Raw genomic sequence first — 255299 nt, forward strand, 5'->3', positions numbered from 1 at the left:
TCACTTTTGCCTTTGAAGGTAAGCAAATTCATATTTATCTTCTAGGGTCAAGATTATTACAAAACAAAAATCCTAATATTAAAATGTCGAGGTACAATAGATTTTTACAGTTATAATAATTTTTTGCTTACAAAATTTTAAGGTTTCAGATATTCTGTAGTCAATGAAATGATTCATTCAGTATCTAAAAATGAACTTAAAGAAAGGTTAAAGTTGACACAAATCATATCGCTTGAAATGTGCGCACTTAAATGACACATTGCACAATAGTAAAGGTGTTCTCGGATATGATTCTTATTTTTCATATTGATTTAACATACTTACACCTTTACTGTGTCATATGCCAATCTAGGTGCACGTTTGATTTGTTAACTTTAAACCTTTCTTATTTCAAAAATATTTTCAACATTTTAATATTAGAAATGTCGTTTCAAAATAATCGAATTTGCATTAATCAATCAAATTAAGTATTTTTTAATAAAATCTTTTATCAATTTCAACAATAAACAATGGTGGGTATAAAATATTACAGTAAATCTGAAATATTTTATACCTACCATTGTTTATTGTTGAAATTGATAAAAGATTTTATTAAAAAATATTTAATTTGATTGATTGATTAATTAGTAAACTTGATTAATTAATACAATTAAACGTTAAATAATTTATTAAAATTACTTAAAATATGTATATTGCACTTAAACAAGAAATAAACGAGTTACATAATTATATCATATCAATAAATTTATATATACTTTTAAATTAAGAAATGTAAGTATTAAACAAAAATTATGTTTTTCATTTTATTAACTTTTTATCTAAACTTATCTGTATTAATTATAATGTCGTTACAAGGCCTTACTCTGCATCGTAACTATAATTGGAAAAGACAATATTCAAACTTTAAACAAAATAGATATTTGTGCAACTAGTACGGTGAGTCGACTAATTGCCTGTAAGTGTGTAATATGGACGCACAAGCTGAAGGCGAGAGATTTTCGCACAAGAGATCTCGAAACTTTAAAATTGAGTGTACCGATTTTAATCAAACTAGTCGCAATCGAAAGCTCGCATTATATAATACAATTGCTATTAGATTTTTTATTAGTTTTTAAAAAATTTGAGCATCTGAAATATTTTTCTGAAATTACTGCAATATTAATGTTATTGCTAAAATAATATCGTAAAAAAATTTTAAAAATGAATTGAAATATTTAATGTTGCAGCGTTACAGCAATATTTTTGCAAACTTTTGAATTCAATTATAGTTTTTGAAGCGAGAAGTTCGATATAGTTTAAAATTAAATTCATGATAAAAACGCATACAAAATTGAATTTAAATCGGGAAAATGCAATCATTCGCTAGATAGGTCGCTACATTATATATACGTGTGTGTGTGTGTGTGTGTGTGTGTGTGTGTGTGTGTGTGTGTGTGTGTGTGTGTGTGTGTGTGTGTGTGTGCATATGTATATCGATGATAGTACAAAGTGAGGTGTATCATGTTTTGATATCGGAAATATAGAACCGTATAAAAATACTATATTTAATAATGAAAATATTAGATGTAATAGACATGTAAGAAATTGGCTGTGAACGTAGGTTAAGTTTCACATTTCCGTTTCCCCCACACGAAGCGCCCCGAGATTTTACTTCAATGCGCCACCGTCTTGCCAGGTCTCCTATTGGACACCAGCCAGACGACACGGGCTTAGGCCTCCTATTGGTAAATGTAGGCGCTCTTGGCGCACTCATACGGGCATCTGGGGAGCGAAGAAAACTGCTTCCCGCCATATAGTTAGTTAGTAACAAGACTCAAAACTGTAAAGAAGTCTCCAGTGAATAAACGACTCCTCGAACGGAACAACGTGTGCCCATTATTGCCTTCCGGCTTTCTTTCCCTCCTAACTTTCCCCCTTATTACAAATTCACATAAAGTCCCTTACAGATCTCAGAAGTGGGATACTCCTTACACACGGTTGTTCTGTTCGAGACGTTTCTACCGCGTAATAGTGCGCAGTTTTTCGTCTTCTCTTTTCGCGTCCGGGTTCTCCGGCGAAAAAATCATTCCTTCTTTCGCGACCGGGCTCTCCGGCGAGAGGTTACCCCTTTCGTGTCCTTTATACGCGAAAGCATAAATATTATTTTCGGTTGTTACACGGTTTGCGTGATAACGGTCACTCGCCATTGTGAAAACAAGTTAGTGCGCGTTTGTGCACGTTACTGGGACCAGCTATATATTGCGAACCGGCGGGAAATCCGTTCATGTCGTATACCTTACTAGTGTTATATTGAGAGTAGTACGAATCTCTCTGTTGAACGCAGAACTGTGCGGACATTCACGTGTTTGTACGACCACGCACGTTTTGAAATCAACACAATTTGAAGGAGATGGATGCAGAAATTCTGAACGATCTCACCTTACATCAACTTAAGGAAAAACTCAAGGAATATGGATTGCCTGACGCATTTAATAAGCCCGCTTGCATTGATGCTCTTCGAGCTTATTATAAGCGGCAAGAAGCCGCTGAAACCCTCTCGTCATTGGAGGGGGAAACACGAAGAAACCCCCCCAGCAACGTGGACTCTGCAATAAAGCAGACAGCAGAAGAAAGGGATTATTTTTCTTCCCGTCAGAAATCACGGTACGAGAGAGACCTCGAGAGGCAAGTACAAGCCCTTTCACACAAACTTGACCTACTTACCGCTCAAATCACAACGCAATTAAATACGCCTGTTCAAAATCAAAATATAGTTTACACGCAGGCACCGAGTCTAACGAGGAACCAACTGCAAACACAGAGTGTATCACATCCTTGGTTACCGGACGTTAGATCAAATGTGGTGAACCCCTCTAACTCACCACAGAAGACTGGTAATGAGGAGGTTGAACCAGCATATCCACCAGTGAGTCAATACGGGGCTACATCCCACCGTCCAGTCCGAATTATCCATATGGTTTGCAACTACCCATGTTGGCTGCAATACCACCAGCGCAAGCAGTTACCTTACTGTCGTCACAGATACCATCATTCTCAGGCGCTGAAGATGAAGATGTGGAAACATGGATACGTAAGATTGAGCGTATTGCAACGGTGCATCAGGTTGATGACAGCATCAAATTACTGTCAGCAACTCGCAACCTACATAAACTGGCACGAGATTGGTTTGATCTCGACGAAGGCCCAAGCGCTGAATCTTGGAACGCCTTCAAGAACGCTATCCTTCGAAGATTCAAGCGACACATATCTTTCACTGCCGTCATGCAGAAAATAGAAGGCAGGAAATGGAACTTCCCAAAAGAAAGCTTCGCTGATTATACTATGCAGAAATTGAAGCTAATACAACCACTACATTTAAACGAGAAGGACATCATTAATCTCCTCGTGGGAGGTATAACTAACTTTTCAATCCGAGGAGTAGCGGCATCAATCAACGCATCCACGGTAGATGAATTCCTGGACCGCATGCAGCAATTGGTTAAAGCCTATGGTACCACACCGACTAAAAGGTCATCCCCAACGTTGCAAAGAAAAGAAAAACCAAGGGAATGCGCAGAAGCAGTGTCGAGTACACCATCTAAGATGTCGCACCCGAAGACGACAGACATGACATGCGCATACTGTAAAGCCAAAGGACATCTGAAAGCCGACTGCTGGAAGCTAAAGAAGAAAGAGGCTTCAACCAGTCTCAATGCTCCAACAGCCGTTGCTGCCACGGAGAAGGAAACAACCCCCAAGAAAGCCGCTGAGGACATCACTAACGTCGTTGCGTGCGTTACTAGCGGAACGCCACACACCTTAAAGTTAAGCGACTCGATTATTAAAGTTATTTCGGTAGATAATAAAGTATGTCAATGGGATGCTCTTGTGGACACCGGGAGTCCCGTTTCGTTCATTAAAGAATCAGTTTTCTGTACTATTTTTGAATATTTCAATCTTTCTGATCATAAGGATACAACAAGTTTTTACACACTTAACGATAATGCAATCGACGTGATCGGTTATAAGGAAGTCGTTATTAAAGTATCAATATTGCCAGATATCCCTACTAAAGTTCGTTTTCACATAATTAAAAGTTCCAAATGGTCCACTCCAATAGTCCTTGGTCGTGATTACTTGACTAAAAACAATTTGAGATTAGATTATTATCCTTCTAAAAGTAGTAAAGAGAATAAATTGTCATTACTTCGTGAAGTTGCATCCGCCGATATATACATGGATGTCATACAAAATGGATCACTTCTCTCCTTAGAAGATGTCAAAACTGACTTTGGTCCTGAAACAGATAAACAAGTATTAGAGTTAATAGAAGAAGTTAACAATACTTACCTTGAAGGAAAAAATGAAGTTAAAGAGTTGCCACCGGTCACTGTAACTTTGAAGGACACGTCCACTTATGCGTATTCGCCGCGAAAATTCGCATTACAAGAGCAAATTAAAATCCGAGAGGCTACGGATGATTTATTGACACGGGGTATAATTAAAGAGAGCGTGTCACCCTACTGTGCACGTATAGTACCTGTAAGAAAACGCTCAGGTAAAATAAGACTTTGCGTAGATTTACGTCCGCTGAATTCGAGAGTGGAAAAGCAGAAGTACCCGTTTCCACAAATTGAAAGCTGCTTAACAAGATTGGCTAATATGAATATATTTACATTATTAGATTTAAAGGAAAGCTTTCATTCCATAGATATTCATCCGGAACACACTAAGTACTTTTCCTTCGCCACTCCCGACGGACAATATGAATTTAAGAAATTGCCGTTTGGTTACTCGGAGTCACCCGCTGAGTTTCAAAAAAGACTTCTTTTGGTGCTACAACCTTTGATTAGAGAGAACAAAATTTTGGTCTATATCGATGACATTTTAATACCGTCTGAGACAATAGAACAGAATTTGAAAATTCTTCACAAATGTTTGAGATTACTCAAAATCTATTCTTTCGAGGTTAATTTCTCAAAGTGTCTATTTCTTAAAAAAGAAATTGAATACCTTGGGTATGTTATTTCTAACCAGGGTATCACACTAAGTGATAGACATGTCGTTGCAATTAAAGGTTTTCCGGAACCAAAAAATGTAAACGAGACTCAACGTTTCTTAGGTCTAGTTAATTACTTCAGGAAATTTATTCCTAATTTTGCAACTGTTTCCAAACCTTTGTATTCTTTGCTTAAAAAAGATTCTATTTTTGATTTTAACGATCATCGACGAGAATCTTATAGAAAACTAAAAGAAGCTCTTATCTCCTACCCAATATTACAACTCTATGACCCGAATAGACAAACGGAATTGCATACAGACGCTAGTGCGATAGCGATTGCCGCGATACTAATGCAGCGCCAAGACAACGGTCAGTTGACACCAGTCGCGTATTATAGTCAAGCCAATAATTATGCGGAGGCAAGATATCACTCGTACGAATTAGAAATGCTTGCGATAGTCAAGGCCGTCGAAAGGTTTCATATTTATCTGTATGGAATTCCCTTCACTATAGTTACTGACTGCCACGCAGTCGTATTAGCGGTCGAAAAAGCACATTTAAACCCTAGAACGTCACGTTGGATCGTACGACTACAGACTTACAACTTTAAAATTGTACATAGACCTGGCAAGAAAATGGAACATGTCGACGCTTTAAGTAGAATTGTTGCAACAGTAGAATCAATACCCCTAGAAAGGGAGCTTTACTATCGTCAAATCGCCGATCCGTTAATTCAAGATCTAGCTAACTCAATGGAACACACAGAAAATGATAAATATGAGCTCATTGAGGGTCTTGTCTATCGAAAGTTTCCAGATAAATCACGATTTTACGTACCTGATTCTATGATTTCGAATATCATACGAACGTACCATGATAATAACTCACATTGCGGTTTAGAAAAAACTGTACAGGGAATTTGTGATACGTATTGGTTCCCTTACATGCGTAAGAAAGTACAACTCTATATTGAGAATTGTATCACATGCCTAGTATCTAATTCAACCACAAACACCAAAGAAGGTGAAATACAATCAGAAAAAACGCCTTGCATGCCTATGCAAATTATGCATGCTGATCACTTTGGTCCTCTGACGATGACCCCACAAGGGTATAAACATGTTTTAGTCCTGGTAGACTCTTTCACCAGATTCACTTGGTTACAACCAACTCGTACGACGAGTACCAAAGAAACTACTGCGAAACTAACTTCTATTTTTGATATTTTCGGAAATCCTAAATCTCTGATTACTGACAGAGGCACGGCTTTCACCTCCTTTGAGTTCACTGAATACACACAGCAAAGAAATATTAAGCACAGATTAGTAGCAGTAGCCGCTCCTTGGGCTAACGGAGCCGTAGAGCGCATAAATAGATTTCTTAAATCGTCGTTACGAAAAGTAGTGGAAGATCAATTAAATTGGGCCGATAAACTTGGTGAAATCCAAACAACTATTAACAATTCATATCATTCATCAATTAAATGCTCACCTTCCAAACTCTTACTTGGAATAGATAAAATGAACCAAATTGATACTCCACTAATTCAATTCTTAAATAACCAGGCAAAAACCGATCTCAATTATATAGAGATAGATCAACAACGGTCGATAAACCGGGAAATAGCTAAACAGGCCTCAGACAATCTAAAAACTTATAATAAAACTTATTATGATAAGCGTCATAAAAAACCGTCTAGTTATAAACATGGCGATTATGTCTTAATACGTGATACTATTTCTAAGCCTGGAGAAGACAAAAAGTTGAAACCATTATACAAAGGCCCTTACATGATAACGAAAGTATTGGACAAAAATAGGTATGTCGTTCAAGATATTCCTGGGTTCACAATCACACAGAAGCCCTACAATTCTATACTGTCGCCAGACAGAATAAAGCTGTGGGTTAAACCTTTACTCATTAAGTAAGATCTTCATATTTTTGTCTCCTCTTTGAACACACACAATCCCTAGTATTATATGACATTATAACCAAAGATATTTTTAACGAATATGTATTCATTCCTACATTTATTTTACAGTTATATCTACATTTTATTAAGACTTTAGTATTAAGATCTAGTTATAAGATAGTTTTAAGAGGTTCCTTAATGGTCTCAGGTTATTTTATTATACATGTAAACAACGTTCCGAGTCGAACGATATGCCAGGCTGGCCGAGCTGTAAGAAATTGGCTGTGAACGTAGGTTAAGTTTCACATTTCCGTTTCCCCCACACGAAGCGCCCCGAGATTTTACTTCAATGCGCCACCGTCTTGCCAGGTCTCCTATTGGACACCAGCCAGACGACACGGGCTTAGGCCTCCTATTGGTAAATGTAGGCGCTCTTGGCGCACTCATACGGGCATCTGGGGAGCGAAGAAAACTGCTTCCCGCCATATAGTTAGTTAGTAACAAGACTCAAAACTGTAAAGAAGTCTCCAGTGAATAAACGACTCCTCGAACGGAACAACGTGTGCCCATTATTGCCTTCCGGCTTTCTTTCCCTCCTAACTTTCCCCCTTATTACAAATTCACATAAAGTCCCTTACAGACATAAGTTTTTGTATTCGTACATATTTATGTAATAGTAATTTTATTTTCAAATATGTAGATAAAATCTGCAAATTTTTCTGTAATTTATTTAAATATAACATAAACAACATAATAACATATAAATATCTACATTACGCATTTTTTTTTAACACGTTTGTTTATGTGATATATTTCTTACAGTGGAATCGTGTCCACTTTATTCGAGTCTATCATCAGCCCGAGTTAATTTTCGCTCTCTAAGGTAGGAGAGTGCCCCACTTCGAGGTTGGCAACACTCGTCAACATTCTTTTCTTGTAGTTAACATTCTGAAGATGGCTCAAAGGAAAAACCGAAACACAATATAGATATCGGTTTGAAAATTTGAAGAATTTGTTTTTAGTTTGATGCATCATCTACCGCGCTTGACTCGTATTCGCCGCCTTTATCATTATTATATTATACTTGACATTCAATACGTACATAACATATATGTAATATATACATATATATATATATATATATATATATATATATATATATTACAAACATTTAATATTATAAATAATATTATAAATATGTTCATTTATTTAAATTTTATAATTTTATACAAGTTACACTCCAATTCTGAAAATTTTCTAAGGTATTATTATCATTAATTGATAAGTCACTGAGAATCTTACCGATGATAAATAAAATATTGGCAGAAAGAGATTACCAACAGAGATTTAAAGTCCTTAAATAGTGTCAATAGTGTACGTATATCGTCGCTTCTGTCGTAACGTTACGGTTGAAATTGAGCATAACAATAACAGCGACGTTATTATTAATATGAATTCTGCGAGCAAGGTTAATATAAAAGCCAGCAATTTTTGGTCAATTTTATCATATCTTTTTTAATTGTTCGTGAGTTTTATGTAATATTAATAAATAGAAGAAAAATTGAAGCAAACATCGAATATAAGTACTGTGTTTTTAGGTTAAATTGACTAGTGAGATAAATTTTAGTTGAAGATAACTAATGTTAATGAATATGTATAACTGCTAGAATTTAAATTGGGTTTTTGTTTAGGTGGGTGAGATCTTCGCCGCAGCCGGAGTGGCCTTCAACAAGCTAGGTGAGCTGACAATGCAACTGCATCCTACATCAGATTCACTAGCAGGGTAAGCAAACATACACATATCATCTCTATAAGTTATATTGTTCAGAAATAAAAGTGTAGATTATTGGCCTAGAATATTTTTAAATTGTCAAACATAGTGTTAAATTAATGGATGCATCTTAGGAGCTGAATTACTTAACTGAGTGGCTAAGTAGTAATTGAAAAAAATGATTTGTTAGATTCAAAGGTAAGAACCAGTCATCTTTAATTGTCACTTAGCCATTCAGTGAGCAATTGCGCTGCTGGATGCACCCAATGTCTGAAAAAGATAAGCAATTCTGACAAAGCTACACAAAAAATTAAGTTTTGTTACGATTATCATGAATAGAGTTGCTGTTAATACATAAAACTTTTTTATGCACAGAAGACTTTTGCCACCTTTCTTAATATTTTTATTTATTATTCTTTTATGAAAAAATATGGCATTTTTAATGTAATTTTTAAAAGTATCTTTAAATAGTATAATTTTTCCTGATGTTTGACAATCCAGTTGAAGAAAGATTTTGGTACTGAAGGATTTTAGTACCATTGAGAAATAAATCATTATCTAATCCAACAAAAGGTTTTAGATTGTGACATGATATACAATACTTAGCTTTAAGAAAAGTCCGTATCTAACAGAAGCGAGTAGATACAATTAGTATTAGGAATGGAGAATTGATTTTTTAAAAATATAATTTGACACTCTTCTTGTTAATATACCTTTGTGCAGTGCACAAATGGCTTATGGCAGCTCTGATCATGGTTGTATAGGGTTGTATATGATTCTCTGGTAATATATTGCATTATATTTAATGCTGACAAGAAATATAAGCTAAAACATCAAATTTACAAAGAATTAAATAATATATCTCGTGACGTTTCATGACACTCAATTCTTAATGTATAAATTTGCTTAGAATATTTTTAAGTTATTGTAATATAGTTGATACAAACAATTTTTCTTTTGTTCCTGCAAGTTTGCAATATATAGCAGCTGGAGCATCATCTCTTATGCAATTATAGCAACCCCCATACTTTTCATAATTTCCTATATTACCCCTCGATGTGTAGTAAATGGGCTGACGAGGATATTGAGATGCTCCGTCAGTCGGTCAGAGTCTTCAGCGAAGAATTGAGCAGAATTAGCGAGCACATCAAGAGTCGGACGGTGTAAGTTTTCACAGACTGCCATCGAGGCAGTCAGTCCGAATCTCACACCGAACGTGTCATTTTCTTTTCCAGTTCTCAAATACGCACCACCCTGAAGAAGAAGGCATTTGAGGAGGCAGGCATGACGGTTAGGCAGCAACAGATTCTACCTCAGCAGGCGCAGCAATCATCATTGGTTCAGCAACAACAGGTCACGAAGCAGCAATCGACATCGGGAAACCAAAGTCTGATTGGCAAATCAGCAGAAGTCACGTTGAACATGTTGAATGCACCTGAAACAGAGGTGGACGTTGAGGGACTTCCCGAGGAGTGTCAAGTAAAGCTTGAATTTGAAGAAGGTGCTACTGAAGAAGTCACCGGTTAAACTGTTTCATTCGTTCATAAGTGACATAAATGACAAGCTGGTGATACCATCTTCATTTTTTCATCAATTGTTCATCGAACATTTGAATTTTATCTAGTTTTAAGTATCAGTCTCACATAAATTCATAAGTTACCTTTTTGTAATAAACGTATGAAAATACCTAGTTTGATGTTGTTCAACATTCTCCTTTTCCCTTTATTTTCAAATATAAATTTTATTACTAATTCTTTCTTAATTCTTTATATAATTTGTCAATTTTTCTATATAAATTTCAAGATTTTACAAAATTTCTGTATAATTACATAACGTTTTAAATAATTTCTCACATTTTTAATATGAATAAGAACACTTTTTAAAAGTTGTAGGAAAATTTTCTAGGATTTTTTTATACAAGATAACAATCATTAAAGATTTACAAGCATAATTTTTTTGAAAGAAACTTATATGATTTTTTTTAATGCACCATTAAGGTACTAGTTCATCTGATTCATTTATCAAAAGATCAATAGTTTAAGGGGTGTTTTATATTTTATGTCATAATATTCTAGAATAAGGTATAAAATGAAAAATCTTGTATAAATTATTCATTTTTTTAATATTTTAATATTTTTATATTTAGAATAATTTAAAAAATCATATTTTGTAAAAAAAATTTTTTTTCATAAAAAACAAGGATAAGTTGTATTCACATCTCTTATAAAAAATGTGTTAATTAATATTCCGTTAAAAAGGTAATTTTCTTAAAAAAAAAACCATAATTTTATAGAAATATAATAAAAATGTAATGAGATGTTAAAGAAAGATTATTAATATGATTAATAAAAAAAATAAGAAAATTTTTTATTAAATCATTTAATTATATTGAATTTTTAATTAAATTGCGACGAAAAATCATAAATACTTAATTATTTCTGTACAATTGATAAATTAACAATATTTTATTGAAATTATAATGAAATTTTGCTAAAATCACTGATCAAAGTGTTCTAAAGTAAATATAAAATTCATTAAAATTTTATGAAAATGTCTACTCGAATCGAGACGTGTTAAGACGGTAAGATTAGTTGCATTACAAAGAAATGATTTTTTTTTTCAAAATAAAAAAATGTCTAGCTTCTTTTGCAAAGAGAGAGAGAGAAGAAAAATAAAGTAATTCAGCTACAAACAAATAACAAAGCTTATTGTTAGTCAGTTTGCTTTGATTCAGTTGGTGCTGTACGTTTGTAGGGATTTTGCCGCGTGAGAGAATCTATAATGGCCTGTTCTTTTTAGCTGCACTGATGCACTGGTGCAATAAGTTAAAGTGAGACCAATATATTTTTTCTCATTCTAACTTGTTGCACCAGTGCAGCAGTGCAGCAAAAAAGAACAGACCATTAGATTCCAGGCCTCCAACCAACCAACTGCTCCAAGCTCGCGTCATGTCATGTGCCGATTGTGTGTGTGTTTCTTCGAATGACGCATATAGCGATCTGTGATAGCGACACGCCGACTGACAGATTAGCTGAGTAACAATGACGGCACTCGGCCGCAGCCGCGCGACGCTGCAGTCGGAGTAGTCGGTCGGCGCCGTTCCACCGATCGCCGATCCCTTTTGTTCGCCTGACCGCGTGCGTGATGACGTAAAGGTGGAGAGAAAGCACACGCCACGCGTTACACGGCACCAATTGATCTGGATTTTTATTACCCCTGTGAAAGGACTGGAGAAGTATAATTTGGAGTTGCTGTTTGGAACAACAAAGCACACGACATCGGTTTTGAACAATAAAATCGACGAGAATATTGCGATAAAAACAATAACGACGACGACGTCATGGAGGGAGGCGTGGTGGAAAACTCGGGCGGCGATAATCTAGACAGATCCGAGGACGAGGTGGCCCTCCAAGGATGTTGCAGCCCGAAAAAGGGGCCTTTCAGATTTCTGGGCCTGGCGCTTATGTGTCTGCTTGGATTCGGTACGCCAGAGCTAAATGTAACATTCGCGAGCGCGAGACACCAGATGCGTTTGTTGTTTGTTATTTATCTGTCAACCTGCGTCATGCCGGAAACGGTGTCACTGTCAAAAGAATGAGTCGCTGTCGCGTCGCGACCAAATGCGAAATGCATATTCGATGCGTCTTTGTGTCTCTCGCGAGACGCACGAGGCTTCGTCATTTCCATGATTTCTATTCATATCATAAAAATGTATTTTGTTCCAAACGAAGTCACCTGCGATTCTCCAATTCTGTTTATTTTAGTTAAATCTGTGTCATCTCAATTATGTTTACATGGATTGTTTACATATTGATTACATTATTTTTATACATGAATCTTTTTCATGTGGACAATGCAGCAAGTGTAACACAATGCAGGAAAGAGTAATTAAGTTAATATACTTGTTTGATTAATATATTTGACTTTAGTATTTATAAAATAAAATTACACAACATTAAAAATAAAAAAAACAATATATAACTTTAAAAAAATTATTATACTTGGAAAAATTTGAATCATCTTTGATGATTCATAATAGGGTTTTATACATTTATGTATATAAATATAAAGTATAAATAATCTATATTACATATATACAATATGAACTATGCAAACTATGTTTTACACATCGTCTATGTAAACAATAATTTATAGATCATAGAAAATTGGAGATTTTATCAGAATTTTAATAAAAATTTTATAGTATTTTATTAATATTAAAGTCGGATATATTAACAATTTTATAACTTAATTATGTTTTTGTATGTTATTTTCTAATTTATAATACTTTATATTGCTTGTATAAATGAAAGGTTTGTATAAACATATATAATTTATGTAACGTAAACAGTATGTAAATAATCTATGTAGATATAATTTTGAAATGTATGACATAATCCTGAGTCATAAATTATTGTGTATATCTAAAATTAGTTTATATTGTAATATTGAGTTCTTTATATTTTACTTCTTAATCACATAAACATTCAATCCTGATTTTAATACTACTTATTTAACATTTTTTAATACTAAGTGCAATAATATAAATATCCATATTTGTAATATTAAAGGCAGTTGTTTGTCTACATTTGTGAGAAATGTTTTGGTGTAACTGAACAGTCAAAAATTTAATATAGGGAGAAACAAATATAAATAAGAAATTAGTTGAGCTGTAAATTGTTTAAGCGCATTATATCTTGTGTCTCTTCGTATAATTAATCATAGGAGAAAAGTTTGACATTGCTTAGATAAGACGTATCATGAACGTTCTCTTTGTGCGGTTTATCACGCCGCTTTTCTTTTTTAATATTGGCCATCTGTTTTATAAGCAATGTTAGAACCTATGACACAATCAAACTGTGCATACATGATAGGGTATCTTCGTTTATCAAATTATGAAGCTTTTAGCAAATAACATTCTGATTTCTCTGACTCAGAGAAAGAGCACTGAGACTGTTTTAAAAAATTTGTTTTATTTCAGTACTGTGGCTCTATCAGGAATTTCAAATTTGTAATGCCCTTGTGTATGTGTCCTTTGTTTCAGGCTCGTACTTTTGCTTTGATAATCCTGGAGCATTGCAGGATAATTTTAAAACTGACTTGCATATGTCAACTAGTACGTTTGTCTTGCTTTATTCCATATATTCCTGGCCAAATGTCATTCTATGCTTCATTGGTGGATTCCTGTTGGACAGCGTTTTTGGAATTCGGTTAGGTACAGTGATATACATGGGCCTTACATTAATTGGTCAGATCATTTTTGCGAGCGGCGCTATGATTGATGCTTTTTGGCTAATGATGCTTGGTCGATTTGTCTTTGGGTATGTTTTCAATATTGTTCCATTGTAAAACATAGAATTTTATCACTATCACATAGGCCTTTTTATAAGTTCTTCAAATTAATGATTGTTTTTTATTCTGCAGAATCGGCGCAGAGTCATTGGCAGTTGCCCAAAACAGTTATGCAGTCCTTTGGTTCAAAGGTAAAGAACTAAACATGGTGTTCGGACTGCAGTTGAGTTTCGCTCGAGTAGGATCGACTGTAAACTTCTTAGTAATGGAACCAGTATATAATTACGTATCTCAATATTACAAAGGCCCAACATGTATCGGCGTAGTTCTTTTTCTCGCGGCTGTCACCTGTGTGCTTTCGATGACATGCGCCTGTGCATTGGCTTTCATGGATAAACGGGCCGAGAGATTGCTCCGACGAGGAGAAGGACAAGAACCACAGGTCATTAGCCTAAAGGACGTCAAGGATTTTAAGCCAATCTTTTGGTTGATCGCAATCATTTGCATTGCTTATTATGTCGCGATATTCCCTTTTATCGCTTTGGGGAAGTGAGTATCATAACATAATTATCTATTACATAGTACAATCTTTAAATTGTATTAACTAAAGTTTATAATATAAAAATATCGCATTACAAATATTTAGGAACTATTCTCTTATCTAATTTTTCATGTATAACTTTATTTTACCCATTATAAGTTTAGAAGCATTTTTTTCATATCTCACAAAAAGTTAAGCAAAAAATCTTCAAGAAATTTTAAAAATTATGCAAACATAAAGTAAATGCATTATAGTAAATATTTTTTCTATGAATTCTTTAATTTTAAAATTAAAACATATTTTATAAGAACCAAGTTTTTATATAAAAAGTTTGATGTTGCGAGAAATCATTGCATTAGTTTTTTTTAAAACCATTTCAAAGTAAGCTTAGAAAGCTTATTTTAAAATAACTTTTTGTCTGATAATGTTTCATCAAATTATAGTTTTAAAAAATAGTATTTAAAAAATAGCATTTTTTAATTTTAATTTAGAAACAAAATGTTATGAAGGACATTTAAAACTTTTCTTAAAAATGCTTTTTTGTAAATTTTTAAATGTTTTTTCACTAATATTTAACTTTTTTTAAGATGTGAGAAAATCACAAGTGCTTTCAAATTTATAAACAAAAATAACATTAATGTTTCGTTAATTTTGTTTCAGAGTATTTTTCGAACGGAAGTACGAATATGATCCATCTGCTGCAAATACAGTGAATTCTCTCGTTTATTCAATATCAGCGATAGCTTCACCTCTCTTAGGTTACCTCGTAGACAGAACGGGTAAAAATGTGTTGTGGGTGTTTATTAGCATTTGCGTGACTATTGTTGCTCATGGATTACTCGCTTTTACTTATTTAAATCCTTACGTGTGTATGGTTATCATGGGATTGGCATATTCTATGCTCGCTAGTAGTTTATGGCCTTTGATTGCTCTCGTCACACCAGAGCATCAGCTTGGAACAGCTTATGGAATGTAAGTATTTATTCACTGATTATCTCTCTCTCTCTCTCTCTCTTTTTCTTAAAACAAAATAATACTAAATAATGCTAGAAATAAAATTAATATAATCCTTTCAGAGCACAGTCTGTACAAAACTTAGGTCTTGCTGTAGTCGCGATTGTGGCTGGCATTATCGTCGACAAAGGAGGATATTTGATGCTCGAGATGTTCTTCCTCGGTTGGCTTTGGAGTGAGTATTTTTGCGAACTTGGAAAATTTAAGTGAATGATACAATTTCCAGTAATGTAGAGACGAAGTTTTACAAATAACATATTTTACGCTGCAACAGTTTCGCTGATAACTGCTGGTGCAATCTGGGTGTCCGACACCGCAACGAGCGGTGGTTATCTTAATATGACACCAAAACAAAGAGAACGATACGAGGCAATTCAATGCACGCCTGAAAGTTTGGAACGAGAAAAATTGCTGTCATCGGAATGCACGTCGGATTTCTCAGCTGACAGTCTTATGCAACCGCAATCTGACATCAGTATACGAAATCGCTACCTGTCTCGCATTGGTGCAATGGTAAATCGATTCTATTAAAATGTATATATATTTCGTTATTTTTTTCTCTAACATTATACGACTAGTCCGATGAGTAAAAAGAGAACATAAATAAGGAAAAGAAATTCAGGATGAAAATTGTAATTCTAATAATGCGCGTTTTTTAATTTTAGGTACCGCCACATGCGATTACACCAATTCATCGACCATTACGATGATAATTTAGCTGCAATTCATGATATAAATAGGTGTGTAAAGATACTTTTAAATCTCGTCGAAATGTCGGTCATTGTGTCTTCCTATTACACACAGCTTGATCTGTGATAATTTCGTAACGCAGTTCTATTTGAGATCTTTTGTTTTAACAATTGTATATTTGTTTTAACAATTGTAATATTGTGGTTTTTTAATAGTCTCAATTGATACTGACATTACAATATTATATTATGTATATTAAACTTTTAATAATTTATGACGTTTATATCTTTTATCAATGATGGAGCGCGAATCATTGATCTCTACCTCTAATTTAAGAGATAAGCGTTGCGAAGTTAATTGTTCATAAGATACTTGACATGTAATATATAAATATATATTGATGTAATCTAATAAACGTTCGATCTCTTATTATTTTTTTGTACATTATTTCAATGAAACAAAGTTACGTTAAAAAATGTGTCTTTTTGTCTCATTTTACTTTGTTTTAATATACACATATTGTTTTCAAGTTTCTCTCTTTTTCTCTCTCCTCTTATGACCAGTTTCAACAACGTTGGGACATTACTGTTGCATGACGTATACATATGATGTGATAAAAGCTGGTGTGCACGCCGATGATGGCGTTAAAATTAGTATTATTAGTCATAAGGACTGATAATTCGCAAATTGTGGTTCTTTTAACTCTTATATCCTCTGTTTTTTATGATGAAAAATATTCGGAATATCAGACATATTTGGTCATTTACCAGTGATTTACCAGCGTTGATAAACGAATAATGAAATAATGTAAAAAATAAATATAAGATAACTGATTGAAAAGTCCATTCTTTGAAATTTTCCAGTTAATCGCAGGCATATTGAATACATTAATATGATTAATGACAAAGAAAGTGAAAGCTATGAATTCGTAATTGAATGACAGATTGATAGGTACATTTTTTGTTCAATTTTAAATAAAGTTTACATGATCTTAGGTCACACATAAAATTTTGTAAAAAATAATAATCACAAAAGTTTATAAACTCTGAAAATTTTTTCCAAAAATAAAAGATTTGAACTGTTATGAAATATATTTTCTGTTTAATTTGTTTTTCCAAATAGAATATATATATATATACGTATACATATAATGGAGATACACTTTTTATATTTTATAATATTTATAATATATTATAATGTAAAAAATATAAAATTTTAATATAAAATAAATTAGAAATATAATAAAATTATATGTATATATATATGTGTGTATGTTACGTATATATATACATACATAAATTATCACCAAGGTTGGGTAACTCAATTAAAAGTTAAATAAAAGTTAATTTTGAGAAATTTTATTTGTATTAAATTAAAAAGCTAAATTTATTTAAGTTAGATTACAGCATAATTACGATATTGATCATCAGATATATTTATTTTCATTTGTAAATTGAGTTATAATATTAATTTTATAAAATAAAAAAAAATTGTTTTCTTGCAGAAATGTGTTTTCATTTTATAATTTTTTTTTATTCAAAAAGAAATTTTTAACTTAGGAAAAAAGTTAATAAGTGGCTACATTCAGCAAACTCAACAGTTAAGCAACATTATTAGATTTTCCATTGAATAATGCCGTTGATTTGATTTTTTATTGCTACTTAACTGCTGAGGCGGCGTTCTGATATTCACTGCCAGGATATCGATCATATAATTTTTCTCCTAGGGCGGAAACGTGAAAAGTTTCAAGTTACTGTCCCTTTCTATTCAATACTAATACAAAGAGATAGTTATATGAAACTTTTCATTTTTCACGTTTCCGCCCCAAGGAAAAAGTTACACGATTGCAGTCCTGTACTGAAAATCTATAGTGTACGTCACATATACTGTAGATTTTTAGTACTGACGGTAAATATCGAAACGCAGCCTGAGTCTGCTGAATTTTACTATATTTTATTTGTGCTGCTGAATGCGCAATTACTACTCAATCCTGAATATCGGTTTTTCACGACACAAAAAAGTGGCTTTTTTTGTCTGTCCGGAAGTGTATAACGTCAAGTGTTCGGCTGCGTTCCATTTCGATATTTACTGCCAGTACTAAAAATTTATAGGTTACGTCTATACTGTAGATTTTCAATACTGACAGTAAATATCAGAACGCAGTCTTCGTCGCACTTATTACATTTCTATAACCGTCATAAGAAATTCTTCTTTTCCCTTTCGATTTCCGTCCCAGACGGGACCACAAAATACCAGGCTTTCAAATGATTCGATAGAATTCGATCGTGGGGGTTGATCTGGTCCTTTATTAGTATCATAAGAAATTAAACTATACAATTGGTTAATTCGATCGATAACAGCTGAATTGAGCAATATGATTGGTTCGAAATCTTATGGTTATGATTGCAGAAATGTAATTCCCTATTGCACAGTGGCTCCAAACGCGAGCGCGCCGCGCCGAGAGAGCAGTGCGATCTCTGTGCGATGCGAGCAGTGTGACTGGTGGCAGTGTGTACGGAACAGCTGCAGCGTGTAACACGTGTTGGATCGCGTGCTTCTGCGTGAACGGTTGTGAGTTGCAAGTGCAAGTGGCATAGACCGGTATCCGCGGTATACGTGTACGCGAATAGTTTCTGGCGTTCGGATAGTGGTCCACGGCGAGATGAGGGTCCACGACGACGAGGATTCCAAGTACAGCGCGATGGGGAAGTCATCCAAGTTGGCTATGAAGCGACCCAGCATCGTCACGTTTCACGAAAGTTCCGGCAAAGTGCGGAAGACGAACGAGGATAACAACGGGGCTGCAAGTGCGACGAAGAGCGGTAACAAGGCGAATGCTGGTTTATATCAGCGGAGAAAATCGCTGCCCGTCTATATGCTTCGTAAACGGTAAGTTTCTCGAAATAAGTAATAAGATATATTTTCTTTGCGCGTCATGCGCGACTAAAAGAGGAAGAGAGCATGATGGTCCGCACGACGCTCGTCGTCATGCACGCGCCACGCGGTCCATATACAAGATATTTCAAAATGGTGGCTCATTGCTGATTGCAAATTAGCCAACGAGTTAATTTCAATGTGACGTTTACTTGGTAAAATAGAGAATAAAAGTATAAATTTTTAGTTAAATGTTAATTAAATTAAATTAAATTTTATTTAAAAAATATAAATTTATCTATTATAAAGGCTAAAGGTATTTAGAAAAGATGTTAAAAATTGATTTAAGAATGTATTCTTAAATTGGAATTTTCTAGTATATTGTAATATGATAATATTGTTTAATAATCAAACTGCTTGAAGAGAACAGAAAAATTAATGCATCTCTTCTTGATAGAAACAAATGGTTGAAAACAACCTATTATTTTAATTAAGAAAAATTAGAGACGTATTTATATATTGAAATTTCAATAATTTGGCGGTATTTTTAATAGAGGAATTTGTTAGGTAATTGATAGTCCACCAATAGGAGGGACCTAAATTATTTTTATGTATTGTTTAAATTATTTTAGTAGAATAAATATTGAAATATTAAAGATAATAATAATTCAAATCAAAATGTACAATATTTAGGATTTTAATGGTTGTTGAAACAAAAGATATGAAAATTACTGAAATATTGTTAAATTTATTTCAGTATAAATCATACTTATATTAAGAAAAAATATCATGATTTCTAAAGATTATATTATTATCAAAAATCTTGAAAAAGAAAAATAATGCAAAACGTGATATGTTTAACATTTATTAACAAAAGTTAAAATATGTTAAAATATAAATTTTAATGATAATTATTATATTGGAGAGAATATTAAAATTGTGTATCAGTAATTTAACTTAAATCATATTTAATTTATTGTAAATAATTTATATTAAATCTTCTCTGAATTTCTGAAATTTTGAAAATTAACCTTTACTTTAACTTGAGTTAATTTAATTCTCCAACGAGGATTCATGTCCTTCCCATTTCTACGTTGCTAGTTTCGAAAAACTAATAGTTATGGTGTAATCCTACCCACTCCTAAAAAAAGGTCTTGTAGGAAACTTCAGGTAGAAATTTCTGAACCTTAGCTCGTTTAGGGCATTTTTTCACGGCATGACTGATTTCAATGAAAAAAAAAGTTATAAATATCAATGAAACATTAAAAAAATAAAATAAAATTTTTTTACAAAGGGATAAAATTTTTTTCTAATTTTCAAAAATTTTTGAAGTTATGTTCTTGATTCACACCAACCATATTTCACATAAATATTTTCTAGAATATCCTCTATAATATATATTTTTATTAAATTTTTTCAAGTGGTGCAACATAGTGAAAAAAAAAATTGCTTACGTTATTTCAAAGTGAGTCGTTTTTGCTTTCATGAATCGGGGTTGCTTTATTACCGTGAGTCCCCTCGCTTTTCACGAATCGGGGTGCTTTATTACCGTTAGTCCCTTCGTTTCTTACGAATCGGGGTGCTTTGTTACCATGAGTCCCCTCGTTTCTCATGATTCGGAGCGCTTTATTTCAAAGAGTTCGCTCGCCTCTCACAAATAGAAAATATTATTATTCTTCATCGCTGTTATCATTAACCACGGCAACGTATTGATTTTTTTAAAATATATTGCTGAGTATCTGTGCTGGCTGGATTCTGGATAAGTACCTAGCATGAGAAAGATAATAAGTGATGGCAACAACGTGTGCGCAACAACCGGTTGTTATTGGCACATTCGCACGTGTAAGGGCCTAAACACAATGCTAGGCAACAGGCAATAGGAATAGAAATAATGAAAGAGAGAAAGAGAGAAAGGATCTTCTCTCTTTTTCTCTTTCTTTATTTCTTGTTCCTATTGCCTGTTGCCTAGCATTGTGTTTAGGCCTTAAGATATTATACCAGAAATACCAATATTATTAGGCGTGCATCTGATGAAACATCTATAAGATGTTCGTGAAATGTTTGTGGATGCAACTTTGAATTTCAATACATTAGGTTTCTCTTTTACATACTCAAGAGTTAATTTTCCATCCTTAACCATTATTTCTCTAAATAAGACAGCCTGAGAAAGCTGCTATGACCCTGTAAAAAAATTGTTAGATCTTTTTCCGTCATTTCTGGAAAATCCAGAATATCATCTGCTGTTACCACTTGAAAAGGACTTCTTTGATACGTGCTATCGGCTCACGAGCATCTCATCACAAGCCGGTAACAGATTAATATAATCGAATCGTGTGAGTGTAAAGAACTTCTCTCAACTCTTGTAAACTCTCTCAAAGCATAACGAATTCTTTACACGTGTGTAGATGTTAAGTTTCTATCTGTGATAAATATACGACAGCTCAGATGTACTCTGAGTAACACCTGATGATTGCTGCATCTTAATTCAACATCCGTTTTCACGACGTCCTTACTCACCCTGTTTCCACCCTCAAGGCTAATTAAGGGGATGCTGGAGTTGTCTTTTTTACCAACAAAAAGATAGTAATTTTTGTTTAACAATATCTTTTTATTTCTTTTATAGATTTGGAAATCCTTCTCCAGAATAAAAGAATATGCATTGCTACCAGTCTGTGGAGTGGAGTTTCCTCCAAAAACGAGAAAAAATTGTTAATTTGCTGTCACGTCATAACAATGTTTGCTTAATATAAAAGATCTACAGTTTGTACCTACGAAATTCGTATTCACAGACTAGTAGACGACGAGAACAAACAGTATCGAGTTTTGAAAATTAGATTTTAGTGCCTAATTGAGACGAAATTGTGAAACAAAAATTTAGGTTATATACGCGTAAAAAGTCGATAAGTGGAGCAATAAAAAAAAAATTTTTTGTTTTCTATATAAAGTCCAATTCACAGGTGGATATTAATATGTGTACTTTAATTCTGGAAAAGAATTTCCAAATCTATAAAAGAAATATATACGAAATCTCATTAATGATGTGCACGAATGACTCTACATTATCGACCTCGATCAAGTTTGAGAGGCAGTCCAGCATCGCCTTAACGAACTCATCGCCGAGTCGCGAACAAGTGCAGTATGTAATACTGCAATAAGACACCATCAAAAAACAAGTAAAAATCACAAGATTTTACAAAAAACGAAACAATACTTCGAGACTTTCAAATTATTTTCACAGCAGAGTAAAATAACGTATAAATAAAAAGTAAAAATAAAAATGAATGAAGGATGGAAAGTATAGTTATGTCTAAAAGCATCCGCCGACCAAAGTAGTGCACCATGGCGCAGCGCCACCAGAACGATTTTTATCATTTTTTTACTATGTTGCACTACTTGAAAAAATTTAATAAAAATATATGTTATAGAGGATATTCTAGAGAATATTTATGTTAAATATGGTTAGTGTGAATTAAGAACATAATTTCAAAAAAATTTTTGAAAAAAAAAAAAATTTTTATCCTTGTTTTGTCAAAAATTTTTTTAATTTTTTGGGAGAATTGTTTTATTGATATTTATAACATTTTTTTAAATTGAAATTGGTCGTGTTTTCGAGAAAATTGACTTTTTATATTTTTCTTTCCTTCTCTATATCTCCCAAAATAATCAAGTTATTATTTAGGGAAATTTTATGTCACATTGATGTGAACTTGTGGCATAAATTTGAACCCGATATCTGCGGGAGCAGATTTTACATGCTTATTCCGCTAGACCCTTTCTGCGTTCAGGGGTACTACTTATTTACTACATCTGTCACAACACTTTATTTCTGTACACACTCTGTATTGCTCTGTGCACACTCTTACGCTTCAACAGTGCTGAAACCCTCAAAAAATAAATTTATGGATTCTAGAGATTTGAAGCATTGCCAACATTATCCTCTCTAGTTTTATGGATTTTGGTCTCTTACCGGCGGACAGTATGACTTGTTTTTGCAACTGAATGCGTAATGTTCCGATTTTCTACAATTGAAACAAAGTCCCTTTCTGTTCTCTTTTGAGGGACACAGCTACATAGTATGGCCGATCGCCAGACACTTAAAACACTGCATGAGGCGCCTTTCCATGAGCTTCACTCTTGCAGTTGTTCATTCGAGTCTTATTCTACCTGTTGTTTACCTTGATTGCGCTTTCAAGCGGACAATTAACCCAGGTGCTACATAAGCCATTTCTCATATGTCTTATTGGTCCGACCTTATATATCTTGTCGTTCAGCAATTCTATGGACTTCTTCTAATACTTCCGATTCATTTACCGAATCATTGAAGTTGAATATTCTCAGCATTGCCTTCTTGACGGGCCGGGAGACTTTAATTCCATCATCCTTTAATATATCTTTAAGTTGGCTAGCCAAACTATCGGCTTTCTCATCCATATCTGCGCCGGGTAGTTCGATTGCCATATCTCTCGAGGCAATCCTGATCTTTGTATTACAAATACCCATTTTGTTTAAATCAATTTGGTTTCTTGCTTTTTTAAAATATTTGCAATTATCTTCAAAGTTCAGAGTCACTACTGCTGATTTAGGTACTGTTCTTATCTGTCTATTTATTGGTGTTCTTGGCAGGTCATTCTGACGCCTAATTTCACTTGATGATTGGTATCTTTGTCCTCTTGTCATATCATCCATTTTTCCTATCTCTGGTCTTCTGTATAATCTTCCGTTTTCATTACTTTCTTTTCTCGCAAGTACGGGCGGATCCCCCTTTTTTCTAAGAATCTTGCTGTTTTCCATACTATCTCTTCTCACCAGAGGCGGGAAATCTTTATTTCTTATTTTTTCCTTAATTTAGGGACTGATTTATTAATGTTTTCTCTGTTACGTCTTGGACGGCGGACCTTCCTTTATTCTACTTACCTCGGCAGTAGGTAAAGGAGCGCTCTTTTTTGGGCTACCTGCTGGGCCGGCAATACCCTGGGATGTTAGGGTTGATTCAATTATTAGCTGGGTTGTAAGATATTTGGATAAAATAACTGAATTAACTCTTCTATTTTTAATGGGGAGTTCTTACTCAAAGGTTTTGTGTAGGCTTACTCTCTAGTAGTAAGGATGACAATGGCTTTGTATAACAAGAACGGTAATAAGGATGATAAAATCAAAATAGTGGTAAAGTGGTAGCAATTATAAATAATTCTGGCAAACGATATGATAACCTTAATAAAGATTGTAAAATAGTAATAAAAATAAGCTGATAATTGAGTAATAATAATAATAATTGTAACAAATTAGCAATTACGAGGGCTTAGTAAAATTATAAATAATAATGACACGATAATTAATTGGTAATTGAATGATAATAGTCGTAACTGGAAGTTGGTAACTTTAATAATAAAGATTGTAAATTAATGTTAGTAATAAGATAATAATTGTATAATAATTGTAATCACAACAAAATTAGTAATTACAAGAATTTAGTAAAACCGTAAATAATAATGACATTAAGATAATTAATTGATATTTGTATAATAATAATTGTAACTAGAAGTTGGTAACTTCAGGAATAAAGGTTGTAAATTAATGATAATAAGATGATAATATAATGATAATAATAATACTAATTGTAAATTAGTAGCAAAATTAGCAATTACAAAGGTTTAGTAAAATCGTAAATAATAATGACAATAAGATAATTGATTGGTAATTGAATAGTAATAGTTGTAACCGAAAATTGGTAACTCTAATGATAAAGATTATAAAACAGTAATAGTAATAAGGTAATAATTTATTATTGGATCATAAGGATTTGAAAAGGTAATGGAGAAGGAGGAATAATTGTTTGTCGTGAGATTTAGGATGAGTCATCGGGAGAGTGGTTCTTGTGATAATCTTTATAAATTCAAGGTTCCGAAATAATAAGTTCCAATGGACTCTCTTTGATGGAGGAATCCCTCCTTTTGTTATTATAAAAGTGAGATCCAATAATATTTGATAGTTCGAATTAAGTCCAAAATTATAGTATCTAGGGATTTATCATATTGGCCTTCTGAACGTGATTATTCGAGTTTGATCGTACTTTTTAGGTTTGTTCTTTTATAGGTAGAAGACATTAACGTGCGTTACTTATAAGGAAGGTTAGTATTGTTAGTAAAATAGTTTATGTAGAGGAGAAGTGACGTCCTTGTGAGAATCCTTTAGTTCTGAAACAGAGGAACATAACTGAGATTTTAAAGAAAAGGGAAAAAGAAAAAAGAAAAATTTTAAGACGACGTCACACCTCCCCCCCTTTTTTAGAATAAATTCCCATGCGATCAAGGGAGTTTATTCTATCATATTCAGTCGTTTGGACAGGTTTGCGTATGGGTTTTGGTGTATGTCAACAACGTGGATATCTGGGTCGACGTTGATGGCGCTAGGTTTAGTTTAGGTCAGAGGTTGATGTTCAATCGTGCGTTCTTCTATCTGCGATGGAGCGATTGCTGGTTTGTTTGGTTCTTTGGTAGGCGAATTCTTTTCTTAGGAGGCTTATGGGCAATATGAAGAAGTAGGTGAGTTAGAGAACTCCATATGGCTCCCAGCAGGTGCATACTGCATCCATAGACGGTATGAAGGGCGTATCCGTGGATGGCCATATTAACAGTAATTTTGATGATACGAATAATTAAGAATATCCCCAAAACTCCAGCAGTGGCAGAACCAAAGGTACGAAACCGTTCCAAATTTTGGAAGTTGTTTCAAATATTTTGTTAAGGAAAGCTTCATCCAGAAGGTTATACATTGGAGCTGGAGTCAAAGGAACGTCCGGTAAGTCCTCTGATTACTGAATTTAACAAAGCGGGTGTTACGTCCAGCCTTAAGAGATTTAATTTGTTTTGAATACGCAGGTAAGGCAAGAAAGAACGCAACAAAACTTACACAATTCCCGTAGGCACGCAAATTAAGAGAGGGTAGGTGACTCGGGTCGAATGCACTTTTTACAACGCAGAATATGGGTCAGTGTGCCCTTTTAAGCCCGCTATAACCCTGTTTCTGGGTCATGCGCTCGTGGTCCAAGTTTTGAGTCAGTGAATTGAATCACTTTAACTCGGGACTGGACCTGGTGCAATCTTTGATCAGGGAAGTGGAGATCCGGGGGTGGTTTTTGAAATTAAATAGTCAATGTAATTTCTTAAAAACTATATGCAAAGATTTTATTCTAACATAAGTACACTAATAAGCGCTAAAGTCATGGTTCTTTAAAAAGATATTAATACTGCTGGTATAATAATGGATAGGTTTGTATGGACATAATAATAATTTTAGTACTGGCTAACATAATGGCAAAATAAGAATTTTAATACTGACAATTGTAAAAATCTTCAAATCGGATTTCGTAATAACAGAATAATAATTTGAGACATACTTAATAATAATAATTCATAAATTGGCTAGTATAATTGCAAGAAATAATTTTGAAAATTGACTATCATAATGACGAAGTATAATTACGAAATAATCTAAAAATCGGAATGATGATTTGAATAATTGGTTAACATAATTACAAATAATTTAAATATTAGCTATCATAATTACGGAATGATAATAATTACAAAATAATCTAAAAATCGGAATGATGATTTGAATAATTGGTTAACATAATTACAAATAATTTAAATATTAGCTATTATAATTACGGAATGATAATAATTACAAAATAATCTGAAAATCTGAATGATGATTTGAATAATTGGTTAACATAATTACAAATAATTTAAATATTAGCTATCATAATTACGGAATGATAATAATTACAAAATAATCTAAAGATCGGAATGGTGATTTGAATAATTGGTTAACATAATTACAAATAATTTAAATATTAGCTATCATAATTACGGAATGATAATAATTACAAAATAATCTAAAGATCGGAATAATGATTTGAATAATTGGTTAAAATAATTACAAATAATTTAAATTTTGAGTAAAATTCCATTAATTTTGGATAAGAGGTTTATATCTATTATAATTATTATTCTTGTTTACTAAATCGGGGGGCGGGGAGATGTGAGTTTTAGGATAGTTTCTCTATGGTGGCGTATGAAGGGGGGAAGAAGTTGTAGAAAAAGTCAGCTGGGATAGCGAAAGGATCGAAATAATAGGGGGTGAATACAAGGATAGGATCGTTAGGAGCGAGTGCGGGTAAAATCTCTAAAAGGACTTACGGATTAATCGCTTTTGGATTAATCGTAAGGTCGCGGAAATAGTGGAGAAGGGGATCTATTTTTGAGGGGGAATTGTTCTAGGATTTCGAGTAAGGAGGTTTGAGTGCCATCGTAATAATAATATCTTGGACGGGGAGGTAGAAGGGGAAATTCGGCTAAAAATTCAAGGGATGGTGTGGGTGAAGGTGGCGGAGGAACTTCTTCTGGTTCGGGAGAACTAATAGGAGAATAGTGAGGTGAGGGAGGAGGAGGAGGTGAAGAAAGCTGTTTTCTGTCGGAATCCGAGACCGTGGCAAAATTATGGATGTTGTGGGCGCTATCTTCGGATGTTTGAACGATGACCGCCTCTGAATTCGCGCACCGGAAAGGCCGGTCGGACTCTCGAGCGACAGCCTCTGAATCCGCGCACCGGAACGCCTGGTCGGACTCTCGAGCGACAGCTTCTGAATTCGCGCACCGGAACGCCCGGTCGGACTCTCGAGCGACAGCCTCTGAATCCGCGCACCGGAACGCTTGATCGGACTCTCGAAGGGCAGGGTCGAAGACCGCGTTTCCCGTCGAAGGTGAAGAGCCCTTTGAACGCGAAGTGAATTTGGTAGCGTCCGGATAAGCGCAAGCCCGCCTGATCGCCCGTCTCTGTTTTCTTTTTAGGTTCGACCGATTAAGATGGAAGAAACTATTGTCCATTACAATTTTAAGTTTTAGTTTACATAACGGAAATCGGGACCCGGTGAAAATTTATGTCTAGTGACTTACTACTTGTCGGAGTAGATAGGGGTTGTTAAACTCAAAGCCGCAGCTGGAGGATGAGTCCAGGAGGATGAAGCCTGCCCAAGGATGAATTGAGGTGGATAGAACTTGACTCGTCAGTCCTCCGGTCGTAGAAGTGCTGGAGTTTTTCTCACTTTACTTAAGTTCAGTGTTCACTTGCACCAACACTCGGACTCGGCGAGATGCGGACTTACGCGGACTCGGTCTCTCGGTGTAAAGCAAAAACCGGAAAAAGCTGCTTGCGGTCTTCGGGATCGCGATTTTATACTTAATTTTCCGAAGGGAAGGGTTGAGGTGTAGGCGGTGTCATTCTTGGATTGGTGGGCTCTTTCAAAACCACCAAATTTGGAGCTTGTCTATTGGAAACTCGCGAAATTATTATTTTGTAGAGATGATCAGCTATTGGTTCATCTCTTCTCGTCTTCGCCCGATTTAGTTTGGGTTTTGAGTATAGGAGTTTTTATAATTTTTGCTTCTCTTTAGGTCACTCAAACAAACAAGCAAAAAAAGGGTCTTTATGTTTTCCTGTAGATTTTAGTGAGAAACGTACTTTTATTGATTGAGCGCGGACAGCGTTTTTGCTTTGAATAATAAATTTTTATAGTTTCCGGAGGTTCCTTGTCTGAAGACTTTAATTTTATTGAGTTTTAATATTTCCCTTTTCCTTTACTTAGCGTCGGGTACCGATCCAGGGCATTGTTAGAGTATGGTTCGGTAATAAAGTTATTATTTATTTTTCTATTCTAGACTCGACATTGCCCCAGACTTCCCAAAAGAATTAAATCATATTTAACGGTCGCTCTCGAAATAGTTTACAGGTGGGGAACTATACATTTGTTTGATGACTGTTTCCTTCGGTTTATGTATTTATTATTCCTCAAGAATAAAATTTTAAATTGTCGCTATATCTCACGAACTTGTGCGTGACGATAGAGCGGCCCTTTGCAAATATTTTTTCGTCTCGGCGACTGTTAGAATACGATTCTTCTTACTTAATTGTTTTTGTTACAAGGACAACGAGAAGAAAAACGTTAAGCCCACTGGACATAACACGGGTTTTTCTGCTGGAAACATAATATGTTCTCGAATTCTTTCGAGCTCCTTATCGGAATAGATTCCGCTCTTAGCAAGAGGTCCGGGCGTTAGGTACCTCCATGACAGTGTGGTTAGCGGTTGCAACTGTTGTGGTGCCAGCTGCCGTACTTGCGCTTTGGGCGTAAACTGGACCTATGTGTCTTCTATGCGAGTATATAATATGCAGGTAATTCATGATTACTGTTTACTTGATTTCCAAATTTAGTTATAATTTACGATTTAGGTGTTAGGAAATAAGAGTCGTTTCATAATATCACTGGTAGTTCAGTGTAACATTGTTCAGTTTCTCTTACGATCACGTCTACTGGTACACATTTGACGACATGTATAGCTTCCCCGGAAATGACAGCCATATAGCCAGGGACTTTTATAAGACGATAGGCAAATTTGTCGGGTTGGAGCGTAGCGAAAGATAAAGTGTTGGTTATTACTTGCCTTTCCAATTCACATTTTTGTTGCATTACGTTGTGATAGGGTGTAGTCATTTGGTGCCGAACATGTTTCTCTACGTATATAAACTTTGAATTCATATATGCGCAAATATCCAACTTTTCCGCAGGAATCTGGCCCTTAACAGGGAGAGTATCCCCTTTTCTTGTTTCTAGTATGAATAGTTTGGGGTGCTCAGTGCAAAAGAGAGTGTATCCACAGAGAGGTTGTTCCTTGGTTTTGATTAAAGCGAAAGTACCCAAACAGCACAAGGATGTCCTTTGGATCTCCTAAGGAAATTTTGCTGGGATATATCAGATATCCTAAGGATATCTGTTTATAATCCTTGTACTTTTTTAGGATGTCCTAAGGAATAGCAAATGAGCACCTCAGTAATGCCTACAAATATCCTCAGGAATTTTATTTAAACGTCCTAAAGATATTTGCAGGATTTTTATAGGATACTGTGGGTAAGTTTCGTATCTAGTGTACGTTACTCCCCACTCGAGATGTTCCACCGCGTGGAGCTTTTTGGTCGTCCTGAAAAGGGCGGTTTATCATGCGTCCTTATAAGGACGGTTGTCCCTCGTTGATCGATGCGACGAACTCTGCGTATAGGTCCTGTGGCTTCAGCTGAACCCTAGCGCTGTGGCTTTGCGTCTTCTTCTTGGGGGCCCGTGGAGTCCTGGGCTTTCCTGAAGGTGTGCTAGGCCAGGAGTCGTCGGAACCACCCGAAGTCTTAGCTTGAACGCTAACGTCAACCTTCGGTCGGGTTGGCGTAGTCTGCGTCCCCGTTGTGTGCTGCAGGTAACGGGAAGTCCGGTTGATCCGCTGAATCGATGGAAGGTCCCAGGGAATTAATCTCCAGGGCAACTTCGTTTCCCCCGGGTCGAGTCTCGGTGTCCTCAGGTCCTGGATCCAGGATGCTGGTCGCTCCTCCGGCCGGGCCGGCCGGTGGTTCGTCCGTCTTCGCGGCAGGATGCTGCCGTTGAGCTCACTCCTCACAGGAGGCCCTGGGGAGAGTACACTCCCCGCAGGAGGCCCTGGTAAGAGCGCACTCCACGAAGGAGGCCCCGACAAGAGCACACTCCACGAAGGAGGCCCGGGTAAGAGCACACTCCGATACGGAGGCCCTAGGTCGTCTCGGACGCGCACACTCCGAGATGGAGGCCCGTCACTTACACAAAAGAGAGTACAGAGAATATCCTTACGTTTATTCTCTCTATGAATCTAGGATTAGATTAGATTAGCCAGCGCTGCGGGTGGTCTTTATATAGCCGGGCCGCTGCATCTCACTCCGGAGTGCCGCGGCCGCTCTATCGGCTGCGCCGCGCACTGCTCCGCTGGCGACTCGCGGCGTGGGCGGTGAGCGCGCGTCGGTTGACGCGCCGGTGTACGCCGTGAGCGCATTAGCTCAGGCGCGCTGCTAGAGTGGCGTGACCGCCACAGATACCTTAAAACGTCTACAATACATCTTAAATTAGTCCAGGATACATCATTGCAATGCTTTATATACTATTTCTAGAATTAATTTAGGTTATATGCATATTCTTTCAGGATTATTAGTTCAGGATATATTAAAAATAAATTTGCATATATTACAAATTTTAATATTCTATTTATTTAATATATTAATATAATAACTGCATATTTATTACATTTAATATTGTTATACATTCACGCATTGCAAATTTATTGCACATAAAAAAACCATATATATTTAAAAAAAACATATATATATAAAATTAAATTTAAAAAACTTGAAAACATAAGAAAATATATATGAGAAAAAAACAAACATATTAAGTAAATAACATCATGTGCAAATGAAATTAATAAACTTCTAAAATTAACGGACAGCCTGTATATTACTTAAAAAGGATTTGGACCAATTAAATCATCCAAAGTTTCATCTTCACCTGCTTCATCTTGATTGTCTTCTTCAGCAGAAGATTCTGTTCTCTTATACATTTTCTGCTCCATGCTACAAGAATTTTTAGTATATTAGTAAAATTAGTACAATTTTACAAAAATTGTATTTTTATTATATTACATACTTTTCTTTTTGTAGGCGTCTATTTGCATACTGTTCTACGCATACTGTAGATTGATTTTTTTCTTCCATCAAAGATTTCTTTGTTTTATTCAAGCTTAAAATAATATTAAAATTATATTAATTTTTTTAAAAACTTTATAATTCACTATATATTATTTTAATTATAACATTTGTAAAGACATAAAAAAGCAACATACGTTTTAATATTACGTTCGCTTGCATGTCTTAGCCAAGATTTAATGGGCTCTGAAATATTTTCTTCAGTAGCTTCCGGAAAGTAAATTCTTACTGCACCTAAAATAAAATATACATTAATATATAATAAATATTTACGAAAAAATAAAATTATTTATTAAATTAAAAAAAAATATTAGGTTAAAAATAGAAGCTTAAATATATAACAATTAGAAAAATTAATTATGTATTATAATTAAATAAGACTAAAAGAATAACTTATACTTAAAAAAATAATTGAATTTGTTGTAGATTTCTTGTATTTAAGAATACTACATGAATAATATTTATTTTACTTATAGTTATTAGTAGTGCGCGATTTCAGGGGGAACACAGGAGAACGCCGTTCAAAAAAAAAAAATACGTAAAAAATAAGCAGTTAAAGAAGATAATAATATTTAAACAAGTTATAAAAAAATTTTTCAGGAGGTATTTCATATCCCCCGGTAGACTACCGTTCCCCCATTTATATTTTTAGAAATCGTCCACTGTTTATTAGATAAATAATTATTAATTAATATTTTTAATTTATATTTACCAAATATAATTTTTCGAAGATATAAATCAAAAAGAGGATATTTTTTTTTTCCACCAACGTAACTAAACATACTTCCGACTGAATCGCTCATAATTCGTCGTAATATGTTAAATGTTATTGATTTAATGTCTTTCCCACCAATTCGTGACAGTTGTATCATCTAAAAAAATTAATAAAATTAAACATTTTTAATTTTTACATTGTTATAACAATGTATTTTTTTAAATATATTTTTATGAATATACATACTAATGCTTTCCGATTAATCTTATTATCAATTAGTAGTTGTTCCAATTCTTGTAATTTTTCTAATGTTTTTAGAGGAAAAAGTTCCATGTAGTCTGGTTCAACATCTTTTTTTTTTTATTTTATCATCTAACCCAAATGTCTGAATTTGATTTGAAATATTATCTACTTTAATGTTTATGTTTTTTTGTTGTTCGTGTATTGCTGTTATTTTAAAATCTATATCTAATAGCTTTTGAATAATATATCGTTCAAATTGTGTCGTTGCTGTAAATAAAAACATATTGTAAAATAATCAAATATATATAGATATGTAAATTACAATTGAATTTAATTTAGTACTTACAAGTATTAACAGAATCAGTTTTAAAAGCTTCAGTGTTGTGTGTATTATGATTTAAATCGTGTTCTACAACAATAAAAAGTAAAAAACTGATAAATATTTAATTTAAAACTATTAAATAATATTAAAAATAAAGTTATTACATGTACTTATATCGTTTATCTGTATTACTATTATTTAGTTATATATAATAGTAATTATACATTATACTTAACTAAATAATAATAATACAAGTAATCAATGCATGCATATATGTAATAATTTTTGCATGTTTTATATTTTATACTTATTTTGTTCCAAATATATTTTGTCTATAATTTTAAAGTAAATATAATGCTAGTACATCATGTTATATAATATTATATATAAAAATTACATATTATGAATTATTCTTCAAATGTAAAATATAATATATGTCTTTCTGTCTTGAAAGTGGTTTCAAAATTGAAAATAAGTATAATTTTTAAAAATAAAGAGTTAAAGTTTCTTTTAATTACAGACTAATGTAGTAATCTTTTAAATATCTTAAAACAAAAGGAAATTGGACTTATATCACTTAAAAAAAACAGTTTATATATTTGCATAATAATTACCTGTATTGTTAATTGAATCGTGTGTTTCTACACTTGTTTTCTTCAAATAAGTATTTGTTTCTACATTTCTTTTCTTTAAATGTATATTTGTTGGTTGATCATTATTTTTATTTTCTATCTGTTTTAATACACCCTTGCCTGTAAAATAAGAATATAAATTAAAAATATAATGTAAATTCAATAAATATAAAAATAATATAAATTAAAATAAATTAAAAATAAAAATAATATAAATTAGAAATTAAATTGTAATATATATATAATATATTACAGTATATATTGTACATTTTCTATATTAATTTACATTATAAAAAAATCTTTCTACTAACTTTTAAATATTTTATTTCCTGGGTTTTCGTTTAATTGTATAGTATTTTTCTTTTGTACTTTTGAATAAGATGGTACTTTTGGATAAGATGGTACAGGTACAACATTTTCTTTTTCACTTAAACTTTCATCTTCGCTACTAAAAACTGCTTTTGCTCTATGTTTTTTACTTTTTTTAGAAATTTCAGCATCACTTTCAGAATTTATATCAGATATAAATTCCGCTTTTTTTAGTTTAGTTATTCCTTTTTCGTATGTATCTAAAAAAAACAATAGAAATTATTTAATGAAAGAATTCAAAGTTTAAAATAAAAAAATTTTTAATTGGAAATAGAATTTTGTGTAAAAATATAAATAACTTTTTAAACATTTTTTATCTATAGTTTATAGCATTCTATTATTTATTCTATTATTTTATATTAACGATTATTAAATAAATAATAAAATAAAAACGCAAAGGACTACATTAATGTTATTTTTTATTAATTTCTGTATACTTTTATTACTTACTCGCAGTTGCTAAAATTCTCTTAATTTCATACAGCGGCCAAGAGTCCATTTTGGATATACAGTTTTGTACAGCTTGAGAAAATCGTTTGTCTGATGTAAAAGTAGGCCAATATACCCGTTTCTTGTTTTCAGTTATCCACGAAGAAGATATCATTTGCAGCCCATCATCAAATTCTACTATTGCATATTGCTCCATTGTAACTAAAGTAACAAAATTACATAAAAGATGCTTTCTGAGAGTCCAACACTATTCTTACTGTATATGGTGAATCTGGAAAAAAATTTAGAAAAAAACAAGCAGAAAAGAGAAAATGTGGTAATAAAAAAATAAAAGATTTGATCTTTTGACATATGCAAATGACATAAGTGCTAGCAAGAAACCTATTAGATTTAAAAAAAAAACTAAGATTAAAATATAATTAATTCATAGATTACCAATACAAATTAAAAAAAACTAAAACTTCAAATAATATATAATATAATATAATTATTTTACAATCCTAAAAGTAATTATTTATATAGATAATTTTTTATATATATTTAAATTATGATTTTGTAGTCACAAATACATATCCAAATTCTTTAATTCTTTTTAAGGCCGAAAAGCAAAAATAAAATAAAAAATAAAATAAAATAAAATAAAGATTACGTTAATACAAAAAATATTTTAAATTTAATTTATGAATGCAACAATGGAAATACCACATATTTATTTTCTGATAACGGTAATTTAACACATTTAATATAAATATTTTCTATTGGCTACATTTGTAATTCACTTAAACCGTGCACACTAAATATTTTTAATAATGATGCTGGACATGGAGTGTTATAAAATTTTTGCTTATGTAAAAATTTTTGACCTATTATCACATTTGTATTGAGATCTTTATTGCGTGCTATGTTCTTTATTAGTATAATAGTTCCATCAATCAATGCACAACAATTCAATCAGCTATTGCATCAGTACGTAAAATTATATTTGCTTTTTTAATTATTTTGTACTGTGGGTTACAGCAAGCATGTATTAATGGCCCAGATGAATGCATGGATTTCAAATCTATTATAAAATTTTTAGTTTCTTCTGTTGTAAGATTCTCTTCTATTTTGTTTTTTTCATATTCAACATATCTCCGAACAATTTGTTGCAATGGTTTGTCATACTTCCGTAAGAGTTTTTTTAATGTTTGCAAAAAATTTTCATATTTAAATGCACTAAAATTATCTAATGGACCAAATTTTTTTACATCGTGTACAAGATGAATTAGACCGTGTACATTATAAGAGACATTACAAGTGCCATAAATTAGTGCAAATGATGTAACAAAATGTTGCAATATTTGTTGACAATAATCCAATAAATCATGTAATTCTGTCGAACATAATATTCTAATAGTTACATGTAAAGTTATAAAATGATCATATATGTCACTACGAAGAACATTTTTAAAAGCTACAGGTACAAAAGGAGCTCTCGATATTCTGTAGCTTTCCAAAGTTTTACGAAGGTCAGTGATCGAGGTTTTCGTGCAAATTCACATGGCACATGTATTTTTAACATGGTTTCTAAATTTAGTGATATGTTTTTACATTTTCTACTCTCTAAACGAAATTGTTTATTGCCAAATAACCATAAATATAATAATCGTCGTGTAACTCCTAAACAAACTAAGTGCATATAATCTAAGGGAATATTGTTTACAAGATCAAAATTTGGAATATTTTCAATACTTGATGTTCTAATATGAAAATTGTCATCTGCCTTTGTTCTAAATTCTAAATCTGTTCTCAGTGGAGCATCTACTTGAGGGAAGCAAACTTTATTATTACGAAAAGTGCCTTCAGTTTTACATTTGGTGCAGCTAGAATAACCAGTATGTCCTTTAACTTGTAATATGAATGACTTTGCTGGAGTATCACATATTATAGAATTTATATTGCAATGAATATGTTTATTATTAATAATAATAGTTGTGATTCTTCTATAAATTCTCTTAAAAGATCATCTGAATTAGAAGGTTTCTGTGTGCCATAATATGCTCCAATAATAAAAACTTTCTTTGATTGTGCTATAGAACCCAAAATTGGCCATAGTTGTTGATGCGATGACTTTGATAAAGGCAATCCATCTATATTTATATTTATTTTTATATTAGTAACATTTTCTGAGACAGATGCAAACTTTTTTATTGACTTTAATAAACTAAAGTGGTAATATTCCCCATTAGCACAATTTCTAATATTAATATTTCTCGGAGTATGCAAAAGTGTCCTAGGATCAGACGGTATATTACAATGGCATTTCTTACACGTATACTGTTTTATACCTTTTAAGAGTACGTAAAGATACTTGTGAAATATTTTCTTCAACTGCCCAACTAGCCAGAAATGTTTTAAAGTCTATTTTTTTATTATCTCTATTATTATCTTCAATTTCATCATCGTTACTCAAAAACTCTTGTTCCTCAAATAAAGATAAAATTTCATTATTTTCTTTTTCACTACTTGAACTAGGATTTGTTTTATCAGAATCACTTATTTCATTTAATAAATCTGCATCTATATTATCTTGATAAAAAGTTGATGTATGTGAATCATTTTCAATCATTTTAAATGTTGGTACATTAGATGGCACATTAGATACATTACATGTTGATGGTTCATTTAAAGCTTCATTAATCATATCAGTTTCTAATTTACGAATTTTACGTTGTGTCGGAGAATTAATCATATCAAAGGTTTTTTTGTAATTACCACGCGGCATCTTAACCTCAAAAGTTACTAATTTTGTGTAAAAAGTCTGTATAAATGATATAATTTTACCTTTTGATTCTTCCTGGTGTTATCTTGAAAATAAATTTTGCTATGAATACTGCTGTTATTGCTGGAATACTGTTATTTTTCATTAAAATCACACACAAAGAAAAAGCCGGCAAAGTTGAACGGATACACATGGATACACAGGCATCTTAATGGTTCTGGCAGACCAGCGTGATTTCGCGACACGCGACGTGCGATATCCAATGAGCATATTTGTTCAAAAAACTGTACGCTTATTGGATATCGTGCATCACATGGCGCGAATTGCGCTGGTTTGCCAGAGTCCTATATAAATAGAGAGGCACAATCGGTGTAACGATTTCTGATTGGTTTCGCCATTTTTCCTTCGGATAGTCGCGCGATCATTCTGTTTTGAATGTTAATAGTAACCTTTGCGATTTCTATTTGCAAAATTATAGGATATTTTGGAGGGATATTTTTTCAGTGTTTCATTGTGGTTTAGAAATATTGTTACAAGAATAGCGTTTCTTGTACGGAATGACAGATTTAGGACTCTATATAGTCCGTTAAATGCCAAAGTCATAATCGCGCGTGTAATCGTAATGTAAAAATTCGAACAATAGCGTTGCTTGATTTAACAATCCATATACATGTGCTCTAGACTCTAAAGTCCCTATTCTAACAACACACATGTTAGAAAGACGTTCAGAGGACATCCACAGGATGCATGTTAAAACATCCTCTAAGCATCTTTTGATATATATCGAATTTACATCCAGCGGACGTCCATTGGATATTTATAGGCTATTTATATTTTATTACAATATTTAATATTGTAATTCTTATTACAATGTTTTTAAATTGTTTAATATGACCGAAAATAGTCATGTATGCAAAAAAATTATTTTTAATAATACAAACAAAACAGCCTGAAAATATCCTAGGATATCCTGGACGAACTGAGGATGATCCTGAGGATATTTTGTGCTGTTTGGGTAATATCTTGAGTTATCAGACTATAAACGATAAGAGAAGTGGGATCCGTGGCATCTTCTTGTAATTTTGTAGCAGGTCCTTCATAGAGGAGATCGTATTGATGAAAATCGCAAGCTGTTATTGGTATTGGTTTCCAGTAAGAATATCCGTCTTCTGAATCAAGACAAAATCCTTCTTCTAATAGACAGACTTCCAGATTTTAGAATTATTTTTCCAGCATTCAAGTGTACTGGGATGTAAGAAGATTTTAAGGTGATTTTGATGATGCCTTAGACGAGGGCCAAGTACTGTAAGGATTCGAGTATTGGGCAGCTCCATGGCAGAGTCCGTTAGAGTTGATGGTTCCAGCGAGTGTAATACTTCGTATAGTTGTTTGGTTGGCTCGTATCTCTTGAAAATAAATTCCTGGACCTAAGGAGAAAGTTCCATCTTGGAAAAGGCGCAAACATTGGGTATATCCGGTTTCATGGATGTATTCAGGTATTCTGTTTTGTACTGCCGAAGTATGTGAGGACATTCCACAACGAGACACCGTACGCTGTATTTCTATCTTGCATTGGATGACTTCGGCGTGTTGGTATTCAGAGAGTTGTAACAATTGGATGTACACATCAGTTTTATTGGGTTTTTGTAAATTGAGGTTGTGAGCCATGTTATGTTGCCATGACTGATGGCTCACGTTGGATGTATTACGAAAAAATCAAATCCCATTTTTTAACGGACGGCGTCCGAGCAAGTGATTGTTATATCTTATGTTTTGAAAGTAAAGAAACATGCTAGTTAAACGGCCCGCTAGCCAATGTCCAATTTGCGCTATTGAATTTCAAAATATACTATTGGAGGAAAATGACGAAAATTTAGAATCGATCGAATCCTTTTAGTCCTCCAACATGGGGCAAGGAATTGTATACGGGTACAGAGGAAGGATTGACGTTATGACCTGGTTCTATAGACAGAAAGAATGTTCTATAGACATATGTACACGAATGTAGAATAAATCACATATAAACATATAGATGTTTTTTTTTACTACATAATTATTATTGACTGTTTCTAGACCACTTTTTGCAATCCTATTCATATACCTTTCTACTTCCCTTATTGGATTCAACTGCGGAGGACGCCACTTGAATATTACAACTATATCATTGCTCGATGTCGGAGACTGCAACCACGACTTACGAAAACCTAAAACTGATGTGTACATCCAATTGTTACAACTCTCTGAATACCAACACGCCGAAGTCATCCAATGCAAGATAGAAATACAGCGTACGGTGTCTTGTTGTGGAATGTTGTATATGCGTAGGGGATAGCTACTAACGATAGCGATACAATACTTGAATAAATGCACTACAGTAGTAAAACTTTATGAAAAGGAGGTAATCTGCGCATGTTTACATATAGTATGGTTCTAGAGTGGGATCTGAATTTACTTGGGTGTATGGATTGACGAAATTGACCGTAGTAATAATAGATTCGTCGACATCATATGACAAGTAAGTAATTCGTTTGGGAAGAATTCCGCGATCTCTGAGTTCAGAGACACAATACATATATCCTATTATACATTCGATACAATTTCTCACAGATCGCTCGCTTATATAAAAGATGTTACAAGAAGAGCATACGTCTTGCTCAAAACGACCGTATATGAGAAAATGGAATGGTATTTCTTCAAAGCCTGCTGGTTGGTTCCTATTCCAGCAATTGGCGCAAATTTTAACGGGACCGCAGGAGTAATATTTTTCTTATGCACAGATGCCTCTATATAAATATGGATAAGCTCGATCCAGAGAATTAGGGCTAGATAGCCCAGGTTTAGGAATACACATTTTATTTATATAATACTATGTTATAATACTAATGATCATTAGCAGTTAGGGATTGTATAATATTAGTAAAATATTCTTTCTGTCTATAGAACCAGGTTATGGCTAATAACGCCGATTCTTTCTCTGTACCTGTATACAATTTCTTGCCCGGTGTGGGAGGACTGAAAGGATTCAATCGACTCTAAATCTTCGTCGTTTTCTTTCAATTCTGTTAGTATATTTTGAAATTCAGTAGTGCAAATTGGACACTGGCTAACAGGCCGTTTAACCAGCATGTTTCTAGTAGTAAAACTTTATGAAAAGGAGGCAATCTACGCATGGTTACATATAGTATGGTTCTAGGGTGGGATCTGAATTTACTTGGGTGTATGGATTGACGAAATTGACCGTAGTAATAATGGATTCGTCGACATCATATGACAAGTAAGTAATTCGTTCGGAAAGAATTCCGCGATTTCTGAGTTCAGAGACACAATACATATATTCTATTATACATTCGATACAATTTCTCACAGATTGCTCGCTTATATAAAAGATGTTACAAGAAGGGCATACGTCTTGCTCAAAACGACCGTATATGAGAAAATGGAATGGTATTTCTTTAAAGCCTGCTGGTTGGTTCCTATTCCAGCAATTGGCGCAAATTTTAACGGGACCGCAGGAGTAATATTTTTCTTATGCACAGATGCTTCTATATAAATATGGATAAGCTCGATCCAAAGAATTAGGGCTAGATAGCCCCAGGTTTAGGAATACACATTTTATTTATATAATACTATGTTATAATACTAATAATCATTAGCAGTTAGGGATTGTATAATATTAGTAAGATATTCTTTTGGTCTATAGAATCAGGTTATGGCTAATAACGCCGATTCTTCCTCTGTACCTGTATACAATTTCTTGCCCGGTGTGGGAGGACTGAAAGGATTCAATCAACTCTAAATATTCGTCGTTTTCCTTCAATTCTGTTAGTATATTTTGAAATTCAGTAGTGCAAATTGGACACTGGCTAACAGGCCGTTTAACTAGCATGTTTCTTTTGCATTCGAAACATAAGGTGTAACAATTAATTGCTCGGACGCCGTCCGTTAAAAAATGAGATTTGATTTTTTTGTAATACATCCAGCGTGAGCCATCAGTCATGGCATCATAACATGGTTCACAAACATAGGTCACATCTGTAAGCTCGCAGTTTAAATCGATGTAGCCATGGATTTTGTTGCACCAAGTGAATCTCAGGTGGTCTGAGACTCGAGTAGGTGCTGGTGCTAAGAGAAGAGGATGCGGGAAAAGTCGGTGATAAGTCGGCATCTGTAAACATACAAATTTGCATTAGATTTCATCCCGGGTCAATGTGTGCGGGTTTTAATTTGTCTACATGAACAATGCGGTGCTTGTTATCGACGGAAAGTTCAACATTGTTATTTGGAAGTATTTTGATACGGTCCACGATATTGTGCAGCAAATTTCCCTTCGAATCGTTCCTTTAATAAATATACGTATGACCCTACAGGAAAATTTTGAGGTTTTTCGTCGTAATACCTTTTGTTCTTTTCTTTTGCTTGGATGAGATTTGCCCTCGCATGTTCTTGTAATTCATATAGTTTATTAAACAAATTGGTTAAATATTCTTGATAGGTCATTTCTAGGTTTCAATGGGAACTTGTGCTGAGGGAAGGCGGGCTAGTCGCCCAAAAACGAACTCATAAGGGGAGTATTTTGTCCCCTCATGTATACTTGTGTTATACAAAAATATGGCTAATTCGATAGTCGTCCCAATTGTTTTTATTGGTTATTTGCGTTCTCAGGTATTCCATTAGAACGTGATGTGAACGTTCTAGGGAACCATTTGATTGAGGATGATAAGCGGTAGTTTTGAAATGTTGGATGTTAAATTTACGGTAAGATTTCTCATTAAACTTGATAGAAAACAAGTGCCTTGATCCGTGAGAATCGCTTTGGATGTGTCGTATATGCAAATAAATTTTTTAGTAAAGGCGTCTGCTATAGACATAGAGGTTGCTTCTCTTAGGGGTACTGCTACTGAATACTTGGTTAACAAGTCTTGAATAGTTAGTATATACTTGTTTTCAGTATATGTAATAGGAAAGGAGCCCATAATGTCAAGTGCTTTTTTATCGAAAGCTGCCCCAGGGGTATCCGTGATAATCATAGGTTGCTTGGTTTTGATTCTTGTTAACTTCTTTAATTGACAGGGGCGACATTTTTGAATAAAATCCCGTATATTCTTTTTCATATTTTTCCAAAAATAGTTGGTGTATCGTCGAAAACTTCTCAAACGGCGAGAACCTTTCGTGGTTAGGGATAAGATGGAAATTAAAACACAATTATATTTGAGCGATAGGAAAAATCCTTTATTTGCTTATTAGGGGAAAAGCCTCGTAGGCATAAAAACCCCTTTCTTTGATTATCTACCTTGAGTCGGAATGTTCCAGAAGTCTTACATTTTGTCTCACACATACACACACACTTGTTCGCATTTACTTTTAGCTTTCGCTTTCTTTATTTCGAGGCCTCGTATGATTTTAGCGCGCGTGACGCAGCCCGTAAGCATACGCCTTCTTTATTGCTCCACAACGAGCTACAATTATGCTCGAATAATCGAGCTGCAGGATAATGAATATCCGCAATACGTGCATCGTGCTCTTATTCGCAGGATTTAGTATCCGCCGTGAGACACGATGGCGCCCTTAACGCAGGATTTAACATCCGCAAATGAGACGCGTAAAGCGTCTTTCTTATTATATTAATTGTGCACTTTGGTCACTCGCGAGAATCCGTACTTCTATTGCCGTCCGCACAGAACGAAGATGACTCACTTACTGTTCGTCATTGTCGTGCCTGAATTAACACGCCCTTTTTTCCCCCAAACGCGCTCTGGCCCTTGCCCCCTCCATTCTACGCGATTCAAGTTCGACGCCCCTAGCCACCGTCCGATCACGGTCGAGAACACCCCCTCCGAATTACATTCTCGTTCCGTGGAACAGTTGGCTCTTATCCTACTATAAATTTTGGTTATTCCTTTGTGACCGCCAATGGCAGAAGCATGACCTTGTATAAGGGCTTTGCGTTCTTGTGGTTTGGGGAGCTGGATTAAATTTTTACACGGTGATATGAATAGGTTTGTCTTGTAAGTGTTCTCGGATATGATTAATGACGTATTGCCATAGCAGGTTGTCAAAAGAATTGGTCTTACTGATACTAAAAGATGTAAGTTGTAACTCAGTAACTACATCTACGAGAGATTGTAAGCATGCATCTAAGGTTTGTGGTTCTATTGGAGTTCGATTGTTGAATTTTATTGGAAGGGATATTAGAGCGTACTTGTCCTTTATTTCTGTTACATTAGCTCTTTCGTAGGTCAGGTGTTGATACTCTGGTAACAAATCTTGTTTATTATATACGATAGCACCGTGATCAAAGGGGGTTCCATTAACATGGATAAAGATTACATGATTATCTATGCGGTCCAATAAATTATCTCGAGTTTCTGTTATTTTAAATCGGTCTGCGTTTTGCTGCTCGGAGTCATCGGTCTCTAGTATTTCTTCGTAGGAATGTGCATCATTATTATCGGAGTCATTCACAATAATTATATCAGAGTCCTCCTTTGCCACGTCATTGTTTTCACCGCCTTCATTATCTTCGAAAATAAGGGGTCTATCAGGTTGTTGATCATTTACCTCGATATTCTCACTTGTGGATGGTAGATATAAATAAGTTGCGCATCGTGGAAATATGGGAGTAAAATTACAATAATTAATCTTGTCACTTATTTTGACTTATCATCTCAATTACATCCGAGTAGCTCAATCACAAAGAGTGAGAGTAAGCAACGAGCACACAGTTATAAGCCCGCACTCAGATTCAAGAATTTAACATATTTGTGGTTAGATTATTTATCATCAAACTTGGTTTTCAGCCAAAGTAATCCATTAAATTAATTGTTTTAATGTTATTGCATCTAGTAGTGCATCAACATTAAATTTCTTTACATCTAAACGAATTAGCAGTTTAATTAAAGCGTCCTATACAAAACTTAGTACAGAGTATTTTGTTGTGCATAGCATTGTGCACAACACTTTATACCGTCTCATATATATCAATTTGCATGGATTAATCACGATTTTTACATTATCAATAATTGTATTGTGATTGTTTAGGTAACAGATTTATCAATCTGCATCAGATACCAAGTTATCATAACCTCTTTTTCCACTGTTGTTAGTAGACACTGCACTCACCAAGAGTGACCGCCATACACCATCTTATGCAGTTAGAGACACGGGTGGAGGCGCAGGTGGGCACAAGTGGAGGCGCACGTATCGTCCTTGAATACTCCTAGATCCATCAGTCCCGCGAATCAGAGCAATATAACTTATCGGGGGATTTTCCAGCACTTCCAGACCCACAGGAGACATTTAATAACCACCAAATCACTCAAGACAGCACTCAATTAATAATTTCATTAAACTAGATATTGTTTTTATCAGTAATAGTCGGCACATAATGTAAACTATTAGTACTATTCTAATCCCAGTTAATGTTATTACACTCAGCTCCCATTATCACTTTGTGCTAAGCTTTCACATGGTAGTTTTTAGAGTCATTTTAATAATATTTTACTAAATATTTATAGTCATATATATATGCATATAGAACAATTCACTGAATTGTTTAAGTCAAATTCAAGGTGCTTTCAAAAACGAAGAGGCTGCAGTGTTGCTTATATTCTCTTTGAAAGGATATAAGATCACACGCGACGTCCGCCATTACGTGCACAATTCCTTTCTCGTGCACGCGGCCACAACTTTATTCTTTAATTATTCGATTAATTTGAAGAGATCAGAGCTCCCTTCACTTTCTTAATCACTTTTCCGCACGCGGAATTCAACCAACATAAAAATAAGCACATTTTATGCACTTTATCACATAGTTTCGACTATCTCAAGCAACACGCGGAGTTTTGAGATAGTCTCAAGCCTAAGGGTTTATCCATACTCATTGTAAATAACGCAAATTGTTATTATTGAGCAAGTACTACAACTGGTTTAGCTGCAGCTTGCTGTCTTATACCTCTCTGAGGAGGGAGTTGGTTTAGTTGTGGTAGAATAGCGTTTGGGTCGCGTTGGTTCTCAGGGCGACCAAAGTGAACAAGTCTTTGTGGATCCATTTCTTTTGAATGTTTGCGACATTTACCTCAGCGGTTTAAGCGTTTCGGACAAACGATATTTTAATAATAGCTGTGTAACGGTTCGCCTTTTCCAAACGCCTCGGACAGGCTCGCCGGGTGCCAGGATTTGGGAAAAGGGGGGAAGCTAACTTGCGCACGCCGATATGAATTTAACAACTCTTTATTAGAGCCTTCTTTTCACATTTGAACCGTAATCTATGGGTATCCTTAGCCTACGTATAATCTAGATATGATCTTATTCTAGGCGCATGACTTCACCTACGGGAGTATTTACAATATATACAGCCTTAACCTAGTGGTGTCGGTTGCACAAATGCGCAGCATCCTGCCATGTTCCAAAAAGCGATTCTTACCTCCTCTTCATCCAGCTTCTTTTCCTTCTTTTACCCCTCACATTCTTTCTCCCTTCTCTTTCCTCTCCTCCATTAAATTTCTTTTTTTAATTACGAATTATTACATGTAAGTGAGACAAATTTTAACAATTTTTTTTTTCGGCCAGATTGAACTTATTTTTCGTTAATCCTGGCCGAATATATTTTGGCTGCATGACAGCTAGATAATTTGAGTAATGGCGAATCAAATAAGGTATATATAAAATTAGAGCTTTAATGCTTTAATTAAGTTCTTTTATTAAATTCCAAATTTATTGGGACATAAAGTAATTTAAATAAAAGTGAAGGCATTATTTATTTTATGCAAATAAAGGGGGAGAGGGGGACAGAACATTGGTAATTCATACATATCTTAAGCGGGCAGTACGTTGCTCTCTGATCCAGCATTGGTCTAAGCAGATATCTGGTCGACTCAATGTTTCAAATATTTGAATTTATTGTCCGGTTCTTTGCTGAACAGACAGATTTGTAATAACTGGACTATCGTATTATTGATAAAGCCATGTATGGGTGACGCCTGGGGTGCGTACATCCGGAATCGGTATTCGGCGAACACGTCACGCGCGGCGACAACGTCTGGGGATACGTCTACCGTGAGTCGCTTCAGCACACGAATTCGCGAAACTTGTTCGATTAATGCGCGATCACTTGACTCGACAACGTTCTAGCTTCGGCAACGCTCTAACTTCGACTGCTTCCTCGTCTACAGGACGAGGCCTCTTTTATATCCAACCATCCTTAAATTTCCAAAATTTCTATTGATTGGATTCGGATCAAACAATCCGCCGACCATGTCGCGACGTCTGGTACCGCGCTTCCGAGATTCCGCCAAAGCGAAGCGTCGCGCCGTCAAGACCGCGACGCCGACATCAATGTTGCCGCGAGACGGTTCGACTTGATCAATCGTGCCGCCGAGTGACCGAAGTCGCCGCGGTGTCGCTGACGGCCCCATTGAACCCCCCGTAATAATTACCGCGGTTTTCTTCAAAGTATCGGCTTTTCTTTGAAGCGATCTGACCGGTCTATCCGTGTGCTGAAATGCGCGCGAACGTGTTCGCATTTTGTTCTTATATCTATTCTTTCTTTAGGCAGCGAATTATGACCACAATCGCGAAGTATTTTTAATAAGGCATTACAAGATTTATGAGGTATATGTTCTTCAATAATCCATGATCGTAATTTACTACTTAAATTTTGCGAATTACTATCTTTATCATTATAACTAATGTAATTTTCATTTTTTGAAAAACTTGAATTTGCAGAAATAGAATTCTGTTCAACTTCTAGCTGTTCAACTTCAATTTCTCGACAACAATTCTCTTCTATATTCGATGGAGAATTAAGAACAACGTTTTCCGAAGATACACAAGTTGATTTTTTGATTTCTCTTTCATTATTTAATATCTGTTCTGGACGTGTAATTGATGTAGATTGATGTGCGCTATCACACTTAATATGCTTGTAAAAATTTATTCTTGAATTAATCAGTTGATTTTTTCTTTGTTTCGACAAGAAACAAATATCTCTCTCGACATCTTTTATAAATATGTAACATTGAATAATCATGTTTCAAAATTAAATATTGAAAATTTACAATAGAAATAAATGAATTTTGATAATCTAACTCGGTAGGATAAATTATATGTTAAACATATGAGGTTATTTATTAATACATGTGTTCCGTGTTGATCGTAATTGAATGAATATAAATTAAATATAAGCAATGCTCTTGTCGTCAATCTCTATACATTTTTCTCGTAATACGTTTCTCATATTGCACACTGTCGTAAATGTCTTGAATAATAAAGAGAATAAAATATTAATAAAATAAATTAAAAAAAGAATAGTTTTGCAGTAACGCTTGCTTGAAAATATCTTAAAATTAAGTACATAGTAACTATCGCCGTCTGGCTTGAAAATATTATGCATAAAAAATACAAAATAATAAAATACAACAAAAAAAAGTTCTCACGCATATCGCATATTGTCTCGCTATCTATTATCGGTGCCATATTTATTTAAGCACGTCCCGCAAATAATCCATTAAAAAATAAATTAAAACATCGTAGTAAATATAGCACATCGCAACACGGATATCCCGCAGTCGGGCATTCTATCGGTCTACTAACTCTACTTTTCGCGCTCGCGGTCACGGTATCAGTTGATGCGCTTGCATATATCGTTTCGGTATAACCGGTCCTGCGTTTAATCGCACTCCTTGTCCAGGCGTTGACTCTGCCTTTGGTGCATTCGTCGGTAATCCCTGTCGTCGAATTTCTTGGTCCTGATAGTAACTAGCCTTTACACCGAGTGGTGTCATCGGTGAATAACGAAGCGCCGCGCCGCTGACGATGTCGGCGAATTCGGCGTCATTGTTTTCTCAAATTTGATAGCTTTAAGTAACAAACAAAATAATTGCAATTTGTATTGTAAGATTTAATGTCTTATTTGTAAATTATGACAAGAAATTTTTTTGATATGAACTTTATTTACATAAATAAATTTATAACTTATGGAAAAAAATTTAAGTTAAGAATTAGTAGTTACAATTTATTTAAAAAATTAGTAGTTAAATTTTAAAATTAACTTTCGAAATTAAATAAGGAGCAAGAAACATTTGAAAAAAAAAAAGACTATTATTGTTGTAATTCATTATTTATTTATAATCGTATCATTATCTAGATCAGAATATACATTGGCAAAAAAGGCAAATGTCGGTCGCGGAATCGTACTTTTCGTCATCATCAGTCGTGGAAATACTTCTTGCGTCGGTCCCGAGATTGCACTTTTCGTCAGTCACAAGATCGCATCTCTGATGATCAGTTTAGGGAACGCTCCTGGCTATCTCTGTATAATCTTCTGTAAAGGATTTAAAGAAATGGCTCGTATAGTTTAAAGGCAATAAAAGGAATAGAAGTCAATAACGAACAAATTAAGGTGTAAAATTTTTAGTGGAATTTATTAGTATAATGCAAATTAATAATAATCTGTATGTTTTGACTTACTTAGTCTTCCTTAGCAGTAATTTTACATAAATGTAAAATAAATTAAAACATTACGAATGAATAAATTAAAAATTTTAAAACATGAAAAAAACGAAAGAGTTGAATCATAAAAAATTACATCACAGTTTAACATGTTAACGGATAAAAAATTTCGGTGATTATAGTCAAATATTATAAAAATTGGACGGTAAAAATGATTGTAAAGTACATAACTGATTCTTGTTTCCATACGAGAATAGTTTGAATCCATAGTTAAAATTGTAGTAACTTTGTTTAATTAATAAAATAGAAGTTAAAGTGATGTCAAATTTGTTATCTGAGAAAGTTTAGTTAGATCAATCAGATTAATTAAATTTGTTTTTTAAAGAATTTTTGGCTTTAATAACATCTGAAGAAATTCTGATACACTCTTTTAGAAATACGATTTTTTGAATGATTATACAATTCAATATGTTTTTTACTTTTTTTTGCCATACATATCTAAGGTACAAGCGGCAAAATGTATTGTTACACAAAAATTGTATAATTATTTAACACGCGGATTAAAAAAATGTAATGGTGTTTGTTTAAAAAGATATCATTATTTGATTATCTAAAAATGAGTAGATTTGGTTTAAGATAATAAGAAAAAATAAAATGGGAAAAATTATTTCTTTTTCTTTTTTTATTATCAAAGGCAAAAATTATTTGAGGAATGTGTACTTAAAAATTGTTTAAAAAAAGAAATTTATAACGTATTATAACACCTACTTTTCACAGAGATATCGGGTTACATTTGTATGGGTTTAAATTTTGCGACGGTACTGACGGTTAGATTGTGGTGAGAAGATCGGCTATTTGAGAGAAATGCTAGAGGAGGTTAGGTTAGGATATATCGCGCCATTGAGATAATAGCACGTTTTTATATTGTGTCCTTTGTTCGTGCTGATCATCTGTTCGAACTTTGTAACAGTTCTTAGGCAGGCAACAGTTCTGAGGGTATACGGCAATTTGCGATGACCGATGCGCTGCTAAACGCGTTCGAAAGAATAATCTTGCTGGATCGCGATGCACTGGAACACAACCGGCGGAAGGAAATGGTGGACCGATGAGAGGCGAACGATCAACGGAAATGTAACAGATGAAAACGGAAGAAAGAACATCCGTGATCGGCAGTGTTTCAATTGCGGCGCGCGATAACATTTTAGTGCGAACTGTCCCATGAAGGAGATGGATACCAAGTGCTTCGAGTGTGGTAACTATGAACATATTTCGTCCGAAAAAGGATGTTAAGTCGAAAGAAACTGTGGTCCGTTTGTTTCGTGTGTACCTCGCAAAAACTATACAAAAGAGATAATCTGTTGTGTGTACCTTGCAAAAACTATACAAAAGAGAGTAAGTGATCAAACTTTTGTAGTACTGATGAACACGAGTAGCGACATTTCAATTATGCGTCCGAGTGAATACATATTGATTGAATCGCCTAGATTATAAGCATCTAAAATAGAATTTTACGGAGTCGGAAATTATAGTACGACAACGTTAGGACAGTTTAAAACAAAAATTTTAATGAACGAATATGCTTTTTCTATATTTATGTATATTGTTTTGGACGCGATTATATTATTTTTATTGATCGGTATTGATTGATACACTGATTTTCTAGACTCCGTAGAATTTAAGGTAAAGATATGCGAGTCGGTGACTAATGACAAGGGACGATTCTTGCGATTGATGCTGTGCAGCGTGCGAGTGAAATAGATATCTCACATATACGAATTATAAGCGAGCGGTGATAGAATTATTTGCAAATTATGAATTGAATAAGTTACGAGAATTTAATATTAAAATGATGATAATTTTAAAAGATGACGAACCGATATATTAAAAAGTGAGACGTTTATCCCAAACAGAAAAAATATCGTGAATGCGCAAGTCAAAGAATGGGAAAGATAGGATATCGACCCTACACTTTCGATTTCGCCAGTCCCGTTATACTGGTAAAAAAAAGGATAGCTTTGGTAGACCGTGCGTAGATTATAGATTATTAAGTAAAAAAATAGTTAAAGATAGATATCTTCTCTTTTTGATCGAGGATTAGTTAGATTGATAGCAAAATGTTTAGTACATAAGATTTGAAGAACGGGTTTTTCCACGTTTGAATGGATGAAGCGAGTATAAAATATACATTTTTTGTACCTGATGGCCAGTTCGAGTTTTTATGAGTGCCATTCGGCTTGTAACTCGCCTTCCGTTTTTTAAATATTTATTAATGCGATTTTCCGACTTACCGAAAAAAAGATTGTGTTAACATATTTAGATCATTTAATTGTATTCTCGAATAACGAAAATGATAAATTAAACAATGTAAAAATTGTTTTGGATGTTGCGAGTCGAGCCGAATTTGCGATAAATTGGAGAAAATATAACTTCTTGCAAAGAAGGTTCGAATTTTTAAGTCTGTCGAGAACGGTACAATTCGTCTGACTGAAGACTAGGGCAGTCTTGTATTTCCGTGAGTCGTGAAGTGTACGTCAGGTACAAGCTTCTCTCGGATCAAGCGGATATTTTTGCTATGATTCGCAAATTTATTGCAGGTCTTAGCGTTGTGAATCGTCCTTTGTCGAATTTATTAAGAGCGGATGAACAGTTTTAGTTTGAGCGCTTAAAAATTACGTTAAGTGAGCGACCGATGTTAAATTTATTCCGAGCTAATGCAGAAACCGAACTACATACCCGTAGAAGTATGGTTACGAAGCGATACTGTTACAAAGAAATAGCGAAGATTAATTGTTTCATCCTGTATATTATGTAAGCTTTAAGATTACACCGGTGGAAGAGAAGTGCTATGAATTAAAGGACCTTGCGATAGTGAGGGCGCTTAGGTGATTTCGTGTATATCTGTTAGACATACCGTTCAAAATTGTAACTGTCAGTGTAATTATCAGTGATTTGCTTTGACAATGGCGAAGAGGGACTTGTGCGTACAGGCGGCCCCATTTCTAACTGCTGTTGGAAGAATTCCAATATGTCGTGGCGCATCGGCCTGATAGAAGCATGGCGCATGTTGACGTCCTGAATTGAAATCTGTTATTATCTTGGTGGTGAGCAAATGCAGGGATAGATTGGCAACGCATTTAAGGAGCTCGCTCGGGAAGATGTTGCTCGTCAAGATTTTTGAGGCGACTGAGCGAGGAAAGAAGGATAACCATATAATTCGTGGAGAAATTTTACGAAGAAATAGGACAATCATCCGACGATATGTGGATGATTATTCCTAAAGCCATGCAAATGCAAATAACAAGGAAGCTTCATAAATAAGGAGTCAATAAGGCAGACATTAGTGAGAGCTAACTACTGGACTCCGAATTTACGTCCTAAGGTCGAAAATATTGTGGCGAGTTGTGTTGTACGTATTCTAGCAGAAAAAAGCAAGGAAAACATGAATGCTTTTTAAATTTTATTGAGAAAGGAACTGCCACTATACATTTTATATCGACCATCTGGATTTTTTATCACCTGCTAAGAAGAGCTACAATCACATTCTTGTGATCATTGACGCATTTTCTAAATTTACATGGTTATATGAGATCAACAAGCAGCTGAAGTGATTAACCGTTTAAAGAAATCGTCATCTATTTTTGGTAATTCCAGACGGATGTTAGATATAGGCTCGGCTTTTACATCACAAAAATTCAAAGAATACTGTTGGATGGAGAATCGTACATCGATACCATTACTCACTAATTGAAGCATAACGAATGGTATAAGTACTTCGACATTCCGCAACTATGTCTAAATACAAAGCCACTGAAGTATTAAAGCAATGCCTTTTCGTATATTTTTTGGTGCACATATCCACGATGATCCTAACATTATGGAGTTATTAGAGAATGAACTTATTGTATGTCTCATTTAACGACGATTGAGAGGAATTCCGATGACAAGCTTTTTTAAACATCATCGGCAGCAGACTGTAGGAAGCCATGGATCAGCATTGAAGACAACGATGATATTTCTGAATGACAACGGTGGAAATGATTGACATTCGGGTCGAATACTCGAGACGGCCGAGTGTGGGTCAGTGCGACAGCACTGATGGTTAGATCGTGGTGGAGAGATCGGTTGTTTGAGAGGAATGCGAGAGAAGCGTTAAAATACATCACGTCGTCAAGATAATAGCACGTTTTTGTTTTGTGCCCTTCGTTCGCGCTAGTATCTGTTTAAACTTTGTAACGGTTCCGTCGAGACCTAATTGTACAACATTATTGTAAAATCAAATCGAGTAATATTATAAAATATCACATTTGTAGCATGACTTTTGTAATGCGACAAAAATAGGCTGTTTGAAACGTTGCGATAAAATACAAAGACAGTGATTTACATTTGCACCGTAACTTTTGTTTCCGAGATTTTTGTAGTACGACAAAGCTTTTGAAGGTTTTGTTTTACAATTTTCATGGGAGAAATCTGTCAGTCTGTCAATCTATTAATTTTGCAATCAGAAAATACATTGCTTATTTCACTCCAAATATTCTTACGTTAACATTTGTCTTTATAAAATTTTAAAGTTCCATAATATAGGTCGCGCCTTAACTAGTCTAATAAAATTTTTATTATTGAAAGACACGAAGGTACGAAAAGCTAGTAAGGCAACAAAAGTCGCATTGCAAATGTAGCGCAATGTTTTTGTAAACTAACGTGTTACCCGCGAGACACAACAAAATCTTCCCGGGGACTCGACAAAAACTTGGCTTCTTGTAGCTTTTTTTACGTTGTCGTAAGACATTTTTTTGAAACTGCGCGTTTAAACGCCATTGGTTAATTCCATAATTTTACACTGCGGCAAAAGTCGCACTGAAGTGTAGCCCAATGTCTTTGTATTGTAAAGTCGGGATTATACATGTGTGCACTGAAAAATTTAGTCGTATTAATAAATCTAGATTCAACTAGTACGTTTGTTAAAAAACGAATGAATCAGAATTTTTATAAGAATTGTCGGAATAGTATGTGATTAATTTTTTTTGTGAAATACTAGAATTTTTTTATTGATAAATGTTGAATTTAACTTCTACATAGAAAGAAATATGTTTCTTGGGATATAATAAATATTGTTGAAGTTAAATAAATTTAATTATTGGAATAGTCTAACCAAACTAATGTTTGAACTAACAAATACGATTGTTTGACTTTTAAATAAAGTTATTGTTTTTTTAAATAACGTTTTTGGAAAAATTTAATTTTTTTATATAAATAATATTTATTTAAACAAAATGTTTTTTTTTATTTAAATATTTTTTTGATTTAAATTATGTTATTCTTTCAAAAAGTTTTTTTAAATCAAATATTTTTTGAAACAAATTTTAAATTTAATTATATTATTCTTTCAAACGATGTTATTGTTTTTTTTAATTAACATTATTTTATTTGAAACTTGTTTCGTATAAACTAAGATATATACAAAGAGTGTTAATTTTGAACGAGCAAGTAGTAAAGGATTGTAATAATTTTATTTTTAAAATAAAATAAAGTATAATTAATCTTTTAATATAATATTAATCTGTATATGCAATAAAATTGGACAATATAAATAACGTTATTTTGATAAAATAATTTATAAAATTAATCAACGTAATTAAGATTTTTCTTATGATGCTAATTTGCAGAAATCGACATTTTATAAACTTTTCTTATCGATAATCATTGCGGAACGACATCTAATAACAAATTGTCAGTTGTTATATTGGCTTTTCCAACATTCACTAATATTGGGATGTTCACAATATTTGCAGATTTTATTTGAGCGACGTTTCTGCGAGATTCAAAGTCCGTGACGTCGATTTCCCCAGTCGAAGGCATACGTCACCTAATATACAGAGGTCGCTTGGGACATACTCAAGTGAGAGACAGGAATGTGAAAATCACACTTTACGTTTCCACAATAGTGGCAATTTTGAACATTTTGCCCGCTTGTGTTAACAAACTTTAACGAATTTATTACAGTGTATCTTGAGTAATTGGAAACAATTTGACCGTCGTTCGTGAGAGCTGCATTTTCGCGACCGACGATTATGAGAAATGCGGTCCCGCGACCGACAATCACGAGAAGTGTATTCTCGTGACTGGTGTTCACGAGAGGTATGATGATCATGAGGTTGCAATCCCGTTAGAGAGCCTCTAGGAGAAAGAGGCGACAACTAGTCATGTGACCAGCCTCTCTGCGATTGACTGGCACGATTACGTACAGAATTTGGTCATGTAAATGCAGAACAGATAGTTGGTTATGTTTTGAACGTTTTGGAGTACATTTACAAAGTATATTTTGTTTTATGTAATAAATGTGAAGAATATCTGTTAATTTGACGACGTAGAATTTTTTTAGATAATTAACTCTTCTATTATAGATAACGTTATCGTATAAGTATAGTAGCAAGATGGAACTGCACGTTGTCTGTAATAGAAGAATTAATTATTTAAAAGAATTTTACGTCGTCAAATTAACAGATATTTTTTATATTTATTACACAAAATAAGATGTAAATGTACTCCGAAACGTTCAAAATATAACCGACCATGGTGGAAGAATACAAGGTGTGTTCTTGTGCATATGGGTCTAACAACCAATAAGAAATGTGCTTCAGATACCGCCATCTTGTCGCGGCAATTTGAATTTGGCATACGTATTATTATTGGTTTAACTTATTTTTGTGTTTAAATTGTGATTGTTTCGTTATTTTTATTATAAGATAATTTTTAAAAAATTAAGATATTTTAATTTAATATAAATAATGCGTTTTAAAATTACTTTCTAATTCAATTTTACATAACTTTTGACAAAGTTAGTTTTTTTTAATACAATTTTTAATGTAAAAAAATTAATTCTATAAACTATTAACTATATTTAGTTCAAAAATTTTAAATTTATACTTAATCTTGATATTTAATAATAAAAAGTAGATTGAAATATACATGTAAAATATGAAAAATAATCATAAACTAATAAAAGTAATTTTTTAAAAATAAAATTATCTAATTTTATTTCCGACTTTTTGTAGTAACATTTGATACATTTTTAATTTTAATTTAATTAAGTAGAAATACATTGTAATAGCACAACATTATAATAGTTACAACAAACAAAATATAAACGAATTAAATTTTAAATATTTAGATTCAGAAATAAAATACACATAAAAATAAAAAGTTAAAAGTATTTTATTTTATAAAAAAATAAAAATTGTACAATGTTCAGAGGAATAAATATTCTAATTAACATAATATAAACTATACAAGTTATACAAAATCTTTGTATAAATTTTATACATATTTCTATGTATTTTATGGTATTATTTCAAACAAATTACATTTCCAAGTCATTATTTTTTTATATTTGTTATTTTTCTCATCTTTTTTTGTTTTTTTTTTTCATATGCGTTATTTTTCAATTTTTTATTCAACTCTCGAACACGGATATATGTTCTGGTACGAACTAAACATAATAATACAGTTTTTGGTATTATTAAATCATTTTTATCTTGTAAATTTATAATTTTTAAAGCTACATTTTTAAATATCCATGGTCCTTTGTAAATAACTGAACCATGATAATCTTGAAAAATGTTCTCCATAATTTTTGCTGTTTCAAATAATTCAGTACAAGGACTGATTAATCTTCCTCTAGATATATGATTAATCCAATCGTTATATGAATTAATCAACAATTCTGTTGGGGTTCCTAAAAACGGAAACTGATTCCTAAACCTATAGGCAACATAACCAGCAATGTATTTATTTAAGGCCTTCTTTTTCTATTACATCGACTACATTTAAATCATTAACTTAGATCCAAAAGTTTCAACTCATCTTTAGTAGGGCAATGTAATATACTTATATTTGTATCTATGTAGAAAGAAATGAAAAAGAAAAACAGTGAAAAAAATATAATATATAATAAAGAAGACAGTGGCACACGATGTTTTTTTTCCTGTGTGGTTATTTTGTGACACTTTGTTAGCACGGGTAAACGCAATTTAGCAAAAAAACAACATTGTACCATTGACTTTACATCATTTTTACATTTAATTTTTCTGCTTGTAAAGAGTGATTATTTAATAATAGTTTATTTTATTACCTTTCAAAAATAAAAAATTTTATTTGGTGCGATTCCGCGAGATATAATCCCGTGTCACGTCCCGGAAGACGGATCTTTTTACTTCCGGCGTACCTAAATTGCTGGAATTAGGGGCGCTCTTTGTTTCTTTGTCTACGTTTCTTAACTTCTCTTCTTTTACTTTTCTAAAGCTTTCTAAGTTAATTAAAAATATGAATATTAGGTGTATAAATATTAGGTGTATAAATGAATAATTTTATTTTTTCAGTTACATTCAAGGTTTATTAAAAAAAAAAAGTAAATTGAATTGTTCAATCAAAGTATTTGCCGTTGCTTTCTATAACTTTAAGCTACCTTTCAGGCAGCTGATAAATTCCATCTCGGAAAAATGTTACGTCTTTGGATACCTCGTTCAAATAAAAATTTGAGGATTGAAGGGATATGTTAAGGTTTGGAGTTCGATGTAGTTGACTGGGGGTGGGTTGTCTAGGGGTTGGGGATGGTCGTCTGTAGGGGATATGAAAAAATTTATGGGTACTGATGGATTCTCGATGTCAAGAATTTCATCTAAATTTGGGAAAAAACTCTTGAAAATTGTAAATATTCCTTTCTATTGTTTGGTTGGCGATGAGCACCACGGTGAATAAATATAAAATTACCATTGTCTTGTGTAGGCCTTTGTTGGGACACGTACAAGACAATTTCATTAATTTTTACTTATAGAAGAGAACGTTTACGCGGATGATTACGGATTTACACTGGATATAATCTATTACTAATTGCGTTCGCGAGACCGCGCCGCGCCTCGCTCCGAAACGTTGCGGGCCGGATGTTGCCCACGGATAACAATTACCTAGACAGGAATTTTCCTGCTGGAGGCGCATTCCTTAATATGTTCGCCACTTTTTTATTGAGCTGCTGTTCTTCGATGTATTCGTCTATTTTCTGTATGGTGAAAATTTGAGGATTTACCATGAGAAACAGCAAAGGGCTTTTGCCATTTTTCACTGATAGCTTGCAAATCTATATAAATAAGAATTGGCCAAAATTGACTGCTTGAACTTTTAGATATTGGCAAACCATCAATATTTATGCAAATAAGTAATACTATTTTAGTGCAATCCAGGAATAGTTTTTCTATAATAAAACTACTGTTAAGTATTTTGCGTAGTCCATTTTCTATTCCCAGGTGACAGTAAAAACCAGGATAGATACTTATAATTTCATAAGGACATGAAGTAGGTGTTTGCAGAAGCGTTCGCGAATCCTTTGGAAATTGTGGAAATGGTATTCTTAGTATAATTAATAATTCATTTATAGCACACTTAATAAGTGTCTATATTTCAAGAACCATTGTTGAACCGCATTTATAAAATCATCTACTACTGCAGGAAATGTGCCACATCGTTCTTCAAACAACGACGATTTATCTTTATACACATCTTCATCAATATTATCAATATATTGTATTGGTTCAAATAAATTATTGGTCAAAGAATTATCCTGAGAAACATGATGTGCATTATCAACGTTATTATCTGTTACAATATCGGCGGAAACATTATCTGAATTTTTATTTTGTATTAATTTTTTAATATGATTATTTGTTTGCATTATTTCCCGATTAATTTGTAAAATTTATATTAAGTCTTTTTTTACTATTCGCCGCAAATGTCTTTTACTTGTAAAATACTTCTTGATTTTAGTCATTATTCTACTACACAATTATACACGCACAATTATACAAAAGTTTATTGTTTACACACTCTTAATACACACTTTATCCATATATTATAATATTACGCCCGCGCCGAGAGACGAGTCGTCTGTTATTAGACAGGTTAAGTCGCGAAGCGTTTCTTGACAACGGCTCGTTAAATTGTGTATCGTGTATCGTGTATCACACGTGTTTATACATGTTACACACGTGTTATTTCCGTGTTCATATAAGCCCGACATGTTATCAGCGACATTGAAATGATGATTTCGACGTCGAATGAATTTTATTATTTGTCGCTGGAAAGTTGTGCCCTTACATAAACACGACTATAAAAATATCAATTAATTGATACGTTTGGTGAATTCTGCAGGTCACTGGCATTAGTTGCATTATTCATTTTTTTTCACTAGCTGATAATATGATACTCGACTAGCACCGCACGTACACAACAAGAATCGCTTGAACTGGCTTGAACTGCGTGTATTAGGTTAGATCTACAATAGGTATAGTAAGCCTTAGGCCGGATCTACAATAAGTGTAGTAAGCCTTAAGCCATAAGGAATTAACCAATTATATTCGATTTTTCTTCTTAAGGTTGGTTTATAATAGCCGTAACCGTTAACTTAGGCCGGTGCCGTAGAGGCCGTTACCGTAATCTGTAAAAGGGGCGTTTATAATAGTTCAGTCGGGGGCGTTTATAATAGTTACGGTCGCAGTCACACCGTAAAACGCATAACCCTGTAAAAGTTATATTTTTTTATATAAATAAATTTAAATTAAAATAATGGATTTGTCGAACATAAAAACAATGGATTTATCTGAAATTATTGTGTGTGGAATGTTTTTATCAATTCTGGGGCTGGCATACACTGCATATGAAGACGCACCGTTGGTTAAAAAAATAAGGAGAAAACGCCGTTGGAGTGTACGCCCAATTAATCAAAAAAGGAAGGACACAGGACATTTTCATAATTTATTTAAAGACATGGCGACAGTAGATAATGAACAATTTATTAAATATACAAGAATGTCGCAGACCAATTTCTACAAATTGTTAGGACTTATACGACACAAATTAATAAAGTGGAGCAGACGTGAGCCTATAAGTCCGGAACATAGGCTAGTTATTACATTATTGTAAGTGATAAAATCTTCTAATTTTTATAATATCTTGTACAGAATTATATATATATTAGTTTCGATGTAAAGAATAATGTATAATTTATATTATTGCAGCTATTTGTCTCAAGGCTGCAGTATGCAAGTAGTTGCATGGTCCTTTTTGATTGGAAAAACTACTGTATCTGTAATAGTCAAGGAAACTTGTGAAGTAATATGGAATGTTCTTAGTTCCATATATTGCAAACAACCAACAGTCGAAGAATGGAAAAAGAAAGCGGACGAATTTTACAGACAATGGAATCTCCCTAACTGTTGCGGTGCAATCGATGGGAAACATATAACAATTCAGGCACCCAAAAAATCAGGAACTGCTTTTTTTAATTATAAAAAAACATTCAGCATCGTCCTCATGGCTGTTTGTGATGCTGACTACATATTCACACTTGTAGACATTGGAGCATATGGCTCGCAAAGTGATGGTGGAGTATTCTTGGAGTCAGTCTTCGGCCGAGGATTGGAATCCGGTAAGATAAAGTTACCAGCAAACACACCATTACCGAACACAGATATAGATTTTCCATACTATTTTGTTGGAGATGAGGCTTTTCCTCTAAAACCATATATTCTAAGACCTTATCCAGGAAAGAATTTAAATCAAGAAAAACAAATCTTCAATTACCGATTATCAAGAGCAAGGAGAACAATAGAAAATTCATTTGGCATTTTAGCATCGAGGTGGAGAATCTTGCGAAATAATATCATTGGCGAAGTTGATAATATAGAAAGGATTACCGCTGCCACAATATGTTTACATAATTTTCTGCGCATTTCTGAAAAAGATGCCGAACAGCTAGTGTATTGCCCTTCAAATTTTTCTGACACTGCTCAAGGAAATGGTCATATTACAGAAGGCTTATTTCGAAAAGAACAAATTGATAATAGTTTTCAAAGAATAGGACGCATGGGTGCGAATAATCCATCAAGATCAATGATTGCTCTACGTGACAGAATGGCACATTATCTTTCGCATGAAGGAGCAGTTCCTTGGCAGTGGGCACATATTTCAAGAGGATCCAGACCGGAGTGACATCGATAAAGACGAGAGCACGAAACTAATGAATAAAAATTATACTTAGATTAGCAAATAAAAATTGTACAAAACAAGTTTAGGATAAAACGATTTATTTTTATATTACATTATATATGTATTACTCTAAATAATTGGCAATTACTTGCATGATTTCTATTTTGCAATGTATCAATTGTCTGTTGTCTAAATTTTTCAAGTCAGCATATATTGAGTTACAAAAGTTTTTCAAGGAATTATCTTCCGCAGTCAAAGTGTTTCTTTCAGTTACAAATTTTTGAAAAATATCTACGGCTTCATCCATTTTGGCTTGGAAAGATGCTTTATTTGAGGAACCTTTGTCACTCGGAGTAGTAGATCTGGAGCGCGAGCGTTTTGCTGCAGGTGATTGAGTAGTTTCTCTTGAAGTGCGGTTTATGGTTTCTTGTGAAGTCTCGTCCATCGATACGTCGTCAAAATCCTTATGTGTACCTGAAAATTGAATTAGTACTATTTTTAATGTATTATTACTATGTTTATAATTGAAACAAATTATTTTAATATTTAAAGAGAGTAAATTAGTATAATTTGAAGAATCAATCATCAGTATAAAATCACTCTACGAAACTATACATTGCAACGTAAAACATTTATAATTGCTACAACCGAAAGTGTTTATTATAATAGTATCTATAAAACCAAAGACGTAAAGAAAATTACAAAATTTTAAAATAAAATTGCAAACCAGTTTGTTCGTCCAGATATTCCACATATTCATTTGGTGTTTCATCAAGGTACTGAACATCTTCATAATCTAATTCTTCAGCAGCATTATGCTTTTGAGCCAAATTTTGAGAATCTTTGGCATAGGAATCATTTGATAGCATAGAACATGAAGAATCTTCAGTGTCTTTGCATGGTGACTCGACGTTACTAAATGTCTTCCGTCGTTTTACACATTCGTGTAAAAATGCCAAATTTTTCATTAATGGCCATTCTTTCTGATCCGATGCTCCTGATCCTGATCGTATTAATTTGCATCGTTCTTTTGAAAATCGATTCCGCAAGGCAATCCAGCGATCTCTACATTCAGAACCTAAATAACAATTATAATTATTTAATACTCATTCCATCAAGTATGTACATCTGTATTTATGTAACTTTATATGAGACATATATATTCAACGTACTTCAACTAATTGAAAAGGACAAAAAAATATGTTGAAAAGGCTCAATTAATTTAAATTTAAAAAGATAAGTAGCTAGAGAGCCTACGACAGTTATTAATTCGTATAATGTATATTATTAAAAAAAAAACAATAACAAATGTGGACTCTCTAACTTATCTTTTTAAATTTTAATTGAAAATGTTATAAATGTGATTGAAAACCAGTCATTTATCACAATTCAAACTTTCTATATCTTCTCTAACAAAATAACCTAACTTTTTATTTGTGTATACAAAACGAACAGAAATTTAGGAAAAACTTTCATGTTAGTATTTCTATAATAATTAATATTTATCAAATACATTGTAATATACTCACTTGATGCATTCAATTTGTTACCAATAAATTGCCAAGAGTTTTCTACGACATTTTTGTTCTTATAATCTTTTTCTTTCTTGTCGTATAAATGCCGAAATTGTTCGACCCACAAAATTAAATCCGCGTCATTTATTTGTACATTCATCACTATTACTTTTTTTTTTTAATAGACCACTATATCACGTATGTTGTATGTCAAAAGGTTATGTGCTTTCGACTCCCTTGATGGATTTCAATTCTTTTCCGTTGCTTTCACTGGCCGTAGGCCGGTAAAGATAAAGTTGAGTCAACTTTTCGGTTACGGCCAAAAATAACAGATTACGGCCAACTATTATAAACGGTAGTACGGGTTTCCTATCTTTCAACTTTTACGGCACCGGCCTAAGTTAACGGTTACGGCTATTATAAACCAACCTTTACTTTCAATTACAATTGATCAGTTTCTTATGGCATAAGGCTTACAGTTATTGTAAATCCGGCCTTAGCAAAAAGGACACCACGCGAAAAAGTTATATTAACTTCCAATTGTTTAGGCCGAGCGCACGACGTCACGCATGTGTGCGTCTAGTTCGCACATATATATTGTTGTTAAAACGTTTTGTTCCGTTACAAATAAAACGTTTTACACGCAACACTCGTACGACGTTGTGCAATGAACATTTCACTAACATCACATATATAATGTTATTAAAACGTTTTTTAATGTCCCAAAATAAACGTTTTACATGAGAAAATTCATGTACCATTATATAATTAATGTTTAAGAAACGTTTCGTATATAACGTTAAGCTTACATTTTAAAATGTTACTAATGACACGTTACAAATTAAATGTTCTTTAAACGTTGCAAAACGGTTAATATGTAACGTTACAAACTGGATGTTGTTTGAAAGTCGTGTAACGTTTCAATTGAAACCTTTCAAATATTCGTTTTAATTACAGAAATGGAATGTTCTTGTGACGTTCCGTAGACGTTAGAAATAAAACGTTTTACCAAAACGTCTATGCAACATAAACATTCATTATAAAACGTTTTTAATGCGATGTATTTTTTTTTAACGTAACGTTTTCTAAAGGTTTCATGTTTAGTGGGTATAATCTATTACTAATCGCGTTCGCGAGACCGCGCCGCGTCCCGCTTCGAAACGTTGCGGGCCGGATGTTGCCCACGGATAACAATTACCTGGACAGGAATTTTCCTGCTGGAGGCGCATTCCTTAATATGTTCGCCACTTCTTTATTGAGCTGCTGTTCTTCGACGTATTCGTCTATTTTCTGTAAGGTGAAAATTTGAGGATTGAAGGGATATGTTAAGGTTTGGAGTTCGATGTGGTTGACTGGGGTGGGTTGTCTAGGGGTTGAGGATAATCGTCTGTAGGGGATATAAAAAAATTTATGGATACTGATGGATTCTCGATTACGGGAATTTTGTCTAAATTTGGGAAAAAACTCTTTAAAATTGTAAATATCTATTCCTTTCTATTGTCTGGTTGGCGACGAGCACCGCGGTGAATAAATATAAAATTACCATTGTCTTGTGTAGGCCTTTGTTGGGACACGTACAAGACAATTTCATTAATTTTCACTTATAGAAGAGAACGTTTACGCGGATGATTACGGATTTACACTGGATATAATCTATTACTAATCGCGTTCGCGAGATCGCACCGCGCCTTGCTCCGAAATGTTGCGAACCGGATGTTGCCCACGGATAACAATTACCTGGACAGGAATTTTCCTGCTGGAGGCGCATTCCTTAACATATTTGCCACTTCTTTATTGAGCTGCTGTTCTTCGATGTATTCGTCTATTTTCTGTATGGTGAAAATTTGAGGATTGAAGGGATATGTTAAGGTTTGAAGTTCGATGTTGTTGACTAGGGGTGGGTTGTCTAGGGATTGGGGATGGTCGTCTGTAGGGGATATAAAACAATTTATGGATACTGATGGATTCTCGATGTCGGGAATTTCGTCTAAATTTGGGAAATAAACTCTTCAAAATTGTAAATATCCATTGGTGTGAGTTCGGGTGTATTAGTAAGTTTTAACCGTTTAGTGGGAAGAGGTGGGTTATGAGATTCCTCAATCTCTTCGTTTGGCGGAGGAGGTACTTCCGAATCGAGGAACTCTTGGATTTCTCGATCAAAATCTTTAACGTTTTTTTCTGTAAGGGATCTTAATACGCAAATTGCTGCGCGCCTACTGGAGGGGGGAGGAATTTCATTAGCTTTTTTTATTGAGGAAAGCAAAATATTTTAGTATTTTCAGAACTTAACTAGTTAAGTTCTTACTTGGCGATGCTTCGCGTTAATGGCTTGAACGATCTAAATGATGTTTTAGCCATTTGATTTGCATTGATGAAGAAAAGAGGGGAATAATCATGAGTTTTGGCTAAAAAATTAAATTTGAATTAAATGGTGTTTGCAACTATCTTCATTTCTTTTATTTATTTAGGTAAAGGAGGTAAAGAGGGATAAAGACGGAAAGAAGTAAGAGAAAGGAAGTTCTAAATTTTTTAAATAATATTAATTTTTTTGTAGTTGTTAAGATCAATAGTGAGGCGCTCTTAATAATAATTTCTTAAAGTTAATATGGAACAACGACATTCGTGCTTAGCAGAGTCTCGCAGTTGGTAAATGAACGTTTACTTATTTACTATCGCACCAGAGGTAGAATGTGAAATCTTAAAAATAATAATTCTTAAAATTAGAAAGGAAGTGGCGATATTTGTGCGTGGCGGAGCCTCGCAGTCGACAGATGAGCGTTTGCTCACCCACTATCGCACCAGAAGTAGAATGTAAAATTTTAAAAATAATAATTTTTAAAATTAAGATTTTAAATGCTACAATATCGATAGTGAATTTAAGAGAAAAAAAATGAGAAGATGAGAGAGACACATCTACTGGCTTGATGAAAGAGGGTTCAATGGAAAAATATAGTCGAGTTGCAAACACACACAACGATAACGATAACTTTGAAGGATTATTTTATGGTTTGTCCTGACTCTGCGCGTCGAGTTGTATACGGTTTAAGGATGTTATGTATGCTTCTCGGGATGATAAGTAATTATTAATTACAGTTTCAAGATTTATTTATTGCTTTGGTAATTATACTTTTATGTACCATATAAAATAAATTTACAATGTTACTATAAGGTTACACAAAGGGGCGAAGAGGGGTGTAGTACAAAATTCAGTGTTATCAGACTTATAAGATAGCAGTGGAAAACAGGGATTGTTCAAAATTGGAGTTATTCTTTCGGGAGGTTCGTTCTGAGTCGGAGGTGTCCGGCTGATCGGTTATGGTACTACACACAGTTATTAATTTTAATGAGATTATAACTAAATAGACAGATTTTTATATTTATCGTTCCGCATTGCTTATGGTAGCGTCGTAGTAACACTTCCCAAGAAACGATCGCGATTCTCCCTGATTGTTCGATAATCGAAATTGTTATAAAAACGTGGTATATCCATGTGTATCCATCTAATATTAAAGTATAGCGACAGCGAGTTGGGAATCTCGATCGCTATTTGATGATTTATTCGTCTCGTGTACATTATTATTCCTGCGTCCCGTCTCGTCACTGGGCATCCTAAACCCCATTTGTCAAAACAGGCGTCGGACGGGTTGCCTATCTTCCAGGGGCCCTTGTCGGCTTGTGGTCGGCTATATATACGATCGATCCGTTAGCGATCGGGTCGTACCTTTAGTTACTACAATATAATTTATTTATGATTATAATGAGATTATATATATTTCTCGAATTGCACGATAGTTGCATAAACCATTTAATATGGTCACTTTTTATAGTTTTAATGTTTTAAACTGTCACAAACTGAGACGCGGCAGGTATCTCGCTTTCCCCGTCGCTGTCATCCTCGTTGTTGTTCGCCGGATCGTCGTCTCGGGTCGGTGAGTCATCGGGCGTCGCCTCTGGCGTCAGCGTCGGGCGTTTCGTCGGCGTTTCTGCGTCGGGCTTCGGGCTCGGCATCGGCGTTGGCCTTGGTAGATTTGCCTCTTTCTGCGCGCTCGGCCCGGTCCTCGCTGTTTCCTCCATCCTGGGAATTTTTACCGACAGGTTTCACGGACCGGTGCAGCGTCGACGGAGTCAGGCGGCTGCAAGGTTAGGTTGTGACCGAACATGCTCACAGAATTAATAAATTCTTAGAGAATCTTAATATTTCCGAAGATTCCTTACTTTACACGGTCGCCAGGTCGGTGTACAGCCCCGCCGCCAGGGTGTGGTCACGGCCCTCTCGTCTTGTCGGCCGGATGATGTAATACGCCTACACGGCTTTGGAATGCGGAAGTCCTCGTTGTTTACGTCCGCTCAGACTTGGCTGGGACCCCCGCGTTGATAGAATCCTCTGGGACGTCTCGCTATGCGGTGCGCGTCGGATGACGCAATCTCCCGCCACTAACGGATGCTCGCCCAGGATGGGAATTTTGGGTCGCACGAATAATTTAAGGCTTCAGGGTTTTCACACAACTCGATTTATTAATACATTCGCGCACACACTCACAATGTGTGAACGTGACAAATAATATATAATATGTAATTCAATAAAACTTTATTCACGGCATTGCCGTTTATTGCAAATGTGAACTTATAATTATTTATGCATGCACGCACGCCGCTCACTCTCTCTTTCTCACGCATGCTCGCACGGCTCAGCGTATCACGGATCGAGTGTTTTAATCGGGCTTTAACGCGTTTATTTGCATGCACAATAAACAAACAAATATAATATATGCGCTGTTGCGCTCGAAATGCGCCGCTTACTATCACGACGCTTGTCGTATACGAAAATATGAACATTGGTTAACACGGGTATATAAATCTTTATAATATATATATATATGACGCGGTTTTCGCTGTCGCAGTAACAAACTTCTTATAAATATAATAATCTTTACAAAACTTATGCGGACTTGCCGCTAACGCATATCTAATAGTAAATATTAAGAGAATCTGATTAAAAACATATAATATGAACGGGTACGGTCTTGCCGTTATGAACAAACCTAAGATTAATGTTTATTATCACAAGAAAGTGAATTTAATGTTAAACAAACTGTATATATGCGGTCTTGCCGCTATAACAAAGTAAATATAATGAATACTGAAAATACTATCACAATATATAATGTGACTTTACTGCTAACGTTAAATATAGTATGCGGTCCTTGCCGCTGCAAACACAATCAATGAATATACTATTATTAATAAATCTAATGCGAATTTAACGCAATAATAATGCTACGCGGTCTCGCCGCTGCGAGTATGCTTAATACTATCTAAAATATATTTATATAACTTAATCTACGCATAGTAACACGCACACACTGTATATATATACTTAATAATTAATCTTACGTATCTAAACTTAAAATTACACTGCACGGTTTCTAGTCTTTGCGCGCACAGAGTTTAATTTCTCGTGAGTCACAGTGTGACGTAACGCGATGCAGGGGGCACGTCGGGATTCCCCTCGTCCCCTCCATCGAACTGAGCTGCCGGCTGAGTCGGCGGAACCGTGAGTCATCCTTCCTCGGCTCGTCCGTCGGTGCCTGGCTTGCTGGTTGAGTTAATATGTTCGAGTCGGGCGTCGGACTCGGCGTCGGCGTTGTCCTCGGCGTCGGTGTCGGTGTCGGCGTTTGCTTCGGCGCCTCGTCCATCCTCGCCACGTTGATTCGGAGGTCTCGGATCGGTGCAGCGTCGGCTCCTGCTGGCGGTCTACTGCAAGGTTAGGTCTACCAATAATCGAGATATAAATTTTTTAAATTCTACGAATGAGTGTGTGTGTATGTGTGCACATATATTAAAAATTTTTTTACTTTAATTGGATTTTATGATTCTAGTACAATTTTCATTTCTTATGTTCATAGGACGATTAAAATGTAATTTTTGCATCTTAGAATAATAATTTATGATCTTACTTTCATAATAATAAGATATCTGAACATTATAATTAATCGTCGCTTTCCGTCTTTCGATTTCTCGATAGGCGGGATAGTTTATTGGAAGGGTAGTATATGATTTACAATGAATGATTACGCTATCTTTAGGGCGAACTCAAGGAGGAAAACCGAGTCTGCAAAGAGCAGGCCCGGCAAAACCCCTTTCGAATATTTATTGAAGAATCACTTGAACAAGAAAAAAGACAAAAGAATCAAAGTAGACAAATGTGAGGCGTAAGCGTTGTGTTCAAATTCGAATAACGAGTGAAAATCGCTACGTGGACGATGCAAATGGAGATCGGGCTCCCGCGCACCGGCTGCAGACACGGTCGCGCGCGCGAAGTACTCGAGGGCGACTCGAATCTCGCTCGACCTGCGTTATCGAGATCACGAATTTACGCGAGCACTTATAGTGCGAATCGAGGAGACTCGATTTTGAATTTCGCAGGCGCACTTGCAGCGTAATGGCACTTCACTGGTCGATCTCTCGGAAGGAACTGTACGTTCGGATCGGTCGGCACGTGCCGGCTTCTCCTCGTGTTTCCCTTCCCCGCTTCGCGTTACCGCAACGCTTGGTAAGAATCGGGAAATTACGCAGAGCCGGTCTTGTCCACGAATCACGCCTTCAGGCGTGTTGCGCAATGAAATTTGGACAAGTTTTCAAATGCTGCCAATCGTAGCTTTATCTGTGTTCCAACGGAACACAAGATTTATGATTAAAATCACATGGATGATTACTTTTTATGGATTCAGTACAATTTTCAGTCTTTATGTCTTTAACTGGTTAGTAAAAAAGCAATTTATTTTCCTTAATGCACGAAGTTGCCGGCTAAGTGTAAAGCATACGAAAAAAACCCAACTTTCAATTTATAGCCGGGGTATTTTCTTTGCACTAGAGTTCTTACAATTCTTGTGGAAACTGTAACAAAGCGCTTCTACCAATAAATCTAACTAACGCTTAGTGATATCTAGGGGATGTCTTATATTATTATATTGTAAAGCGCGTTCGCGGAAAGAAAGGAAACACTGTTAACTTTCAAAAACCAAACAGTTTTATTTGGAGATAAAATACAAGCATGTCCGCTTGGCATTCACGACGCGACGGGCGTACTAGATTAAATAACGGCCGAATTTTTGGACTCTCGCGAAAAACGACTTTGAAAAAATTTATACAAATTAATGAATAATGCAGTATTTGGTAAAATTATAGAGAATGTACGCAATCATGTTGATGTAAAACTATTGACGAAATAGGAGGGGCGGTACGACCCGGAGGCAATAATTGTTAAACCGAATTTTCACAGCTGTAGCATTTTTGTTTAAAATTTAATTGCCGTAGAATCGCGTAATCTGAAGGTGAAATTCAACAAGCTAATCTACGTAGGAATGTGTATCTTTGACATCAAAAATCTGCTTATACGAATTTCAAGAGTACAGCTGCCTCTGTATCGAGATAAATGTAGAGTCATGTACACCGACACCGCAGTCTTATATAGTACGTCGAGTTCGAGGATGTTTACGAAAACATGAGGCGTCACATTTATAGATTTGACACGAGTGATTATTCGGCCGACAATGCATATGATATGTTTCTCGAGAATAAAAAAGTGCCGGCCCTAATGAAAGACGAGAACAATGACGCGATAATGACCGAATTCGTCGGACTTAGTGCAAAAATATATGCGTTGAGAGTAGATAGAAAGGACATCAAAAAGGCGAAGGATGTCAAAAACATTGTCGTGGCACGAGCCACAATGTTCAACGATTACACACGCTGTCTCAACGAAGGGATCGAGATAACGCGTCGCCAATCGTATATACGATCGAATTTACACGAAGTATACACGGTGTCCAAAACGAAAATCGCCTTGAGTCTGTACGACGACAAACGATATCTTCCGGATTCGACTGAGACGTGAGCACATTGGCGGATACCTTTGTACGTATGTACATAGTATGTATTTATCTATTTTTTATTGTTTTTCTTTGTGGTTTACAATCTCATCAATTAAAATACATATATTTTGTACGTCACTTCGCGACTTGGCCATTGGGCAGTCTTACAAACGGTTACCCTTTCTCCTCTCCGCGCCCACCTAAGCCTTTTCCCTTTTCATATTCTTTCATCCTCATCTTTTCCTCTTTTTTTTATCTTAGTTTCTTACACCAACCTTCTTCTTTTGCCCCCTGTGGCGCCATCTCCGTCTCTTCCTTCCACCAATTTTTTCCACGTCATTCTATGTTCTCGCCTTCTCACCTATTGCTTTTACTTCACTTTTCATCTTCAATCTTTGACTTTCCTCCTACTTTCCTTTAATCTCCGATCACCTTTATCCCGCCTACCCCTATAATCTTCTCGTTGCTCTATATCTCCTCTCTTTCACTTTTTTTTCATACTTATTTCTCACTTCCAAAATTGGAGTCGATTATCCATTTTGCTATTCCACCGCGGCGCTATCATATTTGCTGCAAATAAAATAAAAATAATTTGCATTTTCTGTTAACTGCATCGATACCGTCTACTAGCATCAATTTCCATTCATCTATAACTGTTTGAATTGCTGTTTCACACGAATAATTTTTTCTGAAGCCCGACTGATGTTCCGTTATGATATTATTACTTTCTAGGTAGACCTCAATTTGCTTTTTAACTATTATCTCTAGTACTTTTTCATATATTGGTAATATATTAATAGGCCTATAATCACTTGCCCTCTTAGGTTTCTCTACTTTTGGTATTGGAATTATCGTGGATGTTTTCCACTCTTTTAAAAAACAACCCTCGTCATAGTTTGGGTGGCTCCAATCATGCGTAGTTGCATAAGCAAAGGCTCAGGTATTGAAAATGCGGCCTGGTCAAGCATGAGGAGAACGTCACGCTCGGTTGCAGTGATGGGTTGTCGGAGTTTGACTTTTAGGCTTACCATGCGAAACCACATCATTGCGGTAGCATAGTAGTCTAAATATTCAGGCAGAAGAGTTTTCTGCACATTTGCATCATCTGCGAGATATTCAGCGTACATAATACGTGAAATCTCAATTAGTATGGGAGCAGAGGGAGTGATTCTTGTATCTTAGTTCACTTCTCTACTGCTCATGCCTGTTGCAAAGACAGATCCTTTTGATGGATCATCGTTGGTAGGTGTCACATCTTTTGTCTCAGCTGCTGTTTGCAGATGGGCAGGAGGGTTTATTCCTTTAGGGAATTTCCTACCCTTAGGTTGTCTTTGCGGGTTCGGCTGTGGTGGTTGTTGTCGGTTTGGTGGTTGTTGTTGGTGTGGTTGTGGCTGTTGTTGAGCCAGAGCGACAGCTGGCTTTATAGCTGCGCCCCTCTGACCGAAACCATTTCTTTGATTAAGGCCAGGTAATATAGCGTTAGGGTCACGCTGATTCTCTGGACGGCCTAAGTACACACGTCTTGGCTCCATGGTGTTTGCGATACTAACCTCAGCGGTATAGAGTATCTCGGACAAACAAAATTCCCTGTAGAGAGAGAGAGAGAGAGAGAGAGAGAGAGAGAGAGAGAGAGAGAGAGAGAGAGAGAGAGAGAGAGAGAGAGAGAAACAATTATATATACACACATTCACACACACATGCTTACGCAGATGTAGAGAATAAACTTACCAGGCGAAGAAGCCACCAGCCGGAGTAATCCATTCTGCACATAATTCCAATAGTAAAAAAAAAATACAAAAAAGGAGGAACTAACTAAAGAGGGGGAGGAACACAAATACTATACTTATACTTAAAATAATCACTATATTAACTAAAGGAGGGAGGAAGTTCAATCACTCCTCCGACTCCTTATCTCCCCCTTCTCCCCGAAGTAGTCTTCACGCGCAGGAGAACGTTCGAGAGCACCAACATCACGCTCCCACTCCCCTTCGGACTCCGAAACGTCCACGTCCTCCAACAGCCGGTCTATCATACCGGGAGACGGGGGAAAAGCATATGGAACATTATCCGAATCGGAGACCTCGTTCTCATCGGAATCCTCACTGGAGAACACTTCGCTTTATTCCTCCTCGGAGCCCTCGTACTCCGCCGCGTCCTCCACTTGGTCCTCAAAAATCCCCACAATTTTGCCCTCGTCCGGGGACGCGTCATCCAAAGCGATAACCCCCGGATTAGGCGACGGGGGTGGCGATGGCGGCACTAAAAACTGCTTTTTTTTCTCTCGCGGACCGTCGAAAATGAAAAAATATCTCGCACGACAGCTCGGACAAGACTGATCTTAGAGCAGTCCAAGACAGTCGACCCAAAGGCCACATTAGCTGAGATAAACATTACATCTTTCTCACGCACAATTAAAGAAGAGCACGACGTCGACGAGATAAAATAATGCTGATTAATAAGATGCAAGGTAGTAATGATAAACCATCTTGCAGGGGACTTCTATGTATTTACCTGGCAACAGTAGCTCAAGGAAGCGACACGCCGTATCAAATGGAAAAATTCACCCATCATCCGGGGATCTACTATGAGAAAATATCATGGACGCCGACGACAAAAAGATAATTGACGAACAACTCGCAATGTTACATGACGCACAACAGTCAACACAGCACGCAGTACACAACCAACTAAAAATAATGCAGGCAACTATAGCACACATCGACGAGACAGAAAAGACAGTACAACATAATGAATATCTCCTCGCGAACGCGACCAAAAACCTAAAGCTAGAACTACTAGAAAGCGAACGCGTAAACAACATACAATCGAATTTTATAATTATCAGCACCGTACTGTCAGAGTTAACTCGCGATGCGGAAGACGTCTTAGATTACGTCACCCTATTAAAAAGGGGTATGATGCACCTCAGACTAACGCTTATAGACCATATTATACAACTGCTTAAAGACGCGAACTCTCAACTCCCGGAAGGACTCTATTTTCCATTTAGAGCGAACCAGGAGGAATGGTTGTGACCGAACATGCTCACAGAATTAATAAATTCCTAGAGAATCTTAAAATTTCCGAAGATCTCTTACTTTTCACGGTCGCCAGGTCGGTGAATTGCCCCGCCGCCAGGGTGTGGTCACGGCCCTTTGTCTCGATCGGCCGGACGATGAAATGCGCCTACACGGCTTCTGGATGCGGAAGTCCTCGTAGAAATACGTCCGCTCACACTTGGCTGGGACCCCCGCGTTGTAGAATCCTCTGGGGTGCTTCGCTGCGTGGCCGGCGTCGGATGACGCAATCTCCCGCCACTAACGGTCACTCGCCCAGGATGGGAAATTTGGGTCGCACGAATAAACAAAGGCTTCTCGGTTCTCACACAACTCGATTTATTTAATTATTCGCGCACACATTCACGCTACGGCCTTAGGACGCCCACGCGTGTGTCGCTATTCACTTGTCTACGTGTCGCCTCTCGCACAACGCACGCAGATATCGCGAATTTATTACGCGCTCGCGTTAATTAATACGCGCGGAAAGAATCTGCAGGCAAGGCTCGCGGGTGGTGTCGCAAAACTTTGATGTCGCGCCCGTTGCTGCCTATGCACTAATTTCGTAAGATACGATAACGAGATCGCGCGGGAACACGTATATGCACGCACGTCCGTCTCCCGAGACGTCTCGTTGCAGACTTTCGTCGTTGGGACGCCGAGCCGTTCGTTCTCATGCATCCCTACCACTCGGTGCACCCCGATTGGCTTGTTGTTGTCAGGCTGTAGTCTGTCGCCAATCGGTGAGCATCGAATGGTATCTCACTCATACTCACTTCTTTTCTCGCTCTGATGCTATGGCACCGCATGCGCAATGCGTCAGAATTCCATAGCGCCGAGCGAGTAACATCGCAATGCTATTGGTCGCACTGGTCCGTGCATACGGACTGCCTTAGAGGCTTAATGTCCCAAAATGAATAATTATTGTTTAAATTAACTGTATTGCCTAATTTGGCATTAAACAAGATAAAATAATCAAGAAACGTGCGCTCGCGCTAAGCGATATGCGCTCTGAATAAAATTACGGACCAGTGTTACCTACGGTGTGAACGCGCTTAAAGCGTCACTCAAAAATTAATGAATAACATCAATTAACGCAGGCTAATGCGTTGATTACATAAAATGTTCCGGTTCGTCTGTCGTAGCGTCGTAAACCTGCCAGAGAACGGTCGCGATTCTCTCTTGTCGTTCCGATATAGTTATCGTTATTAAAACATGATATATGACGTTCCACCAATGAATATTAAAATAAAGGGTTATCGTCTGGGGAATCTCGCGCAAGTACGACCATGGGCAACCTAACCTCGAACTGTCAGATTCCGGCTGCCTGGTTCTCATGAGTCTTATGCCGCTCGCGGTCCTCGGCTATCTCTGTCTCTGTTTAAGAAGAGCACAGAAACTTACTTACGACGTTTTACGGAACGTGACAAATAAAATATTGAATATAAATGCAAAATAACATGCAATGGATATAATTTATTCCGGCTGTGCCGTCTAACACGTTAATATATATCATATAAAATTTTAATGCACGCACACATGCCACACACTCCTTTCCATACACGCACGCTCGCACGGCTCGGCGCATACGATCGGAATGCGATAATCGGGCTATACTGCGTTTGTTTAACATGCACATAAAAGAAATAAAATGGATCTCGCATCCTATCGCGAGTGTGACACTCTAATGTCATTACAACGGAATATAAAATATCATGTGCGCTCTGTCGCGCTCGCAACATGCCGCTCGCTATCGCGACATATAGTTTAACAAATATATGTGTACGCTTTCGCGTGTAATAAACGTTTTAACAAATACATGAATTATAATAATTACAATGAATAAAATAAAAACATAAATGAATTTAACATCATGTAAGGAATATGAAGTATAGAATGTAATAATATATAGATGAATTTAACGTTATCTAAACGTATGCGGTTCTTGCCGCTGCACAAACAATAAAGGATATTTATGAATATAATTGAATATTAAATGTAATGAAAACTATAGACAAACTATAACACGCGGTCTCGCCGCTGCGAGTATTTACACTACTCTAACTTAATAATTGATATACTTAACTTAACGCACGCTTTACACTATTTATCTATATACACTTAATAACTAATATCACACGGATAACTGTTTCACGCGCACTGAGTTTCGCGTTATGAGAGTCACAGCGTGACGTAGTGTTCTGCCGGAGGAACGGTAGTCTCCCCCTCGTCCCCTCCGTTGAGTCGGGCTGCCGGCTGACTCGGCGGGATCGGTGACTCATCGTCGTACGTTGCATCCGCCGTTGCCTGGCTCGCCTGCTGCGTTAGTTCGCCCGAATCGGGCGTCGGATTCGGCGTCGGCGTCGCTCTCGGCGTCGACGTCGGTGATGTTCTCGGCGTTGGTCTCGGCGTCGGCGTCGGTGGAGTCCTCGGCGTCGGCGTTGACTTTGTCATCGGCATCGTTTTCAGCGTCTCGTCCATCCTTGCAACGCTAACTCGGATGTCTCGGATCGTAGCAGCGTCGGCTTCTGCTGGCGGCTGCATGGTCAACTATTGAACAATTTGCAATTGTAAGCGCATACTGCGACAGCGTAAATATATACACGATTTTGCGTTTTCCATTAATATCGGCGTCGAAATACGAAATATTAAATGTGATAGCATTACCTGTGCCAGAACATAATAACACATTCTCAGTAATAGATATCAGGTATCCTACCATAGCGATAGACGGGGATCAGCACACGTACATAACCTTGCATCGATTTACAAAATTGTATGAAGATAAATAAAGATTACCTATGCGAGCGAAATTATCCTGCGAATAGGATTAATCCGCACTCCGTGTGTGAAGTTAAAACGTTTCTAGAAACCGATAGGTATCACGAAAATTGTAACATTAAAAACATAGCGTCTAACCATAGTTTTTGGATAGCCTTAAGCGACTCGCACTCATGGCTATATTCCGTACAGGAAAAACAAACTGTAACATTATACTGTAAAGACCACGGACAGATAAAGGAAGTGATTGAAAAAACGGGTAAAATAACATTGAAGAATAACTGCAAATTAATGACGGAAGACACAATAATAAAGTCTCCTAAGTTATCACACGATACAGAAATAGAAACATATTTACCACAATACAATATTTCTATACTAGAGAACGAAACAAAGCTAAGCATAAATGCAGTGCAACCGATAAAATTAAAAAACATTGTCCTACATTCCTCAAAGTTAGAGGACTTAAACAAAAAAATTATTGAAATGGACAAAAAATTGAATGAACAACCGAATACAAATTTTCAGTCACCGCACTTTATCTATCCAACGGCTACCAGCGGAACAGTGATTGTAATAATACTAGCAATAATAATAACTGTTGTTGTAATAAAAAAGAAAAAACGAAACAGCCATGAGAAGCGAGTCACACTAGACGTAGATGCGGAATATACAATTCCCAGATCTATTTTAAAGCGTAGCAGTAGCACGCGTTTTTAATTAAATATACAAAAACTTTGTACTTCCTTTTTTGTTTTTTCAACGGGGGAGGGATGTTGTGAGCGAAACAACCAATAAAATAATATTATAAATAAAGAATATAGAGTATTAAAATTATCACATAGCTTGCCGAGGAAGGCTCGCTATCACAAGGTGTCAGATGACATATGCCTCGTGTGCTGCCGGCCGGTCATTGCACTGGGCAACGCACCAGCCACCTCAAGGAATTAGCGAAGCCAGCTTAGCAACAATCATGCCACCGGAAATGCATACCTGCATTTTGGCAATTGTTGCTAAGCTCGCAAATATTTCCCGGATGCGCGCGGGAATGACTACATATAGTCATGCGGAGGGCCCGATGCCCCCACTAATAATCAAACCCGCGACACTATTTAAGCTGCTGCCGAACAGCGGCCCGTGGGATCAGTGATTAGTAATCAAGCCGATATATACGGTCCGCACGAGTAAATTACGAGTTCGGGACTTAGCCGCAAGCAAACCTCAAGCGAGCGAAGAGACGACGCGTTAACTCCGAATCACGCGCCGTATCTAATCAAGTGTAATCCGACGCGGCACCTTCGCCGACCGCCGCTATTGTACATTACAAGTAGAATAAATCTTTTTATTAAATTCACGTCAAATCAATGAGTGAGTGATTTGAGGACCCTGCCAACAAAAGCCGCTTCTTTCCGCGAGTTCTTACTCCTTGGGCAGCAACGAATCTCTAAAGATCTTTTGTCGCACTGCAAGGTACGGCAAAAATCATTTGTTGTACCGCAAGGCGCAACAGTTTTAACACCAGAGCGTTAAGACTAGCTTTAAAATGATACGAGTTATGTCTAATGAGAAATGTATCCTGAAAAACAAATATATATATACATATATATATAAGATGTGATGTAAATTAACATTATATCACAGTAAAATATTGAAATTATTCATAGCCTGCCACTAAATACAACCAGAAATTGCAGCAAATTGATATTGACTGCATTTGTTTATTAAGTTGCTTATTAAATTTATTTATGGGTGCGTTCCGAATTAAGCATGAAACGCGTAGACTGCAATACTGATGCGCGACGCTTTGAAATCGTTCCGTTTTTGTAATGCACGCATAAAACGCATGAGCGCTTGAAAATTTTGGAACGATTTTCTGAGCGACTTATGCGCTATGCTACAGTGGGTTGTCAGTTGAGAAAAATGGACGCCGAACGAAACAACAAACGTTTAATAGCATCAAACATCATTTTAACGATACTTTTAAACAAAAATGACGAAAGTGATAATTCGACATCGAGCGAGAGTGAAAATGATGATAACGATGATATTTACGTAAGGAATATGCAAACATTATATTGTATATTAATGGCGAATAAAGTACGAGGGGAAATGATCGCAACAGAAAAACTTACTAATTACGTTGAACGCGTAATTCCCAATTACTCAAACAATGCATTTAAAGAGCATTTTAGGTAAGCATTTCAATATAAACGTTATTAAGTTATTAAATAAAAATATTTGGTTTTAATAAATTCATTTCATTTATATAAACGAAGTGCTTTAATGGTCATAGTTACATTTTAATAAATATAAAATCATAGTTAATATTTATTATGTGATTATATATATTTTTTAAAGTTTATTTAACTGCACATTTAATAGATTTTTCAGTCATAACATAATTTTAGGTTGAACAAGAATTAATAATATCACTTTATTACATTGAAAATTAATTACTAATTCTTTATTTTTTTAGAGGGAAAGGGTTCTTACATTTAGATGCGAGTTAGTATTATTTATTATTAAATTGACTTTCAATTTAATGACGTGGGAGCGTTCCAGATGCGCACAGTAACAAACGGACACTACCAATCAAATTGCTGGGTTGGTTAGGGTTAGGATGAATTTATGGAATTTGATTGGTAGTGTCCGTTTGTTACTGTGCGCATCTGGGATTCACTCGTTTATATTGTGTTTTCATATTATTAAAATCATATTTATATTATGTTGAATACGTTCTTTATTTTATTTTACGTATATTATAACTTAATGTAAACGTTCTAGGATGTTTCCGGCAACATTTCAAATGATTTTAACATCGATTGGACCAGCGTTAAACGCGACAGGTACTGAAATTGGCAGAAAACCTATATCAGCAGAAAAACAACTGCTTATTGCTTTGTGGTTTATGGCTACTCCTGATTCGTATAGGTACATAGAAAATTCATGCTTTCATGCTTTGAATTTATATACACTGTGTTTTTGTTTTCTACATATATATGTAATAATTAATATGATTACATAACGATAAGAAACGATGAGAGAATTTTATGCGGCAAATATTATAATACACTTATGAAAGAAAATTATTATTTTAAGAATCAATTGTGAATTTATGGTAATTTTTTATTAATGTTTTCATCAAGGATTTAACAGTACGACACAATTCGATAAGAAACAAAGTTAGAATTGTAAATAAGATATTTAAGAAAAAGAAAGATTCTTTCGTGAATGTACGAAAAACTTTTATTAATTTACTTATTCACAATTACGATAGAAATTAGATTATTTGTAGATTCCATAAGTTTCTATCGCTTTCGCTCTTTCGACTTTCTTAATCACAGCAGTTTATTACAGTTTTAATTTGTCATATCTTTGCTAACTCCTAATTTGTCAAGTAATCGCGAATGTGCGTAGTGGCCATCGCCGCGAGTGTAGGCGGTGAGAGGCGAGGGCGGCGAAGCACAGGCAGCGGCGGCGCTTCTCCTTCTTCCCCCCGCCGCCGGCAGCCAATGTTTGACACAGTGGGCCGTGCTACAGCTCGAGCGTCTCGGCTCTTCGCACGGCGCGCTCTCATTTGTAGAATTTGAAAAATTAATATCTCGATTATTGGTGGACCTAACCCAAGACAATATTGAATTTTTATCTTCATCTCAATCCCGCCTATCTTCCTATTACGGGATGGCTTCTGATTACATTACACCTTGTATAATATTCTTAAACTTATGTATAAACATACTTTTATACAAAATTATAAAGTAAATTATAGATATTTGTTACATAAAAATAGAAGTGTATCTTACCAGCATTTTTGTCGTCATTTTCATTCGTATTTTTATTTAATTCGTTTATTTCAACTTTTGACTCAATATTATTAATTTTACCTTGTTCTTTTGCAACAAGATCTTGTAAAAATACTGAATTTATAAAAAATAACATATACCCAGATAGCAAAATATATGCATTCTGAGATCATATTGTATTCATATCTTTTACAAACCTGATGACAAATATAGACACAGATGTGGGCTCATATGCTGCTCAGATCGCAGACATGTTATGATATCTTTAAAATTTTGCAAAAAACTACATAATGAGTACATACATGATGTTCAAACTAATATTGCATATTATATGTTATATGACGTTTGTAATATGACAGCAATATATGTTTGCATTTATTGCGATCTATGAGTTCATTTTATGATAATTATGTACCTGTTGTTAGATTAGGCTAATTTTTAGGTTAGGATATACAATTTAATAAATTTTATTATAAAAGAAATTCATTTATTATATAGTTTTGCATACATTAATAATATAAAATTAGTTCTAATTTTTATAACATTGCATGTAATCTTATTAAAAAATTCTTCTATAAAATTAGTTATAATTTTTATAACATTGCACATGTAATCTTATTAAAAAATTTTTCTATAAAATTACAAAATTATTAAATATGCCATTTAAATATGCAATATATGAATATGTTATTTGAATAGTACATTTTTAATTTTTTTTCTTCATTTGTTTAAATAAACAGAATATTCCTGTGTGATTCTAAACAAGTGGTTAACTCCAACTTCACAAAAAATGGAATTATACCACTACAACGGCTTGAAATATATTATATAGGATGTGTAAAACAGAAAATGTTGCGGTAAAGTGTGATTACATCTAACGGTCAGTTTACAAGCGTATATCTATCTAAAGAATAGTGCTATACACATAGAGTAAAGTTCTTGTAATATATATAACAGCTTTGGCAAATTCACAGCAGATGCCGTTATCGTCATATAAATCGTTTACTTCCTAGGGCAAGCTGTAAAATAAAAATAAATCTGCATTAAAAATAAGCAAATTTAAGAAAAATTAAGAAACTTAAAATATAATCACGCATGTATATAAGTTATGTAATTAAAGTCTTGATTTTATATGTGATATATATATAAGTATGGATATAAGAATGTATACATTATACATAGCAAATTTTAAAGAAAATAACTACTTACGTATAAAGTTTTGTGTAACTCAGTATTTTTTTTTTACATTTGCAGTATTACATCAATAAACATATATATAACTCGCTGTATGAAATCGACTTTTCAATTCGATTCTTTGTAATATATAAGTTACTCCACTCAACAAATGTTACCTTCTGCATCTCTATTTTATGAATGGGACAGAATACAAATAATTTACTTCCTAGGGCAAGCTGTAAAATAAAAATAAATCTGCATTAAAAATAAGCAAATTTAAGAAAAATTAAGAGATTCTAAATATAATCACACATTATACTTGTATATAAATTATATAATTAAAAGTATCGTTTGTTTTGTTTGTTCTGGGTCTACTCGGAGTAAACCCAAGCAGATTAATGCACTCTAATAGGTTGGCGTCACTGGAATCAACCTATTAGAGTGCATTAGTCTGTTTGGGTTTGCTCCGAGTAGACCCAGAACAGACAAAATAAACAAGGCTAAAGTTTTGATTTTATATTTAATATATATATATATATTTTATATATATATATATATATATATATATATATAATAAGTATGGATATAGGAATGTATACATATTTATAAGCAGATTTTAAAGAAAATACCTGTACTTTCATATAAAGTTTTGTGTAACCGAACGACTGTATAATTGATGTTGCATGGCAGCAAATCTGATGTATAACAAGAATGGAGCACGAGGACGATCGAATTATCGACCACGATTGCACAAAATGTCGGCGGCGAAGCCGCGTGCCCGTGTTATAAGATGGATGGAGCACACGCCAGCATGAGGACGATCGAACTATCGACGATTGCATGCAATAACGGTGCCGAAGCGGCGTGCCCGATCGCGTTATACGATGAACAGAGCACGAGCCGGCACGAGGACGATCGAACTGTCGGCAGTGAAGCCGCGTGCCCGCGTTATAAGATGGATGGAGCACACGCAGGCACAAGGACGATCGAACTATCGACGATTGCACGCAATAACGGTGGCGAAGCGGCGTGCCCGATCGCGTTATACGATGAACGGAGCGCGAGCCGGCACGAGGACGATCGAACTGTCGGCGGCGAAGCCGCGTGCCCGCGTTATAAGATGGACGGAACACACGCTGGCATGAGAACGATCGAACATATCGACGATTACACAAAGAAACTAAGCAATTACACGCAATGACGGCGGTGGACTGTGGTGAACTAGAGATACTATAACAGAGATTCGCCAATGTACCGTCTTGGGGTAAAACCGGATATCGGATATGACGTTTTCGATGGCGGTTTACTCTGTTTTCTTTTGACAGGTGACAGGTGACAGGTTAGATCGGCTAGGCTTTCTCTGTCAGTTATATCTATCTTTCTCTCTCATACTTCCGGTTATACCCCAAGCGACGGGAGCCAATCAGAAATCGTTAACGCATTGGCGAATCTCTGTTATAGTATCTCTATGGTGAACGATTCGAGTGATGAAGCAGCATGCCTCGGCACACTAGCGCGGCAAGCGTCACGTTCAACGCGCGATATCCAATGAGCGTCAGCTTTGTCATAAATGTCGCTCGCCGACCAATTATCGATGTAGTAGCCGCTGCGCGCGCAGATAACAGCTATACAAGATATCTGAAGTCGGAGTTAAATATTTTATTTAATTTTATTAATATTTTATTTAATATTATTAATTACACATTAAAATTTTATTACATTTATTACATTTTTTTCCTGTATTTAACAATGTTTCATTTTCTTTTTCTATTTTTTTAACATGAAAACTTTTCATATTATGCAAAATAAAAGATCAGGCGCTTGAGCTCAGTAATATATAATAATGACGAAATACTGAATATACAAAACTTATAATACATGATAGTTAATTATTGCAGTCAGTATGTGATCATCATGAGTTTACAAGTGTCATCAGTATGTGTTCTCACACTTGTCCTCATATGAATGTTAATTTGTACTCATGATATGTATCATCATAATATGATTACAAGATGTATATCACATTTCCATCAACATCAGAAGATCATATTATGATGAAATCTGATCATCACGCATTGCTATCTGGGTAATTATAAAGTAAAATGTACACAACCTACATATAACCTATACATTAAACAAATTAATATAATATATTGATATAACCTTGACTTGCTTTCTCTATATCTTCTTTATTTAGAAATAGAGTCACTTTATTAGTCACTTTATTAGTTTCTTCGATAAAAATTAGAAATTCATATAATTGTTCCATTATGATGAAGTTCGTTGTCCGTTATCTGTTTATTATGCACGAAACTACATGAAATGCATAAGGCACGTGTTCCGAATTGCGCATGAAACGCGTAGATTACATCAAGCTACGCATCAGCTACCTCAAGTCGGACTTGAGGCAGTCAATGCGCTGGAAAGAGTCGAAGAACTCAGGGTGCGTTCCGAATTAGGTTTCGCTAACTATTTTTCTAATTACGAAGTTGGTAACTCTGTAACTAACTAACATAAGTTCCGTTATGAATCAGCTGCTCTACATCGTATTGTCATTGTAAAGCTATTATACAATAATGGATATTGTACCTATATTGAATGAAATATTTTCCAGTTTAAGTTCGGATGATGAAGAAAGTGATAAAGAATTAATAGATTTTAATAATATAAATCAAAATGAAAATCGCAGACGAAAAAAAGCAAGAGTCACTAATTTTATTGAAACTGTTGTGTGTATATATACAACAATGAAGAATTTCGAGAAAATTTTAGATATGTAAATAACAGAATTATTTGTATAACACAATTCGAATCAATGACGGTCATAGTGGATCTCTTATAGTTAGTGCTTAAATAATATTTCCAGTGTGATTTTTATGTACATTTTATCTCAGTTAGGAGATAATTTATTTGTACAAACAAAATTAAAAATACAAATAATAAAATTAATATTTTTAGATTGAGACGTTCTACGTTCAATTATCTCTTATTATTATTAAGAGAAGATTTAGAGGGAAGAAGTAATTTTGAAAGAATAACCATCTCTGCTGAAAAACAGTTGTACATAGGTTTATATGTGTTAGGAACACCAGATTCGTATAGGTGACTAATTTGATTATAATTTTTTTGTAAAAGTTTGATCGATTAATTTTTTTATATTAATTTTTATATTTATTTTTTTGTAATATTTATCTTATCTAGATCTGTAGTCACAAAATTTGATGTAAGCAAAGCAACAGCATGGCGAGCAGTAAAAAGAGTTGTCAAAGGCCTTTGTAAACATAGAAATTATTTTATTCGATGGCCAAATCAAAGAGAAATGAATGATTGCAGACAAAGATTGCAAATGCAATATGGTTTTCCTGGAGTTATTGGAGCTTTGGATGGAACTCATGTTTGTATATCAGCTCCAGCCAAAGAAGCTCAATGTTATATAAATAGAAAAAGAAGACATTCTCTTCAATTGCAGGTATATACGTCTATTTAAAAAACTTGATTAATAAAGTATTTTTGACTTAACATATTATTTTGTTGATAGGTGATTTGCAATGATAAGCTAAAATTTTTGCACTGTTATGCTGGTCTCCCTGGGTCTGTACACGATATGAGAGTGTTTAAATATTTAGGATTCCAGGAAAAATGCAGTGACGAATATTTTTCAAACAATACGCATATCATTGCAGATTCAGCTTACATATTGCAAAAACATGTCATGATACCATATAAAGATACTGGTCATTTAACTGATAAAGAAATACGTTACAATAAATTATTGTCTAGTACTAGAATGATAGTAGAGAGATCAATCGGTCTATTAAAAGGACGATGGAGATGTCTTTTAGACAAATTACCAATGCCAAGGACGGATTTGATTCCTTATTATATAATAAGTTGTGTTTTGCACAATATTTGTTTACTGCAAGATGATGAATTTAAATATCCAGTTATTATCGATGACAACAGAAATGCAGAACCGAGACCAATGATAGTAAATCAATTGTTACATAATGAAGGATTAATGAAAAGAGAAAGAATAAAAAATAGTTTCAATATTTAGTTTGTAACTTATCCAATAAAATTTTATATAATGTTTTTTTTATCAATATAATATTGAATAATAACTATAGATAATTATCAAAGGTTTTTAAATAAAAGAAATTTATCACGCTTTTATAGATATATTGTTTATTAAAATCACTTCCTTATTAGATATAGTTTATATTTTCTACATACTTTGAACTAACATTCCTTAAGTATGTAATAATACATTTTTGAAAAATTAACAAAAATATTTGCAACATAAATTTAGTTAATTAGCTTCACTCATTTTAACTTTACTATTAATTCTATAACTCAAAAGTAATTTATCGATATTAACTCTATAATTCAAAAGTAAATTATCATTTCTTACATCTGCAAAACTTATTTTCTAGTAAAATCTTGAAATTAATCAGTCTTCTTATAATTAACTCTACCAACTACTTTAACATGAAGTTAAAATTTTTTAATGATATACATACATATAAAATATTTTTGTAGTAACAGAAAACATTAGTGGTTAAAATTATAATACATTTTTACAGCACAATATAACGTAGAAATTAAATTATTTTAAGAATAAATTTTTTATTAATTACATGTTTTAATTATTATTAAATCATTATTAAAAGTACTTTAATTAAAGTAACTAAGTACATCACAACAAGTATACTACAAGATTAAATATAATAAGAACTTACTTTTTTAGCTTCCATATAAGTCTCTTTGGAAACCAAAAAAGTAAACATTTTTTTTTCATTTTCACAATAGATTTCTAATTTGTATTTTTGATTTTTTATATTTGACATTTTTCTAAAAATATATATAATAAAAAATACTAATCTCTTGATGAACAACACTTGCAATGGTATCAGCTGATTCATAATGGAACCTACGTTAGTTAGTTACAGAGTTACCAACTTCGTAACTAGAAAAATAGTTAGCGAAATCTAATTCGGAACGCACCCTCAGTACGATTAGTACAATCTAGAGAATTCTGAGCGTTACCAAAGCGCTACTAATGCGCGCATTGACTAAATCGGAACGATTTTCTATGCAGTCTATGCATTCTATGCGCATCTCGGAACGCACCCTATGTTTTATTGGCAGAAATATAATATCTTGTATTAAATTTGCAATCAACTTTGCATCAATTTGCAAGAAAATCTTTTTTCTTGAATATGTGTGTTAGTGTTGTGTGGTGTATTAGTCATATGTTTTGCTTAATTACTATCAGGTTATTAATAGTGTATTTTACTTTTTGCTCTATTTATTTCCGCCGAACAATTGTTTCATTTTTTTTATTTGTTTTTGAACTACATCTGTTTATCTTTTTTCTTAAGTTTTTTTTATTTGGGATGTTGTAACGGTATGTTACCTTGTTGCTTCTGCTATTTATGCTATTAGGAAATTCTAGGGCTGCGTTCCGTTTCAACGCATAATGCGCATAATGCATTGTTCATTCTTGTTTAACGTTTGACCAACAACAAGGATGAATGATGCATCACGCGTATCATGCGTGAAACGGAACGCACTCTAGGTTTTTATTGTTTTGTCTGAAGTAGTAATATATTATTGGGATGTTATATTGGTTTTGCACATATCCTCCTATTATTACGCGGTACTCCTGTGCGCTTTGCAACGAGATGTTTTTGCTAGATAGATCCTCACAAGACCGGTATTTTACAACCTTTTGCTCATGGGACTCATCTAACACAGTTTTGCAGGAAACACTTGCACGTCTACCATTATTGCCTCATCACTCTTGACAATGGTCGGGCCGCTTCAGTCCGGTAGTGGTCGAATACGTTAGTTCCGCATCGACATGCTGATTTTGGTTTTCTCATGGATTGTTCAAGAAGAAATATACTTGATAGCCAGTTTACATCTGATAATGCTTTTTGATTGATATAAAACAGGTCCTTGTTTATAATTAATAGACATACTGGAAATGGTTTTCCAATCAGACATTTGATGCTATCTAATTCGGATGTTGTAGAATCTACAGATAGTATACTGCAGCGCTCGGAGATAGTTGCCCTTTTTAGCCAGATTTCAGAGGCGACGCTTACCGTTCCCCCACTACCGTTTATTGACAGCTGAGCCGCTGAACGCACGTGACCGCCTTAGGCGCGTCCCTATAAAGAAATATACTGGGGGGTTGTATCTGAAATATTTTTCTTGTTAAATAATTTTTATTTTTATTAAATAATTAAATATTGAAAACTTTATTATTAATATTATGTATATAAAGCTATTATATACATATATAATATATGTTATAATATATTTTTGATTAAATATAATTAAATATAATTACAATTTTGACAATAGCTTTCCACATCATCCGTGAGGTACTATTGTTTGATGCGTTTTTTTTAAAGTGGTTTTCCCAGTAGGCCTATTCCACTAATAATAAAATATTATGACTTAAGCCAGTTTGTTTATCATTTAATATAAATTAATATATCAAAATCTAATGCGATCTTCTAGGTCGTTTGCACAATTCTACTAAAGATTGTATATCTACAGATATTTTAGAAGAACTAACTAGCATCAGGGAAGATAATGATTCATCGCTTAAAGAAGAACGTTTATCTGTTTTTGTAAATTTCATTTTTGAAAAAGAACACTCACATAAATATGTGGATCCAAACATTGAAAAAATTCGAAGACCGAAATTTTTTCAAAGTAGATAAGATGATATATCTAAAATTTTGAAAAATTCGACCCCTTTTTCTAACCGTGCTTTTAGAGCAAGATCGCATTGTAAATCACAAAGCTTTGCCTGAAGTTCTAAACTTTGTTCCTCGATTTGCACAGTGAGAGGGTTTTCAAAAAATATTAAATTTTTCCTTATCATTTTGAAATCAGTGAAACGGGTATTGAATTTACTAAAAAATCAATAATATAAGTTTGTTTTCTAAAATTACAATTTTTGTCAGATTCTTCAAAAAGAATTTGGCAAGAAGGAAAAAAGTGAAAAATATTCTCTAAATGATTCTTAAATAATTGAAGCTTTTTGTGAAAGAAATCGATATGGCTAATTAATTGTGAAATAACTTGATTTGTCTTTTGTAACTTTAAATTTAACATGTTTAAATGATTTGTAAGGTCAGTTATTAAAGCAAGCTCGCAAAGAGAATCTAAATCTTCGAAAAAATGTTAACATTTATCAAGTTTTGCAGGAAATTCTTGTTGTAAGAAAAGGAAGATCTCCTTTCTTATTGCAAAAAATTTTTCCAGACATTTTCCTGCGCTAAGCCACCGAACTTTGCAATACAGAGGTATATTTGTATAAGTTGCGTTATGCTCTTCAAGAAAATGTTGAAATTTTCGGTGACTAAGAAATTTGTGACCTCCTTTAATTGTGTTAACAATTTTTGTTACCATTTGCATTGCAGTACATAGTTTTACAACTTTTTCACATAATGCTTCTTGATGAATTATGCAATGAATTACAGGGACTTTTAAATCTCGTTTTTTTAATTGACCAATGAATCTGTTTTTTTGACCTTGTCATTGCGCGCCATCAGTTACGATAACTGAACATTTTGAGAACTCGATATTAAATTTTTTTAGAGTTTCGTTAACAGCTTCAAAGATATCAATACCTGTTGTTGTACTATGAAGTAGAACAAAATCTAAGAGCTTCTCGATACATGAAAAATCGTTTTGCACGATTCGAGCAAAAATGCTCAATTGACTCACATGCCGATTATCGGTGCTTTCATCAAGACATAACGAAAAGAAAGAACAAGATTCTAATAAAGATTTTAATCTGTTTTCTAAGGAAAAAGCAATATCATTTACTCGCGATTTAACTACTTTGTTACTTAGTGGAATACTAGCAGCTTCTTCAAGAGTCAACGAATTTCCGAATGACTCTACTGCTGCGATGATGCATTCCTTTACAAATTTTCCTTCAGTAAATGGTTTAGCATTTTTTACGATAAGATTTGAAATGGCATACGATGCTGTAATAGCTTTTACTGATGCATTATCGATATTTGAACTTTCATCAATATTACAACCTTTTTGATAAATTAATTTTAAACCCTCAATTAAATTATATTTTTCCTGATCCACATATTTTGAGTACTTTTCGGAATGTTTAACTTTATAATGCCTATGAAGAATGTACTTTTTAACAAGAGTTGGCTGATAACCACATAGAGAAGACAGATTATTTTATTAGAAATAGAAGTGAAAAAATTTCTTCCCATACCTTATCAAAATATTGCACGTATCTTTGTTTGCTATCTATATTTTTATCCAAAAGAAAGAAGCTTTAAAATAAAAAAATTAATTTATTATTACGCGCCGCATATTGGCAGTACCTAGAGAATCGTCCGGCAACCGGTCTTACCGGAGGAGGACAAACAAGGTTTTACCTGGTTTTACAGTTTGAAATTATTGCGTGTTTTTGCTTTTATCGTCATCGAATTCTCATCTCTGTTGGTTGATTACAAATAATATTGTTGCGAGCATGAGTCTCGCACGCGTTGTGAGCACAAGCTTTAGTCTGCGCTCAGGAAAAGTCAATATTATCGTCTCGGTCAGCTGTGTTCAGCATTATCAGCGTTGCCAGGAAAATTGTAAATAAAATAAAATGACGGTGGTGGTTGTTCTTGAGACGTCTTGTCGTGCTCGGGATAATTGAGCCTGTAATCGTGTATTTCTAATATAATAAAGTTTCTTGCTCGCTACATACGTGTGCTTATTTCGCCGCGCTTGTGAGTGAGTGTGAGAGTGCATTCCGAAGACGCCTCAGCGTAACAATATAAATTTATTAGATATTATGGAAGGAGGAGGATGCCATAGAATTTATATACATGTCGAATTTGTCCTGGTTTATCTCCGGCAGATCTTCTACGGAGAGATTGTTCAGTGACTCCGCCTCGTCGAGGACTTGCGAGAGATTGACGTTAGACGATCCGTGGGGAGGAGGGGGGAGGCGGGTTTTAATACTTTAGTGTTATCATTAGAAACAGGGAGAGGATTATTTTTGTTTCTGGGAACGGTGCTCGAAGCCTCAAAATCGAAACACCTGAGGGTCACCCGGTCTAAAAAGCGTTGGATCTGTCTACTGTTGTCCGAAAGATTGAGGGCGCACGGAGCGCTCCTGTCTATGTCGTGGATCAACTTAAGGATCTTCTCCCTGACTTCTAGGTATTTGCCAGGTCTATGTTAATATCCTCATTCCCTTTTTCCATAGCGAATAGTGTTGAAAGTTTACTGCCATACAAACTTCTTTCAACTACCTCAGATAGGTAGTTTTTCCTGTCCAGGCAGTTCCCGGTTTTTACTACAGGGTGATCTTCTCACATTCGCTCTTCTGAACAACGTACATTGTTTCCCTACAAAGGTTACTTAACTCAGATGAGATGGTAGAATCTGAATGGAAAACTTTTTTTAAGGGCTTTATCTTTTTAGCACGTAAGCGTCTTTCGTTTATATGAATGGTTAATTTTGGACTATTACCCGCTTTACCTTCCATACACTTTCTGGTGGTTGTAAATACTCGAGAAATTTTTTGCGTACCCTAATGCATGTGTTGCAATCTACGAAAGCGCGCGTTAGCGGAATTATAATACAGCACATTTAGAGCACTGCTCTAATTGCTCTTGGGTCCCGATGTGCAAATAATGACGGTAAACGCGATCAAAGAGACTTGGGTTAGAGTGATCTAAATAACACTTGTCGCAAAGGATTACGTTATTTATGCGGTTTAGATAGAACAATGACACGGCACACAGCACCGTTTCATTTTAGTCGTTGTAGGGCCATTAGTAATTATTCTGATACGAGGTACGGAGAGATGCGGTGGACACATCTTAATTCATTTTGTTTAAAATTGAGATTTTGTTTTTTAACTGGAAGTTTTGTTTTAAAATCCCAGAATTTTTCGATGATTTGGTTTGTTTGTTTTGACAAAGAACGATCGAAACTGCGTTCCATATTCTCGACGTAATCTGGTCCAATCCGGGCGCAGTGCTAGTCTTAATAGAGATTCATTTTATCTCGACTGTAGTAATTGAATCCCAGAGCGAGATTCTATCCATTACGTTAACTAGGTTTGCGACGGCGCCCTCGCTGAGGCCTTCGAGATGAATTCTTCCGGCATTTGACTGGAGGCTCTAGCCAGCTCTCGTCATTCTGTCCTCAATCCGAAATTGTTCACGTAAGACCGTTATGTTTCTATCCGCGCCATTAGTCGTCTTCATAACGGGACGCAGTAGTTGTAGAATTTGAGTATGTGTGAGAGACAGGTTTTGCAGTTCTTTTTACACAGGAATTGCGCGTGAGCAAATTCCCTTTTTTTTCTTTGCTCCATATTATCTCTGAGAAAATCGGGCCGTCTAGCCGACGCGCATCGTGGAGGACGCACTTGAGCTGCCAGCGAGAAGATCTTGCCCAGCCCTCTTTCAGTGGCTTGGACGTCGACCACTCCCGACAGGAGAACATCTCTTGTCGTGCCTATGACAGTATCACCCTTATAGTTACGGAACGCCGAACTTTACTCTATAAGTTGATATATTCAGTCCCGCAACTTCTGAGAACTCTGTTCAGAGGGAGGTTGATGTACGCTACATCTATAATTACAATATCAGTTGTCTCTATATTCTTTAATTGAAATTTAGCAGCGCTAAGTTTTCCGGTAGCACGTTTTCCGGCACGCCTATGGGTCTTGTGTGCCCTGAGCCGGTATTATGCACGACACCGCCTGGGGGTTCGTGGACCCTGAGTCGTACAGTCACGAACGCTGCTTGGGGGTGCGTATGCCCTGAGTGGGTTGCGAGAACGCCTGGGGGTGTGTACACCATGACTCGCTGATACACCGACGACGTCTGGGAGTCTTGATGACTCTGAGTCGATGTTGCGATCACGTTACGTCGTACTCTCTCGAATCGCTCTCGGCATGCGTGTAATTTGGCTATTTAACTTGGATTTTACGACTTGATCTGACCGCTGTTTGCTTTCAACTCTCCCGAATTGGATGTGCGCCTTTTTATGTGTTTCTGTCCGTTTTCTCGAATTTTCTCGTAATTTCTTGTAGCGTTGCTTATGAACAATGTCACAGAGTTTGAGACGGACAAAGGGTCGCCCATCAAAGACGCTCATTCTATGCCAGACATTGCGTCATCCTTATACAGGTTTGTGCATGCACACGCAAGCCGCGTACGACTCTTGTACATTCGATCGTATTGTGACGTGTTCATAATTTATTATTATGTTTTGTTATGTTTATTTATCTGTCGTGCACGACTATACATGCAACAATTATGTAGTTGTAAATTAGATTTTCTAGGATGTTTTTAAGTGCAATATTAGATATTTTGTCTAGGCCGTTTGATTTTTTATTATTTAGTTGTTTGAATTTTTTATTTATGTAGAGGTCGATAAAGTAATTTTTGTATTCTTTGGGGAGGATTTGCGTTATTAGCTGTGTTTGTCTCACTGAAGCCGCTTAACATTACTCGATATGTTCTTCTGTCAGTTGAATGTGAACCATTTGTTCTGTATCTAACAGTGTCTCTGTATCTGTTTCTTGTGTGGTATTTGACACAATTGTAGCTCTGCTTGCATGCAACATGGAATCAACCTTACCTGATTGCGAGGGAGTAGGTAAGACAATATTTGGCTTTTTTCTGCACATCGCATCCGCGATTCTATTAATTGCAGTTACAGCTTTTTGGGTTTCTTTGGCTGTATTTTTGAGCGATCTCCTCATTTGTGTGTTTACTGCAGATGTAACATTATTATAATCACAATCAACATTACAATTATTATTATTTATTTATTACCTTATAAAATAATAAAGTCTATAAATGTAATACCTGATGTCATATTGCAGTTTTCATCTTTGTCGATATTAGGTGTACAAATGAATAATCCAATTTTTTCAACTACATTCAAGGTTTATTTAAAAAAAAAAGTAAATTGAATTGTTCAATCAAAGTATTCGCTGTTGCTTTTTATAACTTTAAGCCATCTTTCAGGCAGCTGATGAATTCCATCTCGAAAAAATGTTACGTCTTTGGACACGATAAAGTCGTTAAGCCTTTTCGGATCTTATCCACTGATTGGAAGTGCATATCAGACAAGGCGTGTTGCATCGACCGGAACAAGTGGTAATCAGATGGAGCAACGTATGGTGAATACGTCGGGTGCTGCAAGACGTCCCAGCCAAGACTCATTACAGTGTCTTTTGTATTGGAAGCAATGTGTGGTCTGGCGTTGAAATATTTGATGTTTTTGCATCATCGCCAATAATGTTGTCTTCTTGAGAATCCTCGCAGATAGAATCTCGACTGACATTTGTTTGAGTTTTACAATCGAAATAGTAATAATTATAATTAATTGTTACGTCTAATCTTATGGGATTTAATTTTTATTTAACTGGTTGTAAAAATATTCCAAAGGAGTGCAGGTAAGGCAGAAAAGGACGTAACGAATCTTAGCTTTTGTAGGCACGCAAGTGGAGAAAGGGTAGGTGCCTCGGGTCGAACGCACTTTTTGTCACTGAAAAATGTAGATCAGTGTACTGATAAGTTCGTTATAATTCTGTTTTTAAGTCATGCGCTTGTAGGTTCAAATTTTGAGTTAACAAATCGAATTGCTTTAACTTAGGACAATGTGCAACCTTTGATACGTCGTCTCGTATTTTCGCGACTTGATTTTCCATGCCTCCACACTTGTTTCTGCGGACGCACTTCTCAGCGCGTCTGTCAGCGTCGATAGGCCCCTACGGGCCATCGCCGCAATCTTGTTATCCTTCCCTCAGTGTTCTCAGATGCACTTCTCAGAGCATCTATTTGCGCCGATAGGTCCCTACGGGCCATCGCCGCAACTAATCACCCTCTCACCCTTGAAATAAAGAAATAAAAGCATTATTGATAAATGCACAACGAAGTATTTTGGAAAAACGCGAATAAATGAACTTAAGAGACTAGAACTTATTTCGCCGCGCGCCTTACGTCGTCTTGTATTTTCGCGACTTGATTTTCCATGCCTCCACACTTCTCGTTTCCGCGAAGAGTGTCTCTGGGCATCTATCCGCGTCAAGAGCCTGTCTCTGGGCGATCGTCGCAATCAATCACCCTCTCCCCCTTGAAATAAAGAAATAAAGCGTTATTAATAAATGCACAACAAAGTATTTAAAAAAATCGCGAATAAATAATTTGTTACAAATTTAAATAAATAGTAAAGTTTTCTTAAAATTAACAAAAGTATTTATTCTAACATTTTTCAAATAAAAATATGTATAATTTAGGCGCTGAAATTGTGATTAAAAAATTAGTATTAACATTGGAATAATAGTAGTAGAATACATTTATTTTTAGAACATTTTACAGGGTATCTTTTTACAATTAACGCTACAAATAAATAATACAAAAAACATTTTTCTTATTTCATTTATATGTTGAACTGTACGGTATAACATTCTTACCATTGCATACTATATTTCAGATTTTTCTGTCGTAAATAGGTGGACTGTTTCGTATTTGTTTTTGCTGTATAATATTTTACTCAATATAGATATAATTATGACATAATATGTTTATTGTTTCAGAACCTATCTTAAACAAAAAAAGACTGAATTTTTTATTTTACGTGGTGTGAAGGGTAAAATAAATAATTGTGAATGTATTAGAAAAGGTGTGTTTATGGCTTAAATTTGCTAATGCTTATCTTATGTTATATTCGCTATTACATTACATGTTCTCCCACACGCACACGCACGCACGCACGCACACACACGGGGGTGCAAGGGGGGGCCTTCGCCCCCCTTCCCGCAACACCCCGTCCAAGTCGCAATCGAAGAATGTGCAATCATACAGTGTGCAATCGAATGGTGCGCAATTGAACGGTGCGCAATTAAACGGTATGCAATTGAAAGCTTTTGGCCTTTTCCGCACTCACCCCGTCCAAGTCGCTAACTTATGTACACATTGCAAATGCAGCCATAATGTATGAATAGTTAATATGTGTTCGATTGAACGGTGTACAATTGAACGGTGCGCAATTGAACGGTGCGCAATCGAACGGTGTGCAACTGAACGGTGTGCAACTGAACGGTGTGCAATTGAACACTGCGCAATCGAACGGTGCGCAATTGAACGGTGTCCAATCGAACTGTGTCCAATCGAACGGTGTCTAATTGAATGGTGCGCAATTGAACGGTGCGCAATGTTTCGTATCTAATAGCACGGTGGGCAATTGCAACGTGTCCAATTGTACTATGCGCCATTGAACCTCTGCCGTGCTTTTGCTACTGCAATCCATGATTCTTTAACAATTAACGGACTTCTACATTTAACTGGTATCTTATGATTCTAAAGACACGGTCTTTCCTGAACTGTTTTTATCAAAATTTCATCCCAAACAGACCAAATTTTGTTCTTTCTGTTTCGGTTAATCTTTTGATTCATGTCATTATTATTTTTTTTATTAAACACTTTATTGCTACATTGAAAGGGAGGTTGTTGATAATTTTATCAGTAAGTTCACATTGTGAGGAAGACTGGCAATTTTCTGTACCTAGTGTACCTACAATCATATTGTGCACAAATTATGAAATACATATTATTTAATACAATAAAACACATAACAATGTTATGCACATACTAACCTTTGAATATATGATTGTCATCCACATAAAGTGTTACAATTGAATCTATGTCATGGAAACAGGAGTGATCATTGAAATTGAAATTTTTCTTTGGTAAAAAGAAATTTTAATATAAACATTGATAGTACTGTAATAAAGATTTAATGATTATTACTTATATGATTAGTATAATGCATTTGATGTCTACATTTTTATAAATATATGTACACTTACATTAGCTTGTACAACGTTTTTGGTCTGAGATCCCTTTCTGGGATCTCAGACCAAAAACGTTGTACTAGCTAATGTAAGTGTACATATATTTATGGTCTGAAATCCATTATTAAGTTAATAATTTTTTCAAAAACACCACGAACTCAACAATAAACGTTCATAACAAAGAATTATAGGTTAAATACGCCATTTAATCTGACCGTTCATATTTGAACCTTCGAAAAACTGTACGAGAGTCCGGAAAGCTTTCATTGGCTGATCCTTATACGCATTCCGGATTCCAGACGTCTATTCCGCTGCATGTGATCGTAGCCTAAATGTTTGGCCGGCCTGTTCCCATGATGCGTCATAGATGGACGATGACGCATTCGAAATGAAAATAATAAATGTAATACAACTTTTATTAAAATAAATCAGTTTTTATAAAATATAATATTTGTATAATAACAATAATAATCATTAATATAATGTTATATAAAATTTTGTATTGAATATTATAAAGTTAAAAACAATATTTTCAAATTTTTGAACTTCATTGACGTATTCTTAGTCATTTTTCCGCACCATGTGAACAGGCCGGTCAAAAATTTGCGGAATGCGGAATGCGTAATACAGCCTCGGTCATACACGCCATGCAATATGTTGAAGTTTTTTGATAAAACTTTGTTTTTTGTCAGAAAATAGTGAAGATTGCGAATATGGAAAATTAAATAGTGATGGTTTAAGAGTCTATTAAAGTTTTAATGATAGTATACGTGAGAACTCCAATGCTCCAGTATTGAAAGGAAAAAATACGATTTGCTTTAGTGAAATTATTGTTATTGTATACAAAATTATCAAAAGAGAAATCCAAAAGAAGGATGTGGTTAGGCCTGTTTATTCAATTGAGCAGCGTTTTTTTCAAAGAGATAGTGACAATTTAGTTAATATGTTACGAATGGCAGATCCTTTACTATATTTTAATTATTTAAGAATGAATACTAGCATCTTTGAAGATCTACATTAATAGTAGGACCTGAAATTGAAAAACAATTACATATTAGAGAACCAATTATTTCATATACAAGACTGCAAATATGCTTAAGGTATTTAGCAAGTGGAGATAGCAATTGGATATGCTTTTCGAGTTGCACCAAATACTGTCTGAGAAATAGTTCACGAAACTTGCAAAGAAATATGGCTCAAATTAAAAGATTTAGTTATACTTGTACCTGACAAAGATGGATGAATGAAAATTGCTGAAGAGTTTGAAGCAATCTGGAATTTTCCCCATTGCATTGGTGCTATAGATGGGAAACATATTCAGATAGAGGTAAATGTTTATATAGCGGAGCTTTACTTGTATGTTTTATTTCAGTGAGTATCAATAATATAATTTAAAATTGTAATTATAGGCTCCACCTCACAGTGATTCCACATATTTCAATTACAAAAAAACACATAGTATAAAATCTTACTGCTGTTTCTGATGCACGTTACAAATTTATTTTGGATGTGGGAGCGGAAGGTCGATGTAATGATGCAGGAGCATTTGCTAACAGTAAATTAAAAGCAAGACTTGAAAGAAATACTTTAGATATACCTCCACCTTCTAAAGTTTGCCAATATGAATTGCCATTTGTTTTGGTAGATGATGAGGCATATCCATTATCACCTTATTTGATGCGTCCTTATCTAAGATGTTCACAACTAGACCTAATAAAAAAAGTTTACAATTACCATCAAAGCAGAGCAAAAAGAGTTGTTAAAAGTGCTTTTGGTATCCTTGTGGCACGCTGGAGAATTTTCCGAAGACCAATTAACACATGTAAAAAAAGCTGAAATAATGGTGTTAGCCACTCTATGTTTGCATAATTTTATTATTAGTAAAGAACTTCTAAAGCATTCTAGAGATAAAAGATATTTAAATTGTACTGATGGTAACAAGCAATAACGCTTGCTATTCGCAATATGATGAACCAAGTGAACAATGTGTCTTCCAGTAATTTATCACGCGTCTATAGAGAGAGATTTGCCAATTATTTTATGAAAGAAGGTGCTGTAAATTGGCAATGAGAAAAAGCTAAACAATGAATTCTAAATTTTAAAAATAATGATTTGTAAAATTAAATTAGAATAATGTAATAATATACATATGTTAGTGAATACTTTTTTACTTTTTTTAATACAATTTTGTACATTTATGACTCAAAACTGTTTACATATATTTTAATTTTAAAACGTCATAATTTTATGTATTTTATTTTCTAATTAATTAAAATAAACAAGAACAAATGTAACAAATTATAGTTTTTATTGAAAATAATCAGTTAAATATTTTCAACTAGCATCATGAATATTACATTATTTAATAAGTTCTACATTTCTGTTTCTTCCGCTTTATAAGCTAAATCTAAAATTTCTTTTTGAAGAGCTCTTCTTTCTTTGTACGGCAATCTTTTTAAAATGTCACCCAAATAAATTAAAAATCCATTGATGCCATCAGCAGGCTTATTACTTTCCGATAGAATGTTAACCAACTGCTTCTGAAACTCAACGTCTTCAGGTTTCTTCCTTGGACCTAAAACATAACAAAAATATTAAGCATAAAACTTGATAAAAATACAGTAAATACATTAAAATAAGATGCTAATAATATAATACAAATTTTTCAAAAATGTTTTACGCAAGTTTACGTTTAGTATGCTCGATGAAGCTGTTGTTTTCAGAAATATTACTATTGTTTCCAGATGTACTTAAAGAGTCATTGTCTTTCATCGGTTCTTCAATTGTAATAACATCTTGAGCATTAGAAATCGAAAGAGCTTCATTAGAGTCACATGAATGTGACATTTTTTCTGAAATATTACTTGTGCTTAAAAAAAATAATTTTATAAAACATTTTGTCTATTATTAAAAAAAATTATTATTGATAGTTTTTATACACCTACGGTCTGGGCTTCACTTTATTAATTAAAAACAACATGCTTTTATAATGTCGAAAACTATCATCATTTGTTGTAGGCGCTGCTGAACCACTAGTAAGTATGTATTTTTCTTTTTCTTTGCTTTATTGAAAGAGTCTCGTAGATTTCTCCAACGCCTCTTTACATCTTCTAAGGCGAATTTATAATCTCCCTAGTAAAGAATCTCATATGAGATCTCATAAACAATGGGTAAGCTGATGCTGTAGGTCATGGCTTTCTTCGAAAAATATTTTTCAGTTAAAAATACAAACTTGTGTAGTCCCTTGTCAGCTTGATTGATTTTATCAAAGGTAATATCACTCTTCAATAAGGTATACAGACTTTGCACAAATAAAGTCTAGTATTTAATCAGTTTTTTATTCAGGGTGAATCGGAATAAAGGCAGACTATAATAAAGAATGAAATTCTCCCATTCTTTAGCTTTCCAGTTACTCATGTCATCAAAACGTCTAGTTGATCGACTTAATTGGTGTGGAACTCTTATATCTAACAGAATTTGATTCAGTTCTTTTATTTTTGAATTTTGTATACATTTTAAAAAATATTGTAATTTGCTTCCCAACACCAGAAAGACAGCACTGTATATCTGGGACGAATTTACTATGTCAAAGCAAGGTAAATTTATTAGAGGTGAAACCTCTTTCACTCCGTAAACATCACCAGTATATTTATTGTTTGCACATTCTATCATAATATCAATCATATTCTTCATTGTTCTTGCTTCTGCATAAGATCGAGAAATATTATATCTCATACTTTCTTCATACCATTTACATGAAAGCACCAATTACAACCAAATTTTCCGTTAAATAATTTTACTCCTTGCATAGGAACACGTGCAGAATCGACACAACTAAAGCATACATTTTGATTAAACGTTTTTTATTGTTAATGACATATTTTATACTTTCTGTCGACAATCGAGTTACAGTTTTAGTGAATGGTTGTAAAAACGCTGTCATTTCGGGCTTATTTTTGCCAAATCATATGCCACAGGTAGTCACTCTTTTCAATCTTATTTCTGTTGAAATCTCATTTAGCTGCAAAGGTCAAACAGAGTATTGAATTCAAAGCGAAGTGCACCATCAGTATTAATAACAGCAGTGACAAAACTATATTTTTCAGTAGTGTGTAAACTTTTTCTAAATGATTTGTAATATGTACCGTCATAAATGTCACGTATACTTCCATTATACTTTCTCTCTTTCATAATATAATCATAAAATTTATCATTTTCTTCTAATAAAAGTTTTATGCTTTTAGATTGATTAATAATCAGAAAACCATTTAAGCATGATGGGCCATTAAAATTAGTTTCTTCTAGGCACACCTCGCAAGTTACCTGAGATTTTAAATTGTTTATTTGTCCAAGATATTTGCAACAGTTTTGACAAATGCTATAAAATTCTAAATTAGTTTTAGGATTTATAATATTGTCACATATTAATGGAGAATCAGGCAATATTGTTCTTGAAAAAATTGTGTTTATTAATCGCAGCGTTTCTAAAATTTCACTTAATGATAATTGGTATCGTTAACGCTCCCACATGAAGGTTAACCTTCATTTACTATGTAAATTATTACCTGTAAGAAATGTTTTGTAAGTCCTTGCTATGCTTTATATTATCAAAATTATACTTTTTTTTGCTTCTAAATAAATCATTTAACTATGCAAGAATTAAAATTGTATAAACAAATTAGTCTTCCAACAGTAATGTTCAAAATAACACATGTACTATATTTTTAGTTTTTTTCTTGGAAAAGTAATCCAGTTTGTTTCGATTCTTTCCACACCTTTTATAAACAGACGTATTATAGACTCTTTGCATGTAAAAAAGAACAATGCAAGAAATATTAACGTAACAATTACATGGATGGTATAATCGTTGTTAATGCACGTGGAAGTACTACGATTATTAGACTGAAATTACATGGTGCAGAATCGAGCCAACGCCTGTCTTGCTTGTTTTGATATTTTTTCCTTTTTGTTGGTGGATCATCGTAACTCTCTTCCATTTGGTTATCTCCATCTACATCAAATTCATTATAATGTACTTCCGATTCTTGTGGCAATTCCTCCTTCTCAGGCATTGTCTCTAAAGGATTTTCAGCAAAGTTTAATTCACCTACAATTTTAAAATTGTATAACATATTTATGATATTATTTGTGTGTGTATATATAATAAAGTGATACAAAATTTCGATCAAATTCTATTTAGCAAAACAGAAAACTAACCTTTAAATAAACGATTTTTTTGTCGACATAGAGTATTTCTTTTTTAAAACCCATGCGCGAAAAACATGCATGTTTTGTATAATTGAAGTTTTGTCTTGGCAGTAAAAATTTGCCATAAAAACAATGATAATACTACAAAAAAATAATTGTTTAATCCACTGTTACGTCCATCCTTATGGAATTTTAACTCCTTTATTCGGTAGGAAGGATATTTCAGGAAGAACAGGTAAGGCAGGGAAGGACTTACAGGTAACGAGACTTACCGTAGGCACGCAAGAGAGAGAGAGAGAGTAGGTGCCTCGGGTCGAACGCACTTTTTGTGACTAAAATATGGGTCAATGTGTCGATAAATTCGTTATAACCCATTTCCAGTTGTGCGTCCGTCGGTTTAAGATTCGAGTCAACGAATTGAATCGCTTTAAATCGGGATCGGACCAGGTGCTATCCTTGTTCGGAATGAGAGAAGGTAGTTAAAATTAAATGAACAATGGCATTATTTAAAAATTAACCAAATATTTATTCTAATAACAAATAAAAATGGAAAAATACAAATAAGCGCTGAAGTCGTAATTTGACAATTTTTGTATATTTTTAACATGAGTTTTGTTTGATTAACAATGTTTAAATATAAAAATTTATATATGCAGATTTCAAAATATAATTAACATTCGATTATTTAAAATTATTAAAGCGATTCGGGGGAAGAGAGAAAAGATAATTTTTGTCATATTTAAAATATTTCTTTTCTTTTATTTAGGTGAGCTTTTCTAGAATGACAGTGGATGGAGGAAAGAAGTTATAAAAGAAATCTGGGGCAAAGGGGTTGTAATAGTAAGGAGTGAAAACGGGGATTGGATCTGTGGGCCTGAGGGCGGATACTACGTCGAGTAAGACTTCCGGATCTATTGCTTCCGGGTTAATAGTAAAATCGCGATAGCATTGGAATACAGGGGGGCTGTTTTCATCGGAAACTGTTCTAATATTTCAATTAATGATGTTTGAGCCATCATAATGGTAATAACGCGGCCGGGATAGAATTGGATCGAATTCATTTATGATTTCTATTGAAGGTACAGGAGAAGGTGGGGATGGTATATCTTCCGGTTCTGAGGAACTGATTGAGGAATAAATAAGAGAGGCAGGAGGAGTGAGGACGTCTTGAGGATCATACGAGGGTTGCTTGAAGTTGTGAGGTGGTGACGGGATATCTTGAGGATCACACGAGGGTTCCTCAAAATTGTGAAATGGGATATCGCATGATTCAAAAAATTGAGCGCAAAGCCATAAAACAAAGTGATTGTGAAGTATGGTTATCAATGCGAAAAGAAATGTTGACAGTATCATATTTTGGAGTGATATGTCGTATGAGACCAACGTTTTGTGTAACGACTATAAAAATCTTGTTTTCTTTATTTATCAATACTACAGCCATGAAATATGGTCGCGATGGAAGAAATAGCGAAACAAGATTTATTAATAAAATTAAAAAAAAAAATAAAATTATGCGGATTATTTATTGAGTCTGAAATCCATGTTTGGGTGCTTCTCTTGATGAACTTTTCGATGAAGATGGTCTAGTGGAGATTAAATGTCCTCTTTTAACTAAAAATTTAACAGCAAAGGAAGCAATTCGTAAATTGTCCAATTAAAAGGTGTTTTTAATAAAAAAAATGTAAATATAATAAACCAAAATCATTGATTTTAATATCAAATTTAAAGTCAACTGAACATAACAAAGCGCGAATTTTGCATTTTTGCTCTATGGACGCCGAAAGCATAATAACACTGCGTGTTAACAGACAATTTCTGGCAAAAGAATGTTGCCTTTTTTACACGTTTTTGTTACGACTGTATGCTTCTTGAACTTTGGACAATCGGTATAATAGACATATGCCCATCAAAGAATCGAAATATATATTAGAAGCAAAAAAGAAGTTGTTTAAAAGTCTAAATAATAATAATATTAAGTAGCAACATACAACAATAGTATCAATTAATGATAAAAAAAAAAACACGTTACGTACAATAAAAAAAATAAAAAACTTAACAGAAAGCAGTACTTCTGTTTTTAGTGCTGTGACAGAAAAAGGTGACTGTATTCACTGTATAATCAGTGAAAAATCTAATTATAATCCGACAGATAATGAAATGACGAGTTATATAAAAGAGTTATAGATAGTCATGAGATATCTCTTTCATTGGTGAAAGACAATGTTTTGCCGAAAAATAGCTTATCAAATGATGATTCATTAGATTTATTTTTACCTGTTGTGACAGAAACATCTTGTTTCGAAACACAAAGCGTGCATTACATAGGATTTCCACAATTAATTACAGCCATTTGTAGGAAAAGTCTACAAATAATAAAAGGCAATTGTACTAATCACTGGCGTTGTAGCTACTTTGACGGAATCAAACTATACGTACATGACAGGGATGGCACTCAATTGGACACGGTTTAAATGGATACGGTGCATTTGCACACGGTGCTTTTGGACACGATAAGAAACGGACACAGACAAACGCGCGCGCGCGCGCGCACACACACGCACACGCGCGCGCGCGCGCGGGGGAGGAGGTGCAAAGGGGTTTTTCGGCTTCCCTCCTGCACCCACTTCGTCGGTAGAGTGCCCTCGGCAGTTATTTCTTATGTTCAAGTGAACGGTGTGCAAAATGTGTCCATTTGAACTGTGTGCAAATGCACCGCTCCTATATGACAGCATGCCGGGCTGTATATACGATAAAATGGTGCCAAAAGAAAAAGAATACATAAGCGCTCGTTTACTAAGTACTACCAACTGGTATAAGCTTTAAAAAAATTTAACCGGATGGTACATGTTATGGAATATATGTGCTGCTGCTTTTGCAACAGATATAGTTTTAGGTAAAAATCCTTGCAAAGAAACGTATTTTAATAATGTTAAATCTGTGAGACGACATTTTGTCAGTATAATAGAAAATCGTAAACTTTTGTCTTTTTGATCTAAACTTTGTTATTAAAAAAAAGAAATTGATAAGATTTGTCCTTGCACAATCCATATCTTTATAATAATTTTTTAAATACTTTTATATTATATCTATATTGTATCTATACTTAAAAATATAGCAACTTCATAAATTTTCGTTTTAATTCGTTGTTGCGTGACTCTGTAGCCATTTGGAGCTCCGTTGTGACAAGCTTTCCGATGAGAACATCTGGATCGTTGTCGTTTACGGGTTTCTACCGGGAACATACTTCAGCTTCCATTGCACTTAGTGTATTGTTCATCTGATGAAACGCTGTTTCTATCGGCTCATTCTTCCGTTTTTTTAAAGTTTTCTGCTGGTTCCTTGAAAAGCAAGAACGTGGTGGACTAGCCCTATCTGATCCTTCTATGTCCGAAGGAGGTGTTTGACGTAACAATGAAAAAGATGTCGATGACTGCAAAGAAATTGTAAAATTTATAAGTTTCACATTTTTTTAAGATTAACTAATTCAATTACTCACGATTTAAAATTACTCACCCGTGAAGTTTCTTCATTTGCTGTAAGTGGAGTATGGTATAGCAACGGCGAGGATGACTGTGACTAGAATGTTATAACATTAATTAAATGTATGAAATATTATTTCGTATATTTTTACTATTAATGCGAAATTACACTCACATTATTTTGTTTTGAATAAAAAATAGGTTGATTTTTATAACTTGACATTATTTGTTTCGGCGTCGACAGTGCCTGCTGGCCGGATGTTGAAGCTGGTGTCTGTAACGTAAATAAAATAAGTTTCAAAATATATTCAACTGATAACATTGGCTGCGTTCAGAAAAGCTGCTTTGTAACTATTATAAATATTGTAAACGTGATTGGTGTATGCTTTTAGATTCAGCTGGGATTAAGAGCATACACCAATCAGATTCACAAATTTTACAATAGTTGCAAAGCTGCTTTTTCTCTTTAATATAGCCATTAGTAGGAAAAAAGAAATTGCCGTACATTGGAGTTATCATTGGCAGACATTGCATAATTGCTCTGAATAATCATCGAACCTTGAGTATTTATTGATGTCTTACTGACACTCCTTGGCCCGGATGGCTTTGTTATATTTACATTAGAAAAGCTTTTAAAATAATAAATTATTATTGAATATGCTAAATTGTTTAAATTTATTAACAGGTCTATGATCGTTTAAAGAAATAAATAAAACAAACCTTTTTTGGATTATATGTTTTTCTAAGAAGGAGAGACTCTCGAATAACATCCAACTTCGTCTTGTAGGCTTTCCAGCTCCACTTTTTGTCTCTTGCTCCCGCAGTTGCCTTTCTTTGCTGAACCGTTAGCGGATACGTATCCATCGATTCTTGCATTCTGTAACTATATCATACACATCAAATATAAATAATTCTAATCATACATGATATGTTTAAAATAGATAGTAGAACGCGGTCCTACGTCACTTATAATGAGACGAAATGAAGACTGAAAGCAGAAGGGTTATCTCTGAGACTTCCCCTCAAGTCAGTTAAGGGATAAATTAAAGTTTACTTACGTGTAATATTTAAAGTAGTGGCGATTTCTGTTCACGCATTCTCCTTCATTGCCGTATCTTTGTATTTTTCTGATGTTTTATCATAAAGACATGGACGAGCACGAACCATATCAATCAATAATTCATCGCCATATTTCATATATGAATTCAATGAGTTTTCATCGACTGCATCCAGTCCATCACTTACATACTCTTCTTCTTCTATGTTCTCGAAACGACTCAAACAATCCTGATGCTCAAACATATTGCTGCAAATGATCTGCAAATAGAACTCTAGTTATATGTACACACTTTATTCAACATACTTAATCTTAAACATCCTCTTAAACGGGAAATATACTTACGAGGCAATAGGAAACAAATATAGGATAAAGGCTGAGATCGAAATCGGGTCACTTCCACTTCTAAATTTCTAATCTCTAATTTCTAAACTCAGTACGCTATAGCGGTTTTGTAGCAACGCGTTATCTCGACAATGTACATACACGTGCTAAAGTTTGTAACTATAACCTAAAAAATCCAAACGCTGTGATTGGTTAGCAACAAACAATAGGCACAGAATTTCCAACGTGACGGAAATTCTATGTCTATTGCCTGTGTTATGGTTTATTTTGCATTGATTATAGACTTACTAGAATAGACTGCTTATGAGGTGAAAAAACGGTAGTAGGGGTATCCGTCACTGAGAAAAGGATAACTGTCGTTAACTTGAGTTGCTATTTCTTTCTAATGCAGAATAGTGGGGAAGCATAGTGACCAATAATGGTGTCAGAGCGTGAGCGTGTTGTCACATAGTATGCGTAGCGTGCATACTCTGACACCGTCGCTATGCTTTCCCACTATTCTGCATTAGAAAGAAATAGCAACCCAAGTTAAAGACAGTTATCCTTTTTTTAGTGACGGATACCCCCACTACCTTCATGAGCAGTCTATTCTAATAAGTCTACTATTCTAATAAATCTATGGCATTGATACATGGGTTTTCTATTCCTTATTCCTATTCCCTGTTCCTATTGCCTGTTGCCTAGCATTGTGTGATGGCCTTAATGGAGTAGATGGATAGTGGGAAAAAGAGATGGTGAGGGATAAGGGATTTAGAAAGGCCAAGAAGGCGAGAAGAGGAGGGAGGGAATAGTTGTGAGGCCGCACAATGGTTAGGGCGATAGGATGAGAAGTATATTATTTTTGTAAGAGACGGTGTATAATGTTGGAATCTGCAAATTCCAAGGGGACACAGTAAATAAAGTTATTATTAATGTATTTTTGGAAAAACAAAAAACCTGTAATTTAATCTTGTAATTTTTAAACTTATTATGTTAAACTTAATATGTTGTAATTCGTTATAATGTTCTGCATAATGCATAAATTGTATTAAATTTAATTAATATTTAATTGCGTGTGTTCTTCACGTTCTTTTTTTTACGACCTCTCTATTTATCTTTTTCTCAAAAACCAACAGTGCATAAAGAAATTTATAATGTTTTCTTTTTACCTCTTTGAATTTATTTAAGAGAATATCTATAAAAACATTGCTTTGCATTATTAAATATATACCAATTTATATGACAATTATATTATGTAAGAGAGGTAAAAAACTAAATTTTATATTTAAATATAAATATATCTATTATACATATGCCCGTATATTTAAATGAAAAGTATTTTTACTGTATAGCATGTACTCATGGAAAATTATACATTTTTGTTTTGTGCTAAAATTTAATTTCTTTATTTCACTTTTTTATGTTTATTGAATCTCCTATCTTATCTTAAAAAAGAGATGTTAAATCAAATTGAATCTATTGTTTCTTGACATTATAGCCGATGAGGATTAAGTACAATTTTGATATGTTCTAGTATCAATATGTCTGTAAAAGTGAGCACTATAACAATACATATATGAAATATATGTGAAATATATGAAGTATATGTGAAATATATTGTAAAATACGATTACTCTCGGCTTGTATTAATTTATTTTTCTTGCAATACATTTTTCGCGTTTTTCCGTAATAGCTGACAATGACAAACACGTTTGAAAAATGTCTATGTCTAATTATAGAAGTTTCGTACACAGTAAGATCAGTATTAGCATTAGTCATAAATAAATTCAAGATTTATGCATGAAAGAAAAGATGATAATAAAGATAATAATAAAAGATGACACATTCTAATTATTAATTAATTTATGTATAAAAATTATTTCACAGCCTTATGCAAAAGTTTATTATTACATTTAGAATAAAAATACGTTATAGTGTTATAACCTTAGATATATGAGAACCATACGTAGGTTTAATAAAAAAAAATTTTTTTTTTTAAAATAAACATCTTAGTTAAATAGAAGTATTTATACTGTAAAAATTGTGTATAAAAATTTTTTGATATATTATTTAGTTTACAAGATATATTGAGAAAAAGGCAAAAATATATCTATCCTTGAAGGGTAGTTACGTCGTTTTACACCGTTTTTGAGCCCCAACTGAAAATTTTGTAAATTCATGTATTTATCTCTTCTACATTTATACCAAATTTCATTAAAATTGGAATTTTAACGCAATAAATAATCAGCATAGAGGTGATATGAAGGGTAAAATTTAAAAGAAATTTTTAATAAATAACAGTTAAACAGAAGTAAAACTTTTGTATAAAATATTTTTTGATATTTCGTTTGATTTACGAGATATATTGAGAGAAGATAAAAATGTTTTTATTTTTGAAGGATGGTTTTACTGTTCAAATTGTTTTTCAGTTTCAACTAAAAGTGTCTAAATTCATGTATTTATCCTCTTTACGTTTATGCCAAGTTTAATTAAAATTGGAATTTTCAGGTTTGTGAGGTTCCTCTGTCAGTAATACTTATATATGCGTCTTGCCTTTTGGTTGTTATTAAGATTGAGAAACTAAAAAATTTGCAAATTTATAACGTGTATTTTTTGATATTTTTTATTTCTAACCCAGTTCTTACAGTCATAATTTTTTTTAATATTTAGATGCATAATAAACTTGAAGTTTCAAAACCGATTTTTTACTTTTTACACGTAAAAATTTTTAGGTTTTAATTTTTTTATCTTTAGTCCATGATTCCAGGACTATATAATTTAATGATTAAACGAACTTACCTATAAGTGAAGTTCTATCATAATTGTATAAAGCGCCTCTTCCGAAAGATAACAACGTAGTACTCCTCAATTATATGCCGAGGGCGCCACACTTTCAAAGCTAAACAGAAAGTTTTCTTCCATACGTCTCCACTCGCACGGGTCCATGACGTCATTCTTCAAAGTAATGCCGTAGCTATCTATGATACGGGGTTTGATCCTATCGAACGTGGGTATTGGGTGGGACCTATCTTTTGGAAGAGGCGCTTTATACAATTATGATAGAACTTCACTTACAGGTAAGTTTGTTTAATCATTAAATTGTATTTCGCGCCTCTTCCTCAAGATAACAATGTAGATGTTTAAAGTAAGCTACGGCTCCCTTAGCATGGTGCAACCATTATTTATTACTTACACAAAATAAATGATTCTTGCGACAAGACAAAAATGAACGCAGTCTAAATAATGTAACTGTGTCGCTTGGTTGTATAAGCTTAACTCCTAATTTATCTCTCTAATATTACTTGACCAAACGCCTTTAAATTTTGCGCAACAGGTCTATCATAAAATCTAGTAAAGGTAGAAGACTTATTTGACCACCCAGCTAACTTCCTTATAACGTCGAAGCCTACTCCTTTTCGTTTAGCGGCAGACGTAGACGCATGTCTGGTGCTATGCGCCGAAAACACATCTGTATCTATTCCACTTTCACACAGAACAAACTTAATCCTAAATACTAAGCGTCTGGGTAGTGACCTCTTTGAATGGCCTCTTGAATGAAATAAACAAAAATGTCGTATCACCTCTGAGATCTTTTGTCCTTTCGAGGTAACATTTTAAAGCGGTTACCGGGCATACATCCTGACATTCCTTATAAACCGGTAAGGTTAAAACCGGTTGATTTCTCCCTAATCTAGATGTCTTAATTTTATCCGGAATCTTTATTTCTACTGTATCTTCCTTGAACACTATATTTCTAATGTTAATTAACGACAGGGTCTGCAATCTTTGACCCGTCACTAAAGCGTTATTAACTTTTTACTCAAGGATTCTAAGGATAACTTCTCGTTATATGAATCTTGGAAATAATCTAGGACAACCTTTGGGTCCCACGTAGAGTCATATTTAGGCTTAGGAGCTCTTACGTTCGATAAGCCCTTAAAAAACCTTCTAACAATTTCGTTTTGACCTAAATCTTGATCTAAAATAAGCGAGATGGCCGATCTTAAGCTATTAAGGGATCCATACGACATTCCTTTATCATATGCTTCTGTTAGGAACTTAATAACCTCCGTTGCTCCAGCTTCGTAAATAGACAACTCTTCCTTATTACAGAACGTCCACCATTTTCTCAACGCGCTGTTATATTGTTTTAGCGATGCTTCGCTTAATGAGGAAATAGAAATAGACAAAGCCTCCTCCGGAATGCCTTTCAGGAGGAAGGCTTTCCGGATAATACTCCGGCCACCAGGGTAACAGACTTCTGCAGCGGATGAAGTTTCCTATCGGAAGAAAGTAAAACGTTACTTCCGGCCTTGAAAACTAAGGTCTCCGATTCCAACATTGAAAGGAATAAGGGATACCATGGCTGCGCTGGCCAATGTGGCACTACGAGCACCCCTCTTGCTTCCTCCGCCTTTATTTTCTGTATTACTCTGGTAATTAATATAAAGGGAGGAAAAGCATAAAAGAAGAACTTATTCCAGTTTATAGTAAACGCATCTACAGCTATTGATCCCGGATCTTTTATCCACGACACGTAATCTTTGTACTTCGCGTTAAGTCTTGACGCAAACAAATCTATATTAGGAATTCCAAATTTTGCAATAATCTTCCGAAAAGCTACATCCGCCAATTCAAATTCCGTCTCGTTGTCTAACCTTCTTGACTCAAAATCTGCTTCGTCATTATCTTTAGAGGTTATATAAGACGCAAAGATAATCAATTCACGTTCTTCACACCACTTCCATATACTTTTAGCGAGGTTACTGAGCTCCTTAAATCTCACACCTCCCATGCGATTAATGTAAGCAATTGCTGTGGTGTTATCAATCTTCAATAGTATGTTGCATTCTCTAAGATCTTTAGCGAAACATTTTAGCCCGAAAAACGCTGCCATTAACTCTAAATAATTTATGTGATGTAGCTTTTCGGAAACGCTCCAGTGCCCATGTGTCTTACTATCGCCGCATGAAACTCCCCATCCTGTGCGGGAGGCGTCCGAAAAAATAGTCAACTTATATTCTCTAGCTGCAATACTCGATATTCTACTTTGTACATTCAGACTCCACCACGAAAAATCTTCCTGTAACTCTACATTTAACTGCATTATCGCTTCATAGTTGCCGTCTGTCTTTAAAAGAGCTATATATTTTTCTCTCTCTAGGCTCTTAACATGCGCCCATCCATATTGAATTGCCGGGCAACATGACACTAAGGACCCTATCAGCTGAGCAAATTCTCTAATTTTACATCTTTGTAATTTCATAAATCTGTTAACCTGATTTTGTATTCTATGTCTCTTTTCTAAAGGTAGTCCTAGTGTCATATTTTGCGAATTTAGCACAAAGCCAAGAAAACTACAAATCTGAGAAGGGGTTCTACAACTTTTATCTTCATTTAAAATAAATCCTAGACTTTGTAATACTTTTACAGAGTAATTTATATTTTCTAAACAACTTGAATACGTGCTACCTAGCAATAAAAGATCATCTAAATAAATAACTGATAAATATCCTAGATTTCTCAGGTGCCCTATCACCGGCTTCATGATCTTTGTAAATACGTATGGTGCTGAGTTAAGCCCAAAGGGTAAGCAATTAAACTCGTAAAGGCAACCTTCAAATACAAATCTTAAATATTTTTTATATTTTCTATCGATAGGAATCATATAATACGCGTCTTTTAAATCTAATTTCCCCATGAAACAATTCTGAGACACTAATTTACATGCTACTTTGTAATCCTCTAACTTAAAATGCTCAATCTGAATAAACTCGTTTAATTTTTTAAGATTTAAAATTAGCCTACTTGACCCGTCCGGCTTGGGAATCAAAAATATACTCGATATAAATTGACTATCGCGTGGGGAACATTTGCTAATAGCTCCTTTGAGCACCAACTTTTTTATGTGATCTTTAATTAATGATCTCTCTTTGTCTGACCACGCTGGTTCTTTTGGAATTGAACGTTGAGTTACAACTCTCGAGAAGGGGATTTTGTATCCTTTTATCCAATTCAATATTCTGGAATCGGATGTTAACTTTCTCCACTCCTCCGAAAAAAACTGTAGTCTCCCCGCTGGACTACTTACCACGTTGGAATTTATGTTTTCTTTTGCTCCGTTGGAGTTTGTGTTCGAAAGTTCTTGCGCGTTCTTTTCCGAGTCCAGTTCTTTCCTTGGTTCCGATTGTAACCTCCTTTCTGGTACCCGCCTGACGTTCTGGACTTGAACGATTGGCGTCGAGACGGGGTCTTGGAGTTTTTTGATTTCTCCGTGCCTTTAGACTTTGTCTTAAGTTCTTTTCCTGATCGTTCAATCGACTTTGCCGCTTTAAGACGATCTCCTAATTTTTGTCCAAACAACCATTCATCCGCCTCACCTGATTCGAGTGTTTCCTTTTGCGAGCTGCTCAAAGCTGCAAGAATTAAACTCCTACGCGTCTGCGTTTCGTCTCTTTGCAAATCTGCTAGGAGGCGCGCCGCTTCACTGAGTTTCTTAACAAGCTCAATCTGCGTGGTTGACAATTTGGGGTTCCCTTCTGTTTTATTTTTGTCGATAATGTCTCTGATCGAACTTCCCAACAAGGCCAAACAAGCGGTGATCTTTTTCTGTTTCTCTACGATCCGATCATCTTGCTTCTTCGATGTCTCGTTGATTGAGACCTTGACCTCATCGTTGAGCTTTGGCGGATCGGTTAATACGCAATTCTTGGGAGGTACGTGTGCCTCTAACAGCTTCTCTCTCTCTTCTTTCGGTAACCCTTTCTTTAAAATTCCTTCAATGCGCACAGCGATACTGTTGGGAATGGCTGGCGCCAATACCCTTTCTTCCGCTACTCTGCTACCAATTGCCTCGAGGATATCTTCATCAAGGTCCTCAATCACCCTCTTATCCTCTTGGCTGGGATTATCAGATTTTTGCAGCTCTACCGCGGAAGAGTTCGTATTAGGCTTCTCCACCTGCTGTGTCTCCGTTGCCGATTTCATCGGCGTTGCAGCCCTGCCATTGGAAGTTTCCTGCGGAGGATTTATGGCTAACTCGTCAAGCAAGACTTCATTTACTTCCTGCTCAACCTCATTTATTCCCAAATAAGATTGTTGATCCATCTCTAACAAGGCTGCTCGGGGACTAGGTGAGATATTTGGCGGACTTTGTGACAGATCTCTTATGTCTGTGCCGAACGAACTCGACCGACTTCGATCCCGACTCCTGTCCTCCGACTCACGGCTTCCTAACAATCATAATTATTTAATTTAATCAAAATTTGTTCATTTAATTTATTTGACTTAAGTGAATACGCTTACGTTAAAGTTTTACATCGAAAATCATAATCTCCGTAAAACGGACTATTAGTTTGGAATGCACACTTTGAGACTTGTTATGTCTCTTGTCTCGAGTAAAAACTCATCACCAGGTTAGCGCCTGTGACTCGTCAGTAGGTTAGCGCCCATGACGTGACTCGTGTGCTAATTTCCGTGCATAAAGCACGGATTAAACTCATTCAGCATAAACTGCTGTATTTTTCGTTAGAGGTTAGAACCTACATCACGGGTGAGAGATTTTTACATCAATCGAGAAGCGCCTCGATTTTTGTCACTAGGTTAGAGCCTATGACACGTGTGACATCTACGCCGTGATTCTCGATAGTTGCCATGCACGTGTGCGCACGCTGCGAGAGCGGCGAGGCGCACGCTCGTCGTCGTTGACTTCGAGAACGTTCGGTGAGCGCGTCCTCGAAGGACGAGACGGTCGAGCGAGTGGCCGAGTGAGTGAAGACTTCGCTGCTGCTCGACGGTGTCGTTATTATGCGAACATAACCTCAATTATACTGCATCGATACTTACTTGCGCGCTCTCTGCGCCTCTGCTTCTTGTAACTCTTAACCTCCTTCATTAATTTTCTTAATTTCTTTTCCAACCTATTCTCTTTAGATTCCTCTTCGGAATCGGATCTATTATGTTTTCTCTTTCCCATATTTCTTGACCAGATATTCTAACGATGTGACTGCATCGGCACAAAAACGAAGAATGACGTCATGGACCCGTGCGAGTGGAGACGTATGGAAGAAAACTTTCTGTTTAGCTTTGAAAGTGTGGCGCCCTCGGCATATAATTGAGGAGTACTACGTTGTTATCTTGAGGAAGAGGCGCGAAATACAATTACCCTTTTATGGCGATATCTTCCTCTTCTTTTTCTTTGCGAGATGATGTAGAGGACGAGCGCGCCTTTTTTGCGATGTTCATGAGCGAACGTCCGGCCTGCTGTACGCGCATCTTGTTAACTTCTACACAATAATTGTAACAATTTGGTCCAATGACAATATCTAGGAGTTTCATAATTTTTTATAATGCTGCATAAACTATCATTAAACACACAAACTGCAATATCAGTAGCTATGTCAAGTGTTGTCTTGTCGCTTGGAAAACTCTTGAGTGCTATTCCAAACTGTAGCATTGAAGCTCTCATTTCTTTTTTAAACCTTACTAATGCCATTTACAATTACTTGGGGAAACTTATTATTAGAAAGTAAGTTACTTGTTACCTATAAAATTTAAAGATCTAAGTGTGCGCGGCAGCCGTGCTGAGATACGCTCAGAACGGCGCTGTGACTGTACGTTCATAAAAACATCATAAAAATGTTTTAAGTTATAAAACCAATTGCAACTTGTTTTTAAGACATTAAGGCATTATTTAAGCAAAAAAAAATTTTTTTTTTGATTTTTTGAAAATTTACAGTGGTATAACCCCTTAATATATTATACATATATATTTATTATTGTACATTTTTTTCTTTATTAAAGACGAGTGATCGTTTATGGATTTTCAGATTGTTAGAAGAGATACGCCGCCACAGTACTCTGATCATAATAGGTGAGACCGGCAGTGGTAAAACCACGCAGATCCCACAACTGTTGCTCCATGCCGGAATCACTGAATCGTCCGGCTGCATTGGCATTACGCAACCACGTAGAATTGCGGCGGTTAGTATAGCGCGCCGGGTCGCCCAAGAACAAGGGGTGAAACCGGGAAAATTAGTGGGCTACTGTGTTCGTTTCGAGGATTGCACCTCTTCACAGACGAGGATCAAATATTTGACGGACGGCATGATGGTGCGAGAGGCGATGACCGATGAGATCCTGTCGGATTACTCGGTACATTACATATAATTATATTATTACCACAATTAAGCGATGCAGTTATTGAGAAGCAAAATTATATTTGAAGTTTGTTGTGAACAACTAAAATTTTAACGATGAACTTAGTTGCAAATTATAACGAAAAGTATTATTACGATATAATCAAGGTTTTAATAGCAAACGTTATTTTATAAAAGTAATGCGTTACCGTTGCTGTTATTTTTGTAAAAAGTAATTTATTATTATTTGTTATTAAGTTTAAAAGTAACATTAATTTTTTAAAATCAATTATTACTTTAAAAGTAACGTTTTGTTGTTCCTTGTTACTTTTTACATAATTTTTTGTTATTTGTTTACATTATCTACGAAATTTACGTAGTAAATAAAATAAACAGATCATAGCAGCAACATTGCGACACTGTTATAACATTGTAACAACATTACAGCAATATTACAAAATTGTCGCAATGTTGCTGCAATGTTCTGTGTTTGCTGGCATATAATGGTTTTAGAAAATCGTAATATGGTTTGCATGTATTATTATAAAATAATAAAAGTAATGTTCATCATTATAAAAATGTAACGACATTACATTACAAATAGAAAAAGTAACGATTGTTAAAAAAAAGTAATGGTAATGGCGTTATTTCCCAATTCTGGATATAATTTACTAGTTTTGTATAAACTATAGTCTGGGATCTATTTCAAGTTAAATTAAATTCGCAGATGTTTTAATATTTTAACAAAAAATAATAATTTTTTGTTAAGATATCATTACATGTATCTATTATTTAAAGAAGTACAAACATAGAGTAATCTTTCTAAAAATTCGAGAATAATAATTGAAATATCCTTTTTTTCTGCTTATTTAATTGCCTGCTCGATTGTTTGAGTTTATAATATTGCAATAGGTGGTGATACTCGACGAAGCTCATGAGCGATCCGTGCAGACCGACGTTTTGTTTGGTGTGGCGAGACGAGCACAAAATCTGCGCAAGTTGAAGAATCTGCCGCCTTTGAAACTTTTAATTATGTCAGCCACGATGGATCCCACTAAATTCAGAGAGTATTTCCAGGCCCCGGCGTTATATCTAGAAGGCCGTCAGCATCCCGTGAGGATTTTTCACGCGGTCACCTCGCAGCAAGATTATGTATTCGCCGCGCTAGTTACGGCATTTCAAATTCACCGTGAGGCACCCGCAAAGTAAGAACAACACAAAATTCTAACATGGTTGTAAACTGTGTGCTTTTTAGAGACAACGTATATAGTATTATAAATTATCATATATATGACATGATTTAATCATGTTATATATATAAGTACATATAATAACAGTATAATGTTACGTCCAGGGTTACGGTAATGTTGGGTAGGATCGGGTGATTCCCTGGGTATCTTAAGAAAACAAGGAAGGGCGTAACAAACTGAAGAGCAGAGAAAGATAATCTATTCACAACTCTGGGTTATAAAGAGTTTATTGCGTTAATGAACATGAAATGAAAGTTAAAGTTACAAGATTAAAAAAGATTACACGTGTACACAGCGAGACGAGCGAGTCACGACAATTGTAACCAAAAGCGCGGTAGATTTCAGGACTGCCAACTCGAGCATTTACTATTTCCTATAGACCACAACGCCACAGGAAGCAGTAGTGTACAATACAGGGATTTAAGATTTAATATGTCTAAGTGCTTTCCATAACACTCCCACTCGCTAAGTACATCATTCAAATCTGAAATTAAAAAAGATTAGAACATATTCAAAAGTTTCCGATTAAAAACAAATTTTTCATGTGACAAAGGTTTTGTAAGGATATCAGCTGCTTGATCAGCTGTTGATACATGTTTAATGACAAGTTTGCCAAGTTTAACTTGTTCACGGGTGAAATGGAATTTTATGTCTATATGTTTTGTCCGGCGATGATAGTCAGGGTTAGTGATCAGTTTTTCCGCTGCCATGTTGTCACAGTATAATATAGTCGGTTGCTCCTGTTTGATTCCAATATCAGCCATTAGTTGTCGAGCCCAGATTACTTCTCGAGCAGCATTGTAAATTGCCACATATTCAGCATGTGTAGTTGAGTCAGCCACTATACTCTGTTTTTGACTGAGCCATATGACAGGACCTTTGTTGAGCATGATGATTGCACCGCTTATACTCTTGCGTGTATCAGAACATGATGCATAATCTGCGTCGGAGTAAGCCACAAGTTGATTCTTCTCGCCAGTAGACTTGTAGTTGATGCCAATATCAATGGTGCCTTTCAAATATTTCAATATGCGCTTAGCTGCATTCCAATGCACATCTGACGGGTTGTCCAGAAATTGACTCAGTTTACTGACTATATATGAGATGTCAGGTCTGGTGCCAATAGAGAGATACATTAATGAGCCAATCAGTTCACGGTAAGGGAACTTGTTTGAATTTTCTTCTGAACTCCGAACTAGTTTTGTGTGTATATCTGCTGGTACTGAGATCACATTGCAATCCAAGTGTTGGAATTTTTCTAGAACTGCACGCGTGTAGGCTGACTGTAACAGTTGTATTTTTCTTGAATCACGATTCCTCTTGATTTCTATGCCCAAGTAACAATTAGCATCAGAACTTTTAATTTCGAATCTCTTAGCCATTGCAGTAAGTAATTTGTTGATTCTCTCCTTTGATTGACCAATGACCAGGCCGTCATCAACGTAGAGAGCCACCATAAGAGCACTATCTTCTGTTGAATAAACACATGGATCAGCTGTTGTTGAAAACAATCCAAAGTTCTTCATGAAATTGTAAATTTTCATGTGCCATTGTTTAGGTGCCTGTTTGAGACCGTAAAGACTTTTATTTAGTCGACACACACGTCCACTGCCGTCGTTGAAGCCTTTGGGTTGTTCCATGAAAATCTCTTCATTTAGGTCTCCGTTGAGGTATGCCGTCTTTACATCCAGTTGTACAATTATTTTCTGCAGCAATTGAAATTAATATACGCACAGAATCAAATCTGGCCACTGGAGCAAAAGTCTCTTTGTAGTCAATACCAGGTTTTTGCGAACATTTTTTTATGACTAGTCGGGCTTTATAGCGTTCCACAGATCCGTCAGGGTGTGTTTTTATTCGAAATACCCATCTATTCGCTATTGGTTTTTGATCTGGTGGACACTTGACTAACGTCCACGTGTTGTTAACTGCGAGTGATTTAAGTTCTTCTGCCATTGCATTCTACCACTGTTTAGCATCAGGTGTAGATCTTGCTTCGTCGACAGTGTTTGGTAATTCCGTTTCAGCAATATAAGCACATCCGATTGCAATTAGATTTGTATGTGACCGAGTACGATTTGCGATGTTATCATTTGATTTTATTTGTACATGTTGTTTGGTACGTGTCACAATCGAATCGTCATTTGTATTTTTCATATTTTCTTTGGTCAATGATTTTTCATCCTCCATCTTCATCAGCTTAGTATTGCCTTTTGCTTCTTCAAGATCTTCATTGTCTTCTTTTTCTTCACTCGGTGTCTTAATGCTTGAGACTAACTTTACTGTTGGTTCGATTATTCGAACGTCACGAGACACAACCACTCTTCTAGTGCCTCTTTTCCATAAACGATAGGCGTGACTTCCAGGTTCGTAGCCAACAAGTACCATTTCTTGACATTTCTTGGCCATTTTTGTTCTCTTGGATTCATCAAGTAACATGAATGCATGACTTCCATACACACGTAGATGTTCAACACTTGGTTTATGGCCTGTCCATACTTCATATGGTGTTCTTCCATCAAGACGTTCAAGTGGTATGCGATTGCGTATATGACCAGCAGCTCTTGTTGCTTCACCCCAGAGTTCAAGAGGAAGATCTTCCGCTGCAAGCATTGACCGAGTCATTTCAACTATTGTTCTATTTTGACGTTCGGCACGTCCATTTTGTTGAGGTGCATATGGGGTTGAGAATTCATGCGTGATTGAATGTTTTCGCAGTAACTTCTTCATTTGCTCACTATTAAATTCTTTTGCGTTGTCTGAACGTACGCGAACAATTTTGTGACCAATTGCATTGGCTTCTGTAATTAAATCTTGCAGTTTCTCGTAAACTTCATCTTTCGTTTTTATTGGTGATGCAAACACACAACCGCTGCAGTCATCTGTAAAAATTACCAGATATCTTGCATTACCATAGGATGACACACTCATTGGACCGCATATGTCAAAATGCACAAGTTCACCAGGGCGTGTTGCACGCGACATGCACGGCTTGAAAGGTTGCCGCGACATCTTCCCAAAAATGCAGCCCTCACATTCGATTTGCACACGAGTATCATCTTGAGTATCAGTCGATATCAATTTCATGCCTGTAACCGCTGATCCTTTTGCCAGTTGTTTTATGGTTTTGTAGTTAGCGTGACCAAGACGAGCATGCCAGGTGTGTATTGAGGCTTCGTCTGACGCATAATTTACAGTTGCTGTTTCAGTTTCAAAATTCATTTTGTAAAGTTGATTAATAATTTTAATGCCGGTTGCAATTATTTGACCATTTCTAATTAGTTGCAAATTATTTTTGTCCATTTTTATACTTACACCTATATTTGCTGCTGCACCAAGACTGAATAAATTTTTTGCAATTTCTGGAACAAATAACACATTTGTTAACGTATGCGTTAATTCTTTGTTGCCAACAGTAGCCTTGACCACAACTGTTCCGCGTCCTCTTGCATATATTACTTCTTCATTGCCGACAACGATGGCCATAGAGTTGTCCGTGATTGGCTCAAGCGTCTTGAACCAATCCTTGCGCGCAGTCATGTGGTGACTGGTGCCACTGTCAGCGAGCCATGCATCACTTGTATTGGCAGCCATGCAATGACCAGCCGCATATAGAAAGGAGTTGCTTGTACTGCTCGTTGATGTTGCTTGTTGAGCTTGAGCGGTTTGTTCAGATTTTAACTTACGACAATCTCGTTTAAGATGACCAATTTTCTTGCAGTGATGACACCTCCGAGTTTCCTTCTTCTGCTTACTGCCGCCAGCATCACCTTTTGAACGGTTAGCAACAAGCGCGTCTCCTGAGTCTATGTCGTTTGCTTTTTTGCCAAAACTTGCTTCCACCAGTTGCAATTGATTTCGTAATCTTTCGAAAGTTATTGTCATGCCACTTGCTGCCTGAATTAAATAGGCTTGTCGGAAGTTGTCAAATTTTGCTGGCAGATCGGTAATCAGTTTTGAGAGTATAGCTGTGTCTGAAATCTCTTCTCCAGCCGTTTTGAGGCGCTGTATAAGTACGGTTAGTTGAGAACAATAACTCGCCACTGTTTGACCATCTTCAAATTTCAATTGATGTAATTTTTGTGACAACAAATACTTGTTTTCACCGGCCGTCAACTCGTAGAGAGATACTATCTTCTCAAGTACTTCCTTAGCCGTCTTGCTATCACGTATCGCTGTGTGATCGTCATCAGATAAATCCGTGGTTAATACACGTCGTGCGCGTGCATCGAGTTTACGCCATTCCTTCTTCTTCTTCTCGTCGTCTGTTGGGCACATTTCCGTACCGTCGACCACTTCGAGAGCCCCAATTGTCTGAAGTGCCAACTCTACTTCGTAGCGCCATCGTAAATAGGTCGCTTTCGACAACAGAGGAAGTTTGAATTCTTTGTTTGAAGTCATCTTGAACAGAACTCAGCACAAAGAGAATTACGTGACGAATAACCTAAAACTCTCACTCTCTGTAGCAAGTCTCACAACTCTGGGCCCATAACCTGAAGAGCAGAGAAAGATAATCTATTCACAACTCTGGGTTATAAAGAGTTTATTGCGTTAATGAACATGAAATGAAAGTTAAAGTTACAAGATTAAAAAAGATTACACGTGTACACAGCGAGACGAGCGAGTCACGACAATTGTAGCCAAAAGCGCGGTAGATTTCAGGACTGCCAACTCGAGCATTTACTATTTCCTATAGACCACAACGCCACAGGAAGCAGTAGTGTACAATACAGGGATTTAAGATTTAATATGTCTAAGTGCTTTCCATAACACAAACCTTACTTCCGAAGGCAGCCGCTCGAGGAAAGGTCAAGTGCCTCAGGGGCGAACGCACTTCTTATGGCTAGAAATGTGGGTCAGTGTGCCGGTAGGCTCACTGTAACCCGATCTCCGAGCCGTGCATCCGTTGGTCCTAATTTTGAGTCAGCAAATTTAATTGCTTTAACTCGGGATTGGACCCGATGCAGTCTTAATCAGGAATGAGGAGGGTGAATTCATTAAAGCAACTATCAATTCATTTATTATTATCAAAATTATTTATTCAGAATTAAATATAGGCATAGCGGTAAGGTTGTGAGTGATACGTGATTGTTCGACATTATTTATTGTATAGCGATAAACTAGTTGGTTGAAAAGCAATTTTTACATTTTTGGACATTATTTATTATATTCTGCCATGGCGGTATTGCAGTTGATAAGTATATGATTGTACAAATTTATTTAATGTAGAGGTCGGCTAATCGTGTGATATATGGTCTTACAGGTCAGGTAAAATTTTGGTATTGTAGTGATATGTTTATATTTATTTCTATTGTGTTCTAATATTATGCCATGTTACTAACGCTTGATCTATATCTACTTAAATATATGTTAGGGATCTTATTTAATTCTACGATGTTTACAATATTTTAAATGTACAGTTGACTTTGTGTTGTTATATAATTTCCTTTAGTGTGAGGGTGGAAGGAGGGGGAAAGAAATTATAAAAAAAATCTATTGGGACGGCAAAAGGATCTCGATAATATGGGGTAAAGACAGGAATGCGGTCTGTGGGAGGGAGAGAGGATACTATAACGGATAAGCACGCGGGGTCGATCGCCTCGGGGATAAGGGCAAACTCACGATGGAGCAGGAGTAGGGGGTCAGTCTTAAGAGGAAACTGCTCTAACAATTCTATTAGGGATTGTTGGGTCCCATTATAATAATAAAATCATGGGGGAGGGGGTGAAGGGGGAGGATGTTCGGCTATAAATTCTACATCTGAGGGAGAACCTGGGGGTGATATGTATTGTATGTCAGAATTTGAAGAAGGTGAAGGAGAAGGTGGTATTTCTATAATTTCAGGTGAGCTAATGGGTGAATAAGATGGTGAGGGAGGTGGAGGAGGTGAGGGAGGTGAAGGAGACTACCCTAGAGCGGGTGAATAAGGAGTTTGGTTTTCTTGTATTGTTCCGTGTTGGTGTGCGTGTATCTGAGGTTCACTCGTGGGAGCCTCAGATTCGTGTAACTGTGGTTGTGTATGAGGTTCACACGCGGGAGCCTCGGGTTCGTATGTGCGTGTATGAGGTTCGCACGCGGGAGCTTCAGGTTTGTGTAACGGTGTGCGTGTATGAAATTCGCACGCGGGAGCCTCAGGTTTATGTAACGGTGTGCGTGAATGAAGTTCGCACACGGGAGCCTCAGGTTTATGTAACGGCGAGTTAAGTCGCGGGGAGCCTATGTTTAACAAAAGCTGAGCTCGCCTGGCCCTTCTCCGACGGTTCCGTCTCTCGTTAGACCGGTTTATTTTGCGGATGGGTGATTTGAACACTATAATTGTAATTGGGGTTAGAATAATGGGGAACTCGGAATGAAAGATTGAATTGCTGAGACTTACTACTTGCTGTTTCCTTTAGGATCTGGTCAAGTGTTCCGGATTTGGTAGAGCAAGGAGAAATCCGGTGGTTAGGCTCTACGTTGGATCCAGCAGTTAAAAGTCGGTGTTAGGTGTCGGCTGGATGGTTAATACTAAGTGAAGTTACACTTCTGCACCTGACACTAGGTTCTAAGTTCAGCACTCACTTGTTGCGAAATGCGTAGTCTCGAATAGAACAACGTTAGTCGAGCACGACGGCCACTGTGACGGTGACAAAAAAAAACCGATTAACAGCGAACGAAATAATGGCTGAGACAGTGACTGTGACTGAACCGTAACTGACACAGAGAGAGCGACTGGCACAGTAACCGAGACAGGAACTCCCTGATTTTTCGGAGTGCAGGTTTATATAGCACTCTCCCCAAAAGGTAAAATTTTGGGTGTGGGTGTTTCGGGGATGTTAATTGGCGGGAATGCATGGGAACTAAATTTTAAGGTTTTCATTGGATAGGTGGTTGTTTGGTCTTGGGGTGGTGTTCATTAGGCTTTTTGGCTATTGATTCGTTGGTTCCCTCCGCCTAACTTTTTCAAATCTGGTAGGTGGGAGGAGGTTTTCAGATGTTTTTATCTTAAATAGGGAGAGGAAATTTTATGTTTCCCGGCCCGCGCATTTCCCAGGGGTGGCAGGCACATCTGGCTTCCAAAGGAAAATTTTATAGTTCTTTTGACATTTGAGGTGGTCTGGCTCTCTTTCGATAACATTTCGCCCGTAAATAAAAAGTGTTTTTACCCTTAAAACCAAATGTGCCCTTGCCCCTTTTCGAGTCATCTAACTTTCCATTTGGCAGTTATCTGTGGTCGTAAAAGAATTCTGTAAGTGCCCTTAGTCCGTTAAGGGCAAATATTTGAGTTTTAACTTCGCCGGGGCCTAACTCTCACTGAATTTTATGGGCTTTTAATGTCTTGGGTCCCTCTGATTATGGGAACCAGACGCCCTCGCGGTCCAGAGATATTTATTTAATTTTCTTTTCCGCGACACTTGACCGCAGATAAGTCTCAGAATTTTGTTTGGCTTACTTATCTCTGAAAAGGTCAGCGGGCAATAAAAGTGAAGTCCCCTGGACGTAACAATAATATGTTAAAGAATTTGGTGTTTTTTAAATGGATTACAATTTTTGTAGAAAAATTGCAATAAAATTTTAATGCAATTTTATTGAGCTAAATATTTTATTAAATTTGATAAAATTTTAATAAAATGCAATAAAATTTTAATTATTTTTCGGTGAAGATTATTTTTTGTGTCTAATAAAAATTACAAATAACATTTTAATTAAAAAATCAATAAAAATATAATAAATTTTTAACAAAAAATTATTATTTTAAGAAAAATAAGAAAAAAATTAATAAAATAATTTTATTGAAATTATGTAATAAATTTTTGATAAAATTGTATTTAAAAAATCGTGGATGCTTTATATTAATAAATTAGCGGTATTTTATTGTAATTACAGTAATTTTTTTATGAAATTGCAATGAAAAATTAATACTTTGTGACAAATTAATGACATTTTATTGAAACTAATGAATTTTTTATGAAATTTTGGTGAAATTATTGGTCAAAATTTTAACAGAACAACGAAAGTTCAACAAAAATAAAAATTTTATTAAAATTTTATTAAAATTTTTCCACTGAGGAATAGTTACATACTTTTTTTTCACAAACCTTAAGTTAATCTTTTAGAACTATACAGAGACGCATATGAGGATTTGAAGCAAATTTGGAATCCGTGAATTATACTTTTGCGTCGATAATCGCTTTCACACGGAACTAAACATGATTTCAATTATATTTTAGTAATTGTTTATCATTTAATTTTTTAGTGAAGATATTCTGATCTTTTTGACTGGTCAAGAAGAAATAGAAGCGGCTGCAGTGGCCGCCCGACTAATAGCTAAACAACTGGATGGGCAAGAATATCCGCCCTTGAAAGTCTTTCCCTTATACGCGGCATTGCCCACTCACCAACAGTTAGAAGCTTTCAAACCTTCGGCACCAGGAATGCGGAAATTAATACTATCGACAAACGTCGCCGAGACATCCGTCACGATTGGCGGTACGTATACATTTTTATTATTCTCTATCTTTTTTGTTACTCTTAAGGGGGTCGTTCTCTATAAACAACCAAAAAATAGGCAATTTTTTAGGATTTTTAAAAATAAAAGTATTACACCAATGTTTTGACACCATATAGTATTATTATTCGACATTTATAATGTATAAAAATTTTTTTTGTTCCGAAATAATCAATATATATATACTAATACATATTATAGAAACCTTTTTTTATTCGTTCAAAATGGTGTGCCACTTAGTGTGGTCTCAAAGTGGTCTGAAACAAATAAACAATTTTTTAAATCTACATGACCATAGTTTTTGCCGAAATTCGTGCCGTTATTAATATATGTGCGCTGGAATGGCTGTACGTTTCATGAATCGTTTTAATGCCACGAGAAATGCTTCTGTGGATAGATCACTGACGATATGGACGGCTTTTGTGGACATACAAATAAAGACGCATCCGTATACTTTAACTCGACCCTGGTTTCATTGCTTTTTCTCTTTAAAAAACATGTGGCCAAAAAAATCAATTTCTGTATGATGGAACGCGATTGATTTGTTTAATTTGGATTTTGGTAAATCGACCATTTTGTATTCGACAGGTGATGCGTGGAATTGAATGCAGCGCAGGCATTGTCTTACTATTTTTTGTATCTGAATTTTCCCGTCTAACAGCCAAAAACGATGACGCATCGTATAAAGCGTTGTTTCAATATCGGCATGATAGTTTTTCTTGTATACTTTTACGATTAAGTCAGTTACGTGATGATGTGATGGTAGTAATATTGGATGCTTTTGTGAAATGAGAATGTCTGCATTTCGCAGCCTGCCGCCGACGCGAAGCAAATCCGACTTATCTATCATAGAGCTTAGCGATGCTAATCTTGTGCCCTTTATATTTTGTGAATTTAAAATGCGATTGATTTTGTTTGCAAATTGTTTTTTCTGAATTAATCTTAATATCCGATGTTCCGCTTTGACTAATTCCTGTACTGAAAGCGCGCACTTATTTCGATTGGAAAGTAACATTCGCGAATAATACGCGACGACGCGGACTAATCGCGTGTACGAGAAAAATCTGCCGAATATGTCTTTCGTCTTGGATTGTGAAATTAAACAAATGGCCTTCTTTAAACCGAGTAGCTCTTTAACGGGGATCTCGATTGATTTTGGTTAAGTTTTTTTGGACTGTCTGAGCCATGCCGGACCGTTAAACCGCGAATTGTTTCTTAAAAATTCTTGCGGGAATTGACTGCGCGATAACGCGTCGGTCGGGTTGTGCTCTGATCTGACATGCCGCCACTCGAAATCGCCTGTGATCTTTTGAATCTCTCTTACTCGATTTGCTTCGAAAACCTTGAGTACTGGCGGATTTTTTAAACCAGTGTAGTACGATCATTGAGTCGTACTAGAATATGACCTTGTTCGGTTTGAAATTTCTTTTATATGATATTGTCGTTTCCTTGAGGAGGGCCACACGTGTCTTGGCACATCACAACCGCACGAGGGTATTGCTCCACTCGTCGCAGGATCATACATACAGGCAAGCGCCGTATTCGATTTTACTGGCGTCGCAGAAACCATGTATTTGTATGTTTTGTGACGTGACGCGCCCGGCCGCGCTCGTCACAAGGGCGTAAGCCCGACCGAGGGGGTCGGTCTGGGGCTCTTCCTCGACGAACCGAGGGGGATACGACTTTGTTTTATTATCTTTTTCTTTTCTAGTTTCCGTGTTATCGCTTTTCCATTGGTACTATTAGTTATTTAGAGTTAGGGCGCCGAGTGTGGGCTCATGTCAGATTGTATTAAACACGGAGGAAGAGCAGCCGTCGTGGGAATATTGTGTCGCGAGCTGTCGACAGCGGACGAGGTGCCTCGCAAGGAGTTGCCCCGCCGAGCCGTGCGTCGGGCCCCGCTGCGCGTTGTCGCCCCTGAGCTACGAGGATACCGACCTCGCAAGGATACCGCATGACTACAAGATGATTCTCTGCAGGAATCACGCCGAGGGTACGCCAGCGGGCTGCAGACCGGGGGAGCGGCCGTATTTACGCCAACCGCCCGTCAACCAAGATCGGTTTGGTCACGGTCTGGCCAGCCGGACCAGCCGAAACAGCGGGGCAAGAAAGATCTCGCCGGCGGAAGTCATCACGCGCGGATCACGGAGATCGCGAGGGGTGAGGCGGCGCAGCGATAGGCGATCCTGCGACACGTGCGGATCCACCTATCGAAAATCGAAGAGCGCACGCGCCTGCGCGGCGGCTCGAGCCGGCCGGCGCGGGACCGGGGCTCCTCAATGTTCGGCAAGCCGTGCTATCTTGCACATCGACGAGGACGAGCCCCTAAGTTACCGTATTGTGGACAAATAGCTACCGATTTCGAAGGACCAAGATACCGTTTTGTAAGGTCATCACTCGGCAGCCACCGATATACGTAAGGTTCGGATAAAGCGGTCGACTATCGTGCGGTCCGGATAAAGGATACCGTTTATTGCTGTGTTACCGGTCATCCGACATCCGTTACCGTTATTGCTGTTGTTTTGTGTTGAGTAACTTGAAATAGAAAGTAGAGTCTCGTGGCCGCACGAGAGCTTAGACCGACCGGCCCCGAATAATAGTTAACTAAGTACGTCTCTCTCGGACAAAGCCGGCACCGACAGTCATATTTAGTATAGTCGAGTCAATTGTTACCGCGAATATTGTTTCCGCATATTATCTTTGTTGTTATTCGGGCGGAGAGCCTCATCGGCCTCCCGCCTCATGTAATAGAAGTAGGAATAGGAGGGTGGTTCTGACTACGGGGCTTCGAGGGGGGGTGAGGGGCGGGGGGGGTATTTGCGGGGAGGGGTATGACGTCACGGGGGGTATGACGTCACGCGGGGAGGGGGGATGACATCACACAAACGGGTGCCGCCGCTTATCAGTATAAACATTTATGTAAACAACATGCTAGTTGTAACCTGATGTAAACAAATACCAGTTGATCGCCGCTTATCAGTATAAACATTTATGTAAACTACAAGTCAGTTGTAACTTGATATAAACAAATACCAGTCGGTAGCCGTTTATCAGTATAAACTTTTATGTAATCTCAGTTGTAACCAGATATAAACAATTACTTGCCGGTCACTGCTTATCAGTATAAACATTTCTAAGTAAAACTATATGCGAGTTGCAACGTGATATAAACAATTAGGCCCTGCGGCTAGAAGTAGTAATTAGGTATAAACAATTTTTATCTATAGGTATGGGTCTTTCTGTCGCTTATTTGTATAAACATTTCTAAGTAAAATAATATGCGAGTTGCAACCTAATATAAACAAATTTCTAAGAATATTTATTGTACGGAGCGCCGAATCGTCGGCAGCTGATAAATTTATTCGACAGCTCTTGGAATAGCTATAAACAAAAATCGCTGACCATATCCGGTAGCGGCTTGTTATAAACAAATTTTTTATCGCACGGAGCGCCAAATTGTCGGCAGCTAATAATTCGACACGTTTCTTCCTGTCGCGATGTTATCTCCCTGCTTAGCGCTCTTGTTAGAGGTAGCGGCTCGTTATAAACAAATTAGCAAATGTTTACTGCACGGAGCGCCGAACCGTCGGCAGCTTAAATTTCTAGATAATAAATCGGTAGTGAACACCGGCAGCTAAAATATCTAAACATTTGATCGACATTTATCGCCCGGCAGCTCTAAGCGGGAAGCTATGCATAACTATAAACAAATGCATGAGACAAAGGGCTAAGAATGAAATATAATTGGTCCGGAAGAGCACGGTGCCACAGTAAGCGTGAAGTCTCCAACCCGAGCGAATCAAAGTGAATTAATTTCTAAGTATCATGAATTATAACTTGAAGAATGGCTAATCAGTTAAATGAAGTGGACATTATAAATATCGCGGACGATATAGAAATTGTGAATTCGCGGACGATGAACAAATTGTGGATATCGTAGACGATACAGAAATTGTGGATATCGCGGACGATATAGAAGATATTGATATTGCAGGCAGTGATTACGAAAACTCCAACGATGAAGACATGATAGTTGATGATTTCGAAAATTCCTACGAGGATAATGAAAACAGTTTAGTATCTGATGTTAGTGATTCTACGAGCTATTCCATTAACTTTGTCGATCGCGTGGAAAAATTTGTTTCACATGAAGATTTTCTCAAATTAAACGAACGTTCCGAACATTGCGCGATATTTTTCTTTTATTCTACGGGTGGTGCTCTAGCTCTTTGTGCCGAGTGTATGATTGACATGTGGGACGTTAGAGAAGGGATGAGTGCTGTTAGGGAGCATCAAACGAATCGGCTGGAAAATTTGGATCATCGGGCTTGCTCGAATTGCCGTCAATCCATGTACGTGATAATTTCACGCAACATGTGCCCAGTGTGCGGCTTGTAAAGACTTTAAATACATAACCGTACAACATGAATGAGGAGGACATTGAAGATATCAAATATGTTCTTAACAATAAACGAATATCACCAGTGCAATTTATACGCGATCGAGAACTTGGTATACGTGGAACGCTTCAACGCGTTGCGATACATAGAGTGTGTATAAAGAATGAATCTATTTATCCCCCTTGCCTTATCACGTGAGACAGGAAATATATACCATGATATTGAATCAGTGTCCGAATGATGAAATCGCTAAAAAGATGCTATGTGCATACTATATACATTAAAATTCCTGTTGGTATTGGAAGGTGTATCAAATTGTTGATAAATAATATGGTTAAAGTGTTCTTAAAAAATCCTAAAATAATAAATATGCTGCACATGTACAAGGATTTTTTTCTCGATATAGTTAGTATTAAAACCGGTGCGGTTATTAATACTAACTATATCGAGCCGCGACAGTTTCTCGAAGACGCCGGAGGTATAATGCTCGAGAGTGTGCGAGACGCTCTACAAAGACACAACTGTGTAAAAGTGAACACCGCGTTCAACGGTGTATTTGTGACTGGTGAAAAAAGCGCTAATAAGAGTATCACTACAAAAAATTGTGAACTCTTTCAAACGTCAAATTTAGACGAATGGTATGAGCGGCGTGTCATCGAGCCCACGTTAGCGTCGCTTGAAGAGTTCTAAGAACGCGAGTAGCGGGTGGGCGCTTTCACGAATTTTCAATTTAACTATAAATGTGAACAAGTTTAATCCTTTAGACGCGGGATGTTACGTGACATTGCCGCGAAAAATAATGTTGAAAAAAGCAGTTGTGAACGTTAAATCGAAGGACAATGCATGCTTTGCATGGTCAGTGGTCGCCGCTCTGCATTCCGTAGAAAGAAACACAGGGCTGGAGTCGTCGTACCCTCATTATACGACGGTCTTAAAGTTCGACGACATTAAGTTTCCCGTTATATTAAAAGACATTGGGAAATTTGAGGACTCAACGACGTGTCGGTCAACAACGTGTACGGGATCGAAGAGGATAAAATTTTTCCACTGCGACTCACGGATAACAAAAGGGAGAAGCATGTCGATCTTTTGTACAAGATCCAGGGGATAACAACGTGGGTCACTTTACATGGATCAAAAATCTGTCCGCCTGGTGGGATCGCAATTGAGCAAACATGTATGCAAGAAATACATTTGCGATCGATAAGTAATAATTCTTCATGAATGTGTTTATAAATTGTTTCAAATAGCAGTAAACATATATGTTTTCTTTGTTATTTACAGATGTCTACATTATTTCAGTTCCGATGAAAAGTTACAATTGCACAATGTAGACTGCCAAAAGTTAAATGACTGTGCTGTCGAACAACCAGATGAAAAGGATAAGTGGCTGAGCTTCCGCAACTTACACAACAAGGAACGAGTGCCCTTCGTCGTATACGCCGATCTCGAGTGTGTGCTGCGGAAGATGCAACCTAACACGGAGTCGACGACATACGCTTACCAACAACATGCGGTATTTAGCATAGCGTGCGTATTATGTGCGATGCTCATACGATAATGCGTTATCCATGTATCGGTTTCGTCGCGATAAAGATTGTGTCACGTGGTTCGCTAAGCAACTCGAAGATTTAGCACATAACGTTAAGATTTGTTTATGCGCCAATGTCCCCATGGGGACGTTATTGAAAGAACAATTAGAGGCATACCGTAACGCGACACATTGTCATATTTGCGAAAAACCGTTCGCGCCGGATGATAAGCGGGTGCGCGATCATTGCCATCTGACCGGTCGTTACCGCGCATTCGCTTTGTAATTTATATTATCAAAATGTGTTGTACATACCGGTAGTCTTCCATAATTTATCCGGATACGATTCTCATTTTATTATCAAGGAAATAGCCACAGCGTTTCAAAGGGAAAATTGACTTATTATTCATCACGAAAGAAAAATATATTTCTTTTACAAAACATGTCATAAGTACCGCCGATAAATTAAACCCACACAATCACATAAAGTTACGATTTATAGATTCATATAAATTTTTAAATATTAGTCTCGAAAAATTAGCATCATTTCTGGGTAAAGAAAATTTAAAAATTGTACGTTCTGAATTTTCACACTTATCCGACGCAGAATTTGATTTATTGACACGAAAAGGCGTATTTTTATACGAGTACGTTGACCGCGTTGAAAAATTGGAATACACATGTTTACCACCACTCGAATCCTTTTATAGTTCTCTGACCTCCGACACAGTATCCGAGCAGTGCGCGCGCGCGCGCGTGTGTGTGTGTGTGTGTGTGTGTGTAAACGCAGTGTATGGAGAAAAGGAATATATCGACGGTCGGGCGAGTGAGACCAAAGAGGATAGCATGCAAGATGAATAAAATGATTGAGGGATGAATAAATAAAAATATATGTGATATATCTATTTTATATATTTTATAATATTAATAAAATTATACAATGATATATATCGAAAATAAAAGAAGTAAAAAAATGTAAGAAAATATAAAATATAAAATATAAAGCTAATCTATAAAAATATAATTCTTAATGTCTATCGTAAATCATATCAATCCATTTTACTAAACTTTTCGCGAATATGTCGTATTCCCAGTCGCGTTCCATCTTTATTTCTTTAACTCTCTCTTCTCCAAAGAGATATCGCAAATTGAACAGATCGAACTGTTACGTCCAGCCTTGTTAAATTTGACTTTGTTCATGCATTGGAAAAATTTGAGAAACGGACGCAGGTAAGGCATGGAAGAACGTAACTGATTTTAAATAACGTTCCGTAGGCACGAAATAAACGAGGAAAGGTGCCTCGGTCGGACGCACTATTATGACGTGAAAATGCGGGTCAACGTGCCAAAAATGCTCGCTATAACCCGTCTTCAGGTTGTGCCCCCGTAGGTCCAAATTTTGAGTCAGCGAATTTAATCACTTTAACTCAGGACTGGACCAGGTGCTTACTTTGATCGGGAATTGAATTGAGGTCGTTTATGAGTTTAAATAAATGAAGCTATTTTAAACTTAACAATCATATTTATTCTAACATATTACTAATCAAGAAGTACAGTGTAAATTTTAGTAGATGAAAAAAAAACAATATTTGGTTTTATTATTTCCAGCGCAAAGAATTACAATAAAAATCAGATTTTAGTATAAAATTTATGAAACTTAAATGTATATACATAGTTATTATACTTAGTTTACAAGATTGGCTTAATATATAATTTACTCTATTATTTCTGTTATAATAATGGTGGAAGGGGGAAAGAAATTGTAAAAGAAATCGGTAGGTATGGCGAAAGGATCATAGTAAAGGGGAGTGAAGACTGGGATGGGATCTGAGGGAGCAAGTGCGGGAAGGATATCTAATAGAATTTCCGGATCTAGGGCGTCCGGGTTGATTGCGAAATCGCGGTAATTTTGTAATAAGGGGTCTATTTTCAACGGAAACTGTTCTAAGAGTTCAATTAATTATGTTTGCGTTCCGTCGCAGTGATAAAAGCGGGGCCGGGGTGGGACTAGTTCAAATTCTTCTATAAGCTCTATGGAGGGTGTTGGAGAAGGTGGGGGTGGAATTTCTTCAGGTTCGGGGGAGCTAATAGGGGAATAAATAGGAAAAACAGGAGGTGGGGTGGTTAGAGGAGATGAGGGTCGAGGAACACTGAGTTCTTCGAGAGGGGTGGTAGGAGAGGAGAGTCGAGGAACACAAGGTTCTTCAAGAGGGGTGATAGGAGAGGTGAGTCGAGGAACACAAGGTTCTTCGAGAGGGGTGATAGGAGAGGAGAGTCGAGGAACACAAGGTTCTTCGAGAGGGGTGATAGGAGAGGAGAGTCGAGGAACACAAGGTTCTTCGAGAGGGGTGATAGGAGAGGAGAGTCGAGGAACACAAGGTTCTTCGAGAGAGGTGGTAGGAGAGGAGAGTTACGACTCGAGGAGCTGTTGATAGACGCGGTTCAATTCCTCTCGTGCCCGCCGATTCTGTCTCTGACGCCAACGTCTGGCTGCCCAGTGTTTCCGTTTTGGGCGGATAGGTCTGTTATTCACTACGAAGTGAATAAAATGATAAGCAACAACGAAAGGGAAGTGACTCGATTATGAATTAAATAGATGACTTACTACTTGCTGGGGTATTTCCTCTGGCGTAATCCGGAATGCCGGTCTCAGGGTACTCAGGCGGTTGTCGGTTGCCCGGAACAAGTCGGTCCGTCAGGGCTGGTGGAACTGGTGAGTGATAGGCCTCACTGGAGTACACAAGTGCACTCACTTCACTTGCGGAACGTTTTTGTTTGGCACTTAGTTTTGTCCCGACTCACACTCAAGCAATCGCGAAAAATCTTGGTTCAAAGTTTTACGTGAATTATTGGTGAACTCGCGACGAAAATTCTCGGACTGGCACTCAATCAAAAGTAAAAAGCGGAAAAAGCTGCTCGCGGTCTTTGGGATCGCGATTTTATACTCAATTTTCCGAAGGGAAGGGTTGAGGTGTAGGCGGTGGCATTCTTGGATTGGTGGGCCCTTTCAAAACCACCAAATCTGGAGCTTGTCTATTGGGAACTCGCGAAATTATTATTTTGTAGAGATGATCAGCTATTGGCTCATCTCTTCTCGTCTCCGCCCGATTTGGTTTTGGTTTTGAGTGTAGGAGAGGGATGTTTATAATTTTTGCTCTTCTTATCTTTAGGTCACTTAAACAAACTAGCAAGCAAAAAAAAAGGGTCTTTATATCTTCCTGTAGGATTTTAGTGAAAACATACTTTTATTGATTGAGCGCGGACAGCGTTTTTGCTGTGAATAATAAATTTTTATAGCTTCCGGAGGTTCCTTGTTTGAAGATTTTAATTTTTATTGAGTTTCAATATTTCCCTTTTCCTTTGCTTAGCGTCGGGTACCGATCCAGGGCATTGTCAGAGTAACGTTCGGTAATAAAGTTACTATTTATTCTTTTTTTATTCTAGACTCGACATTGCCCCAGACTTTCCGAAAGAATTAAATTATATCTAACGGTCGTTCTCAAAATAGTTTACAGATGCGGGACTATGCATTTGTTTGATGTATTTATTATTCCTCAAAAATAAAATTTTAAATTGTCGCTATATCTCACGAACTTGTGCGTGACGATAGAGCGATCCTCTGCAAACATTTCTTGCTCTCGGCGACCGTTAGAATACGATTTCTCTTACTTAATTATTATCTTTACAAGGACAACGAGAAGAAAAACGTTAAGTCCACCGGACGTAACAGAACAAATCGTCCTCCTCTTCGTTCTCACCTTTTCCATTTTCGCACCATAACTAGTTATTATAAAGTTGATTTATGCCTCGCTTGCTCTGTATTTTAAATTTATGATATGCCACGTAACCGCGAACGTGGACGATCGTGCGTGGTTATGATTCCGCAACGGTAACACTGAAACAAATAATGATTCAAAAAATTACATATATAATAACATATAATTACATATAATTACATATATAATAACACTGAAAAATACATGTATAAATATAAAATTATCAATTATAAAAAAACACAATGTATTTGTAGAAAAAGGGGTACTTACGATGTTTGCTGGTAAGGGCACGTAGGCATTTTTATTTGAATAAAGCCCAACGCTGGCATGTTGGGTAGCCTTATTCTTGTCTCCGGTTTAGATAAACACTGTAAAAAATATATTAATATAAATTAGTACAAAATTATATATATAATATAAAAATCAAAATGATATAAAAATACTTACAATCCGTGCCGTTTTATTTGACGTCCACATTTTTAATTTTTTAACCAGTGTCTACGAGTGAATGCTTCACAGTTGAAACTCAAACTGACGGTGCATGCCTTCGAAGGCATTGTTTATGATTTTGGTACTTATCCCCACGCTGTGGAGATGCCACTTGAGCTTATCATCGATGCTCAAGTAAACTATTACTCTTTGACGTTTCACTCGTGGCTTGAAAACTATTTTTCATAATAGTACTCGCACTGTTTTTTAGAGCAAGTAATAAAAAATTACTAGGCAACAAAAACCTCGCGAAACTATTTATAGGCATGCAAAATCGCGCATCGCTCAGTAGCAAACATGTATCTCATACTGTCACATTTCTCTGATATTATAAATTTGAGTGCTGAGCAGTTACAATTCGTACCAAAGATCGTTCTGTTACGCGAGTGCGGCAACTATATCGAACACGTGTGGGACAAGCTTCCGGACCATATAAAGGTTGATTTCGAAGTTCAGCAATATCGTCGCTGCAACGAACATTATAATCAGCCGTGGCAGCAAACGCACATTGACGGATCTGCGCCATTGATCAAGAATTGTAGCGAATGCCAGCTGTTGCAACCCACCAAACACCAAGTTACATGTAACGTACCTGTTAGTTGTAATTTCCCACTCAACAATGTAATTGTAATATAACACGTGTGTTATATTGCAATTATATTATTGAGTGGGAAATTACAACTAACAAGCACGTTACATGTAATTATGTGTTTGCTGGGAAAGGTAAAAAAAGGGCTGCGGTCATCTTTTGAATCGCGTGATAAACGCGCTTCCCTTCGAGCTACATATCCCCGGTTATCAATTCCCGGACCGGGAATCCACTTGGAAAAACGATTAGCTAAAGGCGATAGAGGTAACTGAATTGTTGTGAGCGTTTGCTCTGAACGGGAGTTGTTCTGTAGACTCGGTGGTGTCGTACACTAAACACACACACACCGGTGGTTTCGCGTATAAGTCTTTTGATTATAGGTCTATGTTAATAAGTCAAATGCAAATGTTTATAATATGTGCGATATAGTTTATTATATATTAAGAAACACAAATTGTCATAAGCGCTGATAATACGCTGCGAGGATAATATTAACGACGCTTGAGGGCCGTGATGCTCTAGACCGCGGTTCTACTGACGGACTTGTACGCGTATGTAGTTCGGCGTATAATTATTCGTATTTGCGTAAAATCTCGAGAACTTGGTCTCTGGTTTAATATTGAGGACTCGGCTTCTGGCATCTGCCCGTGTTAACGTATTCACTGCGACTTGATCTGAAAAGACTAACTAGATCTTTCTTGGCGACAGCAATCCCTTCCGCTGATGTAGTTTTTCCGCATCTGATTCGTTAATGACTTGCAAATTGACGTCCCTTGAGTTGAAGGAGGGACACCGTATGGACCAATCGGCGATTTGTGTTTGCACACGTTTTTTCTTGAACCCTTGCATGTCGCCAGGAAGACCTTTGGCGCCGAAGTAATGGGACAAGTAAATTTACGACTTGCATTGTCCCAAGACGCCTGTCAAATTATTTTAGTTTTTGCTTGTTTATGATCAACGGATCGGGGGGTACCATCCGGATCCGGTGCGTGACATACGCTTAGGATCCGTAGACCTGCGTCACGACTTGATTATGTTGGTGTATGTATAATTGTGCGTGTACAACTTTGCTTAGAATCGGAGTTCTTCCCGAAAATAGTTTTGGGATTCGTCCTGCCTTAGGGGTTAGGATCCGAAGGGTGAAGGTTTGGCTCATTGTTTAAATGAAGAACACTTTTTACTTGTTTAATTTGTCTTCTTTATTCCTCTGTTCAGTGCTTACAATTAGCTATGTTGCGCGCCGTGGTATTAAATGACACTTGCGATAAGGCGTATAGTAAACTAACGTTATGGTTAATCCGTCGATTAGATTTAGTTGTTCTGCGAACGATAGCCATGAAGAATGTAACGCATTGGGCACAGATTTGTCCCAATGAGATTTTTGCTTTCCGCAGTTAAATCCGCTGGATGTAACATTATTTATGACTTCAAAACACGGACCCGGGTTCGTTGCTTTCTGTAGAAATCAATCACGTGAGAAGTAGTCAAGGTCCGTAGTTCAGAGCGTCCAAGGAAACTATTTGCAGGAATATCCGAAGGCGAGTTCTTCTCATAGGTCGAAAAGCTGAATTGACAGAAATGTCCGAAGGTGTACTCCGTACACGATTAAAAACGTAAGTTCACACGAGCAGCAAGGCTCTGACCGCACAGAAGAACGAAGACCCGGAAGAATAGCGCAACTTCGTGGAGAACTTTGAACGATTGTGTACACGTGTCTTTTTGATCTCTGTTACGTGTGAGATGCACATAATGTAAGAGAAGAGATATTAACATAATGGAAGAGAATCCTTATATTAAAGTCGGAATAAGTAAGCATCGTCTAATCATAGGAAGTATTCCCAAAGCGGAAATATCTATTGGTGGATTTCTTAGAAAAGGAAAGAACTTGGGAATTAATATCTATGTCGTAAAGAATAGTTTGGGTAAGATGCAGGAATGTTTACAGGATGAGGAAACAGATAAATATTAAGTAAATAAGTCGTAGATAAAAAAATATTATCAGTAAGTGAGTAAGGATCTGGGGTGATGGGATGCATTGGGATGGTTTTATTACATAGTTTGTATAGGATGATTAGTCGAAAATATTTTAAGAGAGAATTTTATCGTGTCTCGGTACGTAACACCTTCCTCCTTAAATTAAAGATCTTTCTTGATTTGACAAACTCAAATTCTTATAATCTAGCGAGATTACGATTAAGGTGATAAGGAAACTGTATCGTCGAAATCTTCCTTACGGACAAGTCTCGGTATTACTTTTTTTGGATGAGGTAAATGATGACATATATAATATTCGAGCCAAGGGAAAGTTCCTTTATTGCTTGAGGGGAAAAGCCGGATCGGCATAAAAACTCCTTAGATATTGTACAATGTAAGTTGCAAATGAGTGAACACGCCGAATCGTGATAATTATTAGACTCGCATATGATCTCAATGATCACGTGAGTGATTATTAGACTCGCATATGATCTTATGATCACGTGAGTAATTATTCACAGGGCCCCGGACTATACTATAGGGCTCGAGATATACTTGCGAACGCAAGCTGCAACCGCGGGCGGATCCCTTTCACGGTTGACTATTTTTAATATTACAATCGTGAACGATGAACTCGTTATATCATACGCACTGATTCTCTGTCACACTCGGCTGTCTCGCACTATATATATATATATATATATATATACATATATATCGATGATTTCGGAACAAAAATTTTTTTATACATTATAAATGTCGAATGATAATACTGTATAGTTTCAAAACATTTGGTGCAATATTTTTATTTTTCAAAAAATTCTTAAAAATTGCCTATTTTTTGGCCGGTATAGGAAACGACTTCCTTAAACAAAAAAATAAATTATAAATATTTTTGTTGACATTAAAGTTTTTTTACGTAAATAATTATAAAGGAAAGATGTAAAGAAAGTTTATTTTTATAAGTTTTTTATGTAAGTTTTCTAATGTGATAGTTGAAGCAACATATTGCGTGCATGAGATTATTTGTTATTTTCAACATCGCACTTGAGCATTAATTACATATAGTATTCGTTATTTTCAACTTTACAATTATTTATAATTTGACCAAAGAATTTAACAAGGAAATTAAACATAGGAATTCGCCACGTAATCGATAGCGGTGTTGTCAAAGTGAGGACACATCATCCAACGACAGGTTTGGATATATTGAGGGTTGAGAAAATCTCACAGGCTCAAGCTTGGCAAAGAGCGGGTAGAGCCGCTCGCGAAGCACCAGGCAGATGTTATAGAGCTTACACACAAGAGGAATTTGAGAAGATGAAGAACATGCCGATACCAGAAATTCAAAGGTGTTCTCTCGCGGGAGTCGCTTTGCAACTGCTCGCTATCGGCGTCGACATTACCACTTTCGATTTTATGAATAAACCGCCCAAAGAGAGTATAGACGTGGCCGTGAACTGTTTGGAAAAGCTAGGTGCAGTTAAAGGTAATAGATACTGATATTTTTTCTTTATAAATTTTTTTTTTTAAATAAATCAGTAATTATACTTGGATAGAATAATTAATTTGTATACTAGCTTAGTAAATTTTGCATTAATTTTTATTAGAGTTAGGTAAGTTAATATTTTTTGAAACTAAAAAAGAGTTAAAATTACTGACTTATAATTTAGTTATGTTACAAGTTGCGTGAATGAAAAACTAACTCAGTTAAAAGTCTTATCTCAAAATTAAATTAATATAAATTAAATTAACAGTTAATTTTAAAGAGTATTATTTATTGAAATAAAATGTTGTATTTTTAAAAAATTAGATTGCTCTAAATAATAAAATCAAAAATTATGATATATGTACATATATGGATGAAATAAATTTAATATTTGATTTGTAAATTAAGTTTATGTGAAATAACAAAGAAATATTTTTTATATAAAAATGTATTTTTTTTCACATAAAAAAATAAGAATTTTTAGCTTAGGAAAAAATTAAGAAGTTAAAGTTCAAATGTTTAAAAAATAATTAGTTGGAATTAAAAATAAACTTATTTAAAATTAATTAAGTTGAGTTAAAAGTTATTAACTTTTTAACTTTAATATTTAATAAACAGTTAAATATTAGACTGGTATATGAATAATATAAAAAATAAGAGTAAATGCTATTTTCTGAATTGGTATGTGACACTTCATGAGAGAATTCCAGATTTAAACTCTGGCTGAGAGAATATTATATTTTTCGCGGTAAATTTTTTAAAATTGTTGTTTATAAAAAGATGCTTATAGCATTGTTATTAAATCCGATGATCAAATTAATTTGAGGTATTTTTTTCTTGTTTTAGTTTACGATTTTGAATCTCAAAGTCGCAAATTATGCACGCAGTATTTAGGTCTGAAAAATATATTTAATAATTAATATAGAATTATTATTGGCACTAAGATTTGCCTCGATTAAGAAATGGAATTTTTTCTTTTATTTATTTTATTATTTAACTTTATAATTAGTTATTACTTTACCTTGATTTTTGTTTATTGCTATTTTTAAAATAAAAGTTTCTTCATTCCATATTAAAACAAAGTTATTTTTATATTAAGATTGAGAAGTGATCAAAAAAGATAGTTTAGTGGTTGTTTGTACTTTTACAGTTTAGATAGTTTAGTGGTTATTTGTACTTTTATTTTCATTATATCGAGTAAGATGTGAGTAACGAGAGTCGCTTTGCTAGAGATAATAAATTCTTATATAATCCCTTTTAAAAGGATCTCCACCGCAGCTGACTACGCTCGGTCGAACGATGTCACTGTTCCCGTTAGACCCTCGATTTACCAAAGTGATCCTCGCATCGGTGGAACACAGGTGTCTGGAGGAAGCACTGACGGTTATCGCTTTATTATCGGGAGAATCGATTTTCATGGACCCACCCACGAAGAGAGAACAGGCTTACACTGCACGTTCACGGTACGGCTCTTATTTGTAATTTGTTTATAAATACACTTAGGAAAAATAGGCAAGGACTAGAAAAAGTTTTTAATTTACAAATTTTCTGCAAATAGCTTGAAGGATTATCATTGATCTTTTCGTACTTCTGGGACATATGTCTTATTTATAAAAATTGTCAACAGTCATAAATAAATAGTATTGATTTCTATTTTTACTTGTTTTAAAAATAAAAATTCAAATCATCGCATACCGTAGAATATTATATTTTTAATAAAACATTGCTATGTAAACTTGGCGCAAAATTTAATATTTAGGTAGTAAAGTATAACCATATTCATAAATATTCATTGAATTAATGCTAATTATATACTTGAAGTCTTTTAATTGTGAAGAAAATGCAAAAAGATTAAAATTTTATTATGACAAATATTGTAATAATTTGTAAGTATTATATTAATTTTGTACAATTTCTCTTTCAGACTTTTAGAATACTTTTATCGTTCTAAATATATTTTAAGTTGAATAGTTATATACATATTATACCTAAGAAAAGATTCCTTGATCTTTTCTTTAATTTAACAAGGGAGATTAGACAACCTAAAAATTCAAAAAATTTTGAGAAATTGTGTAGAGTAGATTTTTTTTCTAATACGAAACTATTTTTTATTTTTGCAAAGTTACACCTTGAAGGGAACATCTCTTCGAAAAAAATCAATTTTTTCCTTTTTAGGCAAATATCTTTGAAACTATAAAAGATAGAAAAAAATTTTTTTTAAACTAAATTGTTTCAATGGTTTCAATAAACATTCTTCAAACTATTTATAGAAATTTTTTAAAATTAAACACTGATTTTTTTAGTTTTTGTTTATTTTTTGTAGGTAAAAAGATGAAATTCAGATAAAATCTATAAATTATTGTCATGAAGCTTCGTAATAGAATGCACTTTTTATCATCATTCGCGATTGGCTACACAAGTTATTAATATTATTCTATGTTACTCGAGTAACTCTCATTGAGAGGTTTCAGATTTGCTTCGCCTGAGGGGGATCACGTAACGTTACTGAATGTGTTCCGAGCATATCAAAGCGCTACGCAGAAGAAGGTGTGGTGCCACGAGAACTTTTTGCACCATCGAAATCTGGAGTACGGGTCGGAAGTGAGGCAACAGCTTGCAGCGTTAGCGGAACGTGCGAATTTAGAGAAGGCGAGTTGCGGAACGAATACGAAGCAACTCAGAAAAGCTTTTCTCGAGGGATTATACGAGAATCTCGCTGAGCTGCAAAGGGATCAGACGTATGTCACGGTAAGTAAATGTTCTCTCTCACAATATTATTTCTGCATTATTACGTTCTTCTTACTGTTAATTTTCTGCTGTTATATTGAATATTATTCTCTTTTCTCTTAAGTAAGTTTATTATGAAATAATATATAAAAATATGATTATACAAATTGTTTAATTTTTGATTTATATAAATTATGGAATTTTTTTTATTTAAGCTGTTATTATTTTTAATGAAATATAATATTGTAAAATAATTTTATAGACCAGTTTTTTTTATTACATTAATATTTTGAAATTTTTATTAATCTCTAATCCCTCTTTATGCATTTTAACGAATTTTAATCAGCAGATTAACGATTGATTATTCTCTTCTCTTTCATTCATTTTAGTATTAACTTTTTTTTTGAACAATAAAGATTTAAAAGTTAGAGAGAGAGAGAGATACGTGTGGAACATAATAAATAATTATTCTCATTTCTGTATTTTCTTTTATTGTTTATGTCTTTACCTCACTTGAATTTCGTACATCGACAAACAAGCAAAAAGATTCTCGAATAATCGTATTACGCGTTTGGGATAGGTGTATTCGAAGCAGCCGGTAACTATACACCCTTCTTCGACGTTGCATGGTACGAAGCCGCCGTTGCTGCTGTTCACGGAGGTTGTAGCTACTGGAAGATGTTACCTTCGTGGTCTATCTGCAATCGATCCGGCGTGGTTGACGCAGAAGAACATCGGCCCTGGGAAACGCGACTGACGCAATTTTTTATCCTACGACGTTATACTTATACAGAGCTTAATTTTGTTGACGTGAGATAGAACAATTAAATCTACTGAATAATAGGTATAATGCAGTAATTTTTTAAAAATTGATATACAGTATACAAAACAGTATAATTATGAGAAGGATAACTGTATTGTTCTCCGCGTACATTTATTCAGTGGTGTCAATTACGCCACTAAGCCCTCTCAAGCGGGCGAAATTTTGTTGTAGATATGTGATTAAGAGGGAATCATTTTTTCTACTACTTGTACGCTTTAAGCACTGTTATTAAATTTAGTTAACACAAATTTTAATCATTGTATGTGTACTGTATCTTGAACCATGAGACTTTTTGAACTATCGCCTTTGCGCATATTTTTACTTGAATGTGTTTTACTAACTTTTTCCCACTTTTCCAATTAATACAGAACATTTTGTTAAGCAATGTCTCTTAGAATTTACAGAGGCATTTGAATGAAAACGTGATTTCATCTTATCCGTGATTTTATCTTATCTTCTTATTCTTATTTCTTTATTTTTCTTTTATATTACATACGCACATACACTATATATATATTTTTTTCTGTCTGTGTGTGTGTGTGTGTGTGTGTGTGTGTGTGTGTGTGTGTGTGTGTGTGTGTGTGTGTGTGTGTGTGTGTGTGTGTGTGTGTGTGTGTGTGTGTGTGTGTGTGTTCAGAGTTGGGAAGTAACGAGTTACTTGTACAGTAACAAAGTTATAGTTACTTTTTTTGGTAACTAATAATTTAACTTTGTTACTTTTTTCCATTTGTAATTGTAACTTAACTTAGTTACATTGTTTTGTAGTTAATAACTATTTTGGTAGTTACTTTAATAGTTTCTTTTAAACATGCGCTAAAATTTTTAATCAACAGCCGGAAAAAGTCGGATATACACAAGAGGAATTGTATCGATTTTTAAAATTGAATACAATTGCAGTATTAATATGGTAAATAATTACATTACAATTAAGGAACTTTTCATTATTTTTTATTTACTAAGCATAATATAATATTTAAAGAAAACTTTGTTTTTAAATAACACAATCAATTTATATGCACTAAATTTGTTTCAAATTAGGTTTATCTACGCCAAATTCGAAACAGCTGAGTTTTGACCACATTCTCATATATGTTAAATTGTTGTATCAAGAATATTGTAATAAATAACATTTCTTCTATTTTTTTAAGACTACAGAAAAAATTAGAAATGTTTCAAATTAGGTTCAAGCACCTATTATTTCGGAACAAAACTTACAATAGTAACTGAAAAAAAAATTTCTTGCAAAACGCTTTGTATATGCATATATACTTATACACACATATAATCAGGGATAGGAAAGTTACTTTGTAAAAGTAATTAGTTACAGTTACAGTTTTTTCATTGAAACAACAACCAGTTACAATTACAAGTTATCAATTTTGAAAAATATATTTGTTACAGTTACAGTTACTAAAAAAAGAACGAGTTGTTGCTTTTCAGTTACTTTTTTCTTAAATAAAAGTACATTATTTAAATAATTGTACATTATTTTAAATAAAAGAAATAAGAATCTTACATTTTATTAATGTTGTATATTATGCTTAATTATATGCTTTAACGAATTATTTTATGTACACTAAATGAGAACTTTATAAAAGTAAAAGACTAAATTATATGTTACTGTTATCAGAATTTAATGAAATATAATGTATTACATCAGCTGTCATACATTGATTCATATATTACCTTCGTTATAAAATTTTAATAAAAATTTTTATTGAAAATTTTTATTAATTTTATAGAATTTGATATTCAAATATATTCACACACACACACACACACACACACACACACACACACACACACACGCGCGCGCGCGCGCGCGCGCAGCAATTAATATAATAAATTGAATGAATGCACATTGACGGTTTGGCAAGTTTGGTCAATTTTCGGTAAACAGTCTACGGAGTTGCCGCGAAGAAATCTGGCATAGCATTCGCTTCTGAAGATTTCGAAGGACTTAACCAGGCTCGTACGTTTAATGCTCATTGATGGTAAGTACTGTGAAGCGATTTAACCACAAAATGAAGTTTCGCGTGCCCTGGCAAAATAGCAGGTAAATTTAGCTGTGTATGTTATGTGAGTGTGTTACGCTCATAGCATACTTATCCGGCACTTACCGCACTCTGTTCCGTGTTCTGCGTATCGGATAATTATGACTCGAGCGGGAAAGGGTATTGAATTTGCAGCTACGGCACGAGCTAATCGCCTTGAGCGAGTTGAGAGCGAAGAAAGCGTAGCTCGACGACTCGACGCAGCTGATTCTGTGAACTTTCCGTCTGATTAAAATTTTAATGTTCATGCATTTTATAGCTCTCAACTCATCTTGTTATTTTATTTTAAAAAATTGTACATCCGTGCAATTTTAGCAAATTTAAAAGTTTTAATTGTCATAAATATTAAATAGAAATTATTGTGTGTATTAAAATGTAAACATAAAATGTTAGAATCCTAATTTTTGTAAATGTTATTTATTAAATTTTGTGTAGATACGTGGATTTTGTTATTATATTTTATTATTTTATAATTACTACAAAAGTAAAGCAATTAAATGTACCGCTTATAACTTTAAATACACATTATTTGTGAATGAAACATTAAACGTGCATGTATATGGAAAACAAGAAATTTTCAAAATTATCGGTTTAATAATGACATAAGTAAAACGGTTACTCGTGCAGTTAAATACATTAAATATGGTGTAGCGTTTTTTATTAAGAATCTGAGGCTGTGTACATTGTACACAATTTGAATGAAAATGTTACTTTTTAGCAAATTTTCTTACATAGCAAATTTTTTATAAAAGGTTTAATGCCAAAATAAAAAACGAGTTGGATTCTACTTTGAGAGAATCTTCACCATCGTTTTCAACAGTAAAGCAATGGGTAATTGGTCAGTTTAAGCGTGGTCATTTGTCAATTTATGACGATAAACGTTCAGGTCGCCGAAAAACCGCTACAATTGAGGAAATCATCGCAAAAATCCACAATACCGTGTTAGATAATCGATGAGTGAAAGTGCGTGAGTTTATTAACATTGCAAACATCTCAATAGATCGTGTTAATAACATTTTGCACGAACATTTGCATATGAAAGAGCTTTCAACGCGATAGTGCTGCGGTTGCTAATAACATAGGCACATAAAAAATAAAAAGTCTGAACAGAATACTCTACTAGGCTATTTATTTTTTCTATATATTTTGGCTTGCTGAACACGAATTCAGTGTCAGAATTACTTTGTTACGTCCAGCCTTGTAGAATTTAATTTTTATTTAAATGGTTGGAAGGATATTTCAAGGAATACAAATCAAACGGGGAAGCATATAACGAATTTTACAATTCTTGTAGGCATGCGACTTATCCCGATAGGAAGATTTTGCAAACATTGCACAATAATGGCATTAAAGATTGTGCTAAGATGATTCGCCATAATGATACACTGTTTTGTCAGAATATAATTCTTAAATAATATTTGTTAAAGATTAAACAAATATTGAAACATAAATATTTTGCAATTATTTCAGTATTTAAAATTATCACATTATAATCTTCAATATTTTCACAATATAATGCAGCAGTAATAATGTGCAATATTTACAGCATTTAATGCTTATCTTCAATATTTAATTCAAAAATTAATATCAAAAAGTATTACAATGAATTTAACAAATATTGCTTATTTACTAGACATTTAATAAAGATTAAAAAAGAGGCACTTTGTTTGACAGATTAGTTGCGTCCGTTGGAGAGTTAAATATCTCATTGATAGTAATAGCGATCAGAAACTTTTAAATCATACCATTATAATGCATAAATATTATACATTCCATGTTTCAATATTTGTGCCAATCATAATTTAGGAATAATTGGGGAATAATTTGAGTCTTTTGTGCACAAATATATTTCTAAATGTTTTAAACATGTTACGACTGAAATATTTTTCATAATTATTGCACAATTTATTTCTAAATTTAATTTCGCAAATGTGCTGTTAAGATAATTCGCTATATCGCTATTGTTATGCCAACATATTTCAAAATTTAATTGTGCAAACATTTATTAATGTTTTATAATAGGTTAATGTTGTTACATTTATTTTTTTAACTATGCCTTTATAATAATGGATCTTTTACAATTCTTTTGTCATACAATTTTATAAATCTTTTCCTATCGGGGTAAGAGAGGATTGATGTCTCGGATCGAACGCAATTTTTGTGACTGGGAAATGTGGGTCAACATGCCGAAAGGCCCGTAGATCCAAATTTCGAGTTTTCTTTTATTTTCGGTTTATCTTAATTCCTCCAGTGTGGCGGTAGAGGGGCGGAAAAAATTATTAAAAACATTAACCGGGATGGAAAATGGATCGGGGTAAAAAAGACTGTGATCGTGTCCGTAGGAAGGAGAGAGACTATTGAAAGGAGAACTTCTAAATCGATGGGATCAAAATTTAGTGAATAATCGTGAAAATGTAATATTGAGTCTGTTTTCATTGGGAACTGTCTTATCAGCGACTCTAAAGAGTCGTGAATATATGGGTAATAATAATAGAACTGTGGATGTGGGAGAGGAACGGAAAGTTCGGCTATGAGCTCAACACTAGAAGTAGAGCTTAATTGCTGGAGAGAATGGGGATACAGAGTTTCCGGACTCTGGAGGATTGACAGGAGAATATGAAGAAGGACGAGGAGAAGGTAAATGGCAAGGGGAGTGTGTTGAGAGGGATCGAGGATCTGGCTCTGGAGAACTAACAGAGGAGTAACGGGGTGACGGGAGGGGACTTAGGAAGTCGTTTGGATTGGAAGAAGTGAGATTCGAGGAACGCTAAGTTCTTCAACGGTTGAAATACTAGAAGAGATTCGAGGAACACTAAAGTAAGGGGTTTGAAGGTGAATGGAGTGTCGTGAGGTATTCCTGGTAGGCGAGCTCTAACTCCTTTCGAGTCTGCCGATTCCGATACTGCCAATGTCGTCGTCGGGCCCAGTGTTTACGCTTAGGGGAGGGTTGGTTCCTTACTCACTACGATGCGAATAAATTTGATGGTAAATTAAGAATCAAGAGACCGGGGGGGGGGGAGTAATTTAACAAAAAGACTAACTTACTACTTGCTGGTTTTTGTTATCAATAACCATTAGGATACGACTTCTCTTACTTAACTATTTTCTTGGAAGGTCAGCGATAGGGAAAAACGTTAAATCCGTCGGACGTAACATGACTTACTTTTTTTTTAATAAAAAAGTGGTCTTAAAAACCTTGAAAATTGTAATAATTCCATTGCACGCGGAAAATGGTGGGTGATGGGGCAATTTTGATACCGGATTTGTGTTCAGCGGCTTAAAATACATAAAGATAGTCTAGTGGAGTATTCTGTTCAAACAACTTTTTATTTTTTTTGTGCCTGTGTAATCGATCAAAAACGCGTTTAAATGAACGTTTCTAAGAAAAAGTTTTGTGTGTGTGTGTGTGTGTTCGTGCCTGCGTGCGCAGATACAGAACTGAATTTTATTTTTTTGACTTTATATTCGTAATTAGCGGCCCCAAAAACCCCTAGGTACCCATTTTTAGTCAAAGTATCATTTTCTGATATCTTGGTCGTGCATTCTGCGGATAAAATTTTAGTCTCAATATGGCGCCGTATTGTCACTACTGTCACTTTGAATTGTATTTTTATACTTTATATTTGTAATCAGCAGCCCTGAAAACCTCCAAATGCCCATTTTGAAGCCTATACCCCGATAGAAAGATTTTGCAAACATTGCATAATAATGGCATCAAAGATTATGCTAAGATGATTTACCATAACGCAATAGTTTTGTTAGAATATAATTCTTAAATAATATTTGTTAAAGTTTAGACAAATATAATTTGAAATATAAATATTTTGCCATAATTTCAGGATTTAAAATCATTACATTATAATCTTTAATATTTTCACAATGTGATGTAGCAATAATGAAGCAACAATATTGTGCAATATTTGCAGCATTCAATCTTCAATATTTAATTCAAAATTAATTTCAAAACGTATTACAATAAATTTAACAATAATAGACATGTAACAAACATTTAAAAGGAGACACTTTATCTAATAAGTTAATTGCGTCCGTCGGAAAGTTAATAGTGACGCAAATTCCCGTAAGAGTAGCTTTAAATATTTCATCGATAGTAATAGCGGCCCGAAACTCTTAAATTATTTCTACATTATAATGCACAAATATTAAAACATAAAATATTACACATTCCATGTTTCAATAATTGTGCATCACGATTTTGAAATAATTGTGAAATAATTTGAGTTCTTTGTGTACAATTACATTTCTAAATTTTTAACTCGTAGTTTATATTTATCCATTCTGAGAATTCTGCTCTGCAATAGATAATTTTTCTACATTCTAAAAAATCTTTGAGCGTATGGCCACTCTATATCCATCATATTCTATCAAATCGAGCAAAATGCCACACATCATTTTAGAGTCGCGCTAGCATTAAAAAAATGTGTTTTATTTAATAAAATAAAAATATCCTACTTTATTCCGTAAAATAAAAGTAGCAAGAAAAGTATAGTATAGGCATGTGGGTTTAGATATAGTTGGAAGAGCAGTCACCTGGCAAATAGAAAGTTGATTTCCGATCTAATCTGCTCGTCTCAATTTTTTTCGTCAAAAACACTGTATGCGGCGCATTTTAGTGGAAGCCTCCCCGAAAGTATGTAGATTCTTGTATTTGGAAAAATAAATATAATTTTCAGGGTTGGATAATAATACAGGATAGGGTAATTATAAAATTAAAAGTTAAATAATAAAGTTAAAAGGTTATTAACTTTAATTTAATTAATTTTAAACTTAACCTAGTTATTTTTAAAACAAATAAAGTGACTCAAAAAATTGTCTGTTTCATCACTTTTGAATTCGGACCTAAATTTGGTATTAAATGATAATTTATCACGAAACATTAAATCTCTGAGATTTTCAAATTGAATTCACTTTTTATTGCCGAGATATGAAGAGTCAAAGTTGTCATTATGTACCAACTGTGGGTAGGCTACTTTAATCTTTCCATGCAAATTAGGATAAATCATTTGGATAAATGATAGTCATACGGAGAAGATGGCTATAATTTTTCCAATAATTGCTAAATAATGTGTTCTTGTAATTATTTTTGAAGATAATCGATATTTATTATAGTTTATGTGCGCATGTTATTCGAAATAACAATATTGTAGATATATCACGTTTTTACTTTCGACTGTTTGCACAGTTTTTCATGTGTTTTTCATGTGTTTTTCATGTGTTTTTCATGAATAAATTACAGTTGAGCTGTTACAATTACGTTAGACACATAATGAGGATATGTAAATTGTAATGTGTAATTATATTTTTTATTTCCTTTTCTATTGTATGTATAATATATATGTTATGGTCAAACCTCGTTGTGCGGCCGTTCCTAGGATTGACTGGTCAATGCGCGGTCAATAACCAAGCGTTTTGGTCAAAGCCCGAAATAGTTTTGTATTTCGGTCTTTGACTGATATGTTTTTAGTCTATCCTAGGAGTGACTAACATGGCTGGTCAAAGCTAGAAACTGAAAAAATTACTTCGGACTTTGACCAAAACGCTATTTGTATTCTTGTTGTCTCTACCAAGTTATGACTTTGCTCAAGCTGTTATATATCGGTAATTATATACTGGGATATGTTTACTAATGTAGAAAAGATCTGATATAGAATTAAATCGTCCCGGAATTAGTTATATGACGATATTGGCTTATTCAAAATCGAATTATATCTCTTCTCGGTTTCTCATTTTTTTCTTGCAATAAATGCGCAAATAGCTGTCTTTTCTTTCTCTTCCTTTCTTTTCTCCATTTTCTTGAAAAAATTTGCATTTAGTAATATCGCCCAAGATGATGATAATACTAATGGAGTTCACCAAATTGAGATTTCACTTTTTCTAGAACTTCCATTGCGTAATGGTGATTTTCATTGTCTCTGTTCTTAGGTAATTTTTTCTGTATGTAAAAAAATAAGTATACTATTTATTATAGGAAAAGAAGCTCGTGTTTCAACATTCGTATGTTCATAATCCGGACATAATAAGTACGAATGTGGCAGTAGTATGAAAGTGCCTTCAGGGCACAAATAAAGTGAGACTTTAATCTAAAACGCTTGAGAGTTTGGAGAGCACTTTGTGAACGTTTCATCTGTCAGTATTCCGCGCGTATCTAATTTTGCTCTTGAAAACAGCAGCGCATTATGGATTTCCTTAATATGAAAGTAATTATTCGTAATTTCTGCTGGTGTTACATGATCCTTTCTGTGGAAATGTGAGGCAATTGTAATGAATAATCATAAAAAGCAGTTCCAGCTCATAATCCATTAAGCCTATACGTTTAAAACAAAGGATTATAAGCTTTCTTTAACACATAGCACATTATGTGATTAAATCATTTCGACATTCTCATGCGATTATAATATAAAAATATAACTTCGTTTTTGTGAAAACCGGACTTGCGTGTTGAATTTTTATCATGTGTTAATTTATTATAATTTTTATTATTTGAATAAATTGTGTCTTTGTGAGGCACATTTTTTCTATTAGACGAAACATTAAAATCATAAGTCATCTATAGGTTTCTGGGATCGCTGATTACGATTCTCGAGATTAGAATTTTGAAATAAGAAATGGGAGATTTAAAATGGCAACTTTTTTTTATTAAATTCAAGGTTTTTCGTTCAATTTACACGAAAATGTATATACGGAATTTTTTGGGTAGCTTATTGTATTGATTATCTAGAAAAAAATTTATTAGAAAAAAAATAATACTTTTTTGAAAAGCTAAAAGTTTTTTCTAAGATTCAAAGATAATATATATATTTGACTAAATAAAAAGAACAATAAGAGTCATCTATTTCTTCATCTAGATATTCTAGATAATAAGTGACAGCAAATATTGATGATACATATCTATAAACAGTATACATATATTTATGCAAATAGTATAAATAATAGTAAATATATATTATTTAGATATTCTATGGCCTGATCAATAAGGTTAGTGTTTAGAAAAAGCGATCACTGGAAATAGGACTAAATGTAAAAAAAAGCATTAATGATATAAAAAGTATGTTGCAAAAATCAATTTTGTAACACATTTTATAAACAAATTATTAAGGGAATTCTGAAGTCAATTGCTTATATATTTTATTATTATAGAAAATATGTCTTTGAATTGGATTTATAAAAATTCAAATTCTTTTACACAGTCAAGTACGCACAAAAATGAAGAAAAAGAGCAAACAGCAAGTTTATATCGGTAACAAAAAATTTTTTAATTTTTAATTGTTAAAAATTTTATCGTTATTGACTTGAAATCACCTTCTGCTTTCTTCAGTTTTGTGCAAATTTTAATTGAAAACTGCTGTTTTGCCTTTACTGTTACATCTGGGAGATTTAACGTTTTCATTACCCACTGACCTTTGAAAAATAAATAAGTCAGACGAAACCATAATTTGGCACTTATCAGCTATCTAAAAGGTACGGAGTTAAAATCGGAGCCAATCCCCGCTTTTGAGATATCTTGTATAAAATTACGATCCGAACGAATGTGAGCATCCCTTTTTTCGGAACAAGTTTGTGCAACTTATCTCACGTCATCATTCGAGCTAATGAAGACACGTAATAAGATGTCTTGTATGCGATCTAGCATGAAAAATCGTATCGTGTGCTGAAGGCTTTATTCTTGGTGAAGTGAATTCCAACGTACTTCATTTACACGACTTCGAGCTTGACAACTCGACCTTTATTCGCGCTGACCCCGGAGCCTAACGGTTGGGGTTTCTGAACTTTTAAGGCCCTAATAGTAAGTCACCGTTTTAATTATATTATCTTTACCGTTTTCTCCTCTTAACATTTAGTTGTCATTTTACAATTAGTGAACAACTCTATCTCCATCCCCGATGTCGGTGGTCAATTAGAAGCGTCTGAACCAAGTCAGAGTCTCCTGAACGAGGCTTATCGGGAATTCTTGGAGGGGTTAAACACTGTTCTTAATCCCTCCAAATATTCCCGATAAGCCTTGTCTAGGAGAGTCCGTATCGCTCTGACTTGTTTCTGACGCTTTCGTTTGATTGATTGACAACTTCGGTTTGGTCGGGGAGAGAGTTGTTCACTAGGATGATAACTGAATGTTAACAGAGGAAGAGACGCGAATGAAAGTATTGTGATTGAAGAAGTGACTTACTATTTGCTGGATTTCTGATAACCTTAAAGCGGTTGGAAGGCTCTGCGAATAGTGTATCAAGAGCGCGTGGTCTGGCTCGGAGTCGAGTGGATGCGGGTCGAGTCAAACTTGGAACCGGTAGAGATGAGTCGTCAAGCTCGGAACTGGGTGGATGATGCACGTTAAGACTCACTTCACTAAGTCCTAGCTTAAAAAACGTTTGTTACTGACCATTGAGACAAAAATCGGATGCTTGGTGTGAACTTCCTCGGATTCACCATATAAAAATAAAAGGTAAAAAGTGTGTTCGCGCTCTTTTGGATCGCGGTTTTATGCAGAATTTTTTGTCAATCAAATGTTTCGCTCTTGGATTGGTAGGCTCTTCCAACGCTAGCAAATTTTGAGCTTGTCTATTGGAAAATTCATCGAAGTTGTTGATTACATAAATGACCAACTATTAGTTTATCTTCTCTTGTCTTCGCCCGAATTACTTTTGGTTTGAGTATAGGAGAGGGAGCTTAAATTTTTGCTTTTCTTATTTAAGGGACAGGCAGAAAGAGAAAAAAAGGGAAATTTCGTGTTCTCTTTGTGAACTATTTGTAGAGGCGTTTAGATATTATTTAAGTACGGACCGCGTTTTTGCTTTAAATAATAAATTTTACAGTTCCGGAGGTCCCTTGTTTGATAAGTCTAATTCCTTCGAGTTTCAGCATTTCTCTTTTTTTTCTATTTTGACATCGGGTATACGGACATACGGATCTAGGGCATTGTTTGAGAATAGTCTGATAATAAAGATAGTTATTTTTTTTTATTTTAAATTCAATATTGCCCCACACTTCAAAAGGAATCTGAATCATATCTGACGGTTGCTTTTCAAAATTGTTTAAAGATGGAGAAACTAGTGCCTTTGTTTGATGGCTGCATTTTTCTGTTTATGTTTATGTCTGCATTTATGTGTTTATTATTCCTTTAAAAATACTTTTCTAAGTTGTCGCTGTACTTAACTTGTGCGTGACGATAGAACGATTCGAAACAAACATTTTTTTGTTATTAACAATCGTCTGGATACGATTTCTCGTACTTAACTATCTTTTTGGAAGATCAGCGATACAGAAAAACGTTAAGTCTGTTGGACGAATATTATATCAATTTTTAGAAAAATTTAATAGTTTATTTAAATCATTAAAAGATCTTTCCTTCTTCCTGATCGAAGGATAGCACCTGGTCCGATCCCGAGTTAAAGTGATTCAATTCGCTGACTCAAAACTGCTGACCTACGAAAGCACGATCCGAAAACGGTGTTATAGCAGACGCATTGTCACGCTGACTCACATTTCTGGATATAAAAAGTGCGTTCGAAACCGGGGCACTTTCACTTCGCTCAGTCGCGTGCTTACGGGAGTCAAATTTTGTTACGTCCTTTTCTGCCTTATCTCCATTCCTTAAATATCCTCCTAACCATTCGATCCAACTCAAATTACACAAGGCTGGACGTAACATTACCTTACACAACAAAATTAAATTACGTGCGATTAGATTATTGGACTTAATTCCCGAGTAATTGCCCATAATCCTGCAAACAACTTTACACCTCATACAAATGCAAACATTAAATTCAAATATTAAATTCAATTACAGTCTTTTCTGCTATTAGACACTAACATCCACTTAAACCGAAAACATTCTTTTTTGTTTATTTTTATTACTTACGGTCTTAATAATTTCACTTTTGTTACAAATTTTTTTATTATAATACAACACAAAAACGCTTTTTTGCGATTTTCTTTATTTTTATGTATTTTGATTGTGTAATAGAATTTGAAATTCTCTCTCTCTCTCTCTCTCTCTCTCTCTCTCTCTCTCTCTACTGCTTTCTTTGCTTTTTATTTTGTAAAATTAATTCAAAGATATCTTCTAATAAAAAAAGATTAGTAATTTGCTCTAGTATTTTTTTAAGCCCGGTAAATAATCGTCATCACGAGATTGGAGGTGAAAGGGGAGAGATTCTTTCATCCCTGCTGTTTCGGTCTCCTTAGGAGGGATCTCTACACACCTGTGTGAAAGTGCCTACTGCAGGCTCGCGAGCGGCTCGCCGGCGTGATTAAGAATTAAATATTTATGAGTACGCCGCGGCAGCTGTATCGCGCTTTCTTCAAAGATTCACTCCCGTTGATAGGACGCTCTCCTTATGAATAGAGCGATGTAGAATTGCGCGAGATACCGGATAAGCACGTTGAAAGCGGACAAAAATAGGCTTCTGTTGACGCTTCGAAAGTGTCGTTCTCTCTCTCTCTCTCTCTCTCTCTCTCTCTCTCTCTCTCTCTCTCTTTCTCCTCTTTTCCTCTCTTTTTTTCTTTTGCTTCTCCTTATGATTCAGCGTAGCCTCCTTCGTAACATAAAGATGATCCTTTTGTAAGGACACTTAAAAAACTCTTTAATAATGAATTTCTCTATGAATGATCTGAGCCATCGTGTCGCAAAGCGCAATGTAATGTTCGTAGACGAGCTGGATAGTCTAGTTCATCCGCGGAAACAAACTCCAGTTTCCTCTCCTCTTTTTATCAAACATTTGCTCAAACTGATCTTCATAGATCCGCCAGCTTGTTAACGCGAAGGAATAAAAGAGGTGCCTATTTCGGTTACCTACATAATTAATCGTCTCATTTTGTCGCGCCTTTTATATCAGCTCAGTCTAGGCTTTTCATTCACTTTTTCTTTAGGATGTTTACCTTGTGATTGACCTATCCCTGTTTCCTGTTTACAGTTCTTTAGTGTTTTCACGATTCTGTTTATTGAAATAACTATTGCAAAAGATCGGAATAATTTTATAATAATTCTCATGAAGAAGAGTGTCGAAAAAGAGCGATTTTTTGCCGATCGGAGGAAACCTTGGAATTTAATTTTTCTTCACACTTTTGAGGGTGCTGAGTAAAAATATGATAAATTATTAAATACTTGGGGAAATACATTGTAGTTGGATACTCATGTATACGTATATGAATAGATTTATCTACATATTGTGTTTAAGAAACTACTACGCTGGAGAAAGGTGAGACAAATGAAGGAATAAACAAAGTAAATAGATAATCAAATTTCAATTAAAATATTGCTAGATAAATTAATTAATCAAACAGGCATAGAATAAAACCATTATCTGTGACAATTATAACGGGAATCTTCCGAAGGAAAATAGATTAATACGGCACAAGTTAAAAAAAAGAAAAAAACATATATGTTAAATACAGGCTAATATATACAGTGAGATATACGGTATTCATCAGTAAATGAAAATTTGCAAAATGATTAACATACGTAATAAATCGCAATAATGGATTAATTTTGGAAGATAATAAATGCAGAAGCTACAGAACGAGATATATAATTAAACATTAACAAAATTATCTTTAAAAAACATTCAAAAAATTATCTTAAGGGTTAATATTTGATTAGTAACAATAATCAATTAAACTTAATATAAATAGACGTAATTTACGCCTTGCAGTTGGTTATGCTTAGCTACAAAAAAATATAAGATTATTTGTATAAAAATAATACATTCTAAATTACTATACAGACTTATTTTATAGATCACAAATATTGTGATTAAGTTTCAAGGTAACTTTACTCTTTGTCTTTACGGAAAAACCACTCTAAAATACACTCAAAATAATACTCAAAGTAACACTCAAAGTAACACTCAATTTTAGTGTTATTTCAGACACTTAACTTGAGTATAACCCTTAATTAGAGTATAAACTTGAGGATTAACCTCAGTGTTATTCTCAACTTGAGAGTTAAATGAGCGTTACTTGAGTATTATTCTCAACTTAAGAGTTAATTTGAAAATAACAACCCTAGCGTACACGGAACATACCACATCGCGTCCCGAGGGCCCGTCTCTTTCGGTGGGGTTTTCGGATTTCGACCTTCGCCCTCGATAGTTGGACCAGAGATCCAGGCTCGCGGATTCCGAGCTTGCCATTCAGGAGTCCGACCAGGCGTCCCGATTCGCGGATTCCGAGCCAACCGCTCGAGAGTCCGACCAGGGGCCCCGGTTCGCGGATTCCGAGGCAGACCTTCAGGAGTCCGGCTAGGCGTCTCGGTTCGCGGATTCAGAGGCAACCGTTCAAGAGTCCGGCCATTCCCCCCGGTTTGCAGATCCTGTCCCTCGTGCTCGGGAACCCGAAGAACGAATCGCGGATTCACCCCCTCAAAGGTTAATACCTCCCTCACCTTCTCCTCCCCCTTCACCACATTATTCACCTATTAGCTCACCTGAAATAATAGAAATACCACCTTCTTCTTCACCTTCTTCGGATTTCGACGTAGAGTACATATCACCCCCAGGTTCTCCTTCAGATATAGAGTTTATAGCCAAACGTTCTCCCCCTACACCCCCTCGTCCACGATATTATTATTATAATGGCACGCAACAATCATTAATAGAATTATTAGAGCAGTTCCCACTCAAAACCGACCCCCTACTCCTGCTCTACCGTGAGTTTGCAGTTATCCCTGAAGCGATCGACCCCGCTTGTTTATCTTCTATAGTATCCTCTCTCCTTCCCACAGACCACATTCCTATTTTCACACCGTACTATCGCGATCCTTTTGCCGTTCCAGTGAACTTCTTTTATAATTTCTTTCCCCCTCCCTTCACACTGGAGGAAATTATTTCAGAACGCAAGATGTACCACATATTTAATATATTGTAGATATAGTAGAATCACTTTAAGATAGTTAACATGTATGTAAGTAGTCATAGATCAAAGTTAGGTAACACGGCGTAATGTTAGACATGTTACTAATAAACGAAAATTTATTAGAAGATAGTAAATCATATATCACTCAACAAGTTAACCGCTATGTTTAAATTTAATAAATAATTTGTTAATAGTACAATTGTATATCACTCAACAAGTTAACCGCTATGTTTAGATTTAATAAATAATTTGTTAATAGTACAATTGTATATCACTCAACAAGTTGACCGCTATGTTTAAACTTAATTTTACAATAAATAATTTTGTTAATAGTAGATGAATAAATAGTTGTTTTAATTTCAATGACTTCCTCTCCCATTTCTGATTAAGACTGCATCGGGTCCAATCCCGAGTTATAACAGTTTAATTGTTGACTCTAAATTAGGACCAACGGACGCACGGCTCGGAGATCGGGGTTATAGTGAGCCTGCCGGCACATTGACCCTCATTTCAAGCCATAAAGAGTGCGTTCGCCCCTAAGGCACTTGACTTTCCTTTGAGCTGGTGCCTTCGGGTGTAATGTTTTGTTACGTCCTTCCTTGTTTTATCTCCACCTTAATAGATACCTACCCAATCACCCGACCCTACTCTTTCATAAAGCTGGATGTAACAATCCCTTGCGACCATTTTCCGTTTACTCTCGTTTCGATCTTGATGTTATCTTGTCCTAGCGCTGGCACCTTCTTACCGTTACCAATGTAGACCTTTAACGGCTCTGAAAACTGATACTCGAAGAACCAGTCTCGTTCATTCGTCATTCGTATGGCCCGAGCTGCTGAATCGAGTAGCCAGTAGTCTTCTGTCTTTGTTCGTTCCGTAGATCCCGCGAATGCTTGTGCTGTCGACGCACTCGACGTGTCTTCGTTCTTCTTATGTTCTCCCTGCTTCGGGTAGTTTTTTTTAAATGATCCACAATTATAATAGCCTCTGCAGTTCTTGGTTTTGTGGTTTACCACACGTGTGGCACCTCTTTCTTTGTATTGTCGTTTTGCCTTTTGAATTACTTTTCTTGGAAGGATCAATCTTTAAATTCATTTTCGAAATTAAGGCTGTTGTTTCTTTCTTTTTATTCTTGCCTTTCAAACGCATTTCTTTCATCATGAGCCTTGCCGTTAGATTTTCGATTGTCCTCTTCGCATCATCCGTCGAATCCCATGCGCTGTGGAAATGGCTGAATTTTTGCGGTAGCGTGGAGAGAATTCTCGTGATTAGCATAGATGCCGGTATCTCTCCCTCTAGCGTTTTTATTTTATTCACCATTCCTTCGAGCTTCGATGTATGCTGTGCCACGTTACCAGCTGGATCCCAACGAAAATCGAAGAATTCCTTTTGTATCAGAGACAGGCTTTCCTCTAACTTCATGTCAAATACGCTGTGCAATTTTTCCTACACATCCCTCGCAGTTTCACAGCTCATTATTAACTGCAACGGTTTTGACTCAAAAGTCGTAACGATAAGTTTCTTCGCTGCTCTGTTAGCACTCGTCCATGTGGCCAATTTTGTCTCATACCTTTGTGTTTTTTATGCAGGCTTGACGAATGTGCCATCGCCTTTAGTATGTCATCACTTTTAATCAGTATACGGATAATAAACTATCATTCTTGCCAATTTTCTGCATCACGTAGTTTTTCTACCTTAATTTTGTTAATCTCCATGTTTGTCGACACGTAACTGTACACTGTTTTGACACGTGGTTTCGTCTTCAAACACCGATTGCACTCTTATTGTTAGTATTGTTACGTCCAGCCTTATGAATTGTTGAGTAGGATCGGGAGGTTTGTTAGGTATTTTACGAAGTGTAGATAAGGCAAGGAAGGACGTAACACGACACGACTCCCGAAGGCACAGGCTCGAGGTAAAAAGATCATGAAGATCTCTGTTCATTGAAATGTGATAAGATCGTCTACTATCAGGGAATGCTGCACGATTTGAAGGTCCAGAAATAATCCAGCCGAACTTTGTGCGTTGTGTGAGTGGTGAATTAATATTTTCCTTTCTGATTCCGTCCTCGATTATCTGGGGATAAACGTCTGCACCTAAAATAATGTCAATATTTCCCGGAGAATTGTAATTGGGATCGGCTAATGTGAGTCCATCTAAGTGCGGTTCGTGGTGCGGTTGAATCTTGATTGATGAACTTAGGCAAGATATGCGCGGAGATGCGGCACTCAACATTCGCATTAAAATGTGGTCTTAGTGTAAAGTGAGTCAAACTTTTTGTTTTGTTTGATTTCCTTGCACCTACTCCGACTATAGCGAGATTGAAGAGTCTTCTAGGAAGACGAAATTGTTGCACTATATGCTCAGAGACAAGAGATATTTCTGAGTCTTGATCTATTAATGCTCGCGCTGTTGCGGTTTCTCCTTTCGCTGAAACGATAATAACTCGTGCTGTCACTAGAGATAGAATGCATGAGTCGACGGAATCCTGCTCAATTGCAGAATGTAAGACCTGAGTTTCATTGATCTTGGCATTTGCTGCGGGAGCTTTGCTAGACGTTGACGTTTCTGGATCGAAAGTAGGAGGTTTTATGTTTGTTCGATGTAATGTAGTGTGGTTTATTTCCGCATTTTTGGTACCGATTGGTCGTGCAGCAAGCGGATGCTTGGTAAGGTTTGAGACAATTGTAGCACAGTTTATGTTGATCGACGATGGCTCGTCGTTGTTGGATCGCGGTATTGCAGGCGATGCATCAGGTAGTGATTCTCAAAACACAATGAGTTTGAATTTTCGGCTAGAGTGTCTGTGGATTTGCCTTGAAAATGAGACTTTGCAACATTTTGTGATCGTGATGGAGGCATTTTTCCGCTTCGTGATTTTTCGTAGGCTTAAAGGGAACGCAATCTTGTGATTAGGAATTTTTTGAATTGACTTTAAGTCGAAAGCTCCGTGGATGAGTCTAACTGTTGTTTCCATGCTTTTACCAAATCGGAATCCAATTGTACCGCTGTAAAGACGAAGATGTCATCCCATGTCTCGATGGGTCGATTCAACGTCTCGAAGGCGCGATAAAGTTCCATAAGGTGATTGTATAATTGTTCAAGTTCGTGAGCCGATTCTTTCGTCATGCATTTGAGTGTAAACAAGGAGTGAAGAGTTGAATGCACAAGAAAGCGTTTATTTTCGTAGAATTCAAGTAATGCGTCCTAGGTTTTGTCGAAGTTATCGGAAGTAAGCGGTGTGTTTCTTAATAAGCGGACAGTTGGTCCGACTAAACTCAATTTAAGATATTGAAGCTTTTCTACTGGTATTAATGTCGGATTAGATATTACGAGCAAGCTAAATAAATCCTTAAACGACAACCATTTGTCTGGCGTTCCGTTGAACTTCGGAATGTCAAGTCGAGTCAGTCGAGTGGGATGATTACAAAGAGATGTATTTGAGTTTTGAGAAACCGATTGAATTGTTGGCGTATCATTCATGCTATCCGTTTCAGAATTGAGAAGTGACGGCATTTTTTCAACACCCTCGAGATAACAATCGTAATTTACAGATAGAATGTTGTCAAATACGCGTGTTGTTGTAAGCTTAATTTATCTTGCGGATGTTACATCCCAATAAATTTCTTTCCCACATTAGAAATTTTTCATCTGTTCTGTAAAAGGGCTTACTTAAAATATTTATCTCAATTCTCCGTCACGGATCACGCAACGCATTCCCACGCGATAAACATAGATATCTAAAGCTCTTAAGTCGTTCCAGGCGATCTTTTTGAAAATAACAAACGGAGCCGCGACTTAGTCATTTTGAGTCATTTTCAAACAAAGAAAATCAAATTTCTTTTATAAAAAGGCCTTTTTGCAGAACTAATTAATGTGTATTTATAATAATTTATGATAATAAGACTGAAACCATACTAATTGCGAGATTAAACATTTTTTTAAATAAATGAAAGACAACCCTTATTAAACTTCCACATACGTGCCTATAACTCGAGATCTAATAAAGATAGAACAATAAATCAAAAACATAATGAATCTCTCTTTGCATAAGGATAAACATGAATTAATCAAATTACGTGAATTTTTATTGTAAAACATATATATTTAAAAACTTTCGAATTCTAACTCTTATTTAAAATTTCATAGAATAGGGAGTAGGGCTTACGCGGAGCCCTGCTGCCTATCTAATCTAAACAAAGTGCGAGCATTGATCCTTCAAATTTTAAGAAATGATGATTGGTCTTGAAAGGACTCTCTCACTTACTAGAAAAGACACTCCCTCACTTACTAGAAAAGTATAAAAGAGCTGCCAAAGGCACTAGCGGCAGTACCACCAGTGCCAAAACTATTAACGATAGTTGTTGCAGTAGTCATTACAGTCTTAGTTAGAGTCAGTGTTTCAATTCTAAGTCAACGTAAGGACCATACTTACACTTCCTCTTGCTCTATCATTCCTTCTAAACCTTACTTGTACTATTTTTGAGTTAAAATATAAGAATTCCAAAAAGAATCATTCTGATCGAAATTCGGGTCTCTTCTCTGCTGCATCATTTTCGATATAATCCAATCTATCGATCGTAACCGAGGAGTTGATCGTCGCTGCCAATAGCGTGACCCCCGTCTCCATAACAATTTCTTGATGTGCGTAATTTTCCCTTCCGATGCCCACAAAAGATGGACGGCAGCAAGAGAAAAGACTAAAATTTCAGATTAAATTAGCCTACAGTCAAAACAAAGACCCTTCCCATCATTTCCAGCGACTCGTTGGTTGTTAAACCGAAACCATCCTGTCGCGACACCCAAACCTACCTAAACCCTTAATAAAATAGATTATAATCTCTCCTTTCTCGATGTCGTTAAATCTGATTAAAGGTAACGTGTAAACGTATTCATTAATGACAGTTTAACATTAAGTTGAGTTTAAAAATAGCAGGACTGGATATATATAACTCAGGACTGGACCAGGTGCTTACTTTGATCGGGAATAGAATAGAGATCGTTTATGAGTTTAAATAAATGAAACTATTTTAAACTTAACAATCACATTTATTTTAACATAATACTAGTCATGAATGCAAATTTTAATAAATAAAAAGAAAGACAGTATTTGTTTTTATAATATCCAGCGCAAAGAATTACAATTAAAATCGGGTTTTGGTATAAAATTTATGGAGTCCAAATGTATTTACATATCTATTACACTTAGATTATCCGTGTCTGTACAAGGTTAAGCTTGGTTTTTAAATGCTAGAGACTTTACACGATAGTAATTTAAAGTATGATAACAGTAAATATTTGATAACTAATATAATTCGGACATGATTTAGATTTAATATATAATTTACACTATTTCCGTTATAATAGCGGTGGAAGGGGGGAAGAAATTGTAAAAAAAAATCTGAGGGTACGGCAAAGAGGTCGTAATGATGAAGAGTAAAAACGAGAATGGGATTCGTGCGAGCGAGTGCAAGTAAAATGTCCAGTAAAACTTCTGGATCTATAGCGTTTGGATTAATTGTAAAATCGCGGAGAGATTGAAATAGGGGGTCTATTTTAGTTGGAAACTGCTCTAATAATTCGATAAGAGATGTTTGAGTCCCATCATAATGATAGTAACGCGGCCGGGGTGGGACTCGTTCAAATTCGTCTATAAACTCTATTGATGGTACAGGAAAAAATGGGGATGGAATCTCTTCAGGTTCGGGGGAGGTGATCGGGGAATAAATAGGAAAAGCAGGAGGTGGACTGGTTAGAGGGGAGGGTCGAGGAACACGAAGTTCTTCGAAGGGGGTGGTAGGAGAGGAGAGTCGAGGAACACGAAGTTCTTCAAAAAGGGTGGTAGGAGAGGAGGGTCGAGGAACACGAAGTTCTTTGAAAGGGGTAGTAGGAGAGGAGAGTCGAGGAACACGAAGTTCTTCGAAAGGGGCGGTAGGAGAGGATGCGACTCGAGGTACTGTTAAAAAACGCGGTTAAATTCCTCCCGTGCCCGCCGATTCTGACTTTGACGCCAACGTCTGGTTGCTCAGTGTTTCCGTTGTGGACAGATCAGTCTGTTATTCACTACGAAGTGAATAAAATGATAAATGACTCGAAGAAAACAACAACAAAAAGGAAGTGACTCGATTATGAATTAAATAAATGACTTACTACTTGCTGGGATGTTTCCTCTGGTAATCCGGAGTGCCGGTCTCAGGGTACTTGGGCGGTTCTCGGTTGGCCGGAACAATTCAGTCCGTCAGGACTCTAGGCTGATGGAACTGGAGAGTGATAAGCCACGGGAGTACACAAGTGCACTCACTTCACTTGCGGTTCGCTTTTTGTTCGACACTTAATGTTTGTTCCAACTTGCACTCGGGCAATCGTGAAAATCGTGAATTAGGGAACTCGCGACGAAATTTTTGAACTCGCACTCGGTCAAGAGTAAAAAGCTGCTCGCGGTCTTTGGGATCGCGATTTTATACTCAATTTTCCGAAGGGAAAGGTTGAGGTGTAGGCGGTGTCATTCTTGGATTGGTGGGCCCTTTCAAAACCACCAAATTTGGAGCTTGTCTATTGGGAACTCGCGAAATTATTATTTCGTAGAGATGATCAGCTATTGGTCCATTTCTTCTTGTCTCCGCCCGATTTGGTTTGGGTTTTGAGTATAGGAGAGGGGATTTCATGATTTTTGCTCCTCTTATCTATGGGTCACACAAGTAAACAAACAAAAAAAAGGATTTTTATGTCTTCCTGTGGATTATTTGGTGAAAAACGTACTTTTAGTTATCGATTGAGCGCGGACAGCGTTTTTGCTTCAAATAATAAATTTTATAATTTCCGAAGGTTTCTTGTTTGAAGACTCTAATTTTGTCGAGTATCAATATTTTTCTTTTTTTTTGTTAGCGTCGGGTACCAATCTAGGGCATTGTTTGAGCATGGTTCAGTAATAAAGATAATTATTTATTTTTTCTATTCTAGATTCAACACTGTCCCCCAGACTCCTAAAAGAATTAAATCATATCTAACGGTCGCTGTTTGAAATGGTTTACAGATACAGAAACTAACGCATTTAATTGATGGCTGTACTTTTTAGTTTATGTATTTATTATTCCCAAAAAATAAATTTTTAAGTTATTGTTACATCTCACGAACTTGTGCGTGACGATAGAGCAATCCTTTCCAAACATCTTTTGCTATTGGCGACTGTTAAAATACGATCTCTTACTTTATTATTTTCCTTAGAAGTACAACAAGAAAAAAAAACGTTAAGTCCGCCGGACGTAACAGTTTAATAACAAGGGTCGTTCATATTGATATTATCTTATAAATATTAAAGTTTACTGAGTTACAATACTAAATATTAAAATAGGATAGTATAGAGTTATATGTGCTAATTTAAATGAAAGTAAAAAAGGATTTTTTTTTGTATCTTAAGTTTTATCTTATATGACGCAATGTCATTCAGTTTTTAAGACATTTATGCAGCTCGCTATAGAGGCGCGTGTCCGCCGTTTCTGTTTCTTCAGGCGCTGTCGGTTGCTGATCCGCTGCCACTGCTGGCTCTTTCGTAAAATTTAGCTTTATGTGTGGATTGTCGGTCGCTGCCTGTGCGTTCAGGATTATGTATTGCTTGTCCTGCTGAGTCGTTTTTGGTTTCGTTGATCTTGTATGGAGGAGTAGGTTTGTAACAGAGCTCCAGATGGCTCCAAGATAGAGACTCCATCCAGATAGCTTCTAGATAGAGACTCCATCCATAAACGGAGTGCAAAGCATATCCGTGAATTAGGGTATCCATTACTAGCTTCACCAAGCGGGCGATGATGAATTGGTCCAGCGTTTGCTGAGCAAAAAGTAACGAATCCGCGCCATATCCGTTGACTGGCGTTTTCCGCGATACGATTGAGGGATTGTTAATCCAGCAGATTTAGCATTGAGATACTTCCTGCTGGAATTGTTTGTCCCATCGTGCAATGGTATTTAACATTGATGGTTTTTCCACAGGAAACATGATGTGATTTTATAAACGGTCGAGATCTTCTGCTGTATAGATTCCGCTTACTGCTAAAGAGTCCGGGCTGATGTACTTCTAGATTGGCCGCGTTAATGGTTGAATGCTGGGCGGAGCCAATGCTTTAATCGGCTTGTTATTGATGCGGAACCAATTTTTCTGCACCTTATACATTGTTGGAAGAAGGTTGCAATCCTTTGGAGTTCCCTTTTGGGTTAGGATGCGCGAGCGCGGAATTAAAAAATACGAGCTGTTTTTATGCGTGACCGAAAGCTCTTGGAACAATACATACGGGAATCCCGTTAGTACACTTTCCTTCATTCGGGACCATTTGATACTTGTACCGTATTCGATATAAGGTATTAGTGACTTTCTTATGACCTCCTATTGTTGTGGCATGATTTTCCTTTATAATTCTAATTTGTTCTTGCGTTGGGGGTGTGATTATTTCATTAGAGCAAATAATGAGCCGCGTAGGAGAGTGGCTGAATCCTCGGATGAGAAATCCGCGCGCCGTTCTCCACGATACATCGCTCATGCAACTACTTGACAGAGATACCGATCTTAGCCCGAGTTGGCGCGTGACATCGTAGAGGGAAGCTATCGTTTCTTTTAATATATTAACTTGCGTGAGTGTGGAAATTCCATTATATATTTTCCTTTTCTTGGAAATTCTATTATATATTTTCCTTTTCTTTTAACGACTCTGGCGCGTCCAACGACACCGTTAGTAATGATCGGCAGGTCATCTTGTTGTTACAGTAAACGCGATTCTGCGTCGCAGGGTTTCCTTCGTTCATTTATGAAGACGACAATATTGTTGTTTCAGGATAACATGTTATGACGTGTTTCACTAACTCTGGCGCGTCTGATCGGGCCCTCGTCGTCTGTCATTCCAGGAGAGGATTTGTTCGTTTCATCTGTTTCAGTCGTAAAGTCGTTATTGCGGTCGTAAAGAATAGGATCGTTTATTGGTTTAGGCATGTGGTCAGTGCTTACGGGCATTTGAGTGGTTTTCTTCGGAGAGGAAACAGGAGATTCTATGGGTTCTGGTAAATCTCTTGACGCCTGAGGCATAGGAACGGCTTGAATTTCTGTCCCCGATGGCGAACGGAAAATTAACACATCTCGTTTTTGGGAAGTGAGAGGATATATTTTCTGAGAAGGTGGATTCCGTGACAGCGCGTTTGCATTAGCGTTTATTTTTCCGGCTTTATATATGACTTCATAGTCATATTCCGCTAGTTTTAACCACCATTGAACAAGACGCGATGTCGGATCTTTAACGGAGTGAAGCCATACAAGAGGCTTATGGTCAGTGACAAGGAGAAATCGGTGCCCATATAAATAAGGATGGAAATAGTTCACGCAATGCACAATTGCCAAGAGTTCCTTTTCTATTGTTGAACAGTTTTGCTCCGCGGAATTTAATAGCCTAGATGTATACGCGATCGAAAATATGCTAAAATATTTCGCGCTTCCAAGTTGGTCAAATATTTCGGTAATATTGGGTAAAGGATGCGCGTTGCCAATTGTTTTTTCATTTAGCGCACGGTAATCGATTACCGTACGCCAACGTTTATTGCCCTTTGAGTCTGGTTTCTTGGGGACGATCCACAAGGGTGAGTTGTAGAGGGATGTAGAAGGTTTTATTATCTTATTATCTAAAAGGGTTTTTACTTGTTTTATCTATTTCTCCCTTGTGAACCGGAAACTGATATTGTTTGATATGTATCGGCTGCTCGTCGGTGAGCTTTATTGTGTGCTTTAAGGTATTAGTAAATTCTAATCGATCTTGAGGCAGATGGAAAATGTCACTGTATTTAGTAATCATTTGCTGTACATGCTCAAGCTCCTCATAATTTAAATGTTCTAGACGTAGAAGAGATTTTATTTCTTTGGCTTGATTCTCAACAGATTCAGAGATAGAATAAACTTTCTGACTTCGAAATGTTTGCTTAGGATTTAGTAATTTTGTCACATCTGGTGACGCTAAGGTCGATTTTGATGTGCGGGAGGCTCGGATAAGGTTTCAAATTCTTCAAGCCTTACAGTGAGGACGGTAAAAATAAAATCTTTACTCTCCGTATTAAAAATTCGCAGATACGCCTTACCACTACAATTTGTGACGACGGCATTTTCTAAATAGGCGTTGTTGTTCACGTGTAAACGCGGTATATAACCCGTTGAAGGACCGTTGTTCGCGACTTTTATCAAGAGGCACGGTAGTGCCTCGCGCCAAGTGTATTACATAACACACGGAATTTGAACGTGCGGTTACCCGTAGGTCTCCCCATCGGCAAACGGAAATACCGATTCATACCACTCGACTGTTTGTTCTATAAAATTTATTTTTCCAGCGTCGCGTAGAAATTCGGATCCTAAGATTTTGTCGAACGATATAGGAAAGTCTGTCGGTACCACATGGAAAACTAATACGCGTTTAAGTACATTTACAGTGACGCCTCTTCACGTTTTTACTTGACCGTTTGTAATTCCGGATAAATTGAGGATTTCCCTTGAATCTATAGCGATTCCCCGCTTAAGTTTACTTATTTTAATCAGAAGCCGCGCCCGTATCTACCATAAGAGTTACTCCCGGCAAAAACTCGTTGCTGGGGAGCGTTATAGAAGGGGCATGATTGAAATCTCTTACTCGGAGGATTCCGATACGGACGGTTCTACCTCCTTCAGCGTTGTTTCTATACATCTTACCGGACGCGTCGATGACCGTTCTGTTCAAGCTGGGTCCGGGCCGCTCGAGAGGTCGCGTCGGTTCTTCTGTAAATTATTATATTGATGCTTACGGCATTCGTGGATCTCATGCCCAGAATATTTACAATAACGGCATCATACGGTGGATGCGCGATTATCACGATTGTTCGCGGGAGAGGTATTGCCTGAATCTCGCGCTTGCCGTCTCTTGCTCGTTGATTGTCTATTCTTCGGTAATTTTCTCGCCACTCCGCGTCGCGAGGCGCGTCTCGCAAGGACGTGTCGACAACCGGTCGTCGGTATGCATCGACGTTTGGGCGCCCGTGGGTTTGTCTGGAGCTATCGGAGGATCACCCCGAGAGTCCCCTCTCTGATTGTCGCATAGCGTCATATCTCTGTTGTTCCAATTCGTCTCGCTTGGCAAGCGTTTTTACGACAGAGAACGCGAAATATCTAGTATAATGTTCGGGTCGTAATTGCAACCGAAATTTAAGAGGGAGTCCGTCACAAAAGGAGCGAGCTGTCAACTCCCGATTTCCGTCACAACCGCGTGTTCGAGCGCTCCTCGGGATCGCCGTTCGGCGTCCAAAATGACGCAGTTTTTTTACTCTGCTGAATCTAAAATGTGCTCGTTGTTACTTACATAAATGTTATTGAGTTCTCCACGATACTGAGCTATGGTATTCGGGGAACCGAAGGGTCCATTCAAAAGATCAAGTAATTGTGTGACTGTATCGCAAGGTTCGTCTTCAACAACAGAATATGCCCGCTGACGTAACCGACTTATTAATAATTTTGTTAACTGTTTTTCGTGACGGACAGGAACTATGTCGCGTGCTCTTCAACAAGCTTTTGCGAATTGCGACAACAAGATATTGTATCCATCAAAACGTGGCACGACATCGATGGCTTTGCGCAGCAAGATTTTGAATACGAATTGAGGGTACGTCTTCGTTAACGTTAATATCATTTGAAGCTGGCGGGGGAGATGGCGAGCCAAGAAACCGTTGATCTGGTGGGGGATTTATGACTTGGGGTTCGTGAGGGTTCTCTCCAAAGAGCGTCAACGTCCCGGCGCAGCAAATTCATTTTTCATATTAAATCGTCTTTTATATTAATAAACAAACTACTGCATTCGCGCATGTTCCTGAATGCAGTTTCCATGTTATTCTCCGACTCCGCGCGTTTTTTTGTAAGTTCGGCGTTTTCCTTATTCATTCTCTCGCATTCAGTAGCCTTAATGCAATTACTCATCCAAGATAAAAAAGTCAATAAGATAAATAAATGAATTATTAAATCTTATTTAGAAAGTCGGAGACCTTTCCCGATTGATGCGTATCCGAATATGAATAGATTGAGCAATAACGATCGCCACATGTTTCCACGCGGTCTTATTATCGCTGGTAACAATATGGTGCCCGTCGCCGCGGCGTGCACATCGGTGATAGATTTGCTGCTCTGCTTTTGGAACTTTTATGTTCCTTCGCAATTCGAGTGAGTGTTAGTTAAAGTGCCGGGTGCGGAAACTTTTGAGACTTGTAATTCGACTCAGTGAATGCAACTTTTTTATCCCGAGCTTCACCATCCTCGGGCCTCACTTTGACTCTGACCCGTTCAGCCAGCTTCAGGTTCGACTTGTCCGGCGGGGATTGCCCTGGCAAGGAAGTTCGAGTTCAATCCCCTCACACCAGTCTCACCAAGTATTAAGTCTCCAAACATAAATTTTATCCGGGTTTCCCTTTCTCATTGTTCAATAAATAAAATAAATATCTAAATTATAGTAGAAAATAAATTCTTCCACCGAATCTAAAACGGTCACGGAGGAGAGCAATCAGGCGGGCTCGCGCTTACCCGGAACATACTCACACTGAATATACATCGCGTCCCACGGGCTCTTCTCTTCCGGTGGGATTCACGGATTCCAACCTTGGCCTTTGAGAGTCCGGCCAGGCGTCCCGGTTCGCGGATTCCGAGCCAACCGCTCGAGAGTCCGGCCACCTGCTTCACGGATGCCTCTAGTTTTTCGGAACCCGAACAATGATTTACGAATTCCACCTTCGAGAGTCAACACTTCTTTCACCTCCTTTTCTCGATATTTACTTTGTCTTCTGTCATATTAAGTAAATATGTATGTATGTTACCGTTGTTTACTTTTACAATGCTATCCATAAGAAAGACGCCTTGTGTTATTTCCTGTCGATTTATCAGTCCGTTATCGATATTACTTTGCTTAGTTCTAATTACACGCGGGTACATGGTTCTACCTGGCACTGTTATTAAATTACTGTATTTTAACAAGTATACTTTATTATTTCGGATTGTAATTGTTTGTTTTTCGAAATTTATTTTTGCGTTTTCAAGGCGTAAGAAGATTGAGCCTATTATACCTTCTTCCTTTAATGGAAATTTACTTGATACTATTATACATAAAATTCGTGAGTGCCATTTTCCGAATTTAAATACGCTGTTTCAAGCGTTTGCTGTTTTTCTTCTGTAATGCCCTGTATTTCGACCCTTTTGTCTTGATATAGTAAAGTGTCGCGGTGTAAAGCGTTTGCTTTTATGATATTTATGTCAGCTCCCGTGTCTAACAAAAATCTAGGTGTTGGATTTCTAAGGTCGTCGAAGGGGATGGAAATGATATTTCGGGAACTTGTTCGGATTGTGATGTTCGGACGGTGGTTTTATCAAGTGAATCGGATTTGCGCGACTGGATGATTGGCCTTGACGTTGCGTGCTCTTCGCTTGGCCTTGATAGTTTAAATTAGGTTGGCTATTGTTTTGACGATAATTACCTAATGAGTTATTTGAATTGTAACGATAATTATAATTTTGTTCATTATTTACTTGGTATCTATTGGCTTGAATATTGTTATTGAATTTATTTTTCGAATTATCGAAATTTTGCACAGAATCACGTCCATTATGATTATTGTATTAACAATTTTGATCTGCATTTTTACTTTGTGTATAGAAAGTATTTTTTCCTACATTCACTCTCGGAATGGTCTATTTTCTTGCAATAGTTACAAGTTATATATCTTGGTTTATTAAAATTATTTACTTTAAATCTTTCTGCGTGATATTGTGATTTTTTAATCAATCTTATAGTTTCTTTTATTGCGTCTTCCAAGGTGTTAAACTTTTGCGCTAGAAGATATTGTCCGACGCTTCTATGTAACCCGCCTAAAAAATGGTCTATTAATTTGTTGGTTGCAAAAACTCTTAATCCCGCTCTTACTGCCTGGTTAGGGTAATTAGATATTGCGATAATCATATTTGAATTTAATTTTCTAATTTTAGTGACGTATTTTTCGATAGATTCATCTCTGTTTTATCTAAGGTTATTTATTTTTAATTTTTTGTGTTCGAATGTTAAATAATTTCCGAATTCTCTTATCAATGCCTCACATAATTCTTCAAAGATTTGTCATTGTGTATACGGATCTAACTAACGTGGCATCACTTGTTAATTTTGTTTGAAGGATCGTTCTAAAAAAAAATAATCTTTTTTTTGGCCTTACTAATTCTAAAACTCCTCTACAATTGGATGTAAATTGGTGAACCGGAATATGTTTAAAAATTGGCAAAAGATTTAAGCTATGGCGAACAGAAAAATAACTGTTACTTATCGAAATCAAGGATCTTCGACTTTGTTGGTCCTTATCTAAGTGATTTTTGTCATAAAGGTTTATCATGACGCTTGATTGTTCATGATTAACGTTAAGGATGTGTAATCGGATTCAAAATTGTCTACCTACTACTTTCGCCCGAACTATCTGAATTATAATGTACGCTAGGACTTCGGTAATTCATAAAAACTTACAGTAGTAGTACAATATATAACATTGTCCGTCTGATGTTTTGATGTTGGTTCAAAGTGTTGTTCGAGATTCGATGAATCTTTTTACGTGTTAGCTGTCCACGGAGTCTCGTTGCCGTCATCTCAAGAAGATGTTGGATACCTCGTGCTTTTTCTCCCACTTTTTCGGCTTTTGTGCTGCTCCGACGTTTTAGCTCCTCTACCTTTTTGCTTAGATACTGGGCCGTAATCCGCCAGGAGGTTTTATTGATGGGACCAAATTGTCGAATTATTATGCAGATTGTAGCCAATTGTCAAGGACCGTCTTTTATCACAGTATTTGTGAGTGAGTCCCAGATGCGCACAGTGATAAACGGACACAGCAAGCTAAGTAAAACGGACACAGTAACAAACGGACACAGACCAAACGGACACAGTAATAAACGGATACATTGCGAAATGGACACAGTAACAAACGGACACAGTAATAAACGGATGCAGTGCGAAACGGACACAGTAACAAACAGACACAGTGCGAAACGGACACAGTAACAAACGGACACAGACTAAATGCGTACAGAGCAAAACGGACACAGTGTAAAACAAACACAGACCAAATGCGCACACTGCTCATGCGCACGGACCAAATGCACACACAAAAAGTCGTAAATCCATGTGATGCAGTGAATGCTTTGCACGCGCACGCACGCACGCACGCACGCACGCACACACACACACACACACACACACACACACACACACACACACACACACACACACACACACACACACACACACACACACACACGTGGGGTGCAAGGGGGGCCTTTGGCCCCTCCTCTCGCACCCACCCTGTCCAAGTCGCTAACCTATGTGGACTTTACTTTGCTTGCAATGTACATGGATTGCATTTGGTCCGTGCGCACGTGCAGTGTGCGTATGTGCAGTGTGCGCATTTGGTCCGTGTACATTTGGTCCGTGCGCATTTGGTCTGTGTCCGTTTCGCACTGTGTCCGTTTCGCACTGTGTCCGTTTCGCTCTGTGCGCATTTGGTCTGTGTCTGTTTGTTACTGTGTCTGTTTGGTTTGTGTCCGTTTGTTACTGTGTTTGTTTCACTCAGCCTGCTGTGTTCGTTTATTACTGTGCGCATCTGGGACGCTCCTGTATTTGTAAGGTCTTCTCGACTTAATTTTTTATGTTTCGTGTGTTTTTACTTGGCGCTTTTTTCGAACTTTTATGCTTGCATGAGCAATAAAACGAAATGTTGACGAAGACCTTTTTTCAGGACAACTGATTAGTTGACCGCTGCCACCAATTGTTAGCTAATCTTAAGTTACAGCCCGATAAGTGTGAATTTTTATAAAAGAAAGTTGTTTACCTAGGGCATATTATAGGATCCAACGGAGTCAAACCAGATCTTAACAAGATCAAGGCTATAACAAATTTTCCATGTCCATGAACCGCAAAAAATATAAAACAATTCCTGGGGTTCGTCGGCTATTACCGTCGATTCATTCCACAGTTCTCTAAAATAGTGTTGCCGCGCCAATGAAAGATCTGAAGATTGATCATGATTAATTTAGCAACAACCTTTCTTTATTCCTTGTTCTCTGTTTCCTAGCAACGTTGATTCTATCAATCTTTTGAACATTCATATTCATTCATTCCATTCAATCTCTCGCTTGATCTTTGATTAATTTATTAATTAATTGAAATAGTTATTTCATTAATTGAGTTAATTAACGAGTCGATTATAACGATTACATACGAGCACACAAGTATCAGTCTAAGGTGATTGAAGAAATACAACAGTGGCGACGAGGATTCTGGAATTAATTCGTTTATTGCTTCGTCTACAAAATGGATGTTTCGAAGAAGCATTAATGGCTCTTGTACATCAACAGCAACAGCAACAACAATTATTTATGTAACAGCAACAGGAGCGGAAACGTCAACAAGAAGATTTTATGAAATATCTGCATTTCTGTTAACATCCAAAGGCTTGCCGCAAAGAGAAGTTGAAATCATTGGCCAGCTCTATCTCGGAATTCACTTATGGTTTGGAGAATGGGCTTACTTTCGACGCATGGTTTGTCCGTTACAAAGGATTATTCCAGATGCAAATGATTTAGACGATGCTGCAAAAGTAAGGCTTTTATTACGAAAGTTAAGTACAAATATTCATAAGCAGTACGTAAATTTTATTCTTCCAAAAGAATATAAAGAATTTGATTTTGAAACTACGGTCGCCAAACTTACTCATATTTTTGGAAAGAAGATCTTCTTGTTTCATCAAAGATTCAATTGCATGAATACTTCGAAATCATCAAATCAAGATTTCTTAGCTTACGCTGCTTTAATTAATAAGCGCTGTGAAGAATTTAAGATCTCTACTATTATTGCTGATCAATTTAAATGTTTGATTTTTGCATGTGGTCTTTGATCTCTGTCGGATGCTGATATTCAAACGAAGTTGCTCAATCTTATTGAAACCAGGCCGGACATGCTTACTATAGAGGATCTTGCAATTGAACGTCAAAGATTAGTCAATCTGAAGCACGATACATCTTTGATTCAGAATCAAAAATCAGAAATACCTGGTACCGTTGCATTGGTAAAATCTAAACAAAGCAAACCCAAGGTCAGTACTCAAAAGAAGTTTAACAGGAATTCTCAAGGTAGGAAGTTCATTAAAAATTCTTTACCTAAAAAAGATTCTGTTTCTTCTACGCCTTGCTGGTTTTGCGGAAACTTACCCCAGATAGCACAGTGAATTCCTAAAGTATTTTTCAAGTTTTCTTCTTTCCTGAATTGTAATTCTTTAGGAATTCATAGAAGAATACTATAAGAATGACTGAGGAAGTTACATGCACCAAAGTTCGAATTCTTGAGAACTTCTTCAAGTATTCATACGATATTCAGCAGATGTATACTTTATGAATTCAAGGGGAGTAGTGTTTATAATAGATAAAAAATTGCAAAATAACCAAAAAATACACCAACTAACAAACATTACACCAATATTATAATTTCTCACTCAACAGAATACATGCACTATATATACATGTTGTATACAATAATAATACTGTTGAATGGTAAATTATAATATAGACGTGACGTTATTGTTAGTTGATGTTCAGCTTAATATGATAGCAATTTGTAGAAATGTATCTTTAACCGCGTATACTTACTATTCAATAAAACGTGGATACAATAATCCTGCAGGAATTTTACGCACTTAATTGATGGGTAATTAATATATATCGCTACGAAATATACGACGCACGAGCGGCACGAGGCACGATCACATGGCACGAGGACGAGATGGATCATGGATCCGGTCGCGGCACGGCACTCGCACACGAATTGTAATTCCTCATGAATTCAAAAGTATTCAAAATTTGAGTTGCAAAGTATTCATTATAATAAACTTTTAAGGAATACTTCAAGACGAACTGATTATGGTTAATTCTTCATGAATTCTTCAGACATTTATTTTTCTAAATCTGTATGTATTCTTTGAAATAAATTCGCTATGAACTTGTATTCACCTATGTTCTGGGTTAATATCCACCAGAATCCACCACGCACAGTAAAACCAGCAGTGTGACATTGTACGTGGTTACAAGGAAATAACTGCGTATCTCTTAATGCCTTTCATCAAAATTCCACAGCCTATCCAGCTCAAATAACGATTCACGGGAATGTGCCCTACTAATCTGACCCGGTGCTCTCTTTCCGGATCTGTCGAACCAAGTCGGCGCGAATATTTCGAGTGGATTGCCACCGCGCATTGTAACGCGTCTCTGTTTTATAAACACCACGTCGAAAAGGAACACTTTCTGTGCGACAACTGTTATTTGCAAGCTGTTCCGGAAACGCGCACGCTCTACGTATTAAAATTACGACACTATATTCACATCGAATACGGAGATCGCGAATATTGCACCCTTTGCAACGTACTATTAGCCATTCGCAGCGCGTTATACGAGTGTTTCGTCTGCATCCGTATGTTTAAAGGATACTTACGTCACATTGAACAAAACGACGGTATTCCCTCCAACTTCGAAGAAGCTACCATAGTCGCTTTCTCGGAAAACCGTTTTTTTTAAATTTAAATTGCCATCCTCAGTCTTTTTCCACGATTTTAATTATTATGCATGTGTTTGCTTCACACGTAACAAACCGTATATTTGCAAGCGCTGCCTTGTGATGGCCAAATACGCGAACGTAATGCAGACCTCCGACCATCTTAGTAGAATGTGCTGAACGTCCACCAGAATTGTCAATAAGTTTAACTGTCAACCTATATGTTTAATTCAAGATGCTTTACTTATGTTGTCTCATAAGCTCTAACGATTACAAATTAATTACTACTCACCACCTGACGAATAGTCCGTACGAGACGCACATTTGTATATTTTGTAACAAGGATGGCGTGAAGTCACGGCCTTGTAAAGAATGCTTGTGATGCACCCAAAAATATGTAGACCTTTTATCCATAAATGCAAACGTTAGATGGGGAAATCTAATTTTCTTTTTCAATATTTTTTTAGATACATTCGAAAAGATAAAAATTAAACTTTAAGATGTCAAAGGATAGAATATTGGCAAATCTTCCGAAAGTGAGATGCGTCAGGGTCAGTGCAATGATCTATCGAGAGACATTAGCAAAACATTGCTTAAAATGCTTTACACTCCTCACAAATGGACTAGACGATCACGCCATGACTCATCGGCACTGCTTAGTCAAGGGATCATACGAATACTGTTGCTCCAACTGTAATAAAGACCTAACCGTTAACAAGCCGATTGACGAATGCAAAAAATGTTTTGACAAATGCACTCATGAACTAGCGGAAACGATCCCGAAGGGTCTTACCTTTGAGCAACGAAATTATCGTTTTGATCACTATTTTCAATATATATATAATATATTCAATATATATATATAAAACTAACTATTGCATCTATCGTTTCTATGTAAACTATATACTCTTTAATCACGTATAATTATATATCACTTTAAGCTTGTACGCTATTATTATTACAGATAATGCTATTCTTCGTTACCTTATTCCTTTTTGTTCCTTCCATTCATGGACTTGTCGGATTTGATTGTGGAGGACAACACATGAACATTACTTCCGTGTCTCTGCTCGGTGTTAGTGATTGTGATTTGACTTATCACACCCCTAATCACACTGACGTCTACATCCAACTTCTCCAACTCTCGGAATATAACTACGCCGAGGTCATCCAGTGTAAAGTTGAAATTTCGAGGATAATTCAACGCTGCGGATGGAACTTCCACGTTTCTTCTGTAAACAACGTACGTATGGAGTATCTTCTAGAAGTTGGATATCCTAAATGTCTATGCATGTTCCAAGACGGAGTACTTACCGTGGATACCTCTGGATTTATCGACGGATTGAAGCCCAATTCCACTACTACTCGCAGTATCATGCTAGCAGAATCTCTAGACCTCGACGGCACCTGCCACGGAATACAATACTCTGATTCATACGAAACCTAGGAGAAAGTCTTCATTGATGCTGTCGTCCGCATTACCCTGATGTCTTTGTATGTACCAGTGCATTTAAATTCTGGGAAAATTATGTTAAGGTCAGGAACCGTCTGCACTTTAAATGATGGTTTCTGTATCGACTCTGAGGATGAACATACATTTTGGAAATTTTTGCCGACATCTTCCTGTAACTTTTACCAATACAATGTTCTATACGAAGGACAAGTCACAAAAATGTTGCCTGACACTTCTGTCTCCTCTCCACCTACGGTCTACACTCATACAAGAAATTACCTTCGCATTAACTAAAACAAAAAAGCAGCCATTGTGTGGATACTCTTTGTTGCGCACGGAACATCTTAAGCTGTTTATTTTGGAAACCACCAAAGACAACACCTTCGCCAAACGAGGCCCTATTCCAGTCAATAACTTAGACATATTTACCTATGTCAATTCAAAGTTCATCTACATGAAAAGCACATACAAAGTCAATTGAATTCGTTATACCACAATGTTAGGCAACAACGATGCGAATTAGAGAAAGAAGTCCTTAAAAATACTTTTTCTCTCGCCACTCTGCAACCGGATAAATTCACATATAAACTGATAAAAGGGCCTGGATATATGGCTGTTGCTACTGGAGAAACTGTCCACGTTGTAAAATGCATACCAGTCGACGTAACAATAGGGAGCGTCTCAGATGCGCACAGTAACAAACGGACACAGTAATAAACGGACACAATAACAAACGGACACAGTAATAAACGGATACAGTAACAAACGGACACAGTAACAAACGGACACAGACCAAATGCGCACACTGCACATGCGTACGGACCAAATGCAATCCATGTACATTGCAAGCAGAGTAAAGTCCACATAGCCCAGCGAGAAATAATACATCGAATCAACATCGATTCGACATCGAAATCATCATTTCGATGTCGATTCGACGTCGAATAGATGTCGAATTCATTATTGTTTCTCGCTGGGTAGGTTAGCAACTTGGATGGGGTGAGTGCGGGAGGGGAGCCGAAGGCCCCTTTTGCACCCTCCCCGTGTGTGTGTGCGTGCGTGCAAAGCATTCACTGCATCACATAGGTTTGCGACTTTCCGTGTGTGCATTTGGTCCGTGCCCATGTGCAGTGTGCGCATTTGGTCCGTCTGTGTCCGTTTATTACTGTGTCCGTTTATTACTGTGTCCGTTTGTTACTGTGTCCGTTTATTACTGTGTCCGTTTGTTATTGTGTCTGTTTGTTACTGTGTCTGTTTATTACTGTGTCCGTTTGGTCTGTGTCCGTTTGTTACTGTATCCGTTTCACTCAGCCTGCTGAGTCCGTTTATTACTGTGCGCATCTGGGACTCACTCTAACAATACGTCGTACGAAGGAATGCTATTCTAAGCTTGCTATAACAGTACGGAACGTTTCACTGTTCATGACTCCAAAGTTACGCATTATCACAAGAACCGGAACTCAGCGTAACTTTGAAGTACTTTGAAATACCGATAATGTCCCGAAGATACAATTTACATCGGAACCACACGTAAGACAAATGCCACCTCAACAACTAAAGCCAGTAACCTCGTTAACCTGGAAATACGCCACGCCACGCCAGAACCACTTGCCATCAGTGGGATTTACTCTCAAGCCGACATTGAGACACTGAGAGATCACATCATGTTTCCTGCCGAGAAACCAGCATTATTAAACATGATGGCCCGCGGACTCTCCGGACGCACCATCCAGGACCGCGCTGTCTCCATGTATAATCTCCTCAACGAAGTCTCACTCAAGAAAATAGCCGAAAGTACTGCCGCTAGAATCTGGGGTGGATTTATTACCTTCGGATCTGTTACGGCTGGAGTACTTGGTGTACTCATCAAAGTACGCTTCATCAAACTAGCGATTGATGTCGCCATCCACGGATACGCCTTAAAAAATTTAAATCCTTAAATTATTACAAAGTATCTTTAAACAAATGATAAATATTTTAATGACAAATTTTTTTTAATTTTAATTTTCATAAATTTTGTTTTACATTTTAGTTTATTACAAAGAATTGTTTTTTAGAACTTAAAAAGTAAGAAAAATAAATACAAATGCAGGAAACATTAATTTTTTAAAGGTTACATCAAATTTCTTTTTGAAAGTCATATATTCAAATATTACGCTAAAATTTTTTAGATGTACTGCGAATGTTTTTTTTGTAATTATTATTTAAAGCATACTGCCAAAAAAGGAAAAATAAAAAAATAAATAATAAAAAATTGGTTTAATTGATAAAATTAACGCCACATGATCACTTTTAGTTAAAAACAATGGCAAAAGCATCGTTTTTGACTCCATTACTTTTAAATTGCTAGTTATTAAAAAAATTTGTTTACTTTTATTTTTTTGTCTAAAATTTTAATAAATATTGAAAACAAATTAAGTTTATATTAAACAATTATAGAGTTAGTTACACACTTCTGTTTAAAACTACCAATTAACTATAAATTGTATAATTAGTTAATTTTGATTAGATCTACTATATATATTATTAGATTTTTTATTTAATAGATTTGTAATTAACATATTCTTTTTTAGAAAAAAGATCAAATTAATGTTTTCCATTTTTGAGACGTTAGAATATTTTTTTGTTTAGACAAATTCTATATAATAACTTTTTACCCTAAAATAAAATTCTGCAAATGAACCAAAAATTGAACTTTTTTAACTCATTAAGGGGGAAAATATCTTTAGGTGAGTTAAAATAAGTTAATTTCTATGAATTTTATTAAAAGGGAACGGTTTGTCTTACAATTTTGAAACTTTTTGAAACTTTAGGTATTATTTATTGATACTTTTAACTATCACGACGTTTTTTTATTATTATAAAAATATTAAAACATGGTGGAGATATAACATTGTTTGTCAGGAAAGTTGTGACACAAATTGTCAATCGGTGTAATTTCTAGCCTCTGCTTTATTAGTCTGAAACAAAAGACGTAAAAGTTTTTCGATTATTAACACTTATACGGTTTGTGTAAACTTACAAAAAAAAAAATAAATAAATAAAAAATAAAAAATCGCACGTTTTTAATAAAAAATTTAAATTTTACACGAAATTTTTAAATCCATTTTTTTAAAAAAACGTGCAATTTATTCAATTTTCAATTTTTTTACTTTTTTAAAATTTACACACACCGTATGAATGTTAATAATAAAAAAATTTTCACGTCTTTTGTTTCAGACCAACACAGCAAAGTCTAGAAATTACATCACTTGAGGACTTGCGTCATAAAACCTTGTTGACAAACAGTGTCATATCTCTGTTATTTTTCAATATTTTCTAATAAAAAAACGTGATAGTTAAAAATAACAATAAATAATACTTAAAATATTAAAAATGTAAGACAAACCGTTTCTTTAAAAAAAAAAGCTTAATTTTGTTAGATTTTACGCTTTTTCAGAATTCATTGTCATTTGTGTAAAATAAAGTCCAAAAAAGTTATAGCGGTTTTTAGGTCGAAAAATGTGAAAAAATTATAAAAATCTTTTTTTTCAATTTTTTTTTTCACATGAAACAGTATGAAACTTTAATTCTTTTTGCAACAAAGTTTTATTGTATTTGTACAACTAAAAAATTAATCAATACCAGCTTTAGTATTTGAAAAATGTTTTAAGGACCGAATTATATACATTAAAGCATAAGAAAGAGAAACAATCTAGCAAAATTCTACATATATATCAAATAATATATTTACATAAAATTCACTTTTTTTAATTCAGCCAACTATACAGAGCCATATTAAGTTGCATAGTTTTAAGGTAGACATAAAACAGTATCATTGTTGTCCGGGTGCAGGGCGACTTGCCAGTAGCCGTTCTTGAGATCGATGGTTGATAAGAAACGGGCTTCTCGTAGTTGGTCGAGAATGTGTTGCACTGGTGGTAGCGGGTAGGCATCTCGTACCGTGACTTCGTTGACCTTACGGAAGTCAATGCAGAAGCGGTACCGTCCGTCTTTCTTCTTCGCCAAGACCACGCCGGAGTTCCAGGGACTGCTGGTAGGCTCGATGTGTCCTTCGTGCAGCATCTCGTCGATCTCTTTCTCAATGATTCCCTGTAGAGCGGGGTTAAACGTTCGGTATCGCTGCCGTATTGGTTCCTGGTCACTTTTTAGGCGGATGCGGTGTTCGGTAAGCGGCGTGGTGCCCCTTAGTTGTGTGAATTTCGGCAAGAACTCGTCCAGCAGCGCTTGTAGTTCCATGTTTTGTTCATCGGAGCAGGCGGTGAGTCCGGCGGTTGGCTCAGCGGTAGATGTCTCGGCGGGTCGTAAGGCGGCGATGGTAGGGAGGCTCCAGCGGAACCCGGCTTTGCGCAGCAGGTGGACGCCGGCGATAACGGTGGAGGTCAGCCCTGGCAGCACGTGGAAGGTCTGTAGTCCGCGGTAGCGCCCCAGGCGTATTTGGACGCGCATTTCCTCGTCGATTCGGCCGGTTCGTCCATCGGCCAGTTGCACGGCGGCGGCGATGCGGCGGACTTGGGCGTACGGTCGTATACGTTCGGCGGTATCCTCGGCCACGTAGGAAAGGATTGCGCCGCAATCCAGCAGGGCGTCGTGTTGCTGCCCGGCGATCTCGATCGTTCCCCATGGTCGCGGATCGGTTGTTTCATTTCGGGGGCTGATGCTCGGCAGCTGGGCTCTTACGCGCCGGTGTCCGGGCTGGCGGTAGACCGGGGGGCCCCCTCGTTCTCCTCGGTCTGCTTGGCGTTTCCCGGCGTGCCGTGGCAATTCCGGGTGAGTACCCTCTCCTTCCCGCACTGTGAGCAGAATAATTTCGGGGGTCTCTTACAGAAGCGGCGGGTATGTCCTCGTTGCCCGCACCCCCAGCAGCACTCGCGGGAGTCGTATGCAGGGATGATGGCGGCGGCGGCGGTCTTCGGCTTCTCCCTGCCCTTTGGTGGTTGATATTCCCGTTCATAACGCCTGGCGCGCTCGTAGTCATCGGTGAGCCGCAGTAGTCCCGGGAGGTCGAGGAAATCATTGCGGCGCGCATATAGGTGGTATTCCGGCCGCAAGTTATGATAGATGCGCTCCAGGCGGTCCTCCGGGGTTATCCCTCCGTGGCGGCGCATCAAAGTCTGGAGTGCCGTCACGTACTCCCGTGCGGTCTCGTTCGGCCCCTGAGTTCGGCGGGCGATTTCGGCCTCTAGTTCGAAGCGGGTCCTGGTGGGCACGAAGTATCGCCGGAAATCCTTCTCAAAGTCTGCCCAGCTCCTCCAGTCGTCCCGGTTGTTGCGATACCAGAGTAGCGCCTGGTCTTTAAAAAGCAGCGGAAGGCACCGTTGCAATTGTGCCTGAGTCAGCCCGTAACTAAGGCGTAGATCCTCAAGACGCTCTAGGAAGGCGACGCCGTCCTTTCCGTCAAACTGGCACCCCACTTGCGGACGGTATCGAGTAGTGCGGCGGTGTCCGAGAAGGTACCCCGGCGTCGTGTTCGGGGGGTCCCTCGGACAGTTTCGATTTCGTCTGCGCTGCTGTCGTCGGCCGTGGTCCCTCCGTCCATTATCTCCTGTTTGGCTGGTCCGCCGGTGCGGAGTTTATCGCTCGTGGTCGGCATTATCGCGGTATTTTGCCTATTCATTCAACCAGTTCGGGCGCCATTTTGTAACCGTGAATTTTTAATTGTAATGTGCTACGGATAGTCGCGGTTAATTCAGGGTTCGGGCGGCGGGCTGGTTGAATGAATGATGAAGGCAAGCGGTATACGTTTAACAATTAATATTTATTCTAGAATGTCCTAGCTAATATATACAAAGTCCCTACTCTAACAACTTACGACTAAGATCTCGCTATGCGAGTCGCGGGCGATTGGTTCTGGCGACGTGTGTCGCGGAGCGCATGTGCGCGTTGGTTATTCGGTGCCGGATTGGCTGCGGCGGGCGTACGGCCCGTGTATCGGTCGGTGCGTCGATCGGCGTTAGCGGCCGGTCTTACGGATTACAATACTCGTGGCGGTGTAATCGCGGCGGTGTAATGCGTGGCGGCGTTCGTGTCGGTCGCGGTGGTAGCCGGATTGGCTGCGGCGTTACGGTCGCGGCTGCGCGGTACGGTGCGGCGTTCGCATTCACCGAGTCGGTCGGTGCGGCGTCACGATTGGCCGCGGCGGTGCGCGACTGCGCGGTACGGCGCGGAGCTCGGCTCGACAGCCACGGTGATCAGCTGTTCGACGATCAGCTGTTATTATCGTCGAGGATCATCCCGCGTGGATGATCCTCCGCGTCGGCGGTTTCCCCTCAATACGGAGTCCCCGTGTGCGGTCGGGATCGGTAGCTCAATACGCGTACCGGGATCCGGGTGACGAGCGGGGCGGTGTTCTGCCACTCACTGCGTGGCGCGAGGAAGCGCTCAATGCGCGCTAGTGCAGGAGGCCGGGTTTGCGGTTATGTTTGGCACTCAGTGCGTGCTCTGGATGCTCAGCTCAATTCGCTGAGTGGATCGGTCGGCTCAGTACGCTAGACCGGGGAGATCTGCTTTCTTATCACCAGCGGAGGGCTTTTATAGCCCCCGTTTGGTGACAAGAGGAGCGGAGATGTGCGGGGAGATCGAGATAAGCGGAGGGGACTACACGAGGTAGGAGGGTAACGGCCTCGTATCTATATGCCTTAACGTGGCGGAGGAACGGCTCGTTACAATATATACACAACATTACAAGCAATAATATGAATATTAATTAATTTATTATAAAATATCAAAATATTGTATATTGAGAGTTTTTATATTAAATTTTATATTACAATAAATTAATGTGCTTTATTTATATTGTTATTTAATGTTATATTTTTAAAATATTTTCTAAAAAATTATTTATTTTTATCTTTTACAAATTAATTATAGATAAACATTATGTGATTTACTTTGTAATATTACATTAAATTTTTCAACAATAAATATTCATACGGTTTTAATGTACTGTAATGTACATAAAGGAAAGAGATTCTTTCTTACTTTTGACTCTTCTGTAATTCTTCTTTATTAGAGGCTCCTCCCTCGCTTTATTTTTTCTCTTAAGTGAAAGATTTTTTTCTCATTTACTTTCTTTTTTTTAAATGAAATTTTTCTTTATAGTATTCTTTGTTTTCTCTATAAAAGAAGTTGATATTATATTTTATAGTATTCAAGCTTTATCAGATATTTTAAACATGTAAATAATTTACTCTATTTTACTCACACACACACACACACACACACACACACACACACACACACACACACACACACGCGCGCATAATATAAGAAAATAGTAATTGAAATTAATTTATTTAAACACATGCACGCACACGCCCATACACGCATAATCAAAAAATAATAATTAAAATTAATTTATACACACGCATGCACGCGCAGACACATAAATTAAAATTAATTACCTTTTTTACAAACTGCTATTATGCAAAATGTTTACTCCACTCACAAACAGTTATTGTCACGTTAGCACAACTTTTCAAGTAATACTGCTAATTCTGTTTTATTTACATCACGTTACTATGTTACATTGCTATGTTACCCATAAGTTTGTTTATATTTTATAATAAAAATTGAATTACTGTATTATTACACAAGGTGTCAAATAGCGCGTCTGTGATATCTAATAATATATATAAAATAATAAATATAAAATATAATTGAATCATGCACATGCACAGGCACAGCCACGCGCGCACGAATACATCCACGCACAAACGCACGCACGCACGTACGCACAAATAATTTTTTTCACAGACATACTTTGTCACGCAAACACATAAACAAAATTATAATTAATTACTTTTTAATAAAAAAATAAAATTAAAATTAATTTATTTACACACGCATGCACGCGCTTGCACGCGCATACACACGCATACACACATAATAAAAAAATAATAATTAAAATTTTATTATGTATACACACACATGCACGCGACGCGCACCCGTGAACACACACACACACACACACACACACACACACACACACACACACACACACACACACACACACACACACACACACACACACACACACACACACACACACACACACAACATTCTTCGAATGCGAAATAGGACGCAACAAACATTGACAGCGGACGCATGCACGCACGCATAAACTTTTTTCATAAACATATAATAAAATTAAATGCACGCGACGACGCGCTCAGACATACCCACGAACGCACACGCACACGCATAACTTTTTTCACTCCTCTCCTATTCTCTCGGAAATCTTACCTTTTAAACTCTATCGTAGTTGTACACGCATACTGCACGCATACACACATAATAAAAAAATAGTAATTAAAATTTATTTATACACATGCATGCATGCGACGCGCACCCATGAATACACACACACACATACACACACACACACACACACACACACACACACGCGCGCGCGCGCGCGCAGAACTTTTTTCACTCATTACGCACGCACGCTTGCACGCATAACTTTTTTTCATAAACATATAATAAAATTTAAATGGACGCGACGAGACGCACAGACAAACCCACGAACGCACACGCACACGCATAACTTTTTTTACTCCTCTCCTATTCTCTCGGAAATCTTACCTTTTAAACTCTATAAGATTTTAAACTCTATCATAACTGTCAAAATCAAACCTATCCTTTTTATTTACGAACTATTATTTACGAATTGTTATTACTTTATCGTAGCTGTCTAAATCAATCGCGCTGTCAGCTTTACAAAAAAACATGATGTGTATTAAGTATTATATTATAAATATATTTTTTATATAAATGGCTTTTTTGTAAAAACAGCTATGCATTTTTTAATATCATTACCTGATTTTGTATTTGTTTTTCTTTTTTCTTTCTTTTCCTTTCTCTCTCTTTATTTCTTTCTGTATTTATCTCTGAAAAAACTTAGTATTGTGTAATAAATATTATATCATAAATAATTATGTTTTTCATATAAATAATATTAAAAGATAAGTATGTATTTTTTTAATATCATTACCTGGATTTATATTTCTTTTCTTCTTTCCTTTTCCGTCCCTCTCTCCTTCTCTCTCTCGCTCTCTATTTATCAATCTATTTCCGTCTTTTTCTTGTCTATTTTTTGATTACAAATAATCCTAGAATTTACACACATACACACACACACATATATGTTATATAAATTGTTAAAAAATAGTTAAATATCATAATTGTGTATATACATAAAGTTTTTTTATAGAATTCCTGATAAGTTTCAGAAATAGTTCCGTTGATTTAGTTAAAAAAAAATGACATTTAAAAATATGAGGTGCTATTTTCCCCTGGCACCTCATTAATAAAAATTGAACGTTTTAACAGCAGTTATACTTGCACCCGTAATAGTTCTACAGTTTTTGATAGATTTTAACAATAGCTCTGTATTCTACATTAAATATATTTAAACAATTTTTTAATTATACGGCTGGCACCGCACTAAAAAAGTAAACTAATATGTTTTTAAAAGTAAACTAATATGTTTTTGCTATGTTCTTTTGATAAAGCTAAATTATACTCCAGACAGCACGCAATATTTATAAAATATTTATAAAATATTTATAATGTTTATTTAAATATATTATAAATATTTTTGTGGTCTTAGATTTGACAAATCATAAAGATTTATTGTAAATATTATAAAAATATTTATGAAATATTTATAAATATTTACAAAATATTATTTATACAAATCTTTATCTTTTATTTACCATAAATATTATATAAAATATTTAGTCTATATTTTAATAATATGTTGAATAAACATTTTTTTCTTTGTGTATATAAAATATGTGTAAAATATTATATAATATTTTGAAGAAATAAATATTAATAAATATTAATAAATATTTATCATAAGTATAATACTGTCTAGGATGATTCTAAAATATTGATAGTATTAATTATATAAAATATATTAATTTTAATAATGTTGTTTATTAACCAATCTTTAAATAACGATTAATAGTTATAGGTAGCAAGATGTCGTTCACTAGACCTCAATAATTTGTCATTTGAGGTCAAATCGTCAATTATTACACAGAATTATAGTTAACGTCAATAATTAGTCACTAATAAAACCATATTAATACATCGTAAAATGATCAATTAACTGACGTTATTAATTAGTCAAGAATATGACGTCGGAAATACGTTGTAGAATGGATAAATGACTGATGTAATTAATAGGTCAAAAAATGACGTTACTATTACGTCTTAATTTGGTAACATGACGTCCGCGATCTTAAATGATGAATTATTGACGTCGTATTAACGTCATCTTGCTACCTGTTACTTCCCAAGTAGCAAGGTATCGTCTAATTGACGTCATTTTTTTGTCATTTTATGACAAAGCAGACGTTACTAATTGATGTCTTAAAATGACGGTTTAATGTCACAGACCGTTGACGTCACAATAAAGACGACATTTTAACGTCATTTTTATAACTATTCCAGGTAGTAAAAGTCGCCGTTATTTTGACGTTTTAGAAAATATTTTGGGTATATGTTTTATATATGCAGTACTTGCATTGTGAAAATATTGAAATAACATAATTATAATGTAAAAAAAAAAATTTACGTTGTTTCTCAACAAGCATCGTTACCCACCACACCATAGCCACATCTGGGATTGCCTAACTTCCGCGGTCACCCATCCAACTCTGAACCGCCGTCGACGTTGCTTGACTTCGAAGATCGTACGCAACCTGGCACCTCGTGATGATTCATGAACACTTGATGCTCATGAATACATATTTGTTATAGATCAGTTCAATAGTCAGAAACATGAAACTTGTAGTTAACTAATATTTTTATAAATACATATAAATTTACAGTTTTTTTTCTGATTTTTACATATGCGAAGTAACATGTGAAAAAACTTATAAAAATTTTTGCTCTGTTCTTTTAATAAAGCTAAATTATACTCTAGACAGCACGCAATATTTATAATATATTTATAAAATATCAATTAACTGACGTTATTAATTAGTCAAGAATATGACGTCGAAAATACGTTGTAAGATGGATAAATGACTGACGTAATTAATAGGTCAAAAAATGACGTTACTATTACGTCTTAATTTGGTAACATGACGTCCGCGACCTTAAATGACAAATTATTGACGTCCAGTGGACGTCACCTTGCTGCCTGGGTTATGATAACTGATTTTCTATAAGTATTAGATAGTTTTAATATAAAATATGTAATAAAATATAATAAAGAAATTGTGTGAAATACGCAATATCGTTTTACAGGATATAAGAAAAGACAAGACAATATAATGACAACAAATTCCATGGAAGCTGCAGATTTTCTTGCTGATAGAATCGCTATTATTGTAAACGGAAGGATTAAATGTTATGGGTCAAAAATATATCTAAATCAGTAAGATTTAGATATATTTATCCCCCCCCTCTCTCTCTCTCTCTCTCCCCCCCTCTTCCTCTTTTCCTCTCTCCCTCTCTACACGACAGTATGCTTTAGGCTCACCGAGTAGGGTCAATTCCTTAGATATAAATGTTTATTTCTAATGTTTATTTTTAATTTGAAATTATTAACAATAAACTCCCATATGTATATATATATATATTTAACTAAAATATAATATTTTAATTTATAAAATTATTTAGAAACCGTAATTATTATATTATTTTATTTTTTAATTGTCAATAATATCGGCAAAATTTGCTGTAACATCTAACAGCAAGATCCGATCAACTTAAAATTTTATATACAAGCTTTCTAATGATGTGGAAAAAAAATCCAATACGAGCAATTGCGACACAATTGCAAATATTAAGTTAAATAAACAATTAAAGCAGTTTCATTAGAAAGCTTGTATATGAAATTTTAAGTCAATCGCAACTTGCTGTCAGATGCTACAACAAATTTTACCGAAATACTCATAATTTTTCAACTTTAATTGTTTAATTAACTTAATATTTGCAATTGTGTCGCAACTGCTCGTATTGGATTTTTCTTCTACATCATTAGAAAGCTCGTATATAAAATTTTAAATCAATCGCAACTTGCTTTTTATTTATTTGTATTAAAATATTTATTTGTAATATTTGTACAAATAAGTATTTGTAAAAGTAGATGTTCTAATTCGTATGAACATCCATTTTCATAGTTGGCGTATTTTCCTCATATCATTACTTTTGTAGAGAAAATATTTTTTCTTCTTTTACAAGAATACATTTTTGAGAACGTTTTGTATAAAAATACATTTTTGAGGGAGTTATTATATTACAATAATATTTTTTAAGTGTATCTGCAATTTCTTGGATAAAATGTATTTAAGATATTTTCTGAAATGTTTCTGCTATCTGCATAGATATGTTTCAGAACTATTTTAGTAATATTATTAAAATATTATTAAAATCTTTCAAAAAGATTGCACTTGAAATGATCGCGGACATTGCAGAAGTATTGCAGAAATAGTCGTGAAATATTTTTGTGATATTGCTGTATATAGTGTAATATTTCAAATAAAATATTTTAGAAACATTACATGCCGAGTGGAAATAGTTTCTTCGTAATATGCGTCAACCAAGATATCTTCGGGTAACCGTGCAAAATAAATTTAAAAAGTCTAAAATTCACACAAAAAAACAAGAATAAAGTACCATTAAAAATTTATTTGCTGCATCGACTGTGGTATTAAAATGTTCCTTTACTTTTCTGCTCTTAAAATATCAAGATCCCGAATTTTTTGCTCAATATAACATGTGCAACTTAATTGTTATTCCGCGCACGCAAGAGTAAACTACCTTAAAAATGTTATTTGCAGCATCAATTGTGATATCAAAATGTTCCTATATTTATCTGTTTACAAAATATCAATTCCCGAACTTTTTGCTTAACATTTAACTTGTGTAACTTAATTGTTAATGCGGAAATGCTGATGCGCACGCAAACGTAAACAACCTTAAAAAAATTATTTGCTGCATCGACTGTGGTATCAAAATGTTCCTCTACTTTTCAGCTCTTAAAATATCAAGGTTCCGAATTTTTTGCTCGACATGTAACTCTTGCGTGCGCGTCAGCACTTCCACCTTGACAATTGAGTTACACAAATTGAATGTTGAGCAAAAAGTTCGGGACTTGATATTTTGTAAGCAGATAAATAAAGGAACATTTTGATACCACAATCGATGCAGCAAATAACATCTTTAAGGTAGTTTACTCTTGCGTGCACGGAATAACAATTAAGTTGCACATGTTATGTGTTGAGCAAAAAATTCGGGATCTTGATATTTTAAGAGCAGAAAAGTAGAGGAACATTTTAATACCACAGTCGATGCAGCAAATAAATTTTTAATAGTACTTTATTTTTGTTTTTTTTTGTGTGAATTTTAGACTTTTTAAATTTATTTTGCAAATTAAAAATTGTCAAATTGTATATTATACAAGTAATTAATTAAAGAAAAACTTTTAAAGTTGTCTCGGTATAGTACTGTTTTGGTAGCTTGTTGTTTTAACCATTTTCTCTTATAATATTGCAGTATAATGTTTCTGAGTACCGGTATTTAGATAACCATTTGATATTTTTAATATTTGTTTACAGTTTCTTAAAGCCTTAAAATGAGCAGAAAATTCTGATGTATTTGATTTTTTGTTTTTTATTTTTTTTAGTGGGGCTGCTAGCGTCATGTGAAGCTAGCACCCCCACTTTTAATCTTAATTTCCTGCAAACGGGTAGAAGCAAAAAATTTGGGACTAAGGCAGAAAATTAGCAGATAATTAGCAAAAAATTATACCGTAGGTCCGAATTTTTTATTTAGTGGTAGGGGTGCTAGGTGTGACGTAAAATCATCAATTGCCAAATAAACATATGTGTATGTCAAAAGGCAATTTTGGAGACATTTGTTATGTCTATATTTTTATTGCATAATAAAATAGTAAATTTTATTTAGAAGGTTTTACTGTCAACAAATTCTTAGCGAATTTATAACAATCACTACACAAAAAAAGTGTTCTTATTAATTATTGTAATACTTGAAAAAAACCTAAACCTAGGGCCAAAACGTTGTGTGATATCTAACTAATAAATCTGGCCAGTAAAAGGTCGATTAATCATTATATTTGTCTTATAAGTTATTGTTTATATGTATAAAAAATTGTATATAGTATTCAATAATTGCGCGTACATGTAATCTTATTAATTATTAAATGTGTATATCTAGAATTTAAATTCCTTATATTTAAAATAAAAGATTTGGATTGTTACGCGGCACAATTCAAATCTGTTTTCTTCTTTCATGTTTTAGGCGATATTAGCCTTTTTTAATTTATTGGGATGAACAATTTTCTGTTTTCCTTTTACAAAAAATTTTATGTTATCATTGGGCAATATTTTCGATATTATATAAGGTCCAGAATATTGATTACCAAGTTTGCCCTTTTTTTGTCCGCATAATAGAAAAACTTTATCGTCGACTTGAAAGTATTGGAGGACTGATCTTTCGATCGTAGTACTTTTTTTACTTTAATTTGGAGGCTATTACATTTTCTCGTGCTAGTTCCTGTAAATTATGTATATCTGTCATAAGCTGTGTTAAATAAGCGTCCGATGTTTTTGATTCTATATCGTTAGTGATTTCGTTAGAAGGAAGTCTAGCTAGTTTACCGAATACTAACTCATATGGAGTGTATCCAGTGGCTTCGTGTGTACTTGTGTTATATGAAAATGCAGCGCATCGTACTAATTTATCCCATTCTGTGAATTTGTTTACAAATTGTTTTAAGAATTCAACTAAAACTAAATGAGATCTCTAAAGCTCCATTTGCTTGTGGATAGAAAGTTGTTTTAAATTGTTTTATTCTAAATTTCTTTGCCTTTATTAAATTACTCATGAAATTGCTGCCTTGATCTGTTAGTATTGCTTTGGGAGCTCCAAAGGTGCAAATAAAGAATTCTGGAAAAGCATCGGCAACACTTATGGCTGTGAAAGATTTCAAAAGAATAGCAAGAGAAAATTTTATTAAGTGATCTTGAATAGTTAATATGTAAGAATTATTTTGGGAAGTTGTTGGTAATGGACCGATTATGTCCATTGATACTTTTTCAAATGCAGAATATGGAGTATCTGTTATTAACATAGGTTGCTTCGTTTTGATACAAACTAATTTTTTTATTTGACATTGTAACCAATGATTAATATAATTTTGTATATTTAATTTTTAAATTATCCCAATAGAAATTTTGTCTGATGCAGTTGTAGGTTTTTGTTATTCCCTTATGTCTACCAATTATTGATGAGTATGACTCTTCTATAATAGATTTTTGTTTTTCAATATCTGGTATTTTTATTAATTTATGACAGATAATTAATTTAATTGAAAGGGCTATTAATTACTTGCGTATACAATCAAAAATAGAATTTTATTTAAAATTTCTCGTCAATTTCTGCTCTTTTTGCTACGCTTAATATTTTTATTGGAGTATTTGGCTAGTGTTTTGTGAAGCGAAATTGATAGTTGATGTAATATTTCTTTTGTTACTTTGTCACTTATCTTATCCTTGCAAATTAAGATAAAATAAAATTTATTTCGTTTTTTAATTAGTGCTACTTTTCCTGTTTGTAAATTAGTTACTGGTAGAATTAATTTTCTTTCTTGGAGATTTTTGGATCCATTGTCACAAGGCTTACCGTCAGTACTCATGAAATACAAATAGTTTTCCTTATGCATAAATAATTGATCACGACTATTTACGATACCATGTATTTGAGATCGCGTTACCATTTGCGCGTCGTTAAAATCATCGGTTCTGTCTGGATCAAATTCGTTAAAATTTTTATCAATGTCAATTTTGTCGTCGTCATCGTCATTATCGTATCGGTATTGTTATCGGTATCGCTTTCACTGTAGCTAGTATTATTGTTGCTAGTGTCGTTTATATCGTCGTTCTTTCTGTGGTTTTGATTAGTACAGTCATGTTTGTCTTCGTTGATACTGTTAATAGATGAGTTGCGATTGTTATCATTATCAATGTGGTCATAGGCGTTGTCTAAATCTCTTGTCAAGTTATCTATAATCTGTAGTAGATTTGGTGGTATGGTCGGAATTGTATCTGTAACATTTTGATTAGGTATTGATACAGGATTTATCTCTTCTTCTTCAGAGAGGGAGGGAGGGAAAATAGAATGTGCGTTGTTGTGTTCTTCCAAATCCAGGTTTTCTGTAGGCCGAAATTCGTTTTTTGGTTCTTCGTGTATTTCTGCTTCTATAACTTATAATTATGTTGAACAAAGGAAAGCTCTCGCAATTCTTTCTGAGTAAGTCATACGCCTTCCTCCTGCGTTGAAATTGCTCCACGGGTTTGTATACCTGCTTTACATTTGAGGTCTGTCTCTTCTAACATTATTCCTTTTCGCGTGATAATTTGAGAGGCTGTGGATTTGTGTTTCTAGTGTGTGCTTCCTCGTCTTCTGGAAATTCTTCGATTTTGTCGAATGGAGGTTGTATCATGCAAATACGTTTCGTAGGATTTCTCGATAACGCGTTTACGTTTGTTTTCCCGGCTTTATAAGCAATGTCATAGTCATACTCAGCTAATTTAATTTTCCAACGTGCTATTCGTGAGATAGAATCTTTCGCTTTATGAAGCCAAATTAATGGTTTATGGTCGGTAACTAAGACAAATTTTTTCCCGTAAAGATAAGTCGAAAATGTTTTACTGCGTAAACTATCGCTAATAATTCCTTTTCTATTGTTGAATAATTTTTCTCAGCGTCATTTAATACACGGGAAGCATAACTTATTGGGCGGTCCTTTTCTATTGGCTCTTGACTTAAAACGCGTCGGTTGTTACAACAAATGGCTTAGAAAAATCGGGGTATTGTAATATCGGTTCTTTGCATAAAATATTTTTTAATGTATCGAAAAAATCTTGTTCCCTTTGATTCCATTTAAATTCTACTCCGTTTTTTTAATAAATTTGTTAAAGGCTTTGCGATGTTAGAAAAATCCTCTATAAATCTACAATAATAACCTGCTAAACCGAGAAATTGTTTGATGTTTTTCGGATTTTTGGGTACTAGAAAATTGTTTACTGCCTCTATTTTCTTAGGATCAGAATGAATACCGTTTTCGCTTATTACATGGCCTAAATAAATAACTTCCTTTCGAAGAAATTCACATTTTTCTGGTTGTAGCTTAAGATTTGCTTCGCGTAATTTTTGTGCTAGTTTTTCAAATTTAATTTCGTGTTCTCTTAGTGAGCTTGCATATAAAACAATATCATCTAAATAAACAAATATTTCTGTTCCTTGTATTCCGGTTAATACTCGATCCATTATCTTTGGAAAGTAGTTAGAGTGTTTTTTAAACTGAATGGCATTTGTTGAAACTTGTAATGACCGTGGGGAGTTCAAAAGGCTGTTTTATGACTATCGTCCGGATGCATACGTATTTGGTGAAAATCGGAAGCTAAATCAAAAATTGAAAATACTTAGCTTCCTAATTGATCAAGGATATTAGTTATATTAAGAAGCGCATATGCATCACCTATAGTCATTTAAAGCTTTGAAATCTAGTACCCCAGATAACCAAATACCTATGAAGTTGTCGTCATGTTGCAGTCAACTGTTGCAGTAACCAATTTCTAGAAATTCGAGACAAGATGCTTCAGCATTGTGCATCTTCCCAGCTAGCAAAATGACGCAAACTTTGCGCGAAGTTTGCCGCAAACTCGAGCAAACCTTTGCAACAAAATTACGACAAGGTGTGTCCGCATTAAGCTTAGCTTTTGCTGGCAAGGCTTGTTGTAAATAGTATGACGCATATTTTATGCAAATAACAGGGTAAAATTTACTAGTAAAGCATAACAACAAATTTGCAGCAAGAACAAGGCAAACCTTGCTGTACACAATATGATAGCAAATTTGTGGCAAGAATAGAGCAAACCTTGCTGAACATAGCATGATAGCAAATTTGTGGCAAAAACAAGGCAAACCTTGTTATGCACAATATGATAGCAAATTTGTGGCAAGAACAGGACAAATATTTTCGAAATTTAGATCAACAAAAATGATTATTAGACTGAAATATTAGACTGATTAGTCCAATATTAAATGTGAATGGTGCAATCGTACTTGGTTCTCTGTTCTCGACGAGCCCCTTTTATTAATCCAGTAGGTAAATCTTTTTCACGAGAAATGCGCCATCTCGAGATAGATAGTAAAGTCAGAAATAAAGTTTAAAACCCGATAATGCAACCCTATTATTTACATAAAATGTGCGTCATACTATTTGCGACAAGCCTTGCCAACAAAAACTAAGCTGTTTACGGACACACCTTGTCGCAATTTTGTTGCGAAAGTATGCTCGGCAAGTTTTATTTTGTTTTTGCTACTAATTTGCCGTTATTCTGTGCTTAACAAGATTTCCTGTTTCTGCCATAAATTTATTGTCATGTCGTGTAGCAAGGTTTGCTCTGTTATTTGCTTAAATTTTGCATTTTATTGTGTCGGAACAAATCTTGTAATTTCTATACGTAATATTTATGTACAAGTCTTTCTCTGTTATTTGCAGCATCGTGTGATGAAAACTTTTGCCGTAAATTTGCTCAAAACTTTTAGAAAACAAAGCAACAGGCAATTACTTGTCATAAAATTGTTGTCAAAATTGAAACAATCCTTGCTGTAAAGCTTTCACGATATGTGATTTTAACAGGCCTGGCTAGCTGGGTTAGGTTGTAGTGAATTCGACACTAAACTACAGCATGTTGACGGCAACTTGTTGATGTTGGTTTGCTCTCCCGACGATTAATTTGTGACAGCAACATGACGGCAACAAGTTGTTTAATGTTTTGAGAGCAAAAAATTGTTTGCATTATTCAATCATTTTGATAAATTCAACGTAATCTCACCAGTCTAGCATCGTTTAATTTCTACGATAATTTAGAGGGAGAAGACTATACATGTTTTAAACTTTTTTTGTTAATAACTCTTTAACAAACAATGACCGCCGATTAAGTTATAAAAAAAAGTTACTCAGGGTGATGTCCTTGACAACATATGTCAAGGCCAAGGTCATCGGCGCGGTGTCCCTTAATTTAAATAATTACCAAAAAATATTGCGATTATTTTCGTGCAATATGCTGCTTTGTTGTTGGCAAATTGTTGTAAACATATAATAATTACATTGTTTTAACTTTGTTAAAAACGAGAATCAATTACAAAACTGCAACGATTAAGAACAAATATGCGACACACGAAAGAAAACATCTCTTTTTCGTTGCCGTCACGTTGCCATCAAAATGCTTTTGACCGCTGTTGACGCAACGACAAGTCATCAGTTGTCGTTATGTTGCCATCACATTGCTGACAATCTACCGTACTAATATTGCTGACCGCTTGCCCTTAAAATGTTATCAACTGAATTCTTTTATAATCACTCATGTTGCTGAATACGATTGCATTCCTAATATGATGACGACAACCAAACAACAACTATTTAGCAACTCATACAGTGTATTAGTTTGCTTGAAATGATTAATTACGCTTGGTTATCTGGGATCATTCTCCACCGCTTATTATCTTTTGAAGCGGCCTTTTTGGCTATCCAAACCGAAGTGTTATACGGTGATTCGGATGGTTTTACAATATTTTGATCTAGTAGATCTTTTACCTGACGATTGATTTCTTCTTTATGGACGGAAAGGAATCGATATTGTCGTGTATGTATTGGAAGATTGTCGCTTGTAGGGATACAATGTTGTAAATAATTAGTGAATCTAAGAGGCTCTCCGGGTAAATGAAAACAATCTGCATTTTGTTTTATTGATGTCTCGATAGAGACTATGCGTTCTTCGCTATTTAAATGATCTAATTTAAGAAATTTGAGTATTTTATTATACTGAGAATTATTATTCGGTTTTACATAAGCCGTGTTTTGTTCGTCAAGGCTTGAATTGTAAATTGCATAAATATTTGAAAATTTAGATTTTAAATTTGATTTTGAATTTGTTTTTTAATTAGAATTGGAATTAAGATTTTGATTCGAATTTGAATTTGATTTAGAAGTTGAATCAAGATTTGAGTTAGAATTTGAAATTAAGTTTAGATTCAATTTTGAAATCGAAGTAGAATTAGAATTAATAATTGCATTTAAATTCGAATTAGAGTTAGAGTTTGAATTAGATTTAGATTTCGAATTTGAATTAGAACTTGGATTTGAATTAGAATTAATTAATTCGTCGAATTCGAATACTCGTACAGTAGGAACGAATACATTATAATCTTCTTCGGTCGTGTTGACTCTTAAGTGTGCTTTTCCGTCTCGTATTGTGACCGGAGTATTATCTAAGTAAACTCCTTCGGTCAAATTTAATTTTGGAACGTATCCTTCCTTTAATTCTGGATTAGCGATTTGAATATAGATTTCCGAATTAGGATAGTTAAAATTTCTTTAGATTTAAATGGTATTTTAACATTATCCCATTCTAATTGATTTGATTTGTAATTTACATTTGCTTTAAATTGATTGAAAAAATCGGAACCTATTATTTCATCCTGTGGTATAAAAAAATTATCTTCTGCTAAATGAAAAACGACTAGACGTTCTAAGATATCTACCTGTGCCAGCCCTAAGGTGGTCACATAGTGCGCCATGATTCCCGTTAATTTCAGAATTTTATTTCTGTTTACCGGAATACTAGGATTCAAAAATTGTTGTTTAATAATATTTGGGCCTGATCCGCTATCTATCAAAAATTCTAATGAAGCGTTTAGATCTTTACTTTCTAATCTGACGGCTGGAACTGTTTCTGTGTGCGTAAGATTTACTGCTCGATATCTAAGTTTGACTCTTGAAATGTCGTTATCGCTCGAGCGGGACGTATTTTTATATTCCCGGAAGCCGTCCCTGCACTGAGAAAAATCTCTCGGAAAAAACTAATACAACATTATAGATTTTATTTTGTCAGATAAATAACTTTAAATTATAATGTAATAGAAAATAGAAAATACACAGATTAGCCATAATTTTGTAATAAATTTATTTTGTTACATTTAAACACAAAAACTGTGACTTTATGAAACAAACACGCAAATAAATTTTATTAATAAGATATAAAACATTTATCTATAGCGTTTTAGATAATTATAATACATTAAAAATAACTTGTTATACATTAGTGTGAAATTATGCTATAAAATTCAGTTAAAATTTATTGCGTTATTCTAGTACTCCATAAAATATTTTAAATATTTAAAACAGCTAACATTAATTTGTAGTAACGTATTGCTTGTCTTATCATATAGTTTAGAGTCACTGTGAATACAATTTGTTCACTTTACTTTAAACTTAAACCTCTTAAACACTTTACTATAAAAAATAAACTGCTTTACAATAAATGTTGATATGTTTTCTACAAAAGCATTTATAGGCCTGCAAGTTGAATTAAAGATTGCTACAAGTTATTATTATAGTTTACATATATACCTATAAGCATTTACTACATCTTGTTGCGCGAAGTTTTATTAAATGTGGTAAATTTTTTAAGTTAAACGCTACTATATTTTCACAACAAAGGCAATAAATTGCAACAAAATTATTTAAAATTACAACATCTTTTAGGCTTTGTTAATACTACAATATTTTACAGTTTTAAGCAGCCCAATCAGCAAGACAATATTTAAAAAATGTTTTCAATAATATTTAAAAAACATTTTAAAAAACATTTCTAAAAACATTAAAAATAGTGAGATAAGTTTCTTTTTTTAAATTAGAAAAACGTTTTTTTAAATGTTTAGACATATTTTTTTAACATTTTTTAACATTTAATAAATATTTGTTTTAAAATTTAAGAAAATGTTTTTTTGACATTTGGTAAATGATTTTTTAAATATTTACTAAACATATTTACAACAAAAACAAAAAATTGATTGCATTATTAAAAAATTTTGATAAATTCAACGCATCCTCTTATCAATCTAATAAATTTCTACAATAATTTTATAAAGGAGAAAAGACTATACATGTTTCAGCTCAGCCACAGTACCTATTTTAGGACATGTTTAATTTCTGCGCTTGAAAAAACGGTCACCCACCCAAGTATCAACCACTCCCGATGTTGCTTGACTTCGAAGCTCGTACGCATCCTAATGCTTCGTGATGATCCATGAATACTTTATGTTAATGCATACATATTTGTTATAGATTATTTTTATAAATATTGTCAGAAGAATTAAACATGTATAATTAACTTATATTTTTATAAATAAATATAAAGTATTACAATTTTTTACTGATTTTTACATATGCGAAATAGTATGTAAAATATGAAAAGATCTATTTTTGCTGTTCGTAAAAAATAAAAAAAATAGATGTCATTTCTTATAATTTTATAGTATTGTTAATATGTCATATTGTTTCAATAAGTGCAATGTTATCTTAATCTCCACTTTTTTTATGTTCCGATATTTCAATCTGTGCCTCAGAGGTTTTATTTATTAAATAAAATTTAATAAATAAAACCTCTGTTAATTTAATAAATAAAACGCTTTTATGACTCTTTCATTACATAGATTCACTCTTCCTCTTTACACTTGATTTACGCTACAGTTAGTGAAGCTTTCCAAATATAATTTAAATATTTTTAAAAATATTAATCTAAACAACTTTTTAAATGTGAAATAATTATTACAGAAACATAAAATAAGTGTTACGTAAATATTATTTTAAATTTATTAAAATCTTAAATTAATATTAAATCTAGGACATATATTTATATAATATTTAATTAATATTAAAAAATATTAATTAAATATTATATAAATATATGTCCTAGATTATTATTTCAAATAATTAATTATTTGTAACATAAATATTAAATCAATATTAAATAAACATTTTTTAAATATTTTTTTAAATATTTTTTTAAAAGTTTAAATAAATATTACAAAAAATGTTATGTAAATATTATTTTAAACGGTTCATTAAAATGTTAAATTAATATTAAATAAATATTAATTAAATATTATATGAACATTTGCTCTAAATCATTATTTAAAAAAATTAATTGTTTAACTAAAAACAAAATAATCTTAACGTAAATTTAATAGAATTAGTATATATTTACGTAACTTTTAACATAATAGAATTAATTTCATAATCAATTAAATTTCATTAACTTACAAGGGAACCTCGCGAACCCAAAAATTTTAATTTTAATGAAACTTGGCATAAATGTAGAAGGGGTAAATACATGAATTTAGAAATTTTTAGTTGGTGCTTATAAACAGTTTAAAGGGGTGAAACCATTCTTCAAAAATGAGACATTTTGCGTTTCTCGATATATCTTGCAAACTAAACAAAATATACAAAAATGTTTCATACAAAAGTCTTACAGTATAAATATCTCTATTTAACTGTGCTATTTATTACTAAAAAAAAATTTTTTTTTCAAAAAAAAAAAAACTTTTTTTTTTAAATCAAATTTTTCTGAAAAAATAAATAGAACAGTTAAATAGAAATATTTATACTGTAAAACTTTTGTATGAAACTTTTTTATATTTTGTTTAGTTTGCGAGATACATGGAGAAAACGCAAAAACGTCTCGACTTTGAAAAGTGGTTTCATCCCTTCAAACCGTTTATAAGCACCAACTAAAAATTCCTAAATTCATGTATTTACCCCATCTACATTTATGCCAAGTTTCATTTAAATCAGAATTTTCGGGTTTGTGAGGTTCCCTTGTTAGTTAAAAAAATAGATTAACTAACCCAACTCTAAAATTAAAAAAATGTCAATTACATTACTAACACATACATATTAAATACCATAAAATTGGCTGAAGTTTAAATACAATAACGTAGTATTAATATCTAATAGTGCGAGCCAGAATCAAATAAAAAATTGTTTAAAAATGCATAAAGGCCTGAACTGTGGACGAAACTTGCAAAAAGCTTTGGAACTATTGTAGAAATATATTGCTATGGAGAATGCTATGTACTCGTTTGGAACTCGCTATAAAAAGGTAGTTTACTCTTTTAATACGGTGCCAGCTGTCTAATAAAAAAATTGTTAAAAAATGCTTAAAGACCGGAACTATCGACGAAACCTACAAAAAGCTTTGGATCTATTGCAGAATTGTTAGAAAATGCCATAAAGTTGGCTGGAACTCGCCAGACAGTGGTATTTTACTCTTGTGGTGCGGTGCCAACAGTCAAATTAAAAAATTGCTTAAATATATTTAATGTACAGAACTATTGTTAAAGTCTATCAGGAACTCTAGAACTATTGCGGGTACAAGTAGAACTGCTGTTAAAACGTTTAATTTTTATTAATGAGGTGCCACGGAAAGTTAGCACTTCATTTTTTAAAATTTCATTTTTTTTAACTAAATCAACGGAACTATTTCTGAAATTTATCAGAAACTCTAGAACTACTTGGGGTGCAAGTAGAACTCTTATGAAAACTTGCGGTGCCAATTTCACAGTAACACGCATAACTCAGTGAAAAATAACCCATCGAATTGATATCAAATTAAGAGAGAATTGATATAAATTGCATTGATTAAATCAAATTGATGTCGATTTGATGGTTATTTCTTTGGAAAATCTATCTTAAAACGATGAATTTTACAACCGTACAAATATTTACAGAAATGCTAACAAAATTTCTCTATTAGTAAAATGTTATCAGAGATTGATATAGGTACAAAATGAATGAAAAATGTATTAGAGACGAGAAATGAGCGTAAATAGTTGTTAAAAATTCTATGTGAATTTGTAATCATGCCATGTAACCCCCTTCCAAAGTTTTAGAAGCACAAGAAATAAACAAGTTGTGTATATATTATATGCGGTAATAATTTTATTATGTAGAGTATAATAACAAATAAAAAAATAACAGTTGGCGCGCGCGAAGCGCGTGCATGTTCTAGTCCTATCCTATCTAAAAAAGGAGATGTTAAATCGAATCGAATTTATTGTTGCCGCTTTTCCGAGATGCTGATTGGCTGTCTCGCTATCTCGTTGTTAAGTGTGTTGTGACTTTTTTTACTTCGTGTCATTTCCAGCTGTCAAACTGTCACTTTTGATAGTTGATTGAAATAATTACAAAAAATCAGGGAAAAAGAAAAAAGAGCCAAATAAAAAATATACGAGAGGAAGAGAAAGAGAGAGAGAGAGAGAGAAGGGGGGGAGAAGTAAGAAAAAGTTTAATTTTTTATAACACATTAAGTATTTTATTTCTGAAAACAATAATATTTATATATATATGTATAATTTTTGAAAATAATTTTTTTCTTTGAATGTTTTTTGCTTTTCTTCCTTCCTTTTACAACATAAAGTTTGTTTTGTCAAAATTAGAATTTTTAATTTGATTTAGCTGCGTTTTTATTATTAATATCTTTAAATGTTTTTTATTTAAGGTTAAAGAAAATAAGCATTATATTAAAAAAAGAAAGAAAGAAATAGAAGGAGCAGAGAGTAAGAAAAGAAACATTAAAAAGGTATAAACAGAGAACAGAAATAAAAAAGATACATAATATTAATGAGTCAGGTGTAGAAAATCAATATATTATTCGGTTTGTAGTTAATATTGACGCCAAACTGGTAGATATATTGATTTTTTTATAGCTGTTTCAAAATCAATTAATATAGCTGATACGGATCTAAAATTATATATACACTGCAAAAAATGTAATATATCTAATAAGATATGTAATTGAAAACTGCCTACTCAATGCAATACCATATGTTATTGCAGTATTGTACTTGCGTTAACGGTAAATATTGTATTAAGTATTTTATATAGTTGGTAGCCCGCAATTACAAATGTTATTGGTTATATTTTTTTTTCTGTGTGTGTATTTTTTTATGTGTGCATGCGCACGCGTTTGTGTGTATGTATGTGTGTAAAATTATGTAAATTTATAAATAATTATTGTACATAATATTATATAAAAACATGTTTTTATATAATACACACACATATATGTGTGTATGTATTTATTCACAAAAAGTTAAATAATTAAGTAAATAATAATCCTTTCTAAAAAAAGGCATGTTAAATCAATACTCGCATTTCTCGAAGTCTTCTCGAAAGTTTCGAATTATTGTTGATTCTTTTCCGCGATGATCTGATTGGTTCTCTCGCTTAGCTCACTTCGTGCTGCGAGAGCTGTCAGCGCGGAGATCACATGTTGCATAAGATAAATGTAATGTAATGACAGCTCGCAAGTGACAGCAGTGAATGATAGATTATGAATAATAGATATAAAAAAAAATGGTATACAGGGTCATTCAGAATAACATTAGGTCCGTAAAATGACGTATTCCTGACATAATTATAAAATGATTTTTCCTTTACCAAAATTTTATTTGAAGCGTAGTTTTTGAGTTATAAGCCAAAATAGTTAACGAATTACGCGTCGAGTACAGAAGGCAGGCAGGGGCGGCGCGTCACAAGCGTAACGCGGGCGCGGCTGATTATCCGCGTCAACTGATGGGTAATTACCACTGCGTAAGTTGCTAACTATTTTATCTTATAACATAAAATTATGCTTTAAATAAAATTTTGGTAAAGAAGAGATTGTCTTGGAATTATGTTAAGAATACGTGTTTCTTAAAATTATTGTAATAATCCAAAGTTGTTCCGGATCGCCGGCCGTCGGACGCTGCAACCAGCTGATTGCTACACGCGATGTGTGTGTATGCCGTGTTTCTGAGAGTGAGAGAGAGAGAGAGAGGAGAGAGAGAGAGAGAGAGAGAGAGAGAGAGAAGAGAGAGCGAAGAAGAGAGAGAGGAGAGAGAGAGAGAGAGATAGGAAGAGGAGAAGATAGAAGAGAGAGAGAGAGAGAGAGAGAGAAGAAGAGAGAAGAGAGAGCGGAGAAGTGGGATCGCGCGGGAGACGCGCGGGCGCGAGAGAGCGGAGATTTGCGATGGACCGCGTAGAGGGAGACGGAGGCAGGCGCGCGTCGACGGAGGAGGGACGCGCAGAAGAGCGAGAGCGAGAGAGAGGATGGAGAGAGGAGAGGAGAGAGAGAGAGAGAGAGAGGGAGAGAGAGAGAGAGATGAGCGCCGAGAGACGCGAGCGAGCAGAGAGGAGCGAAGAGAGATGAGAGAGAGAGAGCAGAGGAGAGGACGAGAGGATGAGAGAGGAGAGAGAGAGAGAGAGAAGAGAGAGAGAGAGAGAAGAGAGAGAGACGAAGAGAGAGAGAGAGAGAGAGCAAGAAGGGGAGAGAGAGAGCGAGATAGAGAGCGAAGCAGAGAGAGCAGCTCCGCTCTCGCGCTAGTCTCGCGCGCTAGCTATCGCCCGCTCGCCGATCTCGCCGTCGCGCGTCTGCGCGATATACGCGCTCGCGCTGAGCGCTATCGAGCGCCTCTCTCTCGCACCGCGCGGCGCGCTCGGCTCGCGCGCTGCGCGCTCGGCTCGCTCCGCGCGACGCGCGCGCGCGCGCGAGCAGCGCGGCGCGCGCGCTCGCAGCGCTCGCCCTCGTCGCGCGCGCGCGCGCGCGAGCGAGCGAGCGCGCGCGCGCGCGCGCGCAGCGCTCGCGGCTCGCGCTCGCGCTCTCGCGCTCGCTCTCTCTCGCCTACTCGCTCTCGCGCGCGCTCGCGAGCTCGACGCGCGGCGCGCGAGCGCGCGAGCATCTGCGCTCCGCTCGCTCGCGCTCTCGCTGCTCTCTCTCTACTGCTATATACTCGACGCGCGCTCGCTCGCGCTCTCGCTCGCCTCTCTGCTCGCGCTCTCGCGCTCTCTCGCGCTCTGCGCTCCTCGCTCGCTACGCGGCGCCGCATCGCTCTCTCGCTGCTCCCCGCCGCCCCATACGCGAGATCTCGCGCTCTCTCTCTCGCTCTCTCTCGCTCTACATCTAATCTGACTGCGACTTCGCGGCGCGCGGCGCCTCGCGCGCGCGCGCCGAAGCGCGCGCAGCGCAGCGCCGCGCGCGCGCGCGCGATATCTCGCTCGCTAGCTCGCTCTCTTCGCGCTCTCGCTCTCAGCGGCTCTCTCGAGCTCTCGTCTCTCTCTGATCTCCGCTCTCGCTCAATGACGCATCTCGCGCGCTCGCGCGCTCGCTCGCTCTCGACTCGCGCTCGCGCCGGCTCTCTCGCTCGACGCGCGCCGCGCCGCGCGCAGCCTCTGCGCTCTCTCGCTCTGAGCGGCTCGCTCGAGCTACGCGCGCGCGGCTCGCGCTCGCTCTCTCAGCGCCGCTACGAATCTCGCGCTCGCGCGCTGCGCTCTCTACTCGCTCTCTCTCTCCTCGCTCAGCGCGTGCTCTCAGTCTCTCTCTCGCGCCATCTCGATCATCTCTCTCTCTCTCGCTCGTCGATCGCTCGCTCTCTCTATCGCTCGCGCTCGCTGCTCTCGCGCGCGCTATGGCGCCTCGCTCTCGGCGCTCGCGCGCGCGCCTATGACTCTCCCTCACGCTGCGCTCTCTCGCTCTCGCTCGCCTATCCCGCGCTCGGCGCTCGCTTCTCTCTCTCCTCTCTCTCGCTCTCGCTAGCGATCTCGCGCTCAATCGCTCCGCGCGCGCGCGCTCTCTCGCTCGCGCTCTCGCGCGCGCTCGTCGCTCTCTCCGGCGTAGCGCTCGCGCGCGCGCGAGCGAGCCTCTCTCGCTCTCGATCGCGCGCGCTCGCGCGCCTCGCGCGAGCGCGCGCGCTTCATCCGCTCCCCTGTTCCTCTTCCTCTTTCCCCCTCTTCCCTGCCCTTCCTCCTCCTTCCTCTTCTCCCCTCTTTTCTCGCGGGGGGCCCGGCGTGAGCGCGCCGCTCGGCACTTCCTATGTGTCAATACGTGTTTGTATTTCCCAGAAGAAAACCCTGCAGTTTAATTCTGCTAGTGGGCGCGCGAAGCGCGCGCAATGTTCTGTTTCAGTATATATAAAATGCGCATTTCAAGTAAAAGAAATAATTAAGCTAAAACAAAAAGATTATAGTGTAAGAGTTATGGCCATGTATTCTGTATTTAAATAAAATTTTATTATTAAATCATTCTTTTGAATAATAATTTTTATCTTTTATATATATATAATGCATATATACATAAATACATACGTGCTTACTTAATATATGCATATTTCTTTTCAAATTTATATACAATTTTTTTGCACTTGTAATTGGTTCTACCATATTAAGGGATTGCAAGCTTGAACCAATAAAAACAGATACGATGCGTAGCCAGACTCTATGGCCAGTATTCATAGTCGGATCTTATATTTAAGATCATCTTAAGTACTGTCTTAAGATGCCATCAGCCAATCACAGAGCTGTATTAGCATCTTAAGATATTGCTTGAGACGATTTTGAAATAAGATCCGACTATGAATACTGGCCTATGGCCGGTATTCATAGTCGGGTCTTATATTTAAGATCATCTTAAGTACTGTCTTAAGATGCCATCAGCCAATCACAGAGCCGTATTAGCATCTTAAGACATTGCTTGAGACGATCTTTAAATAAGGTTCGACTATGAATACCACCCTTTATTCAAGGTACACTAGTCTATGACCTAGTTTACACCGAGCACTTGGTACGCGTATCAAATAGTAAATAACTAGTGAATGTGTTTAATCATTGGCTGATCAGCTTAAATTCACTACTTGATACGCGTACCAAGTGCTCGGTGTAAACTAGTAGTATGTCTATGATAAGGTCTATGCTCTATATTTACTATGTCTATGGTGGTTTCAGATGCGAGCGTGCCGCGTCGAGAGGGCAGGCAGTGAGGCAGTGCGATGAGCGGGCAGTATGTATGGAACAGCTGCAGCGCGTAACACATATTTGATCGATCGCGTGCTTGGTGGTGAGCTGCAAGTGGCATAGACCTATTTCTACCAACGTAGATTAACTTTAATCTTGGATTAACTTACTCTTTATCTCTTCTTAATTTTTGGAACTAGAATGAGATAATAAATAAATTTAACCAAAATTAAAGTTAATCTACGTTGGTAGAAACAGGCCATAGACCGGTATATTCACTGTATACGCATAGTTTCCGGCTTTCGCAGAGTGGTCCACGGCGAGATGAGGGTCCGCGACGACGAGGATTCCAAGTACAGCGCGATGGGGAAGTCGTCTAAGTTGGCTATGAAGCGACCCAGCATCGTCACGTTTCACGAAGTTCCGGCAAAATGCGGAAGACGAACGAGAATAACAACGGGGCTGCAAGTGCGACGAAGAGCGGTAACAAGGCGAATGATGGCGTACATCAGCGGAGAAAATCGCTGCCCGTCTATATGCTCCGTAAACGGTAAGTTTCTCGAAATAAGTAATAAGAAATATCTTCTCTGCGCGTCATGCGCGACTAAAAGAGGAAGAAAGCATGATAGTCCTCATGACGCTTCGTCGTCGCGCACGCCCTAATCAGCAAACAAGAATTTTTTAAATGTTTTTTAAATATTTATTTTTAATTATTTTTACATTATTAATGTTTATTGTACAAATAATATTTATTTAATGTTTATTTAATATTTATTTTATATAAATTATTCATTTCAAATAACGATTTAGAAAAAATATTTATAAAATGTTTATTTAACGTTCATTTAATACTTAAAAATAATTAATTTTTTATTAAAAATAATAGTTTAAGAAAATTATTTATGCAATATTTATTTAATGTTTATTTAATATTTATTTTATATTAAAAAAGATCTAAAATAAAATTAAAAAAAACATTTATTTAATATTAATTTAATATTTACATTTCAATCATTAATTATTTAAAATAATTATTTAGGACAAATGTTTAATTAACATTTATTTAATATATTGACTTTACATTTTAATAAATCGTTTAAAATAATATTACGTAACATTATTTATTTAATGTTTATGTAATATTTATTTTATCTTTAAAATAATATTTAAAGTAATACTTTAAAAATATTTTTTTAATATTAATATAATATTTATATAATGTTTAATTTATATTTATTAAATATAAATTTAACAATTTTATAAATTGTTTAAAATAATATTTATATAACATTTATTTAATGTTTATGTTATATATTTACTTTATTAAAAAAAAAATATTTAAAATAAGATTTTATATGTATTAGATTTAATATTAATTTAATATTTAAATGATAATAATTATAATAATCTAGGAGATATTTAATAATATTAATATATTTTTGGATATTTAAACATTTTAATAATTGTTTAAAATAATATTTACGTAACACTTATTTTATGTTTTTTGTAATAATTATTTCACATTTACAAAGTTGTTTAGAATAATATTTTAAAAAATATCTAAATTATGGTTGGAAAGCTTTACTAATTGTATAGCGTAAATCAAGTGTAAAAAAGTTTTTTTAATTTAAAAAAGAGAACTTATCTCATTATTTTTAACGTTTTTAGAAATGTTTTTTAAAATGTTTTTTAAATACTATTGAAAACATTTTTTAAATATTGTTTTGCTGATTGGGGTGCCACGTGGTCTATATACAAGATATTTCAAAATGGTGGCTCATTGCTGACTGCAAATTAGTCAACGAGTTAATTTCGATGTGACGCTTACTTGGTAAAATAGAGAAAAAAAATATAAATTTTTAATTAAATGTTAATTAAATTAAATTAAATTTTATTACAAAAATATAAATTTTATCTACTATAAAAGCTAAAGGTATTAGAAAAGATGTTAAAAATTGTTTATTTAACAATGTATTCTTAAATTGGAATTTTTTAGTATATTGTAATATGATAATATTGTTTAATGATCAAACTGCTCAAAGAGAACAGAAAAATTAACGCATCTCTTCCCGATAGGAACAAATTGTTGAAAACAACTTATTATTTTAATTAAGAAAAATTAGTTAGAGATTATGTATTTATATATTGAAATTTAAATAATTTGGCGGTATTTTTAATAGTTAGAGGAATTTGTTAGGTAATTGATAGTCCATAATAGGAGGGACCTAAATTATTTTTATGTACTGTTTAAATTATTTTAGTAGAATAAATATTGAAATATTAAAGCTAATAATACTTTAAATTAAAATATAGAATATTTAGGATTTTAATTGTTGAAACAAGATATGAAAATTACTGAAATATTGTTAAATTTATTTCAATATAAATCATACTTATAATAAGAAAATATTTTCTAAAGATTTCTAAAAATTATATTATTATCAAAATTATTATCAAAAATCGTGAAAAAGAAAAATAATGCAAAACGTGATGTTTAATATTTATTAACAAAAGTTAAAATATGTTGAAATATAAATAAATTTTAATGATAATTATTATATTGAAGAGAATATTAAAATTGTGTTAGTAATTTAACTTAAATTATATTTAATTTATTGTAAATAATTTATATTAAATCTTCTGAAAATTAATTTTTACTTTAACTTGAGTTAATTTAACACTAATCCTCCAAAGAGGATTCATGTCCTACCTATTTCTACGTTGCTAGTTTCAAAAAACCAATGATTATGGTATAATCCTACCTACTTCTAAAAAAGGTCTTGTAGGGAACTTCAGGTAGAAATTCCTGAGCCTTAGCTTATTTAGGGCATTTTTTTCACCTTTGAATGAATTTTTTTTCGATAACTTTGAAAAATTCTTTACAAGTCAAACTCATAGCCCCAATTAGCAGAACAACATTAAAAAAATGTTTTTAATAGTACTTAAAAAACATTTTAAAAAACATTTCTAAAAACGTTAAAAATAATAAGATAAGTTTTCTTTTTTAAATTAAAAAAACGTTTTTTTAAATGTTTGGACAATATTTTTTTAACATTTAATAAGTATTTGTTTTAAAATTTAAGAAAATGTTTTTTTGACATTTGGTAAATGATTTTTTAAATATTTATTAAACATATTTACAACAAAAGCAAAAAATTGATTGCATTATTAAATAATTTTATAAATTCAACGTAACCTTATCAATCTAATAAATTTCTACAATAATTTTGTAAAGGGAAGAAGACTATACATGTTTCAGCCAAGCCACAGTACCTGTTAGAACATATTTAACTTCTACGCCTGAAAAAACGGTCACCCATCCAAGTGTCAACCATTCCCGACGTTTCTTGACTTCGAAGATCGTACGCATCCTAAGGCTGGATCCTCATGCAGACACCGGCGCTTTAACATCGAGCGCTAATTGGTGAAAAACGGGTGGTGGTGGTAAATATTACCGCCATCACCCATTTTTCATCAATTAGCGCTCGGTGTCAAAGCGCCGTTGTCTGCATGAGGATCCAGGGTAATGCTTCGTGATGATCCATGAATACTTTATGTTAACGCATACATATTTGGTATACATTATTTCAATAGATGTTGTCAGAAGGATGAAACATGTATAGTTGACTTATATTTTTATAAATAAATATAAAGTATTACAATTTTTTACTGATTTTCACATATGCGAACTAGTATGTAAAATATGAAAAGATCTATTTTTGCTGTTCATAAAAAAATAAAAAATAAATGTCATTTCTTATAATTTTTGAGTATTCTTAATATGCCATATTGTTTCAACAAGTGCAATGTTACCTTAATCTTCACTTTCTTTATGTTCCGATGTTTCCACTTGTGTGCCTCAGAGGTTTTATTTATACGCTTTTGTGATTATACTCTTCATTACATAGATTCACTTCCTCTTTACACTTGATTTACGCTTCATAATTAGTGAAGTTTCCCAACCATAATTTAAATATTTTTTAAAATATTCTAAACAACTTTTTAAATGCAAAATAATTATTACATAAACGTTAAATAAATGTTACGTAAATATTATTTTAAACAATTTATTAAAATATTAATTAATAATAAATGAACTTTAATTAAATATTATATAAATATTTATCTTAAATTATTATAATTATTGTAACTTAAATATTAAATCAATATTAGGTAAATAAATATAAAATATTATTTTTAATATTTTTTTAAAGATAAAGTAAATATATAACATAAACATTAAATAATGTTATATAAATATTATTTTAAACGATTTATTAAATTGGTTAATTAATATTAAATAAATATAAATTAAACATTATATAAATATTTGTCCTAAATTATTATTTCAAATAATTAATCAATGTAACATAAATATTATATTAATATTAAAAAAATATTTTTAAAGTATTACTTTAAATATTATTTTAAAGATGAAATAAATATTACATAAACATTAAATAAATAATGTTACGTAAATATTATTTTAACCGATTTATTAAAATGTGAAGTCAATATATTAAATAAATATTAATTAAATATTATATAAATATTTGTCCTAAATCATTATTTTAAATAATTAATGATTGAAATATGAATATTAAATTAATATTAAATAAATATATTTTAAGTTTTATTTTAGATATTTTTTTTAATATAAAATAAATATTAAATAAACATTAAGTAAATATTGCGTAAATAATTTTTTTCAATTATTATTTTTAATAAAAAATTAATTATTTTTAAATATTAAATAAACGTTAAATAAATATTTCATAAATATTTTTTTATTATTGTTTAAAATAAATAATTTATATAAAATAAATATTAAATAACTATTAAATAAATATTATTTGTACAATAAACATTAATAATGTAAAAATAATTAAAAATAAATATTTGAAAAACATTAAAAAAATATTGCTTGCTGATTGGGGCGCTGGACCGCCTGTGTGAAGTTAGCACCGCATCTTCTAAAAGTTTTATCAAGAGTACTATTTGCACCCCGAAGAGTATTAGAGTTTCTGATAGGTATTAGCAAGAGTACCGTCGAAATACTTACAGAAATTGCAATTTGAAAATATGAGGTGTTAACTTCCCGTGGCACGGCAACATGAAAAATATATTGTTTTAAAGATCCTATCTTAAAGTACTCGAAAAGTACTAAGGTTTCTGATACATTTTAACACTAGTACCAATCGCCAAATATTAAAAAAAAATTATTGAAATTTGGGGATGGCACCGTAAAATGAAAAAAATATTGTTTTAATGATCCTATCTTAAAATACTCGAAAAGTACTAGAGTTCCTGATACATTTTAACAATAATACCAACCGCCAAATGTTTTGAAAAAATTATTGAAATTTGGGGATGGCACCGCAAAATTAAAAAGTTATTGTTTTAATGATTCTATCTTAAAGTACTCGAAAAGTACTAGAGTTCTTGATACATTTTAATAATAGTACCAACTAATAAATATTGAAAAAAAAAATTTTAAAGATTACAATTCATCTTTCATAAAAGTGGCCGTAACTTCTTTGCCTTCAATTTTACAGTTTTGTGCTTTAATAACTCTCAAAAGTACTCGCTGGGGTGCCAAAAGTACTCCAGTTAAAACCCCGGAATTGCGAAAAAATTTTATCTTTCTGGGGGACTGACTGTACCTAAAAGTGGCCGTAACTCCTTTGCATCAAATTTCACAGCTTTGTGCCTTAATAACTTTCGAAAGTACTCGCTGGGGTGCTAAAAGTACTCCAGTTAAAACCCTGGAATTGCGAAAAAATTTTATCTCTTTCGAGAACTTAACATAATTAAATTTTTTTTGCTTTTGATTTTATGGCTTTGTACCTCGACCTTTAAAGGACCGGCAAATTGCACGTTATATATCTATTTTTCCAAAAAACTTGTATTTATGTGTATATATACAGGGTGTTCCTGAATATGTTGGTCAATGCTCGTAAAAAGGTAGATGGAATCGAGATGAATATAAAAGTCCAATATTGTCTTGGGTCAGAAACAATAAAAAAATAATTTTGTTGGATTATCAAAATAATTATAAAAAGTTTTCAAACAATCATGGTGAACAATATACTGCAAAAAATTTTGACATTCTAGTAACTAGTTTGAGTGATAAACATAATTATTTTGATAAAATTATTAGTTTAATAAAATTATTATTAAATTAATAATAATTTTAGTTTAGTTAAATTTTTAGATAATTAATTAAATTTCAAGTTATTTTTTTCATGTATCACACAAAGTAACTATGAAAAAAACAGTAGATTTACTTTTTAATTTGACTGTAGACAGTTAAATGTTAATTCGTTTTCATATTAAATTTATTTTATGAAATAAAAAATTTCGATGTTTTAACTTTAAGGTACAAAGCTGTAAAATCAAAAGCAAAAAAGTTACGGTTACTTTTAATTATGTTAAGTCCTCGAAAGAGATACAATTTTTTCGCAATTCCCGGGTTTTGACTGGAGTACTTTTAGCATCCCAGCGAGTACTTTCGAAAGTTATTAAGGCACAAAGCTGTGAAATTTGATGCAAAGGAGTTACGGCCACTTTTAGGTACAGTCAGTCCCCTAGAAAGATGAAATTTTTTCGCAATTCCGGGGTTTTAACTGGAGTACTTTTGGCATCCCAGCGAGTACTTTCGAAAGTTATTAAGGCACAAAGCTGTAAAACTAAAGGTAAAGAAGTTACGGCCACTTTTATGAAAGATGAGTTGTAATCTTTAAAAATTTTTTTTCAATATTTATTAGTTGGTACTATTATTAAAATGTATCAGGAACTCTAGTATTTTTCGAGTACTTTAAGATAAGATCATTAAAACAATAACTTTTTAATTTTGCGGTGCTATCCCATAATTTCAATAATTTTTTTCAAAACATTTGACGGTTGGTACTATTGTTAAAATGTATCAGGAACTCTAGTACTTTTCGAGTACTTTAAAATAGGATCTTTAAAACAATATATTTTTCATGTTGCGCTGCTACGGGAAGTTAGCACCTCATATTTTCAAATTGCAATTTCTCTAAGTATTTCGACGGTACTCTTGCTAATACCTATCAGAAACTCTAGTACTCTTCGGGATGCAAATAGTACTCTTGATAAAACTTACAATTTTGGAAGATGCTAACTTCACACAGGCGCTTGGACCATTGGTTTTTGTTTGCTTTTGAGCATTTTGTAAATATTTTTTTTATTATAACTAATTTGACACAAATCGATTTTGCGATGTGAAGAAAATTTTTCGAAGTTGCATTAAATTCTTCATAAATTTTTTCCCAAGCTTTATTTTTGTTTTTTTACATCAATTCTTTTATTTTCAACAATATGTTTTTTAATTTATAGAACTATATTTCTCTAAATTAAATATATCTAAGCATACTGTATTGATTCTGCACAAAATATATCTAATATTTATCTAGAATATATTCTATATTTCACAAATAATCAATGTGTTAGTTTCTTTATAGACACATTTTTTAAATAATATTGTGATTGTAAAATAAAAACTTTTATATAAAATATAAAACATACTTAACCTACAAAATTACCAGGGTTGGGAACGTTACCTTAAAAAAGTAACGCGTTACCGTTACCGTTACTTAGAAAGTAACGATTCGTTACTTTTTTCGTTACTTTTTTGAAATGCTAAAGTAAAATGTTAGATTATAAAATTACATTATTTAATAATCAATATTAAAACTTAAAACTTAAAACTAGTTTCTAATATATAGCAAGCTTTTTTATATTAAACTCAATTAATAATTATTCTAATTTTTTATATTAATATCTTTATTTTTTTAATATACTTATCTTTATAAGAATTTATATTGTAATTCACAAATGTCATTTTGTCAAAAATTTTTAATAAACCTTGTTTTTAAAAATTAATGTTATATAAGCATTCCAATATTCATTGCCAGTATTGAAAATCTATAGTTCAGTTTCATATACATATACTATAGACTTTTAGACTTTTAATACTAGCAGTGACTATCGGAATGCAGCCTATATAAGGTAGAAAATATTTTTCAAACATATATTTAAAATATATATTATAAAATATGGAAATATTTTATAATTGCATTTATTGCACGTAACCTATAATCTAGCAGATAGGTTATACATATTGTATGTATTTGCGTATTGAAGACGACTATCTACAGTCTTTTAAATCTCAAAATAAAAGGTTTACGCATCGCATTAACAAGATATTTCAATAGGGCATTCTCATGTGACATTGACTTCCAGCGCCCTATATTGGAATATTTTTATCCAATTAAGAATAATGCGCGCGACCAGTACGCGATCTATTGAACAGATATAAAAGATATAGGGAACTAAAGTAACGATAAAAGTAACGGCTGAATTCGTTACCGTTACTGTAAAAATGTAACGACGTTACCGTTACCGTTACAGACATAAAAAAGTAACGAGCGTTACCAAAAAAATGTAACAAAAACGGTAACGGCGTTACAAGTAACGCGTTACTTCCCAACCCTGAAAATTACACATACGATAAAATAAACATTTGTCATCAGAAACGTTTTAACATACGAATTTTATACATACAAGGTGAATTTTCCTTCCATGATAAAAAGTTGGGACACCTATTCCCAATTTTAATAGCTGCCCCAATTTTTTATCATGAGAGATAGGATTATCGACTGCAATCTTAGTAAGATAAGACAGACTTAGTAATAATAAGACAGATTTATAAAATAGGATATTAAGACGTACAGAATTAAAAATTGGAAGATATTTATCTTTAAATACTTTTATATATTTTCAATACATATCTATGTATGCTTTTCAGCAAGACACAGTTTAACACAGTGTCCACTAGTGTGAGTGAGACACACTGATATGTTCTTTCTCTAATGGACACTGCGTTACACTGTGTCTTGCTGAAAAGCACACATTATTACATATTACATTATTTATTTATTTAGTGTACTTGATGAAATACTTTAAATGTTTAAATTAAAATTAAATATTAAATTAATAAATCTATAATATGTAAAAATATAGATCACATGCATTATATAATAGTTTAATAATATGCTTTGTTTATTTTTAACATAAGTTGATGGTCTAAAGTCTCATCATGTAAACGATTTCTTTTTGGAATTAATACCGAATCACTGACGCTGAACAACCGTTCAACTGATGCACTACTGACAATGAGTAGTGCAGTGTTGTAAACAATTTTTTAATTTGAGAAAAATCATTTAGCATTTCAATTTTAGTATCTTTTGAAATTAAAAATCGATGCAACTCATCTTGAGCAGATTTAGTATATACTATTTGTTTTTATTATTATTAAAACAAAAAAGTCATCATAACTCTCAGTAACATCAGAGAGTGGAGAATTTCCATTTGAGCGAATTCCGAATTACTCGTATAAATAACTATCTGTAATTTTTCGTTTATCTCCAAATAACCAATTTAATTTGAATTTGGCATGTAAACAGCTGGCAATAATGAATTCTTTATTTTCGAATGTAGTAGAAAATCTAAAATTAAATATTAAATTAATAAAATTAAATATTACACATTATTTTTTTTTTAATTATCAAAGGGTGCTATCCACTTGATGTTATGCTTGATGAAATACTTCGAAGTATTCTTTGATTGGATAATTCGTAAAATTTTTTGTTCTAATTAGTCAATCAAATGCTTCGAAATATTTATAGCATCGAGTGGATCGCATTAATAGTACATATTGTTAAATTATGTAAAATTAATAAACGTATGTACATACATATTAACTAAATTAGTAATTCACCTTTTATTTAAACTTATTTGTATAGCTACGACCAATGAACGACAATATGTAAGATCATCTTTGTTGATGTTTTCCATTTTTTGTTGCAAGCTACCTAATGCTGGCAACAAATAACTCATATACATTTCTATATCGCTTTGCAGAATGTCTAATGCACGTGCTAAAGGTCCCAAAAGGTTACCTAATACAAATTAAAAAAAATTATAAATACTATAAAGTTATGGATTATATTATATATTTTGCTGAATTTACCTGGCAATATTCTTCTAGAAATTTTATTTTTTCATTAGTTAATCTTTGTAAACTGCAATAGTCCATGCATTATTTACTTTTTCTAAATTAGCTTTTAAAAGTGATACTAGTTGAGATACGGAATCATAAGTAGAATTCCACCTATTAATGTAAAAAATATAAACAGAAAATTATTTTTATTGTTTTATATAGGAACGATATTAATATTAATAATATTTATATACCAAAGTAAAAATAAAAACATAAAATATAATATATATTTTTTACCTGATAATGACAGGAGTTTTTAAATAAACGCTACACATTTCTTTAATTTTGTCGGCAATCTGTGTAAATTAATTTTGTTTATTCCATAATTTGGATAATTTTGCAAACGTCATTCTGTACTGTTTTTTGTATGAAGCATCATCTAAGGCTTTCTCGGAATCTTTTACGATGAGGTTCAGAGTATGACTAACACATCTATAATGTGTCGGAAGAATAATAAAATTATCCGTAGATATATTTCTTTCGTTATTTGTAGTTAACAAATCACTTATGTCACAGAATTGCACAGATTCCTCATTATCTTCATTTTTCTCAAATGTTCTAAAAAATTTATAAATTATATATATAAAAATAGAATATGCACACGAATACAAATACGTATAAACAATGCAAGAAGACAGATGTTAAAAAGTATATCATGGTTATTGTCTTACCGAAATGCTTTAACAAAGTTTGAACCGTTATCGGTCGTTGTGCAACAAATCCCAGATAACAAATTGTGACGGCTCACGTCACTCTCACGGTGTGATTATCACACGTGCGTGTACCACAATCATATTGCCCTCACGATGTGATATGGCGACACGTGTATGTGCGCGGAAGGTGGCACTATGCAGTCATGCATGAGAAGGTATATGAGTAATCGAAAAAAGATTTCACTGTATGATTGTATTTATCACAATTTACGTATGATTGTATTTATCTCAATGTACGAATGAAAACATTATTCGTATACGGACTCATGTCATCCGCACAGTGTATGCAGCAATGCAATCACGTTGCGTTTATTACGTGACGAGGTAGAAAATGGCACTGAACTGCCATATATGATCGAGTTGAAAATTCGATAAAACATCATTTATATCAATAAAAAATATGTTTTTGAAATACTTTTTATGTATAAATAAATTAATAAATAAAATCAATATTAATTAAATTATTCAATCATATGATGATAAAAACATTAGTCAAACATTTCCAAAACTTCTTTTCAAAAAGTTCTGTCACAAACAATATTAGAAAACATTTACATTTGAAATTCGCATTTGATGTAAATAAATATATCCGAACAAAATTACCTTTCTCAAAAAAGGTAAAAAAAGGCGCCAAGTGTGGGTATGTGCGTCCTTAAGAAAAAAAAAAATTATATTAGATAAATTGTCTTACTGTCCTATTGTTCTATTGTTTTTTCTACACAAATAACGGTATAAAGTAAATGCGCCAATTATAAAAATATTTGTACAAAATTTATTTATTAATTATAACTTTTTATTAAAATATTTAATAATAAACGGGCTTGATGATCAAATAATTAAATGATTAAAATCAACCAACGGGATTATAGTAAAGCAAAAACTTGGCGTGCAAAGTATGTATATTCGACTACGAACGCGCACTTCTTATCGGATCTACGAGACTTTTCTTATAAGAAATTATTAATTGTACGATTTACAGATATATCACTTAATATTTATTCTTTACTCTCACAAAACGATCATATCACGAATGACAGCGATTTATCATCATATCAATATGCAGTATATATTTTATAAGAAACTGTGACAGGTAAGTCTTAGAAGAGCCCTCTCGTATTGAATTTGTGTACTCGACAAAGACCGACGACATATCTTAAATGAAAAATTTACGTTTTGGACTTTGCGTCGCTATATCTCCGCTCGTAGAGCACACAGAAAAAAAATGAAAACATTTTTTTTAATAAATCAAACCCAAGCTTTCGATTGAACCTAGTTAGAACTTGATCGGTTAAATCGTTATTAAGATCTGATAATCTCAGGTGCAAGTCGCGTACTCGCGTAAATGTACGGTGGTCTCGCGCTGCGCGTTCACTTGGCGCGAGACACTACCGTGTCTCTTGATACGGTGGTCTCGCGCTGCGCGTTCACTTGGCGCGAGACACTACCGTGTCTCTTGATTTTATATTTAGGGAATGAAATGAATGAAATTCTAAATTATATGAGAGGAAAAAAAGTAATACTGTGAAGGAATTGACATAAGCAAATTATAAATATTATTACTACAAATTACATTTTGAATAATATTTTAGAAACTCTTAGAATTAGACGTGATCAACTTTGTATTGAAATGGGTGGTGGCCATTTAGAACATTTACTCTAAGAGTTTCTAAAATATTATTCAAAATGTAATTTGTAGTAATAATACTTATTATTTGCTGTACCAGTAATATACTAGTACATATACTATTATCAAGAAAGAGCGGCTTATCATTTCTACATGAGAGCTCAGTAAGCAAGAAACATTGATCAACATTTTTGAAACGTTAATTATAGAGAAATTTCTTAACATTATAACTTAATGTTTTATAAATATTCGTGGAATGTTACTTAATAATATTGCTGTCCTAATATTATTAAAATATTTTAAAAACATTTATTAGATGTTATTTAAATGTTTTTAAACGTTATGACATAATGTTTGATAAATATTTTTTAAATATTACTTAATAATAATGCTGTCTTAATATTATTAAAATATTTTAAAAACTGCACTTATTAATATGTTCTTTTTTTATTAAACGTTAAGACATAACGTTTAATAAATAGTTTTAAAATATTACTGAATAATATACTGTCCTAATATTTTAAAAACATGAGTTACATACGTGTTTTAAATGTTATTAAACATTATAACATAATTTCATAAATATTCTTAAAATATTAGTTATTTAATACATAAAATCTAAATATTTAATAATTTTATAGACATAAATTAAAATATTTTTTATGTGTTTATAATACGAATTTTATAAGAACTAGTACAAAAAATTAAAAGTTTAAAAATTTTTAAGATTTGAAATTTTATTAGTTAAAATATTTACTTACTCATATAATACTAAAATTATTTATAAATAATTGTATTTAATGTACTAGAATTACATTAATTTATTTATTGTTTGATATAAATATTTTTTGTAGAAATTAAAAAATATTACTAAGTTACTATTTTTTATTAATATTTTATAATAACATAATGTTAGTTTTATAAAGAACAGAGCAAAAACAGATATTTTTATTAAGTTATTTCACGTGTTATTTCACATATATAAAAATCAGTAAAAACTAAATTTATATTTATTTATAAGAATATTATATTTAACTGCACGTTTTATCTTTTTGACATCTATTAATCTAATCTATAACAAATATGTATTTATGAGCATTAGGTGTTCATGGATCAACAGGAAATGTTAGATTGCGTAGGGTCTTCAAAGTCAAACAACGTCGACGGCGCGGGCGGTTCAGAGTTGGATGGGTGACCGTAGATATTAAGCAATGCCAATGCGACTATGGTGGGATAACCGTGCTTGTTGAAAAACAACGTAAATTTAATTTTTTTCTTACATTATAATTATGTTATTTTAACATTTTTACAATATTTTATTTCAACATTATCGAAACTTTCAAATTGAAGTCAAAGTTTATTCATAATGACGTATACAACGTTAAAAACTACATACATGGAAACGTTACTATGTTAGTAGGTAACGTTATAATATCGTTGCAGCAATGTTTTTGTGCCTACTGAGAGTGAACTAAGAAGGGAGTGTTAGAGCCCAAAGTGGCTTCTTATACTCTTTCTTGAAAAGAATAAAAATCGCTACTTATTATTTGCTTACGTTGATTCCTTCACAGTATTACTTCCTTTTTTTCTCATACCATAATTTGGAATTTCGTTCATTTCATTTCCTAAATATTTAATTACATCAAATGCGAATTTCAAATGTAAATGTTTTTTAATATTGTTTGTGACAGAACTTTCTGAAAAAAAATTTTGGAAATGTTTGTCGACTGATGTTTTTAATATTATTTGATCGAATAATTTAATTAATATCGATTTTATTTATTAATTTATTTACACATAAAACGTATTTTAAAAACACATATTTTTTATTGATATACATGATGTTTTATCAAATTTGCAACTGATATTACTTTTTGTCAATTAAATTGGACTCGATTTAAGAATACAGCAATAAATGTTAATAGAGATTTCACAGATTTATACGGTGCTATAGTCATTCGGTACCATGCCGTTTAGCGATACTCGTCAAAGCGCTCGGCCGGCCGCTTAGTTGCGCCGCGCCTGACAGCGCGAGCTTCATGGCCTGTGGTTGAAACATTTTAAGTGCGCACCATTTGAAAACTATTAACTCCTCAAAATTTTGCTATTGACATTTTGACTCAGTTTTTCATGAGAAATACGTACATGCCGGCTCCTCCGGTTATTCTGGAACACCCTGTATATATGTATATAATATACATACATATATATACACGGAAAGAATTTTCTTTTAAAAATTACCCTCAAAATCGTGGTAATTGTAGGATAACATAAACCTTGAAGAATTTTATTATATTTTTGACAAAATTTATTAAAATTTTATTAAAATTTTACTAAATTTTAATAAATTTTAGTAAATTTTATTAAAAGTATGTTAAAATTCTTCAAGGTTTAGGTTTTCTTACAATTACCACGATTTTCAGGGTAATTGTTAAGAAAAAATTCTTTCCGTATATATATACATGCATATATATGAATCATTTTACGGAATCCGCATATGAAATCTTGGACCATAGTCATTGATTCCGTTTAAACTGCAGAAAAATATTTGTCAATATTATGAGTTAAGGGGATGCTATATAAACTGCTCGTCAAACTTGATCGAGGTCGATAATGTAGAGTCATTTGTGCACGTCATTAACAAAATTTTGTATATATTTCTTTTATAGATTTAGAAATCCTTTTCCAGAATTAAAGTTTATGTATTAATATCAGCTTATGAATTAAATTTCATACCAAGAATTAAAGAAAATTTTTCAGATTGCTCTTTTGAGACACAAAATGTTTACCAATGTGTATCTTTTTTATTAAGACGCCTACGCTCAATTTGAAAGCATATAGTATTGTTCCTTAATGTTCATTTGTGTGCGGATCTGACTTGATTTATACGTATGCACAACTTTATATCAAACACATTTTGTTACGAGTCCACGCCATACGCCGGCAATTAAGAAATTTTTTTAATTTTTTATATAAAATCGTTACGTCCGCACACTGTTATCGTCTATACTTTAATTGTGGAGAAGGATTTTTAATTCTGTAAATGCAATAAAAAGTTGGACATTGGAACAAATTGTATAATTCTGTCGGTAAAACAGATGACTTTAGGATCCCTTTAAAACAACGTGAATGTTTTTAGATTTTAAACCCACGGTTTTAATAGAAGCGCTGCTGTCATTTCCTTGACATGTCGCGTTCCGACATTACTTTAAAGTAAATTTTCACCAATTTCTTCTTTTTTGTTTTTATTTTAAATGTGTAAATTTGTATGTAAAATTTCCTGCTCTTTCCAATAAAAATATTTCCAGTATTATCTCAAAATTAAAGAAAGCATTAAAAATAATGATTTTTGAGAAAAATCTTGTTTTTTTATACTTTTCCTAAAATTTATTTTAAAATGAATATTTTTATTAGAAAGAGAGGATTTTTTCACATAATATATGTAGTTTAAAGCTTTTGCTTTCAGTAGTTAGGACCAAAATAAAATAAATAAACAAATTATTTACTATTTTTAATTATATTTTCGTCTTTATTAATGATTTTTTATTAAGTCGTTGTACAACCTTCAATCCTATTTTTATTTTTGTAAAGTTTAAAGATAATAAAATTACTTTTGCATAAGCATATCATACTATATCATTCAGGAGAATTATTGCGTGATAACTTTAAGTGCCTTTCATTGTATTATGTGTAACACACCGTTATTCTAAAAATATTTTTATTTGTTTACAAGTCTTGTGTGATGGGGCAAATTGGGAAGACGGTTGAAAGAATCGTGGAAAAGAAGGATACACCAGTGAGTGAGAATATAGTAACTTGTATTAAGAAAATTGAGGCTTGGTACACATATACGTAAATATTCTTAAGAGCACGTAACACGTTCTTTACCGCTTGAACCGCCACGTGCATCTGCCTTCGCAAGGCTCTCTCTCTCGATGCGACGTCGACGCTAAGACAAAAGACGAGACACGCGAGCCTCGGCAGAAGGATCGTCGCGCGCATTGTCATATTCGGGCGCCAAACTTAAAAAAATCTTACACTTGTAAAATAATATTATTTTATTTAAATATAAAATATATTATTTTCTTCAACTTCTGCTTCCTATGGGTACGTTTTTGGAGTTGGCGCTACGAATCAATAGAGCATGCTGCGGTCAGAAGCCTATTCTTTTTCGCTGCACTGCTGCACTGATGCAATAAGTTAGAAAAATATATTTGTTCTACTTTACCCTGTTGCACCGGGAGCGTCCCAGGTGCGCACAGATCGAAACGGACACCACCAATTATTCTATAAATTTATCCAAACTCTATTCTAACTAACTCAGCAATCTGATTGGTAGTGTTGAAAAAAATAATATATTTTATATTTAAATAAAGTAATATTAACAGGAGTTGAAAAAAATAATATATTTTATATTTAAATAAAGTAATATTATCTTACAAAACATGTAAACAAATAAAAATATTTTTAGAATAACGGTATGTTACACATAATACAATGAAAGGCACTTAAAGTTATCACGCAATAATTCCCCTAAATGATATAGTATGATATGCTTATGCAAAAGTAATTTTATTATCTTTAAACTTTACAAAAATAAAAATAGGATTGAAGGTTGTACAACGACTTAATAAAAAATCATTAATAAAGACGAAAATATAATTAGAAATAGTAAATAACTTGTTTATTTATTTTATTTTGGTCCTAACTACTGAAAGCAAAAGCTTTAAACTACATATATTATGTGAAAAAATCCGCTTTTTCCAATAAAAATATTTATTTTAAAATAAATTTTGGGGAAAGTATAAAAAAACAAGATTTTTCTCAAAAATTATCATTTTTACTGTTTTCTTTAATTTTGAGAGAATTAAAAATATTTTTATTGGAAAGAGAAAAAAATTTTACATAAAAATTTACACATTAAAAAAAAAACAGAAAAGAATTTGGTGAAAATTTACTTTAAAGCGATGTCAGAACGCGACATGTCAAGGAAATGACAGCAGCGCCCCCATTAAACTTGTGGATTTAAAAATCTAAAAAAATTTACATTATTTTAACTCATATTGACGAATATTTTTCTGCGATTTAAACGGAATAGTATATGCGATTTAAACGATAAGTATGGTCCCAGATTTCATATGTGGATTTCGTAAAATGACCCATATATATGTGTGTGTTTGTGTGCGTGCGTGCGTGTGTGTATCTATATTATACATACATTAATTTTTTTATTCAAACGCCCATTTATTATTTTTTTATTAAAAAGTTAATTGTGTAATATATGATTTAGACATTTAGAGTAAAGAATTAATTGTACAAATTTTTTATAGTTTAAAAAATAAATATTGTCTTAATAAATGTTAAATAGCATTGGTATTAATTTTTCAGAAATTAAGATAAATTAAACCATCTAGTGGCGCTGTCATGGCTCCGTTTGTATCAATTACCATTGGTATCGTGGTTTTTTCGCATGGTGTTATCTTATACTTGCTTAAGATTTGAAGCAGCGTTAGCTTATCTTGCAAAAGCCCAAAACGGTTCCCGTTAAAATATACGACACTGTAATATTTTCTATTAAGTCAGCGAACAAAAAATGGAAAAATTTTAAAATTATATATTTATATATATTAAAATAAGTTTCTCACTCTTCTCAATTACGAGATTGAACTCTGGCACTTTATAAGTATGTTTAGTCATGCGATTTAGATATCCCAATGATGGATACATTCTCAAAGTTTCAGAGACCACCATATCGAGATACGTGAACTACATAACTTTAGTAAAAAAATTAAAGCATTATTATTAAATTGACAATTTAATGATGAGAGATAGCATACCATGTCGTATGTAAGTCATATGTATTTTCCATTGGTTTTGTCGAGTGCCTCGTGAATTTCTTTTCGCAGAGTATTTTGAATTTCGGGGTGTACTGCAAATTTATATAACGCAAAAGCCGTAGTTGTTGAAGAAGTTTCAAAACCAGCTATGAAAAAACTAGCTGCTTGCGCTAGAAGATCATCGCCATTAAACGCTAAAATTAAGTTTATTTGTTAATTTTTGTAGATTTCCATTACTTGTTGCAATTTTTATTATCACAGAATTGTTAATCAGATCTGTCAATTAATCTAACTTATTGTTAGTTCCATTAAATTCTACTTTCTATTCGTTTTTATTAAATATAATATTTTTAAATATCTGCGTAAACTTGGAGTTTTATAATTTATGTGGGGAGTTAGGACTGGTGAAGTAATCAGAAGGCCCCTCAACTCAAACATTTCCTTCATTTTACCAGATGTGACAAACGGTGTTAGTTTCGTTTTTATTATCTTCCAGGTTGAATTTCTTATAAAAAAGAGATTTGCGTAACCTATGCTGTCTGCTGGATCTGCCGTATTATATCGGTCGGAGAAATTACTGAAATCTGTCACTAAAATCTTTTTTACGAATTTGCGATTGCGAACCAACAAGAACGGTTAGTCCAATATGTAGAAGCTTACGTAAGGTAAGTCCTTCATTTTATCGTAGATTTCTTTCAGAAAATATGCCGGTGAAATATTCCGCAGAAATAGGAAATCTTTAGAATTGCCAAAGAAAGGTGTTGGTGTTATTTCCAAAATACCTCGCTTCTTCCAGTATTTGAAATTGGGCGTCATATAAAGGTAGGCTGTTATGACGAGAGTCATAAGAATTATCATGCCGTCCAGGATCCAGTAAACCGTTATGAGTGCCATTTTGCAATTGCTCTATATAAATATTTTTTTTTACACTTCCGTGGAAGTAGAAGACGTTATGCCTCAATGATTTACAACCGGTTTAATAAGTTACTTTCAATAAAAATGTTAAAGTAACGATTCGGTGCACGATTCTGAACACGACTAATTGTAAGGCATGCAAGAAGATTCCGAGGACGCGGAAAGTGCATTAAACGATATTGCGAGGCAAAGACGAGAGGCACAAACTTAAGCAGTATGAAAATCATATTTGAGTTCTTACTGCTTACTGCTTAAGTATTCGATTGGAATTGATCAATGGCTTATGCTTTTTTGTATACCGCTTACAAAAGAAACAAATATAAAGACAAATATTTAGAAAGCACAACGTCTAAAATTAAAACACTAGATATTTTGAAAATAACTTAAATATGCTAAAAGACATTTTTAAGTCGGTTAAAAATGTCCCGATTTTGAACATGCTGTCTAAGTGTCGAGAACTAAATAATAGTTATTGGAACTTATCGTCTGCACCAATGGGAATTTAAGAAATGGAAATAATTGATTGCAGTCGACCAAACTGGTAAGTTTTATTATAAATCTACTGCGTTTCGGTCCTCGATTTAGACCCTTTTCAAGTAAGATACAGTTGATTCTAATAATCACTGTCAATAAATGTCTGAAAGGTATCAATGAAGTAGAGCTAAAAATATTAAATTAATAAAAAAAAGTATATTTCTCACCAAGATTTAATGCAGACCGTTGTGGCAATTTACTTCATTAACCGCGTGGCGAATAATCAAAAGCAACCTGCCGTGCGTCGGACCAACGTTCACACTTGTATGCGTTTCTGTACCCTGCACCTTAATACCCTCACAGCACATTAACATTACCATAAGGTTATGACAATCTTAAATTGTAAGATGATAACCTTCCACGGAGATTAAATAATCTGCCATTAACCTGCCATTAACCTGCCAGCAACATGAAAATGATCGTCTAAACTCCTTCCATTAACATTACAGCAATTTTATCAGTAATGTGATATTAACATTAATACAACATCCCAGTGAACAATATGTTGTCAAAAAGATTTCCAAAAGATATCCTGTTTCTGAAAATGATAACATAAAGGGATATCTAAAAGATAACATAATGATGTCAGAATGTTAACCAATGTGCCGTTTTTTGAGAACAGAAAGATATCATGAAACTGATATCTAAAAGATTGCTTAAATCGGATATCTTTAAACTGCAACTAGAGATAAAAAAATAAAGTAATTTCGTTTTTTTTAATTATTTTTATCAACAGTACATACTAAATTTAAGACAAATTTTTATTAATTAATTAAATTTACATTAAATTTTATTTTTACTTGCCGCTGGTTTTGAACCCGGGACCTTAGGATGACGAATCTTGTACTCTATCTGCTACGCCAATTTGACTCATCGACATAGGTACTTGTTATTGTCTACATATATATATATATATATATGTTATAAACTGACATAATTACCCAACAAACACAGTTACATAACATCAATGTTGGCACAATAAAACGGGAAGTAACACGCAATATAATATGTGCGTTACATGTAACGTCTATGTTAATTGTAATTTCCCACTCACACAATGTTATAGTTATATTATATAAATATAACGTGTAACTGAGATAAAACATAAATGTTATGCAACAATTATATTTTAATTATATGACTGTAATCTTATATTGAGATTAATAGTTTTATTAAATTTGCTATAAATTTGCAGACTAACCTCAATCTTGCAAACTGAATATCTGGAATGATCAATTACATATTATTGAAAATAATTACAAAATATAGCTGTACAATATTTTCTACTGCCAAATTGTAAATTTAGTACAAAATTTAATGGAAAAATAAAAAGGATTGCCTCGGATAAAATAGATCTTGTGTCTCATGCAGCAAGACAAAGCGATAAGACTTCCTTGGGCTTGGTGGATGGTCTGGATCGCGCTGAAACTCAGAATCGTCGCATCGTCGCGTTAATCACGATCACACTTAACAATTAAATCAGCACCGCTCGAGTACACCGGCACCATCAGACTCGTTCTGCCAGAACACCGGCAGCGGATATGTATCGCGTCACGAAATGGCACTGCCAAAAGCTTTCTCGCGTAATTTAAATATAATATCAATATAATCAATAGATCTGTATTGCGCAATACGAATATTATATAAAATATTATATAATATCAATATAACTTCAATATAAAATCCGTTATATAAGTGTTGTTATGTTACTATTATTTCAATATTGCAAATAAATAACAAAAAAATGTAAAAATTAATATAAAACCGTTATATTATACTCGGATAACATATTTTATAATTTTGTAATATTTTCAACATATGCGAAAATTAAGTGAGATAATTTCAGGTAAGGTGGCTGAAATATTGAAATAAGGTTTCATTAACCTTCCTAAAATATTATAATATAAGGTTATATTACAAGGTTAGTGGTATATTCCAGTAATATGCATATTAAAATGATTTCACGTAAGGTTACGAAAATATTAAAATAAGGTTTTATTAACCTTCCGACAATATTATAATATAAGGTTATTTTATAAGGTTAGTGCAATATTCCAGTAACATGCACATTAAAATGTGTAAGATTGTAACCTTTATATAATCTTACTGCAATGTTTGGTGCTGTGTTGGTATTTGTTACATATGAGATATTTACCGTGAATAAAACAAAAAATATATTATTACTATACTTATAAAGTAATGTAACAAAAAATGTTATTGTACAAGCAATATATATTGCCTTGGTATACCAAGGCAATCTAACCTCAAAGTAGTTTGCTTTGTCAAAGGAGTTACTTAGGTAAAATAATTATTTTACTTACTTTATGCGAATCGATGAATGTTTTGCTTTTTGTTCGATTAAAATTCACTACACTCAGGCACAACAAGAATAAGTAATAAAGTAAAAGAATCTTATTATAGTAACCAACACGTGTACACCTTACTTCGATTTATCGGATCTATTCCGATACAATTATACAATAACGCTGCGATGGCACACTTGCGCCCTCACTAATAGTGATCACTGCAATATTGCAGAGACATTGACTTGCAATCTGCAAGATTGTAATGTCTCTGCCATGTTTCAGAGACATTGACTCGCAATCTGCAAGATTGTAATGTCTCTGCCACGTTAATGCAAGATAACTGCAAGATTTTGTGCTATATGGGAAATGACATATTACAAAATTCTTTCAGAATTGTTGCACATGAACTGTGAAAGATTGAAACCTTTCTGAAAACTTTCTGAAACAATCTGTGCTATATGGGCATTGCACAGAATCTTCGAGAATAAAAGAGATATAATAGAAAAAGGGAGTGAATTTTTTACGCTATTTACAGAAGCTCAAACTTGTCATACGTATTGAATTTTCCCCGGGTAACGCATGTGGTTACGCAAGCCTGCACGTTCCGGATTATACATTTGTGATCCAAACTGCTTTTACAAGGTGTTTTTTGAGGTTAGGAAAAAATGAGCCAATTCAGCAATTCTGATCTTGAATTTGGATTCAGCGGGTCAAAATACATAAAAATAGACTAGTCTGGTTCGCCGGACCAAGATTTAAAAAAAATATTTTTTTGAGGTTAGGAAAAAATAAGCCAATGCAGCAATTCTGACATTGAATTTGGATTCAGCGGGTCAAAATACATAAAGGCAGATTATTCTGGTCCGCCGGACCCAGTTAGCAAGCCCACGTCATTTTGACGTCCCAAAATGGTCATATCTGGTCATATGTCGTCAAAATAACCATTTTTTTACGTGACCTAAAATTGATGTCATGATGACGTCATTTCGAAGTCATATTTCAGTCATGATCTGACGATTATTTTCCCAGACAGCACGCATCCAAAATCGGGACATAAAGACGTCATTAAGACGTATTTTAGATACGGTTTAAAGCGGTGTCTGTACAATGAGATTTAAGGCGTAAGGCATAAGCATATTATATAAGCATATTATATTCAACTTTAAGAGAACTTTTTTAAGAAAACATTTAGATATCTTGGAAATAATATCAAAATGGTCAAATTAATTATTTGAACGCTTCAAAGTATTAGTGCTAAATAGATCGCAATTTCCATCAAATTATTAACGTGGAAAAAGTTAAATTTAACAATGAAATTAATAAGTAAATAAGTTAATGCTATTCATTTTTAATAAGTTTTGCAAAATTTATTTGCTTTTATAAAAAATAACATAATTGCGTCAGTTTATAACATATAGAGGTATATGTAAACAATAACAAGTACCCATATCGATGATTCAAGCTGGCGTAGCAGATAGAGTACAAGGTTCGTAATCCTAAGGTCCCGGGTTCAAACCTAGCAGCGGCAAGTAAGAATAAAATAAAAAATAACATAATTTAAATTTAATTAAATAATAAAAATTTGTCCCAAATTTAGTATGTACTGTTGATAAAAATAATTAAAAAAAATGAAATTTTTATTTTATTTTTTATCTCTAGTTACAATTTAAAGATATCCGATTTAAGAAATCTTTTAAATATTTAGTTTCATGATATTATTCTGTTCTCAAAAAACGACGCATTGGTTAACATTCTGACATTACATGTTATCTTTTAGAAGTCTCTTTATCATTTTCAGAAGCAGGATATTTTTTAGAGATCTTTTTGACAACAAATTGTTCACGTCATTCCATGACGTCAAAATACGGTACATTTCATGACGTCAGGAATTTGTGACATTCGACCGTCATTTTAACGTCATAAGGGCGTCATTTCGTGACGTCAAGAATAGTCAGTAAATGACCATTTTGGGACGTCAAAATGACGTAAGCTTGCTACCTGGGGACCAACATTAAAAAAAAAATTTTTTTTGAGGTTAGAAAATGCAAGCTAATTTTGCAATTCTGATCTTGGATTCGGATTCAGCGGCTCAAAATACATAAGGATTGACTAGTCTGGTTCGCCGGATCAACATTAAAAAAAAAATTTTTTTTGAGGTTAAAAAATGCGAGCTAACTTTGCAATTCTGACCTTGGATTCGGATTCAGCGGGTCGAAATACATAAGGATTGACTAGTCTAATCCGCCGGACCAACCACTTTTTTGTGTGCCTGTGTAATTATACATATATGCATATGTATATCATGTCTAAAATGTACAATGTTTATATAGTGTAAAATACCTATAGCGTAAAAGTCCCATACTGTTTTGCATTATTGCAATAATCAAAATATTAATTTTTCACATCATACCAGTAAGACAAGGACGCCGTAAGTGGATATGCAAAACGTGCACTGCACGTGGGCAACATCATCAGGGAGCATTAATTCAATATCAAATTTTTAATAATTTTATAAAATTTTTTTAATATACTTAAAAATTTCTTTGTTTTGTTTTATATGCTTTGTTTATGCCAATACCCACAAAACATAAAAATATACTCAGTACATACATTGTACATACATTTATGTATATTACATATTCCAGGTATATACTTTCTTCATGTAATTTATATACATTGGATGTGAAAAGTATGTGCAAATGAAACCGGGTTAATGTACATAAAAGATCCATAGTATATACATATGTATATAATATGTATATTGTATGTATGTATATTCTGTATATACATTTTTATATGTAATATGTATATATTATGTATATACATAAAAATATACTCAGTACATACATTGTACATATATTTATGTATATTACATAATCCAGGTATATACTTTCTTAATGTAATGTATATACATTGAATGTGAAATGTATGTGCAAATAAAACCGGATGTGTATCTAAATGTACCCCACAAAACAATTTGATATACAATGTATATATTATGTATATACATTTATGTGTGTTGTATATACTATGGTTCTGTATTACACGGTACATCCATTGCATATGAAATGTTACAAGGAAAATATCCATTGCAGATCGGAAGTATATACACATGTATATGATTCGTATATTACATGTATATACATAATGTATGTCCATTTATCATTCATTTTATATACATAACATGAACATAGAATGTACATAATACATGCATAATATTATACATATGTCCATAGTATATATACATAAGATGTACATAGAATATACATGATACAAATTTGTGGAGATTGTGTGTTGGTACGGTACCGTACTCGAGGCACGGTAGCTAATAAAAATCAGATTCGAGATCTGATTGCGGAGTTGCAAGTAACCTCCTTATATATGCAAGAGAGAATCACTTGACTCCGGAGAAAGGGCTAAGTTGCACCGTCTAGCGGTGATTGCGAGAATTACTCCTTACACGTGAGCGTACAAGTTCATGTTATAAAGGAAAAATATCTTGCATATGAAATGTACATACATTTAACATTGTGCGCTGTATATACATACTAAATACATTAATGGATATGCACTTTATATACCATAATGTATATTCGAATCATGTATGTGAGATGTATATACATTTAACATTGTACGCTGTACATACATATCAAATACATTAATAGATATACACTTTATATACCATAATGTATATTCGAATCATGTATGTGAGATGTATATACATTTAACATTGTACGCTGTATATACATATCAAATACATTAATGGATATACACTTTATATACCATAATGTATATTCGAATCATGTATGTGAGATGTATATACATTTAACATTGTACGCTGTACATACATATCAAATACATTAATAGATATACACTTTATATACCATAATGTATATTCGAATCATGTATGTGAGATGTATATACATTTAACATTGTGCGCTGTATATACATATCAAATACATTAATGGATATACGCTTTATATACTATAATGTATATTCGAATCATGTATGTGAGATGTATATACATTTAACATTGTACGCTGTATATACATATCAAATACATTAATGGATATGCACTTTATATACCATAATGTATATTCGAATCATGTATGTAAGATGTATATACATTTAACATTGTGCGCTGTACATACATATCAAATACATTAATGGATATACACTTTATATACTATAATGTATATTCGAATCATGTATGTGAAATGTATATACATTTAACATTGTGCGCTGTATATACATATCAAATACATTAATGGATATACACTTTATATACTATAATGTATATTCGAATCATGTATGTGAGATGTATATACATTTAACATTGTGCGCTGTATATACATATCAAATACATTAATGGATATACACTTTATATACTATAATGTATATTCGAATCATGTATGTGAGATGTATATACGTTTAACATACAAGATATTTTTTTCACATTATGGAAAAAAAATGCATATACATAGAATATCCGATGTTATATGGGTATTCTCAGATATGATCCGGATAACACAGAAAATTTAAATTTGCACACGGACGCTTGAATATCTAGCGGCCCTGAAATAAGAACACACCAAGGAAAGCGCTCAAGCCGGCTCGAACGAGACGTGGAAGTGCGGCAGCTAGCGGAGAGGGGAAGGAGGCAAAGCACGCTTCGCCGCTTCAATCCCGCGTTTCGCCGCATCACGCCGATGCTTGATAGAGTGAGTCTCAGATGCGCACAGATCGAAACGGACACCACAATCAAATTCTATAAATTTATCCTAACTCTAACTAACTCAGCAATCTGATTGGTGGTGTCCGTTTCGATCTATGCGCATTTGGGACGGTCCCACTTGATACAGGCCGTATTAGGCCTGGTCTACAATAATTGCTGTAATCATGAAGTAAGAAGTAAGAGTAGGGTAATTTCCTTCTGCGCTGTGATTGACCGAGCGTTAAGAAAAGCAGGAGTAGGAGTAAGACGAAATGAAAATAATTTATTTCACTTACACTTTTACGCCAGCTTCTTACACTGGATTAACCCTTTTACGCCTAGACTTACTTCTTACTTCATGCTTATTCCAGCTATTGTAAACCAGGCCTTATAGCTCGAGCGGTTCAAGCTCTTTTCTTGGCCTCCTCTTCGTATTTGAAAAAATATTGATTATTGTAATAATGCAAAACAATATAAAAATTTTGCATTTATCTAAATCCTTTCTTACATATTTATAATTATCAGGGGCTCAATTCGTGAATTTATTCGCAAGAGAAACGTATGTGCAAATACCCACTCCAACAGAAAAGTGCAAGTTTATTGGTTAAAAGTCATACGATAGCCAATAAGGTTCCAACTTTTCTGCAAGAACAGAATTTGCGAATACGTTTCTCTTGCAAATGAGTTCAGGAATTGAGCCCCAGGATGATTTTCTGCACTTATACTATATAATTTTGTATATTTATTTTTATATACATATATAAATATTACGTCCAGCTTTATGGAAGGGTAGGGTTGGGTGATTGGGTAGGTATCTATTAAGGCGGAGATAAAGCAAGGAAGGACGTCACAAAACATTACTCCCGAAGGCACCAGCTCAAAGGAAAGTCAAGTGCCTTAGGGGCAAACGCACTCTCTATGGCTCGAAATGTGGGTCAGTGTACCGGCAGACTCACTATAACCTTAATCTCCGAGCCGTGCGTCTGTTGGTTCTAATTTAGAGTCAACAATCAAATTGCTATAACTCGAGATTGGATGCAGTCTTCAATTGGGGATGAGGATAGGTTGGTTTGTAAATGAATTAAGAGCTTTAACTTATAGTCATATTTATTCTAGTGTTCATTGTTTTATACAAAAAAAGAGGCTGAGGTTGTAATATTCCAATTATATGTATTTAATTCTTTGATGGAATACATTATCGATAGTTGAGAAGTATTAATGTTTACAATGTCTTAGTAATTGAAAAAAATATTTGGTATTCGTAATTTAATATGCTTTAGTGCTATTGTTAATGCAAGAGTTTATTATATAAATGTGTGTATAAGGGTTTGACTTTCATTAGCATAGATTAAAGGTACTGGTTCCCGCATATATACAATAATTTATTATATATTAAATATAAAGGCCGTTATATATGTACAAATATGTATATGTGTATTAATATTAAATTTTTGGGAATAAATCGACGGTTGAGAAGGGGCTTAGGATTTTATAGTATTTCTTAGATAATTGCTGAAGAAGGGGGAAAGAAATTATAGAAAGTCTACAGGAACCGCGGAGGTAGTAATGAGGGGTGAAGGTAAGGATGAAGTCTTTGGGATCAAGTGGAGAGACCACATAAAATAGAACGTCCGGATCTATTGCCTCCGGAGTGAGAATATATTTGCGATAATATTGAAGAAAGGGGTCTGATTTTATAGGGAATTGTTCTAATATTTCTATTAACGAATTTTGACTACCATTGTAATAATAGTAGCGCGGACGGGGTGGTACTCGATTGAATTCATCTACTAATTCTATGGAAGGTGTAGGGGAAGGTGGGGGTGGAGTGTCTATAATTTCCGGGGAATTGATTGGCGAATACTGAAGTGAGGGAGAAGGAGGAGGAGGAGGTGAGGGAGATATTGACCCTTGAGGGGGTGAATCCGCGATTTGTTCTTCGGGTTGCCGAACACGGACGGGCAGCATCTGCGAACCGGGGCGGATTCTCGAGTGGTTGCCCCGGAATCCGCCAACCGAGACGCCTGGCTGGACTCTCGAAGGTCTGCCTCGGAATCCGCGAGCTTGGATCCCTGATCGGACTCTCGAGGGCGAAGGTCGGAATTGGTGACCCCCGCCGGAAGAGATGAGCCCTTGGGACGCCATGTAGTGTTTTGAGTTTGCGCGAGGGTCCGCCTGATTGCCCTCCTCCGTGACCGTTTAAAATTTGAGCGATTTTGGTGAAAGAAACTTTTTTCCATTATAATTTAGATTTGTTTATTTATTTTATTGATCCACGAGAAACCGAGGCCCGAAAGAAATTTGAGTTTGAAAACTTACTACTTGGTGAGACTGGTGAGACGATGGTCTCGAGCTTTCCTTGCTAAGGCCGGTTGGCGCCGTTGAGTCCGTTAAGTTGAGTCCGATGGTCGGCTGAACGGGTTAGAGGAGGTCCGGCCCGGAGATGGTGAAGCTCGGAGATAGGGGTTGTACTTACTGGATTGCAAACTCCGAGAATTCCCGACTCGACACTGAGTTATAAGTTCTGCACTCTAACTGGCACTTACGTTTGGAAACAAACGAGAGTTCCGAAACTAGGGATGTCGATAAAAACGACAGTGACTACGACACCGATTGTAACAGTGACTGGCAGCGACCGCAAGAACGACTGACAGCAATTGAGACAGCGACTGACTCCGACTTTTTGGAGTGTCGGTGTTTATAGTAATCTCCCCAAAAAGTAAAATTTTGGGTGTGGGTGTTTCGGGGATGTTAATTGGCGGAAATGCGTGGGAATTTTTAGAGTTCTCATTGGATAAGTGGTTGCTGAGTTTCGGGGTGGTGCAAAGGATATTATTGGTAAGATTCTTTCTTCAGGATTACGTAGAGATGTTTGTTGATTTCCTACCGGATGGATAGTTGCTCTTTTTAAGGGAGAGTGTTAATTTTGACGACCAACTATTGGCTTGTTTCTCCTTGTCCCCGCCGAAAGGATTTTAAGTGCTGGTAGGAAAGAGGGGATTAGAATTTTTGAACCCTCTTATCTAGGAAAGGGGGAGGAAATTTATGTTTCTTAGTCCGCGCATTTTCTCAGGGTTGATAGGCACATCTGGTTTTGAAAAAGAAAATTTTATAACCCCTTGGACGTTTTTTGAGGTGGTCTGGCTCTCTTTCGATAATATTCCGTCCGTAATAAAAAAATGTTATTACCCTTGAAACCAAATGTGCCCTTGCCCCTTTTCGAGTAATTTAGTTTTCCATCTGGCACTTATCTGCGGTCGTAAAAGAAATTCCGTAAGTGCCCTTAGTTCGTCAAAGATAAATATTTGAATTTTAACTTTGCCGGGGCCTAACTCCCGCCGAATTTTATTGACTTTTAGTATCTTGGGTCCCTCTGATTATGGGGACCAGATACCCTCGCGGCACGAGATATTTATTTATTTCCTCCTTTGCAACCCTTCGACTGCAGATAAGCCTCTGGTCTGGCTTACTTAATTCTAAGAAGTCAGCGGATAATAAAAGTGAAGTCCCCCGGACGTAACATAAACATAAAAATTGTATAAAAATTGTATAATTAAAATATTATTTAAAATTATTTAAAATTGATTTTATTTGCCTTGTTTTGATTATAAATAAAAACATTTTGCTATATTTTTAATATATATATAAATTATATGGCAAATTAAAAAATAACACGAAAAACGAATTTTTAATGTGTTATATGGTTACATACAAAAGTAGTTATAAGAATGTAAAAAAGGAAAGAATAAAGATTCGAATTCGCGACGATGCATGATACTTGCATTATCAGCCCGTTGCCTTACGCTCTCGGCTACAGTTGCTAGATTGCAATTAATGCTTCTATAATTTAGAAAATATTACTTGTTTGAAATAAATATTATTGATTGATTTTATCTGAAATATGTTATTAGTACTATTTAAAGAAATATTTATTTGAATCGAACAACTTTTTTTTCTGAGTATTACAAATCTATCTATAAGTATATTATCTATCTATAATATACCTATAAATATATATTTATCTATCTATAAACATATTATCTATTTATAATATATTTATAAATATATAGATTTTGTCAGGTGTGACTAAAAAAAGATTTTTTTTATGCGACGGAAATTCCCAATGTATATGAATTTTTACGCACGCGTGTGTGTAAAAAGAAGCGAGAAAGTGCTAGATTAAATTAGCGACGTCTATCTAAATCGTCAACTAATCTACCACTACGTGTTTCATACAGGCTCACAAAATTTTCAGACATGAAATTTTGTAACACAGTAATTATTTTTATTAGAACGCCTACGTCAATCTGAAAACGTAGTACTGTTCCTAAATATTCGTTCCACTTTGGGCCCAGGCTTGATTTATGTGTACAAGGTCTAAAATTTATATATGAAGCACATTTTGTTACGAATCCACGGTAGAAATTTTTAGAAAGCTCTGACACTTTATGTACCGAATCTGTAACAGTGATTTACAAGAACTCTGTGTGGCGACGGACAACAGTCGAGTGTGTATCAATCTGCCGATCCGGGTCTGCGCCGTCTGCATTATATACTCCCGTGCCACCCGTTTCAGAATACACGACCGCTCCGCCCGGATATGTGCCCGCGCCGACCGTGCTAATATACCTTCAACAATTTTTCAACTTAACAAATAACAAATTTGAATTTTTTAAATATATTTTTTGATAAAATTCTAAAAATATTGTACAAAGAAAGAACGGTTTTGCAAAGGTATCTAAAAATTTGCTAAGGGTATAGTAAATTTTACTATACTTTAAATTTTACTAAAAAGTATAATAAAATTCTTCGAGGTCACACATTATCTCACAATTACCAGATTTTGAGAATAAATTTTAAGAGAAAATTATCTCCCTGTACATATCTAAATATAATTTTATTAGATCATTAAAATAATTATGTAGGACGCTCAAACTGGTTGATAGAATAAAAAAATGTTTGCAGCTTGGGGTTTATTACGCTTGAACGTTTTTTGTAATTATTTTGGTAATCTGACAAAATTATTTTCTGTATGTAGCTAAATTTTTAGATATTTCAGCAAACCGTTCTTTCCGTATAGCGCTTTTTTTGGAATAATTTTCACGTATATTTAATTTGTATAGAGTTACAATTAACACATTATTTCTCATCTCAGTGTACGTACATATGGAATTTTTGTATGCGATATTTTTTGAGAATAAAACCCGTATTCGGAACATGCTTTTATAACGTCGTTACTTTTTCGTTACTAAAAAGGAAAAGTAACGGCGTTACCAAATTGTTAGAGAAAAAAAGTAACGGTAACGGTAACGGTAACGACGTTACAAGTAACGCGTTACTTCCCAACTCTGATTAGTGAATATTACAAGTTTTAATAATTTGGAGTTTAATTGCAAGTTTTACATCGAAACTGATACAATATAATTCTTGCTTTTATTGTAATACTCTTAATCTTAAGATATTTTTAGAATTAATAGAATTAGGATTGAATTAAAAGATATATTTTATCACTTATGAATTGCAAGTGACTCCAAGCACACGTACATGTAGAATGATTCTCAATGCGCACTCTATTGCGCATACTTTTTATTGAAATACTGTGATATCACAATTCTAAGAGTAAAATTCCTGTGTCAAACTGTAAATTTATTGTTTAGGAGTGAAATTTAAGCACATGTATTTAATATTATGGATAAATTTAACAATACTGAAAGTAAATTTACAAATAATGCCGGGCACGCCAAGTTTTTGCTTTACTATAATCCCGTTGGTTGATTTTAATCATTTAATTATTTGATCATCAAGCCCGTTTATTATTAAATATTTTAATAAAAAGTTATAATTAATAAATAAATTTTGTACAAATATTTTTATAATTGGCGCATTTACTTTATATCGTTATTTGTGTAGAAAAGACAATAGAACAATAGGACAATAAGACAATTTACCTAATATAATATTTTTTTTCTTAAGGACGCACATACCCATACTTGGCGCCTTTTTTTACCTTTTTTTAAGAAAGGTAATTTTGTTCGGATATAGAACAACAGCGGAAAGACACATTTTTTTCAATTTACACGAAACTTCTCTTAGAATAATTCTCAAGATTGTCTTTCCATATTTCTCATCATCTCTATAGTATATTTCTTATACTTAAGTCTATTTTTTATGTAAGATGTGTAGGATTTGTCGTTTACGTACCAATGTTTTGATAGATCAATATTCTATAAATATAGAAAAATTAATATCAAATATTGCAACAAATTTAAAACAAATATTGCTTATGAGAATTATAAGATTATACATTAGAAATAAATTTAAAACAGGGAGTTTTATCTATCAAGGAAGGGGGGATTAAAATTTGATAGCTTTAAGTAACAAACAAAATAATTGCAATTTGTATTGTAACATTTAATGTCTTATTTGTAAATTATGACAAGAAATTTTTTTGATATGAACTTTATTTACATAAATAAATTTATAACTTATAGAAAAAAATTCAAATTAAAATTAGTAGTTACAATTTATTTAAAAAATTAGTAGTCAAAGTTTAAAATTAACTTTCGAAATTAAATAAGGAACAAGAAACATTTGAAAAAAAAAAAGAGTATTATTGTTGTAATACATTATTTATTTATAATCATATTATTATCTAGATAAGAATATAATTACAGCTTATTTCGGAATAGATAACATATTATTAGGCCAACATTGGCGAAAAAATTAAATGTCGTTCGCGGAACCGCACTTCTCGTCATCGTCGGTCGTGGAATCATACTTTTTGCGAACGTCGGCCGCGAGATCGCACTTTTCGTGATCGTCAGTCACAAGATCGCATCTCTGATGATCAGTTTAGGAATCGCACCTGGCTATCTCTGTATAATCTTCTGTAAAAAATTTAAAGAAATAGCTCGTATAATTCAAAGACAATAAAGGAATAGAGGTCAATAACGACCAAATTAAGGTGTAAAATTTTTAATGGAATTTATTATTATAATGCAAATTAATAATAACCTATATGTTTCGACTTACTTAGTCTTTTTTAGCAGTAATTTTACATAAATGTAAAATAAATTAAGACATTATAAATGAATAAATTAAAAAATGTAAAAACACGAAAAAAACGAAAGCGTTGAGTCATAAAAAATTACATCACAGTTTAACATGTCAACGGATAAAAAAATTCGGCGATTATAGCCAAATATTATAAAAATTGGATGGTAAAAATGGTTGTAAATAACTGATTCTTGTTTCCACACGAGAATAGTTAGAATCTATAGTTAAAATTATGGTAATTTTGTTTAAATAATAAAATAGAAGTTAAAGTGATGTCTGATTTGTTATCTGAGGAAGTTTAGTTAGATCAATCAGATTAATTAAATTTGTTTTTTAAAAAATTTTTAGGCTTTAATCTGAAAGAAATTCTGGTACACTCTTTTATAAATACGATTTTTAGTATGATTATACGTTTCAATATGTTTTTTACTTTTTTTGGCCATACATATCTAAGGCACAAGCGGTAAAATGTATTGTTGCAAAAAAATTACATAGCTATTTAACACGCGGATTTAAAAAATGTAATGGTGTTTGTTTAAAAAGATATCATTATTTGATTATCTAAAAATGAGTAAATTTGGTTTAAGATAATAAGAAAAAATAAAATATGAAAAAATTACTTTTTTTTCTTTTTTTATTACCAAAGGCAAAAATCATTTTATTTGAGAAATGTTTACTTATAAATTGTTTAAAGAAAGAAATTTATAACGCATTATAACACCTACTTTTCACAGAGATATTGGGTTACATTTGTATGAGTTTAAATTTTGCGACGATACTGACGGTTAGATTGTGACGAGAAAATCGGCTCTTTGAGAGAAATGCTAGAGAAGGTTAGGATATACCGCGCCATTGAGATAATAGCACGTTTTGTTTTGTGTCCTTTCTCTGCGCTGATCATCTGTTCGAACTTTGTAACGGTTTTAAGGCAGTGAGGGTATACGGCAATTTGCGACGACCGATGCGCTACTAAACGCGTTCGAAAGAATGATCTTGCTGGATTGTGATGCACTAGAACACAACCGGCAGAAGCAAATGGTGAATCGATGAGAGACGAGCGATCAACGGAAATGTAACAGATGAAAACAGAAGAACATCCGTGATCAACAGTGTTTCAATTGTGGCGCGCGATAACATCTTAGTGCGAACTGTCTCATGAAGGAGATGGATACCAAGTGCTTCGAGTATGGTGACTATGAACATATTTTGCCAAAATGTCCGAAAAGGGATGTTAAATCGAAAGAAACTGTGGTCGCGTTTGTTTCGTGTGTACCTCGCAAAAATTATACAAAAGAGGTAACAGTCAAACTTTTGTAGTACTGATGAACACGAGTAGTGACATTTCAATTATGCGTGCGAGTGAATACACATTGATTGAATCGCCTAGGGCCTAGATTATAAGCGTCTAGAACAGAATTTTACGGAGTCGGAAATTACAGTGTGACAACGTTAGGACGGCTTAAAACAAAAATTTTAATGGACGAATATACCTTTTCTATATTTATTTATATTGTTTTGGATGCGATGTTATTTGCGATGTTTTATTGATCGGCACTGATTTTCTAGACTCCGTAGAATTTAAGGTAAAGATATGCGAGTCGATGACTAATGACAAGGGACGATTCTTGCGATTGATGCTGTGCAGCGTGCGAGTGAAATAGATATCTCACATATACGAATTATAAGCGAGCGATGATAGAATTATTTGCAAATTATGAACCGAATAAATTACGAGAATTTAATATTAAAATGATGATAATTTTAAAAGATGGCGAATCGATATATTAAAAGGCGAGACGTTTATTCCAAACAGAAAAAATATCGTGAATGCGCAAATTGAAGTATGGGAAAGATAGGATATTGTTCGACCCTATACTTCCGATTTTGCCAGTCCCGTTGTACTGATAAAAAAAAGGATAACTTTTGTAGACCGCGCGTAGATTATGGATTATTAAATAAATATAGTTAAAGGTAGGTATTTTCTCTTCTTGATCGAGGATTAGATTGATAGTAGAGTGTTCAATACGATTTGAAGAACGGGTTTTTCCACGTTTGAATGGATGAAACGAGTATAAAATATACATTTTTTATTGTACCTGATGGCCAGTTCGAATTTTTAAGAGTGTCATTCGGCTTGCAACCTTTTGTTTTTTTAAATATTTATTAATGCGGTTTTCCGAGACTTACCGGAAAAAAAGATTGTGTTAACATATTTAGATCATTTAATTGTATTCTCGAATAACGAAGATGATAAACTATTTAAATAATTTCAAAATTGTTTTGGATATTGTGAGTCAAGCCGGATTGGCGATAAATTGGAGAAAATATAACTTCTTGTAAAGAAGGGTCAAATTTTGAAGTCACGTTGTCGAGCACGCATACATTCGTCTGAACTGAAGACTAGGGCAATCTTGTGTTTCCCTGAGTCGCGAAGTGTACGTCAGGTACAAGCTTTTCTCGGATTAAGCGGATATTTTTGCTATGACTCGCAAATTTATTGCGGATCATAGCGTTATGAATCGTCCTTTGTCGAATTTATTAAGAACGGGTGAGCAGTTTTAGTTTGAATGCTTAAAAGCTACGTTAAGTGAGCGACCGATGTTAAATTTATTCCGAGCTAATGCAGAAACCGAACTACATATCCGTAGAAGTATGGTTACAAAGCGATACTGTTACAAAAAAATAGCGAAGATCAATTATTACATTCTGTATATTATGTAAGCTTCAAGATTACACCGGTGGAAGAGAATTGCTATGAATTAAAGGACCTTGCGATAGTGAGGGCACTTAGGTGATTTTGTGTATATCTGTTAGGCATACCGTTTCAAACTGTAACTAATTATCATAAATATTAGTAATTTGCTTTGACAATGGCGAAGAGGGACTTGTGCGTACGGGCGGCCCGATTTCCAAATGTCGTTGGGAGAATTTCACAATATATCGTACAGTATCAGCCTGATAGAAACATGACGCATGTCAACGCCCTGAATCGAAATCCGTTACCATCTCGAGCGAATGCAGGGATGGATTGGACGCAACGCGTTTAAGGAGTTCGCTCGGGAAGATGCTGCTTAGTCAAGATCTTTAAGGCGACTGAGCGAGGAGAGAAGGATAACCATATAATTCGTGGAGAAATTTTACGAAGAAATAGGATAATTATCCGACGATACGCGGATGATTATTCCTAAAGCCATGCAAATGCAAATAATAAGAAAGCTTCATAAACAAAGCTATTTCGGAGTCAACAAGGCAGACATTAGTGAGAGCTAACTACTAGACTCCGAATTTACGTCCTAAGGTCGAAAATATTGTGGCGAGTTGTGTCGTCTGTATTTTGGCAGAAAAGCAAAGAAAACATAAATGCTTTTTAAATTTTATTGAGAAAGGAATTGCCACTATACATTTTATATCCATCTGGATCTTTTACCATCTGCTAAGAAGACCTGCAGTCACATTGTGGTGATCATTGACGCATTTTCCAAATTTACATGGTTATATGCGATCAGATCAACAATCAGCTGAAGTGATTAACCGTTTGAAGAAGCTGTCATCTATTTTTGGTAATTCCAGACGGATTATCCAGATGGAGGCTCGGCTTTTACATCATGAGAATTCAAAGAATACTGTTGGACGGAGAATCGTACATTAATAACATTACTCACTTGAGCGCCTTTGAAGCATAACAAATGGTATAAGTACTTCGACATTGCGCAACTATGTCTAAATACAATGCCGCATTGAAGTATTAAAGCAATGCCTTTTTGTATATTTTTTGGTGTTAATCCATGTATCCACGATGATCCTAACATTATGGAGTTATTAGAGAACGAGCTTATTGTCTCATTTAACGACAATTGAGAGGAATTTCGACGACCTTTTTAAATATCATTGGCAGCAGACTGTAGGAAGCCATGGATCAGCATTGAAGACAACGATATTTCTGAATGACAACAGTGGAAATGATTGACATTCGGGTCGAATACTCGATCAAGACGGCCGAGTGTGAGTCAATGCGGCGGCACTGACGGTTAGATCATGGTGGAGAGATCGGCTGCGAGAGAAGCATTAAAATACACCACGTCGTCAAGATAATAGCACGTTTTTGTTTTGTGCTTTTTGTTCGCGCTAATATCTCTATGAACTTTGTAACGTTTCTGCCGAGATCTAATTGTACAACATTATTGTAAAATAAAATCGAGTAATGACTTTTGTAATGCGACAAAAATAGACTGTTTAAAACGTTGTGATAAAATACAAAGACAATGATTTATATTTTATGTATAGTACCGTAACTTTTGTTTCCAAGACTTTCGTAGTACGACAAAGCTTTTGAAGGTTTTTGTTTTACAGTTTTCATGGGAGCAATCTGTCAGTCTATCAATCTATTAATTTTGCCATAAAAAAATACATTGCTTATTTCACTTTAAACATTCTTACGTTAACAATTGTCTTTATAAAATTTTAGTTTAGAGTCCCATAATATAGGTTGCGCTTTAACTAGTCTAATAAAATTTTTATTATTGAAAGACATGATGGTACGAAAAGCTAATAAGGCAACAAAAGTCGCATTGCAAATGTAGCGTAATATTTTTGTAAACTAACGTATTACCCGCGAGACACAACAAAATCTTTCAGGGAACTCGACAAAAGCTTGGCTTTTTGTAGCTTTTTTTACGTTGTCGTTAGACAATTTCTTGAAACTGCACGTTTAAACACCATTGGTTAATTTTGCACTACGGCAAAAGTCGCATTGAAGTGTAGCCCAATGTTTCTGTATTGTAAAGTCGGGATTATACATGTGTGCACTGAAAAATTTAGTCGTATTAATAAATCTAGATTTAATTAGTACGTTTGTTAAAAAACAAATAAATCACAATTTTTGTTAGAATTGTATGTGATTAATTTTTTTTGTGAAATACTAGACTTTTTTTATTGATAAATGTTGAATTTGATTTCTACATAGAGAAGAATATGTTTTTTCGGATATAATAAATAATGTTGAAGTTAAACAAATTTAATTATTGGAATAGTCTAACTAAACTAATGTTTGAACTAACAAATACGATTGACTTTTAAACAAAGTTATTGTTTTTTAAATAAAAAAAAAAACGTTTTTGGAAAAATTTAATTTTTTTATATAAATATTATTTATTTAAACAAAATGTTTTTTTTTAATTTTTTATTTAAATATTTCTTTGATTTATATTATGATGTTATTCTTTTAAAAAGTTTTTTTAAACCAAATATTTTTTTAAAACAATTCTAAATTTAATTATATTATTCTTTTAAACGATGTTATTGTTTCTTTTAATTAACATTATTTTATTTGAAACTTGTTTCATATAAACTAACAATAAGATATATACAAAGAATGTTAATTCTGAACGAGCAAGTAGTAAAGGATCGTAATAATTTTATTTTTAAAATAAAATATAGTACAATTAATTTTTTAATATAATATTAATCTGTATATGCAATAAAATTGGGCAATATAAATAACGTAATTTTGATAGAATAATTTATAAAACTAATCAACGTAATTAAGATTTTTCTTGTGATGCTAATTTGCAGAAATCGACATCTTATAAACTTTTCTTTTCGATAATCATTACATCTAATAACGACAACTAATAACAAATTGTCAGTTGTTATATTAGCCTTTCCAACATTCGCTAATATTGGGATGTTTACAGTATTTGCAGATTTTGTTTGATCGACGTTTCTGCGAGATTCAAAGTCCGTGACGTCAATTTCCCCAGTCAAAGGCATACGTTACCTAATATACAGGAGTCGCCTGGGATATACTCAAGTGAGAGACAGGAATGTGAAAATCACACTTTACGTTTCCACAATAGTGGCAATTTTGAACATTTTGCTCGCTTTCGTTAACAAACGTTAATGAACTTATTACAGTGTATCTTGAGTAATTGAAAACAATTTGACCGTCGTTCGTGAGAGCTGCATTCTCGCGACCGATGATCACGAGAAGTGCGATTCCGCAACTGACAATCGCGAGAAGTGTACTTTCGTGACTGGTGTTCACGAGAGGTATGATGATCATGAGGTGCAATCCCGCTAGAGAGTCTCGAGGAGATAGAGGCGACAACTAGTCATATGACAAGCCTCTCGGCGATTGACTGGCACGATTACATACAGAATTGGGTCATGCGATGCCAAAGCAGAACAGATAGTTGGTTATGTGTTTTGAACGTTTCGGAGTACATTTACAAGATATATTTTGTTTTATGTAATATATGTAAAGAATATCTGTTAATTTGACGACGTAGAATTCTTTTAGGTAATTAATTTTGCTATTATAGATAGCGTTATTGTATAAGTATAGTAACAAGATAGAACTGTACGTTGTACCAAGCTTTTGCTTTACTGTAATCCCGTTGGTTGATTTTAATCATTTAATTATTTGATCATCAAGCCCGTTTATTATTAAATATTTTAATAAAAAGTTATAATTAATAAATAAATTTTGTACAAATATTTTTATAATTGGCGCATTTACTTGATATCGTTATTTGTGTAGAAAAGACAATAGAACAATAGGACAGTAAGACAATTTATCTAATATAATATTTTTTTTCTTAAGGACGCACATACCCACATTTGGCGCCTTTTTTTACCTTTTTTTAAGAAAGGTAATTTTGTTCGGATATCACGCATTTAGTAGTATTAAGCATTTTATTTAGGCTGCGTCAGTGAATATTCACTGATTATCACAGTTATAAGTATGCCACTGCGAATCAGTGAATATCCACTGATTAAGATTTAAAGAGTGAAATGCGGTAGTAAATAATGTAGTAAATAAACCAAATTTTTGTCTTCCTAAATGTCTAACAATGATATATTGGTTTGATATATGCGTAGCTTCTTGAATTCCTCACAAACTTTGATGGCACTTTGCTAAATCATTTTTCAGAGAAACAAAGGTATTCTTATATTATTACTTTTGCCAGATAGATCAAATTTTTGTAATTGTTCAACTTATAATTTTATATTGTTTTATACGTAGACTCTAAATATTTATAACTGCAGCAACAAGCATTAGTTACTATATAACTACCTAATACTGCATGCTTTGTAATTTCCTGTAGAGCTTTATTCTCTATATTACTTTTGTCAACTTCTGTTTGTAATTTGTCAATTTTTTGTTGCTATATATTTAAAAAAAAAAAGGTTTTTTATGGCTGTGCTTATTATTCTCTTTTTCTCTTTCTTTTTTCTTCTCTTTCAACAGATAATCGAAAAATAGCCACAATGATTTGAAGGTTCTCTTCTAAAAAAAAGAAATACGTATACATATATACATATTATATTTCTACATACTAATTTATGGAAAAAATAATGTCTTGCAACGTAGCTTTCCCTCGGGAACGCCAGGTCCGAGGGGGCTACGCTCAATTAAACGGGAATTTCTATATATGCGGTAACGAGTAACGCTCTTCCAGTTAGATGCGATAGTTATTAGAACGGTAGTCTCAATCTTTCTCGAGAATGCTCTCGATACGGTATCAGCAGCTTGCATACGGTATCCCCCACTCGCTCGAGGCTTACGCTCGAAGCGAGAACGGTAACTCATAGACGGTATCCCCCAAATATCGGGCGAGATGGCTCTCGACACGATAGCGGTATCTTGTATACGGTATCCCCCAATATCGATCGAGGTTGCCCTTGATACGATAGCGGTAGCTTGCAAGAACGGTAACTTCCCAATACGCTAAATTGTTGGGCGCCAGGCGCGACTTCTCGCGCCACACAATAATCAGCTATAATACGGTAACCAACTGGAAAGCGTTACAAGTGCCGGTAGCTCTTTCTCGCGAGACGATAGAGTGGCGTGGTTCTTTTTGAGACGGAAGGCGTGGAGATGTCGGATCGAGGCAGGTCGTATAAAGATTCGGTACTCACTGATTAAACAACAAAAGAATATTTTATATTTCTCTACTGAAAACGGTAACAAGGCTGCAAGGAGCTTACTCAATGCGTCTGTATACAATTAATGCACGAATTTTACTGTGATAGAGACAAAAACTCATTAGAGACACCACAAGGTGGAGAAGACAAAATTGATAATACGCGGCGGGAGGCCGGCGAGGCTCTCCGCTCGCACAAAGACAAAATCAATAATGGCGGAAACAAGTCGCGGTAACAATGATTCTAATCCTATGACTGTCGGCTCCGGCGTAGTCCGAGAGGGACGTACTCGCGGTATCAATTCTTCGGGGCCGGTCGGTCCGAGCCCTCGTGCGGCCCAAAACTCTACTCTTTACTTCGAGTTACGTACACAACAAATATCACTAACTGTATCGGATTCGGATCGCCGCAATCACCAGCGGAAACGGTATCCGGTATCCGGTCCCGCACGAGGGTTGACCGCCTTTTCCGAATCTTACTTAATCGATGGCTGCCGAGTGCTGGCCTTACAATAATGAACGGAGTCCTGGTCCCTGAAGTCTTCGGTAACGATTTCGGTATCTCGGGCTCGTCCTCTGCCAAGTACGCACAGTCACGGCTTGCCGAACAGTGAGGAGCCCCGGTCCCGCGCCGGCCGGCTCGAGCCGCCGCGCATGCGCGTGCTTCGATTTTCGGTCGATCCGCACGCCTCGATCCCATGCTGCGCCGCATCGCCTATCCACTTGCCTCGTGGTCCGTGCGTGACGACTTCCGCCGGGGAGAGTGTTATGGCTCTGCCATTTTCGGTTGGCCCGGCTGGCCATGCCGTGGCCGAACCGATCTGCGTGGAGGGCCGTTTACAATTTGACGGTAACTCCCCCGGTCCGCAGCCCGGTGGCGTGCCCTCGGCGTGATTCCTCTCATGAATCTTTCCGGCTGCTATGCGGTATCGTTTTTGCTACGGTATCCTCAGGGCGGCGGTATCCAGGCGGCTCAGGGCGGTAATAATCAGCCGGGCTCGGTGCACGGCTCGGCGGGGAAACTCTGCGCGGGGCACCTCTCCTACTGTCGACTGCTCGCGATACTTTTTCCCCCGATGGCTGCTCCTCCTCCGTTCGTGGTACAATAAGATTAAGCCTTCACTCGGCGCCTTAGTCCTAAATACCCTAATTAATCTGATACGGTAACGCGGAAACTAGAAAAGAAAGAAATAAACGTAAAACAAAGTCACGTCCCCCTCGTCTCAGCGAGGAGGAGCCCCAAATCGACCCCCTCGGTCGAGCTTACGCCCTTGTGACGAACGCGACCGGACGCGTTACGTCACAGTCTTTGATTGTCTAAATTTTCATATGTCGTATGTATATAGAAGGATGTATATATTTATATATGTGTGTCTGTGTGTGTGTGTTATTCGTAAATTTTATTTATCTCTCTCTCCATTTTTTTCTTTGTGTAAGTAATGCTTTTCTTCTTTTTTTTCTTATGTTATACAATAGTTCTAATAATTTAAATAATTACTTGTAATAAATATAGTATACGAGTAATAACGAATAATTATTAGAACTATGTATAAGATAAGGAAAAAAAAAGGAAAGCATTATTTATATATAGAAAAAAGAGAGAAAGAGATAAAAAATACACACACACACACACACACACACACACACACACACACGCGCGCGCGCGCGCGCGCGCACATGTGGGTATGTACATCCTTATATGTACACACATACATACATATAAAAATTAATACATATATATAAACACATTATTAGCAACGTTATTCTCTATTTTGTTGCTACACGTATCTAATATTCTTCCTTATTCCTTCTCTCTCTCTCTCTCTCTCTCTCCTCTCTCTCGCTCCTCTCTCTCTCTCTCTCTCTATCTTATCTCTCTCTCTCTCTCTCTCTCTCTCTCTCTCTCTCTCTCTCTCTCCCTCTCTCTCTTTCTCCCTGTCTCTTATATTTTCAGTTTTTCTTGTTTCTATTTACTGTATCAATTTTCTTTTCGTATTAATTCTTTCTCACTTTTATTTCTCTTGATATTTCTAGGCAAATTTATCTTTAAAATATTCTTCGTTTTCACTATTAAAAGATAAAAACTATATTTTATAATATTCAGGGAAAAACATGACACAAAAAAGAGAAAAAAGAATAAAATACACACACACACACACACACACACATAATTACACAATGTTATTCTTTTCTTTCTTTTTCTCTCTTTTTCTCCCTTTCTCTCAATTTGACAATAACACTTTTTTTAACATACATTAATTATAATTTATTTATATGTGTATATATGTGACTTACTTTATTTTATTCTTTTTACTTTTCCTTCTTAATTTTTCCTAATTATTAAAATTTTTTTTCTCTTTCTCTCCTTACCGACTCTTTTTTTCTTTTATCTATTCTTCTTCTATTCTACTTTACCTTCAAATACAGTGTTTCTTCCTCTCTTTCTTTTAATATAACTAAAAATAAAACATAGCACAAAGTATATTGACTTATCTTAAAATAATTATTTTTATTAAAAAAAATAAAAATTTTATACAATATACTTATCTGATTGTATAACGGATAGTTCGTTATACTATAATCTCTTTTCGCAATGTAATATGCGTACAGAAACTAAATAAAAACTTACTCGCCATTAACCTCGCGCACGTCACGTCATTAATCCCGAAATGTTACATTAACGCCGTGAAACTCGCCGCGAACTTATCTGCTAACGTCAAAGTATGTATATTCGACTACGAACGCGCACTTTTCATCGGATCTACAAGACTTTTCTTATAAGAAATTATTAATCGTACGATTTACAGATATATCACTTAATATTTATTCTTTACTCTCACAAAACGATCATATCACGAATGACAGCGATTTATCATCATATCAATATGCAGTATATATTTTATAAGAAACTGTCACAGGTAAGTCTTAGAAGAGCTCTCTCGTATTGAATTTGTGTACTCGACAAAGACCGACGACGTATCTTAAATGAAAAATTTACGTTTTGGACTTTGCGTCGCTATATCTCCGCTCGTAGAGCACGCAGAAAAAAAATGAAAACATTTTTTTTTATAAATCAAACCCAAGCTTTCAATTGAACCTATTATTAAGGTTATTAAGATCTGATAATCTCAGGTGCTCGCAAGTCGCGTACTCGCGTAAATGTACGGTGGTCTCGCGCTGCGCGTTCACTTGGCGCGAGACACTACCGTGTCTTTTGATATTGATATGATAAATCGCTGTCATTCGTGATATGATCTTACATAGAAATGAAACCTCCAGTAGATGTCTAATGGACGTCTGCCATGGAAGTTTAAACTTCCAGTGGACGTCCATTAGACGTCCAATATAGAGCCATTAAAAATCCACAGTTCCGCATTGTGGACATCCATTAGACCTCTATTAGAGGTCGTCAAAGAGGTCTATTAGATGTTGTGTGGATCATTAATAGAGGCTTCACGAAGCTTCGATGGATGACTGACGGACGTTTCGTGAATCATTAATAGAGGCTTCACGAAACCTCGGTGGATGATTGGCGGATGTTTTGTGGATCATTAGTAGAGGCTTCATGGAGCCTTGATAGATGATTGACAAAATAAAAGTTTAAAATAAAAATTTCATTTTTTTAAATTATTGTATCAATAGCACATATTAAATTTAGGACAAATTTTTATTAATTAATTAAATTTAAATTTTATTATTTTATTTTATTCTTACTTGCCGCTGGTGGGTTTTGAACCCGAGACCTTAGGATTACGAACCTTGTACTCTATCTGCTACGCCAACTTGACTCATTGATATAGGTACTTGTTATTGTCTACACATACCTAGATGTTATAAACTGACGCAATTATATTATTTTTTATAAAAGCAATTAAATTTTGCAAAACATATTAAAAATAAATAGCATGAATTTATGTACTTATTAATTTCATTGTTAAATTTATTTTTTTTCATAACCTTAACAATTTAATGAAAATTGCGATCTATTTAGCATTAATACTTTGAAACGTTTAAATGGTTAATTAGATGGTTAACTATATATATTTATATTCTAAGAAAAATTGAATAATACATTTATTATCCTGTTTTTGTTTAGTACACGATGAATTACCCATATAGCACAGAAACCTTTCAGAGATATTTCAGAGAAGTTTCAAGTGAAAAGTGAAACATTTCAGAAACGTTTCCAAATGTTTCTGAGACAGCTCTCAGACAGCTCTGAGATAGCAAAATGTTTGCGATGCTTGCACTTGAAACATTTCTGAAAGTGTACTGAAAGGTTGCTGATACATATCTGCAACCTTTCTGAAAACATTCAGAAATGTTTCAAGTGCAAGCATCGCGGACATTTTGCTATTTCAGAACTGTCTCAGAACTATCTCAGAAATATTTTGAAACGTTTCTCAAATGATTTACTTTTCACTTGAAACATTTCTGAAATATCTCTGAAAGATTTTTGTGCTATATAATAGGTGCACTACACGCAGAAAAAGGATTCGTTGCCAAAGCTAAAATTTTTTTCCATGAAAAATGTGTTTTTAAGACACAATAATAAATATCACGTAGGCCCCGAAAGCTCACTACGATAGCATAGGTTGATCCGTTTTCGGTCACCGTGGTCTGCTTTGTGTAGCTTGTGAAGTGTGAGTTGCATTACGAGAAAAGTGCCGCGTGCGTCACCTAGTGACGGTCCGTGAACAATATATGTGCTGTATTATTTCATAAGAAAGTTTTCAAGATAGCGTATGTGAAAGATGTAAAAAATAACTCAACTGAAAAATTTATTAAATTATTTTATGTGAAAGGTTTTGGAAATTACGCAATTGAAAAGTCTGTAAAAATATGTCAAATGAAATGTTTTAGGGATAACTTAACTAAAAGTTTCAAATTTATTGCATGTGAAAGATTTCAGAAAAAACTCTTTTGAAAGTTTGTTAAATTGTTTCATGTAAAAGGTTTCAGAAATAATTGAACGGAAAGGTCTGTAAAAATATTTCATACGGAAGGTTTCAGAAATATTTTTGTTGAAACATTTCAAATGACATATATTACAGAATTCTTTCAGAATTGTTGCACATGAACTGTGAAAGATTGAAACCTTTCTGAAAGCTTTCTGAAACAATCTGTGCTATATGGGTAGATTTTGTGCAATTTTTGTGCACAGTAATTGTAGACAAACCGTTATTTTTTAAAACATTATATCTTCATAATAATTTTTTTAAATATCAAATGGATCTCTCATTCAGAATGTTATAGTGTTGTGTGATTTCTGAGTCAACTACGACGCGCATGGACGGCTCAAAAATCGGACAGCATTGTGATATCTTTTATGAGACATTAAGCTGATATCATTTAGCTGATGTCATAAGGATAACATTTTCAAGAAACTTAAATGAAACTCTTCAGTAAGATATCTCAAAGACCTCTCTTAGTAAACGTCTCTGATAAATGTTACCATTTTGACATCATTTCCAAAATATATAAATGTTTAAAAAAGTTCTTTTAAAGTTTTTATTCTGACAAGCGTGTTGTCTGGGTAACTTCCACCATGGAAGTAAATGTTTCATAGAGCTATGGAAGTTTAGTGAATTCCTAATGGACGTCTATCTGACTTCTATCATGGAAGTAAATGTTCCATACAGCTATGGAAGTTTAATGGATTTCTAATGGACGTCTATCTAACTTCCATCATGGAAGTAAATGTTTTATAGAGCTATGGAAGTTTAGTGGATCCCTAATAGACGTCTATCCAACTTCCACCATAGAAGAAAACATCCAATGGAGCTATGGATGTTTTATGGATCCTTAATGGATGTCTATCTAATTTCTATCATGGAGGTAAACCTCCAATGGAGCCATGGAAGTTTACTGGATCTTTAATGGACGTTTATTTAACTTCCGCCATGGAGGTAAACTTCCAATGGAGCCATGGAAGTTTACTGGATTCCTAATGGACGTCTATCTAATTTCCGCTATGGAAGTAAACCTTCAATGGAGTTAAGGAAGTTTACTAGACCTCTAAGGCTGAAATCACATGGTGCGGAATAGAGCTGCGGAATAGAACGTGCGTCATAAAAGCAGCCAATCAAAGCTTTGCCGCATCAACGCATTCTAATGCGGCAAAGCTCTGATTGGCTGCTTTTATGACGCACGTTCTATTCCGCAGCTTTATTCCGCACCATGTGATTTCGGCTTAATGGACGTCTATCTGATTTCCACCATGGACATAGACGTCTCATGGATCTACAGAGGTTTGATGGACGTCCATTGGACATCCACTGGATGCTAATGTGGGATCGTTTTTGATATAATAAAATATAAATATTAAGTGATATATTTGTAAATTGTACGGTTAATAATTTTTTATAAGAAGAAAAGTCTCGTAGATCCGATGAGAAGTGCGCGTTCGTAGTCGAATATATGCTTTGACGTTAGCGGACGAGTTCGCGGCGAGTTTCACATGATATATAAAGTTGACAAAAGTA

At 34.7% G+C, this 255299-nt stretch overlaps 14 protein-coding genes and 3 long non-coding RNA genes across 24 annotated transcripts in view; 9 read left to right on the forward strand and 8 right to left on the reverse strand.

Moving 5' to 3' along the window:
• The first annotated feature begins 8270 nt into the window (after positions 1 to 8270).
• On the forward strand, positions 8271 to 10355 carry LOC105838789 (chromatin complexes subunit BAP18). 3 transcript variants are annotated; one of them, XM_012684593.3, is made up of 4 exons: positions 8271 to 8361; positions 8585 to 8676; positions 9729 to 9827; positions 9900 to 10355. In XM_012684593.3, exons 1-4 carry the CDS (start codon positions 8344 to 8346, stop codon positions 10189 to 10191), a joined length of 501 nt encoding a protein of 166 aa, XP_012540047.1. In that variant the 5' UTR covers positions 8271 to 8343; the 3' UTR covers positions 10192 to 10355. The 3 variants fall into 3 exon arrangements, with proteins under 3 accessions (XP_012540047.1, XP_012540048.1, XP_028046164.1); XM_028190363.2 differs by lacking the exon at positions 8271 to 8361 and adding an exon at positions 8368 to 8504; XM_012684594.3 differs by lacking the exon at positions 9729 to 9827.
• A 1196-nt stretch (positions 10356 to 11551) lies between these two features.
• Positions 11552 to 16633, forward strand: LOC105838790 (major facilitator superfamily domain-containing protein 1). 2 transcript variants are annotated; one of them, XM_028190361.2, is made up of 8 exons: positions 11552 to 12146; positions 13709 to 13985; positions 14089 to 14505; positions 15158 to 15289; positions 15410 to 15469; positions 15574 to 15686; positions 15786 to 16024; positions 16177 to 16633. In XM_028190361.2, exons 1-8 carry the CDS (start codon positions 12005 to 12007, stop codon positions 16219 to 16221), a joined length of 1425 nt encoding a protein of 474 aa, XP_028046162.1. In that variant the 5' UTR covers positions 11552 to 12004; the 3' UTR covers positions 16222 to 16633. The 2 variants fall into 2 exon arrangements, with proteins under 2 accessions (XP_028046162.1, XP_012540050.1); XM_012684596.3 differs by having other exon boundaries at positions 11553 to 12146; positions 15158 to 15469.
• A 2230-nt stretch (positions 16634 to 18863) lies between these two features.
• LOC105838791 (ATP-dependent RNA helicase DHX33) lies at positions 18864 to 143611 on the forward strand. The gene is made up of 8 exons (XM_036285615.1): positions 18864 to 19090; positions 114630 to 114954; positions 115851 to 116143; positions 124425 to 124657; positions 138574 to 138924; positions 140189 to 140387; positions 141396 to 141672; positions 142232 to 143611. Exons 1-8 carry the CDS (start codon positions 18864 to 18866, stop codon positions 142406 to 142408), a joined length of 2082 nt encoding a protein of 693 aa, XP_036141508.1. The 3' UTR covers positions 142409 to 143611.
• LOC118645129 (protein ALP1-like) lies at positions 57006 to 60737 on the forward strand. 2 transcript variants are annotated; one of them, XM_036285620.1, is made up of 3 exons: positions 57006 to 59588; positions 59688 to 60097; positions 60302 to 60737. In XM_036285620.1, the coding sequence occupies exons 1-3, from the start codon at positions 59236 to 59238 to the stop codon at positions 60658 to 60660; spliced, it is 1122 nt and encodes a 373-aa protein (XP_036141513.1). In that variant the 5' UTR covers positions 57006 to 59235; the 3' UTR covers positions 60661 to 60737. The 2 variants fall into 2 exon arrangements, with proteins under 2 accessions (XP_036141513.1, XP_036141512.1); XM_036285619.1 differs by having other exon boundaries at positions 57239 to 59588; positions 59688 to 60737.
• LOC105832408 (transcription factor Adf-1-like) lies at positions 60744 to 65229 on the reverse strand. The gene is made up of 3 exons (XM_036285628.1): positions 62187 to 65229; positions 61385 to 61735; positions 60744 to 61131 (listed from the first exon to the last, which is right to left on the reverse strand). The coding sequence occupies exons 1-3, from the start codon at positions 62329 to 62331 to the stop codon at positions 60782 to 60784; spliced, it is 846 nt and encodes a 281-aa protein (XP_036141521.1). The 5' UTR covers positions 62332 to 65229; the 3' UTR covers positions 60744 to 60781.
• On the forward strand, positions 66210 to 66788 carry LOC118645142. The gene is made up of 2 exons (XR_004962935.1): positions 66210 to 66311; positions 66403 to 66788. It is a non-coding gene; the product is annotated as an uncharacterized LOC118645142 (long non-coding RNA).
• Positions 77324 to 78915, forward strand: LOC114254203. The gene is made up of 2 exons (XM_028189837.2): positions 77324 to 78074; positions 78667 to 78915. The coding sequence occupies exons 1-2, from the start codon at positions 77767 to 77769 to the stop codon at positions 78905 to 78907; spliced, it is 549 nt and encodes a 182-aa protein (XP_028045638.2). The 5' UTR covers positions 77324 to 77766; the 3' UTR covers positions 78908 to 78915.
• On the forward strand, positions 82260 to 93790 carry LOC105829695 (protein ANTAGONIST OF LIKE HETEROCHROMATIN PROTEIN 1). Of its 3 annotated transcripts, none has more exons than XM_036285622.1 (4): positions 82620 to 83637; positions 83820 to 83963; positions 84063 to 84330; positions 84400 to 93790. In XM_036285622.1, the coding sequence occupies exons 1-4, from the start codon at positions 83438 to 83440 to the stop codon at positions 84916 to 84918; spliced, it is 1131 nt and encodes a 376-aa protein (XP_036141515.1). In that variant the 5' UTR covers positions 82620 to 83437; the 3' UTR covers positions 84919 to 93790. The 3 variants fall into 3 exon arrangements, 2 of the variants coding, with proteins under 2 accessions (XP_036141515.1, XP_036141516.1); XM_036285623.1 differs by having other exon boundaries at positions 82620 to 82947; XR_004962911.1 differs by lacking the exon at positions 84400 to 93790 and having other exon boundaries at positions 82260 to 83702; positions 83820 to 84093.
• Positions 95753 to 97455, forward strand: LOC118645141. The gene is made up of 2 exons (XR_004962934.1): positions 95753 to 97060; positions 97143 to 97455. It is a non-coding gene; the product is annotated as an uncharacterized LOC118645141 (long non-coding RNA).
• Positions 111887 to 114509, reverse strand: LOC118645132. The gene has a single exon (XM_036285625.1). It carries the CDS (start codon positions 112906 to 112908, stop codon positions 111904 to 111906), a length of 1005 nt encoding a protein of 334 aa, XP_036141518.1. The 5' UTR covers positions 112909 to 114509; the 3' UTR covers positions 111887 to 111903.
• Positions 143612 to 158036: 14425 nt separating the features above from the next.
• LOC105828720 lies at positions 158037 to 158814 on the reverse strand. The gene is made up of 2 exons (XM_036285819.1): positions 158529 to 158814; positions 158037 to 158455 (listed from the first exon to the last, which is right to left on the reverse strand). The coding sequence occupies exons 1-2, from the start codon at positions 158812 to 158814 to the stop codon at positions 158037 to 158039; spliced, it is 705 nt and encodes a 234-aa protein (XP_036141712.1).
• Positions 158815 to 181233: 22419 nt separating this feature from the next.
• Positions 181234 to 183034, reverse strand: LOC118645194. Its single transcript, XM_036285820.1, has 3 exons — positions 182845 to 183034; positions 182315 to 182734; positions 181234 to 182234 (listed from the first exon to the last, which is right to left on the reverse strand). Exons 1-3 carry the CDS (start codon positions 183032 to 183034, stop codon positions 181234 to 181236), a joined length of 1611 nt encoding a protein of 536 aa, XP_036141713.1.
• An 884-nt stretch (positions 183035 to 183918) lies between these two features.
• The window catches only part of LOC118645134, a 198243-nt gene continuing 126862 nt past the window's right edge, over positions 183919 to 255299 (forward strand). Inside the window, exons 1-3 of the mRNA XM_036285629.1 lie at positions 183919 to 184047; positions 207098 to 207209; positions 207399 to 207656. Coding sequence (XP_036141522.1) covers positions 207155 to 207209; positions 207399 to 207656 — 313 coding nt within the window. The 5' untranslated portion in view covers positions 183919 to 184047; positions 207098 to 207154. The remainder of the gene's footprint in view (positions 184048 to 207097; positions 207210 to 207398; positions 207657 to 255299) is intronic.
• On the reverse strand, positions 191938 to 193820 carry LOC105830221 (biogenesis of lysosome-related organelles complex 1 subunit 2-like). The gene is made up of 4 exons (XM_012669421.1): positions 193787 to 193820; positions 193323 to 193529; positions 193108 to 193230; positions 191938 to 192173 (listed from the first exon to the last, which is right to left on the reverse strand). The coding sequence occupies exons 1-4, from the start codon at positions 193818 to 193820 to the stop codon at positions 191938 to 191940; spliced, it is 600 nt and encodes a 199-aa protein (XP_012524875.1).
• LOC118645140 lies at positions 214916 to 219299 on the reverse strand. The gene is made up of 2 exons (XR_004962933.1): positions 216909 to 219299; positions 214916 to 216636 (listed from the first exon to the last, which is right to left on the reverse strand). It is a non-coding gene; the product is annotated as an uncharacterized LOC118645140 (long non-coding RNA).
• On the reverse strand, positions 224444 to 226820 carry LOC105830021 (cytochrome P450 6k1). Its single transcript, XM_036285630.1, is given in 1 exon segment — positions 224444 to 226820. A coding segment is annotated over 1 exon segment (579 nt). The 5' UTR covers positions 226259 to 226820; the 3' UTR covers positions 224444 to 225679.
• LOC114254376 lies at positions 240444 to 250210 on the reverse strand. 2 transcript variants are annotated; one of them, XR_003625742.2, is made up of 2 exons: positions 246666 to 250205; positions 240444 to 240720 (listed from the first exon to the last, which is right to left on the reverse strand). XR_003625742.2 is itself a non-coding variant. In XM_036285634.1 (2 exons), the coding sequence occupies exons 1-2, from the start codon at positions 249616 to 249618 to the stop codon at positions 240681 to 240683; spliced, it is 333 nt and encodes a 110-aa protein (XP_036141527.1). In that variant the 5' UTR covers positions 249619 to 250210; the 3' UTR covers positions 240444 to 240680. The 2 variants fall into 2 exon arrangements, 1 of the variants encoding a protein (XP_036141527.1); XM_036285634.1 differs by having other exon boundaries at positions 249326 to 250210.

This window comes from Monomorium pharaonis, chromosome 4 (assembly GCF_013373865.1).
Source record: "Monomorium pharaonis isolate MP-MQ-018 chromosome 4, ASM1337386v2, whole genome shotgun sequence".
Lineage (NCBI taxonomy): Eukaryota > Metazoa > Arthropoda > Insecta > Hymenoptera > Formicidae > Monomorium > Monomorium pharaonis.

Coding starts and splice junctions, on each gene's coding strand:
- LOC105838789 (XM_012684593.3), top strand. Junction 8,677..9,728: donor ACATCAGATTCACTAGCAGG/GTAAGCAAACAT, acceptor CTCGATGTGTAG/TAAATGGGCTGACGAGGATA. Junction 9,828..9,899: donor CACATCAAGAGTCGGACGGT/GTAAGTTTTCAC, acceptor TTTCTTTTCCAG/TTCTCAAATACGCACCACCC.
- LOC105838790 (XM_012684596.3), top strand. CDS start 12,005: ATGGAGGGAGGCGTGGTGGAAAACTCGGGCGGCGATAATCTAGACAGA. Junction 15,470..15,573: donor CTTGGAACAGCTTATGGAAT/GTAAGTATTTAT, acceptor TAATCCTTTCAG/AGCACAGTCTGTACAAAACT. Junction 16,025..16,176: donor TGTCTCGCATTGGTGCAATG/GTAAATCGATTC, acceptor TTTTAATTTTAG/GTACCGCCACATGCGATTAC.
- LOC105838791 (XM_036285615.1), top strand. CDS start 18,864: ATGAGGGTCCACGACGACGAGGATTCCAAGTACAGCGCGATGGGGAAG. Junction 138,925..140,188: donor AAAGCTAGGTGCAGTTAAAG/GTAATAGATACT, acceptor CCCTTTTAAAAG/GATCTCCACCGCAGCTGACT. Junction 140,388..141,395: donor GCTTACACTGCACGTTCACG/GTACGGCTCTTA, acceptor GAGAGGTTTCAG/ATTTGCTTCGCCTGAGGGGG.
- LOC118645129 (XM_036285619.1), top strand. CDS start 59,236: ATGGATTTGTCGAACATAAAAACAATGGATTTATCTGAAATTATTGTG. Junction 59,589..59,687: donor AGGCTAGTTATTACATTATT/GTAAGTGATAAA, acceptor ATATTATTGCAG/CTATTTGTCTCAAGGCTGCA.
- LOC105832408 (XM_036285628.1), bottom strand. CDS start 62,331: ATGAATGTACAAATAAATGACGCGGATTTAATTTTGTGGGTCGAACAA. Junction 61,736..62,186: donor TAACAAATTGAATGCATCAA/GTGAGTATATTA, acceptor ATTGTTATTTAG/GTTCTGAATGTAGAGATCGC. Junction 61,132..61,384: donor ATATCTGGACGAACAAACTG/GTTTGCAATTTT, acceptor TTCAATTTTCAG/GTACACATAAGGATTTTGAC.
- LOC114254203 (XM_028189837.2), top strand. CDS start 77,767: ATGCGCTATGCTACAGTGGGTTGTCAGTTGAGAAAAATGGACGCCGAA. Junction 78,075..78,666: donor GCATTTAAAGAGCATTTTAG/GTAAGCATTTCA, acceptor TAAACGTTCTAG/GATGTTTCCGGCAACATTTC.
- LOC105829695 (XM_036285622.1), top strand. CDS start 83,438: ATGGATATTGTACCTATATTGAATGAAATATTTTCCAGTTTAAGTTCG. Junction 83,638..83,819: donor TTCGAGAAAATTTTAGATAT/GTAAATAACAGA, acceptor TAATATTTTTAG/ATTGAGACGTTCTACGTTCA. Junction 84,331..84,399: donor GACATTCTCTTCAATTGCAG/GTATATACGTCT, acceptor TTTTGTTGATAG/GTGATTTGCAATGATAAGCT.
- LOC118645132 (XM_036285625.1), bottom strand. CDS start 112,908: ATGGATCAACAATCTTATTTGGGAATAAATGAGGTTGAGCAGGAAGTA.
- LOC105828720 (XM_036285819.1), bottom strand. CDS start 158,814: ATGAAGTTAGAGGAAAGCCTGTCTCTGATACAAAAGGAATTCTTCGAT. Junction 158,456..158,528: donor GAAAGAAATGCGTTTGAAAG/GCAAGAATAAAA, acceptor TTCCAAGAAAAG/TAATTCAAAAGGCAAAACGA.
- LOC118645194 (XM_036285820.1), bottom strand. CDS start 183,034: ATGCCGACCACGAGCGATAAACTCCGCACCGGCGGACCAGCCAAACAG. Junction 182,735..182,844: donor CGTCCGCAAGTGGGGTGCCA/GTTTGACGGAAA, acceptor TGCTTTTTAAAG/ACCAGGCGCTACTCTGGTAT. Junction 182,235..182,314: donor CATCCCTGCATACGACTCCC/GCGAGTGCTGCT, acceptor TTCTGCTCACAG/TGCGGGAAGGAGAGGGTACT.
- LOC105830221 (XM_012669421.1), bottom strand. CDS start 193,820: ATGTTAGAAGAGACAGACCTCAAATGTAAAGCAG. Junction 193,530..193,786: donor AGACCTCAAATGTAAAGCAG/GTATACAAACCC, acceptor AAAATGTTACAG/ATACAATTCCGACCATACCA. Junction 193,231..193,322: donor CAACAATAATACTAGCTACA/GTGAAAGCGATA, acceptor AATTTGATCCAG/ACAGAACCGATGATTTTAAC.
- LOC114254376 (XM_036285634.1), bottom strand. CDS start 249,618: ATGGCCAGCCGGGCCAACCGAAAATGGCAGAGCCATAACACTCTCCCC. Junction 240,721..249,325: donor CCAGGACTCCGTTCATTATT/GTAAGGCCAGCA, acceptor AATTTTTTACAG/AAGATTATACAGAGATAGCC.